The sequence below is a fragment of the Pelecanus crispus genome, chromosome 1 (assembly GCF_030463565.1).
Source record: "Pelecanus crispus isolate bPelCri1 chromosome 1, bPelCri1.pri, whole genome shotgun sequence".
Classification (NCBI taxonomy): Eukaryota; Metazoa; Chordata; class Aves; order Pelecaniformes; family Pelecanidae; genus Pelecanus; species Pelecanus crispus.
The window spans coordinates 66,324,588-66,612,945 of NC_134643.1; the positions used below are offsets into that span (position 1 = coordinate 66,324,588).

At 41.6% G+C, this 288,358-nt stretch overlaps 2 protein-coding genes across 2 annotated transcripts in view; both read left to right on the forward strand.

Moving 5' to 3' along the window:
* Positions 1–49,026: 49,026 nt before the first annotated feature.
* DGKI (diacylglycerol kinase iota) lies at positions 49,027–186,120 on the forward strand. The gene is made up of 30 exons (XM_075705529.1): positions 49,027–49,044; positions 51,443–51,499; positions 52,725–52,790; positions 58,876–58,947; positions 59,518–59,634; positions 66,451–66,525; positions 69,790–69,885; positions 71,761–71,843; positions 73,281–73,341; positions 76,959–77,072; positions 77,651–77,788; positions 78,950–79,028; positions 85,160–85,215; positions 86,081–86,143; positions 86,363–86,436; positions 87,993–88,104; positions 91,449–91,648; positions 107,982–108,082; positions 119,088–119,167; positions 120,967–121,011; positions 126,348–126,417; positions 127,937–127,977; positions 129,570–129,697; positions 130,275–130,400; positions 156,355–156,380; positions 172,055–172,092; positions 174,230–174,350; positions 182,559–182,595; positions 184,476–184,575; positions 186,004–186,120. The coding sequence occupies exons 1-30, from the start codon at positions 49,027–49,029 to the stop codon at positions 186,118–186,120; spliced, it is 2,511 nt and encodes an 836-aa protein (XP_075561644.1).
* An 83,065-nt stretch (positions 186,121–269,185) lies between these two features.
* Positions 269,186–288,358, forward strand: part of PTN (pleiotrophin) — a 21,704-nt gene continuing 2,531 nt past the window's right edge. Inside the window, exons 1-3 of the mRNA XM_075706272.1 lie at positions 269,186–269,294; positions 270,777–270,950; positions 271,992–272,153. Coding sequence (XP_075562387.1) covers positions 269,186–269,294; positions 270,777–270,950; positions 271,992–272,153 — 445 coding nt within the window. The remainder of the gene's footprint in view (positions 269,295–270,776; positions 270,951–271,991; positions 272,154–288,358) is intronic.

The window sequence follows — 288,358 nt, forward strand, 5'->3', positions numbered from 1 at the left end:
AGGAAGGCTGCTGGGTCTAGGCACGTAACTGCAGCCCCTGGGGTTTCTCTTCTCTTGACAGACAAGGAGGCCATCTCAGTGCAGTATTTATGAGCTGCCTGACATACTTCAGTTTGCTTTCCTATACACTCCTGGGTACGTTTCCAGGTGGATCTCATCTGCTTCAAAGCAAAGTAGACGGATGACCTTTCTGCATAGCTGCTTTAGCTGATATGGACTATGCACGCTGCAGGATGTTTTAGGTGAGAAAATTAGCATGTAAAATTGTTAGCATAGTGGTATTGTTTAACAGTTAGGTTTTTTTCTCCTTGGGTCTTCATATAAATCACTCCGTGCCAGCAGACCTTGCATTGGTATGTGACTTCCATGAAAGATGTGCCTCAAGCTAGTTGCAGAACAAAATTGATTCTCTGCTATTTACTGCTTAAAAGCTCATTGACGTTGGGGGTCAGTTCATATTTTGGTGGACTTGTAAATATGTGGTTATTTCCTCTCTAGTGCAGAAAGGGCCTTACCCAAACAAAGCGGGACCTTGAGCAGTTTAGGATTACATTCTATGGGAAAATATAAAACTGTTGTCATTATAGAGTTAATAAACTCTTGAATTGGTCTATACTGACATTTTTCTGGGTTGCATCCTCTTCTGCCATTCCCTATGTGGGAAGGAGATAGTTTTCTGAAAATGATTCTGCTGATACCAACTTCGGTGTTCCTAAACACAGAACAAATCCAAATGTTCTGGGATTTGGTTATAGCCTGGCACTTCTTGGTCCTGGTCAATATGAGGCTCAGTTGTCTTATAAATTATTTGGCTTGCGTTTGAACTTCTTTCAATTTTACCTCAACCCTGCAGAAGGGTAGGGTTCAAACACAGTTAACCATGGTACTTTCTGTTCCGTGAGGTGTACCCAGGTTATAGCTGTCTTATTTAGCACAGTGGTCTCTTTTGTTGCAGTCATGTCCTATTTACAATTTCCAGGAAAAGTTTCATGTCTGTACTGCTTGCATTAGAAAAACAGTGCTAGCAACAATTTCTGCCTTTCATCCATAGGAGAGACACCTCTTTCTTTGTTTTTATAATGATTTTCCCTTGCTGTTATATATAATTCTTATGGAAAACAAATTTCAGTCTGTATTGTCCTTTCTATGATGAAAATCATTGACACAGAAGAACAGTAGTTGTACTCTTTCTCTCAGATCAGAGGTACTGGTGCTTTTAAGGGGAGAAGGTGAGAAAGGTTTCAGAAGTGCACTTTAATTTAGAGAGGTGTGTGAATTTAAACAGATTTACAATGCTTCTCTTAAAACAAAGCAATGCAGAACTGAAGTCTACAGGGCTTGAAGTTGGAAGAAGTCAGAGACAACAAATGGAGCTGTTGGGCTGTATAGAAAATGATTGTCTGCACAGCCTAGTGAACTGAGGGGAACTGCAGGAATAAGAAAATATAAGCAGCAGAGCTCCCAGACTTTTTTCTTCATTGTGAATGCTTCTCATGAAGCCTTACTAGTGGGCTAAAACAATTGGAGTTTCTTTGGCAGATCCTCCTTAGCAACCCATTTATCATGCCGTAGAGGCCGTGAGCACCTTCGCTTCTGTTCTCCTTTATGCAGCCATTCCCAGTTTCCTGCAGACACCTGGGACATGCTGGCCTCTCTGGTGAAGTGGTGCAGGGCAGTTACTGTGTCATAGAATCATAGAATGCTTTGGGTTGGAAGGGACCTTGAGAGATCATCGAGCCCAACCACCCCTGCAGTAAGCAGGGATTGAACCTGTGAACTTGGCATTATTAGCACCATGCTCTAACCAACTGAGCTAACCAGAGTTAACTGGCAGCTGAAAGGCAGCGTAAGTGTCTGAGCAGTCTGGTGGAAGCAGCTATTGAGGCACACTCTGATTGCATTTAACCTAAGTATATTTAAATCTATTTAGATGTACACAGAGAAAACTTTGAGCAATGTCTGCTACCTCTGTGTTTTTATACGGTATTTGAGTTGTATCTGTAAGAAAGGGAGATACTTATTTTGCATGTAGCTAAGGCATGTCATTCCTCACCCCTCAACCTCCAGAAATGCTCCGGGAATTATCAAAACTACTGTCCTCTTACAGCCACCTTCTTTGGATCACCAGTAACTAACCTGTGAACAAGAGCTGTGGTATGTTATGGCTTTAGGGGCGAGCCGCTAGTGCTTTATTTCCAATACATGTGAGCTTTGAGATAACTGTGAATCCTCTAGGGATTTGGATTTAATATTGATATGCAGACAAATCCCTAAGCCTCACTGTAAAAGTGCTCAAGGCTGGAGATAGGCTGACGTGGCAGTATTTAGTCACACTACTTCTGGTTCCTCTGCCAAAGCTGTTTATTTTGTGATCTGATTGACATAATGTATCTGTATTTGCTTGTTTTTTTTTTCCTGAACAGCATTCTTACTCTAGAAGAGACTAAACTGCATTGGTCTGTGAGTGAAGATTCTTGGTCTAATAACCGATTAAAGAGTAAGATTAGAGGCAAGTGAAAAGTTTTTGTTCTAGAGGGATGTTATTGGGGATTCACATGGAGTTAGAACGGTTGTTGCTAAATGCATTCTTGGAAATTGTTTGGAAACAGGAAATAAACTATGGGGTGATGAAACTTGTCTCTAGGCTATTTAAAATGAGAATTAATTGCAGAGTTGCAAAAGGATCGCTTGTAGTGAATGAATGGACTATAAAACGGAGGTTGCAGTTCTGTGTCGATAGGGCTGCTTTTCTCCATCTGCATTACTTTGCAGTTAACTCAGGCAAGGATGGACTGTGCATTAGTTATTACCCATTTGGAGAGAGATTTAGTAGTCACTGTAGATAATTCTATGAATATTTCTGCTTACTGCTCAGAGAAGCAAATAAAAGTCAGAGAAGGCAAATAGAGCAATAGTAATTTGATCAGTGAAACGGAACAGTTTATGGAGGAGAAAAGACTCCATAGAAGAAGTTTTACCAGCTTGAATGGCATGAGGAGCAAGAAGGCAGGTAGGGAACACTAATTTATTCTTTCCTATGATGTAAGAGCCAGAGAGCATAAAATAAACTTGTCAAACAGGTTTAAAAGAATGGGAATTATTTTTGTCCACAATTCAATGTTATGTGGTGGATCTCACTGCAACACAATGTAATGGAGACAAACATACCTGTATTAAAAGACCAAATAAATGAACACTGTAAAAATCCATTGGTAAGCATGAAGTGGGAGGATTTGACGCAGCCCATCTGAAGGAGACAGCTTTGCTTTGCTAAAGGCAAGATGCAGATGTGGGAGGCAATATACCTTTGTGCTTGCCATGTTCTTGTTCTCTCTCTCTCTAAGCATCCATTACCAATTGGCTGCAGGCAAAAGCTGCTGGCTTAGTTAAACATTTGGTCTGTCTCAGTAAGATTGTTCTTTCAGTCTTAGGGTCTGTCTACAGCAGACAGAGGTGAGCTTATTGTACCCTTTGCCTTGAGCTAGTACAGACTGTGAGCTAGAGCCTGAAAGCCAGCTCACCATGTTGACAAGATATTGAGATTGATCCAAAAAACCCTACTAGCAGGATTGCTGGATCCTGCTGGCTCAGAGTGGCTCAGTCTGCTGAGTGGGCTGACATCCATCCACACGAGGTGGTACGGACATGGAGGTGCTTGCCGTCGCAGAGGCATCAGGACTGTGTGTGAATTTTGAGCCGAGATGGAGACCACCCTTGCCACACTCTCCTAGCATTTCCCTACTAGCCAGCTTAGCTGATACGTTACTTGGAAGAACCTAATTCCTTCCCTCTCCATAAAATATTGTGTAGGGAGTCCATATTTCTTAATGTGGGGCCAGTTATCTAAAAGTGATATGCATTACAAAACTGCATCAAAACACATGAATCCACTTCTGCCTTGAGCTTTTGTTCTGGAGCCTATTTTTTTACAGATGGTTCCTGCTATATTTCAGTGTTTCAGTTTTTCCTAATAGATGAAATTTTAGATGTGCCTGTGTGTGGTTTAATAGTCTAAAACCTGTTAGGAACTGCAGAGAAAGTTCACTAAGCTTGAAATTAACCCATGTTGTTGAAGGCAATGTAGCCCATGCTCAGAAAATCCCTCAAACTTCATAAAGATCAGTCCGAAAGAAGGAATTTTGCTGAGGTGCCAGGCAGGGAAGTGGTTACATCTGTCAGATCTCTGTTGTGTTTGCAAAGCAAGAGAACAGGAATGGAAGCTGGTTTTTTTCCCCCCAGTTTTCTGATGCTCTAGTCTTCATTGCAGCACTGTACAGAATGATGCAGGCCACTGCACACTAATAATGCTCTGTTGTGCTGTTGCAGTTTATATGAGCTGAAAACCTGATTTGTGAGGAGTTCGGCAGTTGCTTTTTGATCAAAGTTGTAGTTGAAGGTTTTTTGCAATGCAGTATCATTGACTTCAGTGAGCTCAGTTTGTATCTACTTGTCCTTCAGCACGTGACATCCTAGAGATCCATGCCAAAAAGAGATTCTCTACAGAAGCTGGCACATAGTTTCCAGGAAAAGCAATGAAAAATACTTTCCAGTTCCTGTATATGTGTACACAGTGCCCTCCACCAGTCCTCTGAGGTTTGGCTGTTACATTAAGGAAGAATAATGTGGTTTAAAGAAAGAAAACATTGGCTTGTTGTACACCTCATCTCTTTGCTACTGTTTCCAGTTAAGAAATATTTTTGGTGGTTTTTTTCCCTTCCTTTTTAAAAAATTTTTTTTTTGAGTCTCTTCCCTGACTGGTTGTAGCTGGGGTTGAAGGACAAGTCAAGGTGGTCCTCTCAGTCCTATGACAAGATGTATATGGCTCCCATGAGGAAAACAAAAGTTTTGAGAGGGTCAAGAGATTTTTCAGCTACTTTAGTCTGCCTGCCTCTGATCTCAAGGATCTCATTGTCTTGCAAACTCAAAAGAAAAATGTTTTGCTTTGCCCATGCAAAACAATTTGTGGGGAGGGGAAAAACCTAAACGCCTCTGCCCCCAACCCATCCCAAAACTAAAAAAAAAAAACCAAAACCCACCAAAACAAGAAAAACCCCAAAAAACTCCCCAAAAAACCAAACAACCCCCAAAACCCCAAAATGTAGGGAAAATGGGCCTTACAAGAAGAAATGTGGGAGAGAAGAAAACAAGATATCTGAAGAACAAAATTAATTCTTAGCTGTGTGTAAAGTACCAAAACTAAGGTACATGGGATCGGAGGATTATATTGTCTCCAATTCATTTTCATTTTAAGGAGGTCTTCTGCGCCTGTGTGCTGGTCTGTTGAGGGTTATCTTTGGCTATGGAAAACAACCTTTCCTGGCACTGGCATGCTGGGGGAAGACTGCCATCCCCACTCCTCATGGGGTCCAGGGCTGACCTTTCTAACCTGGAACAAGCAGTTTCCCACCCTCTGTGCGGACCAAGATTGTCGGACTTGTAATGTCCCCCCTCAGCTTGGTGACTCCTGCTCGGTACAGTCCTTTAGAGGTGTGCGTAATGGGTGGCATGGCAATAGGAGCATTGGGTCAGCGGAGGCTGGTGCTACACGAGCTGTCTCTGTCCTGTTCTGAGAGCAGCTGAGGAATGCTGTGGGTCGCACCTGCTTAGCAGAACAGGTCTTGACACATTCGTGGATATAACTACCAGCCAAAGGAGCAGCCAGTGTCCTTTGCCTGCTCTCATGTATCTCGTACATCTGTTTGGCACCTCTCACCTCTTTGCTCTAGCAGCAAGGGCTTGGAGAATGAGTGGCTTATTGCTTTAGTTGGCTGGAGAGATGTTTTCCTCCCAGTTAACTCAGCCTAGGAAAAGAAAAGCTGTAGGCCTTGTTAAATATCACTCTCGTCTAAGATACAGGAAAATAAAGTTTGGGGGGAGTTTAGTTATTATCTTCACAGTGGGGGTGCCAGTTGAGTGGGATTTGTTAGTCATTAGTATCATACAAGTAATAAGGATAATCTGATTTGCCTGAAATGAACAACCTGGAAAAAATCACATGAAAGATTGATTACATGGGGTTCCCTCTTTTCTGTTTAAAGTCTGTAAGTTCACACAAGGACCTGCCCTTCTGGCTGCTCATTTTCAGAACCCTTCTGAGGTGTACCCAGTGCATAAAGCAGCCTCCCAGCACATTATGTATCATAAGGTAATGCATCAAATTGAGAGAAAATAGATACTTTGACAGAAAGTTCTGCATCTAAAAAAGGAACATACCTCCTTGCTTCCAACCTCTTTGGTTAGGTATTTAAAAAAATATTTTCCCACAAAAGAAATTTATTGCTAACTCTATACTGGTGAAAGTGGGAAATGTAATCATTGTTTCAAATTTGAAAGGTCTGGGAGGGATGAAAGGTGGTACAGTGTGGTTTGTTAGCAATGGCTGCAAGTGATAGGCATTTGGTTTGGTAGCTATTGCCTCATTTGATTTATTTGTGTTAAAGTGCTCAGTTCCTCTTTTTTCCAACACTGTTTATTCTTCAGCTCCCTGTTTCCCCTGCTTTGACTCTTGGCCCACATGCTAATTAGGTAAAGAGAACAAAAGCTTTGCTTACCTACTTTTCTATAAGTAACACAGGAGAAGTAGGCCATCAGAGGGGATTTAAAAGGGCAGAGGATAATGATTTAAACTGGTGCAGGAAATATACTAAGGGGATACAGAATCTAATCTCTGTGGTGGATAACAAGGAGAGTAAAGTAATGAAAATAAGGGGAATATTCAAGTCGCTTGTGTTTTTGGAGGGAGAGCTGGTAAACCGGCCTATAAAGAAACTAAATCATGCTTTATAAAACACTTTGGACATAGAAGAACACATCACATACAAGAAAGACTCTACTGTCAGTAATGCATTTAATTTCAATTTAAATCAACTTGACAGGCTGGGTATTCCATATGTGTGTCTATTAAAGATGAGAAACCTTTTTTTGGGGGAAAAGGCACTTCATACTTCTTATATCTGTGTTTGGTACTCTTTTGTGTGTGAAAAATTCATTAGAGCTCAAAGTGCCTAAGCGGAAAATCAAGACTTCCTTTTTATCCTGGGTCTCTTCAGTGAGAATATCCTCTCCCTTCTCCTACCAAACCTGTATGGAATTAACATCATTTGTCTGAAACAGCCCAAGGGGACCAGCTAGGATTCCAACAGATCTTACATGTCAAAGTAGCTTTTATATTTTCTCTCCCATTCACATTACCATTGCAAATACTTATGTTCTTTGGTCGTCTTCTTTTCTAAATGCAGCAGGAGATGCTTTATATTAGGGAGTTTTTGAGGTTTTTAATTTTTTTTTCTGGAAGCTCCAAAGAAAAGAGGAAGTAGAGATGCTTAAGGAGACAAATTGTTTGGCAAAGTAAGGTCATGCTGAGAGGGGAGGTTGTAGCACTTTAACTTCTGAGATAAATTTAAACTCGCAGTATTAATCTGGACACTAATATTTTTACTGACATTACTTTTCTTATGGTATGTTTAGCTGATCAGGGTCAGGCTTAAATGAAACATTTTAAATCCAAAGCCAGGGCTTCATGCAGGAGATGCATTCTCCTGTGAGTTTTAAATGAATGGAACTTTCCTGGGTGGACACAGGTAACAGCTTAAAAAACCAACCAACCAAAAAAAAACCCAAAACAACCTCAAAACCCCCTAGGTGACTTAGAGGTCTCACTTTCTTTGTGAAAACCTGGTCTCACCATGCACTGTCTCAGGGTGGGTGAGGAGCTGGCATCTCCCTAGCACACTCTGCAGCAGTTTGTGGAGGTGCTGAGAGCTGTTAGGAGCTGTCCTGGGTTGTCCCCAGAGCGGGTTCTCCACGACATGGACATATAGTGGCTATGAGGTCAGACTCCTGTCTGGTTACTGCCGGGCTTGAGCCCGTGGCATAGCCTGTCCTCCTCTCCCACCCTGCGTGACCCTGTTGATTCCTTTGTCTTGACTTGTGCCCTCTTTGACTCTTGTCTTTTGCCTCTGTCCTCAATCTGAAGGTCTAACTCCAGGCTTGACTGCCAAATTGTGGTGATTGCACTAAATTCCTAAGGCTATTTTTAGGTTTTCAAGTCATAAGGCATTTTTGAAAGCTGTACTGTACACCTCTCTTAAAATAGTGCCTTTTATTTTAAAATGAACCAAATTGTTCACCCAGGGCTCTACTCTAGTAGAACCACACTTCCCTCACTGAAACCAACTGGGAGTATATTAAGTATTGCTGGAAAGTATTTTGTAACATTGACTGCCAGATTCACTTGTATATTGAGTTCAACTGTTAGCATGAATTGTTAGTGGTAGGCAGTGGTTGTATAAATAAATATAACTGAGGGCACTAGCCCAAAAGCAGTTAACTGCAGCAAGTTGAATTAATGTTGAAAGAAAGGAAATCTCAGCAATGAGGACATATATTGGCTAGCGGATGAAACAGGGATGGGAATTTTCTAGTTGTGCTGGGATGTTTCTACCTGTAACAGAGCTGTCCCAAAGGAATCAGATCCACTACTGCTGCTGTTTTGTGTTTCCTCTGAAGCAGCCTACATGGACCAGCAACGGAGGCATGTTTCTGGGGAGACCCAGCCAAACTGCTGTGTTAGAATTGATGCCCCAATGTGAAATTGATGGCTCCTGCAGCAAAGGAAAAAATAAATTTTTCTTAAGATAATCTCAGACAAAACTGACTTGCAGCACCAAGACACTCTTATTCTTGCTGAACATACTTTGTCATTCCTTAGTCTGTTGCTCGTTGTATTTGTTATTGTAGTATGGAGGGTTGATTAGCTTTGGCAGCACAGCTGCAAACTCTTAGCTTCATACTGCATACTATGAGATATGGAAAAACTAGTTGGGAGTGTTCTGAGCAAAATACGTGTAATTAATTGATTTAGAACAGACTGTGATCTATTAAAATGGAGTCTTGGCTGGGCTATTGCACATATTGCTCTGTGTATGTGCTAAGGTAATAAGATGATTGTCATAAAAGTGCATGCTGGAAGGAGGAAATGGATCCATGGTACACCTAAAGCCCTAGAGGTGCATCTGTTTTGGTGATCTGGTTTGACCTTCTGCTGAATTTCGCAGGGTGGTTTGGGCAGTGTCATGTGTGGATTTAAGACAGGCTTTAAAGCACAGGGAGGAGGGAGAACAGACAGACACCCATATTATCTGGACACTAAAGCACTTTCACCTACGACAATGTAAAGATATCATGTTAGCAAGACACTTCATGTTTTGTGTCATTTCTGTTCCCTTCTCCCAGTACTTTTTGCTCTGCTTTGTTCTTAGGACTGATCTTAACTGATGCTCTGTTTTGATGTGGTCCACAGCTCAGTTTCTCCAAAGCAGAGACTGCTAGCTAATCCCAGTTGAATCGGCAAGATAGGGGTGGTTGAGTCATGTGCTGTACCCCAGGACTTGGTTTGAGGATGGGATGTCATTGAGAGAGATGGGGATGAGACATGCTACCTGAGGAAGACTGGTCAGAGAGATGAGAATCCAGGAGTGGAAGCAGAAATGCAGCTATTTCTAGGATAGGATGTGCTGCTGTTCCATTTCTTGATATTTTCTATTCCCCCTGCTCCTCCACATGCATTCAGTGCACAGGTAGAGGAGGTGAAAATTACAAAACTTGCTATATAATAAAATCGTTGTTCACTTGTTATTAAATAGCACTTAATATCAAATGACTAGAAGAATTGAAAGCTTTTCTATAGGTAATCCATATGTAAAATGTGACCTTCCTCCTTTCTTTCTTCTGGAAGTGAATAGAGTACAGTCAGCCTCTGGAGTCCTCGAGTCACTGTGTTAGCTTTGAGGTGGAATAATTTAAATGAAAAGCATATCTCTGCAAGAGGACGAAACAATGCGTATCAACAGCCTAACTGCCCACATAGTACTTCAAGTGGCAAAAACCAGACTATTGGAATCCAGTTATTCATTATTACATGTTTTATTGGTGGGCAGGAGTTATGGGAGGAAGGGGGAGAACTCGCCTAAACTAAGCGTGGCCTATGAGCTGCGTTAGGTGACTGCAGCCAATTTAAGTCCCTTAAGGAGACACTGTTGAGATTTTTCGTTTTCTCTTCCTCCACACTCTCACTGATGCTGCAACAACCCTTTGACAGCTTGATGTTGGAACCTACTCCCTTAGCAACTAACTTCTCCTCTTCTGGGTTCCCTTCTTCTGAGTTACTGTAAATTGCTTTTGAGCGCTAGTCTTTGTGCATTAGCTACAATCTTTTTTTAAAGACTAATTTTGCAACACCTACTGTTTGCCCTGTATTACCTTTCTAGTCAATCCTTCACTTGCAGAAATGGACCTGTTCTTATAACTTTGTTTTGGGGTATTTCTATAGAGTGAGGATAAGACTGGTTTGGGTTTGGGCACTCTCCCCAGTAGCAGTACTCCAGGTGCCTGGTGTCCTTGCTGTGATGCAAATGCACCAGCTGATGGCTGCACCTGCAAGGAAGTGGTTCAGCAGGGTGCAATGGTTTGATTTGGGGAGCACAATGCTGAATTACAGCCTCGGGTGTTTGTTTACATACTGGACACACATTCATACCCTATGGAAAAAAAGTGCTAGCAGGACTGCAAAATCAAACATGCAAAAGTTAGGAAATTCCAGGTCGTTAATTTTCCCACCTGCTTGCGCATATGAATTATGATTCAGTCTTTAATTACACAGTTGCACACTGTTTTTCCACAGAATTCCTGCTTCCCTCTGTGCACAGGATGTCCACTGCTGTTTAGAGAAGCTATTCAATATTTTGTTTTCTCCTTATTGTTTCTCACTACATTATTCAGGCCATGCAGTGAAGGAGGAATTACTGATGGCCTTACTGTTGGTTTTGTTTTCTTGCTCGTCTTCACCACAGCATAAGTGGCCAGTGTTTCATGAACACTCTGCAGTGACCCTGTGTGATCCTGGATGCTGTGCTGGCCCCATTCATGAACTGGGAATACAAGAACATTTTGTTTCTGTGTTGGACAAGCAGCCTTACCAAGTGTTCCTGATTTTCTTATCTCTGATAGCTATAATCCTTATTCCCAGTTTTGCACTTTAAACTCCAGTCCTAGGTTTTTCCTCCTCTCCTGCCTGGCTTTAGTTCTTGGTATGCCCAAGCTGATTCTCTCATGTGAGCTGGTATCTCATCATGTCTTCATAAAAGGTCTTTGTCTTTCATGCCATTTGGATGTGGCTAGGATTATGGGCAGCAGAGCAGAGACAGGCTCCTTCATTTCATTTCATCTGGACTTAAATTTACCAGCCCAGACTGGCAATTGTAGGAAAAGACCTGTTCAACCTCAGTGCAGGTCTTTGGGCAGTTGAGCTCTTTAATTCAGAGCAAACTCTAGAAGGCATGAGAGATGTCTGAAATTTTGAGGGCTTACTGCTTTGGCAAGTTCAAGCAGATTTTCGTAAGGACAACAAAAGGTGCTTGTCTGTTATAGAGTCCCCTGTCCTCTGCCAAATTTAAGTTACTGCTGAAAAAAATAGATCAAAGAAAAGGTTTCTGAATGTTTTAAAAACCAAATAAACAATATGTTTTCCTCTGGTTTTGTTTTGGGTTACAGCTAAAGTATTTTTGGTAAAATTGAAAAAACCCCTCACCATCCTGAGGCAGCAGCCTGTCGTAAGAAAATGCAGCCTGTGTGTTTAAAAGATAGTACAGCCCATATGTGACTAAAAACAGCGCTTTAGACTGGGAAGTTTTGTCTAGCCTATGAACAGTTGAGTCTGATATAGTAAACACTGTAGTTTTTCTCAGTATGGCTGTTTGATGGGTCCTGATTTGATTTTTATCTTTTTTACATTACAGTAGTGTCATTGGAATTAAATATTTTGAAATGATTTTTTTCAGCCATTTTATAATGGTGGTATAGATAGCAGCAACCAGAAGAGGTCGCTTTTGGGTCTGCCCAATGCTGTAGGATTTATTTAGCATCCTATTTCTGTTCCTCGTTGCCATCCCTGCTCTCCCACTAGATGCACTTGAGTGAGCTTAGGCAGGGGGAGGGAGGTGCTTTCTGCACCCTTTCAAGAAAGCTGCCTTCACAGCAAGGATTTGTCTCCTTGGGGAATAGGACAGTAAATGGAGTGCCCGTTCCTGCTGGCCATGCTGAGGTTACTCAGCGGCGAGATGCAACTTTGGTGGTGCGTTTGTGGCACGGTGCAATGCAGAGGCATGAGCAGCTGGTAAAGGGTGCAGCATACCTGTGTTACCACAGAGCAACTCTGGGCTTCTTGGCAGGGTGGGTTCTGCCAGCCAGAGCATCATGCTAACATGTCTGTATGTCCTCCAGTGCCAGAGCAAGCTCTGGCATCTTCATAGGGAACAGCATGCTGCAGTATCCACTTAAACCAAATTCTTGAGAAGTGTTCTTCCAGTGGCTTTCAAAAGCGGATAGCTAAACTAAGTTTGGCTGCAAAGAAGAGCAACTTGTTTTGGAAAATATCTTTACTGCTTTGCTATTTGGACTCTTGCTCTGGTAGTCCAAATCCTGTCTTCCAAACACAATTGACAAGAATATAATTAGCAGCTTGGTCTTTTTTGTTACTTTACCCCTCAACATTCATAACTGTGCTATCTGATTACCGTAATGGTCTGCGTGTTTCTAATTTTTACCCCAAAGACTGTACACTATTCTAGACTAATGCTCATTTTGCTTTTACTTGTTTTTTTAAAGTAAATTGATATGGTAATTTTTTTGTTTCGTTACCTATATGTGGTTTTAAAATCCTCTCTGGAGGTATCCTGTACCAGAATAGAGCCCCAAGCCTCTACTAAAATTAATGCTTAGAGAACCACAGGGGAGAGAAAAATTACAGAACAGGAAAGTTTTTACACCCACTCTCCATCTCTTTTCACATTATGCTTGGTCTTGCCTGCTTCAGTGAAATTTCTCCATTTGTTCCCTTTAAGTAGTGCTTTGAGAAGATGCAAACACCCTCCATCAGCTTTCTTAAAGTTGGTAGGTTATCACAGTTCTCTGTTACCAAGAAGCAGTAATAGATGTGGAAAAGAATGTGTGGGTCTTCCGGCTTCAGGTAATGGTCTGAGAGTCTAGATTTGGTTTGCTTCAGTGCTTTTGCGTTTTTTTGTAGGGAGTTGAACAAGCCACCAGTGTAATCTTTTTTCCATTTTAATTTTGAAAAGTAAAAATATTATTGTTTCTCTATCATGGTGGCACTATTAGAAAAATCAATAAATGCCACGGGATGCTGAAATACTAAATGCGGCAAAAGCCACATAAGTTGGTTGTTGTTATACTCAGCTGGTTACATTTTAATTGATTTACAGGTGTATTAGCTTCAACGGCAATCCCAGTATAAAAGATACTGACATGTAGATACAGCACCATGATTCATACATTTACTGTAATCAATATCACAGATTGTGTTTAGAGTTTACATTTTGCAGCTTCACTGAGTTTACCCAAAACATGAAGTTATTTCTAGTCCTGGTCTTTATGTAAAGATGAGTTTTGGAGTCCGAATTGGCAAAGCACTACTGCTTTTGATTAGTATGGTCTAAAACAAAACAAACCAACTGCTTCTTTGCTGTGCATTAAGTACTCTATTTCATCAAAGTGTCTTGAGTGTCTTATTTTAATGTCGTAAAATTAGTTTACTGTCATTGTGACTAGGCGTCAAGCAGATCACTTGCATGATGGTCAGTCCAGAATCAGATTGGTGGTTGGACCTCTGTGGAGGTTTCTGACTTGACCATATTTCAAATAAAAAGAACGAAAACACCACAACTGTAGGAGTCACCCAAATTTTACTTTTTTGCCAGAATGTTTTTGTTGCAGGTGGTACTGTATGCATATATAATGCGTATAACTCTGAAAATTATTCTTGTTCTTTGACTTCTAGCTCTTTACACAACATGCTGTAAATATATGTATTCTGAAAAATGATAATTGTTTCCAGATTAATGTGTAGAATTACTGCAGCATTTGGGAAATTCTGTGTATAAGGTATTTCTTTTGCATATAATTTCTCTGTTTCTGGTTCACAGTGAAATCTACTGAGAGTTTCATGTTCAAACAAACGTCAAAACTCTTGAATGTTTGCTAGTCTTTTATTCTAATCTATGCAAAATAATCACCTTTGGCATTCCTTCTACCCTGTGGTGCCCTGAGCTCATCTGAGGCGGGACGCATACTTTTGTACAGAGTTGGTAAAAAAATTCTAAGACTTCTAGGTCTACTGCCCTAGACCTTCAGTGTTTGACTTCATGGGTTGTTGTGGTGCAAAGGACCCCAGGCTCCTCTGCTTTGTAGATGAAGTTGGAGCTACTCTCTTTTATGGATCTGAATTTGGGAGGAGAATGTGAACATTTTTTTTTCTTTATACAGTCTCTGTGGCTTTGCATGCCTAGAAGAGCATACTAATAAATTAGGTCTGGTTTTCATTTCCACAATGTGACTTCTGTTTGGCAAGCCTGCTTATAGATCCAATCTTAATTTCACTTTCTTGGCATTAATTCTGTGTTAAAAATCACAAAGTTCAGCAGCAGTTACCAAAAAGTTGGTCTGAGTGACACCTCAGGAGATCCATGTTCTGAGCAGTATTGAACAGGAAGATCTGAAGTAGAAATACTTATGTAGGAATAATCGGAAAATACTGGGTTTTGGTAGCCTTTTTTGATGTCCTGAAAAATAGTAAATTTTTTTGCTTGGCGGATATTTTCTCTGCCAAATGTACACCTGTGTGTGTGACATGTAGGTTTTATTTGTCCTATGTAGTGGTTTTTTCCTCCCTTAGATCTTGAGGCACGCTGAAGGATTTCTCTGGTTGAAGTATAGGGGATTGTTTCCTTGACACTTTCGCACCTGTGTGGTGGGCGGTGTTTCTTTGCCCAGGTTCTCTCCTTTCGGTAGGCACTGTGCATACTGATCTTGCACGTTCTTCATTTGAATCCTTTTAGAAGCTCTACCTCTGCTCGGTGAAAATGATGATATTGCAGTTAGGACAAATGAAGTGTCGGGACACTTCGACACGAATGAAGAAAGGGTTATGACTTAAGTCATCTGCAGTTCTGATCTACCAGGTTGAAAGTCTTCTCAGCACTGAGGCAGTGCTACCCAGGGGCTGAGGGATGCGATGAGGGTCTTGGGGAAACCTGGCTTCTCTTGTCTTGGCCATGGCAAAAATTGAACCCGGGCAAGTCATTTCACACCTCTGCTTCCTTTCCGCTCGCTGTTAGACCAATAGCTCCTACCAGCAGGATCTTTCATTTACAGTATACTTTCCTAGCTCAGTAAAACCTTGATTTTTGGTTTCAACTTGTGCTGTAATGGTGATAATCTCAAACACAGCAATCTAAAGTGATCCTTTCCAGTCCCCGGCACCTAGCCATGGGTGGCAGGGCTGGATAAAACTGAGATACAGACACATTGCGAGGGGGCTGGAGTGTGGCAACACATTTATAGTGTTGCTTTTATTAAAGCTGCCCTTTGTTTCTCATCCTCCTCCTCTTCCTCCCTCAGATGATGATGACATTGTTTTATTTGTTTTACTTCTGTAGTTAGCAAACTTAGTTAGCAAGCCAGGTTAAAAATAAAGCAGCAACACTGTGAGAGTGGCTTCTGCTGAAGCTTTGCGATTGCAAAAGGGGTATCAAGTCCTACCCCTAACTGGGGAGGAAGGTTGTGCTCCAGACTGACACACTGTTGAGTAGCTGGTAATTTCTGTCCTCTTTCTCGCTTTTGTGTGACTCCACGCACCTGATCATTAATGTCATCTTTGTTAAGGAGCGAGGTCCCCATTTCCATGGAAACATGGGGAAATGGCTTTGGAATCTTAAAGGTCCTTTATTTATTGGGTAGCATTTTCTCTCCTGTTTAAGCATTTAAAGCAAAGAAGCCTACAGTGCTGAAATCTTTTAAGAGATATTGTGTTAAATGAGGTGGACAGTTATAAAAATGACGTTTACCTTTTCTCTGCTCTGTAATCCTGTAACAATATGTCAGCTGATGAAAAATCCGCCTAGTTACCCTGAAGGCAATGGAACTAGACCAGTTTACAACAGCCAGGAATTTGTCCCAGAGATCTGGTAGTCTGTGGGTTAGATTCCCAAGGGAAGCGATGGGACTCTCATCACTTGAAAGTCATAGCTAGACAAGATAAATCCCTGAAAAGGTATTGGAAGTACTAGTTCTACTTCAGCTGCTAGATGAACGAGGTCATCTAAAACATTTTTCTAATTCATTATTATGCTCATGGATTTCCTGATGCAAGATTTATTTATGTCTAAATGACTTAATTTTTTTTTGCATTGTTCAGTGTCAAAGGCAGCCAGTAACTGTGCAGACATTTGTTTTCTCTAGGTCAGTATTGGTAGCTATTTAGTATGAGACACATGATATTATAAATGAATATTTAAATATAATTCTAATACTGTGAGTGCTCAGGCTTGATATATTTTGTATTTTAAGTATTTACAGTACATTTATTACAAAAGACTAATTACTTCGAACATACTTGGTGCCATGAACAGTGCATGGAAAGATGGAATGCACAAAAGGCAAAGTAAAGAATATGGTTAAAAGGGCTTAACTAGTAGCACAGGAAACTACAGTTTTTAACAGTTACTGAAGTTGAGGGGTAAAATACTGATCCAGTCAATGTCGATGGTAATGTTCCTATTGTCTTAGGTGAAACCTGGTTCAACCAAAGATTTTTAACATTTTACATCCCCATCACCAAATCGTTTCTGCATCTGAGTCAAATCCCTGTTCTGATTTTAAAAAGTCCTCTCTCTCTCCACTTGAATAGAAGCTGTCCCTGTTTATTTTGCATCTGAACTTTGTTCATTTCTGTCACAACCTTCAGAAAACTCTCCAATTGCAAATACTAAAACCTGTTTGGAATAATGAGAACTACGTATATAAATGTTCCTTGCCAGAATGTTAAAGGAGCAGCGCAGATAATTAAACCTAAAATGTGACAAGATACCTGCACAATTGACCAGCCAGGTTAGCTCAGTAGCTTAGAGCATGGTGCTAATAACGCCAAGTTCACAGGTTCAATCCCTGCTTACTGCAGGGGGGTTGGGCTCAATGATCTCTCAAGGTCCCTTCCAACCCAAAGCATTCTATGATTCTATGACATATCACCTAAAAATAGTAAAATGAGAACACAGAGGTGGCTTTGGATTCAGCAGTGGATTTAATTTTGTTTCCGTCTGATTCCTCCTCTTATGCTACAACCTTGACAAAGTCACGTTGTTGCCTCTCTGAACCTTGCCAGTGAAGGGAGGTAACGTAATTTCACTTTGAGCTCCCTGAATATAGGACATCACATATGGAGCTGAACCAAAGATGGCAAGCATATTTGCATTTACTTCAGTGTCAGGCAGCTCTTAACAATTGAGAAGACAGGGGTGTGTAGGTGTCTGGGGGGAGATATTCCATCTGGGGGGACTAGCACCAGACTTGCCACTTGATCTTCAGTGTGACAGAGGAAATTCCTAAATGTGGGTATTGCGGGGAGGGGCTTAGGACACCTGCAACAGACCTCTTACTTCTGGGGAACCTACTTTTTCTGCAAGTTTCTAGTTAGTCTGGTTCCCTCTGTACAGACTCTGGCCTCATTTTCGTGAGAGTGTCTCTGTCAGACAAAATTATGGGGACATAGGAGGTTGGTGAGCTCTACAATTAAGGGTGATTAGCTCCATGGTAAGTCCATTTTGAGGTGGCTTTTGGAAGAAGGTGATGTTAGTGAGGCAGATCATGTGTATGATAGTGTTGAATAAAAATATCTTCCCTTCTCCACATAGATATTCCCTAGAAGTATTTGTCAGAAAACTATTGTTAGTGCTTTCCCTTCTCATTTGAATTTCATGCCAGTGAAGACAGACACACTAAAGTGAACATTATCCCAGAACAAGGTCTTGTATAGATTAGAAGGTTAAGATACTGCTCTAAATTTAGGATGCGGTCCTTTGGATGAGATACGATGGCAAATTCCTTTCATTTCTGTTTTAAAAGAAAACAAAATCCTAATCCTCAGCATCTGATGAAAATATTAGCTGCTCTGAGCAAAGCTGATTCTGAAATCCAGAGCTCTATGGGAACAAATTATGGCTGAGGAAGAGATCTCTTTTGATTCCTATCTACAGAGTGCTGGCTTACTCCCTGCTTTATAATGCATTTTAAAATCTATAGCATGAACAACTCTATAGAAATGAAATGTCACAATTTAGAGTGCTATAAAGATGTTTTTGTTACTGATGAGCTTAAGATGAAGTTACAGTTATTTTAGTTAATTTGTAATGCCAAAATATACCATTAACTCATAAGGTAGAACAAATAGTTTCTCTCAAGGTTCAATTGTTCTTTGTTTTTCTGCTGCTGCTTCTGGAAAAAACTGAAACATTTTATTGGTGAGGTAATGCATGCTCATCTGCATGTAGTACTTTTGTAACTCCAGCAAAGGTTTCTGGTGACATGCTAGACCACAAGAACAAAGCTCAAGTTTATCATGTTCCCCCAGATGGAATTACAGCCTTCATCAGTTAATGCAGCATTTCTCAACTTTGGAAAGTTGAATCCTGACCTGTCAAGCAAATGAAGCTTACAGTATTGCTGCTACCAGCAATGTTGTTTTAAAAGCCTACCCAAAATGAGCAGTCACTCAAATAGGCTGCGTAGGTATTCATCCTCATCTCTCTTGTACGCTTTGATTAGCAGTGCATTGTCAACAGTGTTGAAGTAATGTCATTGGCATTTGAATCATGACCCTTTTATAACAAAAATTACTGCATCAGTTTCTCTGCAAATTCAAGCAAGTGTTGCTGCATTATGGATGGGCTGTGGTTTCAGTATTGCTCTTTGCAACCAGATGCCTTAAAACCCAAAGCAATCAGAATAACAAAATAGATGGAGGTTCTGGAGGACCTGTGAGAATCTGACTTAGTATTCATTGCACGGTACATTGTGTGATTTTATTATTGTACACAATTTACTGTTACGTTTTTCTTAGAGCTTTACTAAGTGGGAAGTTTACACTTGATTTGTGTATCGGTGTGAACTGAATGGCTTTAGAGCACCTACAACTTCTTCTGTAGGTACTCCCTTAGCAGGTTTTTTTAGGTTATCTCAAGTCCTGGGACACAGATTTGACCCCAATCACAATAAGGCGTTATTAAGAGGAAGCAATTTCTACATTCTACATTAAATTCATTTAAGTTGAAGTAGTGCAATTTTCTCAGGTAAACAAAGTGTTTGTGTTCTGTGCTTTTTTTTTTTTTTTGTGTGTGTGTGTTATAATGTTTTATTAGCTCTCACCATATATAGAAGTTATCTGTTTCTGTGCTTCCCCACAGCAATGGGAACTGGAGAGGTTTCTTGTTCTTTTTAATCTTCCCTGAAAGTGCTTAAATTTTTTTTACTCAGCCCTTGCTTGGTATTACCTTTATATAATTGATTTAGTATGTTACTATAGTCAGTTAAGAACAACTAATTTGTGAATAATGCCTCAAGTGATACAAAGTGGTATTGCTTCACTGAAGTCCAGAGTTATACTGTATTTGCCAGTTGAGGATCTGGTCTCTTGTTCCTGGCAAGGGTGCTGTTTGTCTCCAAGTGTTAGGGAGGAGTGGGCATCCCGATTAATTTCAGGGAACAGAGAAGGTACTGAAGAAAATCTGGGGTGAAAGGATGGCAAGAGTATTTCACTTTGGTTTTTTATCTCTGATTATTTTGCTTTCCCACATAAGAGATTTTTTTTCCTCTTTTGCTGCCCAGCACTTTACCTGTGCAAGAGCTTTAGCATGGTATTTGCTTTACAGAAGTTACCAGCCTGTAATTGCGAGGATCCTACTGGGTAGTTGCAATTGCCTCCCCGGTGGATTTTTCTCCGTAGGAACTTTTCTTAACCTTTCAGTATCACTTCATGGCTTGAAAGCCTGAACACAGCTGTTGGGAAGTAGCATCGCCTGTGGAGTTGTTGTAACAACCTGCTGTGAGGGCAGCCAGCAAAGATGGGTCTTGTGGTTGTATTAACTTTGCCAGTTAGGTACTTTTTGCAAAATTTGGAAGCAATGGATTACCTCTCTCTTTCCCCGTTGCTGATGTAGATGTGTTGGTACGTGAACTCTTTGCCAGCTATACACGCAGCACTGCACTTCTGTGGTTAATGGTTCTGGTCTGCAGTTCCCCAGTCCAGTTCCTCTGTGGGTGCCTCCCCTATCACCAGCAGTGACTGATTATGTTCATCTTAATGGTAGCAAAAATTAATACTAAAACCTAGGTTTTAATCCTAGCTAGAGCAGAAATTGGGCATGCTCCCCTTAAAATGTCATGATTTATCTATCTGTGGCTATGCGGCATTTGTTCATGTTCTCTCATCTTCACTGTGTTCACTCTGTCCTTCTGCTCCGGTAAAGGCAGCTATGAGAATGAAGCTGGAAGGGCTCGGTGCGGTGGCATGCCAGGGTGTGTGCGTGTAGCCTTGTTCGCATCTTCCTCCTCCTCGGTGACTCATGCGCTGTGGGTCAGGTCCCCAGGCACGCAGGTTGGTTTGGTCGAGCTGTGCTGTTACCTCTGCTGAGGAATATCGTTAGAAGGAGGGCAATGATGCTATTTCGAGAATTTCTTTCTCTTTTTAAAATAGATGTAATACCAAAATCAGCATAACACCTAGTGATTCAGTGCATTTTGGAGCGCTGACATTTTTGAGTGACATAAGTACCAGCGGGGTTAGCTCAGTAGGTTAGAGCATGGTGCTAATAACGCCAAGTTCACAGGCTCAATCCCTGCTCACTGCAGGGGGATTGGGCTCGATGATCTCTCAAGGTCCCTTCCAACCCAAAGCATTCTATGATTCTAAGTAACCTAGTCGTCCTGCGCTTGGATGTTTTTCACATACATATTACAATCTCATCAGATCAGATGTTCTAAAGTAGTTTGGATCTCCATGCTAAGAAAAGGTCAGGTTTTATCTCTCCTGAGTTATACACGTGCAGTGAGCTCACAGAGGGTAGCCTGGCCTGGCATCTTCTGTATCTGTCAGCAGCAAAAAGCACTTGGGATATTTTTGCTCCTGTTTGTTATAGCAATGATCATTTTGTTGTCAAGGTGTGATTTCATCCATCAGATGGTTACTATCTAAAGAAATGGTTTCTCTGTGTGTGTCTTTTTGAATAGGTGATGCAACATTAAAATAAGCGGAGAGAAAAATACAGTAAGTTTATTTCTGTACCTTACTGTGCTTTTGGTGTGGCTGAGGTAATGAAACAAGTTTTCCAGAAAAGTGCTACTTAGTTTTAATTCAGAAGAGTTGGATTTTTTTTTTTTCTTTTAGTAAAGCTGTATCTGGAGAGAGTGGCAGTTCAAGGCATGATGAGCAGTCCATGTTCTCTTGCTGATTTTAATCCAGCAAGAGTGTTCGTTCTAGCTGAAAACACCATGATTTAATGACTATTTAGTTGTGGGTCACTGTAAAATGAGGCAGCATTCCCACACAGGTCAAATGTTAGGGACATGTATTTTTATTGTGTGCAGGAGGAAAAAGACACTTGGCTCCCTTGTGGAAAGCCCAAGAAAAGATGAGGTCAAAGCTGGACTGAATTTGGCGATTGACCTACTTTCTCACCGCTACAAGTGTTACTTCTGGCCGGAGGGTGAGGCACTCCAGGGTAAAACTGGGCAGGATGTTTGTGCAGTTGATACCTTTTGCTCTGGTAACTTTGTGGTAAAGGATTTTAATCTCCCATGCTGTCAGTTACCTTCACATCTTAATGCTCACTGATAGACAGAAGCCTCAGAAGCTGGCCTTATTCTTTCATAATAAAAACAGTGCATAAACAGATAATAATTTCCTTCGATCCATGGTGGTCTTGTTCAGTGACTTAATTTCAAATTAGTATTTCTCTCCAAATGATGCCAGCAAATAAGTAATACACCGACACAAGAGCTACGAGCGTGGCATTACAAGTCCCTTTTGTACTCTCAGAATCTCTTTCGCATTAAAATAATGTCCAAGTAGTGTGACATGTCCTGTCATGAGGTTAATGTCCGGATCTCTTCCAGCTCTAGGTGGGCTGAAGAGGGAAGGCTGCTGTCAGGTCATGGTGTCTGAGGATTTATCTGACCCTGAAGGAACACCAGCAACTTACCGTGTGTTTTCCTCAAGCTGGATAGGCACTACAGAAGCAGCACCCAGTATTATTGTAGCCAAAAAGAAATTAGCGGAAAAATAAATCTTCTTCCTCCTTGCTGTTTGCTTGTTATGTGCATTTGACAGTGGTTTGTATTGTGGGTTTTTTTTAGCCTGCTTGTATACAACTGGTGAGTCAACAGGGAGGAAGAAAAACCCCATGTGTATATTTTAACAGAATTTAAATGAAAAAAAGAGACACTGTTTAAAGGGCAGATCATGAGAAAAATGAGCACTTTTGAAATTAGTTCCAAAAGAAAAAAAAAAAAGATACTCCAGTTACAGCATCTCTTTAATTAGATCCAGCAGAGCTGCTAATGACTGCTGAAGATCTCCACTTTCTCAGCCATGAAGATCACTGCTCTAGCTGATGTACCACCTGCACTTTCTGCCTCTGTGTCCCCCTGAAAGCTTTCCTATTCCAAGACTCAGACCTAGGCGTGACCCTGTGACAGCTGTCCCTTGGGATTGGGAGGGAATGCAATAATCTCCCCCCTGACCGAGGGTGCCTTGGACCCTCCCTGCAGCACCATTTCAGTGGCTGCTGCGCGCTGAAGGCAGCAGGCCCTCGTCGTGATTCCAGTGAGACTTGTAATGTTGCATGACACAGGCGATGGTGTCTGCTTAATCTGATGTGAAACACTCCTCCAGGCAGAAATGTTAAGGCTTGGTACAGAGAGACTGATTTTTTGAATGGTTATGCCTAACTCCAAAGTTGATTATCAAGAATAAGCTTTGAACATAAGTATTTTTGGTAGACAACTCATGTTTTATTCAGGGCTAAATGAGTATGAATTCATGTTTTATAAACACAGTGGGTATTCTGAGGTTAACGCCTCTGACTCAAGCCCTGCTCTGTTTCTCCTCCAGTTCTAGAAGTTCATTTTAAGGTGTTAAAGTTTTCTGCTTTCTGTGCATTGAAGGAAGAGGGAATATTGCCGCATCGGGTGTACTTTTCGTCCTCGTTTCTGGATTGCCAGACAGTTGTTGGTGATGGGGAGAAGGGAAGGTCGTGATTTATTATGATTTATATTTTCTAACCAGATCCCTCATTCCTTGTTTATTTTTTTGGCTTGTGTAAATATCTGAAAATTTATCCCTAAGCCTCCCGTCTTTAATCCTAAAACTTGTTGAAAGGAATCAAAACCTTTTGACTGAATTTGAGCTTTGGATGGTGTCTTGCAGGAACAGGTCACTACACAAACTTGCTGGGGAACCGTCACTTGCTTTCTATTTTCTTCATCTATTCACTCGCTGCAATACACCCTCTTTCTCCGCCCTCTGCTGAACTCTTGCAGTTTGTTTCAAACAGAGGAATTGGAAGCAGTGGATGCGCGCCTGCTCCCTTGGGACGTAGTCTGGTGCACAAAACCATGCCAGAGGAAATGGAAGAAAGTCAGCAGTGGTATGGAGGGGGCAAAGGTGCAGGTGGTTGGAGCACGGTAATGCTTGTCCAGCCTAGCAGCTGCCAGCCCTGCTAGGAATTAGGGGCCTGTTGTTCCAGGTGCTCAAAACAAGATTTTCTAAACACAGCAGTATACACCATTGAACTGTATCATCTTTGTGGTGAGCAATGAGGGGAAAAAGGCACTTGTTGAATTTTTTGTCTGTTTTTGTATCTTGTACAGTCCTGGGGAGGGAAGGTGGGAGACAAAAGCTTTGTCTTATCTCAGTTGCTGGGCTTTCTTCCTTAGAGAGAAAATAGAATTTATTTGGTTACTGAATGGTAGTTTTACTTTGTATCTCCCTTTCTCAAGTGTCACTCTAATGAAAAGTAAATGTAGGCTTTTTTCCTCTTTTTTTTTTTTTTTTATTTCCCCCAAGAACTATGCAGGCAACACCTGAACTCCCTTCCCTGCTCTGTTATCTAGACTCTCTTCTTTCTGTAAAAATTGTGTTTGTAATTTGAAAGTCTAACTTGCTTTTCAGAAGAGAGAGTATTTTTCTGTCCTGTGTGCTTTTGAAATTTTTTGTTAGAAAAATTTTTATTTTTTGGATCGTTTCAAAGCTTTTGTTCTGGGTCATTCCTTAAGTCGTAGGTATTTGTGCTTCTTGGAAGAAGAGAATTTGATTCTTGTGTCAATACTTGGTAACAAAATTCTTCTGGAATAAAATATAATATTCCTTTTTTTAAAATTCAGTCTAAAAAAACCTCTTGAAGAATTTTTCACTTGACTAGTGAGTATGGATCTTCATTACATTTTTTAATTTTTGTTTGCACACTCAGAAATGAAAGACTTTTATTTTTAACCTCAGTGAGACCCCTTTTTGCTAAATGGAAGCTTATAATGGGGAAAAAATGTGGAGATGGATGGTGCGAATTTCTGACTGTTTCCATTTTCAAGGAGAAGAGACTATACAAACAAAGAAAAGACACTTAACAATTCAGGGGCATGGAAAGAGGTTCCAAAAATCCACATTTAAAACAGCTCTCTGAGGCTTACAGTGCAAAACTGCAAGGCACGTATTTGATTTGTAGAAAAGAAGAAAATCGGAATACTTCATTATATAGTTTCTGTGAGGCCATATAGTTCTTGAGTCATAATGACATTTCAGCTTGTGTAAACAGCTTATGCCAACAGAGGATCCTAGTCTGATAGAGAAATTACCTTAAACTAGGTTATTTTTGAAAGCAATGTGCTGGCATCTGAGAGGCAAGAAAACATTTCCAAGACTAACGTTAAAAAATAAAAATAACTCTTACTTTTTTCTTTGCTGTTCTAAACTGCTGAGGATTTAGTCCTCCTCACTCCATGTCTTGTATTGTTTTATTTTTCCCTTTCTTTATCTTCCAGATCAAATAAAGATTATTTGATGCCACCAAGAAGTACCCTGAAAAAAAGACCTCAGTCTTCTCTTATTTCCCTCTGGTTGGCACAGTGATAACATAGACTATCTGCACCCCTTTTGAAAATTGGTGTATATTATTTTATCATATGATATATGATTAAAAAAAAGCATGATCATACTGTAGTCATGTCCATCCAATTTGCTGTCATAATTTTTTGTCCACACTTGAACTACAGAACACAGGTTCTGCATATCCTATGCTTTTGTCTGGATCAAATGTATTGTCATGAAAATATTTCACATTCAGACTTCCTTTGCTTTCTGAAATAGTAAAAACATATCAATCTTCTGTAATGCTGATGTCCAGTTTGTGATGCAGCTGGAAATCATTTATGCTTAGAGCTCCATAGAGCATTTCTCATTGTTTACTTGGAAAGACAGTGATTAAATTTTATCATCCCAGTTACTCAGTTGATTCCAAAATCTTTTGAAATGTGAGCTTCTAACTCCCTGTGCGCATCTCTGTCCTAACATAACCTCACTCAAAGGGTTTTGACCCAAGGGTTTAAAGGTTTCTAGATCAAGGCCTACTGTTCTGTAGAAGATGCATATAAAAATCATAGGTTTGTAGGTTCAACTTTAACTCTTTGGATGAAATGTGAAAATCCCAATAATAGGAGCTTAAGGAAAGATTGCACAGGGGATACATATTGGATGGAAATGACAAAAAAGTTTTTAATGATGAGAAGAGTGGAGATCTGGCATAGCTTCTCAGTAAGAATGAGAGAGAGGGAACAACCAGGCTAGATTTGAGATGGGTCTTGATAACTTTATGAATTCAAACATGTGATAAGTTTGCCTGAAACAGAGAAGACTAGATTTCATGACCTAGAATGTCTCTTCCAGAACTGGTATTCATGGCTTTGAAAGCTAAAGGCTAAAAAAAAAAATTAAAACCCTTTCCTAAACGAAAATATTTTTCACTGCAGCAAAAATAAAGCAAAATAATTCAGTTCAAGAAAGCATTTGTATTTTTTTTCTTCCCCCTGCTTTCCTAGGATCTTTTGTTAGTCTCTTTCTCAGTGAATTACAGGGATAAAGGATAGTCTTCATCTTTATTGCATCACCAACTGTATCACTTTTTTCCTTTCCTCCTCACACAAATTAATGCTGACATTTCTGTTACTGCAAGGAGTCCTCCAAGGTCTGTCACTTTTTGTGGTAAGAGTAATCACCCCACTTGTCCATATCTTTTCAGAAATAACACATTTAAACAAAAGATCAGGAGGGACCCTGTTGGTCCTAAAATTTAGTTACCATCTACCATAAGTACTCCTTGATGTTTAAACCTATTTGGAAAGAAAGCTAAAGAATAAATTAAGAGTAAATGAAAAAAAACCTCAAGTGAGCAGAGGGAAGACCAAGAAATGGGTGATACCCAGCGATATGTATAAATCTGAGCTCTGAGAGGAGCTCAGAGAGAACTTCACATGACTGACTTTTTCTTTGACTCAGAAAAGACAATATCATGTGGTAGAGGCTCTTCCTTCTGTTACCCTGATCAAACTTTCTGCAGGTTTTATGCTCCTTTTGCTTTGTCTCTTATTTCCTTTCGTAGGAGTCCTATGTATTACTTGTGTGTCTACTGGATTTGTTACTTTACTCAAGACGACGGTCACAGAAAGGCTAGGTGGCTCTGTTTGGTCTTGCACCTGATCTATACAAGCTGAACATGGTATTTGATGCTATAGATCCGAATGCTCCTACTAGAACTTACTCAGGGAGTTGATCTACTGTAGCTGCCTCTCAGCTCTGGGGTTGCTGTTTGAAGTACTTGCTAAGATTGTTAGTGGAAATTTGTTTCATTGTCTTCAGATTGATCTCTGAGCTGTCTATTAGGTGCAGGAGGGCTAGGCTTGAGGCTGAAAGCAAAGCTGGTCAGAGCTGCATAGAGCTGTAGTGTTTCATGGAGATGTACCATATTCCATGCAGCTTTTATCAAACTGGTCTGTGTGGTGAGGGGTTGAGGGAGGAAAGATCTCTTGGGGTCTTGGAGATGTTGATGTTGGGTGGCTGGGAAGCTACCCAAATCTTAGCTTTTCCATGCCCTGGTTCCCTGGGCAGCAGGCAATGACAGATGCTTAAGAAAGTATTTCACAAGGAGTTTTTAAAGGTCTATTTCTTTTAGTGCTAATTTAATTTCTTGTATCAGCATTCACTGCTGAGGGTGCCTGAGAGTGTCTTAGGCTGAGCTGCTATTTGCGTGGATGAGCCTGAGGAAAATGGGAACGTTAATGTAAGAGGCTAAAGACCATGTTGACAAAAGGGCCAATAACTAATCACTAGAATTTGATTTTGCTAAATATTCTGATGGAATTCAAATGAAGTGCTGGGAGGGCTTTATAATAGCTCCCTTCAACCAGCTCCAGTCCTAAAGGAGTGGGGTGGTCACACAGGGGCTCACAGAGTGTTGATGGGGTAACCAGCAGCAGGTTTTAATCAGAGAAACTAGTAGAGCTGCTGATAAGATGCAGGATTAGTAAATGCACAGCTGCATGTGATGTGCTAGAGGAGAGCCAGCACAGCTTTTCCTAAGGAAGCCAGGACTCGTGAGTCCTGCAGAAATTGCTGGCAGAGGCACGAGGCCTATAAACTGGGGTGGTGTGCCCGTGGGAGTGTACATGGGCTTCCAGAAAGCTTCCAATAAGATAGTAAAAAAGCTTTTGGTACAGAAACTAGGGCTGAAAGGGATGATCTTCACTTGGTTAAACAGCAGTTTAAATGTAGCAAGCAATGGGGTGGTTTTCAGAGTTTTGCTTAGGAGTTTACCAATGGGGACCACTGGGGATCTGTGATGGGAGCAGTGCTGCTCACAGGGAGCAAAGCATGAGGGAATAAAGCTTGCTGCTGCTCTGCACAATTAGTCAGGGTGGGCACAGACTGACTGTGGAAAAATTGCAGAAGGATCTTATGATGCTGAATGACTCTGCAGCAAGTTGCAGTTGATGATTGATGAAGGCAAAATAATGCACAGGGGCAAAAAGGCTGTAAAGTTTAGACTTTATATTAGCATTTAGGACTCAGGAAAGGGAACTCTGGATAATTGCAAGTACTCCTATGAAATGATTAATTCAGTGCTCACAGTGATAAAAAGGCAAGTAAAGGGCTCAGAATGAGGGAGGGGAAAAAAAGATGCAGGAAGTACAGTGACACCACTGATAAACTTCTGGTGCAGCCAGATCTTGAATATTTGTTCTAGTTCTGGCAATCCTACCTCAAAAAAGATATACTTGAGCTAGAGAACATTGACAAAGAACAGCTTCAGCATCAGCAGAAGCCTAAATCATCTAGGGCGCTTCTACTTGGCGAGGGGAAGGGTGAATGAAGGGGTATATGAGTAGAGATTCATAAAATCACAGAAGGTGTAGAGAGGCAAATGATTACTTGCTGTTCCTCACAATATGATACACCAATTGAATTATCAAGCAGAATTTTTAAAACAGAAGGAAGTACTTTACACTGCCCATAATTAAATTGTGGAGCTCATTACACAGGCTGCTGTGGAGACCAAGAGTATAAATGGGTTCAGGGAAGGACCAACACATTCCTAGAGTAAAAAGCCATTACAGGCTATTAAGCACAAAGGTCTGGAAGCAGCCTCCAGCTCAGGAAGTCCTTAGAGGGCTGATTACTGGAAGCTGGGACTGGGGTATGTCAGGGGAAGGATCACCCAATTTGTGCCAGTGCTTCTCTAAACACCTACTGTTGGCTGTTGTAAGAATAGGGATACTGGACTAGACAGATTATTTAATTTGACTGAAGCTGGCTCCTTTTATATCAAATGCAAAAAATTTGTGATTCTTGATGTTGCAGTGAAATAGTCGTCACCCTGTGGTCAGTTTGAAAGGAGAACATTACAGGCCCGGAAGACAAGCTGGGAACAGCAGGTTGCAGGAGCACTGTGCAGTCAGCAGAGTTACATGAGGAAAACTTAAATAATGACAGAGTTTAGCCGTACATTTTGTTCATGACTTTCATAAACACCAAATTGCAGGAGTGAAAACCACCTCCAAACAAACTCAGGTGCGTATAAATTGTTCATACCGCGTGTCTGGCCTTGCACAGGGAGTTTCAAGTTGCGGTTGGCAAAGCTGAGAGCTGGCAGGCATGGGGTTTATCTGCATTGAATATTCAAAGAAAAGCAGAGCTATTGTAACTTAAGCATTGTCATGCAAGTGACTGTTCTTTTCTTGGTAAATATCTAGATTAACTTTGAGAAAAGACTCCCAAAAATCTCTCTCCTGGCAAATGTCCTAGCCGTAGGATCTGTGGAAGCCAGTCTCTCCATTTTTGTGATCTCTCAACCTTGCAGCTGAGAGGCTACCGCAATGGTAACTTACGCCCCTATGAAAAGGAGGGTAATAACCCTAGCCTGGAAAGGCAGCACCTCCAACACCTTTAGTGATAACTAAAATGACACTTGAATCTGTTAACCACATGCAGCAGCACTAGCTTACTCTTTCAAAATAGAATTTTCTAACACTTAAATGAGCTGCATACTATTGACTAATTGTCTTTTGTGGTCTGTGAGGATTCAGGCATTATTATTCCATCTAAACAACTCATTGGAGGATTTTTATATGCCTTAGGTGGAGGAAAAGACTCAGTAAAGCCAAAGCCTTGGATATAAACTCAAATCCCCCCTAATCAAATATGTATCCTTTGATCTAATAAGTAGGTTGAGTCTCGCCTGACTTTTCAGCAAAATAAAGAAGAAAATGTAATGCTTTAAAAAAAAAAAAAACAGTTGTTAATCTTGAATAGCTTGAATGTCTGATTGCTTTTGGTTTCCAAGACAGTCAACTGCTCTGTTAAAGAATTTCCTTAATGGTATCAGCTATGGAATTAGTATCAGATATTTTTGTTTGTTGTATATTTAATGACATAAACATGTATGTGCACCCATCCTTGTTCACAATGGTGGTGTGTTAGCTAAGTTGATAATAACATCTACTACAAATTACTGATTACTGTATATGAGAAAGTAATTATCAAAATACAGCTCATTACTTACGATGCGACATTTCCTTGCTGTTGGTTGCTGCATCAGCAAGCTGGCTGGTGTGCCCGTTTTAACAAAGTTGTGGACTTCATAGTCTGAGGAATGGAATATATCTCTTTTTGATATTGAATCGTCTTTTTTTGATGATTCTCTTTTTCTGGCTGTCTCTTATCAGGGGAACAGTGATTACTTTTGCTTTTGTGGGAAAGGCTGCCTGTCGAGCCTGTGTTTTCATTCATGCACTTAGCACAGTGGAGATGAAATTGCTGGGAAAGATAACTAAAAGCCACTTGTGTAACCTTACTACTGGAAAAGTGCCAGATGGTGTAATCTGCTAGTTAAAATAATGAGATATGATCACATGGATACTCAAAGGATACTCAGCATCTGCTCTGTTATCAGATTTGTGCTACCTTCCCTTTCTCCCCATTTTCCCATCTGTCTTCTGCCTTACACTTTTTAGAAGGCCATGTTTAGCCTGACTTTTTTTTTTTTGTGGCAAAGGCTTCTGTGGTGCAAAGGCAGTGTGTTTTGACGCTCTGTGTCTCTCTTTGTTCCAAGTCAAAGTTCCGATAAGAAGCTGTGTAAAAGTAGGCATTTTTAGCTTGTCCCTGGGTCTAAGGGTCACTTCTGGCTGGTTCATGCTGATTTGCAATCCCTGAGATCATTTTAAGGCTTTTACATTAAAACAAACCTGAAAAAAAAAAAAGGCATTATTGCCTGTGTTTTGCATGCTTTCCAGACAAAGCCATAAATCCAGCTTGGCATGCAGAGGAGGGGCAGGCTGTTGGCACAAAACTGTGCCAAGTCTCCCCCAAAAGGCTCATCAGCCTCGGCTCGCTTTTAAGGGAACATGAGCCAAGTCTCAGGTTCTGCTGCAGGAGGCTTGCACATCTCTAATTCTGGCTTGAAACAGTATCCAAGGCTTGACGCTGGGATGTCTGTGGCTGTTCATTAGGCTTATTTACCTTTTAAGTGTCTGCTGAATTTGCCTTCCAGCTGGAAGCTGTGTCCTCAGGCTGGTCAGATAAATTTGTTCCTAGGAATATTCATCACAGACTTTGCTTTAGTAAATTCGCTTAGTGGATGCATGCAACTTTACAGTCTGTATTGCTTGACAAGTAATAGGCTGGAAGCTGTGCTGGCTGAAAATGTTGGCATTGTTCATCAAATAATCATTAATAGGTAACACTTTATTATTCAGCCACCTTTGCTTAAATATGTTGCACAAAATAGATGCTACCTTCCTCTGTTATGAGGGCAGGACCAAGTAGCCACTGGCTTGCTTTATCACTGTCAGTGATGCAGGGTGGAAAATGTGATACTGCCCCATTTCCACCAAAACAAATTGCAATGTTACAAACCATGAATATATGCAAGAATGTACTCTTGTGTTTAGGAAGCACTAATAACTAAATTGATACCCAAAACAGTATGGAAGGAGATTGCCAAATACTGGACACTGTTTTCTGGAAAAATATATTTTTAAAAAAAATTGTAGTTTCTTGTGGTTTATTTCTTTAAGGCCTTAATCCAGTCATTGAGAAGACATGTAGCTTATGTCGTACTGACATATATGGCATAAAATCTTTCTAGCTAAATTGTTCTCTCCTGATACATTGCCAGGTAATGAAAGTCTTCCTTGGACTCCTTCCCTCTAATGGTCTTCAGTCAAATGTAAAATATTTTTGAAGAAACCCTTAATGTCAATGTCTTGCCCAAGTTGTTAAGTGGAAAGGGGGCATTGGACGTTCAGAGGCTGATGTTAATGTGCTGAGTTGTTGATGCTAACCACAGGAAAGGGAATTTAGGAGATTCTGATTCAGCCCACTCAATTTTTTGACATGCACTGTGAGCAGTGAGGCTTCCAAACTCCTTTACTGTCGATATATATTGCACTGTATATTTTCAGGACAATGAAAAGATTTATTTAGCATATGGCTGACCTGGACTGTCATCAGTTGACCTTTATTGCCTTGGGACAGTGGTAAGATTAGGAGATGCTATAAATAGTTGTTGCACTGTGGGAGTGGTATCACAAAAATGCACTTTACACAAACAAACTGTGATTTCACGTTGTGGGGGATGAGTGTATTTGGCTTACAAAAGGAGATCTCTCCTTGAGATGTTTTTGTCCTCTTCTGAATCATTGCAGCTGAAGCTGTAAGATTGTTTTGGTCACCACCATCAGGTGCTAAAAGGTACAACACAATAATGTCATGAAGCTTTATGAAACCTACTGTCCAAGTGCAGCTGAGCTTTGTATCAGCAGTGTACTGTGCTTTCTCCCACCTGATGGCTCCCTGTTTGAGGCTGATCTGGCAGGGCTGGGTGCCGCTGGGGAGACAGGCAGTGGATACGCTCTCAGCGTTTGTGGAGCTCCGCAAGGGTTTCTGGTTACCATCTGTGACTTTTGAAGGAGGCCATATCTATGCCTCGGGAGCTTTAAGAATGACTTTGGACCAAAAAGACAGGATTGAAATATAAGTGGAAAAAAGCTGTAATACCTTGAGAGATGCTGATACGATCAAAAAAGGTAGTAGTGTATGACTTCCCTTCCTGAATAAGTGGGGTCCCCATGTCTTGTTTTACATAGTCGGATGCTGAATGGATGACTTTTCCCAGCCTATGAACTAAGTAAAAGCAACATATGTTGCTTTGTATAAACTCATATTTCGTTCCTCCAGTAAAGGCTATTTGGAATTATGCATAAATTGATTCAGCAGGTATGTAAGGAATAGGTGTAATGAATGAGGACTCTGCTGAATCTGGCAAACAGAACTGTACGTAGTCCACTGGATTTGATATTTCAGGTTAGCTAGTGCCAGATGAGTAACTGATCTTCATTAAACAGTAATTTTCAGTGATCAGATTACTTTATTCTTTTCCTAAACTGCTTTAGCAGGAGATGGCATTCAAGCACTATTTCACCCAAGCTGAAATTAGATGCTGTTCTGCCTCTTCTGATTTCTGGAGAAGGGTGGGGTGGATAATTATATGGGGTAATTATATTGGATATACACTCCATTTATTTGTTTTTTTTTCTTTTCAATTTGCAGGAAAGCAATCTCCAGGTCAGGCCTCCAGCACTTGGCTCCTGTGCATTCCCTCAACATTGCAGTCTCCAATGGACCTGTGAAGGAACCAAGGGCGGCCTTAGAGTGGACTGTAGGTGTTTGGTTTTTTGGCAGTTAATTTGAGCAGTTTCTCTGGCTAGTGCTCTCTCCATCCTTAAATTAACATAAAACATTTTGTTGCTATCAGATTAGTGCTGGTCATTAGAAACATGCTTCTATTATGAAATGAAGCACAAGACAGAGACATGAAAACTTGTGGAGGCTTGAGCAGCACAGGACAGAGCTGTTTGGATTTTCCAGCTTGGGAACTGTCTGGCTACATTTGCTCACTGCCTTCTTGGCAAGGTCTGCCATCCAAAGGTGATCTGATTTTAGCACAGCAGGGTTTTGTACCTCTGCTTGATGGGCCAAGATTTAAGGCTGAAGACACATCGAGTTGGCTGGGTCTGTAGAATATGTAGTAGAAATCTTTGGTCACGATGCTTTGTAGGTATGGCTAGATTTCTTCTGGGCCCAAGCTGGCTTGTAGACACAGAGAGCGCATGTTTCCATCCCTCCTGTCTTGCTTCTCTTATGTTTCTGGGCTAGTTCAGAAGGGGCCAGTTTAGGACTGTCTAGAACAGAATAGAGTATTTCAGTTGGAAGGGACCTACAATGATCATCTAGTCCAACTGCCTGACCACTTCAGGGCTGACCAAAAGTTAAAGCATGTTATTAAGGGCATTGTCCAAATGCCTCTTAAACACTGACAGGCTTGGAGCATCGACCACCTCCCTAGGAAACCTCTTCCAGTGTTTGACCATCCTCTCTGTATAGGAATGTTTCCTAGCATCAAGTCTGAACCTGCCCTGACACAGCTTTGAACTATTCCCATGCACCTTCCATGTGCTTGTGCACTGGTACGTGCTAAGGTGAGCCTTAAGCCAGCAGGTCACACAAATGTCCCATTTAAAGCAAAGCATACAGTGGCTCTTACACTCGGCTATTGGCAAAGAACTCGGTACATTGCAGTATCAAGGCACCAGCCACCCAAGTGGCTTTTGGGTGAAGGTAACTTGTGTTTTGATGAATATGGCTTATGTTTATCTCTGTTCTCTATACCAAGACTGAATGGCTTTCTAGATGGCATGCTCTGCTTCAACCCCAGCTGTTGCATTTAAAGTTTAAGGGACTGAAGTTTTACAGGCTGTGCTGCAGGAAGCTGGATTAGATTCACTATCGTTTTCTTCAGTGCTGTACTTTAACACAGAGTGTTAAAATGAGTTTGAAAGCTTACATAGAATCCTCTTGGAAGAGCTTTGGAGAATACCTTGATCTTTTCCTCCAGGAAAACTCAGGTCCTGATTCAGCAAGGTATTAAAACACATGCCTGCTTTGAGTCATCAATGCTGTTTAGTAGAAATCTGAAGGATCAGTCATGTATGTGAAGGGTTAGGCACAGGCTAAATTAAACACCTTTCAAAACTGTACTTAGAAAACAGCAACAACAAAGTCCCTAAACAAAAGAACTAAACCCCAAACTCAGCAACCACAACTTACCCTTCTTCAAAGTTGATTGCTTCTACTCATTTTACCAGGTGCTTCCTCATGTGATCCCAATACCTAAATACTGCAGGACTTGATATAGGTTGGTGAATATTGATTAAATATTGTGGGTTTTAATTGTGTGTGTGTATGGAGGGTGTTTGTGTACTTTACTTCCTGGCTTATGGTTTAGATTTTTGATCAGTTCAATTTCTCAGCTGTTCCATCCTCTCAGATCAGTGTTGCTGCTTTACTTCATGCTTTGATTAGAGAGGGGAGGCAATGCTATGGCATGTGGGCAAAGGGGCGGGATAGTGAGTGGAAGACATCTGTGGCTGGGAGGAGCCTGAACTGGCCAGCTATAGTAACTGGTGAATACAGGGGAGAAAGGCATTTCCCAAATCTGAGACACAGTGTAAGTAAAAGGGATAATGGAGAGGAGATTTGGAGGTGAGAAGAAGCTGAAATGGACCAAAGTTTATGCGAATGTCAATAAAAAAAATTAAGTTTTAAATACTGATGTTTAATTCCAGAGGTGTATTTGGTAGAGTGAGAAGATATTTGGATTAAGATATATTGGAGCCAGACAGAAAGTCTTTGTATTCAATCACTGGAAGGCAGCGTTAATCAGTGCATGTTGCATCCCCATATATATCATCCTGCTCTTTAGTATTTCTGAGGATGATTCTCCAGGGACTCATGATGGGACATCTTTCCAAAGTCTAAGTGACATGAACATAAATTCTCACTTGACTTTGCAGTAGAAAATGTTTCCTCCTTGTTATCTTCACAGTAATAACTGGAAAGAATTCCCTGGCTATAATCTCCATTTTTGATAACTCCTTGCAGGTGATTTGCCACTATCAGATGATCTTGTGAACAGGACACTGATTCAGGGAGTGGGATTTCCAGTCCCTGCTCTGTCACTTACCTTGTGAGCAAGCTCAGACGAATTGTTTTGCCACTCAACATGTAAGCTTCTCCAGCTGTAAAATGGAGCTGATGATTCTGATGTCTCTTAAGACCCTTTACATAAGAAACAGTATTGCTTTATTATTGTTGTTGCTAGCTATCATCCCTGAGGTTTCTTTTCTCTCACGTACTTACTAATGCCCAGTTTCATCACATTTGCCACACCTGATTCAAGTTAACTTGTAGCTTTGTTGTCTATTCTAATGCTGTCTTTTCACAGCATTCTCTCAAGTAGGTGATGTTATAGCAAAAGGACAATGCAGAATATGCCTTACCAAAAAGGAACCACCTTAACTGCCTGTCCCTGTGATATGTTTATGCACAGCCTCTTCTCCTACCCTCCCCCATTTCAGGCATCACTCCCACAAGTTAAATGATAAAGCAAGCGATTCTAGCCCAGATTCTCAATCACATATGGACTGAGAAACCTCATACAGTGCCTGCGTACCATTGTGGATCTAGGTCTTTGTATATTTTCATACTGCCATTTGCTCCCAAGGAAAATAACCGTAAGCTTTTGTGCAAAGTCATCCTGTAATTTCCTTTTAAGTAGTGCCTTCTAGGTCTTGCTTTCTTTCACGCTTAAAAAAATCTTGACAGCCACCTAGGATATTAGTGTGTTGAGCTTCCTACTGGCCAAAATTGTCTCACTATTTTATTTGTTCATCGTGCATTTGTCTGTTGATGCCAGTTTCTTGCCTTCTCATTAGTAGGCATTTATGGCCCATGACTACAAGCCTTAGAACTCTAGTTATGTCCATTAAGAGGCATTTGAAGACACGCAGCTTCCATTCTTGGAGTTCAACTTAAGACTGATCTGTGCTTTGTGTTCTGTGAATGCACAGAGGTTCTCTGGGTGCAAGATGAATGTTCTTCAGAGGAGAAATATTATAACCTTGTATCATAAATTATATATATTAAAGACACAAAAAAATCTTATAGATCTAAACAAGAATAGAAAACTATGTATTTGAGTAAAGTTGAAAACTGGCATTTGGCAATATGTAATACCAGTTTTGTAGGTTTTACTTTTACCTGCTTCTATAAAGCTAGTTGATTGAGAGTGTCTATTCAGTTGCATGGGATATTTTAACATGCAGGAAAAAGTTGTTCTTTGTACTTTCTACTAAATATCAGAAGATTGCAGGGCTGTAATCTCACTGGGATCACAGAGACATAGTGCAGTAGTACACGTGACTGGAGTGGCACAATGCATCGATATGGACTTTTGAGGAAGGACAAGGCCAGGATGGCGAGGAGGGGGAGTTGTTCTTCATATGCAACAGAAGTGGGAATGCTTGAAGCTCTGCTGTGGAATGGATGATGAGCCTGTGAAGAGCTTATGGATCAAGATTAGAGGGCAAACCAACATAGGCAACATTGTTGTGGATGTCTGCTACAGATGCCTTGTTCAGGAAGAGGTAGAAGATGATCCTTCTTCAGACAACTGGAAGCAGCCTCATGTTTGAAGGCCCTGGTACTCATGTGAACAACATGAGCCATCCTGCTGAAGGGAACAACAGGGCACAAGGAATCAGGAGGTTTCTGGAATGCATTGATGAGAACTTCCTGACACAAGTGATTGAGGAGCTGATGAGGGGAGGTGCTCTGCTGGGTCTCGTACTTATAAACAAGGAAGAACTGGTTGGGAATGTGAAGGTCAGGGCAGTCCTACATGCAGTAATGAAGAGATGGTGGAGTTCAGGATCCTGAAAAGAGGGAGCAAGGCAAACAGCAGGGTCATAGTCCTGGACTTCAAGAGAACAGACTTGGCCCTGTTCAAGGAACTGTTTGGAAGAATAACATGTGATATGATTCTGAAGAGTAAAGGGCTCCAGGAAAACTAGTTTATATTCAAAGATCACCTCCTCAATGCTCGAGAACAGTCCATTCTCACATGCAGTAAGTCAAGCAAAAGCATCAGGAGGCCTGCATGGATGCATAAGGAGCTCCAGACAAAACTCAAATACTTAAAAAAAAAAAAACCAACCCAAACCCACCCAACAACACCCCCTCTACCCCCCTCCTCCCCCCAAAAAAACCTAACCCCCCCCCCCCTCCCCCCGCCAATACAACAGGTGGAAGCAGGGTCAGGCCAGCCAGAAGGATTATAGAGGGCACTACCCAATTTCACAGGGATGGACTAAGGAAAGCCAGAGCCAATCTGGACTTGAATCTGACAGGAGCTTGAAGGGCAACAAGAATGGTTACTGTAGGCATATCAGCAGCAGTAGGAACACTAGGAAAAATGTTAGGCGACTGCTGAACAGGGCAGGGGACTTGGTGACAAAGGACATGAAAAGATCAATGTGCTCAATCCGTTTTTTAATCTCCATTTTTACTGGTAAGACCTGTGTTCAGGAATGCCAGGCCCCTGACACCAGTGGCTGAAGCAAGGAAGACTTCCCTTTTGTAGAGAATGATCCAGTTAGGGAGCATTTAAACAGACTGAATGTATAGAAGTCCATGGGACCTGATGAGATGCATGCTGGTATTGTTGCAAGGCCAGTCTGTGTCTTTGAAAGGTCATGATGATCAGAGGAGGTTCCTGAGGACTGAAACAAAACAAATGTCAATCCTATCTTCAGGAAGGGCAAGGAGGAGGATCCAGGGAACTACTCGCTGATCAGCCTCACCTTGATTCCTGGGAAAGTGATAGAGCAAATTCTTCTGGAAGCTATTTCCAAAAATATTAAGGGATAAGAAAGTGATTGAAAGTAGTCAGCATGGATTTATGGAGGTGAGATCATACCTGGCCAACCTGACAGCCTTCTATAAATTAGATGACTGGTTTGGTAGATAAGGGGAGAGCAACGGCTGCTATGTTGACTTTTGCAAGGCTTTTGACACTATCTTCTGTAACATCCTCATAGACAAACTGATAGAGTGTGGGCTAGATAAATAGAAAGTAAGGTGGCTTATGAGTGGTGTTTATAATCAGTGAATGTGACTTTGCATGAATCTGTTGCATTATATTCTGCATCTTTTTGGCATTAGTGGTACTGTCCACTTACTTTCATGGGCAGTAAGTGTTTATAAGTGCCTAGTGATACACTACACTTGAGATAATTAACATGCATGTTAATACACTAATACGAGTTCTACATATGATGAAATATTTCCCATCTAGATAAATGTATTTCTTTTCCACGTGAATGGTTTGGCTTCTGTATCATCATTTCCTAAAAGCTATAATAATTTTTACACCGAAGGATATTTCCCTTCCATTAGAGTGTCTGCCAGACTGTTTTTGTAATTGGGAACTGAGTATTCAGTTAAAAAGAGATAAGAAATGTACGTTATCAGATGCTCACATGAGAAAGGAGAACCCTGGGGTATGGGTATCGCATTAGTCACATAAAAACATGTAGATGTGCTGAGAGCTTTAGTTCCACTTAAATAAGTACTGATGAGTGCAAGCTCCGTGCATACTTAAAAATTGCTGAAATTTTGTGTGCAGATGACACTTGAAGCAATGTGTTCAGGATCAGTAGTCCTACTTTGCTGTTTCTTTTTCATCAAGGTTTGGTAACTCATGTTCTTTCCAGAGAGATCTAAAGAGAAAAAAAAGAGGTCTGTCATATTTAAAAATGCTAGCTGTCTCTTTTTTTTTTTTTTCTTTCTCCCCCCAGTGGTATAGAGGGTGCAGTGATATTACAGAAGGTGCCCTTCTTGAAAATAGGTATTTTTTCCCATTGCTGCCAAAAGGACTGAAGTTAAGCTGTTGTCAGCTAAGATAATGGTTCATGAGAACATAGGGAATCATCATCTCAGTTGATAGCATCTGGACATTGCTCCTTCATGAAGACAAATGTTGTTATTCTGCTTCTGCATACAGATGATCTTTCAGAGGACAGTAAAAACAATCTCAGAAGCTCAGCAGAGAATACAGGAGTGGGCAACTGATCCAAGGATGTTGGAAAGCATGGTGGGGGAAAGAAGAATGGCAGCAAAAACTAGAGAATGTGGTGAACCTAGACCTAAAAGTTGAACACCCAAAAATAGTTCTGAAAGTTGGAACCTACATATCCTCAAGTTTTTTGAAGTAATGATGCAGTACCGTATCTCCATGATGTTTTGTTCTCTTTTGTTTTATGTCCATGTATTACATTTGTAATAATAAAGAAAAGGTGACTTCTATGTGAAGAATATTCCCAAATTAAAACATGCTAAGGTGGAGTTAGAATTGAGAACATCAACAGAAAAATATTTGGGACGTTGCTATTGTCTGGAATGCGAGCATTATAAGCTATGGAATTTCAGAGTTAAGGGTAAAACACAAGCCAAATACGAGAGAAAGACATTTGGGGGAAAAAACATCCAAACAAAGTTTCTGCTTGACAGTGACTTCATAAAGAAAAGGGCTAAAGCTAATAATATTTGCTTACAAATATGTTTGTTTAAATTTAGATTGAGCACTAATTTTACACTAATCATAGGTTTATCACCCAAATGTATATTTATAAGAAGACTCATTTCTCTCACTGGAGTGTTAACAAAGGGAAATATTTCTCAATGGCTTATTTTAGAAATTAGTCTTACATATTTTTTTGCAGAACGCCAGTCATGACAGGAGTGTAGGAGAGCTCCATTCCTCCTGTTACAACTGGAGTTACAACTCCTTTGAACTAGAAAGTTTGGCTGACTGGTGTATTTGTTTGGCTGAATATCTATGGCTGCTTGACATGGCAAATTAAATTACCCAGGTTTATCCGCATTGCTTTTGAAACCGTGCTGGCTGCAGCTTGAAGAACAGGGAGTTATGGAGATACTTAAGGGCTTTAGAAAAATGGTAACACTTGCTCTGTCATTTAACCATGCTGGGCCACTTAAGAGAAGAAACCTAGTTGAATTAGTGAAATGTGCACAGCAAGTTATGATTACGTATGTGTAATTACATCATTCCCAAACTCCTAGTCATTGAATTCCTATTTCTCTTTCACTTCAGGGGGGATTGTGTGTGGTTTCTGTTTCATATGCAACGAATGTTTGCTATACTGAAATTATTTTTGTTTGCTATTAAGGTGGTAATGGATCACGAGCAATCAAATGGGAGGTCCCCATCTGGGAGAGCATATTGAGTTCATGTGTCCCCTGTGAGGCAGCTGCATCTGCCAGGAAAGCACTGCTGCCTCCACTTCAGTGAGCAGGGGCTCTTTCTCTTCACAGGACACTGAGTACACACACTTGCAAGGGTTGGGAAGCCAGGCGAGCAGACAGAGTTCCCAGTTCTCTTTTTAACTGCAGAATATGAGGCCGCAGTCATTGCTGTTTTGTTCACAATGATGGACAGTATCCCTTTTCTACACAGCAAGTCAAAGCAAAGCACGTCAGCCTAAAAGCATGATTTGACAGGTCAGCTAAGCTGCTCTAACGCTGAGTTGGTCCCATTGAACCCACCTTTAACCCACCACTCCTTGTGTCAGATGCAGCAGCTATGTGGTCACAGGGTGAGTCATTTTGTCTAGCTGATTTGGTAGATAAAAGTTGCCTATTTTTTTCCATCAGTTGAACTGATGCATGTGTAGCTTCGCAGCCACTAGATCCAGCATGAGGAAAATGGCAAGAGCATGAGACTGGGGTCTTAAGGGGTCAGGGACAGAAAGGGGATGACTGCATCTTTAGTAGCCATTTAGTCCTCAAGCCTACATAAAGACATCAAGTGCAAAATAAACCAAACTGGCAAATTATTTACGAAAAGGTTGCTGAACTAAGCACTCTTGTGGAAAAATGTCTGTGCCAAAATATGTTAAGTGATAATGTAGCCTTTACTGTGCTTTAGTTTTGTGTTAAACAGCAGCTCATACTAGAGGTGGTCCCAGTGGCTTCTGTCAGCTTATGTGTTGGTAGATGGAGTACCCTTTTGTCCAGCACGTTGTGGAATACTGCCTGTGAATTTTGGAGTAGAAAATACTGATTTTCTGAAGTCAAAATTCTTCATAGAAATTTATTGATTTTTGTCAAAATTTCCTATTAGAATTGAATGAAAAATTGGGCTTGGAAAAGGTCAAAGCATTTTCCTTTGACTATATAATCTTCATTTTTCATAAGCAGCAACAGAATGTCTCATCATATAAATGACAGTGCTCTGTAAAATTTAAAACAGTGACGTTCAAATAATTCCCTTTGATCTTATTGAGACAAAGTAATTGACAGGTAAAGGTTTTTGAGGGAGGGCATTTCATCTTGGGAAATCTCAGCTCTTTGCTCTGATTCAGGATGAAAGAAGATTTTTCAAATGTCAGTTTGCTGGAATTGAAATTGTGAATTTTCACACATAGTGCTGTGAAATTGTTTGTGGCAGCAGATATCTGGAGGTGTGGCACTTATACTAGATCAGGTTATTTACATTTTTATTATCTAGTCTTGTCAGAACTCTATCATAGCATGAACTACAAAGGTCATCATTGTAGACTACTTACTGATTTTTATTTACACTGTGATGTAAAGTCAGACATGTGAATCTATGATACAGTCTGGAACAGTCAGTCTAAACTAGGTTATGGAAATAGGCCACTTTATCTTTAGAAATCCTGGGTGGCAATTTATGTGGACATGGTCTAAATGAAGGGGAATTTAATCTATTTTTTTTAATGGAACTTTGATTCCTCATTAAAAATTATGTCCCAGGAGCTGTGTGCTTTCTTACTTAGCTTTCATAGTTGATCCTTCCTGAACACCTTTTATAATCTATAAGATTTAGCTTTGGGTTATAATGTTGAGTTTGCGCTGTTTTGTCAGCAGAGAATGTGCTCAGGTCAAACACTTTTTGAGCTCATATCCTTCTGCTTTGGTCCTCTTGTCTGGCTCCTCATAAACCAGACAGCAAGTTAATATGTTGGGCAATACTGTGGGTGTAGTAATTTTATTAGTATGATGTGACTAGGCTTCCATGAAGTGCTGTAAAACTGATATAGTTCTTGCCAGAGAAAATTGCTTTAATGTAAGGGTAAACTTGAAGGGAAAGAATTTACAATCTGAGTAATTTACCATCAGAGTAAGGCTTGAAGAATTTCTTAAGCTAGTTCAAGTCCTTAAAAGCTATTTTGCATTACAAAAATGCTGAAAAGCCTCACTTAAACTATTGTGCACAGAACTGTACAGTTTAGGAAAATCTCTGTCCCAGGGAGTCTGCAGTTCAAGTGGACAGGCAAACAAAAGGATGAGAAGAAATGGAGGCATAGAACAGTGTGCTGCTAAATGAAGATTAATCAGGGTGCAATGGCAGTGAACTGGAACCCAAGTCTCACTCTCATCCAGCCCCTTGTGCTGAGGGATAATACTGAGTCTGACATCAACGGGAACATTTCTGATGAAGTTAGAAGTCTTGTGGACAGGCAGACCTCTCACCAGAAAAAAACCCAATGTTGTTCTTGTCCTCTTGGTCTATTTGAAGTGAGCACCATAGTTGTGGTAGGCACCACACACAGACTTGCATAAGTCTTGGCTGTTGTGGATGCACTTGTACTCCAGAAGGCAAAGGATTTTGCCACTTCTCCTTCTCTGCATTACCTAAGAAAACCGCATGGCAAGAGAAGCTTTCTCATTTCATCACTTTGAAACTGTCAGTGGTATTTTAAATAAATTATTTTAGCCAAGATGGCTATTTCAGAGCATCCTGCTGTCGGACGCCATCTGTTTGGTAACCGTCATCGTTTGTGACTTCTGCAGTGTGGGAACCAAATGTCAGAGACTGTCAAAGCGTTTTCCATCATGCTCTAATTCTGGCTGAACAGAAATCCTGTTTATTCACTTTGCTCAAGTAGTGTACAGTAGACTTCTTAAGCTTTTTAGTTGAGCCAGGATTACCGTCAAGTGAAAACTATAGTCTTTCTACAACCAAATTTCCTCAGAACAAGAATTTTTATAGAATTAAGGTACAGATTTGGTCAGATGAGGCTGTCAAGAAAAACCAGATGTTACCCTGTTAATTACTACTAATTGTCAGTGTGCTAGGTAGGTTTTGGTTTGTTTTTTTTTGTTTTTTTTTTTTTTTTTTTGAGAGTGTTCTCAGTTGACTGTATCCTTCTTTCAGGTATAAAATTAAAGTCTGGACTCTCCTGGCCACTTAATGTTTTGTCGATGCTTTCATAAACATGCAGTGTTGATCCAGCCATTTTAAAGAAAGCATTTTTCCTTGTCTGAACTATCCTGTCATCCTAAAGCTATCGTCAGTATATTATTTTGCACTTCTGGGCTCTGTTCTCAAATTTTTGGGCTTCTCCAATTGAAAGTTCAGTAGTCACGTTTTTGTTTCATCTCTCTTGATTTTCTGTTTCTTACAATTCTGTGTACATCTCATGCTTGTGAAATCTAGAGTCCCAGTTAAACTATGCAGCATGTGGGAAGAACATGGGCAAAGTTTTACTGAACTGTACACGAAAATACTTTGGTTCTGATTGGTGACACATCGTTCATTGTATCATCAGCATCTTTTAAGCAGGGGTGGTCAGCCAGGATAATACTGTTACGGCTTTGTGTTGTAGAAAAACAAACCAACATGTGGTTGTGTGGTGGTTGGTGGGGCTTTTTGGTTTTTTTTTTAATTTTTTTTTTCCTTTTTCTAAATTTGTGGTGAAAATCAGATCTTTTTTTTTCCCTCTATACTCATGTGTCTGAATTTCACAAACCAGATTAACAATCATCTTTTCTCAGGAAAATGCTGTGAATGGAGAGCACCTGTGGCTGGAGACAAATGTTTCTGGGGACCTCTGCTACCTTGGGGAGGAAAGCTGCCAAGTCAAATTCTCAGTGAGTTATTTTAAGATTTCCTTCTCTCTTTCTGAGGTAACAAGCTTGGCTTCAGACTGATGCGGTGCTCAGATGCTTGGGAGCTTGAATTGTTTGCTGTTGTTGATGCTTGTGTTCCAGGAGAGGGAATGCATATAGGGCAAAAGGCTGCTGGTTAAATACTTTCTTGCTTGGGAAAAAAGCCTCAAACAATTTTGAATGACCCAGATTAGTTACACAGTGAGAATGGATGTAGTGAGTAATTAACATGGTAAAGGAAAAAATGTTAGAATATTGAGATATTTCAGAAATGTTCAAAGAAAGTAGCCTATTTTATTTACATACACAAATACATAGGCTGGATTGATGGGCCAAGGCCAATTGTATGAGGTTCAACAAGGCCAAGTGTCCGGTCCTGCACTTGGGTCACAACAACTCCATACAACACTACAGGCTTGGGGAAAAGTGGCTGGGAAGCTGCCTGGCCGAAAAGGACCTGGGGGTGTTGGTTGACAGCCGTCTCAACATGAGCCGGCAGTGTGCCCAGGTGGCCAAGAAGGCCAACAGCATCCTGGCCTGTATCAGAAATGCTGTGGCATGAGGGAAGTGATTGTCCCCCTGTACTTGGCACTGGTGAAGCTGCACCTCAAATACTGTGTCCAGTTTTGGGCCCCTCACTACGAGAAAGACATTGAGGTGCTGCAGCGTGTCCAAGGAAGGGCAATGAAGCTGGTGAAGGGTCTAGAGCACAAGTCTTATGAGGAGCAGCTGAGGGAACTGGGGTTGTTTAGTCTGGAGAAGAGGAGGCTGAGGGGAGACCTTATCGCTCTCTACAACTTCCTGAAAGGAGGTTGTAGTGAGGTGGGTGTTGGTCTCTTCTCCCACGTAGTTAGTGATAGGACAAGAGGAAGTGACCTCAAGTTGCTTCATGGGAGGTTTAGATTGGATGTTAGGAAATATTTCTTCACCAAAACGGTTGTCAAGCATTGGAACAGGCTGCTCAAGGAATTGTTGTGTCACCATCCCTGGAGGAATTTAAAAGATGTATCGACATGGTGCTTAGGGACATGGTTTAGTGATGAACTTGGCAGTGTTAGGTTAACGGTTGGGCTTGATGATCTTAAAAGTCCTTTCCAGCCTAAATGATTCTATGATTTTGTATCACTTGTCTCTGAGACTAGGGTCTGATCAAATTTTTGTGATTTTTAATCACTGGAAGGATTTGAACTGAATTTTCCAAACTCTTGAATGCACTCATGCTGTGATTTAACCTGGCAGGCAGCTAAACACCATACAGCTGTTTGTTCACTGTTCTTCCACCCGCCACTTCAGTGGGATGGGGGAGAGAATCAGGGGGAAAAAAAAAAAAAAAGTAAAATTTGTGGGTTGAGATAAAGCCAGTTTAATAGGACAGAAAATGAAGGGAAAATAATAATAATGATAATAAAAAAATAACATACGAAGTGATGCACAATGCAATTGCTCACCACCCATGAACCGATGCTCAGCCAGTTCCTGAGCAGTGGTCGCTGCCCCCTGGCCAACTTCCCCCAGTTAGTATATGAGAGCATGGTGCTATATGGTATGGAATAACCATTTGGCCAGTTTAGGTCAAGTGTCCTGCCTGTGCCCTCTCCCAGTTTCTTGCTGGTAGCGCATGAGAAGCCGAAAAGTCCTTGAAATAGTGTAAGCACTACTTAGCCATAACTGAAACATTGGTGTGTTATCATCATTATTCTCATACTAAATCCAAAACATAGCACTATACCGGCTACTAGGAAGAAAAGTAACTATCCCAGCTGAAACCAGGACAACCACCAGCAATGAGTGCACTCATTCAAGTGTTTGCCGCCTCCTATTTGAGAATATTTGGTGTTTGCCTTCTCCTATTGAAGCTGTTCTGCTGTGTATGAAAAAGTCTCATTGGATTGATCTCTAACCCATGTGTTTCTCTTCTTTGACTGGGGAGTCACTGTTATACTTCCAGTCTGCTTCAGCAGCTCTTCACCTAGTATTTCAGTTAAACTGCTTCAGCAGAAGAGAATGAAAAAACCCCCCTCTTATCTTGGTATTTAGCAACCTGGTGAGAGAGTGGGGATCCTGTGTTCAAGCCCTTGCTTTGAATCAATGCTCAAGGGAGCATCCTGGCCCTTGGACAGCAAAGTGTAAGGGGAGTCTGTCTTCTCTGGGGTGTTTGTGGATAATGCCTGTGAGTCGTTGTGATACCATCTTTTTGCTTTTATTCAAAAATAACCCCTCAGATCATTTGATCCAAATTGAAGCATTTTGATTCACTAATCACTCCCAGTTTTGGGGGCTCTTTGATGCAAAAACCTGGTGCTTTCTGTAGCTCCAATTTAATATCCATCCCTCATAACTTCTCAATCAAATTGCTTACTCTATGGCATATAACATTAAGGTCAAGCCTGGGAAGTCTATGCCTGCTTACAAACAGTACTGAAACAAAGTCCCAACAGTAACAACCACTGATGGTGGGGTAATATTCAAGGCAAGTGTCATTGTGTGTTTATCCTGCACTTATACTCATCCTTAGGCACTGGGTTTTGGCAAAAGCTGAAGACAGTGTTTGTTTGGCTCAGTGGACCTTTGGTCTGACCCAGTATGACGGTTCTTATGTTCTTAATAGGAGTTTGCTTTTCTAAAACTGAATAAATACTTCCTCATGATTTAGCTCATTGAAAGTAGCATGGAAATTTAATAATATGTTGCATATGATTTGCAAGGCGGTGTCTGAGCTTTAGAGGTGTGTCTCTCTAGGAGCTGGAAGGACTGTTTGCAGTAGCTGCTGAATCAGACCCACTGACCTACACTTTTACCTGGGGAAAGCTGGGAGACATCCTATGTGGTGACAAGCCTTTCCAGCCAATAGACCTGGAGATCTTGAGTCATATTTAGGAAGCAGCAGAGTTTAAAGTTGCTCAATTCTTAATTACCTGAACTTTCCTTGACCTGAGTGAGTACTTTTAGGTACTAGCGTATTGGTTCCCTTTGGGGAAAGAGGTATCTGCGTTTATAACATGTTACAGTGTATGGGGCTTTCATTAGCTTAAGAACTAGAGATGGAAATCCAGTTAACTTTAGCTGTGGTTAGTTTAACCTGATATGTCAAAAGGCTAATGCTTTTCCAGTTTGAATCTTTTGAAGACACTGCTTCTTTCTATGCCTGTCCTTGTCTTCCTTTGACTTAGCTCTTTTACATGTAGACTATTTAAGATCAAATGTTTCCAATGGAGACCCGGTGAGAAATAATTAAGCTCTAGTTGCACAGACTTTGCATAAAATGTTAGCCTATACAGAACATAAACTCATAATCTCTGGAATATGGAGCTGACGTTTCCTGATAAATCAAAGTAGTTAGAAGTAATGGAAAAGATACTCTGAATTTTATTAGCCTCTCGCTAGAAATGGTTGTAACTACTTGGAATGCCACCAGCATTCAAAAATCATGAGAATGACTTAAAAAGCAAGATATTAAAAAAATAGCTGCTCATAAGGTGTTACTTTTGTTTACTTTTTGCAGTTTTTTCATCGTGGGAATAGATTCCTTTCTGTTGTCTCACTCAGAGACCAAAAACATACTTAAAGTTAACAAGTCACAAGACCCATGAAAGCTTAGTCTCTTACATAATGTCATGATACTTCAGGTGAAACATTAGAACAACACTCTGCATACATATAAACATGCACATGTATCTAGATAATGATGAGACTCAGTAAAATTATAATAATTATTCTATAATGTGAGCCAAAGCTGTGTTCCCTGTTTCTTCTTATATATGATACATTGAAAATCCTAATGAAATAATTTATTAGAGTTTTAAATGAACATGAATTAATTGAATGTAAAAATCTGAGGCAAATTCAACTCAATTTACCATGAGTTTATAAATTTTCTGTCCCTCAAGCATAGGTCTGTAAGTTAAACTTCTGTGAAAATTAATTCTATCTGATTTATTAAATGGAGTATATGCAAAAAAAAAAAAAGTAAATATATTCTCTCTCTCCTGGATGCATTCTCTTGCCTTTGATATGCTTTGGCCCAGGGGATTCAATGGAAATTATTTTAAAAACCCTACTGAAATTAATAAAAATAACCAGCATAATTAGGCTGAGAATTTTATCCCTGCTGTAACATTTCATAAGCATTTAGCAACATTCTGTGAGGAGGTTATCATTCTCTGCTAAATGACCCAAGTATTTTTCCGCAAGGCAACGGTCAGCCCCATCAAATTGAATTTTATATGATAAGCATGAAATGACATACTGTTCTGAACTGGTCTGAGTTGTCTGATTTGCATGTATGTTTTTTCTTCTCTTTTCACTGGCTCTGTTCATGCTTTTCATAGGCCGTCCCCTTTTAGAGTGATGATCTACACTGTAACAGCCTTATCTGCTGCCTAAAGGGAACCTTTTACTTTTAGTTCACAAGCTGGAGTACTGTGGTGCTCTGTCTTTCACAAAGTCCAATTCTTAACTGGAAGAGCTTCAGAGGTTTTTTTCAATATGCAGAACAGTTGAGAGCATGAAGAGAGAAAAAAAAAACCCACATGTTGCATAAGGAGAGCAACATCTCCTGTTTCACAGCTAAGTTTTTTTCCTCCTGGGAATAGCGCACCTCCATGAACACACATCTCCCTTTCCTCTTGCAGAAATCTGCTCTGCGGAGGAAGTGTGCTGCCTGCAAAATTGTGGTCCACAATGCGTGCATGGAGCAGTTAGAGAAGGTAAGACATTGCCATCTTCTGGAGCCTGATGCGGACAACACTCATTTAATTCTTTCATGAGGTTTTGGTCTGGAAAACACCATAAGCCAAAGTAGGTTTTCATAGCTGTTTTGACAATATAGTTGTTAAAAAGTTTACTTAAAATTCCAGCTTATTTTTTAAAATAGATTTCTTCAAACCCTGTGAACCATTAAAAAAAAACCCAACAACAAAAAAACCCACAGAATGCTTTCACAATTTTTATGATTAAAAGAATAGATTTCCTCTACTTCTACATTGAAAATTGAAGCTAGAAAATGCAGTATCCTTTCATGCACAAAATTGGCCTTTCAAAAGTCCTTAACTAAACCCAGCATAATTCATCTTATGACAGCTATATTATGAGCAGTGCAGAATAAGATGCTACTATGAACATTTTTCACTGTGCTTACTAGACTATACTGTTTTGTCCTCAAAACCTCAGAAATTAAGTTCTTGTTTTTAAAATGGAAAACATCAAACCTCCTTTATAGTACCATTATTTCTGTGAGCATCTGTCCTGCTTCTCAGTTCCTCCAAGGAGCCTTCCTTACCCCCAAGGGCCTATAGAATATCTATCGCTGAGTTCTCTTCCCATCAGTGATTCTTCTTTATTATGGCCTAATTTTTAATGTGTCAAAGAAATTTACCCCCGCTGTTTTTCTTTCTTGGTGGGGTCTGTGTAAAGAAATATAAGTGGGAATTTCCCCATTGATTTCATTAAAGATTAATTTTCACTCCTATATGTTTTGCAATGTTGTTCTCCATAAGAGAAGTTGATGCATAACAAATTTATAGCAGCAACCCCTTGGAAAGAGTTTATCCTTTCCAAGTATTTGGACTTGTGTTGACAAATGTCACAGTGATTGCCATATAATACCAAGTTGGAGAGGTACCATTTCCACCCCCGATGATTTTACCCACAGCGAAATTAGCATTAGCACATGCTTTCAGCACAAAATGTTAGCAGTGAATTTTTCATGACTTCCTTCATCAACAGCACTGCTGACTCCCCATAGCCCAGCGAGCTGGTGGCATTGCCAGCCGGAGCAAATGAGCACTTAGATAAACCCCATTCTGTTGAGCTTGTTTATGCCATTCTGGAGACTGTGAAATTCACCTCTTGGCAGAGGGTTGTTATAAAGTCTGCATCCCTCTTAAACCCTGTGGAGTTTAAAACTGGTACATAAGTTTTCTACTTGGCCCTCTCTATGAAGGTGTAAGTTGTAAGTAAAATAAATATGAGCTGGGGGTCTTTCCAGCCTGCCACGACTCAGCAGTGAAACAATGAATTGCAATTCCAGGTGAAGAGCAATGGAGGAAGACTAATATTGCTATGGCTTTTACTTCTTCTTAAGTAATAAGTATTTTGTTTACTTTTTTTCTTTTTTTTTCCCCCTCTCTCCCCCTCCCTTGAGCTATTATTTTGAAGACCAGTATTTATTTATAGGGGAAGGGTTGTATTTAAATTTGCGGAAACTCAATCCTTCTGCATGACAAAAGCATAGCTGTGCAGTATCCTTAAGCATTTTATTCTTTGAAGGATAGTCAACTTAAGCTTGAATCCATTTCCTTTAGTACATCCTTACCTCACATATCCTTTGGCCTTTTCCCATGCCTCTCTCTTCAGTATTTTTTTTTTCCTCTCTGCACACCCCCTGCTGTTATTTCTATTGACTTTCTTTTCTCAAAAGATTTGGTTTTTCTCATAGGACTCCCGTGTTTGTTAAATGCTTTTTCTCTTCATCTTCCTAAAAATGTTTTCTGCTCATGGAAGCTCCTGTTGTCCTCTTTCTGTCTTTCCTCTCACATCTGAAGGAGGCAACACCACTGCATGAGACAATACAATAGTCCCCAAATGGTTTGTGATTGGCGAGGTGGTTAAAAGCAGCCTGATCTAAGCAAAAGGCAGAAATTTAGGGTAATTTGCACAGTTCTTCATGTGAATGAAGATTTCTCCACAGATTTTGTTTATGAAGACATAAAGCTGGGATGTGCAAAAAGGTCTTACAAAGTTGGATTTCCAGCTCCTATTACCTTTTGAGACCTCAGTTTAAGTCCACTTTGGTTGCGAATGATCTTCAGAAAAAACAGGTGAAGCAGTTTCCTTCTAGGCAAGGGGGAGACAGTTTAAATAGTTGAACTGAGCAGGAAGCAATAGCATTAGTGAAGATTAGGGCTGCATAGAGATCTAGCAAAGAGAATTATTATGGTATATGAAAAGAGATTTTCTGGCATGCAGGTAAGTTACTTTGTTCAGCTACTGAAGCTAATATTTTAATAGATAATAAATATTTTGGAAGTCTGGCCTAGATCAACATATTGGAATAGGTTCTCTCTCAGCTCACTTTCAGTTCTAACAGCTTTATTTTAATGCCAGATTAATTTTCGCTGCAAACCAACTTTCCGAGAAGGAGGCTCCAGATCTCCAAGAGAAGTAAGTAATGGATAAATGATGATTGCTTTTCATTTGATTTGTGTGCTGATCCACTTGGTGTGGAGCTGCAGCAGTCCTTTTGTATTCAGAGGAGTCTGAGACAGAGTATTGGTTCCCAGTGGGACATGTTCTTCTCCCAGAATAAATGTAAAATGAATTCTAGCTGAAGCACTCCATTACTTACACTGACAGAAACCATTTCATCTTTCTGTTGTCTCTTTTCCCGTTCATTCAGCTATTCTTTCTTTTTTCTTTTTTGAGTAGCATTTCTTTTTTTTCTTCTAGTATTTTTTGTTTTTTCTATTTCCCTCTCCTTCCACTTGCCTCTCCCTTCATTTTCTTTTTTTCCCCTAGGAGTATCTCTAGTGTCCTAAGATTTTTTTTTTAATAAAAAAAAAATCAAACATTCAAAAACCTTATGGTTTGCCTCTAGTTACTACATGAATTCAGCTCCTTTGAAGGTGCTGGGTATTTATTGTTGTTATTGATACATTTATATAGGTCTTACATAGTTAGAAGCCAGTGTTTCAAAAACACCTCAACTTTTATACTTGATTTGGTGGCCAGCTTGCTCTTAGCAGAGGTAGCTCAACTCCCTGACACTGTGCTTCAGCGCTGGCTGGCGTAACAGCATGGTGCAGGCAGACCCCTTCTAACCCCCTTGCCTACACAGAAAGAGGGGCAGCAGTCCTGCTCACCCTCCCATCCCTTGCCTACCACTTGCTGCCATCCAGGATGTAAGTAGTCCAAACAAGGATAAAAGCCTGCTTCAGTGACTGCTCCTTCCTCCCCTCCTTCCCTTCTCCTGCATTGACTTGTTATTTTTTTGCACTATAAGGCTGTATTTCCAAGCAGAACAGAGTGGGGCCCTGCATTGTGGCTGGACACAGCAGTGTTTGGGCACTTCTGTGCTCTCTATTTAGGTGCTGATTATCTCTGCATCATGTAATGAACTTTCTTCTTTTTGTAGAATAGTACTGAGAGAGTAGTTCTGGCCACATTTCAACACGGATAGAGAACACCACCTCACCCTTACTCTTCCTGCAGTTTTGGTTGTGTCTGGGGTTTCCCATGGGAACTGCTGCATTTTCCTCCAGAAATGATTGCATTGGCTGAAGGGCCCTTTCCTTTGGTGTCTGTAAAGCCATTTCACACAGATTGGTACCTTTGAGTGCAAGCTGTCATTGCTTCCTAGAACACACGTTTTTTTGTCCTTCATTTACAGAACTTTGTCCGACACCACTGGGTGCACAGGCGGCGGCAGGAGGGGAAATGCAAGCAGTGTGGAAAGGTAAGATTTCCAGTACAGCACAAGCACAACACTGGGCATTTATGAATTCAGGGTAGCCTGTAGGTCCTTCTAGTCACTGAACTTTTTCAATCCTAAACACTTGGCCTCTCTTAAGCAGAAAATGACAGTCTGATACGTTGAATGGTAGCAGCTCTGATTTCCCACATGGAAGGGAAAAGGCAGCTGCATCTGCAGGAATGAGCACATCATGTATTGGGACACTGCGCTGCACTGGCTAGTGAAAATGAGGAGGAGAAAGGCTGTGGCTCCTTGAGCTTCTTTCTTTGTTAAGCTAGTCCTATGCCAATACAGTGTTCTCTCACAGTGCTGTCCTCTGTGCCAAAATTGTGATGGCCTATTTTTTCAGGCTTTTGGAAAAAGACTTTTGCTTTCTTTCTGCCCCAGCAGACACTAAGATTTCTGAGACTGTTTCATATTTCGTCTGCTGCATAGATTGTAAAAGTTTATTTCTAAAAAGCTGTAAAAAGGGGTAAGAAGTACCTTAGCTGCTGAAGACCTTTCTTCTGAAATATTATGAACCTCTAAAATCTGTTGAGAGATATTTAAAAATTAAATTAACACAGGGGTTTAATTTTCCTTTCTCTAGCACTGTATCATACTTTTGCCTCCCTCTAAATATCAACTAGTAATAAAGACTGTGTCTTGTCCCATGGCACAGCACTTAAGTCAGAGGAAAATCAGATTTGTATCTGGATGCTGATGTGGATCACCAGCTGCAACAAACCATGCAATAAAAATGTGATGCCCTTTTATAGCAAGTAGCATGCAAACGGTACAGCAAGGCACTTTGCATGCAGTATTCTTGTGGTATGACTTTGTAGTGATATTGCCTTCCTCCTCTTCCATTTTGGCCTGGATCTCCCCTAGAGGCATTAGGAGTTGATTTTGCAATGGGAGTACTTACTGCCTATCATATCAAAACTTGTGCTGGGTACGATCATGTGGGCAACGTGACCAGTCCATCCTAAAATTCCTATTGGTCCTGACTGGTATGGAGAAGTTCAGAGGAAATCACAGTTTTCCCCTTAAATAAGAAATAATCAGTTAAGACTAACATGGGTGTATTGTAGTAGAGTTCTTCTTTTCTTTGTCAAGAAACAGAAAGGATTAGGGAAAATGATAACAAGAAAAAAAATCCCATTATATTTATTGGCCAAGTAGTCTCCTATTACAGCAAAATACTTGTCTGTCTCGTGCTCCGCTGTTACATTTCTTATACCTCTGAGTGAGAACCATCTTTTATATTCTCTTGTCATGCACTAAGAAAGGAACTATCATTGAAATGGAATGGAAGTAAATTTAAAGCAATAAAAGAAAGTATTATTCATGGAATACCTAATGATTCTGCTAGATCTCATTGTTGTGTAATATTAGTCCTATCCCATGTCTGGAATTGGGTGGTTAAATATTTTAATGATCATTAATAATAGTATGAGTAAAGAAAGTAGAAATGAACATTTAGGATATACCCATCTCATGCTTCAAGTCATAAGCCAGTGGAAAAGAATTAATGCTCCCTAACATCTTTAGTGTGGCTTTGTGGCTTTATATTTTGTGTGCCTTCTGTGCCACAGTTGACACTTCCTGAGAGCTGGAGAACAGAGGTGTCTCTGTCAGTGTTTCACCTCAGATCAGAAGTGCAATTTGGAAGAAATTTTCCTGATTGTCATCACTTACCACGGTTCACATGTGGAGCAGTCTTGCAGCAAATGAACTGAATTCCTTTTAAATTAAACTTAATTGAAAGTTAACTCTGCAGTTACTAATGGGCATTCAGTCCACAGGACCAGACTATAGCTAGTCAAAAATAAAATTCTCTAAAAACCCTTGTGTATAGTGTCCTCAGTTCCAACAAAGCTTGTGCTCCCACTGTTACACATCGCTTGCTAGCACAAATACAGCTTATACAGTTTTCTTCTCTTCTCCTTCCCAGGGTGGGATTTCACTGCTGTACTGCAAAAGTACTATATGCAGAAATTGGTGCCAGGGAAGGTGGGCTGGAAAGTCTTGTTCAAAATCTTACTAAGTGCAGTGGAACCAAACGATCCATTTCTGTCTACTTGCTGTGATGATTCCCCTTTTTTTGGAACTGGACACTGTAATAGAAGGATGGCCGTATCTCTTAAGACAAAGTACTGTTGAGCCCAGTATTCAACAGTGGCTTATTAGGAAAAGCATAAGCAGGGGCAGGTGTGTAGTGATGCATCCCCAAAACAATCTCCTGGCTAAGAAATTCTTACAGAATTTTTGTCTCATGAATTTCCAGGAATGGTGGCTTTATATTTAGCAGCCTATGATGACTTTCTCTCCCGTGATGTTGTCTAGTCTCTCCTTGAGTTCCTGTAAAGCAGTAGCATTTACAACATCCTTTAGCAAGGAATTCCCAAACTTAACTGCATGCTGTGAGTAGAACTGCATTTTGATTGTTTCAAACCTGTCGCTTACTAGTTTTTTCTAACACTCCATAGCTCTTGTGTTGGAAGTGATGGTAAATAAAAGCTCCCAAACACCATTCATGATGTTTAAGAGCTCATTTCTTTCTCTTGCAGGAGGGAAAAAAGATAGTTTTGTAGCTTTTAGCTGTTATTAGCTATTTGTTACCTGGGATCATCAGAGAAATTGGGATTTTCTTTTTCTTTACATAATACAACATAAGAACATTCAGACCATGTGGGCCAGCATCCAGTCCATGACTGTGTGCAGTAATAGAAGCTTAAGGATGAATGCAGAGTGTTCTTTTCTTGATATACTTCCAGTTACCAGTGTCTTAGGGATTTTTTGAGACTAAGAATGCATCTGGACCTTCATGCTAAACAGATACTTTATTTCTTTCTACTTTCTGCGGTGTCCAAAGCCGTGTGTCTGCTATACACACATAGTGTGCAGCTACAGTGTCTATCTTTTTCTGTTACAGGTCCCTTTAAAGGCCTGTAGATTGATGCAGAGCTGCATGTTTTCCCTTCATATAATGGCAGGATTGAACTTTCTGGTAGTTGAAAGGCAATTCTAGTTCTTCACTATTTTAGCAGAGATCACTATCTAAGTGCTTCTGTTGCTGTCTGTATTTGAGCTGTAATAATACCTGGCTCTCCTACAGTAATGTTGGATTGGAATATCTCTAAGAGCATTAAAAAGGGAATAAATACCATAGGAAAATACGTGCAAAAAAAAATTATTAGCAGCCCTAACACTGATGTGAAAATACTCTTTAATAAGTACATTTGAGAATATAACAAAAACATGTTGGAGCTAGTAATACCTATGTGCTCTGTTTGTGTGCACGGGTGTCTATATTAATGTGGACTTCAATCCCAATTATTTAGACAGATTGTAATCACCAATACAAGCTAGGGATTCAGGTGCTCTTTTCCTGCAAATATATTTCCTCTGGTATGCACAACTTTATTTCTGCAGGAGCAGCTCACAGCATGGGATTTCATGTGTTGTACAGGAATTGGGTGCCTGTGAATCAGGGCTACTGTTAGGCCGATATTCTCACAAAGGTGAAATTTTTTATCCCAAAATTTCTGAATTTGTGCAGAAGACCTTCTTGCATGACCCAGGAACAAGATAGCTGATTTTTAATTTTCGTGAGAAGGAAGAAGAAATGATTTCTGATGGAATATGGGGGGCTCCAGTATTTCAACTTGATAGTCCCCATCAAATCTCACTGTGACCTGCAGTGCACTGCTTTATTTCATCAGTTCCTTTATTTGTAAAGCTAGTTTTCAAATAATTGCTCTCTTACCTCAAACATGTATCCTTAGGACGAATTAGCTCACATTTGTAAAGCAATTTGAGGAAGAAAAGTGGTGTTTCATTGCTACTTATCATTAATATGTTTTTATTGCTGTATCATTTTCTCTAATGACTCCCTAAAAGCCAAATGGCTTACTGAATAAATGAAAAACGGTCCATCCAGAACCAGACAAGCTGCTCAGTCCATATGTTTAAAATACACCACTGATGGGCTGTGGAATTAATGTACTGAATTTTACATTTTATTAGTGGAGGTTTTGGGAGAGAAGAATTTCTCCCCCGCTTGTTACAAAGCCGTACAAAACAAAACATTTCGTGCCTGTGAGAGGCTGAAATAATTTTTTTAATATACTTTGGGACAAGAAAGAATAAGATTTGTGAGAAATATTAAGAAGCACTCATCTAAGTGAATGAGAATACAGCATTTTGTCCAGTGTCAGACCTCCATTCCAGCACTCATGCCATCATACTGTCACTCTGTTCTTGTGCCCACACTGAATGGCAGACTAGATCTACCCAGCGAGAAGCAGCTGGCCAGCTTGTCTTTGTGAAGCCATTTGACCACGCTCCATTACTAAACCTGAATATGCCAGATTGCCATCATTATGAGGAATCTACTCTTTGAATTTCTCTGAATGTAAAACCTGAGGCATTAGGGGAAGGATTAAAAAAAAAAAAAAAATCTAGGCAGAGGTAACACAAGCCTCTTTAGGAGTAGGCCTTAGTTGGTAGTGTGGTCTATCTGGCAAGCTGGTTTGAATACATGCTGGGGACGCCTGAAGAAGTATCTGCGATGTGCACTTCTGCATGGTGGGCAGACAGGGATAGGTTCCTCCTCTTCAGAGTATTGATGAGGTTGTCCTGAACTACCACATATGGACAGATTGTAGCTCAATCCCGCACTTAAGCAAGACCAGTGCATCTCTGGATGTGCTTTTGGTTGTTCATTTAATTCTCTTCTTGGTGTGCTTGACATTGTCATTGCACTGCGCGCTAATAGGCTCATTTTTCCTGCAGGTGTACATCTTCCTGTTCATTTCCATAGCAGCTAGGATAAGAAGGACATTAATTATAGAAGCTTTGAGGAAATGTCCTGTTAGATGTTACTAAATCAGATTATTATAACTCCTTGCACTGGGTCTTGGGCATTGCCCAGCATGCAGGAGATTTACGTAAAACTCAGCTTGTCGAAAACTGGCTCACAAATTCATGACTTGGTAGAGAGACTTTCAGTTAGAAAACTCTGGGTGGTGATGGGCTACTTAATGTAGTAGAGAGGGTTGATAGAAGCCAATGAATGAAGGATCGAGACAACTGCAAATGTGAAATAAATCTAAGCAGTGAAGGTGACTGTGATAAACTGTTCAACAGAGTTCTGGACTTTCCATCTCTTCAGCCATTAACCCGAATCAGTTTTTTTTCTGGCTAAGATAAGCTTTAACTGAATTCACATTTTCAGGCTGTAACTCCAATTGCCATTTGTTGCCTGTGTTATATGCAAGAAGGGTGTATATAACCCAATGTTTTTTTCCAGCCTTAGAATTTAGAGCAAAGTGATATGTCTGCTGAAATTGCATTCTACAAAAATGAAACTATTCTGTGGGAGAACAAAATCTCATATTTGCTGGTAATGTTGGGCTTTTTCCCCTCTTTAAAACTATAAAGAAATATTTTCTTTTATATCTGTTTGATTTGAATCAGACAGTCTTGGTTTTTGGAACTTACTAAAAAGATTTTGATCTGAGTCAGCGCACAAAAACAATAAACAATTTCTCAGTCAGAACATTTCCACACAGACACTGTAGTTGATTCCACTCTGTATTTAAAACCAAACCAAACCAAATCAAAACAACAAAAAACAAAGAAAAAGGAAAATTCAAATTCTTTGTTCATATTTAGAGCAAAAAAGACTGCAATGAGAGAATGTTCTGTTCAACTGAAAAATCTGAATTTTATTCAGGTTTGTAGAAATCCATTGAAATAGGCATTCCTTCCCTGCTTCTTCTCCTTTTCCTTCTTTTTAACTACAAAAATAAAGAAAAAACATAACATTTTGGATAAATGTCTTTAAAATATGTGCGTGAAAATGTCCTAGTTGAAGAAACTTCTCTGAATCCTGTCATTATTTTACCTTCCCCCTGCGCCCCTCCCCCTCCCAAATGTTTGGTATCTAAGAGCTTTGAGGCTGAACCTATGTATCTGACTGCAATGAACTGATTTAGCCTAGCACAGTCACCTGGCAAGAGGTGAAGTAAATTTTCTTGTAGTCAGGAGGAATTTAATCCTTTTTTCCTGCTTATTCTAGGGCTTTCAGCAGAAATTCTCCTTCCATAGTAAAGAGATTGTGGCCATCAGTTGTTCCTGGTGCAAGCTGGCGGTAAGTGGGCAATACTCAAGGAGACTGGTAGCAGCATCACTGAATTGACTGCACTGCAAGCAATTTCGTTTCTCCTGTCTCTCAGGGTTCCCTCTCTGTGAATCACCCCCAGTTTTGCCATTTCTGTTCCTTTTGTTCAAAGACACCATAACTCCACCTGGCTGACACGAGTCCTCTAGGAGAAGAGTCTTGCTGCACTATGTAGTCGCTGGCGATCTCCCATCAAGGCCCTGCTGCTGCTAGCTTAGAGAGCCAAAGGGCTCTTGATACACACAGCTGCATCAAACTAGGTTGTGGTCTTCAATCTGTGATCTGTGTTGAAGTAGGGGTGATTGGGTTTTTGGGGGGTTTGGTTTTGGGTTTTTTTTTTTTTTTTTTGCAAGAAGGCATGGCTAGGGAAGATGATATTTAGTTATATGTTCCTAAAACTCCATGGTTTGAAGGACTTGAACATGGTGGAGTTAGGAACACTGCTCTAGTTTTTGTACCATCACCCTCCTCTTCCTCTTCATGCTTCCCCTTTGTCTTTCTTGGCCTCCTGATTGACTCCACTCTTTTCCTCTCTTCCAGTTTCATAATAAAGTCACCTGTTTCATGCTACATCACATTGAGGAGCCGTGTTCCCTGGGGGCTCACGCTGCTGTCATTGTGCCTCCCACCTGGATCATTAAGGTGAAGAAACCTCAGGTAACTGCATGCTGATGTCTGTCTCTGAAGCTGTAGGGCTGCGCAGGGCCAGCCTGGCTTCGCTGCTCGGTACTCCTTCACTAAGGCATGCTTCTTCAACCCTGTCTCTATCCCTGAAACCCAGCATACATCCATGGTGATTATGAACCTGTATCCTCCCGCCCCTCCATCCAGCCCTTCAGCAGGTTTCCCTGTTTGGGATGATTAGCAACAAGCATAACTTTTGTTCTGAGCAAATGCAGCTCAGGTTTGTTCCTCTAACTGTGACTTCAGCAAGCATACTGCAAGAAATCCCCTGTGTTGTAGGCAGTCAAGCATGTTTCATTAAATAGAGCTGAGCAAATACAGGGAAAAACTGTTCACAAACATTCACACAGCTTTTGTAATGGATGTGATATATTTTAGACAGGATACTGTCTTGTCATGAACACAATAGGGAGAGAAGGTATCCAAAAGAGAGCTGGCCAAAAATTAAAAGGGAATTCCCATCATGCAAGAAGTATGTTGTTCTTTGAAAGTCTGTTTTCACTCCAGATTGAACTGAAACAGACAAAGACATGCTGAACATATCAGGGAGCCAGAAATGCTAGTAAAAGTTTTATTTCAGAAGTACTGAATGTTTGGACTGGATGATCAGTGGTTGGAATGGATGATCTTAAAAGTCTTTTCCAACCTAAACGATTCTGTAAGTTTTTCTTCCTAAAATGAATAGTGTCTGGGACACTGAAACTTGCCACTCACGTTTTCTCGTAATTTTCCTCCATTGACAGGAATCCTGGTTTTATCAAGCAGTGATGTGCAGTTTTTACTTAGTGTATCCATCCTTGAAGTGACCCAGGGCTTTCTGGCTCTGTGTCCTGGTTAGCAACAAGAAGCAGAGAAGTTCAGGCTGTGGGCAAGGCACTAAGACGCAAAGAGTCCCATGGAACTGGAAGAAGGTCTGAGTTGGGACACTGGTTGGTCTTTAGTTACAGTTTAGGGATACAACTGTCAGATTTGTGGGTGAGTAACACTTCTAACAAGCTGGATATTGAAGATGAGGCGGGGAAAGTATGGAGTAATCAAAAAGTCAACCAAAGAGACCACTGTTTCTCCTTTAGGTCTAGAACAGGGAAGGTCCCTAGCCACCTCTCCTCTGAGAAAAAAGGTTTCTTTGGCATTTTTGTTTTTCCCCGCACTCTTCTTTCACTGTTAGTTTTACTCCAGCCTCCTCCAGAGAAATGTTTTCTTCTTCTCTTGCTGAAGAGTCCTTGGCAGGGACTTAATCTGCTTTGCTAATTTTCAGCACCTGTGTAGTATTTGGCACAAAAATGAGGCTGGGTCCTTTTCTACATCCTTAAAGAGACCGTATGGCCAGTTAGTCTTAAGTCTTTTGATCCCTGGGCATCACAGCAGACTGTCTGGAAGCTCTGCTTTGGCCATTAGCCACAGAATTGGTAACTTGAAGGGTTCGAGGTCCAGAGGTGGATCCATGCGGTAGAGATCCTTGGGCTGAGAACCACTAGGAAGGACTTCCTAACTGTTGCAGTCCAGACCTGGAAACTGGGTACTGCCAGGGTCCTTGGGCATCTTGTACCCTAACCATTTAACTACAATTATCCCCATACACATGGGAAGAGGGAGATAACTGATCTGAGAACCAGCTCCCTGTGGCCAGAGGTGCTACCCTCTTCCTAGGTCTGATAAGGAAATGAAATCCTTTTTCACCCAGCACATTTCCAATTTATTTATCATTCAAATTGTTTTAAACCCCATTTAAAAAAAAACAAAACAAACCCAACCAAAAATGCTTTTGTATGCTTTTGACTATATTTTACAAAAGAAGAAAAATTATTGAATTTGTTATATCATTTTGTGGCTTACCAAAACCCCTTTTTGTGAGCTGGCAATACACTGCAGTCACCATTCTCTTAACCAAAGTAATGAAAATAATATTAAAGCCAAAAATACTAATTTTAATAAAAATAAAATACATTAATAAAGATAGACATATCCATGTCTGACCTTACTAAAAGAAGCCTTTCTTCGATCTTTTTAATTCTTATTTAATTTAATTTTTAGTAAAAAAAAAAAAAAAAAAAATTGACACTTGTAATTTTCTTTTGATTTGGCATTTGGTAAAAGTGGGGTACCTTCCTTATAATATTTTTAGAAAATTTTCTTTCTTGTCAATTAATTTTTCAGAAAAGCTCAAGTAAAAAAATAAATCTGATCCAGTTAATTATAATTCGTAGGAAAAAAGCTTTTAAATAAAGGTTTAAAATGTTACATTTTAAGAAAATGTTAGCTTTGTGTGCCTGAGTCATGAGTGGAGAGGAAGTTCTTCAACCCAATATTCCTTCTCCATCATGTCTCGAGTCCTTGAAGTTTGAGGTCAGTACCATGCAAAAACTTTATCTTGAGTAATTGAAGCATTAGATAGATCAAAATGGTATTTAGCACAGACAATGGACGTTATTTCCATGAAACTTCCTAACAGTACCCATTGCAGTGCTAGTTCTGGGGAATGCATCCTTATTGCTGTAGAAAATACTGGTGCATCTTTCAGATGTGTTTTCAGATTTTTGGCAGAAGTCTTGTTTTCTTATTTATTTTTTTTTTAGGAATTATTTTCTCTCCTCCTGCTGTTTCTGGCCAGCTCTACTTCTGTGTATTATGACCCTCTTCACCCTATATACATGTTTGGTAAACACTATCAAATATTGACTGCGTTCAATCCACAGAATATAAACAAAACATTCAGAATTTTTTCTTAATTCAGATAGTAAATAAATGCGTAGCCAGCAATCTGTTTTTCACAGATTCCACAATCAGAATAAATTTGGCTAGAAGCCTTCTTATTATAAATTATTTCCTCAGCTCTAATTAACTCCTCACATTGGTCACAGGCAACTCCTGAACTGAATTCCCTACTCATATGAAATTTATTTTAGTGGTGCCCTCATCCTGTTTGCTGGTTGTTTCTTTTAAGCAAATAAGATGGCTTTTTGTAGCAAAACCTTGCCCTGATTTTTAATTTTTATTTCTCTTTTTATTGCTACAAAAATGGTTTTCCATGCTTAGTATGTACAATGTGGGTCACCACCTTTCAAATATTGCACTTGAATAAAGAGAACACTCCCCCTCTGATTCCCAGCAATGTTGTGGTAATGAAACATTACAGTGTAATTGGTTAAAGACAAATCTCTGCTGACAACCTATGTTCTAAATGGGGAGCTTTTGCTTCTTGCAAGCAATTGATTGCAAGATGAATAATATTCAGAATGGTTCAAATAGCTTTGGGATCGGTGGTAGCCCTGTACGTAATGACCATTTACATGAATGGAAAACTGCTAGTATCTATTCCATGTTATTCATAACGTGAGCCATTTCTGTAACTTTACTGATTTCCAGTGTTTCTGTACTGTGTTAGCAGCACTTTGATACCAGATCTGATTTCCTGGGGTTCAAATCAATTCCATCTCCTAATTTGTGAAAGCAGGTCACCCCTGTTGACTGGTGGTATTTTGTTATAGGTGAGGTTTGGTAGCCCAAGTAGTGTTAGCCCTAGGAATGGACTTGCTATGGTTATGTTGTGGGAGGAAAGTAGATAATAAGGAGGATCTGGCTGATTCAGTCTGTCTTCTATTTGGAAAGGCAAAGGAAATAACTGTAAAATTCCAGGTTTTTTTGTGTTCAAGGTGAGTAAACATGGCGTTTTCTTCTTCTCCTCCTTTGAGGACCTTGAAAAAGTGCTAGCGAGTATTTATACTTCTGGGTTTATTTCTTTATTTCCTAAATTGCTGAGTGCAGCTGGCTTGTCTGATTGTGGTTTGTGAACAACCAGAAGATGGTCAAGATTGGTCTTACCAGAGGCTGTTCGTTATTTAAATCACTTGAAGCCCAGCATGCTAAAAGCCTTTGAAAATAAAGGCTGAAATGTTGTAAATTAAAAGGTTGAAAGGATTTGCTTGAGATAGTCTGTGGCCCTCACACCACCCAACACCATACAAAAAGGACTCAAATTCTTCTGTTCATCTAGCTGAGCTTGCTTAGAACTATAGTGACCATGCAATAATACCAAAAATGTCTCTTTAAGATAGGCAAACTGACATCCACAAAGGAGAGGTTTCCTCTCTAGAGGCAAATTAGGATTTACATATGGTGCCCATCTAAAGGTATGCTTTGCTATCAGGTACTTCACTGAATAGCAGTATACATTTGTAAAATACTCATCACCTTGTTATGTGGACAAGGTAGGATGCATCCATTTCTTCAGTTTAATGCACAAAGACTGATGATTATTATTGGCTGTTAATTCTTCTGCATGTTTGCAAAGACAACCTACATATGTTTAAGTAGGTTTTTTTGCCTTTCATCTGCTATGGACATGCGGTTGCAATCATCGTAGCAAAGCTTTAGGTTCTCTTAACACTATAGGTGTAGACACGTTTAAAAAAAGAAGTGAAATAACATAGTTGTGACATAGCATGTTTTATTGCCTTTTTGAATGTGTCAATGAAAAATGATAACAATGAATGGAGGCCGAGACTAAAACTATTTCTCTAATATAGTTGTATGCCTCTTCCCACCCCACCCATAGGCAAGAAAAGAGATATAATGGGATTTAATGACAATTACGTTTAAACCTTCTTTAAATTATTGGTTTTTAAATTAATCAGGATTTCACTAACTATCTTTGCCCTTTCCAGAAGAATTTCACTGGGCTTAGGCCCATCCATTGTGGAGGTAGAAAACGAAGTACAGTCCTTCTTCCAGAGGTACAGTGAAGTACTTGCCTAGTATAATACCTAACTTGAGTTACAGACTACAATTTGCCAGCAGAATTCACTGCACTTTACAAGTAGGATAAGTATTTTGAATTTTACACCTGGAGACACTGAGGCCCAGGGAAAAGGCTTGATATGCCCATGACCTTTCAGCAGACCACTGGCAAGACTGCGGATAGACTAGATCTCCTCTCTTTGTCATGTGTTTTGCCCCACTCCAGGGAGAATCCTTCAGTAGAGAATGGCTGAGAAACTAGGCTAAGGCCGCCACAGGAGGCAGCTTTGAGAGTAATGTCCTGCACCTTTATATTGACATAAAGACTTTTTGTCTACCGTCACTCTGACTACTGAGGTAGGGCAATGAAAGACCATGCAGACGATATTGCCAATGCACTTCCATAGGCAGTGCAGTCTTTGTGGTTTATCATGCTTTCAGGGTTGTATTTTGTATTCGAGCAATTTTGTATTGGAGCAGGGAAGAATACAAATGCTTCTTTAGATGTTCTCTCAAAATATGGTTGAAAAGGGCAAATGTCCTGTAATTGCTCCACAGAGACATCTAGTCTTCAGTATTTTCAGTAAGGAACAAGGCATGACTATACCCTGGTCCACAAGGAATGTTGAGAGGTGGAAAAAAGCTTGGGACCTTGTGCTCCATAGCAGGCGTGGTCTGGGTGAAAAAGGACAGTGTCTTTAGGTATTTGAGTTAGATAGCTGTTAGTTTTTTCTTAACTTCTCAGAGATGTGGAAACATTAACTTCCATATCTGGTGTGTTGTACTGAAGTCTTGAAATGCTGGAAGTGATTGTTAGGTATTAAATGGAATCTAGTAGCTATTCTTGTTCATGTTGGTTAGCAAGCAGGATTAAGGACAGATGTCACTGCTTACAGATTTGATGATCTCTGGTCATTGACTTGATTTTCATTAGTGGGACAATTTTGAATAAGGTCAGGACAGAAATGACTTTTGGATGAGCTGAATGGATCTTGCTTCCCCTCCTGAAGCCAGAAAAAAAAAAAATCAATAAGCTTTCTTCTAATTCCCTGTGTTACTTTATTTCCTGGTGACGCCTAGACTAGAAGTTGAAATACTGAGAAAATATTTACAGTATTTCCTATAATACAAAATTTCAATCATATGGAAAGAGTTAAGGTTTCCTGCAGGTATGACTTCAGTTACTGAATTAAAATAATTAAAAAATAAAATAAAATTCTCCTTTTTGGATTGTTCTTATCACACCAGAACACCTTTTGGTTCAGTATCACTGAGCAGGCTATCACCAGCCTGGGGAATAGCTTTGATGCAAGTTCTGTTTTAATAGGTTCTGCAAAAATACAAGCAGTTTTATGTTTTTTTTTTCTGTGTAGTTAAGTGATATTGTTATTTAAAAGCAAAGCAAACAAAAATTCCACGAACACCCCCCCTCACCCAAATCCTTAAATGTTAACAATTCAGTTTGTTCCTTAGCAGATGATTACACAAGTTTCTTGATAGGCTAGAACTGACTCCACAGTGCCAGCATCATACGCCATGGTGGCCTACGTTATGTTGAGTCATAATGGTTGCCAGAGCTAAAACTTGTTGTTTTCTTTCCTAAAAAAAACATGAAAAATATCTCATTTATCATGTTTTTTATTACATCTTTATACAGGTGGTCTCCATACCAGGAGACGAGCCTGATTGGGCAGGAGACTGGAGCCCCGAAGGGGAAACGGGCGTCTCCTACCCCTATTGGGAGGGTTGGCAGGTACAACATGTGGTGTTATGTGAGTCTATGGGAGCATCTGATCTTTTTCCCCCCTCACAGCGTGGGAAAGTTTCCAGTTCCAAAGCACCAGTCTGGTCTCCGTGTGTGGCTTTCTCCATAACGGTGGTGTGGAAGTGTAAAGCATGCAGCGCATGTAATTTAAATCTCGAGCATGTGCCAGATACTCTTATCATTCTCCAAGTGGACATGCATGGAAGAGCTTCGTAAAGGGGCTCTGTCTGGGCCTGTCTTCTAAATTTTGTTTTGCTTTTCATGTATTCTTTTTTCTTTTGATATAGAACTCTTTAAAGACTTCAACACGGCGAAAGAAGAGAACGTCTTTTAAAAGAAAAGCCAGCAAAAGAGGCAATGAAGTAGGTATTCAAGCGCTTTGGAAATCAGGCTCCTTTTGTTTAAATGTCTAAATGCAGATTTCAAAGTTTAATTTTTTTACTGCAGTGTTTAATATATATTTTTTTTTCCCCTGGAAAATTCCACACTATTGAATTTGTTGTGTGAAGAGATCAGTTTTGATAAAACTCGTATGAGAAGTTTTATTTGCTGAGTTGATTTTTTTCAAGAAACAACACATCAGACTCCAGAAGGACCAGCAGCCTAATAAAACAGCATTCTCTTGGGATGTAAGAGACTCAGCTCAGACCCTTGGTTTCCACTAGACAGAAAAGGGGTGTGAAACTGGGGTTGTGAAATCCATGGTGAGTGCACTGATGCAAGGGTCTGGTCTTGAGGGTGTTTGTGATTCCCTCAGGAGACCTCATATTGGAAATACTCTGTTTGTGTGAAAATTGACATTGGGCCACAGAGAAAGAGAAAACAGATGAATGATCTGATGGTTTGATTTACCATGTAGCTTATAGGTTGCCTGGCTGAATAGGGAGCTTTTGTGGGGACTCAGGGGAAAAAAGGAGAGTCTACCGCCTTTGGAAGAAGGGGCAGGCAACTCAGGAGGTGTACAGGGACCTTGTTAGATCTTTCAGGGAGGAAATTAGGGAAGCAAAAGCCCAGCAAGAACTCAATCTGGCCACTGTTGTAAAAGATAATAAAAAATGCTTTTATAAATACATCAGCAATAAAAGGAGAGCCAAGGAGGATCTCCACTCCTTGCTGGATGTGGGGGAGAACATTGTCACCGAGGACAAGGAAAAGGCTGAGGTATTTAACGCCTTCTTTGCCTCTGTGTTTAACAGCCAGACCAGTCATCCCCAGGGTACTCAGGCCCCTGAGCTAGAGGATAGGGATGGGGACCAGAATGGAGCCCTCATAGTCCATGAGGAAGCAGTTAATGACCTGCTATGCCACCTGGATGCTCACAAGTCTATGGGGCCAGATGGGATCCACCCGAGAGCATTGAGGGAGCTGGCAGAAGAGCTTGCCAAGCCACTCTCCATCATCTATCAGCAGTCCTGGTTAACAGGGGAGATCCCTGATGACTGGAGGCTTGCCAATGTGACGCCCATCTACAAGAAGGGCTGGAAGGAGGACCCAGGGAACTACATGCCTGTCAGCCTGACCTCGGTGCCGGGGAAGATTATGGAGAGGTTCATATTGAGTGAACTCAACAGGCAAGTGCAGGCCAACCAGGGGATCAGGCCCAGCCAGCACGGGTTCATGAAAGGCAGGTCCTGCTTGACCAACCTGATCTCCTTTTATGACCTGTGACCCGCCTGGTAGATGATGGAAAGGCTGTGGATTTCATTTACCTGGACTTTAGTAAAGCTTTTGACACCGTCTCCCACAATATTCTCCTTGGGAAGCTGGCAGCTCATGGCTTGGATGGGCGTAGTCTTCGCTGGGTAAAAAACTGGTTGGGTGGCCGACCCCAGAGAGTTGTGGTAAATGGAGTTAAGTCCAGTTGGCAGCCGGTCACGAGTGGTGTTCCCCAGGGCTCTGTTTTGGAGCCAGCCTTGTTTAATATCTTTATCAATGATCTGGATGAGGGGATTGAGTGCACCCTCAGTAAGTTTGCAGATGACACCAAGTTGGGTGGGAGTGTTGATCTGCTCGAGGGTAGGATGGCCTTGCAGAGGGACCTGGCCAGGCTGGATCGATGGGCCGAGGCCAACTGTATGAGGTTCAACAAGTCCAAGTGCCAGGTCCTGCACTTTGGTCACAACAACCCCATGCAATGCTGCAGGCTTGGGGAAGAGTGGCTGGAAAGCTGCCTGGCCGAAAAGGACCTGGGGGTGTTGGTAGACAGCTGGCTGAACATGAGCCAGCAGTGTGCCCAGGTGGCCAAGAAGGCCAACAGTATCCTGGCTTGTGTCAGGAATAGTGTGGCCAGCAGAGGCAGGGAGGTGATTGTTCCCCTGTACTCGGCACTGGTGAGGCCACACCTGGAATACTGTGTCCAGTTTTGGGCCCCTCAGTACAAGAAAGACGTTGAGGTGCTGGAGTGTGTTCAGAGAAGGGCAACAAAGCTGGTGAAGGGTCTGGAGCAGAGGCCTTATGAGGAGCGGCTGAGGGAACTGGGGTTGTTTAGCCTAGAGAAGAGGAGGCTGAGGGGAGACCTTATCGCTCTCTACAACTACCTGAAAGGAGGTTGTAGTGAGGTGGGTGTTGGTCTCTTCTCCCAAGTAGTTAGCGATAGGACAAGAGGAAATGGGCTCAAGCTGCACCAGGGGAGGTTTAGGTTGGATATTAGGAAAAATTTCTTTACGGAAAGGGTAGTCAAGCATTGGAACAGGCTGCCTAGAGAGGTGGTAGAGTCACCATCCCTGGAAGTGTTCAAAAAACGGGTAGATGTGGCACTTTGGGACATGGTTTAGTCTAGTCTACCCTTGATTGGTTTAGTGTGGACTTGGTACTGTAGGTTAATGGTTGGACTGGATGATCTTAAAGGTCTTTTCCAACCTAGACGATTCTGTGATTCTATGATTCTAGGTGTTCTTGTTTCCAGACCCTGCTTAGTGGTTTAGCTATATAGATGAAAAACAGCCTCATGGGGAGAGGTGGAGGGAGACTCGCCTCTGCATAGCCAGAGCTCTTTAGTTAAGGTCCTCATTTGGGTGGTGGGAGAACTGCAGATCAGAAACTTGAATCTGTCGGCCACAGCCCAGGAGAGTGCCTTCACTAGCGGGCTCCCTGGTGTCCTGCAGGGGTAGGGAGTAGGGAGGCAAACAGCTTCCTCAGTGACATGCCATGTTTGACCTGTGACCTTTGTTCAAAGGTGGGTGGGCCAGCAAGGCCAAGAATTCAAGAGCAGCTCATCTGCCACTAAGTACTCATACAACTTGTCTGTTACATGGGATTAATGAAATAAGTAGTTTATCTCATTCTATTTTCCACTGTTCAATTGGAAAATTGTTCGTATTAGAAATAGCACTTTATCTGACACATTATTAGCTCTTTGTGAATAATTGGTTTTTTGGGAAATAACATTGAGTAAAATTTTAAAATAGCTTTGTGCTGGCCTGGACTGATTTCCTGCCCCCGCCCCCACCTTATTTTCTTACTCAGTTGTCTCAGCTGGATAAATTAGTCCCAGCTGAGCACCCCATTAACATGACTGTACAGTTTCCAGTACCTGAGGTAGTTTTGTCAGAGCTAGGTTGGGTCTTCTGCACATGTCATGCCATACATAGCTTGTACTAAAGCTGCTTCTTGCTTCTGTTTCTCAGGATAACAAAGGGCGGCCATTTGTGATAAAGCCTATCTCTTCTCCACTCATGAAGCCGCTGCTGGTTTTTGTCAATCCAAAAAGTGGAGGGAATCAGGTAAGAACATCATCTGGATCCAGGTCACAAAGCTTTAGTTTAACAACAGTGTTTCTGCAAGTCAGAATAGTTTTTGGTGAGTCAGATGGGAAGAACTCTGTGCAACTGAATTGCAGTTCTTAGAAGAGGTCCTTGCTTTTGAATGCCCTTTTCCACTTCAGTGGAATTGGATGGGTGGAATGGATACTTGAGTATTTGAGCAGTTGTATTCCTATCTTCAGATTCTTGAAAGGAGTCTAAAATGGTAGTTTGGAGGTTTTCAGAAGACTTTATCTTTTCACAGAAAATTTAGATTGCCAATGAAGTCTTAGACTTATCCAAAAAGTGATTTAATTTTACTAGGAAAGCCTAGTGAAATTAGTGAATGTGAAATGACACACTTCCTATGGCATTTAAAAAAATCATTACTGGTCTTGTACTGTACCACAGAGAACCAAGTTTCAGTGACTAACATGATCATGCAGCAGAATTCTTTCTTAGGGTTCTTGGAATTAAAACTTATCCAAGTGAAAGTTTTGCAGATTAGTTCTGCCACATTTTGAGTATCAAATAATCTGAGTGCCTTTTGATGAAGAAGGTGTTCTAGTTGAAATGAGAAGATTGATGTAACATATAACAGAGGCTTATAGTACATGGAGAATAACATAGCTGCTGCTCACTTTCTCCTCTGTTAGAAGAACTGCGGAGGATATTAAATGAAACTGCTAAGACTCTGATTCAAAACAAAGAAAAAGGTTGGTCCTTCTCACAGTGTGTAGTTCAGCTGCAAAACTCCTTGCCATAGGATGCTATGGATGCTAAAATGTCATGGATGTCATGGATGCTAAAAATTTACATGGGCTGAAGGAGAGATTTGGAAGAGGAAACCCTGAAGGTTGCTAAAGTCCTGGACCCACCTCTGGCTCAAGAGTTCTGTGAACTGCAAATATCTGAGGCTGGGACAATACCTACAGCAACCATCACATTTATTTTCTCTATTCTTATACCTTTTCCTAGGCACTTTGACTACAGTTCTTGGTTCTCCACTTAGGGGAAGGTGTCAGACAGAAGAGCCATCCCTCAGAAGGGGGAGCTATTGAAAATTCCTGACTTGCACCCTCTAGGCTATGTCTGAAATATATTCTTGAATTACTTTGAAATACAAACTGGTCCCATGGGGTTCTTAGGCCTCCTCTGCTAGTAACAGATCCTGCCACTTTGTGTCTAGGCAGAACAGGAAGGAAGGGAGTCACGTGTCTGGAATATGAACCCATGAGTTTGAGAAGGCAGAAATTATATCTTTAGGTGATGGCCTGGCCACGCTGCACAGAGTGAGGGAGCATTGGGACAGCTGTAGCCCAGAGTCCTTGGCTCCTGCTTCATTAGATGGTAGAGGGCTACAGTTGTGATTGTTCATGGCGGTGATGGTGGAGGTCAAAGCAGTGTCATTGCTTGGATGTTGTTTAGGACACTGTTCAATGTGATGGTGACTTTGCCCACAAGCTTGTTCAACTTCTTGCTGTCATGGATGACTGAGGGTGCTGTGGGATAACAGATTTCTTGTTGCAGGTGGTAAGAGGTAGGAGAACAGGTTGCTGTGGGAGCTGAACCTTTGATCTGACCCTGAATGACTGTTCTTACGAACCATTAATGATCTGAGTTGTTAAATTTAGTCTATATGTATACATGTGCACCCTGCCTGGATTGGTGGGTCACTATTCTATAGAGCAGTCATCTGCTACGCCACTTACTAGTTTGTCTTTTTCTTCGTTTATAGTTGCTTTGTAAAGCACAGAAGGAAAGCAGTCCAAATATAGTGAACATTGAACACTATTATTTCTAATAATTGTAAAGCTGTTTATAATTTCCCTTCCTTTGATTTTTCTCTTTTCCCAGGGCACCAAGGTTCTCCAAATGTTTATGTGGTATTTGAATCCACGCCAGGTCTTTGATCTCTCTCAGGAAGGGCCAAGAGATGCGTAAGTTCTTGAGCCTTCAGTGCTGCAGACCATAATTCTTTTCTTATCAGGAAAGCAGTCAAAGGTCTAGCTTGAATAGATTGGAAGACTATGTATTGAGCTTACATGTCCAGGTTTTCGTAGTGGTGGTGGGGTGGGCTGCAGTGGTGGCTTCTGTGAGAAGAGATCAGGAGCTGTCCCCATGTCAGACAGCCAGTTCCAGACAGCTCCAAGACGGACCTGCTGCAGATCCCACAGTGCCTGACCTTTCCCTAGTGACAGCAGCATGCAAGTACCTCTGATTGCTGAGTAACTAACTCAGCTTCTCTGGGCAATAGTTGTGAGCCCCTTCCGGGGAATGGAGGACCTGTCTTTAAAGGGGTGATTCTCACTGCTAAGGGTTAAGAGACCATCCTTCTGTGGTATTTGAGATAGAGTTAACTTGCTTTAGTCAACCATCTGTTCAGCTCTACTTTCACAAGCTAGGCAGCACAAAAATATAGTCATAATCTACAATCAAATATTTACCTGTATAAGAATGGTCCAGGTATTTATATTCATACTTCTAGAGCACCCAAACCTTTTTTCCTGCTGAAGCACCTCCACTGCTGCTACCCTCATGATGTATAGAAGCTTTAAAGTATATGTACAGTTTTCAGAGCTGTGTAATAGAGTTAAAGAAGGATTAGGTCCTCTGGTCACTCAGCTCTCTACATCTGAATGTACCCCCCTCCATTGGGAGATATTTCATTATGCCTCTCTTTCATGCAACTGAAGGAACAAGTCTTTAATGGGTGCTTTTTTTGGCTCCCCTGTTGGTATCTTAGATCAGATATCCAGAGAAAGAGCTCTGCTAGATGTTACTGCCTTCTGTGGTGTTAAAGCAATACAGTTACTGGCTGAAAGAGCTGTCATGTTCTTTATGCCTCAGAAATGGTGGTTCAGCAAATCCTGATGAGGAACATTAAATTTTGTTTAAAAACCTCAATGCTTATATTTGTTTGCTTTAGGATAAGAGAAAAATGGAAGATTTTTGTCATCTCCAGAGGGAACATGAGAATCTGGCCTTTCAGATTTAGCATGGGAACATGTGAAACTGATCAAATACTTCTCAGGAGGTGCTGCCTAACCATGGAGGAAGGCCCCATTTCACATCCTAGTGGTTTTGTGTCTCTGCGTGTGTGTGTAGATGTGAGGTGAGCCACAGGGCTCAGGCTGGGTTGGGGCCGCTGCCACCTGTGGCTGCCAGGGCTGATGCCACCTCACTGCTGAGGCTTTTGGTAACACTGAGGGTTTTTTTTTTTAATATTTCTGCTTCCACCCATACCCTTAGTAATGAATATTAGAAAATGCAATAAGCATCATTTAAATTGTCACTCAGGAAAATGCATAAAAAGTGCCTGCATCATTGTTCTGACTTTTTTCCTCCCCCTTTTTCCCTTTCCCTCCCCTCGCCAGGCTGGAGCTGTACAGAAAAGTGCCAAACCTGCGGATCCTGGCCTGCGGTGGGGATGGGACGGTAGGTGGCCGGCGCCTGGCAGCCCCGTGGTCATCGCCAAGAGATTAAATTCCTTGCAGTTGTGGGTTTCCCACCTCGCAATGCCTGCAGAGCCAGATAATGTACCTTACGCTTGTATAATCTACTTTTTAAAAATTTTCTCTGTGGCCTGGCCTGTGTAGTGATGGGGCCAGATCCTAATGTTCAAGGTCCTGTCTGCTTTATGCATAAAGATTTGGTACAGCTTAAAAAAATAAAGACTAACTTTGCTGGCCTCCTCTCACTATTTACACAGATCTGAGGATCTAGTAAGTTAAGTCAGTGTCTAGGGGCCATTATATCTTAATTTCTGCTCCTTCCTGCTATTGTCTCGATGATGTCTGAGTACAGTCAAATGGGGTCTCCTCTGTGCCTAAAGAGTGAGTTTCCCCACTTTCTTTACAAAGCATCTGTAAGGAAGGATATTGCATTGGTCATGCTACTAGCCAGGAATCTGGCAGAGCCAGGGTCCATATTTTTATTTGCTACTGAATTTCTATGTGTTCTTGGATAAGCAAAAAGGGTCAGATCTTTAAAGGATTTAGGCACCTTCAGTTGGAGACAGGCTGTGTGGTTCAGGGCCTGGAGGCCAAGAGTGTTAATGAAGGCATTACAACCACATTACTCTTTCCAGTACTTAGAAATATTGTAAATCTCAGTCTGTGCCACTGAGTGCTTAAATACAGTTGAAAAACTGACCTTTAATCTCTGTGAAGATCAATTCCCCAAACATGCACTTGATAATAGTTATAACTGTAAGTATGGTAAGGAAAATGCTTTACTGGTTGCAAGGTGCAATGGCTGGCTAGGATAGATACTTATAGATATTTAGGGCATGGGGATACCTCTTTTATTTATTTATTTATTTGTAGTGAGCTGAATTAACCTTCAACCCATCTCTTCTTGAACTTCTGGGGGAACTTTCTGTTCAGCTTCTGTGGGTTCTTTTAAAACACCAGCTGTAGGGGTTATTAATACCAGTGCTTCCTCTGCAGGAGTGAAGAAAATATGTGATTTGCCTACTGTATTGCTGGTGCCTGGGACAATAAGATCCTACTGAATTGTGAATGTTCCTTGAGAAACCTGCAAGGCATTGCTTTAACAGGAGACATAGCTGCAAAAAAAGAGTTTCAATCTGTTTCTGAAAGTCCATTGCAGCCTCCAGCTGAGGAAGCCAATATTTTAATAGGGAAAAAAAAAATCTTCATCCTGAAAATATTAAAATAGAAATGAATGCAACTACATTTGAGTTAGACTCTTTTGTCTTCCATTTGCTGAGCAGTGCAAGCGACAGGTGGCAGCACCTTCTCATGAGTATGAGCAGTACTCCACTATTACCTTTGCTGCTGCTCAGTCTGAAGCAAATTAATATCTAGTTATTCCCAAAGCCATTACATCTAGAAATGAAAAATCTGGCTCAAATGGACTTGGTGAATATTCAATGAGATCAGATGTTACCTTGCATTATTGAGGTGAATCAGAACTTACTGTAACTTTTCCATCATCACTGCTTGCTGTTCCTTTCCAGGGCATAAGTGGAAGGCTTTGCTTTCAAAGCAGTCAGGAGCTTTCTGTTTACAGGGGAATGATAGTCTTTGTCATCCTTGATTGTAAAACTAATGTGCAAGGTTTAGAAATGACCTCAAGTTAAATAACAGTTGTACATATAAATTAGTAATTTGAAATTTCTGTTGATCAGTTAAAAACATTTACAAAAGTGGTAGGTATTGTAATGCTACCTGCACCAGTGGGAGCCTGAGGCACAGATGTATGGATTAAGTCAGTGGCAATGACAAAGGGCTAATGACAAAAGACTCTTTAAGAAGTACTGGCCCCAGTGAAGTTATGGGGACTCTTTATTCTGTCTTCTGTCATCAATACTGAAGGATAGATTTTTGAAAGGTGGAGGATTACTTATCTCTGAAAATCTCTTAAGGACTGTACTTAGTCCTACCAGGGTGCCTATGATGGACCTAAGTATCTTTGGTGACATCAAGTTCGTAAGAGTTGTGATTCAGATGGCTGTTGTCAGACAATGAGCTCTAATGTGGGTTCGCATCCCAGATGAATGCTTTAATTGTACAATTGGTTATGATAAATAATGGTCTGATAAATACTATTTGTACTTAATTAAATTTTTTCAAGAGACTTGGAGGAAGGCATACCCTAGAATACCAAATAGGATGGTGGTTGCTATATCTATCAGGGCACCTCCTCTCCAGTCCTTCAAATTCCAGCTGTGGTTCCCGGTGCCCGTGTTATGCTGGGTATCTTTCATGAAGCTCCAGTTTCATCCCAGTTTGGTGTAAGAATCTATTTGAAATCATAGTAATGGGGAGTTGGGGATTTTTCCTCCCCCCGTAGTTGGGGGAGGAAAAATCCTGTCCAGCTGCAGTCAGGATTTCAGTTTTATGTCTTACTTAAAAGCTCACATTTCCAGTAGAGATTGCATCTTTGAACATTGCTGTCAGGAAAAAAAATAGATCAAATTTTATCTTATGTTTATTTTTTTCTTAATTCTTTATTTTAAAATGCAGCACAGGCTCTTTCACAGATTTTTTTCTTTTTTTTTTTTTGTACAGGTGAGAAATAGTTTAAGAAATATTCCTATTTTCTTGTAGCAAGAATTTCAGTCATAAAAATGTTTCAGAACATTTTCAGCAACTCTTCTTTACCCCCTTGGAAATTACCATTTAATGAAAAAAAAATATTTTATAGTAATTTGTTCCTTCTGGCTAGTGCTCTATTAAAGTTTTATGTAGTCCAGAATAGGGACAGGAGAGAGAAACAGCTCTCTAAAATAACCAGTAGTTTACGATACAAAAGAACCAGATTCATTGTTCCAACCCAAAGTCTTCAACCCTGAACATTAGAGTTTGTCTTTTATTCTAGTCTTTTAGTCTTCTATTTATGTATCTCTGTGTGTGTGTATATATGACTAGAATATATATATTTCATGATTGGCACTGAGTGAAATAATTCAGCACCAAGGTCTCTGGTCTGGGGAATGGGAGACCTGTGAGCAAGTCCATGCTTGACTTGATCTGGGCCCTCTGTTCCAGTTCCAGGACATGCTCTGAGATACCATGCTGTTTTAATGTGTGTCTCACATCTTCTTTCATGACAGTTGTCAAAGGTGTAGTTTCTTTTAGCGTAAGGGCACTTTAAAAAAACTTACCTTAAATCGTCCGTATTATTCTTCTTCACTCATTTTTACATACAGTATTTTTCAGAGCAATAGTTAGGCATCCTTAGCCAGGTGTAATTCTATGTGTTTTAATTTCCTGCTTAAAGAACAGCAACTTATGTGCTCCCTTTCCTCGGCAACTCTGTGTGCTGTTAAAGATAGCCGGTGTTTACATCCAGCTACTTCTGCTTGCACAGGAGCTTCATGAAAACTGCTGTACCTGTTTTCCGAAAGGTGAAACCTCAGATAAGGCAGTTGTAGAGTAAAATTTCAGATATCCTCATTTTTCCTTCTCCTTTTTGTTTTACTTGATCTTTGCTGTAAAGGGGATACGATCAAAATGTGTCTCTCTCCTTTTTTCCATCCCTTTTAATCTTCCTGATAACAGTTCTCTGCATTTCCTGTTTTATAGGTGGGCTGGATCCTCTCCATCCTTGATGAGCTGCAGCTCAGCCCCCCGCCTCCTGTGGCTGTCCTTCCGCTTGGCACTGGGAATGACCTTGCCCGCACCCTCAACTGGGGTGGGGTAAGCACTGACTGGGGTACCCTTATGTGCGGGCTTTCAACTTGCTGATCTGATTTAGTTATGTAGTAGGGTGAAGTTGCATTTTGGCTAAAATAGCAGGCAGGGCTGTGTCCAAGATCTGCTTCAGTTAGGCATAATGGTTTGTTTCAATGTCTAGTCTGGGATCTTGAATTACTAATGATGTCGTTGTTGCAATAGAAGTGTACATAGATGTATCTGTCTGGTATTTTAGGCCAAGTAATGAGGAGGATATGCAGGCTTCTAATTTAAACATAGTTTAAACTTTAATTCTCAGTATTTATCCTTTACTACACCACTGGAGTTACTCTAGGCAAGGCAAATACACTTTGAGTTCCTCTCCTTATGGTCTTACTTTGCCTGCCCAGGACTTGTGTACCTCAGCAATAGCTTATTAAAATGGTTGATATATCAAAATTTAACAATGTTTTTAGGTGTTCGTAGGAAGACTTGATCTGGCCTCTATGAATGGAGGGAAGTCTGCCAGGTAATTGGCGAGTGACTTGCTTTGCTTTCACTATCCATGGCTGATACTCTGGTTACACTCCCTCTGCTGTCAGGGTTACACAGACGAGCCAGTGTCCAAGATCCTGTGCCATGTAGAAGACGGGACCATTGTCCAGCTGGACCGCTGGAATCTCCAGGTTGAGCGCAACCCTGATTTACCACAGGACGAGCTGGAGGATGGGGCACGTAAGGTTAGAGCCTTCTTTTTCCCAGGGAGACTATAGGATGCTTAACAGTGTCCTTGGGTTGCACCATAGGATGCACAAGTGGGAAAGCTCTAAAACTTTCTAGTTTCTAGTTGCGTCTCTTCCTTTTGCTCTTTTCATGTATCAATGCTTCCAGAGGCGTGTGTGAAACAAAATACAGACCAGCCATTTATTTGTTGTTTGTAAGTCTCAGACATTGAGCATTTATATCATGAACTAAGTCTTGGCAAAAATCCCTGGCATTTTATCTGAAAGGTCATTGTCTTTTTTCCTCTAGTTAACCTGGGGTGGCAGGAGAAGCAACCTTGTGACCACCACCCATTCCTAAATTAGAGATATAAATCTAAAAACAGGATGTAGAACTTTATTCCTTTGGATTTTGCTAATGGATACCAACTGTTTCCTACTTTACAGCAAGGAGTAGTGTGTTTTTGTATCTAACTTCTTTGTGCATGGGTCTCCATATGATCTTGATAGTTGAAGAATGGGAAAATCTTTGTGAGGGAATCACACTTATAGTAATACATCATTTGGACTGGAGATGCTGAAGGATGTTGAAATCATAAAAAAAAAATATTGTGAACCATTTTCCTCTTCCCAGTTATAATTTCCAGTTTATCTATCAGATACTACTGCTCTCTCTCCACAGCCCTGCTGGGCATGTGTAATGAAGAAGAGACCAGATGTGTGCTTCCCTGCCTCATGCACACTCAGTAGAGTTAGAGCTTCTTGTCTGGGACTTGCTTTGCTCCTGGTTATATATGAAGCAGGAAGAACACAGCTTGAGTTTCATTCACCATGCTGAGCTTAAAGTGCCAGCAATTAGGAAAACCTTTGTATTAACATGTTAAGCAGAGCAGCATTATGGGAAATCTCAATGACAACATAAGGAACCCTTTGTGTTTACAAAGATACATACATGATCATAAAGCACTGTAGATGTGTGTGTTCTTTAGGCTTTTGTATCTGATCATCTTCCACAAGCTACTAACTTGCAGAGCAACTTTCTGCATACATTCCCCTAATATGTTCCACTTTCTTGTTAGGTTTTCATGAGACGACAGATTTAAAGTAGTTAATTCCTGGTGTGTCATGGAATGGTTCATTTATGGTTTTTTTACATGTCTTTTTATTATCCAATTACAGCTTCCACTCAGTGTCTTCAATAATTACTTCAGCCTTGGATTTGATGCACATGTTACACTGGAGTTCCATGAATCTAGAGGTAATAGGAACTTTTTATTTCCTTAGCCTTGGGAATGGGCAGTTATAAATGGAGTTGGACTTAACGTCCTGTTCTTATAATTCAGAAAGAAAGGTGGAACATAAAAACCCAAGATACAGACACAAGTAGGAAGGAATTGATTGTATCATGAGTTTCCAAGGGACTTCATGATTTAAAAATGAAAAAAGTACAAGGAAAAATGGCATTCACTGGAGGAAAAGGGCTAAAAGGGGAGCTTTTCAAAGTTTTTCATCTTCTAAAGGAGATACTGAGTACAGATACAAGGGAAGTTTATGCTGATGCAGAAGTGTCAGAGTAAGAGCAGAAAGAAAAACAAATGTAAGTTAGGTGCCAGTTTTCCCTCCAGTGTGGAGGTAGAGGGAGGAGAAAAGCTGTGAGGCTGTGGAAGTCACAGGGTAGCAGGAGAATAATTGTGTTCTCAAACTGAACAGCTGTTACCTATGGATGAGTGTAGCATAATATCATTGGACTTGGTACAGACTCAGAGTGTCTCTATGCAAGTGAAAGGTTTTAATGAAATCCACAAAACTGTCAGGAATTTGAGCTGTTGTAGCATTGTCATGGTTTAGCTCCAGCCATCAACTAAGCACCACGCAGCTGCTCGCTCACTCCCCCTACCCCAGTGGGATGGGGGAGAGAATCAGAGGAGTAAGAGTGAGAAAATTCCTGGGTTGAGATAAGAGCAGTTTAATAATTGAGATAAAGTATAATAGTAATTATGATAATAATAACAATATAATAATAATAATAATATACAAAGCAAGTGATGTACAATGCAATTGCTCACCACGCGCTGACTGATACCCAGCAGTTCCTGAGCAAGCTCTGCTCCCCGGACAACCCCCCCCCCCCGCCCCCAGTTTCTATACTGAGCATGACATCATATGGTATGGAATAGCCCTTTGGTCAATTTGGATCAACTATTCTGGCTGTGCCCCCTCCCAGTTTCTTGTGCACCTGGCAGAGCATGGGAAGCTGAAAAGTCCTTGACTAGCATAAGCAGTACTTAGCCACAACTAAACCATCAGTGTGTTATCAACATTCTTCTCCTACTAAATCCAAAACACAGCACTATGCCTGCTACTAGGAAGAAAATTAACTCTATCCCAGCCAAAACCAGGACAAGCATCTTGTTTGTACCCTTACTGATGGCAGTTACACCACCCCATACAGATCCAAAGGTGGCTTAACAGGTGGGCTTTGGACTGATGTGAACTGCTCTTTTTTTATATGGTTTAGGCAAGCATGCTTGTATAAACAAACCTTGTTCAGTTGTCTGTGTTCAGCTTTTGGTAATTTCAGCTTCATATGCAGGTATTTTTTCTGAATGACAGCTTCCATTACCTTCACTTTTATACTATAAGAGTGTCATTTCAAGATGAAAAGATAGCACTCTAACACCACGCTAAATAAAGAGCAAGATACATGATGGAATGAGCTAATGCATATTTAATAACGTTTAAGACTGCTTCAAGCTTTACGAATAATAATTAGGGGCCACAAAAGGGCACAGGAATGAATTGATGACAGCTGTATGCATTTTTTGATGAATGCATATCACTATGCATTGCTAATGTGACTGTGAACATACTGTATAGATGAAATGCAAGGCTACTTTCTCACTTAATGGAGGCATTACTTAATAATGAAGTAATGGAGCCCTATAAAGAATGGATGTTATTCCAGAGATGCCAGTGTTTTAAAAATTTACATGGGTGAAAAAAGACTTGGCAGAGCAAGCTGTGTGTCTGTGAGCAGGTATGTGTGGCCAGGAGAGCTTTTCATAGCACAAGTGTCTGCTCTTACAAGTCATTACTGCTGGTGTCTTCCTTACCCTCTCAAATGCTAAAATATACAAATGAGTTCTATGTGTTTTAGGAGAGAAAAGCTTGTAGCCTTGGAGGTGTTGCTGGTGAGTGGGTTGTATTGTGCTTCATGTGGAATTAAGCAGTGCAAAACAGATTCTCATCTCGTTTACAATTGATGACAATCCAAAGAAACTCTTAGCAGAACTTCAGCAAAACTTAAAGCACTTTCATGGCTGTTGCTCTTGATCCATTAAGATAAGTGGTTGTACGCAGTTGCTTATGTGGAGCTATCGTCATCATGTGTAGTATTAAAAAAAACACCATGCCCCCCCCGCCCCCCCTCCTCCTCCCCTCCAAACCAAAATAGATTAGATTGATTTGAACTCAGCCTGTCAGGGCATTTTAAGCAATAGAGGTTGCTCAACTGTTATATTTAGAATAAGCAGTGATTGCAATTTCTCAGAGGAACCTGTACATGAATGTAGCCTTTTCCATGGCAACCTCTATACTTTTCTTGTGACTAATCAGATTGAGCCTTGAGGGTTGGCTCCAAGCCTAACATATTTCTTCAGGAAGTGTTTGGGGTAGCAACTCTTTCCAGAGTCACAATTTCCTCCCTTGTTATCCTTATGCTTTGGTGGATCAAGGGAGAGGCAATTTACTTTATCCCTGTTGACATGCTGTTTGCTCCATCAGCTCTCCAGGACTTTACATTTACAGGACCTGCCACCCCCCCCCGCACACATGTGTGTGCACACACACACTAACACTTTCTTTTCCTACTCCCTTGATGGCTTGAGAAGGGTGAGGATGGAGAGTGAGCCTTGGATATGCAGTCAGTGATTTACTTCTACAATCAAAATTGCACTCTAATCAACTTTAGGCTCTGTTGTACATCGCAGTCCTCCCTCCCTACCCATGCTCATCTGCTATGTCAGAGGTAGGAACAGTTCAGTATGTTGAAGGTCCCTGACCTCAGAAAGGCTGCTTTTCTGATTAGCCAGTTCCAAACTGGGGCTTTGGTTCTGGTCAGTATTTGTCCTAAGAGCCAGTGTTCTGGTGGCTGGTGTCAGAGTCATCGGGGATAACCGCATCAGCAAACATGCAGCATGGGCACTGAGGAGCCTCCTGCTTCTTAGCATGGGATGTTCATAGAATCATAGAATGCTTTGGGTTGGAAGGGACCTTTAGAGACCATCTAGCCCAACCCCCCTGCAGTGAGCAGGGACAGCTTTAACTAGATCAGGTTGCTCAGAGCCCCATCCAACCTGACCTCGAATGTTTCTAGGGATGGGGCCTCCACCGCCTCTCTGGGCAACCCGTTCCAGTGCTTCACCACCCTCATTGTAAAAAATGTCTTCCTTATATCCAGTCTAAATCTATTCTTCTTTAGTTTAAATCCATTATTCCTTGTCCTGTCACAACAGGCCTTGCTAAAAGGATTGTCCCCATCTTTCCTATAGGCCCCCTTTAAGTACTGAAAGGCTGCAGTAAGGTCTCCCTGCAGCCTTCTCTTCTCCAGGCTGGACAACCCCAACTCCCCAACTCTCTCCGCCTGGCTTCATAGGAGAGGTGCTCCAGCCCTTGTATAATTTTTGTGGCCCTCTTCTGGACCCGATCAAACAGGTCCACGTCCTTCTTGTGCTGAGGGCTCCAGAGCTGGATGCAGTACTCCAGGTGAGGTCCCACCAGAGCAGAGGGGCAGAATCACCTCCCTCGACCTGCTGGCCACGCTTCTTTTGATGCAGCCTGGGACATGGTTGGCTTTCTGGGCTGCAAGCGCACATTGTTGGCTCATGTCCAGCTTTTCATCCACCAGTACCCCCCAGTACCTCCGCAGGGCTGCTCTCAATCCCTTCATCCCCCAGCCTGTACTGATATCGGGGGTTGCCCCGACCCAGGTGCAGGACCCTGCACTTGGCCTTGTTGAACCTCATGAGGTTCACACAGGCCCACCTCTCCAGCTTGTCCAGGTCCCTTTGGATGACATCTCGTCCTTCTGGCATGTCAGCTGCACCACCACTCAGCTTGGTGTCATCTGTAAACTTGCTGAGGGTGCAATTGATCCCGCTGTCTATGTCATTGATGAAGATATTAAACAGCACTGGTCCCAGTATGGACCCCTGAGGGACACCACTTGTCACCGGTCTCCATGTGGACATCGAGCCGTTGACCACAACCCTCTGGATGTGACCATCCAACCAATTCCTTATCCACCGAACAGTCCACCCATCAAATCCATATCTCCCCAGTTTAGAGAGAAGGATGTTGTGGGGGACTGTGTCGAAGGCTTTACAGAAGTCCAGATAGATGACATCCATTGCTTTTCCCTTGTCCACTGACGCAGTCACTCCTTCATAGAAAGCCACTAGGTTGGTCAGGCAGGACTTGCCCTTGGTGAATCCATGCTGGCTGTCTCGAATCACCTCCCTGTCTTCCATGTGCTTGAGCATAGCTTCTAGGAGGATCTGTTCCATGATCTTCCCAGGCACAGAGGTGAGACTGACAAGTTGGTAGTTCCCAGGGGCCTCCTTTTTTCCCTTTTTAAAAGTGGGCACAACATTCCCCTTCTTCCCGTCACCAGGGACTTCATCTGATTGCCATGACTTCTCAAATATTATGGAGAGTGGCTTGGCAACTACGTCAGCCAGTTCCCTCAGGGCTTTGGGATGCATCTCATCAGGTCCCATAGGCTTATGTACGTTCAGGTTCCTCAGGTGGTCGCAAACCTGATCTTCACTTACAGTGGGAGGGGCTTTACCCCCCTGGTCCCCACCTTGTGGTCCATTGACTCAGGAGGGGTGAGGAGAGAGGTTGCCAGTGAAAACTGAGGCAAGAAAGTTGTTGAGTAGCTTGGCCTTCTCCTCATCTGTTGTTACTAGGTCGCCATTCTTGGTCATCGGGGGGTACGCTTTCTTTAACCTTCCTTTTCTGGTTGACATACCTGTAGAAGGCCTGCTTGTTATTCTTTGTTGAGACCTTCTGTAAAGAGCTGTGAGCTCAGAAACAAGATGAGATTTACTTACCCAGTTAAATGAATCATTTTAAGAAGAGGCAGCCCTGACTGCATTCCAGGCTCACCCGCACACAACAAATGTATGAAAACAGTAGCTGGGCAAACAGTCAAACAAGAAATGCAGAATAAGTAGCTCTTTCTTACAAAATGGAGCCTTATACTGTGAGACATGGTGACATCAAAGAGAACTAGAAACATTGTTTCAAGTGGTCATTTGAGAAGAAGTAATTTGGAAGTGTTCACATCACTGTGATGCTTTAGCCAGAAGGACTATCTTGATACTTGGATGTTTTCGCTAGAGGATTACTGAGCAAGGATAGGTGGTTGGTACTACCACTGAATACAGTGTCAGAAGGGCTGCTTCTGAAATCTCTGGATGCCACAGGCTAGGAAAGCAGTTCCCAGGGAGGCACAAGAATGACCTGTGTTCTGGGAAGCATGCCTTATACTGGGAGATAAAGGAGCTCCATTTAGCTTTATCAGAAAGAAGGTTAAGAGGCAATTTAATCACTGCCTATAAGTATTTACTCCAGGAGAAGATATCTGATAGTTAGGGGCTCTTTAATCTGACAGAGAAGTATAATAAGATTTAGCAGTTGGCAGTTGAAGTCTGAAAAGTTCAAGATAGGAAAAAAACCCCCACATTTATTTTAACAGTGGGAATAATTAACCATTAGATGTGCATTACTACTGGACTATCAAAATTCTCCATCACTTAGAGTCTAATCAAAATGAAACATCTCTTTAAATAGGTTTTAGAGTAACCACTTATTTTTTTGCTGCAGGAATATTTGGGTAGAGATGTCTATTCCTTAGTACCTCTTTCTAACACATCAGAATTTAAGTGTCTGTTTCATCTTGTAATTTACTAATGCTTTACTCCTGCTTCAAAACATGGGTTAGTGTTTCATGGATTTCTAATAATTCTTAGAGGTCTCTTCTGCATTTGTAGATAGAAGTCTCACAAATGGTACTGAGGGATCGTAAGATGAATAGTCTGAGAGGTGCTAAATTAACTGTTTGTATTCTTGTTACCTCTTTGGTTATGTTTCCATCTATTTTCATTCTACAGGAAAGGGGAAGAATTCAATATCAATGTGTGGAATCTGATAGCAGATAATGGCACAGATGGGGGACTCTCATGCAGGAAAACTATATTTTTGTTAATATTTTCACTGAGTGATGTGTGCTAAAAGCACTATAGTGCTAGCAGGGAATGTGAAGGTACAATGGAGTCTACTTGTTTTATTAGGGTGTTCATATTTTTCCTTTTTGTCCTTTCACAGAAGCAAATCCAGAGAAATTCAACAGCCGATTTAGAAATAAAATGTTTTATGCAGGGGTGAGTTGTGTGATTCGTCTTGCATAATGATGCTAACTCAGTTGTTTTAATGTTTTCTTAAGTACCTTCCCCCTCACTTTCTCATATCAGGAGCTTGTGCCAGCTCATTTTGCCTGTTGCAATTTAAAGTGCACATGTACTGTTTCTGGCAATGCCACACATGTGTCTGCTGGAAAGTGCCTGAAGCACTGTTGTTTTACAACACTTAGCAGGTGAGAGAAATGCTACTTCTTCGGCCATACTACTGGTCATGTCTTGTTCCCCCTGCTCCTGGCTCATAAACTTCTCAGCAAACCACTCTGTTTCTTTCAGGGTTTGAGCAGCACATTGGTAGTGACTTTCCTACAGAAATTCCCCAAGTGTTAGCCTGTATCTTTGTAGCTTCAAGGAGTAGTCTTGGATGTAGGGTCATGGGGAGTGGAGGGCAGAGATCAGCTATTTGGAGTGATTAATCTTCGTGTGTGAATATGCAAATAAAATTACCCACTTCTGCATTCAGGAGGTATATGGACAACACTTTATTCCAAAATGCAGTTATTAAGAGAGAAACACTAATTTGATAATGCATGACATATAATGCCTTTCTGGATGATGAACTGTACCCATGTGCCTTAAACATGGAAACAAATATGTGAGCAAGAATTTGCATTTAAATCCTTGGGTGGCCAAGGACCTTTTGGTTAACCTATCAAAAGGAGAAGCATCATGATTAAAAAAAAAAAAAAAAAATCATACCTCCTGAGAGGCAGAAAGAATAGGTTTGACAAAAGGATGACATTTTGGTAATTAGCTCTGTGGTGGGTTAAGAAATGAGGAAAGACGAGAGGAGGTGCCGATGACAATCCTGCACTTACTTCTGTTGCAGGCAGCCTTTACAGACTTTCTGCAAAGAAGCTCAAGAGATTTATCCAAGCATGTCAAAGTTGTGGTAAGTGTAAGAAATTGTGTCATAGTATTGTGGGAAGAGGGGGGAACGGAGAGAGAGCGAGGTGAGAGTTTAATGGCTCTGTTACTTTTCAGTTTTGAGCATGACATTTGCAACACATTCCAAGGAAAGTCTTGGGAAAGTTGTTACAAAGCAGCAACACTCTCTTGTCTGTGGCTCCATTCAGCAATTTCTCTGTGCTCTGTCACTTTGGCTTTGTAGTGTGATGGTACAGACCTGACTCCAAAGATCCAGGAGCTGAAGTTCCAGTGTATAGTGTTTTTAAACATACCCAGGTAAGCTCAAGACAGATACTTGGAATTTTAAAAGGGGGAAAAGAAAAGAAAAGGAAAAAAAAAAAACCCCGAAAAACCCTGCCAAACAAAAAACCTACAAGTTGTCCTATGTGGATGTGCAAGAAGAGTATTGCCACTGTGCTGCCTTCTTGAGAGCTAGGTGCTTATAATACTGTTAATTAGCAATACAGAATGGGATCCGAGTTCAGGGTGCAGCTAAATCATCCTTTAAAAAGTTGAATATCCTGATACAGAGATAGTAGAAATTATTAACAAATGTGCTTTCAAAAGTTGTGCACCTAATCTGCAAACAAGATAGTAAAGACACAGATGCCTGGTCTTTCGCTTAATTAGAAGCAGTGTGTGAAAAAAGAGCAGGGGGGAGAAGCGGAGGTGGGGGGAAAAAGGATTAAAATTTTCCAGTAAAGGAACACCAAACCATTGAAAGAAGTGCTGGTTTTTAACATGTTAGAAGGTGTCCCAAATAGACAACTTTTAAGAATACAGCTATATTTCTATCTCCTGCTCTCTAGAGGAGTAGTCTCCAAACTTTTTTGCTTGTGCTTCCCTATCAGTAAAAAAAATTTTGAACACCACCCCAGTATATGTCTATTTATTTATAAATTATATACATGTACTACTATACTAATTTATTACATACCTTGTAAAACATACACAAAAATAGAAATTAAGAAAGGATGTGATAAAGATGAAACATGCTATTTTACTGTTGGGTTTTTTTTCTTATTTATTGAAAGTACATACAGTAGTTTTTTCATACAGCCTAATTGTCTTGTCAGTTGTGGATTTTTCTTGCACACTCCCTGTGGTGCATGCACCCCACTTTGGAGACCACTGCTTTAGACAACCTACCACTTTGCTCCACATGCAGTCCCAAGCACTTGATCTTTTGAGTCCTGCACCGCCCTCACTGCAAGCTTCTACTTGGTGTCACCTCTCCAAAGTTCCCCCTTCTATCAGTCTTAGATCACTTTTACATCCAGTCTTTAATGGTAGGAAAGATAGATGCCACAGCTGCATCTGTTCCTGATTCTTATTTCTCCCTGCCTCCTCAAGCTATAAACCGTTTTGCATTCCTTATGCTGTTACAGCTTCTGAGTTAGCAGGGAGAAAGGAAATGGAGCTCCAAGGCTGGAGTTGCTGCTGCAGCCCCATGCATGCCTAGAAGAGGGGCTAAGCAGCTTTCTGGCTCAACAGCTCATCTGCAGAAAGCAAAGCAAGTGGGGAGAACAAAGTGCTGCTGCTCTGTTACCTATTTCCTGGTGTTTCCCCATTTTCCTCTCACAAAGGAACCTGCTAAAGATTATGATGGATACATTTATGGATGGTGTACCAGCTTGGAAACAAGAGGCAGATTTTTCCCTTTTGTCCAGTCCTTGCTAGCATAACTTTTAATTGTCCCTGAATTAAATCCTGGAATGGGTATCTGGATACTTCTGGAGGACAGCAGAACAGGCTAATAGTCAGGCTACTAGTCAGGACCCATCAGGGCAAACTGCTTTCTCAAAGCTTGCTTTCCAAACCTCTTTCTATAGGTATTGTGCTGGCACAATGCCCTGGGGAAACCCTGGAGATCACAGAGACTTTGAGCCTCAGCGCCATGATGATGGCTACATTGAAGTCATTGGGTTCACCATGGCCTCGCTGGTGAGTATGTTGCAGGTGCTACCCTTTCTGCGGGTGCTACCAGACTTGGTGAATTCTGTGGGCGGCGTTACAGAGTGCAAAGTTGTCCTCATTACTGAAGAACCACTATGATTCCACATACTCTGTCAGCTAAGGCCAAAACACGTTCTGCTATCAGGTTTTAAATGAGGGGGACAAATTGTAGTTTTCTAATAAAAGTGTTATTTAATAATACAAATGTACTCTTTGTAAAATATGGGTAATTTGCATGTACAGTGCTTCCAAGTTAGATGGCAAGATTATTAGAGTAAAAACAGCATGCATGCATGTTTTTATTGTGGGAATGTTCTGTGGTCAAATAATTACTGCTGTTTCTTTTTAGCTTTTCTATATTTCAATCTATGACAAAAAAGTTCTTTTTTTTTGTAAAACTGGCTACTGGAAACAATTATGAAATATTATATAAAACTATATGCCCATACAGTTTCCATATGCCCACTAAAAATGTTGTGAAAATTTAGTAATAGCTGTGGAAAATTTAGTCATATTTCTGGCACAAATGTTATCTCTCTTTGTTCTACTAGGGAAAGAAAATTCAACCAACAATTTTAATTTGGCAGTGCACTTTCTGTCAGCGCTGTCCTTAAAGGGAACTAAAGCTGAGTTGCTATAAAAGCAATCTTGCTGTAAATACCCTAGTGTCCTACTGTCACAGTGGTTAAACACAGTGACAGTCTCTTCAGAGGATGATTAAATGCCATCAGAGCATTGGTAGTTATCCCCATGCTAGTATTAATCTACCTAAGGCACAGCAGCTTGAACTTAGTGTGGCCAACAGAAGGCACATATCAGGGCTTCCTAGGGGGTTTGTTTAGGTCATGCTTAAGTCCATACTCTTAAGCCTTTGTTGCTGCTATGTCTTGTGTGGACTCTGTTAGAGCTAACATGGATAAGCCTGCTTTCATTAAACTCACACATTTATTTGTTGTGTGACCTGCCCTCGGTGCATATCACATTCAGTGAATGCCCATGATAATGGTGTTTGCTTCTTCAAACAGAAATTCAGGCAAATCTAATCTTCAAAGTAAGCAAAAGTAAAAGGTCACCGTGATCAGCAATCATTTCTTTAGAAGTCTGGGTTAAGGATTCTGTTTTGGTCTCTCATTTTTTGATGGATCTAGTGGAATAGGGAAGTAATCTACAAGTAAGCAGAATTCTGTTTATTAGCCTAGCAGATTTTGTGGAATGAGCATTTGTTACTTCAGCCCTGAAGATGGGTATGTTTCTGAAAATGCTGTCAAAATTCTATTTAGCATGTACCAGCTGGCAATTTTCAGCTGGAGACTGTTTTGGGTTTGCCACTAATGTGTCTCTAGCCCCTCGCAGTAGCTAGAGTGATGTCAAAGCTACCAACAATTTCATTTGGGACTGAATTTAAGCAGTAGGGCCCTTTGAGCTGCTGTTTCTCTTTAAAGGAAGCCTAGTTCAGAACTAAGGGTCTACAAGTCTACAATGGTTGTGATGCTGAGGAACCATTGTAACCCTAGACTGTGATATAATCCTAACTTGCTCTGTATGTCTCCCAGATGTGTTTGCTCGTACCCAAGAAGGTCTGTGAGATCAAGGAAGAGAAGTAGTTTATAGGAAGTGTTATTATGAATATTATTTACCATATTGTCAGTTGATCCATAATATTAAGCACACAGAACAGGATTAAGGTCTTGACTTGTGTTTAGGCTGCTTTCTGTTAGTAGTGCATTAATGTAAGATTTTTTTCCTGCATCTGATAGATTAGCATTAATAGAATCATAGAATCATGGAATTGTTTAGGTTGGAAAAGACCTTTAAGATCATTCAGTCCAACCATTAACCTAACATTACCAAGTCCACACTAAACCAATCAAGGGTAGACTAGACTAAACCGTGTCCCAAAGTGCCACATCTACCCGTTTTTTGAACACTTCCAGGGATGGTGACTCCACCACCTCTCTGGGCAGCCTCTTCCAATGCTCGACTACTCTTTCTGGGAAGAAATTTTTCCTAATATCCAACCTAAACCTCCCCTGGTGCAGCTTGAGCCCATTTCCTCTTGTCCTATCGCTAACTACATGGGAGAAGAGACCAACACCCACCTCACTACAACCTCCTTTCAGGTAGTTGTAGAGAGCGATAAGGTCTCCCCTCAGCCTCCTCTTCTCTAGGCTAAACAACCCCAGTTCCCTCAGCCACTCCTCATAAGGCCTGTGCTCCAGACCCTTCACCAGCCTTGTTGCCCTTCTCTGAACACACTCCAGCACCTCAATGTCTTTCTTGTACTGAGGGGCCCAAAACTGGACACAGTATTCCAGGTGTGGCCTCACCAGTGCCGAGTACAGGGGCACAATCACCTCCCTGCTCCTGCTGGCCACACTATTCCTGATACAAGCCAGGATGCTGTTGGCCTTCTTGGCCGCCTGGGCACACTGCTGGCTCATGTTCAGCCGGCTGTCGACCAACACCCCCAGGTCCTTTTCGGCCAGGCAGCTTTCCAGCCACTCTTCCCCAAGCCTGTAGCATTGCATGGGGTTGTTGTGACTGAAATAATAATAATAATAATAATAGTCACACTACAAATTAAAAAAAATACATTTCTGCCCAAACATGCCTCCTTAGAACTTGAAGGATCTCCTCATTACCCTCCTTGTTTCATTTCTTTGAAATGAATTCTTGAACATGAGATTTAACAAGGTCCTTCTGCTTGTTCTTTTCAGCATGTCTAGTCTCAAGGTTGAGTTGCTGTGTAAACTTTCATAATAAGAATTTTAGATTTATCTAATTCACATTAAGGACTGCATTCTGTTCAGGAAGGGGAAGTAATTTTTCTGTCTCACAGATGTACCAAATTAGGGCTGTTGTTTTAAAGAGCAAGTAATTAGTAGCATTACTGTTAGTGTAAAAACAAACCAAGCAAAGCAAATTGAAAACTTTAAGAATAAACACAGGTATTCATTTGTGCATGCACATGTGTGTGTATACATATTTGAATGTGCGTGTAATATGCTTGACGTATACCAAGGTGATGAGACATGCAGTGCATATGGTTAGATATCTGCTTGTTGCCCACCACTTTTCCTTGTGAAATTTTAAGTCCTGCTTTGCAACTTTGGAGTGAAAATACATTCATTGTGACTCCTTAGAATGCCTCACTTATGGAACGCTGTGTAATGGATGCTGTCAGTAAAACTGCATTTCGGATTTAACTGCCTCAACTATCTGTTTTGAGGTGTCTTTTCTTTGTCTTTCTGTTTTGGGTTTTTTTTTTTGCTTGTGGGTTTTCTCTCTTTTTTTTTTTTTTTTTTTTTTTTTTTCCCCTTTTGCCCCCCCAGGCTGCTCTCCAGGTGGGTGGTCATGGAGAGAGGTTGCATCAGTGCCGTGAGGTGACACTTTTAACATACAAGTCTATTCCCATGCAAGTGGATGGTGAACCATGTCGACTGGCTCCCTCACTCATTCGAATCTCCTTAAGGAACCAAGCGAACATGGTGCAGAAGAGCAAGAGGAGAACATCCATGCCTTTGCTGAATGAGTGAGTTGGATATGTGCATGACCTAGTGGCCAGCTGCCCTTTTGGGGCAGCATACTCAGTCACGGATTTTGCATGTACTGGACTTGCAGCGCATTTACAAAAAAAACAAAATAAAAAAAAGAAATCACACCTTCTAAACTCCCTTTCCACCGTATAGTGAACACTTACCTGATTTTCTTTTATTCTTTTATCTTCTGGATTACCCTCTGTCTTGCTTTTAGAAAGGTGCTGTAACTTTCAGTTATTTAGAGAAGTTTGTGCAGGCTCAGCAGTGTGCCTCTTGGCTTCTGACAGTTCTGCGTATGTATGCCATTTGCCTTTGAAGTTCTTTTGATTCATTTTCTCAACTTTATTGATCTGCTTTTTAAGCTCCATTGGAGATCCTGTAACAAATTGCCATAATCAAGAATTACTTGGGACATCTTGTAGTCTCTGTTGTGGGAGCACGCTGCCTGGAACTGTTTATGGAGAAGGACCTGGAGGTCCAGAAAGGGCTGTTTGCACTTTGTAGGGAATCCTGCTCCAGTATAAAAACCCAAAAGAGAAATGAGTAGTCTAGAGATGAATAGCAAAAAGCTAAGATAACTGGAAACCAGGAACATGCGAAGAAGAAAAGAGAGGACTAATGTGCCTTTTCATAATTAAACCTTATTTGTAAGCACTGCAGAGATATTTCAACACCAAAAAAAATTTCAAATTTTGACCTGTGAAAAAGCCTGTCCAATAAAATAATATAGATTACTTTGTAGTTCTTATATAGAAGGCCTTAATTGCTGCTAAAATGGGTGACATAGTAAGTGCCTTTGCTGTTTTTCATCAAGTATTCTTAAAGTGAAGCAAAACAGTCTGTCCACTCTACAAAGATACACAGACCTAAAGTTATCAAGGATCCACATTTCATTCAAACATCCATGCATGGAGGATTTCATTTTTCTGGAGAGGCGGGTGGGGGATTTTGCTGTTGCAGCTGTAATGGTGAGGCAAGGTTTATGAAGAGGTGTAATATCTTTCATTAGGCTAACTCACATAACTGGAAAAAAGTGACATGGTCTCAGGCACACCTTTTCTTTTCAGGTATCCTAAAGGTTGTCTGTGTCTTTCAACTGTATCGTCTAGTGGAAGATATTGCTTCACTTCAAACTTTGACTCCAGCCTTTTAGAGCTTCTTGTCATCCGCTGGTTGTCAATCTGTTCATATAATCAAAATCTCCCTGGTTACTTTCAACATCTTCCTGTTCAATTCAGCAGTCTCTGTTCTCTTACTGAGACCAATGCTTTAAGCTTCAGTAGAAGCCCATATCTGTAATGTGCAACTCCTATTTGCCTGGAAAATACATAAGGTATACTCATCTCTCTTGAGCAGTGAAGAATAGCAGACTCTTGCCTGTGGGCAGTGATGCCCAATTTCATCCAACCACAACTCAATCATTTGTAAAAGAAAGAATTGAACAGAGAGCAATCCTGGGGCATCTTTTTCTACACCAAGGGAGGCTAATGCAAATGTAAAATGAAAACTCCTGGGTTTTCAATCTGATAATTAGCATGGTTAGGCTTGGATTTTGAGATCTGAATTTAAACTGTAGTAGGGAAATACAGATTCATAATATATGCCAGTTGTCAAGAGGATCTTGTTTGTGGTTTAGCTTTATTTCAATGCGCTACGGTAGACTACATTGCTGTCAGTCCTTTGATTTGGCTGAGGTATTTGCCTGCAGACCTATGCCTTCGGAAAATACAAATGATGTGTCAGGGGCTCTGGTCTCAGCCTCATGTATCAGAAATGCTATGTGTATATATTTATATCTCCATCTATACCTATACATCTGTGTGTGTATGTACTTTGCTCTCAAGTGTTGAAGGGGAATGAGAGGAGTTGAATCTCCTGGTGTGATGAAAAAGTAAATGGCATGTTAAAGGTTAAAGTCTAGGAGGCATTTAGTATTGTAAGAAGTTCGTTCAATATGATGCTGATTTGCAGTATTTCACAAGAGAGAAAATTTTCAATTAAATATGTTTACCTACATTTCTTAACTTGGTATCTAGAATATATCTCCCTATTCCATTGAAATCTCCCAGAAAGCCTTATATTTGATTGAACACAATAGATTGTTCTCTTATGACTGTCATCTGAATGTTAGATGTGTGAGATAAGTAAGTGGGTGTGGAGCTGTCCCACTAATTGTTAGACAGATGTTCTTGAGCTCTTTCCCAGGAAAGTGATTAAAAAAAATTATCTCGCATCACAGTAATGCAGAGTTGCTATTATTGTCGGCTTTGCTATTTATAGATAAAGAGAGCAGTAGGAATGCTCTTTGGTGTTTTAGCTAGTCCAGTGTCATAAGTAGGAAAAGACTTAATTTGAAGAAGTCTTACACTGTGCTTCTTTTTTCATACTATGTTCTGCTTTGTTCTGGAGGTTTTAAGGGGAGGGGGTTTAGAGAGGATAGTAAGTTTGTTGTTTGCCTTGTGGATGCACTTGAGTTTCCAGGGAATAGTAGTTTTTTAAAATTGAAGAGCCCATATGTAATGTAGCTGAGTGGGAAGAATAGAGATATCATGCTTCTCTCACTTGGAAGCTGGAGGGCTTTAGAAACATGATTCTCTTCTGACTGTAAGAGTTGCCCACCTTCCTGATTGCAGCTGTTCATCTTCAAAACCTGTACACACTCTGAGAGGACACTTGTATATGAGAAAAAGGGATCTGACCTTGTTTAACCTGTTTTTCCCACTGTTGTTCTTCCAGCACCTTCTAATTGCACAGAAACTGCCTCATGTGGTTCTACACAGCCCTTCAAGGTTGAAATGCCTCTATGTTGAGAGTCCTTGTTTTATGTGTTACTGAATAATTTGCTTTTAAGGTGTGGGGAAAAAGCAGCACTTTGGACATTGTGAAAGTTCCTAGTCTTTTCTAGTCTTTAAAAAAAAAAAAGGTTGGCCATGGGATCAAATTAAGGAATAAAAATCTAGTGTTTCTGTGGGGCTACTTAAACTGAAGGCCCCTTCCTTCCTTGTTGATAACAGCAGTGCGAAAAGCTATATCCGAGCTATTAGAGAACAAATAAATATAATGTGCTGCATTTTGTCATAGCTGGGCAAATTACTGGCAATTAATGTTTCATTCAGTTATTTCATCTTTCACTGCTGAATTGCCTACAAATTTCTCAGTATATTAATTGTTCCAAACTATTAATGGACTAGTTGCTGCAACTAGTGATCTTTCTTCTCACTGTTCATCAAGCATTTTTTTAATATTTTCTTTTGGAAAGTTAAGCTGTTTTGATGTGACATACAGATTATATGAGAACTCTTGAGTAGGTGAGGATGACCTGTTCATGGTTTGTGCTCTTGTGATAACTTTAAAATTTTAAGTTGAAGCATAATGGCAGAAAGTCGTTATAGAGTTATAATGAATTTGTTTCTAATGGAGCCCATCCAAACATAAAAGGAAGGAATAATCTCTTCTTCCTCCTACAATGCATTGCTTTACAATGGAGATAAGTAAAAATCCAATGAAGTGTTTCAAGCCAGAAGCAACTTTTTAGGTGCAAGGAATATACAGGATAAGGTGATGCTGTTTACACTTGGTTATGGATTGAAACAAGGCAGATAGTGGGGTTGTGGGCAAAAAAAGGTGGGTTTCTTTTCTTCTCATATGTCTTTTCTGTTTGAACCAGCAAAAGCAAATTTTTGCTGCAGCCAGATCAGCAGACTCAGTTTTTCTGCAAAAGAGTGAATGATGTACTTATTCTCCTTCCCTTAAAAGACTTGCTGGCCAAGTTCTCATTCCTACTCTCCACCACTGATCATGATAACATGAAAGAGACAACATATAGCTTGGCTTTCTGTGATCAAACCAAGAATGTGATTCTTGTGAGTTATAAGCAAAATGTGTGTGGAATAAGAAGAGAAGCTGTGGTTCAATTGTCCAGCAGTCATTTTCAGATTAGAAACTACAGTTTAGTATGCTGCTCAGTAAGTTTCAGTTAATGCTCACTTTCTGAACCTTAAAAGACTGTATTTTGCTTTCACTGGCTTTTAGTTTGGGTTGAGGAAGAATGTCCTGCATGATGGAAGAGAAGAAGAGGGAAGAGCTTATAGATAAAACATATTCCATTATACTTTAGAGAAACAAAGGGACCATCTGAGTATAAACACTAAAAGAGAGTCAGTCATGGAGTCACTATATATAAAATGCATGTTTTCCTAAGGTACATGAAAGAAGAATGGAGACAGCAATTTGTCATTGTGGATACAAAATCTCCAGTAAGGGTATTTTTTTTCTTAAACATTAAGTAAAGTTGGCCAACCTTTGGAGACTATTCCATCCATTCAGATCTTGGCTTTGTTTGTTTGCATTTCTGGACCTGCTTCCAAAGTCTGCTGCCTTGAAATTTTTCAGTGCCTGTGGAACAAATCCTGGGGCTCCTCGTCTTCCTTGCGTAGCAGTGTGCCTAGCTTGTCATTGGTCCTTGTCACTCATGTCTTTAGGAAGCTGCTGTGTACCATGTAGCAGTGATTTTTCTCCATTTGCATGTTTTCTGTTGCTCTTGGCTTCCTAGTGTGAACTTGGAGCTCTGCATGTCTCTTCATTCAACTTTTATGTGACGCATTCCTTTTGTTTCTGTTTAAATGTTGTATGTCTTTTTCTTTCTTCTCTTCCACTCTTTCTCTCTCTCCTGCCTTTTTCCTTGTCTGTCCACACTGTGTGCTGCCTTTCTCCTGGCCACTCATTTTCTGCTGCCTGTAGTATCCATAAAGTGCAGTCTGCTGACTTGAGGAGAGTCTCAGCTCCCCCCGATTCCTTCACTGTGTGAGTATCTGGCTTTTTTCTACTTTCAAAGTTCCATAGTTTTTTTGCTGTTACCATGTGTGTCATTCAACCAGGAGATGGGGCAGTAAAATCCAGTGACAAATGGCAAACGGGAGCTCAGGTGACAGCATAGCAGGCATAGGCACAGTTCCACAGTACCCGAGTAAGCAAAGGCACGGTTCCACAGTACTCAAGTAAGGTGAGCAGGGCATGTCTGGTGATGGTGACCAGATTTAGCCAAGAGCCCAGCTCACCAGACAAGTCCACAGCAACACGTAGGTCTGAAGTTAAGCATCAGGCACCATCCTTGGAAACAGTTAGATGAGAGCTTTCCATCCTTTGGTTTTAATCAAAACCATACTGTGCCATAAGCCATATCTCCAGATAGAGCTGATCAAAACAGGAAACTAGTCCCCGAGAGGAGTGGCGTGACATTGGCTGCAGTTGCATCGAAGATGGAGACACGCCCCGCTGCTGCCCCCCCCCCCCCCCCCCCCAACCTTGGCAATGTCTTGATTGTCAGCAACTCCACTGTACTGACTTGTTAGATAGTAGCTAAATTATTCAAGAGCCTAGTGTCTTTTTTAAAATGTGGTTAATTGGCACTTAAAAACACTTGTACCATTGTACCATGGTATGTCGGTACTTTCTAATTCATCCTGTTTATGGAAACATGCCATATTATGAAAACCTGTGTGTGCCCACAATTAAAAAAAATAACAAACAAAAAACCCCACCTAAAAAAACCACCCCCAAACCACCCCAACCAACCACCCCCCCAAACCCAAACAAAAAACCAAACCCCAACTTAATATAACATGTCAACTCAGGCAGTGTAGTTTGTCTTCAGAAATGCTTTTTTACTATTCAGTCAAAAAAGACATGTTTTGCTTTGTGTTGACATCCCTCTTGTCTTCTTGCTTTTCCACTCTTATGATGGACATCTTTTCAAACAGGTTAGGACTATCAAAGAAATGAATTCAAAATACATGTTGGAGAATAACAAATTTCAGAGCTATAAATCCAGGTATTCAGAGCAGAAACTTGATTCCAAGAATTATTCTTATTCTATCATAGAAGAAAGTCAATGGTATATGCTAAAAGAAAACCCACCAACATTCCTCTGCTCTAAAGACTGAGCATGTGCAATAGATAGCATATAAAATGTTCAACAAACCAAGAGTTATTTGGGAAAACCGGTTGAATAATTTTAAGAGCAAATTTCAGCTTTGTAGTAAAGGACCTGGGGGTCCTGGTGGACACCCAGTTTACCATAAGCCAGCAATGTGCACCTGTGGCAAAGAACGCTAATGGTGTCCTGGGCTGCATTAGGGGTGTTGCCAGCAGGTCCAGGGAGGTGATCCTTACTCTCTACTAAGCACTGGTGAGGCAACACCTGAAGTGCTGTGTGCAGTTCTGGACTCCCCAGTACAAGAGAGATATGGAGCTACTGCAGAAAATCCAGTGAAGGGTGATGAAGTTTACTAAGGACCATTCTTGCTATGAGGGAGCTAGGTCTGTTTAGCCTGGGGAGGAGAAGGCTCAGGTGTGATTTCATCAATGTCTATAGGTATCTCAAGGAAGGGTCTAAAGACAACCGAGTCAGGCTTTTTTCAGTGGTGCCCAGTGACAGGACAAGAGGCAGTGGGCACAAACTGACATGCAGGAGGTTCTGTCTGAACATCAGGAAAATGTTTTACTCTAAGGATGACTGAGCACTGGCATAGGTTGCCCAGAGAGGTTGTGGAGTCTCCATCCATGGAGATGATCAAAAGCTGCCTGGACATGGTCCTGCGCAGCCTGCTCTAGGTGGCCCCTGCTTGAGCAGGGGGTTTGGACAAGATGACCTCCAGAAGTCTCTTCCAACCTCAACCAGTCTGTGATTCTGTGAAATTTCAGAAAGCTGCAAGTTCCTCATTGTTATTTTGCAAACAAGGGAACATGTTCAGTTCAGTGTGCCTTATCCCTGGATCATATTTGCTGTACTTTGCTGAGGAACAGAAAGTAATACAAATAACTTGTCTCACTGATTCAGTATCTAAGCAAGTCTCTAGAAAAAAGTTGAGATAAGCCTTATGGCTTACACAGAACACTAAGCAAGCTGTGGGTCTGGGAGAATGGGTATGGTTTCCAAGTTGAGGGATATCCCTTGGAAAATTACCTCCAAGTTTTGATACTGTTCATTTGAATGTCTCATTTGATATCAGCTATCAGGATAAGGCAGAGAGAGACTCATGAGCCCCAAAGTAATTTGTAAGTCAAAGATGTTCTGTATCTTAAAATTTGTAAAAATAGATTAAACATGCTGCTGCACTGTGGCTGCCAATTAATGTGTCTGGCAAATTAAAATTAGAACCCATGAGGTATTAAGGAAATTTGATTTGGATTGTGATGGCTTTGAGATTCAAATGTTCCTTTTTCTTTTTTTTTTTTTTTTTTTTGGTTTGGTTTTTTTTTGTGTTAAACAACATAGAAAGAGCCTGACTTCCAGTTAATAGTGAACAGCAGGGCAGATTCTGACGAGACCTGATGATGGATACAGCCTGTCTTAGACAAATTTCAGGTTTTCTGCAGCAGAATATGCATGGGAATTTGGGGCAGCCAAAATATGGTCTTTGTTGCAGAGACAGTAGAACTGTAGTGTGATCCATTTCAAATGTTTATACTGGGTGCATAAATAAATACAGGTATTGTATTTTTAATTGTGGCTGTTTTAAAAGGAAGGTAAAGACTTGCATTTTCCAGCTGGATGCTCGGTTGAGATGAGAAGGATGCACATGTGAGAGTACATTTACACTGTGTAGTTGATGCAAAGGAATTCTGAAAAAATTTACCATTTGAGAAATAAAACATAATTGATTTACATAGCTCTTACTGTTTACAAGTGAAATAAGTGTTGTGGATATGCTGTGATTTTTTTTTTTTTTTCAAATTACAAAATCTGCATAAATGAAAATAAACATATCACCTTATTGGTAAATAGTTTATACTCTTTTATAGAGTTTACAGAGTAATGGTTGCAGCAAGGTATGCATATAAAACCTGTGTGAATAGCAAAGTAGTAACAGGAAATAATTGTTTGCTTTTAGAGATCCAGATGCCAAACAGAATCAGCTTTGTGGGTTAGGTTGAATATGGATGTTGTCTACAGGAGGAGAGTCTAATAAAGAGTAGTAGGACACAAGGCATAAGGGAGAAAGTGTTAGGGTGATGCATAGTTAAGGATGAAAATGCTTATATATATCTTCTCCCTTTTCTCCATTACAGGAATTATAGGGAATTGAGTCTCATCTTTTCTCTGTCACTTTTTCCTGTTTAACACGTGGGCTTCTGTTCAGTGGGATCATTACTATGGGAGAATCCACTGTGCTTGGAAGCGTAAAGTGCGAGAGTTACAGCTAGCGTGGTGAAGGAGAAAGAAAACAAAGACCAGGATTCTACCTGGCACTTCGGCATGTGTTTAAATGTATGTGTGGGTGTAGCCTTTATACAGCAAAATGCTCAAGCACTTGCTGAATCGAGTGTGAGGTGAGAAAGTGCAAAAGGGTTTAGTACGGTGGGGTTAACCTGGCTTATCTGAGAGAACACTCATCAAACGGAAGAAAAAAATATGTGGTGGAGCTTATATTTTTAGTGGGTTTTTTGTTTAGGTAAAGAGCTTAGCAAGAGCTTTGCCTTAAAATAGCAGTGGACTTTTGAGAAGGACTGAAATTTGTCCCTCAGAAGAGGCTGGATGATTCTGCTCTGTTGTGGCAGTTCTTAGGTTTTAAGTAGATAAATGCTATGAAAAACACAGTTATTTTTAATGTATCATTTCCAAGCTCTGCCGATGAGATCTCAATAAATTCTTTTTCTCCTCTGGTTGCTGCTTTCCTTTTTCCAATTGTTCTAAATGCTGGGACATTTAATTAATTTTGCATGTTTTTTTCCTTCTCCAGGCAATAGGTAATTCATTAATCTGTCACTGCAAACATGCCCCAGAGGAGTGTGATTTTTTTTTTTTTTTTTCCCTGAAGTTTGTTTTTTGCAGGGGAGGGGCAGTAGATCATCTCCTTTTCCGTTTACAGAATCATATTAAAATCTGTATGTGTGTAGGCTGGTGTGGGCTGTATTCTGGAAGATCTATCAGAAATTTGTTACTGTATTCTGTAGAGTTGTTGGACTGTTTATTATTTCCTTTCTCTGTGCAGACACGAAGCATAAGAAATGGTTCACAGGGTTCATAAATAATTGAAATATTAGGGCATATATAATTTAAAAGTCTGTCTTCCCAGCTGAATCAACCTGGTGGCATGGCAGAAGCGTTACCAGGTTGCTGTGCAGGAGTGCCAAGGGCAGGACCCAAGCTCGCTCTGCCTGTTTTCTTTCCTGGGTGACTGGAGGCAGGAGCATGTTTCTTTGGAAAAGCAGCTGTGCTCCAAGTGAGTTGGCTGGCATCCTGTTGCTGGATGATTAATAAGGGTGAGAGGAGGAAGTCACAGCTTCATCAAAAGCTGTGTTTTCTTGGTTAATGGAAGTAGATCAGGTTCTGCTGGTAGTCTTGGAATACGTATCTGTTGCTTTGCTTCTGTGGGTTTGAATAAGTGGTAGAATGAAAGCGATTTAAAAAAAAAAAAAGCCCTTCTCATTCTTTTCTGTCAAAGCTCTGTGTTTTTTAGGTTGTTTTTGTTTTTGTTTTTTTTTGCGGGGGTGGGGGCGGGGGTGGTGGGGAAGTGGTGATGGTAACACTTCTAGAATCCCAAAAATGCTATAGTTCAGGCACAGGAGGGAAACAAATGCGTACCTTTTCTTTTGTAAGCAACTTCCAGCAGTGGGGTAGGTGAGTGGTGTTAAAAATGACTCCACCTTATTAACAGTTTTTCTAGCATGATATTGACTTTCTAAGACCTATCCCTGTAAAAAGAGTGGTTCTGCTTCTGATGTGTAACCTGGTGTACCATGGGATGGATATCTTCTCACAGAAGGATAGACTTAAAAATCATAAAAATTAACTATTTATGTAATGAAAGTCTACAAGTTTTAAGAATTTCCAGAAAGCATGCCCTTTTCCTTAGAGTAGGAATTATTCAATATCTAGGTGATTTTCTGTATTCTTGTGGAAAAGTTAAAATGCTGTTTGTCTGATAGAAAGTAATACAATTTCCTTGTACTCTTCAGCCATTTTGCAGCTAGAAAAGGAAAGAAAATAATTCTCTATTACTGAAATTACATATTTTTTTGATGCAAGTGGAATAATTTTGAGAGGACCTCATCATACCTCTGTAGAGTCTTTCATATTTTGTGCCAACTAAATAGTGTGCATAGCTTTTCTATAAGGCTTATTTGGATTGTTATTTAATAATGCCCCAAATGTGCACTTCTGGTCCATGCTAATCAAAAGTCCATCAGATAAAATTCAATATGGTAAAGTAGCCAGTCTATGTTCCTGATTTGAGAAGACTGATATTTAGGTTTGTGTTTAAATGAAACCATTATAGTTAATCAGCATGGATGAACAGAATGTTTCAGTTGACCTGAATCTGTATTTATGGTCCCATGGGGCATATGACCTTTAGGATGTAATTCTGTGGATTGGTGTGTTTGGGGAATGTGGTTCTTAATTCGATTCTTTAGGAGGTAATAGAATTCATTCATCTGTACTTTAAATTACTTTTCATTAACTATGTAATACACCATTTTAAAGAATAATAGGTGTAAGAAATTAAAATATTTTAGGATGAATTGTAGTGCAGCAATCCCCCCAAATTCATTTACAAATTGTTTACTGCTGTATCTGGAAAGCTTTCCTTCCTCTCCTTACAATTGAGCAAGTTGTTTTATACAGTCTTCAGAAACACCCATTTCTATTAATACTGTACTAATGTTTGCTTTCAGTGACATTCATCACCTTGTTATTAGCTTTTGCATGGACAATGCTTATGTACTTAAGCTTTGTGGTTTCTGAATATGCTGAGTTTGAACAAGATAAATTGTGCAATTCGTATAATAATATGAAATATTATCAGTATCTGTGAAGACTACAGAAGTATTGGTGGTGGAAGTGTTTTCCTCAGCTGCATTAAATAGAGCTCTGTATGGAGCTCATGAGTTGTGTGAGTAAACGAGTTAATTAGTTGCACGATGAGGACAATATTCCGTGGTGTCAATTGCCAGTCTGATAGCACAAAGAATGAATATTCACATAGTGAATTTTAGAGTCAAAGCTGTACTGAATAGGTAATAAAATTTTGTGAGACATTAATATAATGTCAGCCAACAACCATATTCTGACAGAGCAAGGTGTATTTGCAAACAAATTCTGAACAAAACCATCGGATTTCAGTCACTGAAAAAATTGGGGTTTTGTGTATGTGTATATACATACACCTATAAATATGTATATATGCACATACATATACATATATATGTGAGTTATGAATGTATTACCTGTGACTGGACTTAACTAAGTATATAAAATCTCTACCCTGTAGAAAGGACCTCTTAGCATTCACATTTCTGATAATAGTTTATTTTCTACAGCTTATGTAGTAGTAGTTCCATGTCTTTATAAATAGGGGGTGAACAGGAGGAGAAACAGGAGAACAGGAAACACTTGCCAGGTGATTACCCTCCCACAGTTGATCTGGAAAGGAACTATTTCTCCTCAGGTAATACATTACATTTAAGATGGTGTACTTGTTTTTTCCATAGAAGCGAATTCGGAGGTACACAGTGCACTGATGTACCAAAAAATTATACTTTTTACAAAAGCATGGAAAGTATCCTCTTAGATATTTCCTAGTTAAAAGGTGCTTTTGGAAAGTGTGGGGTTCCTGGAGCAACAAAAATATTTTAGATTTGCTGTTGATTTTAGATCTTTTTCCTCCTCCAGTTGCAAGCAAATAAAAAGGGCTTGCTCGCTTCTGAGCTCAAGAAGGTGATGCTGGAGATGCAGTAAGTTGCCACTGGTTTCAAGCCAGGAAATAACATATGTAAGGAGAAGGTACATGTTTTCCTTTCTTACATGGCATTAGGTGAGTCAGCATAGGTACAGAAGTCAGTGTTGTCTTTCTCTCCCCTTGGTATCCAAACACTATCCTGTCCTCACAGAGAGGTTGCAGAGAGACAGGTGGTAATTAACTAAGGATTGGTAGATGTTGGCATGAGACTTCATATCTCTCCCGCCTCTTTACAGGTCTTCTTGAGCACTGAATAGGGGTCAACATGACCATCCCTCCACCTTGATGTAAAAAGCTCCATACACTTGGAGAAGCTGTTCTGTTTCCCTGTCTTCCTTTCTGCTCTGCCTTTCATGAGATGTCCAGATTATCCACTGTGATGACGTGTTTGAAATGAGGCCAGTTGTGTGGTAGAACGTAAGTCTACCACTAATTCATTGATAATGGTTGCCAAGAAAGTTCATGTTTGAACTAGTGCTTAGATACTGAGAAGCAAAAAGCACTACCATAACTGCTTTTACATAGCTTTCCTGGTATTTTTATGCCAAATGAGTTATTACAAGCAAAGCACTATAAAAAAAAAGACAGTTCTTGCTGATTTTTCTTTCATTATCTTCCCAGAGAACTAAAAAGCCTTGGGTCTGGATGATAATTTAAAAAAAATCTTAGTAGACAATACAGACAGTTATTAGAATTATTTGTAATAATAACTATTCAGACAATCATCCAAATATTTTCAGGCATTCCATTTTCAGCTACAAGTAAAAAGTCTTGGTGGGACTCTGGGGGGGGGAAAAAGTTACACAAAAAATCACTGTACTGGTATTGAAAACCTAACTTTTACCCTCATGAAGGTATCCTTGGGGAAGAATGGATAGATGGCCTTTGGAATAAGGGGTTGAATTTTGGGCTGAAGAGATCCGTTTAATTCCTGTCTCTGTTAAAGATTAGGTGTGTGAACTTGGGTACATCACTCCTTCTCTCTTCCCCCCTGCCCTTCCCCTTTCTTATCTAAACTAGGGACCACAGAACAAATTGTCATTTCTGAAAACTCAAACATGATAGTTACGTATAAGTACCAACAGAAATATTGAAGCAGCAACTTTTAAAATCACTTCTGATTCACTCATGATTGTTCTGGATCAGACAAAAAACTATTAACAGCTGTATTTTTTTTTTTTTTTAAGTGACCCCAGGCTTGCTTGAGTTGTTTCACCTTAACATCTGGAAATGTAAACAATTGCATGACTGAGACAAGCTCACAGGGAGACATGGAAGTCGGGGAGAGGATCACCCACCCTGCCCCAGTATTTCCCAAAGTAGAGCATGGCTTGTCTCCAGTTGCCTGTATCAGGCACACTCCTGTCCTGCCATGCATTAAGGAACATGAAATGCCAGTGTGTGAAAGGAGAGGAAGTGACATTGCGAGTAGGAAGTATTAAAGAACTTGTAGCTGTAGTAAATTCTGCAGACAGTGCAAAGGTACAAAAATACATAAAGAAATTAATCTCTTAACAGTGAAGGACACCAGTATGTTGGTCGGGAAGCCAGACGGATGGGATGCAATGGATGGCTGAAAGACAAGTATCACTCAGATATCTGCTATGGACGATCTAAAAAGACAAATCATGGAGCAAAAGGAGTCTATGATCTTCTATTAGGAGTTAAAATTACAGTTTACCTCGGGAAGATGCAAAGTTCCTGTACTAAACTGTTTTCCCTCTAGTATGGAGAGCAGCGCTGGACACCGCAGCGCAGGGTCACAGAGTGGAAGGGAGGCTCTGAGCACCATACGCGGGTGAACTCTGTAGCAAGGAAGAAATGGAAAAGAGGAATTAGGGGGTGGCTATAGTGTGATTCTGGTTTGGAGGGCAAGTATCCCATGTGCTGGGCTGAGTAATTCCTGCACAGGAGTATCAGTTTTTGGTCAAGTGGTTATTTTGAACTGGGGATTGGAAAGCATATTTTTTTTACAGAGTTCCAGCTTCGGCTGCTCAAAGATTTTGACACGACAGTAGAGATTTGATTCTGGTTTCAGGAGAAACAACAGTTTGAGACAGTTTTTTGGGTTGGGTTTACACTTGGCTTAATTCAGCACATAGCAAGGATGGCTGTCTTTGCACCATGGTCGAGTGTTAGAACAGAAAGAAGAAGTTGCTGAATTCCCCTGTCTCCCCGTCCCTTTTCCTCGCAGCTGGATACAAAGAAGCACAGGTAATTCACAAGCAGTCCCTTCCCCACACCTACCAGCAACCCCCAGGTTGTGAACCGATTGGCTGGAAGACTGAGCTGTCTTCATCATAATGTGCGGTGGCAGAACATCATGGGAAAAGCAATGTAGCTTCTTCCCATATTGTACCAGTGCATAAAAGACTTTATTTTTCAGAGCTGTCAGTCAGTCATTTTCGTGAACCCTACTACATGCAGTGAATTATTGCTTTTCTCCCTTCAGACAAAGACTATGCAAAGATTTAAATTCCTATGTTTTCTGACTTAAATATTTCCTTATTTTTCTTGGCTAAAAATAAAATCTCCTATGATTTTTGTGTTTGAACTTGCATTTTACAGAATTTGGAAGGGAACATAGTTCCTCAGACTATGCTCATTTCTCAGCCAGTGAGGTGACATTTAAACTTTTCCTAAAAAGAAAGAAAGAAAAAAGTGTCAGACTCAGTGCAATTATGTTCTTGTTTCATCTATGCACCTTTCCCCTCCGTTTGCATGCACTCATCTTCTCCAGGTTGCTGAGCCAGCTGTAGAGCCTGCAGGTGGAGAGTGCTGTTCTGTACAGTGACCTAAGGCACCTGAGTTAGAAAGCTGCCCCCTGAAGCTGTCCTGGAAGTTACCATCCCAGGTGTCTATTATCAAACTGCAAAAGTATATCTTAAATATGGGCAGTTTTTTCTGGTATCTTGGGGCACTTTGATGCAATAGTCCCTGTCAATCAGCACAGGAAAAACATTGGGCAGCCTGTATGTTTCTGAGTGTGTCAGTCTTGCTGCCACTGTTAAGCATTTATGATTTGTTCTAAGATATTCTTCATGTATCTTAGGTTTACTTTCATCATTAATACAGAAACTTCTATTCAGAAAGTGAATTTCTTCAGTGCGGCTCCTTCTTGTTGTCTTAGACTCCAGTTTTGGAGGCACCCTCGATTCGTTTTTGTCACTTTATCACTTTTTAGGCAAAGAGTACTTGTGCCAATAGAGCTTTGTTTAACTGGGACTTGATTTTCAATATTTATTTGCATCTGTCCAGATGTGACAGAGCTGTTTATAACAATGGAGAGAAAGTATGCAATAAGCTAACGCTGAAATAATTGCTGATTGCTATCCCAGTGGCTCTACCAAGGGATGACCACAAACCATCTGTTTTGTCAGGTCTGCAGTATTTTCAGGTCAAAAAGAAAATTGCTTGCTTGTTTAAAAAGAAAGAAAAACTTAACATTTTTGAGATGTGGTTTGTCTTGATTGGCATTTAAACTAGCAGTGCAAATGCTGTGGATCAAATATCTTAAAACTGAGACAAAGAAAAAAGTAAGCCTGTATATTTATGACAGTGCACAGTATTTAAACTTTTAAAAGGCAGTGTGTGTACTCAGTGGTCATACCACTGGCAGAGTTCTGTTACTAACTAGATTAAAATCGAGAAAATAGATGGTCTTTCGGTGGAAGCACAGGATGAAGAATCTACTTTTAACTGAGCCAGGGGCCAGTTCCTACAGGACAGACATCTGATATACACATTATAATATGCAGGTTATCTGTCTTCCTTTAAAAGTGGAAAATGCAATTGTGGCCGTGTTAATTTACACAGCTAAACTTACAAAAATCAAATAATAGGTTACAGTAAGGTGGAAGCCAGCATGAAATCAAAACAAAGCTTTTCAGGACAACTTTCTATCAATATATGGACGCTTAGATTTATAGATAGGGACCCAGTGAGTGTTTCAAAATTAGACAGACAGTTGAAGCATCTAAATCTGACTGAAATCTGTAGAAATGAGGTTCCTGTCTGCTGCTTGCTTTTGAAAGTCCTCCTAGGTTCTGTGTATTGGACTCACCACTGTGGAAATCCATTTCTTAGCCACATTTCAGTTGCCTGTTTTCCAGAACAGAGATGCTGAATGAGGATGCTCCAGGGATATGAGGGTGGATGTTCCCATGGGCAGAGGAATGGTTGTCCTGAGAGAATTCCCAAGAAAGCATCTGTGTCCTGAAACATGGCTTGGCAGATCTGCTGGCTGTGGTAGGGCCCTAGGGATGTACAAAAAGGCAAACTGTAGAGGGGAGGGATAGCTATATAGAGATTAGAGAACTCAGAAAAAACTCTGTAATTCCAGACCGCACAGCTGGCAAATGGGCTTCTTGATCTTGTTTGTCATTTACGGTCTAATGCCTATGTTGTTGTGCGATGGGTAGTCATAATTTTAAATGCAGTGATGGGCCTGTGAGGAATTGGCCCAGTTTTGAAGAAGCTTGCTCTTTTTCTTCCTTCAGAGAAGATTAAAATCACTTCATATCCTGTTTTCATTTTGCTCTTCCATGGAACACTTCATCTAAGAAGCTTTCTTCTTTTCTTGCAGTCCTCATTCCATCCCAGATCGCCTGCGGATCAGAGTGAACAGGATTAATTTACAAGAATATGAGGGGCTGCATTACGACAAGGAAAAACTCCGGGAAGCTTGTAAGTTGGAAGAAGTCAGGCTGTAGCTGCTTTCGGTAGAACATTCTGTATAAATCTTACATTAACAAAAAAACCCCAAAACAACAAGAACAAAAAAAACCCCAAATACAGGGTCAAGCATACGTTTCTGGATGAGTCATGTAGAGTGTATATGCATCTCTCTGTGTATATACACATACATATTCTCTCTTTATTAATACTCTCTATAAAAAGCATATATAGAGAATTCACCTGTTTTCTTACTTAACTATGCCTTCTGCAAGTTGATTTTATTTACTGTAAAATAAGTGTTTTTTCACACCTGGTTTTTTTATTCATATCTTTCTGTTGGTTCTGCTGGGTTTCTACTAGTGTATGAAACTATTCAAGATTTTATGAGTAGTATAAAATTTGAAACTGAGTGGGGGGGGCCACGATTAATTTAATATTGAGAATGTGCTCTGACTTTGAACGTGATTCTTGCACAGGTGCATTTATCTTGGGAAACAAATCTGGCTTCCCCAGTCCCTTATTCTTTAACAGCCTTCAGTTTTCCACATAAGAGAATAATCACTGTTTTGTTTCCTCATATAATGGTTTAATTGCCACATTCAAGGGTAAGTCAAAAGCAGACAGCCAGTTGCTTTGGCAACATTGATGATGACGATCCATACTTAAAAATGGCGTTCCTTTCCTTGGTGACACAAGGAGCCATTAATCAATGAGGGACATGGCTGCTTGTGATAACAATTTAATAGTCTTGTTCATGCATCTGGCTCATTATTCATATTAAATTGCAAGCATGACTGTTGTGCAACAAAGCTTCAGCTCCCTCTGTAATACAGAGCTCTCTGGTAATTACAGGATGACAATCCTTTTAATTGGTTTGCTTTTCTTACTCTTGGAAGATAGTTAAACTGTTTCACTCCTCTAGTCCCACCCCTCCTTATTCTCCTAGTTCACCAGCTCTGCTTCCAACAGAAGAACTGAAATGGCTTAAATTTTACTATAGGTCCTGACAGCCTTTTCTGAAGTTTCTGTTAGTGAATTTTGGTCATAATTAAAGCAATCAAAGCCTTCATCAATGGACTGAGAAGAATTTTAACAGGATGAGGATTATGACTCACTGGAGAAGAATTTGCTTCAAGTTTAAATGGAGAGTTTGACCTTGGGTAGACTTCAGGCCATATTGAACCCACATCTATCCAACCCTGTCAGAAACAATCTGGTTCATTTAATTGTTCATCCTATGGTTTCTGATCTGAGAAGTACTGTCCTCATCCACCCTCACTATGGACATAAATTTTGTGTGTGTGTGTTTAGTATATATTATGTAGCCCTTGAGAGCCATCGGCATGTTCTGACATGAAATATACAACTTTTTACACTGTTTTTTACAACTGCAGTTGTAAATGAGTATTTATGTTATTTGTGACCTGCAAAACCCCATAATGTTAATATTATAAAAATGCCAGAGAATGATGTAGAACCTCTGAGATTTGGTTTTAGATTACGCATGCATTTGATCACTTGCTGGAAGCGTGCTTAAGAAATTTTCATTCAACAAGTAGATGTTTGTCCATCAAGAGTTAAAATGATTGCTTTCAGGCATTGGCAGGCCATTTGCAGTAAGACCCTTCTGTGTCACTTTCAAGTTGCTGCATGGCCAGCTTGATGATAGAACATAGCTGGACTGGAGTATTCTCCCCAGACATTTTTCATGAAGTTGTTTTTCCTAGGTGTCCTTCTTTAGCTGTCTCAGTAATGCTTGTGCATTACTGTTTTTACATTAAAATATGAGAAAGCAAATAATATCCCCATCAACCTAAAATAAATCAGAAAAGGTACCTCACCTTACTCTTTGCAGTTCTTAGGAATGTCCTGTGTAAGAACATATAACTTACAGCATACACTGATGGTCATCAGCCTACTTCTCTCCGGACATATAGTGTAAGTGTCTCCTATCAGAATTGTCCAACCTTTAGTTTTCAGGAGGCTGATCTTGATTTGAGGACTCCTGGGTGATGTTAATTACGACTGAAGGAAATTATGAACAAGATGAGAAGTGCTCTCTAATCAGTCAGAAACCAAACTGTTTTAAATATTCTAGCCAGCTCCTTGAATTCTATGAAATAAAAAATGGAAAATCCCTGTGGCTGACTGAGCACAGACCCAATGTCCCAGTTTTCCTGTGACTTACTGCAAGATGCTTGCATCTGTTCTGGAAACTGAGGCATAGCCAGACATCAAGCTGCATGGTTACACTAGAGGACTACATAACTTAAGATTTTATGAGGAAGGAAGCTGGAAAATCACATAAATCTTCCTTTTAAGAAGAGTAGATAGCCATTTTAACTGCATTTCTGACATATCTAATTGTATACATTTTAAATGGTTTTCTGGTGTCAGGTCTATGGAGTGCTGCCTGCCTGGCTCTATCATATGCTAAATACTTACATGAAATAAGTGTGCTGACTACATCCTCATCAGCAAACCATTTCATGGATCACTGCTGCTAAAAGTTACTTGGCTAAAGGGGAAGGAGGGGAGTACTGAGGGAGGAGAGGTGACTCTCCTTCCTTTACCAAAGAAAGTGATTATTGGCGGGGAGTGGAGTGGAAATAAATTTTCATGGCAGGTGAATAACTGAAATTTTGTCAGTCTGAATTAAAAATTTAAATGCAGATAATACTTGTGCACTAGCAAAATCCAACAGCACTTGTATTGAGCCCTGTTTCTACAATAGTGTTTCTACAAGGCCTGTTACTGTCAGTGGGGTTAGGTTCCTCCAGCATGACTGTAGCTCTCAGGTGCACGTACATCTCACTAGATGCGTGCAAGAGACTCAATTTACTTATCTGTCCAGGCTTTGGCAGGATACCTACAACTGAATTCCACAATACTATACTTACCATCCATTCCCTGTCCACAAGGCTTAAAAGCACTTTTACCTCCCTAAACCATTTGAAAACCAAACCAGAATCTCACAGCAATCTGAATGGGAAAAGGAAGCCAGTTATTAATAATGAGTCATGCTGTTATCCCAGAAGGAAAAGTAGCAAAGAACCTATTATGGTTTTTTGCCTGTTACATGTCTCCATAATAGAGTTTTGAAAGCTCTGACATCAGTGTAATAAGCTGGATCATTTTAACTCACAGTAAATACATTTCGCTCCCCTTGTTTGCTTGAAATACTGATTTGATTCTATCAACTACTTCACCTAAAATTGCACTTCCCGACATATAACAACTCATCATACAAACTGTTCTATGAAGATTAATCTTCACTCTGCTGGAGGTAGACACCTCATTTTGAAAACCTTCTGAGCAATTAAAGAATGTCATTTTGTCCTCTGAAGGGCATGACCATTCTTAGCCCATTCTCCTTCTGTTGCTTTCTACTTTTCTTGTCACTGCAGCTGGCATTTAACCAAGACGCTGTTTCTGAATTGTTCCTTTCTTCCTTCCCCATGCTCCTTCATTCTTTCTTCTGTCAGCATCTCAGTATTGTCTGTGGGATGACTGATGGTGGTACAGAGGATGCTTATTGATCCTTCAGTGAGAAGGGGTGAATGCTTCCATGCACTCTCTTAAGAAAGGAGTATATGTTGGCATTTTAGTTATGTTGTAATGTTCTTTGCTGCAAATGTAGTTGTGTTCTCTAACACCTCCCTATACATGCCCCAAGTACTTGTCACCCTAGTCACCAGCTTTACCACCTTCTGCCCAATATGATAGTTGTACATTACATGACCATAACCAAGACTATCATATTCAAAAAGTGAGTTGGATTGATGTTTCTAGATGGACAGAACTTAATTCTGTCTCTCTTGCCTGCATATCTTCTGTGCACTCTGTCTGATTTCCTGTTATTGCAGGAAAGTGTGATCCAAAGCAGCATTGTGGGGGAACAATTGAGTTATTTTTAAAATAGCAAAATCTTTCTGTTTAACACCCTATTTTCCCCTTTGCAATGTAACTAAAAATTCCTGATAATGGAATTATATACAGAAATTAAATGTTTTTTAAAACCCCCAAACCAATAAACAAATAGAGACCAAGTGATCTTCAACCCTTCTTAGTCCTTCCTGCCAACCCTATTGTAGATTTGCACTATGAAGATGGAGCCATGACATAGCTCACCATCAGCAGAAGCTGCACAGTTGTGGGGTTTTTTTTATTTGTGATTTTGGGTTTTTTTAATAGAATATGTCAGTTCTTACTGCCCTTAACTTGTTGGTTTGTGTGCTCTAGCCATAGAAAACCAATCTTAGTTTGCTTAATACTACTAAGATTAAGGAGGAATCATACCTGACTGCAGTGGTGGCAGTAGCAGAAATAACTCTCAGCTCTGTAACAGCTCTGGGTCTCCCACACTGTCTTTTACACAGGGGCAGCTGTTCCTTATCTTCTCTTGAATAAAATGGCACACTAGATTAAAAAGCAATTTTTGAAGAAAATTTAGTTCAATGTGTATAACAATTGAACTATCTGCAATCTAACAATCCTTTTCTCGGCAGCCTCTTTGCTTTGTGTGTGTGTGTGTGAATGGGGGGCGGTGTAATATAATGTGGTGTTAACCTTGAATTCTTGTCTCTCTCTGATTATATCTAGCCAGATATCTATATTGCATATGTTCCTGCCTTTAATTTCTGTGGGTTATCTGAGGGGTCTGGGGTCATCCTAGGACTTCTTATTGTAGGTACACAGAGTTACATGGAGTAACAAGCTTGTGAGTCATTTGGGATGTGTACAGAGATACTGTACCTTCCTCATACCAGCAATATGCTTACCACAGTTTGAGAATGACTGATCTGTGATGCATTCTGATACTTTAAAGCTCAGCGATATGGCAGGTGAAGTTAATTTGGAGACTATTTCATGTGATTTTGAGCAACTAGCTAAGTGAGAAAAGGTCAACACTGAGGACTTTGTAAATATCCATAATGTAAAGGGCATAGCGGAGCAGAGGACCTCCTGCTAGATGACTACTATGATGAGGGAAACCTGAATTAGCAGATAGAGCCAGGGCAGGGGAGATTAGCCACTGGAGGAAATGTGCTCATGTTGGGAAGCAACTTTGACCTGGGTGGATTTAGGTGAGGTGGGTTGTGTAGCTACAAACCTCCTCTTCCATCCTGTAAAGAAAGCACCAGTGGTCACATACTTGTCAGGAGGTCTCTTAGCAGACATAGTGGCTTATCTGTAGAAGCTCTGCAGCATTGCCTACAGACTGTCTACTAAATTTTACTGTGCTTAAAAGTCACCAGCTTGCTCCAACAGCTTTGTTTTCTCAGCATGTGTTGTGTAGATATTAGGTAATTCATGCATTTCTCTGTCACAGTGATTTAATAAGATCTGAAACTGAGATGGTTGGATGGGTTGCTTCAAGTCACCCAGCAAGATGAAACCAAGAGGGTTAGAAGTCAGCAGTGAGTTAAATATTGGCAACTCTGCTGCCACTGAGCTCCCAGACTCTTGTGCTGGTGTATACAGATGCAAACCACTGATAATTGTTTGTAACTGAAACAGAAATTGTAAAAATAAAGAGGAAGTTGCCAAAGGCATTGCTTGTGTCAAAAGAAATATCTCTTTTTACCTTTGGATGGATGAAACCTTGTGGGCTTTGTCCAGACAGCACAGTCAATTGCATTTCCCACTTTGACCCTCATACACACACAGACACACGCATTCAAAGATTAGAAAGACACAGGAGTACAACAGAAGAAAAAGTAGGATGTGATCAGGTGATTAAAGCGAGTAGCAAAATGAATGTACATACAGGTGCTGAAATAGGCAACTTCAATCTTGGCTTTTTCTAACTTCGAGCTCTTGATCTTGTAGTCATGGCAACATTTATTTAACATGGTATGTCATTACCTGGGTTGGGAGGAAGGTAAATCCAAAACACAGAAATCTCATCTCATATCATTGAGTTATAGAATCATAGAACGGTTTGGGTTGGAAAGGACCTTTAAAGATCATCTAGCTCCAACCCCCCTGCCATAGGCAAGGACATCTTCCACTAGATCAGGTTGCTCAAAGCCTCTGACCTTGAACACTCGCAGGGAGGGGGCATCCACAACTTCTCTGGGCAACCTGTTCCAGTGTCTCACCACCCTCATTGTGAAGAATTTCTTCCCTATGTCTAATCTAAATCTACCCTCTCTCGACTCCACATGGGGCATATCTACATTCAACCCAGTCCTCTGCTTTTTGAGCTAGTGGGGAAACTGTGACCTCTAAGTTTGCCATCTCCTTTAAAGTAGAAGAGATGGACAGTATTCCAAATTGATGTAAATATGTATTTACCCTAGAGGAGTGGGGAGACACAAGAATATCAAGTTCCATTTCAGGCTTTCCAGGAAATCATGCTGTAGTTTGTCTTTCTGGTATAGATTTTTCTGTGCATATTCTGCTTCTCCTGTTTCCTTTCCTATTGCTTTTCTGATTTGATTTCCTCTTACCTTTTCGGTCCTGGTTGTCCCCTTCGGCTATCTCATCCCGCACACATACTTCCTGCCTGTCTTAGTCTGTTTCTGCAGATCTCAGCTCAGGTTCCTGTTCCTTTTCTTAATCCTAAACCCTTACTCATTATTCAGCCAGACCTCTTCTTTTGGCTGTCAGTCCTGATATCCATTCCCTGCCAGTTTCAGTTCCCAGCTCTTCATAGTTTTCTTTCTATAACCTGTTTCCTTTTGTGTGATGTTTGGGACAAGTTCTCTCTTTGTTTGACTTGGGCAGCTTCTTCCTTTTTGTGGCAGGGTATTGGAGAAACCACTGAGAGCCTGGAGGGGATGACCGCCTTCTGAAATGTGGTCTGGTTTAGTCTGATAACCTCCATTGTGTTTTACCTCCTGACGTGAAGATTTTAAAATTGGATCACTAGTGCCAAGAAAACTAGCAACCAGTGAACCTAAGGAGGCTTAGTTTTTGTCAGTATTATAAACAAAAGGGATCTGAAGAGACACACGGCTTAGATTTGTGTGGTAAGAAAATCCTTTTGTACAAACTCGGTTATATTAAGACCAAACTCAGTTGTATTAAAACCATACTGGGAAAGCCAAACCTCTTAATATAAATGGCTGAATATTTGAGAATTCTCTCCCAAGAATTTGCTTCGTCCTTCACATTTCTAATATCAGTGGAAACCCCTCAGGAAAATAACATTCTTATAACATCTTCAGTAGTAAGGACCCTTTATTTGCTATATTAAACATTTACAATCCAATGTCTAATCTTCCCAGTCCCCTGAGGTATGTCAGACTCGGAATGAGTTTTCCTGGCATTCACATCTACCTTAATGATCTGTCTTGAGGCTGTTTTGTTTGGGATTTGAGTGGGTTAATCATGGTGTTGAGATCACAAATTGAATCCTTTCATGGCAATAAATGGGGAAGTTAATTGAATTTTATTTTTTCTTCATGGTATCATATGCAGTATATTCAGGCTTCTATTTGTGTTCTCAGTACTATTAAAGAGTTCACTGACTTTAGGTATTCAGCATAATGGGCAGTTAATAGATGGAAGATTTCTTCTTTGTTTATAATTTCCATAGCTAATTTCATGAGGACTTAGGAAATTACTACTAATCTTGCAGTCAATTAGAGTATCATGCTAGCCATACTGCTGCACCTACCCCACCCTCCTCCTGCTGATACTCAATTTTGGTTAGTATTGCTGGGAACAAAAAACCTTCCACAGTACTGGTTCAGAATATCAAGCAACTGTCTGCCTGTCTTGTCTCCTGGGGTTCTTGCACTGCTGCTCACCACTGCAGCGTTAGAGACTGTATCCACAGTTCCCTGGGCAAAGTCCTTTTCGCCATTCAGGGAGCACAAAGAAACTGGGAACGGGATGCAAAGAGCCAGTAGAGCAGGCGCCTTGGGAGAAAAATATCTGGCACTTGAATGCTGTGGCTTGGCTCATGATCTGAGACTATCCCCTATTTTTGGCATATTCCCATGTCTGGATATAGCCATATATTCACAGGAGTGGCCAGTGTATGGGTGTACAGGAAAGTTGCTCTGCATCTGCCTTTGCTTTTAATGTAAGACTTTTGTCTTCCCTCCCATCTCTCACCTGGCATATCTAGTAATCACTGTATCCCACAGCACTGTTCTGTACTGTCCACACCCTCATCCACACAGGGCTATTCAGAAAAGACAGAAGTTCATTTATTCCTGAATGGAAGTGCCCACAATGACACTGAATGCCATGCATGTTAACTTTATGCCTTTAACTGATTCATCATGACTTACCTCATTTTGCCCCTATTGCACAGCATTGCCCTGTATTTAGAATGAGAAACAATCCCATAGTTTCAATCCCATTATCAATCATTAAGGATTTGCTTTTGTTTTCAAACAGCAGCTATTGTGAAGCACTGAAAATCTTGGCTGCATAGTGCATTGTGCATACTTGCTGTGGTTTATGATGAAAATGAGGGCTGGGAGCATTTTCATTGCCGAAAGCCAAATGGGTCTTGCAAAAAGCCAAACTAAACAACAACAACAAAAAAACCCACCCACAAAAAAACCCCTTTGGCAACCAACATTTTAGCATATACTGTAGTGTTATCCAGTAATGACTTAAAAGGTTTTTCGAATGAGCATGAACGATATGGAATGGAACCATTTGAGACCCACCTCATGCACCTTATCCCTTAGCTAGCTCTTGACCTGTAAAGCCATAGGTCGTGCTAATTCAGGATTTCCGGGCAGCAAAGGTTGCACATCTCTTTTTAAGAACAAAGTCACCCAGACCAGAATTCCAGAATTGTTCTATAACCACCAAGAATAGATAGGATATAATTTAATTAAATCTGTGAATCATGGCTTTCTTCTTCACTTGTGTAGATGACACCCATAAATGTCACCACTAAAATATGTATTGCATATTAGTGTTTTCTTTTCAGACATTTTTGTGGATTTCTTTAGAATTCCAAATGTTCATAAGGTCCTTCTCCTTTGGGCTGTCAGGAATGGTGATAGTTACAGCTTTCAGTTCTGTGTTAGCTGCGTTGTTTCAGCAGGTCAAAACTCTGGTCCCCATTAAGTGCATATACTCCTCCATGAAGGAAGGAATTCAATAGAAAAGAGACAAAATCAGTGGTGACAGTTATGAGCCAGTGGTGTAGCTCCCTAGTGCTCTGTAGCTATTGGAGGTGTAGTCGTGTCTGCTGCAATTCACTTTTTAGTGCTATAAATGAATTTAACAAACGTTTCTTTCAGTAAGGGCTGCAGAGGGATCTGCTGAATTGAAACTAGATAGCCATTAAGTACTCTACAAAGAGCTTAAGGGTCTTCTGTCAGAGCAGGTTAAGCAATAATAAACACTAAGCAAAGAGAATCAGTCTGTAACCCAGAGCGTTGGAGCGCGTAAAACAAACCTCACGATTGACCTTCGTTCCACTCGCTTGTCGTGCAGTCTCTGGTCTGTAATGAAAAAGTCAGGGAGGTCACGATGAGCGCTGTTCCCTTCTGGCCTTTCTGAAAACAAGCAGGCAGATTGGCATCACTGTCAGATGTCAGTGTTCCTTCAGGAGAAGCATGAGCTCCTCCCTTCTTCCCTGCTCTTCCTGCCTATTCCTTCTTTACTTTCTTGTTTCTCCCTCCAGCATTTTTTCCCCTGCTTATGGTTTTCCCAGGTTCGTAGCTGTTGGCTGTTCAAATTGCTTTCCCAACACGATGCTGGCAGCGTTGCTGATGTGTCCCCAGAGCCCTGTGCTTGCCGCTGAGGCCCGTAACGACCTTGACTGCCGTAGATGCTCCCCTACTCTCCTCCCTGAGACCACTGAGCTTCTCTTTGTGCTTCTAGCCTTGGTGGGCCACAAAAATATAAGCCACGTTCCCCATTATCTTTTAGCACTGTCTTATTCTCTTACCAAAATGAAGAGTTTCTCAGTAGATAAATATTCTCCCTCTTCATCATCTTCTTTTGATCGGCAGGAGGGGCTGCAGCACAGTTGTTTTTTCTATTTATCTCAGAACTGTCAGTGGCTTTATGTTGCTTCTTGTTATCCAGTTACCAAAATTGTTTATGAGTTGTATGAGTTATGTTTATGAATTGTTTATGAATTATGTATTCTGCTCTCCTTCTGGAATACTTCATATGAGGATATAAATCTCTTTCCTGATGCTTTTCTACTTTTTTGGGCCATTGTTTGATTAAAGACCCTCCAGGGAGAAAAAAGAACTTCATTCAGTGATTCAGTTTTAGAAAATCAGGGACTCAAGAGTTTTCACTTGTTTCCTTTTTATTTAATGAGATCTTAGTAGGTAGCTCTCTTGGCACCTTCCTTGTGGACTCACATATACTTTTTTCTCTTGTTCTTTTTGTGGGTTTGTTTTGGGGTTTTTTGGCTGTTAGAATAGAATGGTTGTGGAAACCTAAATCCTCTGTTATTAAAAATGCTGCCCTCAGCTGAGGGGAATTATTTGCAGTATTTTTACAAGTTCTCTTTTTTCCTCTGAGAAAATATGGAGATGCTGTGTCAATTTTGTGTGTAGATGGAATCATGTCTGTTTTGAATTGAAAGCAGCCTTACATCAAAATAACATGGTGCTGGACAGTTTTCTCTGAAATCAGGCTGTGACTTCAGGCTGTGACTTTCATTACTTTAAATCATTTCTGTAGGCTTTTAAGAGTTCTGAAAATGAAATATCACTCTCTTATTAAAATGTATAAGAGCACCTCCCTAAATTCTTGTTCTGGGGTATGTTCCTTTCTTTGCAGTTAATAATTGATGTTGACATCAGACAATGAAGTACACAATTTAACTGAATCTGATTTAGCTACTTTGGTATGAAAGACAGTTGAAAACCAGAATCTTTGCTAATTATAAATGGGTGAAACTACTGATGATTAGCATGTTCCTGCTTTTAAATGACTTAAGATTTAGGCAGCAGAAAGCTTTTGTGAAGGCATTATTTGGAAAAAAAAAAAAAAAAGAAGCATATTGCAAATGTTTTAAAGTTCAAGAGACTTCAGTTAAAGAGTTTTTTCTTTGTTTTTGCTTTTCTAGCCATTCCCCTAGGAATTATAGTGGTACGAGGAGATTGTGACTTGGAGACCTGTCGTATGTACATTGACCGTCTACAAGAGGTGAGGTTTTTGTGACTTCAGGTATCATATATTAATCTATGTTATGCTTCTTTCAGTTCTGAGTGCAGAGGTCTAATAGTCACCACAACTATATATTAAGAGTATTGCAGTTTGCCTACTACTGAAAACAAAACTTCAGAGTTACAATAAAAAAAGCAGGAGTAGCACTGAAAAATATTTCTAAACATGAAACCGACTCCTTTTAAATGATAACAGAATTGATGTGGATGGGTGTGTTTAATTCTCCTTGAATTGGAATAGAATACCAGGACTCTGCACATACCTTGCTGAAACGACACAAATTATTGATTAGAAAGTGTGTTATGTAAGGATAAACATTGTGGTATTTGAGTGGGTCTAATTATGCAAATGTCATTCTCTAATACTGTCATGGAGTAATCTGAGACACCAATAAACACTACAAATATCAACTAGATATTTCCAAATACGCAGAAATATACGCTCATACAGCTAATAATAATGTTGCTCTTATTGTCTTGAACACCTTGCCTCACAAGGGTTCATTCTACAATACAGTCTGGGAAGTGGAGGCTCCAAATGCCCCATTTAAGTGTGTATGCATTTAGTGATAAAACTAATAGATATTCATTAATATACTGTCTCTGACTGTTTTTAATCTTTTACTGATATCTTTCAACAACATTTACAAGTGTGAGGGCATTATGTAGGTTTCTAAATAGGTGGTCCAATTTACAGAGGAGCTATGAACCTCATGCCTCTCACTGAACTCTTTGGAGCCACTGACTTCCCTGTGGTTTCGAAACCCTGCACTTGCAGCCTGAATATGGGCCCTAGTATTTGACTACAGGCTTTCACTTTTTTGCATTTCAGCCAGTATTCCCTTCATCAAATGTATTTCTGAACATTCAGACCTGAGGTGTGGCTATTATTATCAGACATAAAACTATATTCTAAGGTGATGCATATTTGAGGTATCCTGTGATGGAAAATTACATTGAAATAATAGGGGTAACATTCTCAGCAGGTTACTAATGTGATCTCAGACCGAGCTCAGGCAACTTAATACGGCCAGTATTGGGTGGAAAGTAGTTGTACAGCCCTGGAGGAAGCACAGCTGGAAGTTCTGGTTGAATTACCCATATTGGTTGTGGAGGAACTGTGTTTCTCCAACCTTTTGCAGGGTTTGTACTATTTATTTTTGCTTGATTTGGCTCAGACCCATTTGCTGGGAATGGAGGTGCCAAGGCTTCCTGCACTCTGCCAACCTGCATGCCAATGGGGGAGCTATGGTCTGTAGGCCAGACTTTTTGGTAGGCTATGTCAAGAGCTAAAACTATTTCACAAAATCTCTATTAAAATAATTTAGATTCCTGAACCCTGCTAAATACCAGGGTCATTCTGATATGATCTCGCTGACATGAGGTTGTCTTAAAACAGGGAGAGCTGCCAGTAGTTTTCTTTTGTGCATTAATTACTCAGAAATATTTGCAAAAAAATTTTATGGATTTTAGCATGTTTTCTTTCATTTTATTGCTGATATTCTAAATTTAGATCGTTTTCATGGAACAAATAGGTCTGTGATATGGTAAAGATTCATTAACATGATCTCTATATTTTAAAAAACTTTTTTGTCACCAAATGCATGCAAATCTAAACTTCAAATGAGCTTTCCATGACTATTATGTGGTGTTTATTTAATATACTGAAAACGAGTGACTTGCAAAATTATTTGTGTTTGCCCAACCACTTCAGATAGTAGAACTGCAAACAGCTCTTGTTGCTTTAATTTTTTTCACCATCTTTCATCCTCCTACTAGGACCTACAGTCGGTAACTTCTACTACACAGAGAGTTCATTACCAGGTGAGATAAGCTTTCCGTTTAGTATCAAGAGAAAAAGATGCTTAACAATGTGGACTGCACTCTTTGCATTTGAACCCAGGTTTTCTTTTTGTTAGATACCCATATGTTAGATGAATTTCTGATTATCATTTACCCTCAAAAGTTGGAGGTTCGTTCTGCTTTCCCTCACACAATCCTTTTCCTTGCAAACCTTATGGAATCATCTTTAAAATTAGTACAGCATGATGATGAGAGTGATATTGCAATAGCAGTGCCTTGCATATTGAAGCAAATGAGAGAATGCGTCCTGTGGGACAAATGATAAAAATAAAATTGTTTCTCCATCTGAGAAACTGAATAATAACATGTTATATTGCATAGCTGTAGTACTAAAGACTATCACTGAGAAAAAAGGTGTGCTAGCAGGCCTAACATCTTAATAATTCTGTGCACCACAGTCATCTACCTCTAGTTTAACGTAATCTCCAGAGCAGTTTTTTAATACGTCCTGGGCACAAATGTGTCTTTTGCATGTGACAAGCAGGTTCTAGTTTTAGGTGGCTAGTTTTTAAAATTGGTCTCCGTGCATTTTACAACTTTATTGTACGGTTTATGCAGTACAGAATTTGGCTTTACAGTTGGAAGTATTGTTCAAGAATGCATATTTCTCTCACTAAAATAAGCAGAGTGCTTAAATTGGGGGAGAACTAACTCTGCTGGCTCCTGAGCTGATCTGACATTAGTGCAGAGACTTGACACAAACCGTGGTCAGTTGACACGGCGCCTGGGATCACAAGACAAGTTTGCATGGTGTTGATAGCCTTTTAGTAGATTTAACAATGCAAGTCTTGTTGGGATCAGCAGGAATGAGTTCACTGAGAAAACATGCAGAGATCCAGCTGACGGACACCCATTGTGGTGAAATTGCAGATAATTTCTTGGGGCTTCATGATTACCTGGGTGATACAGAATTCCAGTTTGGCCACAATGCCTGTAAATGCTTTGAATGGAGGAAGACACTATGAGAAAATGCAATTTGGCATGTTTTCCTGGAGTTGCTGCCTTCATACCCGTTCATGGTTTGTTTTTGCATTTCCCTGTCCAATTTTAACCTCTCATTTTTGACATTTGTATCAATCATTGCCCTGGAACTGAGTTTTAGAGCAGTGCTAGTGTCTAGTGTATTGGCTAATAAAACAGCATGTATTACTCTGTTCCACTCATTATACATTAACCTAAGTGGCTGCTGACTGTTGAAATGCGTAGGAAACTGCCTGAGGTAAAATGAAGAACTAAATCTGCGTGCATGGAGAGGGCCAAAAGAGAGTATGAGATGTCAGAAATCAGCCCCATATTTGGCTCTAACCTCTGCAGTTTCAGCAGTATATAAATTCATTGCCTAGCCATCTCCTCTAGTGCACATCAGTGTGAAATCCCTAACATGCTATCAATTTTTTATGATGCTACATTTTGAATACACCCCCCTGTGTGTTTTGTCTTCAGTACTTGTTTATCCTGGATTCTTCAAATATTAGTTTATTCTCAGTGGATCATTTCTACAAACTGTCTTGTTAGGTTAATTTGAGGTTTGTTCCATGTTTGTTGGTATCCCTCTACATATTACAGAAAGGGGAAAAAGCAGGGGATAAAGGGCATGAGCAAGGTGCTTGAATTGATGGAACTGTCTTCTTACCTCACTAATAAGGTGTCACAGGTACTTTTAGGTCTCATAAATGCAGTTCTCTTGCGTGATTCCTCTGCGGCTCAAAACACGGGGAGTCAGCAGAAACAACATCAGCAAGCCCAGGTGCAAATGAGAAAAATGGTGCTAGGGTTGGTTTCATTCTGTTTTGTTTCTCTAATGAGTTTAATGCTTATAAAATATCATTCTCATGGGTCTGAAACTTCCCAAGCTAGTTCTGCAGTTGAACTGTAATGAAGTCTTGGGAAGAGCATATTGCAATATGCAATTTGTAAACTTGAATTTACCTTTACCAGCATTATCCCTATCTTCATTTTCCCAACATCATGTACTCTGCTAGGTCTATGAATTTTTACTCATGTCTCCTCTTTGTATTATCTACCTTTTTAGTATGCTGTCTTTTTAATATGCTTTAGTATGCTGTCTTTTAATGTGCTACCTTTTAGACTGTTGTCTTTGGATGTTTTCTTCCTTTTGTCCTTTGTATCCCAATCCTCACCTTTCTGCAAATAGTGGGCTAAATATTAAGATATATAAAGTTTTGTGCATGTAGATACAGAGACATTAGCAAACCTAGTGGATTTCAGAAAGCCCTTGACTCTCCCACATACCTCAGTTGCGATACCAGCAAACCTAAGCATCCCACAACTCCGTAAGCCCACATTAGAGAAAGACGTAGGTGTATTTTAAACCTGATGCTTAAACCACTGAGATATATAATTCGGTCCCCATGTGCCGAAATAGTTCACTCTATGGAATGTTACGCTGTCATTGCCTTCATCTCTCCTGTAATGCACAGAGGTTGGAGACAAAACCTGTATATGAGAGCAAGGTTTATGGCATGAAGTAAAATCCTTGAGTCTAAATATGGCAGAGAATTGAGGCTGTTTTATCAGGGTGGCTATAGATGCAGGTATCATGCATCAGAAGATATATATGTATATATATTTTTTTAGTCAAGCAAAATCTGTAAGTTTCTGCAGTAGCATTTCAGACAAGATCTGCTGCCAGGACTATAGCCAAACTCTAGGGCACTGAGATGACAACAGATGAGTTGTTTGGAATGTCTTTGCTTTTCTGTCCTGGATAACCAGAAAGGAAAGGCTTTTAGAAGGCTTTTAAAAAGGCTTTTTCTGGAAAGGCTTCTTTCCAGAAAGGAAAGGAAAGGAAAGGAAATAGAAGGTTCCAGTCAATGCCAGAGGCAGAAGCTAATAAGATGAATCTTGCAAAAGCTGTCATCATACCAAATTAAATTAATAACATTTTATAGCAGCATCATGCCAGGCACTGATATGCATTCACCTGGCTGAGAAATGAGTGTCCATCGAAATGCAAAATGCTAATCATCACCAGAGCTGCTTGAAAACAACACATAGTGCATGCAGGCACCCTGCTGACCAGGATGCTGGGGAAACCAAGAACTTGTGCATGTCTGTATGACATCAGCATGACCTCATTTTTTCTCAGATGGCTGAAAAAGTGTCAGATACCTTCATGTAAATCTAAGAGCAATGTCTGCCTGTTAACTTATGAGGGCGTTATTTGCTCTGTAATCAATCTGGAAATTGTTTTACCCAGTCAAACTGAAACAACAACTTCCTTCAGTGTTCTTTGAGATTTTTCCCAGGTTGAAGAAAGCAAGCTGCTTCTTCCCCATGGTCTTACTGACAGATGTCTGGGCAGCCTGTGGAACTGAACTGATGAAACTCCCATTTTTCTGTCGATATATTCTTTATTTTTTTCTTAACTTTTTCTCACACATGGCTACTCAGATAAGAAGTATTTTAGAAATATGTCAGATTTGCAAAACACTAAGATAAATTGCTGAGAAACAACTATTACTTATAGATTTTTCTTAATGATACAAACACTAGGCAGTAAAAGCAGAGGAAAATATATAGGAAACTGCGAACCTCTGAGAATCTGTATGAATGTACCAGATATGTTGGATGTGTTTGATATACCACAAACTTTAATTTTAACTCTGTGTTGGTGTTTCTGCACTTTTCCTCTTCTTGTATACGAAGCGGCTTCACTTTCCTCCTTCAAACTATGCACATGGTACCAGCTGCCTGAGGGAATAGTGGGTTTTGTGTCTCTTGGAGTCTCTCACTGAGGCTGGGTGCCTTTCTTAAAGGTCTGGAGTGGTGGATTTCTGTGTTATGCTAGGGGTTAAGTGTTCATAGCCCTGTTGTCCCTTCTGGCTGAAAACCCGTGATTGAAATCTCTTTTTGGAACTCGTTCTTTCAGCCAGTCTTTACTTTCTGGTGTTGGACCTTCAAACAACTACTGACCTGATATAGCTCTACAATTCCCAATATGAAAATTGTTTGTCCTACATCCTTCTGTCAGGAAAGGTGCTTGGCTCCTGTGTGTTATTCTGAGAAGTCCCAATGAGATATCATTGTATACTGGTCTGTTTTCACCAATCTATGCCCATGTTATGAATATATGTACATATACATTATTCACATTCTGTGCTTTCCATGTGGAGCAGTACTTTTCTCAAAGGTACCTTTCCTCCCCATTGCTTCTACTTTTTCTTTTCTTGCCCTGTGATTTTGTATACCACTCTGCAGTCTGTTGTCTGAAGGAGGAGTAAAGTTTTTAATCTTGAGCTAGTATTTGCCTGAATTTGCATCATTTGCAGGTGTGCTGATTTTACTGCTTAAGATGTAAATAAGGATAGAATCTGGCTCCATACAAATTCTGGGTGTGTGCCCGAGATCCATGCTGTTGTGTTTTGTCCTGTGCAAATCTATTCGTGTTTAAACATTGTGTCCCAGTGGCTTTAGAAAGTTGGCTGGCCATCCACTGGCAGCATGGAGCAGAGCTATGACCACCCTCTGCTTTCTGAGATCCCTTTTGCCTCTCCAGCTCAGTAAGAGCTGAAAAAGCAAGGAGCAGCGTGTTTGAGTCCTTGGTGAGTACAGGTCAGGAAGAAGGTCTTTGTTCCTCCCCAGTCATTTGGTTTGGTTCCTGAAATAATGTCTGTTGGCTCTCAAGGAGCAGGACTTTTTAGCCAGAGTGGGAACATGCTGATGTTGGATGTCTGTTTGCTTGGCTGGCAGTGGTCCCCAGGTCTGCACTCTCTGTATTCAGGGTGCAGAGCGTAACACTTTTTTTACCCCGATGTGCGTTTGGGACACAGCAGAGATTGGCAAAGTGGGCACTTGCTTTGAGTGGCAGATTGGTGGAGGAGGGAAGGAGTGTAAAAATACTGAGCTAGACTAAAGGAAGGTGACAGGCACACAATAAACAGACATAGTAATTAGAGTTCATGGCTATTGTTTGATACTGATGAGTATCTTTGACCTCTCGCACCTCTCTTTGTTCCTGTGTCCCCACAAATAAAGGGGGCTGTAGATAGCTGAGAAAGCTGGTTTTGATGCAAAGCTTTGTGGTATTGCTGAGCTGAAGGGAAGGGTATAGCTTAGGATGTGGCTGAAGCCAACCATATCAGTTTACTCTTTTCTATATTACAGTCAAACCCTGATGCCAGGGAGAAGCAAATCCAGTGGGTTTGGGTTATGTAGGTTTTGCACATTGCGCAATGTCAGTAGAGCAAAATGAAAAAAGCAGAGACTAGAAAATAGTCCTTTTTACAGAAAAAACAGTTTGATATTTTTTAATGTCATTTCCCTGCCCTATCCAGGACCAGGAAAGCTCTTTCCCCAGAGTACTTTCTGTTCAGAGGCTCTCTCCTAGATGGTGCTTCCTAGATGGTAAGTGCATCTCCCTTCTCTTGTGCCTAGCATGCTGCTTGCTTCTGGTGTGCATGTGAAGATAGTGCATCTGAGAGTATTGTTATGGAGGGGTAACTGTTCCTTCTTGTTACACTGAGCAGGTAAAAAAGGAGCTGAGTGCCCCCTTTTCCCCTCTGAAAAATGAAACAGGCCCTTCATCTAGCATTCAAAATGTCTGCTGTAGCTTTGTCACGCCAAGGAGACGTGTTCTTCTAAGGGTGGTTAGAGGTTTGGTTTATTAGTGTCTCTGCTGTGATGAGCAGCGCTTACTGCATGGCATTGCCTGGACTCAGTGCAGCTGGTTGTGGCAACACACTGCTGCTGGTAAGGCTGCGTTCTTCACTCTGTTTTCTCTTTAGGTACTGTAGTATTTAGGTACTATAGTGTTTAGGTGATGGAAATGTACCTCCCTTTCCCTGTAAGACTGCACTTCATGTAACTACCTGGAGAGCTGCACTTGTATTTGACCCAGACTTTGTCAAAGCAGACGGCTTATCTGGGCTTTACATCAGGCTCCAGAGCACTGGAATTAGCAGCTAAAATGGGTGGCATCTGCTTTTGCAAAAGCTTCAGCATGGGGAGATGGAAATTTTTATTGTTCTAAACAAAAACAATTTCTCCTTGGCAATTTCTAATCACTCTTCCTTGTTCTCATGAGGGAAATTGATAAAAAACATATTGAGAATCTGTTTGGTTTATGGAGAAAGCTGTGTGGGTAGATGCATTCAGTTCTTGTCTTTAGGGATTTGATATTCCCTTGCAGTGCCAAAACCTACAATGCTACATCACTGTGCTCTTGTGTCAAAATTCCAGAATGAACGAATCTGATTTCACTGGCCAAACTAAATGCAAAGCAGAAACAAAAAAAATTGCATCTGATGAAGCACATTGTAGGTGATAAAATACTTCGGGGTTTAGTAATATAAATTATTCGGCAGTGACAAGATTCATATTAGGTGCTTTATTTAGTGAATCTCCCCTATTTTCATGTGTTTTTCATGAGTAGCATAAATTTTCCTTGAAGGTATTGGTAATGCAGGGTGAATATCTGTGGCCATGCATTTGATTTACAAAGAGCTCCCAAGCATGTTATTGTTTAGATTCAAAATTTGAATTAATCCTATTAGACCCATCAATTTCATTATATGCTTGCTATACTCTCATTGGCACAATGCAGCTTTTTCTGTCACATATTTTAATGAAATCAATTCTTCTTATAAGCCTGAAATCCATTTTATACCTTTTTAAAATATTTATTTCAAGTTAATGATTTCAGTGAATATTGTTTTGTTAAGCCTCACCTTTAAATTCACCATTTAATGGAATAGGAGTATGGACGTAATGAATGAATCGGATTATGTTCTTGTGAAACCACTGTGACTTCACTGACACAGAGGTTGTCTTAGGTGGTAGTGATGTTAGCTCAGCCCATCTTGTCCATGCAGTTCTGCTCAGACCATTTTCTTCACTGTGGCTCTGTTGTTTCTCTGTCTTGCAGCAACTTCTGCTGATCGTTTTTACCGCATTGACAGATCTCAGGTAAATCTTTATTTGGTTACTGTTTCTGTAGATTTTTTTTAAAGTTATGTCAAATGCAGCTTAAAATTACTTATCTGCCATTCCTCCTATGTATTCTAAAATGCTACTGATGTCCTATGAAAACTAGAGAAAAAAATCCTGGGCTGTTTTTTAGTTAATGTAATTCACATCGTTTCACTGAAGTTTTATATCTGCTGACCATCTGCCCTTCTGTTTGCTACCAATCTGATGTACAGATCAGAATTTTCTACATTTGTCATCCTTATCAAGTCTTACTAAGGGCATCTGTGTGGCACCAGAGTATTTGAGTTTATGATTTCACTGATGCTTTTAGTCACCAGAAGTCTTGATCCTCTATGTGTGAGACATGGAATAGCTATGGAAATTAAGGTGATGTTACAAGTTGAGAATTATGAACAGAGCTGTATCAAATATTTCCAAGGAACCCCCAAACAGCATGTAGCTCCATTGGATTCAAACCTGTGGTATAGATTTGACAATCTGAATGTATTTTCTAAAAGACACTTTGAAAATTTTACAGAGCTTTTGGTGTTTCTCATTTGTAGCCAGAACAGGCCAATTAGTGGCTCAGCATTAAGTGCAAACTCTTGATTTCACACAGTGGTCGTTTGTACCTGGTCCCCCTGAGAACTGTGTAAGCTGTTTCTGAATCACATGAACATATGACTGTTTCCTAGCAAAAACAGCTGGTGGTTTAGTCCAAGCAGAAGGAGCTGTGGCTTTAGTTCAGTGGTCCCAGGTTCAGCATCTCCATGTAGCCACCATGGGACTTCTTTGCACACAGTCATATAAATGCTTTGATGAAGTTGTACTTTAACATTTGGAAAGCAAGGGTAAGGAAGATGCTGCTACAGGTTAAACTGGGCAATGTGACTCTGGCTTATTCTGTATTTCTTTAATTCTTGACTCTGTAATGGTCATCTTTCCCTCCTACTCCTTTGCCCTGTGTTTCTGTGGGAAAAAGATCAATACTGTGTGATTGTCCCAGTGCACAAATGGTGGGAAGTTTCCTGCCCATTCGCCTACGTAGACAGGCCTACTCACACTCAGTGTTTTTTGAAGGACAATGAGCCTTCAGTGTCAGTAACAAAAAAAAGGGACTGAGAAAGAGAGCTTTGGTAATGGAGATGTGAAGCCAGAATGTACAAGCAATGGAGGTCTGGGAGAGTACCCCCAAAAAATGAAAGTTTCTGTCAGCTATCGTCAGAGGGCAGACCTTAGGTGTTGTTCCTCATTTTGAAATACAAACCTCAGCTTTTTGGGTAGACCTCCGGTTTTCAGCTGAATGACATAGAGTCACTGAGTAGCAGCCTTTTAAGCGTTGCTGTTAGTGTGAGGCTTGCTGGTTGGGAATCTTGTGTGGCTTGAAATCAATGAAGTATTTATTGGTGTCTTCAGTGGCATGGGTTTTAGTGTGTGTGTATGTGTGTGCACTTCAACAAATATACAGAGTCCCATGAATGCTCTTCACAGACCCCGATGTGCACCCAGGTTTTCTAGAGCCAGCTGGGTGCTCTGAGAGACCAGTGATGCTGCAGGTTCATTATTTGTTCCTTGTATCACTCCAACAGGAACATTTGCACTTTGTGACGGAAATTTCGCAGGACGAGATTTTTATTCTGGACCCAGAGCTGGTGATGTCACAGCAGGTGGGGACGCCACCAGGAATGCCTGATCTGGTAGTAGAGCAGGCCTCTGGGTGAGTGGTGCTGGGATCTGGCTTTCAGCAGCCATATTAGAGCTGGGCATCTCTTTTCTGGTCCCTTTTTCTGAAGGATTGGGAGTTGTGGGAGGGCAGATCTTAGGTGGGGAGCTGGGGACAGGATCAGATGCAGCCATGGTAATGACAGAAGGACAGTGGAATGACATCCACTCCATTAGGCATCCCGGGGCACACAGCAGGGCTAATGGACTTTGGCAGCTTTCAACCTCCTCCCGCCCCCTGACTGTATCTGCCCGGCCATAAAGCTGTATTGATCGAGTTACAAACCCCTTCTCTGCATGGTCAGGGCTCTGATACCACTGTATAAGACCCTGAAGCCCTTTGTGACTAAGAATGATGGTGAAGTGTCTGTTTCTTCTGATCCTCTAGGCAGACCACAACTGCTTTTATGCATTTTCAGGAACAGTCTCATACTCATAGTGAATTAAGCTATTTTCGCTTTCTATGGCCTGAAAAATGCTGGGATCCAGTAAGCATAAGACAGCTTCAAAGTGGAGCACGTGAGGTAATTTTTGAGGGGTGAATGCCTTTCTCTTCCTTCTTCCCTTCCTAGAATATCAGATCGGTGGAACCCTGCAGTTCGAAAGAGGATGCTGAGCGACAGCGGTCTTGGCAAGATTTCCCCACACTACGAGGTACCTGACAAACAAAAGGACGCCAGCCAGACACGTATGCTGCAGTAAGAGCCCTCTGCATTTCTCTGCTTGATGATGCACGTCACCATCACCACAGACAACTCCTAGTGGCTCCTTTAAGCTTAATGAATTCTGCTGACATGCTGAAATTACAGAAGTCCTTTTGCTGCTTCTCTTTTGCTCCTCTCTTCTGTTTCTTCCTCTTTGTCCATTATTATGTGTTCTTGCCTTTGGGTTTTTTTTTTTTTTTTTCTCCTCTGTGGCACCCTGCACTCTTAATAAACCTAGATCCAAGTTTCTAAAAGTAAATACGCTTTTTTGGATGCCTGAAGTTCCAGCCAAGGAAACCTTCATGGCAACTGGTTATGAGAAAGACCAAAGCACTCACCCTTAAGGTTGATCTGATGCAATATGACAAAGCAGAAACATCTACAATTGCTGCTCACTTTCAAAGATGTAGGCAATAGTTTTCATATAATCTTGAACCAGAGATACCATTGTTGGTGTAGGATGAATAAACAGTGGGTTTGTTGGTGATAAGAGATTTCTACCACCGCAATCCTGTTTGCCACATTCAGATTTGTGTAAGAGCACCTCTTATTCTTCTTGCCTATTTTAGAAGTGGTTCTCAGCTTTTTGGTCCTTTCACTTTAGATTTTCAAAACCAGCAGTAGATCCATAATCACTGTCAAAGTTTAGATAGGAAGCACCTGTCTGAACTCCATTGCTGGCTTTGAAAAATTCTAGTGTTTTGGTGTTGTTTTTCCCCTCAAGTACATAGTGTATAATTGTGTACATCACTTCTGCTTTATGTCTCTAGTTCTACCGTATCTGGATCCCTATGGACAGGTTTTAAAACTTAGTGTAGAAAAATTAGAAATAGTGACCATGTGGTCCTTGTTTCAGTTTGTCTTTCTGTCTTGGATGTGTATGGAAGTGGGCTGCAAGGTGCCTGCTGAGTATAGCTCCAGGACAGATGCAGTGTGGACGGGAGGCTGCCTAGCCATGTGGAAAACTGAAAACTGGAAATTTTCCAGCAAACTGGAAACTGCTGGCAGAAGGAGATGTCATGGTAAGAAAGGGTGATCTGGGTAGTGCTGCCAGGAGACACCTGGTTTTCTCCCATTACCCTGAGGGATTCTGGATCAGTTCTTGTTTTTACGCTCTTTGCAATGTGAAGGATGGTGAATTCAGGTTCAGTTTTCTACAGATTGGAATGGCAGGGCCTGAAATTTTGGACTGACAAAGCTGGAAGAAAAATGATGCTTAGACACTTCCAGGCAGTGTGGAGAGATGGTGACAACGTCTAACTTATAATTGATAAGAGGAATTATTTTGTTTACATCAGCATGACTGGAAATGTTTGCTTAGATAGAACAATTATGTTTGGTAGATTTATTAATTACAAGCAAAGTCAGTAGCACTGCCCAGAGTAAAGTGTACCTGTCACTGCCTACTACAAGGAATTGTTTTCTTTATAGCTTCTCTAAACTTTAATTGTTTTGGCTGAAATTTTTCATGGTACGACTCAGTCTTTGACTGATTCTTTCTCTTTTTCTTTTAGTTAAAACTTTAAGTCAGCTGTTTCTGAAGACAAGATTTGTAGCAATTGTGCTGCTTTAAATAACCTTCTTTAAAATAAATAAATCCAGCTGTTGTTTCCTGAGATGTTTTAGTGCTGATAGTGGAATGAATTTCATTGGAATGAAGTTTTGGAGGTTTGACATTTAATAAAGTGTCACCATAATGCCAGGGAGATGCCTTTTGCTGTCATGAGAAAAGTACCCCTGAGTTTGCCCTGCTGATGAGGTTGTGCATGCACTTTGGAGACACCTCAGAGTCAAGAGCTTTGCTTTCAAAAGTTTCTGTTTGCATACGTTCACGGAGGAGTTATACCCCTCTGTGCTTAATCCTGGTTGCAGACCTGCCTGCTGGGCTGAGGGAAGGGGGGCTGCGCGGCTCACCAGCTGATCTCCAGTAGCAAGGAGAAAAGGGAAGCAGCAGTCATGGTCAAATGGAGATGGGTCAGGAAAAGGTGTATGGAGGAACAGGGAAAAGAGATTGCAAGAGCCAAAGGAGTAGAAGCAAAAAGCGTGTGCAGAAGCTTGGGGAGCAGGATTAGGGGATGGGAATTGGCAATTAGGAGCACAGGGGACATACAGATGTCTGGGAAATCAGAATGGGAATAACGAAAAGGAGGAGGACGTGGGGTGCAGATAGGTAAGAGGTGAGTGAGACAGGTTAGGGCCATGGGGAAAAGGGTCTGTGGCTGTTTCTCTCCAGATTCTGGAGTTCTGGGCTGATGCTGATTATTCATTATACTGGTGGGCAAGCTATGTTTACTATGAAGTATGTTTAGACCCTGCCTCATTTGCTGCCAAGTTGGAAGGTGTATAGTAAATGAGGCGGGGGATTGCAGTGGAGAAAGCAAGGTATTATTACAGTTAAGGCAGTTGAATGCTGCTCTGGAGGACTAGCTTCTCCCCTCAATTTCCCTGACAGAATTTCTGAATGATGCAGATTTACAACAGACTTTTCACAAATGGCCAATAACAATGGGCTCCTCATTCTATGCACGTCTACTGTGAAGTAGGATGGGTTCCTGGGAGGCCAGTACAAGGAGACTTTGAAAGAGAGTGAAAGGCTGGAAACTGAGAAACAGGCTTTCTATGTGCCTCAGGTTGTATTACTAGAATTAATGGAAAGTTTGTGCCTTCCTTCTGACTCATTTGTCCAGCTGCAGAGTACAGATAATATTGCAACCTCACCTTAGAGGAGCACAGCGAGGGTAAATTTCATGGTCACAAGAAATTTGGATACTATGGGGAGACTCTGTCAGAGATGCTCAGGAGAAAATTAATCATTTTACATTCTGTGCACAGTTTTGGTAGTGTGTTATAAATAAAACTTGAGGCTGTGCACTGCATATACAAAATACAGAAGGATATCAGGCAGGTCTCTACTTAAACACTGAGGCGAGAGTCCAGTAGAAGAAAGTAGCAGGTGGCAATGTGATTAAAGGTTGTCAAAATGCTTGAGAGCAACAGGGCTGGAGTATGACCAGCTGGGTTAGCTCAGTAGGTTAGAGCATGGTGCTAATAACGCCAAGTTCACAGGTTCAATCCCTGCTTACTGCAGGGGGGTTGGGCTCGATGATCTCTCAAGGTCCCTTCCAACCCAAAGCATTCTATGATTCTATGATGCTCAGATGACATAAGCTCTGGCATTTCCAAGCTTCTGGGTGCTTGACTTTGCAACCTAAAAAGTCTTTCTGACCTGGCACTTTAAAGAAAAACTTAGAAAGCACTACTATATTTCAGCAGCTGAAGTAGCTCACGGGTTCTTTACAGAGGTTTGTCCCTTCAGAAATTATTTTTCAAATAAAACTTGTGGAAAGAATTTTAGCAAAATTCCCAAAAAGGAATATGGGAGAGAATAGAGGGGACAGTTCCTCCTGTACATGGAGTTCTTGTGGATCTTTTAAGAGTCATCAGTGTCCAGTGTTTTACACCTAGTCCGAGATACAGTACAGAACTTCCAGCTCAAAGTGCAATATCCTATTGCCTGTCACTAGAGCAAGAGACAGGGGAGTTGCTGTGAGACAAGGTGTCATCAGTTGACCCACTGGGGCTGTTTTCTCAATCGTCATTTTTCTCAGATGTTAGGAGCAGATTAGACCACATCTGGTCATACTGTGGCTGCAGGCTGCTTAGAGTGTCTCTAGCATCACTATATATACATACATATATGTGTGTGCGTGTGTGTGTGTGTGTGTATATATATATATATATATAAAAAAAACCTCTTTAAGGTGAAGTAATTATTTCTGAGAAGTGGGAAGTGTAGCTAAAAAGACGAAGTATGCAAATAGACGGTTCCCTTAAATTACTTCAATCAATGAAAGTAGAGAAGACAATATGTGATCTAAAAATAGTTATGATGTTTGGTGTTGCTTTTGATCGCAAGCTGTTGGGGTAAAGAGTAATTTGAATGTAATGGTTTTGAGGCAGGGGTCTTTCTGAGAGAAAATTATTTATGCTTTTGTTTTTAATCAAGTGAGCTTCATGTTAGTTAATTTTCAGGTGGCTTTTGATTGATGGTATTTCATGTTTTGCTCCCTTTCTGATGGCTCTTCGATGTGTGACTGATGTGTGGAGTAGGGAGGACATGAAACAGCATCTTGATGCAGTAAGCAGGAGCTGGGGCAGATCATAGCTGAATAGGAACATCAAATTAGTGTAAAAGGTGCATACAAAAAACAGTGGGAAGACAATTACTTGGACCACTGGTGCTTGATCTTGAAAAAAGCTAAGTATTCTGGGCTGACTCCACAGAAGCATGTAATTGGACTCTTCCTTTGAACATGAGTGGGTTCATCATCCTGATTTATCCTATGATCAAATGGTGCAGTGAGATGGGGATCACCATTCCCTCATAGCCCGCTGTAAGCATTCATTGTTGGCCATGTATTTCTCTTCCTAGTTATGTGCTTGTCACCCTGTTATGTGATGACAGCTGGAAAATTAAATAAAATAAAAACCACAACAACATACAAAAATGAAAAGGTGACTGTACCTTGGTAGAGGTTTAATCTACAGATTTTAACTGAAGTCATTAATTTTCCCATTGTTTGGGGCAGTAACAACCACTCTTCTAGCATCTGTCCAGCAGTGATGGTAATGTGTTTCCAAAGCTGCTAGATGCATTGTATGAATCGAGTGCATGGTTCGTGAAGGGTGGGCAAAGGTTGGCCAGAATGCCATCTGGTCCTGTCAGGGAGAGGAAGAAAAAATGCCTGTAGGGGCTGGAAGGTTGCTGCAGCCCTTTACACTAAATAGACATTAATTAGCTAGTAATACCACCAAGGCACTGCTTTATAGGCAATCATTACGTAGTTCCTGAGAGAGAAGAAGAAAATGGCTGAATGCCAAGTGTTTTAACTGAGCCACAAGAATCAGATCATTGCCCAGGAAATCAGTGTGACTGTACAGATGTTACAAGGTTGTTTGGGTTTGGTTGTTTTTTTTTTTTTAAGAGAATCTTTGTGTGGTGCAAGGTGAGAAGAGCACCAGGGATGCAAGTTTGCTTGTAGAAAGGAGAAGGAATGCTTATCTAGTGAAAGTTAAGAAAATATAAAGAGGTCACTCTCGGGATTTGAACACGCTGGACAGGAGCTCCCTAGTGATACTAAACCTTTAAAATTTCAAAGGTTGGTTGAAGACTTGAAGAATTCAAGTGTTTCCCCAAAACTCTTGCATTAGAAAACTAGGCATCAGGACTTAAATAGGCAGAGGAGTCTGCCCTGGTGTGTTTTGATAGCAAAATCTGAATTAGTTTTCTGGTTCAGATTTAGTTCAAGCTGCATTTATAAGGTTAAGCCACAAGAGTGAAGTGCGTATGTTTTAACCAGCTATTTGTACATCTGTACAAATTACTTTCCATGGTTTAAAATGGTACTCTCCGTGAGTACTGGTTGCTTTCAAACAAATCTTATTGAGTGAAGGCATAAGTCACCATCTCACTTTCACTGTACGCTCCTGTGTAGTCCTTATAATAGAATTAAAGCATAACGAAATGCAACGTCTGTTTATGCTCAACTCTCCCTTTTCTTTCTCTTCTGTTGTCTTAGATGATTTTACAAATAGCTTGTAAGGTGTCGTGGTTTAGCCCCAGCCAGCAACTAAGCACCACGCAGCCACTCGCTCACTCCCCCTACCCCGATGGGATAGGGGAGAGAATTGGAGGAGTAAGAGTGAGAAACACTCCTGGGCTGAGATAAGAACAGTTTAATAATTGAAATAAAGTAAAATAGTAATGCTAATAGTAACAGTATAATAATGATAATAATAATAATGATACACGAAGCAAGTGATGCACAATGCAATTGCTCACCACCCGCCGACCGATACCCAGACAGTTCCCGAGCAGCGATCGCTGCTCCCCGGCCAACCCCCCCCAGTTTATATACTGAGCATGACGTCATATGGTATGGAATAGCCCTTTGGTCAGTTTGGATCAACTATTCTGGCTGTGCCCCCTCCCAGTTTCTTGTGCGCCTGGCAGAGCATGGGAAGCTGAAAAAGTCCTTGACTAGCATAAGCAGTACTCAGCAACAACTAAAAACATCAGCATGTTATCAACATTCTTCTCCTACTAAATCCAAAACACAGCACTATGCCTGCTGTTAGGAAGAAAATTAACTCTATCCCAGCCGAAACCAGGACAGTATCCACCCCTTATTCTATACCATCTACGTCATGCACAGGCCCTCCCCTTTCCAATGTGTTCCAATTAATCACCACCCCTTTCCCTATCTTGATATACACACAGATATCATTCCCTTCGTCTATGGCCCATCCCTCTAAAATGTCCATTGAGTTCATTTAGCCCATGACTTTGGGTTCCATCTGTCATCACAGTCTTTCAGAGCAGGACAGGTGGTGTGCAGTGTTGGACTGTTGCATGCTGAAGTCAGTTCTCATTCCAACATGGTTTCATCAAAGTTCATTTTCCTTAGGCTGGGCAATTCTTACTGCAATACCATTGATGCGGCATATAGCAATCATAATATATAGTATTATATACTTAATATTAACCTACTATATTATTATATTAACATGCAGTTAAGAGATAACATATAGTTAAGAGATAACATACAGTATTATAAAGCAATTAATATTATACAATTCAGTTCATTGGCTATTTTCACCCAAAATCAAATTCCCTTGAGGTACACATTGGGCTTCCCCATCCTTTCGCATCACCCACCAAGTGCACCCAGGTCCTTGAGCAAAAGCAATCCCACGAATGGGTTTGCCTTTGCCAGAGGGGGAAGTAACCCAGACTGTCTTCCCCAGCATATTTTTCATGTGCACTACAGGAACTTTATCTCCTTCTACAGTACGTAAAAGTTTTGATTGGGCAGGGCCAGCTCGATTGGCAGATCCCCTGGTGTTGACTAACCAGGTGGCTTTTGCTAAATGCGTATCCCAATGTTTAAACGTCCCACCACCCATTGCTCTCAGGGTAGTCTTTAACAATCCATTGTATCGCTCAATTTTCCCGGAGGCTGGTGCATGGTAAGGGATGTGATACACCCACTCAATGCCATGCTCTTTGGCCCAGGTGTCTATGAGGTTGTTTCGGAAATGAGTCCCGTTGTCTGACTCAATTCTTTCTGGGGTGCCATGTCGCCACAGGACTTGCTTTTCAAGGCCCAGGATGGTGTTCCGGGCGGTGGCATGGGGCACGGGATATGTTTCCAGCCATCCAGTGGTTGCTTCCACCATGGTGAGCACATAGCGCTTGCCCTGGCGGGTCTGTGGGAGCGTGATGTAATCAACCTGCCAGGCCTCCCCATATTTATATTTCAGCCATCGTTCACTATACCCAAGGGGCTTAAACTGCTTGGCTTGCTTGATTGCAGCGCATGTTTCACACTCATGAATAACCTGTGCAATACTGTCCATAGTTAAGTCCACCCCTCGATCACGAGCCCATTTATACGTTGCATCCCTTCCTTGATGGCCTGAGGCATCATGGGCCCACCGAGCTATAAATAATTCACCCTTATGTTGCCAGTCCAAATCCACCTGAGCCACTTCAATCTTAGCAGCCTGATCTACTTGCTGGTTGTTTTGATGTTCTTCAGTGGCCCGACTCTTAGGTACATGAGCATCTACATGACGAACTTTTACAACCAGGTTCTCTACCCGGGCAGCAATATCTTGCCACAATGCGGCAGCCCAGATTGGTTTGCCTCTGCGCTGCCAGTTGCTCTGCTTCCATTGCTGCAGCCACCCCCACAGGGCATTTGCCACCATCCATGAGTCAGTATAGAGATAAAGGACTGGCCACTTTTCTCTTTCAGCAATATCTAAAGCCAGCTGGATGGCTTTCACCTCTGCAAACTGACTCGACTCCCCTTCTCCTTCAGCAGTTTCTGCGACTTGTCGTATAGGACTCCATACAGCAGCTTTCCACCTCCGATGCTTTCCCACGAGACGACAGGACCCATCAGTGAACAGGGCATATTGCTTTTCATTTTCTGGCAATTTATTATACAGTGGGGCCTCTTCAGCACGTGTCACCTCCTCCTCTGGTGATATTCTAATGTTTTTTCCTTCTGGCCAGTCCATGATCACTTCCAAGATTCCTGGGCGACTGGGGTTTCCTATTCGAGCCCGTTGTGTGATCAATGCAACCCACTTACTCCATGTAGCATCAGTTGCATGATGTGTAGAGGGGACCCTCCCTTTGAACATCCAGCCCAACACCGGCAGTCGGGGTGCCAGCAGGAGCTGTGCTTCAGTACCAACCACTTCTGAAGCAGCTCGAACCCCTTCATATGCTGCCAGTATCTCTTTCTCAGTTGGAGTGTAGCGGGCTTCGGATCCTCTGTATCCCCGACTCCAAAACCCTAGGGGTCGACCTCGAGTCTCCCCTGGTGCTTTCTGCCAGAGGCTCCAGGTAGGGCCATTCTCCCCGGCTGCGGTGTAGAGCACATTTTTAATATCCTGCCCTGCCCGGACTGGCCCAAGGGCTACTGCATGAACTATCTCACGTTTAATTTGTTCAAAGGCTTGTTGTTGCTCAGGGCCCCATTTGAATTCGTTCTTCTTCCGGGTCACTTGATAGAGAGGGCTTACGATCTGGCTGTAATTTGGAATATGCATTCTCCAAAACCCCACAACACCTAAGAAAGCTTGTGTTTCCTTTTTGCTAGTTGGTGGGGACATAGCTGTTATTTTGTTGATCACATCCATTGGGATCTGACGACGTCCATCTTGCCATTTTATTCCTAAAAACTGGATCTCCTGTGCAGGCCCCTTGACCTTACTCTGTTTTATGGCAAAACCAGCCTTCAGAAGGATTTGGACTATTTTCTTTCCCTTCTCAAAAACTTCTTCTGCTGTGTTGCCCCACACAATGATGTCATCAATGTACTGCAGATGTTCTGGAGCTTCACCCTGTTCCAGTGCCATCTGGATCAGTCCATGGCAAATGGTGGGGCTGTGCTTCCACCCCTGGGGCAGTCGGTTCCAGGTGTACTGAACACCCCTCCAGGTAAAAGCAAACTGGGGTCTGCACTCTGCTGCCAAAGGGATGGAGAAAAATGCATTAGCAATATCAATTGTGGCATACCACTTAGCTGCCTTTGACTCCAGTTCATATTGAAGTTCTAGCATGTCTGGCACGGCAGCACTCAGCGGCGGTGTAACTTCGTTCAGGCCACGATAGTCCACTGTTAGTCTCCACTCCCCATTAGACTTTCGCACTGGCCATATGGGACTGTTAAAGGGTGAGCGAGTCTTGCTGATCACTCCCTGGCTCTCCAGTCGACGAATCAGGTTATGGATGGGAATCAGGGAGTCTCGGTTGGTGCGATATTGCCGCCTGTGCACAGTTGTGGTAGCAATCGGCACGTGTTGTTCCTCAACCTTCAGCAACCCTACAATCGAAGGGTCCTCTGAGAGACCGGGCAAGGTGGACAACTGTTTAATTTCCTCTGTGTCCAAAGCAGCTATACCAAAAGCCCACCGGTACCCTTTTGGGTCCTTGAAATACCCTCTCCTGAGGTAGTCTATGCCAAGGATGCACGGAGCGTCTGGGCCAGTCACAATGGGGTGCTTTTGCCACTCATTCCCAGTTAGGCTCACTTCAGCTTCCAGTACAGTTAGCTGTTGGGATCCCCCTGTCACTCCAGAAATACAAATGGGTTCTGCCCCTCTATAGTTTGATGGCATTAGCGTGCACTGTGCACCAGTGTCCACTAGAGCCTTATACTCCTGTGGGTCTGACGTTCCAGGCCATCGAATCCACACAGTCCAGTAAACCCGGTTGTCCCTTTCCTCCACCTGGCTGGAGGCAGGGCCCCTCTAACACTGGTCACAGTATTCGTTGTTCACTTCCTGTAAATGTGAATCAAAAGTCCCCTGATCAAGGTCGGAAGTAAAATTAGCCCTCTTACTCTGTCTCGGGAACTGCTCACTGGAAACTGGAGCTGCAATTTTCCTGGGAGAACCGCCTTTTCTAATAGTTTTTCCTTGCAACTCACGCACCCGTGCCTCTAAGGTTGAGGTGGGTTTTCCATCCCACTTTCTCATGTCCTCTCCATAATCACGCAGGTAAAACCACAGGGTGCCCCGTGGTGTGTATCCTCTATATCCTCTCTCTTGAGCATAGGGACGTTGACTCCTAATGGCTGAGACACTGGTCCGTGCAGGTGGGGAGTAGGACAGATCCTCTCTGAGTTGTTGGAACTCTTGGCATATTTTTTCAGACAGTTTTTCCACAGCCGAGACACAGGCCCGTAGGGAGGAAGAGAGCTTTTCTTCGTAGTCCCGGAGTTGTCTAGCCACTTCATCCACCGTTGGTGCCTCGTCGTCTTTCCAGGCTAGTATTGCCAACGAGTTGGAATACGATGCTGGTGCGCTCCGTACCACCTTCCGCCACATGGATTGTGTGCACCTGACTTCATCTGGGTCTTTGGTTAACCGCTCATCATTCAGGTCACTGTAAATCACCTCCAGCACGCCTAATTCCCTCAGGTACTGGATACCTTTCTCTACGGTGGTCCATTTGCTTGGGCGGTATAAAACATCCTCCTTGAAGGGATACCTTTCCTTCACGCTTGACAGAAGTCGCCTCCAGAGGCTGAGCGGTTTTGCCCCTTTTCCAATTGCTTTGTCAATGCCCCCTTCCCTGGAAAGGGATCCCAGCTGCTTGGCTTCCCTACCCTCTAAATCCAGGCTACTGGCCCCGTTATCCCAGCATCGGAGCAGCCAGGTGATGATGTGCTCGCCTGGATGACGACCAAAATCTTTTCGCATATCTCGCAGCTCACTCAGGGATAGGGATCGGGTGGTCACCATCTCATTTATGGGTTCTTCCTCCTCTGGTTCTCGTGATGGCCCTGGTTCATCTTCATCCCTTACTAAACGAACTGATTTCCTCGTGTATTTCTTCTTCTGTATAGGGGCAACTGATACCGGTGCAGGTTGGTTCTCTGGTTTAGCCGCAGTGCCTGCCACTGGGGTTGGAGTGGCTGCAGTACCTGTGGTGGGTGTTGGAGTAGCCACAGTGCCTGTGGTGGGTGTTGGAGTAGCTGCAGTGCTTGTGGCTGTGGTTGGAGTAGCCACAGAGCCTGTGGTGGGTGTTGGAGTAGCTGCAGTGCTTGTGGCTGTGGTTGGAGTAGCCACAGTGCCTGTTGTTTTGTCATCAGATCCAGAGACCTTCTCTTTCCCTTGAGGGTACTGAATAGTGTTAAACAGGGCTCTATAAGCATGGGCCAGTCCCCAGCATGTTGCAATGAGTTGTGTCTCTTTGGAGTTGCCAGGGTGAGAACATACTTCTTCCAAATACTTTACTAGTTCTTCAGGATTCTGCACTTGTTCAGGGGTAAAGTTCCAAAACACTGGAGGTCCCCACTGCCCTAGGTACTTGCGCATACAATCCCACACACCCTGCCACTCATAACTATCCAGCCTTGGGGTAGATCTCTGGATGGTATTTTTAAACTGCTTACTGACCTTTATCAAAATGGAAACAACATTCCCAAGAATTATCAATAGAAGTATCTTAACAGCCCAGGGGTGTTCAAGATACAGGAAAGTTGTTGTAATGAAGGAGGAAACATCATAGAAGAAAGCAGCAAAGGTGCCATTCTGTATTTCCTCCACAACAAGCCTCTCAGAGTAAGAAGTATAATTGCTAACTCTCTCTATGAGGTAGTACCCGAAGTACAGTAGTGACTTCTGTATGAAACCCAAATACCAAAGAATGCTCAAGGTCAGGGCTTTGATAAGGAACCTCCCAAGCAAAAGATCATGAATCACTGCAGAGCATAGCACACTACACAAACTGACAGCAAGCTTTAACGCGTGCTGCAAAAAAAAGAACATGGTGCAGATCAGAAGAACTAATATCGTGACCGGCAACTGTTAACAGACTCCTTAATACACTCTGATTAATCTGTTGTTATCTCAAGCCCCACGTTGGGCGCCAAAAAGGACTGTCGTGGTTTAGCCCCAGCCAGCAACTAAGCACCACGCAGCCACTCGCTCACTCCCCCTACCCCGATGGGATAGGGGAGAGAATTGGAGGAGTAAGAGTGAGAAACACTCCTGGGCTGAGATAAGAACAGTTTAATAATTGAAATAAAGTAAAATAGTAATGCTAATAGTAACAGTATAATAATGATAATAATAATAATGATACACGAAGCAAGTGATGCACAATGCAATTGCTCACCACCCGCCGACCGATACCCAGACAGTTCCCGAGCAGCGATCGCTGCTCCCCGGCCAACCCCCCCCAGTTTATATACTGAGCATGACGTCATATGGTATGGAATAGCCCTTTGGTCAGTTTGGATCAACTATTCTGGCTGTGCCCCCTCCCAGTTTCTTGTGCGCCTGGCAGAGCATGGGAAGCTGAAAAAGTCCTTGACTAGCATAAGCAGTACTCAGCAACAACTAAAAACATCAGCATGTTATCAACATTCTTCTCCTACTAAATCCAAAACACAGCACTATGCCTGCTGTTAGGAAGAAAATTAACTCTATCCCAGCCGAAACCAGGACAACAACAAACACAGTACGCTCCTGTGTAGTCCTTATAATAGAATTAAAGCATAACGAAATGCAACGTCTGTTTATGCTCAACTCTCCCTTTTCTTTCTCTTCTGTTGTCTTAGATGATTTTACAAATAGCTTGTAAGGTGCCACTCTTACTACCTTAAAGTGGAGCACGAGGAAACTTTGCCTAAAGCAGTTCTCCACCTCTTGCTAGGAAAATGATATTAAAAAGGAGTGGGCATTAGTGAAAGGAAAGATGTGGACTCGGTGAAGAGGAAAAGTGATGTAAAGAGAACTGAGAATGATTCAGAGAAAGGTAAAAATGGGTTAAATAGAGAAAGTACTTTGAAGAAAGAAAAAAAAAAATTATAAGAATATAGTGAATGGATAAGAAATTGTTTTGAGGGAAAGCAAGTTCCTTGAGTGAGACTGAGTGGGAAAAAGTGATGCATCTCAGTGTGGGGTCTGGTCCTGTATTTTGAAAGCTCTCACTATTGTCAGTGTGATGCAGTCACAATACTTAAAATCTTGTGCACATTCCAGATAGAAGCTACAATTTATCCACTATTAGTAAATCTTTTCTTCAGTTGCTGCTGTAAATCTTCCCCTACTCCCATTTCTGGAGACTTTCTTTTACACTCTAGTGCCCAGATGTGGTAAATAATCAACTTCATGTACTTTATGTTCCTGTTATGAATATTAATTCTCTCCATATACGTCAAGATTTTAGCCGCCTTCATTGTTTTTGGAGATTTTCAGTGGGGAAAAAAGGAATAATTATTGGTTTCCTTTGGAATTCTACCTTGAAGATATGTGCCTGTGGTTCTGAAAAGACATATTTCTGCCCTTTCTAATTCCTATAAAAACTTACAATGTAACAATGAAAATCAAGCACAATTTTGGCATTGCTTGAATAATTTGTCTTGAAGCTTCATTTCTTGCCATCCAGAAAAATATTTCAGCCTGACAAACAATAGGAAGGCTCTTAAAAATGGTTGAATTTGGCTGAAAAAAAGGAGCGTGTTTTCTCTGTGAGATCCCTATGGTTTTAAAATCAAACCCTTCCAGAAATAGTTTGAATCTCTTATTTTTTCTGTATAGTCAGTTCAGTACAGAGCTACTCAAAACCAAGATAGTTATTTTTATTTTGTGGTACAATCATTGAATACAAGAACAATCTGGAGACTGTAGCACTGCAGACAGAAATACTTCCCAGTGAAATTCATACTCTTTCCAGATTGACAGCAAAGAAAAATCTTGTTTAGTGCCCAGTGCTGCTTTGCAGCCTGTGGGATTTCAAAAGTTTCTTTAAGGACAGCTACTTCTGCTGGTATCTGTTACTATTTGGAAGCTAATTTGAGTGTCCAGCTTTTACAAATTTTCTAGAAGTAGTTTTCTTTTTCCTTCTGGTGCTGCTTATACAGCAACCTCAAGTACAGCTGTAGATGCAGAATATATATGAATTTGTCAAATGATTTGTCATGAAACTGGAAATAAGACTTTTACCTGGACAAACTTTAATTCACAAGTTAGTTTTGAGCATCTCCCACATTGTCACTTAACCCACGTCCACTTTTCTCAAGCAATGTCTCTAGTTCTAGTGATGTGATTCATCCCTGTCATAGCCAGGAGAAGGGACTCCTGGACATGTCTGATTAGTAGACACACCTTGACTCAACTGCAGGAAAAAGGAACACCATTTAGAGAGGAAAACAATGCTAAAATCACAGGGGATGGAGAGGAATGCTGGCACCAAAATAGCTTTTCAAAGACTGGCCCACATGAGATTGTTTTGGTACATCCTGAGTGTATCACGTACAGACTGTGTAGGTGAGGTAAGCATGAGAACAGACGTTCTCAACTCAGGATTCAAGAGGCTTTGCGTTACTTTAGCCATGTTGGTACCATCTCAGGGATGGTTCTGAGCGTGGGAAGATCCTGGCCTTTTGCTCTAATGTCTGAAGATATGGAAGCAGGACTAGGGAAAGTGTTACCACATACAGTCCCTGCTATGTCAGGGGATGAGCCATGGCTCTGTGGTGATTGCACCCACCAGACCTGAGGGATCTTTACAAAGAGCAAGAATTGATGGTTCTGGAAACTGTTTAACATGAACTTTCAGCAACTTCTGGTGTTACCTTTAAGTGATTGAATATTTGGAAAACCTCATTTAATAGCCTCTTCCCCTGTTAATTAGTAGAATTTTTATGTCGCTATTGCCAAAGTCTGGCCTTATCTACAGAGAAGTGGGGTGTAGAAAAAAATATGGGTTTTACTTATTAAAATTTCTGCAACAGTCATTAGTATTTGGTACTTACACATCCTTCTGGCAGTCCTACACATCCTCCTTTCCCAGTAATACTGAGCTTTAAGACATCATCTTTTGCTTCTGCTCTTGTTAACAGTAATTGGAAAAGGAAGAAATCAGAATTTGGTTTAGATTTGCATGTGTATGGCCTTATTTGTGTATGTGAGTGCAATGCAAATAGTGTGTGTTTTCTTCCACAATTGAGTCTCCAGCCTTTGCTGTTGAGGTGCTGAATTGCTAAGGGGTTTTAACAACAGTAGGCACATCTGATGAGGTGGGTTTGTGCTTCTGCCCCTTCAATATGTGGCGGAAATAGAGTACATCCTGTACTGCATCCCGTAGGATGTTGGTTTTTTTTTTCTCATCAGTAATTATTACCACATAATTTTATTATTCAGAATGTAGCTCCCCAGAGTGGATTGGGTGGGATTTTAGCTTCCTCTTTTTCCACCCACCTGCCCCTGAGCACTCAAAATGAGGGCTTTTAATGATTTTTGTAGCATCTCAACACCTGATGCACAGCTGAGGAGATTCACCCTGCTGACAAATTATTTTGGCAGACAGTGACATGCAAAACACTCCCACACACTATGAGATTACAAATTGGCTGCTTTAGAGAGATCTTGCTTCTTGACCGGCATCCTCCTTTCCAAAAGGGAAATGCAAGCAGTCCAGCTCTCCTCTTCTCCTTGGGGTGATTTCAAGCAACAGAATACACATGTGCTTGACAAAGGGACCTACCTACCCAGATGCTGAAAAAGTCAACTACCACCTAGCTTGAAAATGCTTTCCGAATAGTTCCAGTAGATAAGGGGATGAAAAAGAGTTTTCCAAGTGGAATGTATTTTTTTTGTTGTTGTTGGAGTGTGTTTAAAGGATGAAATTGATGTTGACAGAGTACAGATAGCTGGGTGCCTTGGTTTTCTTTAAGTTGTTTACATAACAGCTATAAATCTGCTTTCCACTCTTTGCCTGATAGCCAAGGCAGAAATGACAGAGTTCTTTCTTTTTTCTCTTTTCTTGTTACAATGCTTTCTTTTTCCTTTTTTTCCATTTGCTTCCATCCTTGCTTGCTTACTTTAGCCCCTGCATTGAGAAGCAGAATCTGCAGAGAAGTAAAGCAGCTCTGCAGCAAAGGCGGCAGGGGAACATATCAAGACAGTCACTTCTTGTACCCTTGTTTTCCATTTCGCTGGGTAAAAGAAAATGACATCTGATAATTTGATCTTTAGGGCCTAATGCTTTCCTGCAAGCGCCAGGCATGTGGTAACTGCATCTGGCAAGAGAAGGGTAGAGGAGAGAGTGGAGCCTACAACGCCACTGTAGAATGTGAATATTCCTCTCTTCAGCTTTATGGAGCGGAAATAGCAGACCCATGCCCCCAGTGACATTAAAGGCACTGGAAGAGGGGATAGCTGGGTTTATTAGTGTAATATAGGATGATTGACAGCCTGTATTCTTCTGGGCTTGCTTTAAGCACTGCTATAAATATAGGGTGAATATCCTCTGGCATGGCAGGCTTCCAGTCCAATAAAAGTTGGAAAAGAAGTGAAGCTTGTAGTTTTAGGTAGTATGTATGTCTGTATTTGTGTGTACTTGTTACTTATTTGTAAGAGTTGAAGGAAGACAAAAAAAACCCCATCCTGGCCCCAGTTTTTTTGAGAATTGCACAGGAATAGCAAGCCTGTGTCCATGTGCTCTGTCCCTGCCATAAGGAGCTGCCATCTGCTCGGAGAAGCGACTGGTTCTTAATGTGCTCTCACTCAGTACCAAGCTGTTTTATCAAAGCCAAAACTAATAAGCTTCAGGGCATGGGTACGAAACACAGTCCTGTACATATGCAACACACACATTGGTATACATAGCGTGTCCAAGCTTTCACACTAGGACATCTCATAATGAGAATTCAGACTGTATTTATTGATACCCAATTCATATCCCTAAGTTCTCGTTTAACAGGCTTGCAAAAAGAATAGAAATGTAGTTTGGTAAAGTAACTGCTCTAGACTATCACACTGAAGTACTACTTTGCCTGAGTTGACAGTGTTAAATTCCAAAAAGTCAAACCTTTGCTATCTTTCTCTAATTCTTCAGATATCTGCATGTTCAGATTTCAGCTGTGGCTGGAAACTGGAAAGTGTCAAAATACCATGCAACAAAAAGCTAGAGACAAAGCATAGTCGTGTGAAAATACATCATCTTTTGAGGTTCTCAATTTAGTATTTTAGACCCACAAAGTTCAGAGTGTTTGGATGAGTCTGGGAGGAATATTTTGACATGAGCCTTCACTTGACTCCTTGAATGAAAAGTAAGTTTTTTCACTAGGGCTGCTTGAAAAATATATTGGTGAGCTGGTTTTGCTTGGCAGAGGTGTGCACAAAAGAGTTTCATTTCTTCTGGAAAATGTTGCTTGAAACAGAAAGTACCTGTGAACCTGGGCTGGGTTTAGTGTGCTTGGGTTGGGGAGAGATTCTCTGGTTCACCTGGGAACTGCTGAGGGACAGGGAGCACGTTCCCCAGGCTGTGCACCTTGGCATGGTTGCTCTGCAGGGAGCTGCCCTTGCCCTTCCATGTCTAGGGTGCCTGTCCTAGTCATCTGGTTGCAGATTTACACATCAGGACGTAGAAGGTGCTGTCCCTTCTTAAAATGCCTGCCAAAGGATTTCTCAGGTGAGAGGAGAAACTTCGGAAAGCTTAAAAGCTTTCAAATGGGGAGGGAGAAAAGTTGTTCCTGCTTGCCTGCTGCTCCTCTGTGCTGGGAAAGGAGCACTAAAACCCACAGCTTTGTCTCAGTAGCTGAGACTGAGCAAGCATTTAGCAGTTCTGGCACAGAGGTGTGTGCATGGGAGAGAGAGAAATACATGAGGAGTGGGGCCATAACACATAGCCTTGCTGACGTTCCTGGCAGTGTTGTTGCCTATGGGCAAGCAGGGACAGACGGACCTGGCTAAATTATGCCAAGAGCTGAAATCAGAGAGCCAGAGGTGGCTTGGAGCCAGTGTAACCCTGACTCCTAGATTCTTGTTTCTGTGCCAGGTGTCTAAAAGTGCAGCACAAACCCATATCTGAAACGCCCATTACAAGTTTTATTCTCCATTCATTACTCTATAGCAGGAGTGTAAAGGGCTCAGCAATTCTGCTCTGCTTAGGACCTGTGTGTTATGCACGTTTACTGAGGTGATTTTTTTTTTTTTTAAAGATAGCAAGCAAGTGAGGGTTGCTTAGTGTTTAGCACTTGTGAAAATGAGGCAGCATATTTATGAACAGAATTGCAAGAATCTGTTTCTGAGGGGTTCCTGTGTTTCAGTCTCTCTTCTCCCAAAACAACTAAAGACTATTTATAAGGAGTCACTGTTTTGCTTTCTGGTAACAAACACACCACCTAGGGGAGCTTCTAGATTGTTTAGAAACCCAAACTGGCCTAAGATTATTTGGGTGGTGTCTTGAGATACCAAGCAGCTGATGTGCTTCATCTCCATCTAGCCTGAGGGCCAAGTGGGGATGTGACTTCTGAATCAGAGTATACCTGATGTGCTTGTTGTCATGGCTTTGCAGTTACCAAAATAATTCCTTTCTCTGGGTTAAATAAAAAGTTAAAGTCGTAGCAAAATGATCTCTGGGTTAATGCTTTTCCAGAAAAAGTAAAAGTACACAGATCCGTTCTTGATGAAAGAGGTCAGATAATTTGTTGCCTGATTGCACCTAACATCTTTTTTTGCTTTTCATGTAGGATGTTAAGGCAGTGTGTAGACCCAGCCCCTTTAGTGCCTGTCCCAGGTCTCTTTAATAAAGAGCTGTTTCAAACAGCATCCAGTCCTTTGACCTCCATTCTGTTTCACCAAAGTATTACATGGTGTGGCTAGATCTCTCTTTCTTTTAGGGTTAGAGCCACATCCGCTACTGCCTTTCCTTTGCTTTTTGTTCCCCAAATTCATCAAGCAATTGACAAGTAGGTCAGTGAGGATTTTGAAGATTTAATTCAAATGTTGAAATGGAAGAATAGCATTTCAAAGAAGTTTGGATCAGGCCCTCTTCAAAATGAATGTCTTGCATTCCCCTGAGATACTGTAGTGTCATGTGGTGATAAGAGAAAGAGAGACCAAGTATTGAAAAAAAAACCCCAAACAAGCCACGATCACCCTACAGTGATCCTGCTGGTCATTTGGAAATACCTTCTTTTTCAAGGAAATAACATGCCAGCTTTCTTAGGTCATGTTTTGACCTTGATGCCAATGTAGAAGTATCTTTTTCAAGATGAACATGTTAGAACATCTCTCTCTCTCTTCTTCTTCTTCTTCTCTTTTTAAATCAAAGTTAAGCATGTTTGGATTTACATCTGATTTTGCAATAAAATCTTTTATTCCCTTGTTAAGCAGCAATTCCCAGACAACTCCTCTGGGTGTCAGTACAACTTCAGGTATAGCGGCATTGTGGTGTTCCAAGCCCTCATTCAAAGCATTCTACAGTGGACAGAGAAATGGTAAGAGATAAAAAAGTTAGACAGGAATGAGAAAAGATATGGAACAATATGAGGGTCACAGATATTCCTGAGACACAGCAAGGAATACATCTGAGCTGCCCTTGTTTTCCTAAGAAGCCCCAGGCTACGTTCCTGTACGTTTGACTGCTTGTGAACAGCCTGAGGCAATGGTTTGTGTGCAGGTAGAGACTGAGGCTGCAGAAGGAAGTTACAGAGATGCTAGAAAATGTACCGATCTTTGCCTTTAACAGAATTAGAAAAAATTAGGCTCTCCAGATTGTTGTTACAGATTAACAGGATGTGTCCAAATGGATTTCTGCAAAATAATAAATAACTTGAATGGAATTTTTTAGATTCAGGGAGCATTGCTTGTCAACGTTTTCCCATGTGTGAGAGGCAGTATGGCCATTGTCTATGAGAAATATTTGAGAGGAAAGAATGACAGGAAAGCTGGGATAGTAAAAGCAGAAAGCTTTGTAAAGAGACTCATAGAATTGCAGAAAAATTTAGGTTGGGAAGGACCTCTGAAGATGATCTAATCCAACCCTCCATTCAAAATAGGTCCAGTTAGATGAAGTTGTTCAGAGCCTTGTCCAGATGAGTTTTGAATATCTGCAAAGCTGGAGATTTGATAATTTCTCTGTACAAGCTGTTCTCCTGTTTGGCCATCCACATGGTGAAAAAGTTTTTCCTAATATCCAATCTGAATTTCTCACATCCCAACTTCTGACTGTTGCTTCTCCTCCTCTTTCTTCAACCAGACTCTGGTTCTGTCTTCGTTATATTTTTCCATTAGGTAGCTGAAGCCAGCAATAAGATTTTCCCTGAGACTTCTCTTCTTACTGAATGAACCCAACTCCCTGAGCCTCTCCTCATATGTCTCCCCTCATATGCTCTCACCATCTCCATGGCTCTTTGTGGAACTCAGTCCAGTTTGTGAATCATAGAATCATAGAATGCTTTGGGTTGGAAGATATCTGTCTTGTTCTCAAGTCTCACAAGTACTGAATAGAGGGTAAAAATCACTACCATCTACCTTGTGGCTGTGCTCTTGCAAATACAGCCCAGTATGCTGTTGGCCTTCACTGTTGCAGGGAACTCTGCTGACAGATGTTCAACTTGTGCTCCGCTAACACCCTGCATCCTTTTCTGCAAAGCTGTTTTCCAGGTGGTAGGCCCCCAGCCTGTCTTGTTGCATACATTTATTCCTCCTGAGGTGCAGGACTTTGCATTTGCCTTTGTTGAGCTTGCTAGGTTGCTGCTAGCCCACTTCTCCAGGCTCTCAAGGTCACTCTGAATTGGGCGTGTATCAGGTCAGAGTGGAAGTGTGGGGAAGCTCTCAGTAATTCTTAGGCTCTTATTTTTCATCAAGTGCCATGGCAGAAAACGGTGATCCCCAGGCTGAACATTATCTTTAACTCTTATTGGGCACCTCCAAGTAGGAGATGATGAGGGATCAGGAAAAAAAGCAGTTCTGCCTTTGTGCCAGGAAGATATGAGGCACTGTTGGCAGCTGGGGCTGCAGGGGACTCACCAGTCCCAGAGGCGTTGATACAGAGTGCTGAATGAGGGGGTTTCCTCACATTTATTTTAAAAATACTTTATGTGCTAAAAATTTTCTTCTACTACAATCAGAGAATATATGAATAAATCCCAATAGAGATGCCACTTTCAGTTCTGAAGAGATGTATACACAAAATGAGAAGGAATAGGTTTAATCTGAAAGCGCTTTCCCTCCCCTGGTTACAGGCAGCTATTGTCAGGCTGAATTAGAAAGTTTGCAGAAATACATTGCTTAAGCAGGGAAAAGGGGGAATGGTCATAAAAACCAGCAGAATTGCTGTACACAGATTGTTATTTGGCCTTTAAATTGTAAATGGCTGGTTTTAAATAGGCCTGGTGCAGATGGTTTCTGCTACAGGTTTATTGATTAAAATAGCTGCTTTACATCAGCTCTGGGTTTATTTCTCCAGAGGCTTTTGTCTTCATGAATAATGTACCCATTTGCTGAAATTTTGTTAGAATTCATCTGCTGGAGGCAGGCTGTATTTCTCGAGGTTCCTAAGCCTTAGTTGACTAGGCTCAAAATTGTGACAGTCCCTGCCCTTCCCTCCTTAGAAATGAATATTCCCCCTTCCACCCTTCCAGTGCTGAATAAATCTAGTGCTTGCACATTGGAGAGTGTGCTTGGAAACAGCTGTGACTGTTTGGCTGTCTGGGGAAGGCTTGTATGATACTGAAGGCTGTCTTGGCTATACTGGGGATTACGATTTTTGCCAGCAATTGATCCAAAGCCTGTAAGAGTGAGTGGAAAAATTCCAGTGAGCTTTGGATCAGACCGTTAACTCTGAGGCACAGTGCTGTTTTAGGTGGGCATATCTCATGCCTTCAGTATCATAAGTCTTCCAATTTGCTGGAAGCATCTAGTGAATGTATGAGTAGGGGCTTTTTACATTATTATTCAGGCTGTTTTATGCATTTCTAAATATGTGTGCCTCATTTCTTGGGAGATCCTTGTGCATTTTGTGTTAAGCACAAAAGGTACTGCTTTGCTTGCATAAGGAATGGTGGAACAGGCAATGTGCAGCTTCCCCTTGCAGACTGAGGCTTGCAAGTGCTGCTCTCTCTTCTGAATAGAGCTTGCCACTCTGCAACAGGAGAACACTACTGCAGGACCTATAGCGAGAGGAGAGGTATGAAGAGCATGAAAAGCAAACAGAGGTGATAACATACTTTCGCTCCTCCTCCCTTCTGATCCCCTTCCCTATCGTCATAGCAATATTTGTCTTCCCTTTAACTAGTCACCACAGCAATAGCTCTTCATAAAGCATCTGTCAGATCAGGGCAGGGGAAAAGTCAGATTAATGCCTTTGGTGAAAATATTTTAAATTGGGCTTCCCTTTCGTACTTATGCATGAGAAAAGAGCGTTGTTGGTGGAACTGCTAATTTAATCACATGATTCTGGAAATGTAGCCAATCATAGACAATCTGGCCTGTCTTTACTCTCTTGGGAGTGGTGGGGGTAGGTGATGAGCCTTTCTTTCTACAATTTCACAGCAAGATAAAACCAGAAACAAGTAACAGTTAATATGAAAAATGAGCGATTCCATTCTGAAATGGCCAAGAACAGGATATTGCAGTGCCTAAATCTTTTTCTGAAGGTTTTAGGCATTTGATTTGTTTTGTTTTGTTTAACCAAATTAAAATCTCTTCAAGATTTCATTTGGCAAAGTCTTTTGACCCAGGTGGGACCACAGCTCTTGATAGCATATTAGTTCTTCTGAAATATCTCTGACCTGTCTGTATTTTTTTTTAAGGCATAAAGGTTGTGGGAATGATAACTTGCTTCTTTATGACAGTCAAACACACAGCTAGAATCACACTCTGAGGGCAGCTGACAGGCACTAGATAGATGGTTACTGTGTGGATGTTAGCAGCTGAGAATCATCCCTTCTCAGGACACCAGTCTGGTGACCAGTGCTGCCACAATATATCCCTCACACTTCTGACAGACCTGAGAGAAAGATGTGCGACCGGAAATATGAGCATCCATTGGATTTTTTTGCTGTCAGGAAAGCCCCCTGTGGCTGTGGAGTTGAGTGTATGTGGTTTAGAGCAGGTCATTAGACTTCCTTTCTTTCCTCCCTTGGAGCCTATCGTAAGCATGGGGTAGACCAGACAATGCATAAAATGTCCAACACTATTCGTGTGGACTTGCCAGCAGCCTCGCTTCCTTACATTGTTACAAGCAAGACTCCCCTTTGTGTAGTTAGGCCAGTACTTGAACGCTCTGGAAAACCTCCCCCCTGCTGAAACATATGGCCTGAAATTATAAGAGAATGTTAAAAGTCCTCTCCACTCTTTGGCAAAATACTTTCTGTCAGTAGTGGAACAAAGGAAGCCTAGTTTATTGTGGTTGAACCTTTGGTTCCACCAATGGTGGAAGATCTTGTTGAGGCTTTCCTGTAGCTGAGATATTCAAAACCTGTCTTGGTGGCTTTGCAGCTATGTCGGAAATTTTAAGCTTATGCTATTGCATTTCCTTGTGAAAGCAGGAATTGTCTCTCCAATTCCTCTGTTAACAATGGATGAAATGAGCCAACAAGCTCAGACTTTATTAGGGTGCGGCAAAGGTGCATATGTACACACCAAGACGCTGTGATTATATAAACCTTATTTTCTCAGGATACCAGGCTACACAGTTCCAAAAGATGCTTGATGAAGTCTTTCAAGTGAAAACACTGCTAGCAGCAACAGTAGTACCTGTTAGATTTCTTACTGTTCAACCACTGTGTTGAAGGCATGCAACAAAGGTACATGTCAGTAGCATTTTGAAAAATACGTACTAATTATGGGCACACTAAATATGCACAAACATATTTTTCATTCCTCCCTTCAATGTTTTAATTAAGAAGGCAGTATTGTAATAGTGTCTCTCCTGTTGTTGCTGCTTTAAGGAACTAATGACATCTGTTTTATCAGGCATAAAGAAGAGCCAAATTATAGGATAATCTGTACTGTTTATTTTATTCTTTCACATAAAGATCTGAAAGGTGGTGGAACGCTGCAGTTGAGAAACAAAGGAATAAATTCTACTGATGCTGTGGGATACTGCATTAGCAATGGGTGGAGAGTCAGGATACGTGAGTTAAGGAACCTGGTATGACTCCTGCATGTAAAAATATTGTTAAGCACCTAAAAATTTGCACTTCTTGATATGGCCCATTCTGCACTGTTTAACCTTGTAGGAAACATGGTGTGTTGAGTTTTGACCTTGAGAAGGGTTTCTGCTGGGGGTTGTGGAGGAAGACCTGAAACTAACTGGTCAAAGCAGTGGGACAGAGTTCTAGTGATGCCTGCTAATCCTCTGGGTTACCTGCATTCCTTCTGTATTTCCACAGACATGGCTGAAGTGCAAGGGCAGAGCTGGCCTGGCTGGCAGCAGAGCAAGATACATGCCTAGGATGTTCAGCAGCAATCAGAGGATTTAATGGGAGTAGAGGATTAATTAATTCTGATCCATACAGACACATTGGCTTCTTGCACAGTCAGAATCTTAATTGGGCAATCACATTTTTTCCTTTCACAGTGACCACTGCTCCAGCTGTGCTGTAACTCTCTCCTCTATTTCTTTGCAAATCTCTCTCTTTTTCAAAAATAAAAATTTGCATACCTCATTAGGAAAGTTTCCTTCTTTTCTTTCCATCTTTCCTGTTTGCATCTACATATTTGCATATCTGCTTCTAATCCCTCAACCTTCATTTTCAGACCCCTGTTATGGAATGACATTGTGACTCCTTCCTCAGCTCCTCTATTCCTCTAAATCCAGGGTTTCCAACCCTTCTTTTCCCCCCCTCCAACCCCCAGCCCCTGCTGACTCAGTTAAATATACTGTGTTCTTTTCCTCTTTGTTCCTTCCTTTCCCTTCACCCTCGGTGGCTGCATTTCTTACGTCAGCTTTGATCTGTTTGCTGGGAACACTAACATTTTTAAAATCTTTAGTAATTCGTTATTTTTTTGTACCTTGGTGCAAAATTAAATATATCTTGGAAAGGAAGCATGAGTTGTCCCATTCACTGCAGGAACAAACTCCTTGTTACCTGGGTGGGAAGGCTATATATGCAGTTGAAAATCTTTCCTGGGGAAGTGCTGAGGCAATGGTCCAATCCACTCTGTGCTGTCAATCTGGTCTAAATAACCAAGGCACATCCCAGATTTGGCAGTACAGTTAGCCCCAGTTTTGCTAAGCCAAGCTACTGCAGCAAAGGGAAGAATGGAGGGCCAATACTTTACACCTCTTTAGTTTCCTTTGTTGTGGGTGCTGACCAAAGTGATGAGGAGTGTGATCCTGAGCATTGGGAGCTGTGACACAAATCTCTGGAATTCAGTGGGGCCCTTCTGCTCATGAGCAGGGGCACTGAGAGGTCCCTCATGTTTTATAACCCCTCACTCTCTTGGAGTATTGTCAGAGGCTTAAGCCACTGGTTAGGGTATCCTGTAACTCTTGTGTTGCTGCTGCTGTGTTGCTTTTTACTATAGTTACATCTGTCCAGACACTTTTTTTGTGTGTGTGTATGTGTGTCTATGTTGTTTTTGTGAAGATGGCATGAACTAGTATTAATTATGACTGGTGTTTTATGCCCTCCACCACATTGACTCATAAGAAAAATGGCCATCTTAATGACTGCAAGTTCCTCTGAAGGTATAATTTCCTCAGCTACCCCTAGCTGTGAGGTTTCCTCCTGGCCCACACTTAATTATGGTCCCTTCAATAATCTCTGAAGGATGAGGACTTTCTGAACAGTAAAGTCAGCTATTTCCAACAGTAACAGTAGTCGATAAGTTCTCTGCCAAGTACCTACAGAAAGTCTTGGCATGAGTGTTTAACAGTGCAGCTGCCAGCTGTCTCATGGACATGACTCCATACGGCCATTCTGGTCGGCAGAACCTGCTCTCTGTCTTTGCCCTTTTCTGCTCTTTTCTTGTCAGATGCCTTCCAGCCCTCCCTTCTAAGTTAGCCCAAGAATGAAACCTTCCAATTCCTCCATACTCTATTCCCCACAGTGACACTGAACCTTATTTGTAGCCTTTCCATACCAAAGATTGACTGGACTTTGTTGTTTTATTCCAGGTCACCGGTTTCTTCAGAAGATCAAGGTAAGATGTGTTTTATAGGTACTAATAGCATATTAAAAATGAGACTAAAGACTAGCTGTAAGCTGTGTTTTAACACAGTTGTGGTGGAGAAAAATGACTTTATAAAAATGAAACTTTGATGTTGCTCAAACTTTGTTCACTGCTAGACATCAAGTGCTTGTTCATTTAGTTCATTTAGTTGGGGCTGGCAGAAGTTAAGCCTGTGTTGAGTTATTTGTGAAATTAACCTTGCTCAAGCAAACTGAACTATTGCAAGCGTTTGCAATTTATTCACACGACTGCATAGGGCTTCATCTATGAAAAATTATATGTGGGCTTAAAGGACGATACATGGTTTTTGTGGAGATGAGCCTATCTCTTACAACTTTTAGAGGACAGCACCTTTGTAGCAGAGGAGAGTGGATTGTGTTTAAAGGTTTGAACCCAAGTTATCTTGGGTTAACACTAAAATCAGTTTGGTAGCATGGTGTGGAATTTAGTCCTGCTAGGAGCTTCCACATATAAAAATCTCATGGCTTGAGTAGCAAGAGTTGCAGGTTATGGTAATATACTTGCTCTGAAGGAGACTGAAGGATCTGATCTTTCCCTATGGACTAAAGAGGGAGTTTGCAGTAACTAGCTGCTTAATAACTATGACCAACTTAGGTGCTTAGAGCTAGGTGGTATAAATATCCCTCTAGAGTACATTAAAGTATGGTTGCATTGGTACTGAAATCCAGAGGCATACTGCAAGTGAGGTGGTAATTGCACCAGCAGAGTTGCACAAGGAATGAAGGAAAAAAAAAAAAGGGAGATTGTAACTGAGACAGGGAAAGTTCATCATGTAGCTCTGAATCTGGAATATTATTTTGGACCACAAAAGAAAAAAAAAAAATCTATTTTCTTCTGGCATTTAATTTGTACACAGTTACACAATCAGCAAAATTTCTGGACAGTACAATAAGTATTATTCAAGAAAGGTTCACATGGGGAATAGTAAGGACTATTGCAAATGGAGATGTAAGGAGGTCCGAGCCTGGAAGTATGTCACTGAAGTATGTGCACTTGGAGTGTGGAGTGACGAGTTAGGTATCAGCCTACATTGTCCTTGGCTCCAGCCAAGATCTTTTTAGTCCAGTATAGTGGCTGTCAAACATATCGTCATTAATAAATTCTCTTCCATCTCCTTGACGTGTCATTTCTTAGTGAAGAAAGTTATAAGAAAGTCATAAAAACGGACAAACGTGTCAGGCCAAAGATATATCTAACCAATCTAGTCCATTCCTAGTGTCTGATAGCAATGGATCCCCTGACAAATAAGAGCACAAGAATGGCAGAAGTATACAGTTTGAATTTCCTGGTGTACCCTATCAACTTCCCGTGATTTACAGCTCATTGGCTTTGTGAACCAGAGGCAGTTTTCTTGTTTAATAGTTCATCTGCTTTTTACCATGACCACAGCTTCTTAATATAAAGTACTGGAGACTTGTGAGAAGTTAACAGTATACCCCATTTCTCCAACCCTCAGAAGAAATTTGAAAACATTATGTTCTAATATAGTATTTCAAGACCTGGACTCAGGCTGCTTGTTGGTGCATAAGCTTGTTAGTGATAGACTACCGTTGCTTTTTCATTTCTCTTGCATTTATTCTATTGCTCCATTTTTATCTGCTAATGGAGCGACAGACAGTGTAAATGTATTTCCTTGTATATCTTTAAACTTTAGTATTTCCCACTGTCATAATGCTTTCCTTCTTTCCACTGTTTTTATACTGTTCACAAAATCTTCCTGTTTGCCATCTACCATCTGCTGCCAGGGTCTGGCTTTTCAGGTTTGATAAACATCTCTGAATAGCGTCTTCCTCCCCTTTCTTCCCTTTCTCCCATAAGAAACCTCCTCTGAAATGCAGAGTGAAAGGCCTATGTTCCCTTGACCAATTAGTGATGTGATAGCGCTAGTTGTTAGAAGTTTTGTGTGGAGTATCTAACTAGATTTGTCATCCATGTAAATATGTAGGAGCTTCTCTCAAACACAAAAGATTTCACATGCCCCAGTGATTTTTCAGAAAGAGAGGCCCAATACTTGGATTTCCTCTCTCCCACTATGCCATATACAGACCATGGTAAACAACCACAGTTCTAGAAGGAAAACGTGACAGAAGTGCTGTAGTACAAGCTGTTTTGAGCCTAGGTGCTTCTCAGCCCGCTTTATGCATGTGTGGAAGCATCTAAAATTAGTCTTGGATCTGAAATCTCTTATCTAAACAGAAAAGGGAGGATCCAGAACAGAGCTGGAAACTTATCTCTGAATTGTCTTTTATGGTGTTTATGCAGACCTCTCCTGGTATATTTTTCTTGGAGTAGATATCCAGGAGTCAATTTTGAGACTCTTGGTTTCATTAATAATCAGTACTCAAGTGCTTATTTAAGATGTTGAACATTAATATGTAGTTTTATAAGGCAATAATGCTTTGGGGTGCACAATGGGACAAGATTCAACTGTAGAATAACCTACCCTCACTGGCATCACTCTGTCCTGTGTTCCAGCTGCTCTTCCCTATTATGGGGCACCTTTCTAGTCCTGATTTTCTGATGACGTGATGTGTTGGCTGTTACTGAGAAAAGGTGCTTTTGTCATTTGTGTTGGATCTTTTGCTTTAACTTCCCATTTGGTTCCTAATCTTTGTTTTCTCTTCCTTAATCTTCAGTCCTCATTTTTTCTTCTACTGTTTCTCTGTGTTTCTTTCTTGCCATCATCTTTGTCTCCCTTTCCAAACTTCTCTTTCCCCTTGACCATGAGGTTTCATTCTGCGTAGGTTCTTGCATTGTGCTCCTCACTTTGGTTTCTGAATGTCCTGCTTCTCCTCAGTGTGGACTGCCCCCTTCAAGCCTTAGTTGCAAGCAGTAGCTGTAGCAACAGAGTTGCTACCAGAATTAGCATCTAATGTGAGTGGCACTTCCATTAATCCCTGACAGGACAATGCATTATGCTGTCTTGAAGAGAGCGTGAGGATAAAGCACCATCTGTCTGGGACTGGGCATCTACTGAACAATTGTAACAGCACACAATGCTCCTTGTTGTGGACGCGTGTTAAAGGCACCTTTATCAGTTACAAAACAGAGCCATTTTAATTGGCACAGAAAGGGAAACACTACTGCTAGAAAATCCCAAACTTCATAAGAAAAAACCCAAACCTCTTAAAGATTTTAGAAGGTTTGTGTCTTTGTTCTCGGTACAGGTAATTAAGAAATACATAACTAAAGAGTGAAATCCATCATCTTATCTCCTTTTTTTTTTTAATAAAAAAAACCCAACAACCCCCCCCCAAACCCCCAAACTACAAAAAGAGCAGACAAAACCCCTTAACCCCCTAATTCCCTAACTGACTGACCAAGTGGAACAAGCTAAGTAAATACCAAAGCATGGTAGTTTAGACAGGGGATTAGGGTGATGGCTGTGAAGAATGAAATGGAAGGCCTACCTGTTCAGTCAGGTGGGCCCTGGTGCAGTTACATGCCCTGCAGCCTTGGAGGACAATGGTCTTTCTCTGGGTGTTGGGACTAGCTGAGAGTCAACAATGGGCAAGTGGCAGGGCCAGAGAAGTCCTGGTGGATGTCATGAGGGAGCGGACAGGCAGCTGCCCTGTTAGTGACAGGTACCACCTGCTGTATTTGGACTCTATAAAAATCCTGGTTTTATGCTTAGGAGGCCTCAAGCTGTTGGAGGTTATTGAAAGAAACCGTATCCATTGTTTCTAGATCAGTTATGGTACTGTGATGGGAATGCAGACTTCTAATGCATTGCCTGGCCAGTACACAGTCATTCCCTGACTATCATCGGATAAATGTTTGAGGTTTACCAAACCCTACCTTCATCCAGCACCTTTCAGTACTGCACTGTACACTGTATGTATGCTAGATCATGCCCTGCCCACTCTTATTCACAGCTGGCCTGCAGAAACCTGTCTACAAATTTTCCAATGCTAATGCATTGAATAATATTCTTATGTTTTACGTTACCTTTGGTCTAGCTTCATCTGGGTTATCTTTACCATTCTTTTGTTACCCTGTGTAACTGAGTTGACTGTTCTTCATTGCCTGAGCAACCGAGCAAATGACTTCCATTTCCATTTCAGTCTTCTGAAAAAAAAAAAAATACCGGCAAACTCTTGAGTGGTCTGTGGACATTGGCATGTTATTTATCTAATGGCAACTTGGAGCTGATGCAGCTAACACTTGTTTGCCTAACTTCAAACAGAGGAACCTTGCCTTTGATGGAACTACTCAAAGTTTTAAGTGGCTATACTAATGCACCTCAAGTAGCAGTCAACCCCAGCGCTTAGTCCTTATGCATCTGAGTTGCATTCTGATCTGGAGACAGGAGCTTCCAAACATTTACGTCTCTGGTCTCTTGTTCTTCTTGTTTCTCTACAAAGCCATGAAACGGCTTTTTGCCTTGTTCACTTCTGGCAGACATGCTTTTTTGCTGCATCAGTATAATTTCTAGCAAGCTTTGCTGTGATTAAACTCAGTTGTTGTTTGTTTTCTTTTTTTCCCTGCAATAGATTCCAAATTCATGAGGGAATAGGGGACAATTTAGAAATTAGGACAAGAGGCAAATATATTCAAAAGAGAAATTTTGGAGACAGTTGGTTATTACAACGTCATAATATGATACAAAGGGTGAAGATCAAGGATGATATTTCTACCTGGAAAGATGAATGGCAATACTCAAAAGATCTTTCAGATTCTGGCAGATGATGGTTCTGTGATCATACTTAGAGTCACCCAGTCTGGATATCCTATTCTTAGGAGGGATTTGTGCAGACCAAGGAATGCATTAGAAGTGAAGTGGGTTTAAATGGTGACCTTCAAATTAGCCTCTGTTGGAAAAGTTTTCCACAGGGATTGCTTGGCCCAGGTTCAGACTTGAAGCTTGGGGTGGGAGGTGTAATTCTGTCTCTAGATATCCCTCTGGATGGAGAGCGCTGCTGTATGAATTATAAGGAAGGGAGTGATCAAGTTTGTGCATGGAAGGCAGTGACAGCTCCACCCCATACAGCAAAATACTTTGCTATGCAGTATCTGCTCCTGCCTTGGAGGCAGAAGGTGCTGTGCATTATAGTATTTGCTCCAGTCTGCTCCATTAAAGAGAGGAGGTCTGAACGCATGCAGGGAGGACAATGGCTGTAGGAGCCCCAGAAAAGAGCACAAGAGCTGAGAACACTTCCTGGAACCTCCAATACATTGGATTTCCTGTTGTCCCTGGTGGCCTGTGGGAACAAGGACTTCGCTCTCTCAACCTCCTTTCTTCTTTCTGGAGCCACTGCCCCCTAGTCTTGCTCATCATAGTCTGCAAAGGGACATTCTTCTCAAGAGTCTTTTAAGTATCTGGCCATCCTGAATAAAAGGACGAGCAGGGAACTACAGATGAACCCAAACGTCTCAGTGCTGGTAGAATAAAAAAAAGGCACCTCTGTTTTGTACACCAAATTCCTTCAAAAGAGAGTGATGGTTTCGTGCAGCTCCAGCTGAGAAGCTATATTCTTCAGGGTGATGTTGCAGCCGTTTACCTAGCAACAAATTGAGATGTCTTGGAATGCTTTCTCTGAACAAATCAAAGACAGTACAGTGGGGGGGCTCCTGACTGCAGGTATTTATTTTGATTAATTAGCCACTTTGGGAAGAAAGCCCTCCTGGATAGCGTTTTGAAAGAATGTCTGTGGCCAGCTGAGCCGACAGTTGCTTGGGGATCTGCTCTGAGTTTGTTCATTTACTTCTCAGCTCCGCAGAGGCTGGTATCAATACAGAGCTGTGGTACCCATAGCAAGAGAAAGCATGCTGTCAAAAATTTCTCTAGGGCTGAGGGAGGTCCTTTCTGCCCAAAACCTTTAAAAGGTGCCTACACCCCACCTCTTACCGCATCTAAGCAGGCTGAGGGGTTAGCCAGGTAGCTGGGATGAAGAGGTCTGGCAGATGTGGGCATCTGAATGAGTAATAGAGGAAAAACGGGAAACATTTCTTTCCAGATGGCCACTGCCATTATCCCTTTCCCCTCAGGAGGAAGTAGGAGTAAGGAATGTGCTATCTGAAGCAGGGCACCTATTTTCAAGGAGAAGCCCTGGGTAACCTTGCAGTCTACTTTGCTCCTGTTTTCTGTTTCTGATGGAGGCTGCTCGTGGTCAGATAGGACAGGCAACTTGGTAAAATAAAACAAGAAAAGAATTCACTCCACCCACCGAAGACTCTGGCCAGCGAATAAATGCTTGAACTGACTTTCAGATTATGTAGTCCTACTGTGAAGCCCTAACTAGTTGAGGAAGTGTTACTTAGATATTGCCAGGCAAAGGCACTGCAGCCAGCCTTGCAGTGGCAAAAAAACTGAAGGGAGTGTGGTAGGAGTGCCTGTGATAGTAATGGTCCACCAAGTCAGGGCAGGGGGAGGAACAATGTGGCCCACAGTGTTCCTTTTTTTGCTATCCTTTTTATTTTTAAATAAAAAATAAATCATTGCTTAATTATTTTACCTAGAATTCTCTTCCTGCCAAAGTAATGCCACTCTATTGATAAAGTGGCTGCATTAGTCAGCCAAAGTCTTCCCTGCCTTGTGTTCTCGCTTGATCAGAGACATTTTCCTCCACCACATTGCTCCTGAAAATGACATTAATTGTTCCTGTCTTGGCTTAAAAATAAAAATGGTGGAAGGGAAAAGGAAAGAAAATAAGTGACGATGTCTGCCAGATGGTACTTAGTTTATCTGCAACTGTTCTTTGGGGTTTTGGACCATTTACAAAGGAAGTCCTTTTTTTTTTACGGTCATCCCTAGCTTTTGTAAATCTGAGTTAAACGGTCTTGCATGAAAAGTTCGGCATTAGGGTCTGAATACTTCCACTCCTAACTATCAACTGCACTCTCAGCTCAGCACCAGTGCCACATGACCAATTCAGGGTGGACTCTAATTGGCATCAAAGTACCTTTAAACTAGTCTGACATTGCAAATGGGACCTTAAAGGCAGCTTGAGTGTAATTTACATCTGCTTGAAAGCCTCTTTATCCTTCCAGAGTTGCATGAAGGGACTTCTGTGTAAGTGAGAATTTAGCCTTTCTTTCCCTCCAGCCTGTATGGTTATTTTTACTTTTTTTTTCCCCCCCTCTAAACAGTGGTTTGATGCTGTGTGTTGTTTGAATCTAAAAGTCTTAAAAGGAAAAGGTTTGTAATGCATATTTATAACCACCTGAGTAATGGATGATTTTTTGCAAGTTAAAATTTTTGTCTTATTCCCAAGTTAGGCAAACAGATGCAGTCAAAACTGTGTCAGTTCTCTCTTTTGAATCCGCACAGGATGCGGTGCTTTTGTAACTAAAGGACAACCCACAAATGTTTAGAAGGCTTTTCTATCTCTTTGTGCAATCCTAGAAATAGATGTTATTGAGGTATGACTTATTCAGAGGGCCAGCATGCTTCAAAAATGTCTCTCAAACCACAGGAGAATGTGTGCTTATGCACATGTTTTCCCGTACAGATGGATTAGCTTGAGATGCTGTGTGAAGGCCTTCATAATATTCCCCTTGCTGAATAGTCATCAGACTGTGTCTGGCTGCTGTGCAGCTGATGTGCTTTTGAGCTTTTGGTTGCAGCAGGTTGCCGCACTGTCGGTTTTCTTGGTCTCTTGGGAGCATTTTGAGCTCTCAGGCTCTTTATTTGGTTTTCTCTCATGGAAGTAGTGCCTCACAGTGCTGCTGTTGTGAGCTACCTAGACTGGTGCGATTGCTCTCGGATTCCCTAAGAAGCCTAAGCCTTTCCCAAAGCTGAAATCCTGTGGGGAAATCTTGTTTACCACCTGTTTCTTTAGGATAGTGGGTAGTGGCAGCAAACAAATACATTTGGGAAAAATTTTAAAGATCAATGACTCTTTGCTTTAGCCAGCACAATAGATACTATGTTCTAGGCAGGAAGCCTCTAAACGGCATGTATTTTTTGCTGTCGTATTTGCATCGTGGTTTGTATACAGTCTTTGGGCTGAGGCAGAACTCCTCTAGCAAGTCCAGGAACCATTCCCACGCCAGACAGCTCCTTCACATGTAGACCACCAGCATCTTCTTTCTCATGGCTGATGTTAGATTAGAAAGAGATGTTGCTGACATATAGGGCTAGACTTTCTAAAATGACTAGTGAGAGACTTTTTTTCTTTTTAAGCTATAATTGGTGTTTCTAAGTTGATGTCTCTTCAGGCTTACAGGCAATCAAGTTCCCCATCAAAATGCCCCTTGTTTAGTTATAATGCAGCCTTTTTCTTGAGCACAGAAATGTGAAACTGGTTCTCCTGGTCTGTTAGCCATCTTTTTGCTGAAGAAGTTAAATTTTGATTACTTAGCACCAAAGTTTAAAAATTGAGCAAAACCATTCTTCTGTTTGGTGCAAGAGTTTTTTTTCTTCTACTATATGTCAGCTTTAGTTCAATGTGGAGGTAAAAATCAGCATAAAAAGAAAACAAGGTGGAGGTTAACACCTGACGCAGATACACGCAAGAGTCTTACTGTCAAACAGCACTACTAAGCCTTGTGTTCAGGCAGATTCCCCAGCAGTACATGGGCTATTTTTACAGGGTATTCTCATGCAAGTGGAAGTTTTTTGCCTGAACACAGCTTTTCCTGTGCACAGCTGTAAGGAAAAATTCAGTCCTGATGGTTATGATAGGACCAAATGTTTGTGGCCTTATCTTGGCATGTTGTGCACCGTTATAATAACAGGCTCCAAAGGGTGTGTGCGTCCCTTATAGGGGCTTGGTGCAGCTTTTTTGGCCCAACCAGTTAGCCTATATTCAGGGACCTTTGCCCCATTCTGTCAGGAGGAAAATTTGATTGTAGCAGTCAGGCAAGTGTTTGATGTAAAGTCCTTTTTCAGTCGAACACAGAAGAAGCGATTTCCTTGTGCAGAAGTTCAAGCAAGTCTTCAGAGAGGACATTTTGCTTTTGCTGCTTTTATTTTTGCTAGCCTTTTGCCTCTCTCATACCCATGCAAAGCTTAACCATTTGTTTCTGGGTTTTTGCCAACATCTAGGAGACCCCTCAACCCACAAGGCTTAACTTCCATTTACTTTTTTTCTATGGTCTTCAATAGTTGCTTCCAGTACTTGCAGCTGCATAAAATACATGAAGAAACATTTAATTGCTCCTTCCACTCATCTTAGCTTCAAAGAGAATTGTTTAAGCATCATCAGCTTTGGTGAGACTTGAGATTGTCTGTAGATCAAAGACCTGTGAGTTCACCACAGTCATTCCAACAAAGTGTTATTAATTTTGTAATTTAATTTCTCAGTTATGTAGACAGTTTGGCATACATATTTTTAAGTTTTGTGGTTTGGGTTTTTTTTTTTGTAGATTTAAAAGCAGGTTAAATATTGGGAAGAGGTAAAAGGGTTTGTGAACACTCAAATGTAGAGACTTGCAACCTTTCTTCACTGTGGATCCCTGAAACTTTTCTATGGGACTGTCAGACTCTTCAGAAATGTCAAGTGTGTGTGCTGCTCTATATCTTAGATGCTTGTTTTTCATAGTTGTCTTGGAGGGGAAGTAGACCACAAAACAATTCCCCATGGTGCTTTCCACCCCTTTCATCTGTAGGCCAAGGTTGAAGATCATGGCTAGAGTAGAGAAAAGTCAGTTCTGTATATTTCTGGGTAAGTTATGTTACTGTCAGTTTTTCATATTAGATTTGATCTTTACTAGATTGTACAAAGCTATTACAAGCAAATTGTTGTTTACAGAGAAAAGAATGTATTTCTGAATGATAATCTATATGGACTTCACACTCACTTGAGACCGTAGCTTTTTGAGTGATTGAAATAGAAGTTGTTATTGATTCCTATAAAACTAGTGGGAAATTAGGAACAAGGGCTTGTTTTCTTATAATTTCTGTAATGCTGATCTTTAACAGCTCAGAAGACTCCAGCTGTGTAAAAGCGCTCTTATAGTCAGGGTCAGCTTTTAACTTCTCAACGTGTAAAACAGTAATTACTTTAAATTTCTGACTCTATGAATTACACAAAGTCTACAACAGTAATAAAGAGCTGGAAATGTTCTGGAAGCTAACGATAGGCCAAGGTAAATCTAATAACTCTCAAGAAATTTCATGATGTCACCTTCTGCTGCAGTTTCTTCTTCATTATCAGCTCAGCAAGGTTTGAGCGAGGAAGTATTTCATCAGTTGTTCCTTAAGAGTTCCCTTGAGCAAATCTGGCAGGAGATGGTAGTGGACACTGAGGCTCAAATTCTGGGGCCCCACACCAAAGCTCTAATGTCTCATATTTTTTATTAGCTGCCTCTAACCAGGAAGAAACATCCAGCACTGAAATGCAGATGGCACATCAATTTGAAGTGCTGAATTGGTGCGTTAGCTGTGTCTTAGAAAGGGCTGGACAGTTTTGCAGGCACTGCCTGATAAATGAGGTTTCTACAAGGTCCTGATCACTTCACATCATCAGCTGTCTTACTGTGTCTTTTGAAAGAGCTAAAGATTTTATGGGCCCGATTTCTGTTAGAGTTATGGTAGTTGAATTCTGCTGTAATTTCCTGTGTGCTTAAATGTTGTCATACACTGATCAGATGCATTGTTAGCCTGGTATTTTTTAACCGGTGGTAAGATGTGTTATTGCAAATAATACTTTGCTCTCACACTGCATTTCGTTCATAGTTCTCAAACTGGCTGCATTTTAATTATGGATGTGACAACTCCTTTGTGTGGTACTTATCCTTTAAAACATAATTTTAAATAATTCTGCTCCCTCCAGGGACAGTTATTAGACCCTCACTAAAGAATTGCCCAGAGATGGTGAAAGCTTCAAAATAGCTACACATTGTTATCACATTTATTTATTCTCTGTGGCTTAGTTTGTATACAGCAGTGGGTGCAAATATGGCATGGAAAGGGTCAGGTCACATGTGCCAATCTGACCAGTAAAATCTGGAAGATGTTTATGGTTTATGAATGACTTTTTCTCACTTAAAAAGATGCATTATTCTTGTACCACTGACAGTGGCAGACTGCAGAAGTGTACTGTTCTTTGAGATTCTTTCCAGTGAAAGCCAACTCCTCTCACTAACTCACTAACGATTATTCAACTAACTTACTAAATATCCTCCATGTCAACCTGCTTCAAACAAAGAACCTTGTGGTCCTGAGATACTACCTACAAGGGTTTATGAGAATTTTTCTCCCCATGTTCTTTCTGAAAGCGTTTTAGCAGCAAAATTCTGGCATGATGGTAGCCTGGTGCTGAGCCCTGCGTATGTCCTTGGTGTTAAACTGATCAGCAGCTTTGGGATCAAGAGGGAATTTTCCTGCAGGGCAGATGAGAAGGGGTAGTTGTTGGTTGAGGTTTTCCTTACTTGCAATGCTTCTCAGAATTTTCCTTGCTTTTGGAGTGAGTGGGATGGTGTCAATGTTTTCTGCCCCTCTCCTGCTGTTTTCTTTTGATGTGTTGCAGTCATGGGTGTGTCTTTGTTAGCCCTCACACTTATGAGGCGTTCTCATGCTGCACCTGTGTGTTATACAAAGAGCTCCCACAATTTCTCAGAGCATGAGTGTTGCCTGGTCCCAGGAGTATCATACCTTGGAAACCTTTAAAAGGAGGACCGCCCCATTTTGGTTGTCCTTCTCACAGGTGATCAGACATGTCTCCTGGCATCCTGCCACTCTGACTGATCCCCTCTCTGTCTTACTTTGGCTCTTAATTTAGGTTTTGCAAGTTGGAGGTCATTTTCCCTAGAACTTACGTAGTCTGTGGAGGGAGATGCGCAACAGGAACTATTGCAGGGACGCCAGGTTGCTTTCTATGGACGGTTATGTTCTCTTCTGACTGTCCAGGCAGCCCTGTGAGACCTCCTAGACATCTTGCCACCTCTGAAGTTACTGGGTACTAATACCTCACTCCTTCATTATCTGTTTCCCAGTGTTTAATGACTGATTTTGCAGCACTGTTTTAATGCTGCTGACTTCACATGCAGAACCAGAGAGCAATTGTGATTTAGTAGGTTAATTTTATGGCTGGGAAACAAAAATGTTTATTGTAACTCAGTGACTTTAACACATATTTTTAGAATATGAAATAAAAATAGCTGTTTCCAGTAGAAACAGTGGGCACTAACATAGAAATAGAGTGACACATGCCACAGGAAAGGTGTTGTTTTTGGCATGGGTGGATGTACTAGTAGGTGTTTTTCCTGTGTCTCAAGCTGCACTAGCTTGCAGCATTACCAGAATTCAATTAGCAGCCTTTTTAACATGTTTTTTTTTCTGTTAGTGCATTATCTGCTTGTAGCTGTTCAATATTTAGTTTAGAAGGCAAGTGTGTGGGGTTTTTTTGTTTGTTTGCTTTGGGGTGGTTTGGGGGATTTTTTTGTTTCGTTGGTTTTGGGTTTGGGTTTTTTTGGGTTTTTTTTTTTTAAATGAGGTTTCTTTTGTAAGTTGGCCCACAGGGGCGGTTAGAACCTAGTCTCAAAATTCACCCAGTGGGAACTAAAAGTTGCTAGTCTCTAGCAGCTGTTACATACATAGTCTGCATTTCTGGCTGTCCATATCCTATCAGGTAATTGTTTATGTCAAGGTCCATCACCCTGGGCAGTGATTGACACATGTGCTGGCAGTTTCAGCAGAGAGGTTAGTGATGGAGCAGGGATGGAGCAGGGGCTGTCCGCAGGGGTGTACTGATAGAGAGGGTTGAGCTTTGCTGAGAAGGCAGCCTGGGGAGTCTGCCACCGTGGCAGACTGAGTGCTGCCTCGTTATATGGACAGAGCACTTCAGCCTCCAGTCTTGTCAAGCTGTCACCTTTCATCAGCAATAAATCTGCTGGCTAAATAAATGAAAAAGGTAATAAAACATTTTTATTAGTCATGACAAATGCTTGTCTTAGGAGAAGTTGAGAAAATAATGACTTGATTTAAATATTTATTAAATCAAGTAATTTTTGAGGCATCTTTAAGACCTGAAGGTATTTTATGATATGATAAAACAATTGCATAATTCATGTTATATATTACACCAGTTGTGCAGTGTTGCTCAGAAGAAATAAAACCATTCTCACTTTAATGTTTTTAATTTGAAGCTAGCCTGGTGTTGCATGTTAACAGCATTTTTGTCCAATTTGTCAGTCTGCTCTCTCTTGTCAATGCCATCTGCTTGCTTGTTTTACCACCTCTTTAACAACCAGGTGATTTTTGCCATCTTCACCCTCCTCCTCAATATGCCCAGCAGTCCCATTTGGGTTTATGGGGTTAGTGTGCTAAGCAATATTCATATGTTTATGTAAATGTGTTCCCTACTCTAAAGAACCTTTCTCCATTTCTAGTTCAATAGCTTCTAAGTCTTCCAGCATCCTGGCTTACAGCACTGAATTATTTTACTGTAGTCTAATCTGCTTGTTATGCCAGCTGGTTTTGTTGATCTGTAATGTATTCATTTATGCAATAGGTTCTACTCTAGCAAAGCACTTAATTTTAAGTGTGCAGGTAGACTTGGTGAAAAGAATGTGATTAGCTCAAAGCTCAGCACCTGCCTAAATGTTTTGCTGGATTGGAGGCTTAGGAAAGAGAGGAAAAAATTGGTCTAATTATGTTGAACCTGTTTTAGAGCTGCTTTATCCTAATAGCCTTATCACCAGACCAACCTCTGGTTACGGATGCTCAATGTAGAAGATTTCTCACAGCTTGCCAGGCTTTTCTTTTCACTTCATAATTTTCTAGATCTCTCTCCTGGCTTTTCTGAACTATAATCTTAAGCATGGTTTGCATACGAAAATGTATCTCTGCCTCTTAGGAAGTAACTTCAGGGAAGCCATGTCTTAAAATACTGGATGTAGAAGGCAATGAAGAGCTGGTGGCACCAGTTCATTTGATTTTCATGTGTGTGAGGAGAGCAAAATATTTCTACAAGTCCAGACTGCAGTAGCCCACAGAATAAATGTGGCAGTGAGACCAGATGGGCAAAAAAGGGGGAAAAAGATAAAATGCATGAAAAAAGGGTTAAATTCTGCTCTGCTTTTAATTTGGGCTTGGCCAGTATTAGAAGTATTGGGGAAAAAAAGGACGTAAACCACTGAAAATGAAATCTCAAGAAAAGATGTACATGTGTTTTTCCAGTTCTAGCTCTTACCTGCTGGTGTTTGTCTTTTTTTCCATTCCTCAAATCTGGGTGCCCTCGCTCCCACAGATGCCAGGGGGATTTGCAGGACTTATTTTAACTCATGGTTACTTTAAAACTGCCCTAAATCCAATGTTACAAGAATTGCTGCTACTGCTTTCCCAAGTCAGAACTTAGCTGGACTGGGTTTTTGCTTTTCCCGCTACTGTGTGGCCAGGGCAAGAGGCATTGTTGAGACCCCAAAACCATGCACAACCCCAGGTGTTTTCAAAGGAAGGGGCATTTGTTGGGTTGTCTTTGCACGCCCTTCCTCTTCTGCAGTGTTTAGCTTGGATGTGTTATCATTTCTGAAGCCGTAACAAGCTCCTCATGGATCTCACACTGTGCAGTTTCCTGTGTGTTATTTTTCAGAGGCAAGGCTATACTATGGTTTTCTTTCCCCTTGTTCCTCCCTATGTGAGCTTTTGGCGTCTTTATCAAGGATGGCACTTGAGCAAATGCTTAACTTGATTGCGCTGCCTAGACTTGAAGACAGAGATGGGCTTAGGCACTCTTGAAAAAATATGAACTGAGGCAGATGTTTAATGCTTTCTAAGATGCAAACCAAGTAAGTGCTTTCTCAGAAAGATTATTCATAATTGTTTTTTACTGTATATATCATGACAGGGAGAAGGAGGAAAAAAAGGAGGAAATAGCCACATAGAAGTAGGTTTGTAACAACTTCTGATGTTTGTGGTTACTTGCCACCACAGTGTTTTTAGCTGAATGCAGCCTATAAGGCTGTAAGGCAATACCGAGTCCCAGGCTTTTGCCTTCCTTCTTTTTAATGGGTATGGGGCAGACAGTAGTGGGTAGTGAGCAGCTCCCAGCTCTGTGCACAGCTCTGTCCTGCCTCGCTGTGAGCCTTTGTTCATTTTGCCTCTCTTTGTCTCTCTTTCCTTCTGTGTCTGTTTAAATTACAAAGGCTAAAAAGGTGGGGACTGGCTCCTGCTCTGTGTTTGACCTTGCCTGCGAAAGCCGGGGGACTTGCTGCCCACTGGCATGTAAAAATGTTTTTGTAATATAAATAATTATTAAGAAATTTCTATTTTGCCACCTAATCATCTGCAACTTGAGACTCTCAATGTACTTGAGACTGACTGACCACTCCACCATCAGTATGAATAAAGTCTGAGAGGTCTGAGGATGCTTGCAGGTTCTCTGTGTTTGACGTTGACATCTTCAGTGACGGCTCAGGTGCCAGAGACTTGGGCCCACCCTGTGAACACTGTTGAAAGGTCCCTGAAGTGTCTCAAGGCAAAAATTCAGATAGAAGCACGCAGTTCCTGGGCAGCATTGGAAACGATGGTTTGACGTCCCTACAGCTTTCATGCCATATTGGCAGTCTTCCATCTGCCTGCCAGTGCAAGGTTCGCATTGGGTTTGATAGCATATGAGAATACAAGTGGATTGAGGCATTGGTTTTAACTTGCACATACTGTGAGCTGTGTTCTCAGCTGTGAGGCTATATGCATAATGCTTTCTGCCTAACATTAGTTTTCTGTTTGTCTTTCGCAGCACTTTTACAGGCAGTCATAGCTGGTGATCTGCTGAAGGTAAGTACAGAGCACTGAGTGTCCACTTTTTCACAGCTTTTTGCAGGACTGATATACTGTAAATTTTATCACACCTCTGCTCAAAACATAGACTGCTGTAGGGACTGCTGGCAAGTGCCATTTTGCCATTTTACAGCCTTTCCAGGAAACCCTGAATATTAGGGGAACACATCAGTCAGGCGAGATGTGAAATTCGAGTGAATAGGATCTGGTGTTAGACAGCACCTTTCATCCCAGGATTCATAGCACACTGCACAGAGCAATGTGTCAGTTGCTAATGGGGAAATTACTATACTGGCAAATGCAACTCTGAACAGCAGGGTAGTTCTGACACACAGCCTTACACAGTAAAGGATATTTTATGACATTGAGGTTGGTGGCCAAGCCCCTAGAGTTGCTAGAGACTTCTTAACTTCTACCTAGGCAACCACCAGACCAGGTAGAACAAACCTCAGCTTGTTGTTTTATCATCTGATGGATGTCTCAAAACATGTAGTGTCTTGGTATTGTTAGTTATTAGGAGGAAAAGGCACCCATGCAAAAATGTTTTGTGCCCAAAGTCTGAAGTTCCATGTCTGACAGTTATTCAGGCTGTGTTTTTCAGTAGCCAAGTCAGGGTTTGAAAACATGCCCTCGAATTTGTATGAGGACTGTGATTAATGATTGCAATTTTATCTGCAAGAAGTCAGCTTGGAGCCATTTGTAAAAATGACAGTACTGTTAGGCCAACTCTTTGCCTGCAGGTGCCCCTCTTTTACACCTCCGCCCCTGCGCTTGTGGCTGCAGCATCTAGGGAGCAGTCCTTCAACCAGCAGTCATAAAAATATTGTCCCCTTTCCGCTTCTTGAAAACTTTTCACCTGAGTTTGCTTTGACAGGGAGACTTCTTGCCCTTCTGTCGTGGTTTAGCCCCAGCCAGCAACTAAGCACCACGTAGCCGCTCACTCACTCCCCCTGCCCCGGTGGGATGGGGGAGAGAATCAGAGGAGTAAGAGTGAGAAACACTCCTGGGTTGAGATAAGAACAGTTTAATAGCTGAAATAAAGTAAAATAGTAATGCTAATAGTAACAGTATAATAATGATAATAATAATAATGATACACGAAGCAAGTGATGCACAATGCAATTGCTCACCACCCGCTGACCGATACCCAGACAGTTCCCGAGCAGCAATCGCTGCTCCCCGGCCAACCCCCCCCAGTTTCTATACTGAGCATGACATCATATGGTATGGAATAGCCCTTTGGTCAGTTTGGATCAACTATTCTGGCTGTGCCCCCTCCCAGTTTCTTGTGCACCTGGCAGAGCATGGGAAGCTGAAAAGTCCTTGACTAGCATAAGCAGTACTTAGCAACAACTAAACCATCAGTGTGTTATCAGCATTCTTCTCCTACTAAATCCAAACACAGCACTATGCCTGCTACTAGGAAGAAAATTAACTCTATCCCAACCAAAACCAGGACACCTTCTTCAGACGTACTGCATCATAAATGATGCCCAATGTCACAATCCTCTCCCTCTTTTCTGCAGTGACCTGCACTGCAGGCCCCCCCACCCCCTGCCGAGTTTGCAGCATTTCTGAGACCTGGCCAGTTGCTGTTTCCTGCCCATTCTTACCCCGCGTAGTCCTTCCCCCTCCGCCAGCCCTGGGCAAGGGGCAGAGGGTGAGAAGGGAGATCTGGGGCAGCTGAACCCCACCTCACTGAGGATTTTTGAGTTGGAGTTTTCTGGTTTAGTCAGAAAGTGTTTGTCTCCTGTGCTGAGGAAAGATTGGAACTTTCAGTAGAGAAGCCAGAATTTTCTATCAAATACATATATTTTAAAATATCTCAACAGCTTCACCAGAAGTGGTTTGCAAGCATTGCTAGCAAGCAATAATTCATCGCTAGTAGAGTAGCAATGTCTCGTTGTTTAGGAAATACAAACTGCTCTTCTTAACCCATGTAATTGCCAATACTTCTAGTTTCAGGTATTTTTTCATTGGAGCATAAAAGCTGGCTTTAAAGTAATATTTTATTTCATTTTATTCCATTTTTGTACTGACATTCTATGAAAATTAGTAAATAATTTGCCTGCATATTTGTTCTTCTGCCCCTCCCATCTTATCTTTCTGTGTGTGGTTTTTCTTTTTTCCCCAGTTCATAGAATGCTGTAAAAAAGGAGCCAATTTGTTAATTCAAGGACCTGATCACTGCTCCTTGTTGCACCATGCTGCCAAGACTGGGCATGGCGAGATTGTGAAATACATCCTGGAGCATGGTGAGTCACAGTGGGCAAAGCCACAGAGAGCTGTACTTCAGCAAGGGTCAGTCAGGTAAACCCACACCATGCAGCTGGAAGTGCCCTCACTCATCTGTGGTCACCTTCAGCAAAATGTCCACCTGCAGCATGTGTGAGCAGGAGGCTAGGAATGCAGTAGCAATGACAGTGATGGTTCCAGATAAAAGGAAAGTCTGGAAACAAAAATAAAGATGGCTTTTGAGGAGGGTGGGTGTTTTCACAGTTGCATCAGCTGTGGGGCTGTGAAGAAGCAGTGTGATGCTCTAGTTAGAACCTCTGGCATAGGAATCCTCTGAACTAATTTGTTTTTCAGTTAGAGCATATGTTGTAGAAAGCATCTAATCTCTATCAAAACATTTACAGCGATGGAGAGCCCATCCAACCATTGGTATTATTTCAGTATTTAATAACACACTGGTTAGGAATCTGTGCATTTATTTCTAGACTGGATTTGCCTAGCTTCCCTTCCAACCTTCCAATATTATGTCTCTGTTAGATTCAAGACCACAACATAACAAAAATTTATGATCTCCATTTTATGTTTATATTTATAGGCTGTGATCATGCCATTTCCCTTTTTTCCTTTTGACTCTTTTTGTCAGTAACAGGATTGCAGGCATGCTTACACAGGCTATGCAGCAATTTGTGTGTGTACGTACTTTTGAGGCAGTCACATTTAGAGGTTTCTTCCTGTTGAACGATCGTAATGTTCACTGGTTGCTGGAAAGTGGTACGGTTTTACTATCACTGCTCTGCATGCAGAGCTAAAGTCCCAGTGATCAGCCTCCTGCACTGTAGGAAATGTTTTCTAGTCCTTTAAACATTCTTGTAACTCTTCTCTGATCCCTCTTCAAAATATCAATGGCTATTTTGACTTCTGGATGTCAAAATCAACTATATTATTTCAGTAGCAGTGTAGCACTAAACACAGAGGCTGCCTCTGGTAATGGGAATAATTGTTACCTAATACTTGAAAGTTACTGCAGAAATTTTACAGAGAGAAGAAAAAGCACAACTAATAGGAAAGGAAGAGGCAATAATCCATCAGTTAACATTTGTGTTAATTGGGGTGGGATTCAGCTCAAGCTTGACTCCTAAGTTTAGGTGTTTACATGTAGTTTGTCATGTAATCTATGGGTCTAAGTTCCTGTACTGTCAATAGAGATCCATGACTCAATTAATTTCCTCCTGTATGACAGAGATACTAGAGGAGATCTGTCCTCTTTCAGTGGCAGATGGAAGTGAGGAGGGCATCTTTAACAGCAGCAGACTTCTAGCATGACTAGCTCAAGGGAAACCCTAGTCAAAGTAGTCATTGCAGCCCAGCGAGTGATTCAGCTGACAGTTACCTGTGCGCTTCATTCATTTAGCTAAACATAACTATCTAATGTCATTTGCCCTTGGATATCCAGGACATCTGCATGGGTCTACAGGGTAACATACAAGGCCTGTAGGAGACCCATACTGGGCTGGCAGCTGGAGCCCAAGCAAGTATCATTCTAAAGGCAACCCAAGACCTGCCCATAGGCATATTGAATGACACAAAATACCTGTGTTTGGGCAACTGAACTGTGCCCCAGATACCTGACTGAGGGGGTCTGAGTGGCTACTTTACTCTTTTATGTGTAGATACCTACACATGGGAAGCTAAGTGTAGTTGGCCTTATATCCAAATATTGGCTAGTTTTCTCCCCAGTTGTAACAAGTCTTACCAGTGCTAACTCTACCTCCTATTTAACTTCTCTGGATTATCTCATTAAGTCACATTGCATATACGTGTCTCTGAATTCTGTAGACAGACGTAATTTCACTTAATTTTCTTACTGCCTCTGATCTCCTCTCACAGTGCACATGACCTGTGCAAATTCACTGTCATGGCTGCCTCTCCAGGATTTTTCTTAGGCATGTATACCTTCATGTCCTCACAGTCTGACCCAGTTACCGTTCCTTTGGTGAAGGTTTAAAACAAGGTCATTTAAGCTGGTAAGGATGTGAGCAGGAAATCCATGGGAATTTTTGAAGTGACTAGAGAAATGTGCGGGATTACGGACTGTTAGACAAAGACAAACCAGAAGGTTGAGCAAATGTCAGCTCAGTTCCTCTCTCCCCACTTTATCCCCAAGGATGGCAGGAAACTTTCGCAGCTTTCCAGACTTATGTCCTCTGGGCTTCTCCAAATGCATTGTTTGTTTAACATCCTCTGGGGATCAGAGAGTGCACGGGACAATGCTTTAATAGGGGCCTCCTCTCTTCTCCCACCATGCAATTAATGAAACTCATTTCTACCCTGGGCACTTCTCAGTCACAAATGAGCTCTCTTGCTGAATCATCATCATCATAATGTCCTTGTTTTTCTGTTGCATTCTCTGGCATCTGGCATCTTCTCAACATTAATTAGTGTATAAGACCCAATCCAATGGTACTAATATCTGAGGCTTTCCCTGTATCTAGCTTCTCATTTCTGCAGATATCCATGCTTGATAAAAATGGGTCTTAACCCTGTTCTAGCAATTACCTCTGCCCAGCCATACTTCCTCTGTAGTTTGTCTGCTTCCTATACACGACTGGAGATAGTTAATATTAATAAGAGTTCCACTGCAAAATACCCTCCAGCACACAGTACATACAGAAAACCTTTTATTAATCGCACAAGGAAAATCTTCTGAATATCTTTAAAAAACAACAACAAAACAAGACAAAACCCACCATAGCAGGAATTTTAACCGCCTGGTGTGAAACTAGTGGGGTGAATTGAACGTGATACAGGAGTGGGGAATCCCCCCCTGCCCATAACACTGGGGTTATGAAGGAGAGAAAATGGTGTAGTGATGCTGCGACTGTCCTTTGTGGAGATGGCTTTATGCTTTCTGCAAATATGCAGGGGACATTAATGCAAGAGGTTATTCTGTGATCTTGATCAGAATGATTTCAGATGTTAAGGGGATGAAAATAACCCTTCTTAAATTAGAAAAAGCAGAGATGAGTCTGTCATGGTTTAACCCCAGCCGGCAGCTAAGCACCACACAGCCACTTGCTCGCTCCCACCCCGGGTAGGATGGAGGAGATGATCGGAAGGGTAAAAGTGAGAAGACTCATGGGTTGGGATAAAGACAGTTTAATAGGTAAAGCAAAAGCCGTGTGTGCAAGCAAAGCAGAACAAGGAATTCAGTTACTACTTCCTATTAGCAGGCAGGTGTTCAGCCATCTCCAGGAAAGCCAGGCTCCATCACGTGTAATGGTTACTTGGGAAGATAAAGCACCATCACTCTGAACATCCCCCCCCCTTCCTTCTTCCCCCAGCTTTATATGCTGAGCATGATGTCTTATGGTATGGGATACCCCTTTGGTCAGTTGGGCTCAGCTGTCCCAGCTGTGTCCCCTCCCAACTTCTTGTGCACCCCCAGCCTACTCACTGGTGGGGTGCTGTGAGGAGCAGAAAAGGCCTTGACTCTGTCTAAGCACTGCTCAGCAACAGCTAAAACATTCTGTATTATCAACACTGTTTTCAGCACAAATCCAAAACATAGCCCCGTACAAGCTACTATGGAAAAAATTAACTCTATCCCAGTCAAAACTAGCACAGAGTCACAGAAGGAGACTGCTGTGCAGTATTGCCAGAGACTTAGCAGTGGACTAGCACAAGCCTGGAATAGCAGCTGAAGCACCAATGTAGTAGGTGTCAGGATGACAGCTGCTTACTGCTGCAGGAACAGTTGGCTGCTGTTCCTGCAAAACAGTTTCTCTCTATCCCCTGTCCAGGAAGGGCAGATACACAGACATGTATGTTGTTCAAGACTGCCTTCCTAAATCAAGGGTCTTTTGCTTGTACTAGGAGGGTCACCTTTCAAGATCTGTCTGTAGCTGGGCTAAGGAACGCTTAGCTTGAAGCTGAGGGCCAAACTCAGTAGGTATCAAAACCACATCTGTTTATTGCTGCCATCAGCAACTATCTCACACCCTAATGCATACACATTAGAGAAAAGTTAACTGTTTACTTGCTTAACACATACAGAATTAGGGAAGACTTAAGAAGCTCAGTGAGAAAAAGGACCTCCTAAATCATCATTTGTATTTGGGATCAAACTTGGCTTGGAGTCTTTATCTGGCAGTTCTGAACTAGTTATAATTTATAACCAGTATACAAGACATTCCAAGGTTTGCCTTCTCCTTGTCTTCTCCTCTTCTCTAGAGGCTCAAAAGGCGAACAAGAATTCTGTAGTTCATCTAGGGCATTTTAATTTTAAACAGAAGAGAGGAAAGATGTTTATAGTTGCCGTAGGAGTTTGTGGTGGGAACTTCTGATGGAACGGTCAGTCAGCAGAGCATCCTATCCTGAACATTTCTGTGACCTCAAACCTCAATGTCCTTGCTCCATTATATAACATCCTCTGGTAAAAAAGATGATGTTTTCATTACTCTCAGCACTGCAAAATCAACAGTGAAGAGCCATCAGTGAGTTTGGATTTGCATCCTGACCAGATTTAGGAGTTCCAAAGAAGGCTTTTGGAGAGTGAATTTTACTGTGACAGAGATGTATGTCGGGCACAGAGTTTGAATAGCCATCAGAAAGCAACACTGAAGGAGAGTGAGTTTGCCTGACATGTGCTAGTATGCCTAGATTTGCAGAATGGTTTAGGGTAGTGGATGTTTGTGAGGGGCCTAAGCAGAAGCTTAGTTTTCCTAGAAGGCACAAGGTATAAAATAGTCTATTTTAATCTGCAAGTTTACCAAATTTTAGGTCAACATGGCTGAGAGACAGTTACGATGGAAGGCATGCTCCCATGACCTGACTACCTTCTATGTTACAATGGAAGTTCTGAGCTAAAAGACACTAGCAATAAAAATCAGACACTGTTAAACTTCACATCGGGTAAAAAGGAGGAGTGTGGAATTGGGGGGAGGCTTGAAATAGTTCTGACTTTGCAGATTACTATTATTTTAAAAATATTTCCTCTTTGAAGGTAAGGAACCAAATGCAGTTTTGTCCCCCAGGTAGCAACCTCAATCAAGTTATTAGATAAAGAGGGTTTAAACAGATGAACGCCCAGAAATGCTGATAATGTCCAACATTACTGCTTAAAGTAATACACTTCTTCCCCAGTTCTGTGAAGGACTGACAGGACAAGGGACTGGCAGGGGTTAATAGCCATGAGTCTCCTGTGGGTAGCTGTAACCACATCCATTGGAGAGGGCAGGGTGTGCTGTGGTCCTGGAGGCCTTTCGGACTGCATGGTGCCGTATATTTTGGAAAAGCCTCTGAAATATGGTCATTTAGTCTCTCTTTTATGTTGTTGTGAGCTCAGCTAAAGGGCAGCTGCTTTTGAGCATCTCCTTCCCTTCCCTCCTCCCATCCCCAGCTCAGGCTGCTTTGCCTCCTGAGAAACTGGAGAGGGGCTTTGGTGGAGTGAAAGGGGGCAGAAGGAGAGAAGGAAAAAAGTTAATAATTCTACACAGACAGTCTATCGGAGATGTTAAGGAAAGAAAGTGATCTCAGCTGGGCTTCCCCTCAGTGCGTCATGCTTTTCAGCTCCTTTCATGCGAACTTCTCCCCCCCGCCCCATCCTGCCATTCTTTAGCCCCCCGAGTTGCTCTCTCTCTCTCTCTCTCTTTTTTTCCTCCCTCCACCTCTCCACACATTTCTATCTTTTGTTTTTATTTCCCCCCTGCTGTTTTCCTTGATAGAAATCTCACTCATGCATTTCCCTTCCGGATTTCTATTGGGTTATTTTGTCCTCTCTCTGCGCCTTGGTCCCCTTTTCTTTCTCTGCCTCTTGTCCCGGAGTAAAACAGCCGCCCCCCCGCTGGGTCAGGATGACAGTGCTGTTAGCTTTCCCAGTGCCAGCCCTTCCCACATCTGTGCAGCTTTTGTCCCAGGGCAGAGGGGGATTTGGAATGGTCGGTTGGCAGCGCCAGGGAGACTGATGTAAAAATGAGGTCCAAAAAAGAGGGGAAAGGGAATTAGGAAGAGGGCGTGAGATGGTTTAAGAGAAACACAAGCGAAAATAAAATAAAGAAGTAAAGGGCACAGCTCAGGCTGTGTGTGAGTTGGGACATTCCAGCTTCAGAGATAGGCCAGAAAGAATGAAACGATTGAATCCTGGTGCCACGTTGTGCTGCTAATTGATTAACCCCAATATCTGGCCCTTACGTATGACTGGGATGGAGTGGGGCGCTCCCATGAAATGCTTTGTTTGGGTCAGTATCTAGGAGAGCACCCTTTGCACACGGGCAGGACGTACCTGGCACCTCCTCAGGTCTGTACTCGCAGGCTGCCTGCTCAGTCCTCAGCACTCAGCTCCTCTGTCCTAGCCTTGCTGTTTCTTCCTGCTCCAGACCAGTTTTCCTTCACCTTTAGCTTCCCATCTCTCCAGACCCGCTCTGCCCCAGCTTCTCCTCCCTCTCAGGTCATATTCTTCTAACTTCTCTCCATCCTTCCTCCTAATGTTTTAATATCTTTTTCCACTCTTCTCCACTTACCAGGGCAAGTACCTCTATGACCAATGCAGCCAGGCCAGTCACCCTATTCCACCTTTGCATCACAACCTTCCTTGTCCCATCCATGAACAGAAATAATAGTTTACTTAGCAGCGTCTTTTCTAACACACTGCAGGCCATTCCTGGTTACGTATCACTGGGATGTGGTGTTGCAGCAAGCCATGGAGAATTGACTCTATTTTTGAGAGAACGTGATTTTCTTTTCTCCTGGGAGATGTAAGGGAGTCTTTTTGTTCATCTGTTGGGGTTTTTTTCTTTTTTAGTTTCTCAGGCACTATTTTTCTTTCCTCTCAACAACGGGCCTTGCTTAGCCCCTGTATCCTTCTTCATGCTTATGGGAGCTCAGAGGTCATGAGTGATTCTTCTTTTTGATGGGGAGGATTGAACACGTAACTGTCAAGTGAGGAGATGAGGGTGTGTGGCGGTAGAGTCAGAGTGCTGTGCTTTAAAAATTGACAGTGGCTAATGAGCTTGGAGAACTCCCATGGTAGGTATGCAATGCCCTGTGCACTGGAGACTAAGCATGATACTTTTTTGACAACCCCTTTCTCATGATGACAGAAGATGAAGTGAAGGAGCTACCTACCTGCAGCTCCTAGAGCCAAGGCAGCTGGCTGCCCCAACGATACTGCATGTGTATGTTGTAAAAGGAGTGAGAGAGAGACAGGCTGCTCTGATCCATTTTGACACATACGCAGAGCGAAAGGAGTGTAGAGAGGTTGTGTGTAGGCCTTTGTAAGCAGGTAGTGTGAAATTCCTCAGCTTCAGGTGAGATTTGCTGTAAGCTCTTGAGGACTCTTGAATTTCAAAGTCAAAGTGTGCTGAAGAGAAATATTCATGCATAGGAAGGAAAATTCCTGTAAAGTTTCACTGTTCCCTTTGCTAACTGCCCCGTACCATCTGGCACTACGCTCCAGAGCAGTGGAAAGAAGAATAATAAGCCAGACTGCAAAGGGAAAAGTTTTTCTCGTTTTAAATGCTATCCAGATCCTAGCCTTTCCATATCACTGTAATTCAGTGATGGAATTTGCTGCTATAAACATCTGCCTGTAGTGAATATCAAGGACAAAAGAACATTAGCATAAATGCATTATTTTGTCCCACTTAACAAAAATCTTTTCTGTTTTTCTTAATCTTACTTTCCTGATCATTGCTAACCAGTAGAGTACAAGATTTGCATATCAATATAAAGACCACTGGGAATATTCCACCCTGATCTACATTCTGTATAACACTATTAAATGGAGTAGCACAGGGATGTCATTCAGGACAGAATTTGGCTAATTTCAACTTCCTAATGACATTTTTCCTCTAGTACTAACAATTGAATTTAACTTGCAATGTATCAGGGTTTCCAGTGTATCAGCATTTTCAATGCACTGTACTTACGTGAACCACTTAATTGAGCAAGGTGAAGAGTGAGAAAATAAACTCCATGAATATTCATTCCCAGTATAATTTAGAGGCTGCTACTCCCTGGTGCTGACACTCCAACAGTGACTCTGCATTCAGAATTTTGCTAGTGCAAGGGCTTGCACAAGCAAATATTACCTTGAAGATTGGCATATTTGTGCAAATTGAGCTTTCAGTTGGCTTCTTTTACCTATTTGTACCGGGAATCTTCTCCTGGTAGTCGTACTCTTCCAGTCATGCAGTCAAATGCTATATGACATACCTGACTGTCTTTTGCAGGTCCGTCTGAATTACTGGACATGACAGACAGTGAAACGTAAGTACAACCTACCCTGCCCTTCAAATTTTGTGCATTAACCTAGCGGACTTCTCTTGTTTTTCAAGTGCAAACTTTCAAATAAAAAATCTTGTAAAATACACATCTCTTAAAAAACAAACAAGCAAACAAAAGTCCCCCCAAACCCACCCAATCACCTCATATGTGTTTTTCTGGCCTAAAACAAACATTTCTTGAACTCCAAAAAGGACTTCCTCTCTATTGCTTCCTATGCCTCCTTAATCTTTCTAGCGGAATGCAAGTCCTGCATTGTGCTTTGATGTTTCCAGAATCCAGTTACTGAGGAAGCAACCTGAAGGGTAAATTCCAGAAATCAGGAAATTGCTTTTCTTGCTCTACACCTTTTCTTCAGTCCCTTCTTGACTCATCCAGAGTGCTCTGCCTCAGCTCTCCCAAGTGGCCACAACCTGTGCAGTCGCAAATTTATCTCCAGTAGTTAGAACCTGGATCACCTCTGTTACTATGAAAAAAAAAAAGACTACTTTACAATTCCCAACTGCTCTATATCTTGTTGTATAATCAAGGTGTCACAAATAGCATATAAGGGAAGCATGAATAATCCTGGGGAGTATATGGAATATATGGGAAGCAAAAGTAACCATTTTCGTAGGGGTTAAACCTACCATTCGTCATCCCACAGTGCCCTTCTCTGCTAACTGAGAACGCCAGAAAGGTTCTGCACAAGGTACACGTGTGCAGTCCAGGGGTGACAGAGTATGGATGGACTGCCTGTTTCTCTTCATGCAGTAGCATAGCACAGCCTCTGAAATAAAGTGCAAGTGAACATGGCTATGAGGGCTTCACTTTACAAAGGTCCCTCTACAACTCACTCTTGAAAATGGGAGGTTCAAGCCGTAACTGGTAGCATGAATTTGTCTTTTGATCCTCAGGGGGAAATCAGATAGTATCCCATTCTGAATCTAGTTCTCATGCAGCAGAGGCAGATTCATTACAAGGTTGCCTATTAATATTTCAACTTACCTGGTCATGGACTGATGCTGAAATTCCTTTATGCACTCTCACTTTCTGGGTAGGTAGGTGCAGGATTTGCCCTACTACACAGGTTTCTTGTCATTTGTTAATTTGGAGGTTATGTCATGGCCCTACCTGTTGGACACTAGTATTAAGGACACCTTTTCAACCCACTGAAAGCACATTTTCCTCTTTTTCCTAGGCAAATCTAGATAGATTTCTTTAACCTCGGTACTACAGTCAGTCTTGGAATCCTGTTACATGTAGCCCCAGTCTGAATGAGGAGCTTTGCAATAAATCTGCTCCCACTACCTACCCTTCTCTTTTGAAAAGCATGTGTTCAAGCTTCCCCAGTAACTCACCAGTCCAGCAGTGGAAAACAAAAACACAGCTCTTGTTCTTATAAATCCAAGAGAGCAGGGTATCAGAACCAGGGCAGCAAGTACACCAGTCATGGCTTTGATGGGCAGGACTTTTCTAGGATGCCTCCAAGAATAAGGTTGAGGAAAGAAATTGCAGGAAGGAACAACACTGTTGCTGTTTTGCCTGCTGTGAAATAAGAAGGTGGCTAGTTTGCCTTTGCAGCAGTTAGCAGAACTGGTGGTTGGATGGAAATGTGACATTCAGTCCCTTGAATGCATAAAACCTGTGCATGTTTCTTTCCCACCCCTCAGAAATTCTTCATCTGCTATTTGTGCATTGCAGGCTTTCCTACTGAGTCAAAGGATGTAGATGCTAAGGGAGAGCATGCACAAGTCTACCTCTGCCAGCAAGAGGGAACCTCGCAGAAATACAGCACCCTTCTCTGTCTGTCCTCTGCACCTCATACTTTGTAAATGTACATTGGTGTGATGTGTCTCACTGCTGGTTTCTGTACTTTGGTCTAGGGGTGAGACAGCATTACATAAGGCAGCCTGCCAGCGCCATCGTGCCGTCTGCCAGCTCCTGGTGGATGCGGGAGCCTCTCTGAGAAAGATGGACTCCAAGGTAACCCAGCCCTGTCAACCAGTTATAAAATACTGCAGCCAAGCGAGACAGATCAGCATCCGTCCCTGCTGTGTGCATGATTGAGGCTTCCTCGTGTGTGCCAAGAGCAGCTGTTTTTGAACAAGCTATTTTTATTTAGAAAACTGTATTGATTTAAACAAGTACAAGAGACTTCAGTTCAGTCCCTAACGTGGGTCATCTTCACCAAGAGCTTGGCCTCAAACGATTTGGTGCGTTGGGTGTGAATGAGGCATCTCTGTGGCACAGCAGCATCTTCCTCCTGTGTGGTCAAAAGAGAGGCCTGGAGGCAAGGACCGCCTGCGGGAGCCTTGGTTTGTGATTGCATAGCGCCTGTGAGGCTTGATTATTGTGGCTGACTTGCTTTGTGAGGATGGCTAACCGTTTTCTTTTGCCCTTGCTTGCCCCTGTGCTCGCTGATGTGACACTAACCACAACCCTCTCTTGGTGTATGCTTGGCTGAGAAAGAAATATGGGAAAAATTAAACCCTAGGAATATTCTCTCAATGCAACAACCTGATCACTTGGGAACGTGGTCCAGAAGCTGCCCCTCTGGCATCTCTGAGCATAAGCATCCTGTGGTCAGCAGCTGAGAGGTAGTTGGATCTCTGGGTTCCAGAGTTAGAAGCACCTTTGCTGCAGCAAGACAATTAAAAACAATTCCTACCATGTAATGCTGTATGGGGTAGCCTATACGGGGGAGAGAGATTATCTCTTTTTCAGATGAGTGCTGTACATTGCAAAAGATAATTTCTGCAACAGCTGAAATCCAGACAAGTGGCTTCTGACTTGTTAATCTTCATCTTCCCAGAAATCAAAGGAGCAGGAATGTTTTTGTGGAGATCCAATAATGTGTTTCCAATATTTTTTCATAGTTTAGGATCAAGACTTGGGGTCCAATTTAACAGTACTTCTAAGGTAGCTCAGATAACAGAGTAGCAAATTGATGCACTGAAAAATGATTTGTACTTGAGATAGAATGACACATGTTGAACCCATCTCAAATGTTGGGTGTTTCTCTCTGCACACCCTTAGCAAGGTGTGTAGTCTGTGAAGTGCACTTTTCAAGTGTTAGCTACAGTACTGTGTGTCATATTCATTCTCATAGGGACTGTAGCCCTAGAATGAAAAATCAGTTCCTTCCAGCATGAGCCCTTCTGTGTGCTGTATCAAGTAGCATGTCCTTGCAGAACTGCATGATTTGTCCTAAACAACACAAGGACTTTGAAAATCTTCAGAATCTCATGACTCTGATAGAAAAACTTGACTTAACACCAACTTGTACAACAAATAAGTAAATTCTCTAAATTTCCTTCTATCCTTCCTGTAGTAATTTCTCTGGGTCGTGCTTTCACCTGTTCTTCTAAATATGTTAGCACAAGACTTTCTCTTCATGTTTCTTTATTATAGGGTAAGACCCCTCGTGACAGGGCTCAGCAAGCTGGTGACCCAGATCTGGCCTCCTACCTGGAGAGTCGACAAAACTACCAAATGGTTTCCCATGAGGATCTGGAGACAGCAGTCTGATGTCTGAAAGCGTTGAAGAGGATCCTTGGAAATCGCAAGGCTGCACCTGAGGCACTCAGGCATCGTGTGAGGAAGAAGCTGATGGAATCAACGTGTCTCTCACTCTCATGGAAAATACCTGAGGACATGCCACCAGTTTCTAAGGGCTACTGAGTCTTGCCACGGAACAGTTAGGTTCCATAAATTAGCCCATGATGGATGAGGCGGGACACTCAAAGGTCTGTGGAATCCATGGGCCACGGAAATTTACCTTTATTGCTTCCAGCAAGTAGCATGAACTTCTCCCATGTTCATCTGTACAATTTATTTAAAAAAAAAAAAAAAAAAAAAGAAAGAGAAAAGAGGGTGTGGGGGAACCAAACTAACTGGGACATTAAAGCACCCAACCAGGCCCTCCTCCATCCCTACAGTTTCCTGCATTCCTTTTATTCCCTCATTCCCCTCACTTCTCATCAGTTAAATAGTACCTGTTATCTCTGTGTTAAGTCTTCACAAATGGTCAGGCAGTAGCAAAAAATTTGAGGAGCTCTGGATGCCCTTAGGAAAACCGAACGTTTTTACCAGCTGCATTCCCTTCCTTGCTGTGCTCTTGGAAGCTACATCCTCAGTGCTCAATCACTGGGGAGTTTTCTCAGTTTTGGAGAGGACTCTGCCTATTGCCTTGTTTCCCAGGGTGTCGGGCACAGTTAGATTTATGGCAGTAACAAAACCTAACCTCCTCATTGTTGCGGGGTATATGATTACAGTATCCTCATGAGACAGTAATTTGTATGGAAAGGAGTTATATGGGATAACACCACATTGTATGGCAGAGCAGAAAGTTACTAGTAAGGTTTCTCATGCCACCATTGCGCATATGATGACCTACCTGATTCTGCTCAGGTTTCAGGCCTGCTGAAAAGTTGATAGTTTTTTTTTACTTTTGAAAAGATGGGTTTTACACTGGGGAGAGATCTGTGCAAGATGGGGGCGGTTCTGATGGACTGACTTATGGACCCAGTCCCCTTTGCATTACGGCCAGAGGTAGGAAGGAGACCTAGAACATCAGCGGTCAGACTAGGCTTGCTGCCATCAACAAACAAAGGAGCACCACCCCGGTCGCCTTGGGAATAGGAAAACCTTCTTTGGCTGAACCTGTAAACTGTCTGGTTTGCCAAGGGAACAAAGTTTCAGAGAGGCTATCCCACTGGAGAAGGACAAGTGGCAGCTCTTTGCCTTGTTGCCTACTATAGGCTCGGAAACATAAAGTTGCTTAGCTGCTGTAAAGGCCAGCTGTGTCTTCTGTACTCATCTGTTCTCTGTCTTACCTCAAAGATTGTAACCACAAAAGAACAGAAAGCAAACACACATACACACAGGCATACACAGAATGTTCACCCTCAGGTTTTCAATCACTACAGACAACTCAGATGCCAGAAGTAGCAGAGCTTCCACTTCCACTTTGTCTGGCCAGTTCCCATGAAGATGCTCACATCCCACTTTTGGCATAATTCTTGCAATAGATTTTTGAATCTTGCTTTGTTGTTTGAAAGATCCACCGGTGTCTGTTTTCATGCGCCTTGCTAGGTGTAGGTCTCTGGTAGGTGGTGATCATTGGGATTACATGCAGTTTGGAAACCATGAAAATAACTCAGGTCATTATTCAGATAAGTTTTTCTTCCTTGGTAGAAGTTGTGGAAAGGAAATGAATGCGATTTTTTTTTTTTTTTTTAAAAAAAACCAAGAGTGATTATTGTGGCAGAGAGGGAGGAGCTGAAAAAAATATATTTTATTTCCTTCTGTTTTCAAAAGTTCATTTGATATGAGCAAAATATTTCTTTAGTATTTCTTCCTCTGGAAGGAAACTATATATATTTGTAATCTATAGATGAATGGCGACACAAAATGTATTTTGTCTTACTTTCTGTCTTTACCTTTCTTGTTTAAAAAATAAAATATGAAAGCCAAATTCCTTCCCTTGATAATCATCCAGGGGCTTGTGGCGAAGGTCAGTATGTGTATATATTAGAACAGAATTTGGCAACTGTTAAAATAAAAAATCAGAGTATGATTTTGGTGTATGTGAAATTTCCACAAGGAAGATCCTCATGCTGTGGTTTCATGGTAGGCCTTGCATCATTTCCCACCTTTAAGGAAAGACGTTGCTGTAATATTTCTATATATTTGATGAAAAATAAGAGTTATATTAGTGTCAGTTTTATGGTTTTGCTTTGTTTTACTGAAGTGAGCAATGGAGGAAGCTTCAATGACACGAGGGGCTGGGTCCTGTCCTGTGCTGAGGCCAGGCTGGTGCCTGAGCAGAGGACAGTCAGCAAGCCCGCTGCAGCTCCCTAGTCCTTTAGTCCCGTGAAGCAGGTGGAGCGGTAAAGGCTTGCTTTAATGACAGGTAGCTTCCAGAGGCCACGTGAATTATGATAAGGGGGCTGGGTCTGGTCCCCCTCTGTCCTCCGTGGTCCTCCCCTTGGTGAGACATCCCTCGTGCGCGGGGGGTGGCTGCAGCAGGGGCTGGCTCTGGAGCAGCTTGGCAGGACGGGCAGATATGCTGAGCTCCTTTGTGGCCATTTGGACTGCTCAAAGGAGCTTAGAGCACATGAGAGAGTCTGGCTTGCCTTTTTCCCCAGCAGCTGGAGTACGATGCTATGATCAGAGTGAGCCTGTTGTGCCTCTGGAAAGCTGCCTGCGCTGTGTACTCAGTAGGAGGCAGTTACTGTAGGATGAAAACAAACCCCAACACTGGAGATAGGACAGGAGCTGACTGTATGTAGTGCCTTTAATATTTAAGGTGTCCCAAAGCGCTGCACGCATCATGTGTTAGATACTGGCGATGTATTTGTAGATAACAGAGCATGTATGTTGTTTTCTGCAATGGCTCACACACAGCCAGGAATATCAGAATTGGTTCACTGAGGAAAGGAATTTGGGGCCAGGATGCTGCAGGATTATTTCTTACCCCTTTTCAAGTGCCGTGGGATTTTCGATTTTGGACAGCCAGCAGAAGCAGGCAGACTCTGCAGCAGTTAAAGGTGACATGTACGTATTGAATCTCTTGAGCGCTTGGGGTCTAGCTTAGTACAGTATCATTGTGTCTGCACTTCGCAGGGCCCAAATTTTAGTGTGCAGCTGTGAACCCACTTAAATTACATGTAAAACATCTTGATTTACTAGAAGTGTCTGTTCTGTGGCTGTGTCTATTTATGTGTGTATATTACTATATATATGTATATTTATAAATATCAGTATGCATATATATAGACTCACACACATATGCACAGACACTTTTAAAACTGTGCCATTTGAATGACAAAGTATCTAGGGATGCTCAGCTACGGGGGTTGCTGGACTGACAAAACATCATTTTCCATTTTAATTTGTTATTAAAGGGGATCCTTTTCAGTAGAACTGAGGAGCTCCTGAATTGTTGCATTGTACTGGTTTTACTATCTCATTTTGGAGTTAAATGGAGGGAAAGAAAATATTTATAATGTTGATAAAATAAACTTACTTTTGTTATTTAATAGCATCAGTTACTCTTATTATTTCATGTTTCAATGCTAGAGATATCTTTATGTGTTATCCAAGACATGACAATGTCCTACATTTCTCACTAATTATAGCATCCCTCAATATTGTGAGGTGTGAGGTTGAGTGACTCATATAAGACAGGAGTTCAAGGCAAATTTTCCCATTACAAAACAGGCCTCAGACTCCAGTGGCTCTTTCACCATTTCATGCAATGGGTTGTCTGTGTTTTAGCACTTTCAGATGTCTGTAGATGTTTTTACTGACACCTGTCACCCTTGCTTTTCCCCAGCAGCAGTAGAATAACTTGGTCTCAACTTATGGTGCCATAGCCTGCATTTGGACTACATGAGATGTCCCCTGCTACATGAGGACTGTCGTACAGAAGCACCGTAGACATTAAGAAAATAGAGCAATGTTGATGTTTTGTTGCCATTGATCTTCCCAGTTACGTTTGCAGAGCTGGTGGTGTTGTGGATGAATAGATGGGGTGCATGGTTTTTCTGGTGGTGTGGCTGTGGGAGGTTTGTTTGAGTAGTATTTAATGGCCTCTTTTGCTCATTTTTGTCTTTGCTGTGACAGTGACGTGCATGGTAGTGAAAGTCACTAACACACAACCTCACCTAGAAGGTGGCTATTTGTCTTTACACCATCCCACATGCCTCCTGTGGGGTGTGCTTATGTGTTGACCCTTCCAATCTATCAAAAGCATGTTGAGATGGTCTGACTCTGGGCAAAAGCTATGAAATGGGCAAGGTACATTGGTAGCCTTAAGCTTGCTGGGAGTTTAATGGTACTCAAGAAATGTATGGATATGCTGGGAAGTTGGATGCCTTGAAAACACTCCAAGGACAATTCTGTCCTTGCACTCCATGTACTCCAAGAAGGAAGCAGTTCCTTGTGCTGATCCATTTGAGGTCTGTCATTTTCTTTCCCCTACTTTTTGCTTCTTTTGCACCAGACTAACATTCATGGAGAAGTATTTTATAAGAATGGTGTTTAAGCTTGTTGAAATCAACATTTTTATCTCCATTATACCTATTCTTTTCCCTTCATCAAACATTATTTCTTCCCTTTATTTTCCTCACTGAATCTGAGCCAAAGTGACATTAGCTTCCTAATTAATCTAAAGCATCAAATGTGAGTATCCTCAGTCATTTCAGCAGTCCTGGAAACAGCTTATCATATACCTGTGCCTTTCTGGATACCTGTGATGCTAAAGGACACAGTATTGCAGGGTTCACTGTGGTACTCATCTTTTCATTTTACTTTCTTGACAGCAATGTAGGCAACTATTTTTCTTAGTAATGGATAGCTACAGCTTTAAAATCCCATGAGCTGCCTGCCAAAATCTGTTGATTGCAACGGCGACTCAGTAATGTGCTAGAAGTGACTTGCTAGCATATTGAAGAAGACCAGAATTTTATGTGGAGTATGTGTCTCGAGCTTCAGTGCTTTAGCTCCCTTTGGAAGTACAGGATGCAGATTATGGCTGCACTGTGGAAATGCCTCAAGAGGAGCTATAACCCAGCGCTGCATCCAGCTCCTGGGGCGAACCGAATATATAAAGGGTCTATATATGATGTCTCAGCCTTTGCTGAGGAGTTACTGATGCAGACAGACTGCAGCAGCTCAGCACTTGGCTTGGGCTGCCCAAAAGGAGGCCAAGTACTTGGGCAGTTTCTCACTTCTAATTCTATTTAAAAGCTGGCTTGGGAGTGATGGACTACCCAACAGTCAAAGCAATGACCTTGGCTAAGTGTACTCCAATTTGTGCCATGGCAGCACACTTCTCTGGGCTGCCTGCTTGAGATCCTCTGTAGGTACCAGAGCTCAGGGGCCTCCCTTTCATTCCCCAAAATGTTTCCAGCACCACTGCCCATGGTGATGCCCACAGAGAGTGGCATTCTGTTGTCCGCTGTACATGTGCACTGGAGCAATGGCCACTGCCTTGGCCAAGGATTTACTAGCCACGTATGGTGCCATTTCTGCAAAAGGGGAAAATTCCCTCCGTCAGGCCTTGATAGCACCAGTAAATTCATTACATTTGACTTCAGTGATTAGGCAGGCTTAGAGCTGAATAACCTTACTGTATTCAGCCATCAGAGTGCATCTTGTCTCCTGCCTTATTTATAAGGTGCCACATTCCAGTCTCAGCTGCAGTTTCTTGTTTCTCAGGCTGCTTTTTTTTTAAAAAAAAAAAAAGACAATCTATCCTATGCAGTACACATGTATTTAGTTACCCAGACTGTGGGGAAGACAGGCAGCTCATTTTAAAAACTCCTCATTCTGACGTCATGGCACATGATGACTTTTAGAATCTAAGCAGGGTGATGCCTTGCAACAAAAGCTATTGTTTCAACATAAACACATCTATAATTAAGGAAATCATTTTATGCTTAGCCCTTTAAAATCAGTCAGCTTGTGCTCCTGGATCCCCTACATGGAGGAGATTTTGTAAATCTAAGGCAGCAGTGATTGTCTTGACACACACACAAGAAAGTGAATATCCAAGAAAGGAAAAGACCTACTTTCTTCAGAAATTTGCTTGAATTATTTTGCCCTTATCCACTAGAAACCTTGATTTGGGAATGCTACTTAAGAGTTCACCAATATGTTAACAGCTCCAGCATTCACATACAAAGTATGTAGAAGCTGTAGCATTTTGACATGCAAGAAATAAGCACTACTTCTTTTAGCAATATAGTACTACATATGTAATTGCTTCATCTAGAGCAGCCTCCTTTTGCTGGCAAAGTGTAACACCTGGCTCTTCAATTAGTCGCTGTCTAGGAGGCTGCTTGATGTGTAACCTACCACTCAGCAAAGTGTACGCAGTGGCAATCCAGTGCTCAGTTTTGACAAGTGCTGCAGCAATTACCTAACTACTAATGCATGAACCACAGTCGCAATTCATTTCTTAGTGTTACACTTTATTTTGATGAGAAAAATGGCCTTCTGGTTCCAACTGACTTGATGACCTTCAGTTATCACTTTTTCCTCAGCCTGTGGCCAAGCAGAGGGAGAAGGCAGTCCCTGTTCCTACATGTATTCAGGAATCCAGGTCCTGTCTAGGAACTGCAGGAACCAGTTAGGTTTGTAGGTATGGAGAAGAAGCTCAAGAAGCTCTTGAGCTTGATGCAGCAGACATGAGTGATTTCTACTTGGCTAATTAGGCTCTAATAGATAATCCCACTTTTCCAGTTTTCTTTTTTTCCCTGTGTGACATTCACACAAAAAATGAAAGAAGGCAAAATTAGAAAAGCAAAGCTAAGCTGGTCCCAGGGAATGGGGACCCTACAGAATGGTTTCCATAAGCATTGCTATCTTCTGGTCAGGGAGTTGTAATGCTAGCTACTGAATGTCACTGTAATGAGTATTTACGTACCACAATTAGATGCATCTCCTTTTAATAAAGTGAGATGGGTGCATTTCTTCTCTAGGCTCACTGCTCCCAATATTTATGTCATCCATCTGCAGGGGGCATCCTGTTCCTGCCCCCACAGGGATCACCACACAGGCTGGTGGGGCACACCCTCCTATTTCAAAATCTTGAGGCTTCGCGAAGTGAGACGTGAGCCCTAAGTCATGCAATGACACCTCTCCCTGCTCCTTAGCCATACTGGAGGTTTTCCTTCCAAATGGATGGAAACAATGCCACATCAAAAGCAATGATTACTATAGGCCACAAAGTGATTAGCTGTCTTCCCTCTCCTGTCCCTCTCTTCAGCCCTTTTCCCAGGACCATTTTTTTTTTTTTTTGATCAGAAAGGGAAAACTGTTGTTGATGTGGTTGGTTTAATAGGAGATGAGCGCAGTTGTGAGCTGTTTTCTCCTGTGGTCTTGCCACTATTGTAATAGTATCCTTATCTCCATGGCATGTGGGAGCAGTACATTCATGTCAAAGCTACGAAAAAAGTGAGCTTGCTGGCAGTTAATGGCAGGAAGGAAATGGAACATAATTTTATTTAAATTTGATTTAAAATAATCTTGAATGCTCTTTGCTTTTTCTTCCCTTTTTTTGCTCTGTTCTCTTCAGGCCTTCCTTACTCAAGTCTTTACTCTTCAATGACCTCTTTTTTTCCCTAGCTCATGTTACCTTCATTTTTGACTGGAAAGGTCAAAATCCTGCTCATGTGCTTGCCCCTGGGATACTTCTGCTTGACTAGAGTCACAGATGGCTGGATCTCCTCTGACCATGCCCAGACACGGGTAGGGAATGCTGAAATTCTTCTGTACTAGGGGTGAGTTGGACGTGCAGCACTAACGGCACCTCTGAGGGCAGCTATAATATCTCAAGATTAAGAAAATGGGAAGCATGATGGACATCATAAAGAAGCATCATTATTTCACACCTGAGGGGTTGATTTCAACCTTTTCAGACTTAGTTTTAATATCAATAGGAAAAAAAAATGTTTGTTTTTTGGTCTACTCTCATGTTCCTTCCCTTTGTGATTTTCCTGTTAAATAATCTTTGCCTGGGCAAATGTGATTGTGTTGCTCCGTGATGTGCTTGCGAGAAGTGGCAGCTGCTTCCAACCAGTGAGCGAGTGTGCGGGGCTCATGCAAAATGTCTGGCCCTGCTACCATACGGTTTTCTGCTCAGCATGTATCGCAGAAAAATCGCAGGGAGATGGCAGAAGCTTATCAGGTTTTTTGTTCCATTTACATGTCACTCCAGAGTGATTCTTCTCCATCTGCCTCCTTTGATCATGCAACGGCTTTGGGAGGAAAGAAAATAAGTGGCTGAGCCTTCAAAGCACGAAGCAGCTCTTGGGAGCTTTGTCTCTCTTTAGCTTACTGTGGCACCTCACAGATCTGGGGAAAGGGACAGGGAGGGATGCCTTATGTGCAGAAAGATCCAACTAGCACCTTACTGGCAAAAGTAAGGTCTCTTTGGAGGCTACCTATTCCAGACACTCCACCACATGCCACGCGGAGTATAAAACACATGCAGACATCAGTAAGATGGTAGGAGCTGCCTTCCTTTCTTAAGAGTTCTTCCAAGTTCTTTGTGTTTCTCTTCCTGGTGCTGGGGCAGGGGGCAGCCCCAGGATGGCGATTCCTGCCTGTTTCCTCTCAGAGCAGCCGGCGTGGGACTGCCCTTTGTAATGGGTGCCATCTAGCTGCCCTCACGCCATGGGCTGCATATGCTCTGTGTCCTGTAACTCTATTGGAAAATAAAATAATCAAGGATTAAAATCCCCTTCCAAATGGACTTGGGAGCTGCCAGCCTTGGCCACTGGCCTGTCAGGGTGCAATGGATCACGGAGGGAAACATGGAATATGACTGCCAGTGTTTCTCTGTAGAAATCTCCGCAAGGTGAAATGTGCTTTCACACTGTGAAATGAAGGTTATTTTTCTTCTGCCTGCATTATTTTGTGCTGTAAACCCTGTGCCAATCATTTCAGATGCAGCCGGCTTTTTGGAAGCAGGAGGCTTTTGAAAGATTTTGGAAAGTCTAGCCAATGATATAGCTGAGGACTTGTGTTCCGCAACTCCCACACAAACCTTCTGGCAGTCCGTGGAGGTTTCAGTGTCCTCTCTGAGTCAGTGAGCGGAACATTTTGCTACAAACTACAGGCCTTCCTCGCTGCCACTGTTACTGCTACTCTGCTTCTGCACAGCTTTTAGATCAGCTATGGCTTTGCAGCTTTTCACTGGGAAAAAACAGGGTGCATTGTGGGGAAACATGATTCTCCTTTGGACACACATACTCATCAAGCTGCAAGTGTGTGCTAATGAAAATGCAATGTACGTAAGGACTGAACCTGGTTTATGAGACTGCCACTGCTAGCTCAGTGGGGATTTATTCTGAGCAAGAACTGACCCATTGTTTTATTGCAAAGCATAAAGGTTATGCAAAAAACAATCACTATGTTTAATGATATGCTTCTGTCTTACGATAGTTTACAAGTCTAACTGCGTGTCACATGGTTGTGTCACAGAACAGGGAAAGCACGTGCTGTGTGTTATAATTCATCAGCACGTCTTTCTGGAGGTACTGTGGTCAAAGGGATTGAGCAGAAGATTGCAAATCAAGGGGTTGAGGTTTTATTCCTGCCACTGTCATTGAGTCAGTTTGGGTAAGTCATTTAACCTTCCTGTGCCTCAGTTTCCTTATCTGTAAAATGGGGATAATATCACCTCCCCATACACACAGGTAAGGTGCTTTGTGTTGCAAGGCCAAAAACTGCTGTATATTAACTATTTATGAGGGGTTTTTTTGTTGTGCCTTGTCATGTTGCTCTCATATAGTATCTTGCTTCTTTTGGACCCATTTTTTGAAGGACGGTGGGAATAGCCCTGTCCCATGCTTTTTAGTTTATCTGGCTTAAATTGAGATAGTTAAGAGTGCAGGAGGATGACAAGTTTCTAATGAGCTCATTTGCACTTCTCATGCTTGATTTCTGTGTTTGAGCTATCTTGTATTAAAAATTTTAACTCAGGTGGTGTTTCCGGTCAATGAAAACATTCAGGTGGTTTCCCTCCCTCCAGAGGATAATATTTTGCTGAATTTTAGAGCAGTTCTATTCCATTATATTGAGTTCATTGAGCACAGAGTGTTTCATTTGGGGGAGTCTGTCTCAGAAATACCTCTTTCTGTCATCTCTGTCCTATCATTAAGGTATCACAGTATCTTGTCCAACAGCCCAGAAATCACTACTTGAGTTTGTTGATGCAAAAGGTTTCTGGGGAATGAGGCCAAGTATCTGAGGGAGCAGACTCTCTGGCCTTCACACTAGCATCTCCTTTGGCCACTTGGCAAATGAGAGATGAAAATTGATAAAGAACGAGGACAATAGTTAGCAAAGAGTTAGGCAACTGGAGTTGTCTCCTGCAAAAAGGAACAAGGCTAAGAAGGAGTCGTTGTCATGTGGGATGGTGATGAACAGCCTCATGATGGAAGGGCTGAGTTTCCATCGGGCTATATAGTGGATATTCACCTGCTGCTTCCTGGAGATGATGGAGGGAGGATAAAGGACAGATCCTGATCGCCTCTGCACTAAATTCACTCCTGGTGAGCCAAGGTGTGACAGAGGTCAGAATCTGGACCACTCCATAATGTGTTTAGTCCCCTTAGTAGAGCAGTAAAGTCAAATAACAAATGCACATATTCAGCCAACAATTCATGGGCATCCAGAGTTCCAGTATTTGTACATATCCTATTATCTGAACCCACATCTGTTCCAGGACTTGTAATAACATCACAAAGGGCTCTTTTATGCTGCCTGACCCCGTACATAATGCCCCGGAGCTGTGCATCATGAGGCTGCCAGCTGGCAAAAGGAATCCGAGGCATGCAGCAGCATCCATGAAATGAAACTATACGTTTAACAGAGAATCAGGGTTCAGGTAATCAGCAGTGAAGGGGGATATGGGAAGGGGGAGGGGGTTTTTGTAACAAAGTGAGAAAGTATTTTCTTCCCTGATTTTCTTGCATTTCCTATTTATATAAAGTATCTTGATCACTGTGTTGCTAAACAAGGAGATTTTAAACTGGGGGAAGGAGGAAATCTGTATACAGTGAAAGAGATGGTTATTGTTCCTTTTGGACACTTTTTCTGTATTGTGACTTGTGTGGAAATGTACAGAATAAAAGTGAAGAAGCGCATGCCTTGGCTGGGCTGAGTTTCCTTGTATTATTTGCCAGTGGAGCTGGGTTGCTGCTTCTGGCAGAGCGGTAAGACTGGTCTGACTCGAAAGCTGTGAAGAGTTAGGGGAAGTGGAGGAAAGGGCTGCAAGGGTCCAAATTCTGCATGTGTGTGTGTGGTGGGGCAGGGAGTGGATGGGAAGGGAGCATTAGGCCTTTGGATAAGCCAACTTCAAGCTCAGGGTAACAAAAAAGGTTACTGACACCCTTAATATTTCCAGGGAAATCTTTTCAGTCCCTCAGTAAACTCAGATTGTCAGCACAGCATTCGGTGTGTGCAGGAGAGGTCCAGCAGAGATTAGCAGGACTGTAACATAGGCATATAGGTCACCGCAGGGTCTTAGCTATGCATCGCAGGAGCGTTTCTCCAGTGCACTCTCTGATTGACCCCCCCCATTTAGATAAGGTTCTCAGTTTGACACTGTTTTAGACGAACCCATGAGCATATAATGGCTCTGTTTGTTTCTGCCCAGCTGCGTGCGGTTGAAGAAATTTCTGTCATGGCCATTGCTTGCTTTCTTGTCTTCAGCAGCTGCCTTTCCTGCCCCACTCAGGAGCTTCTGTGCCATTTCTGACACCAAGTTTTCATGGCCTTTCTCCTGTGCAAGTTGATGTTTCCTAACAGTTCCCTTGCCTCTGCTCTCCCATCCTGAAATCGTAATTCTGAATCATTTTGTGATGTTTCCTTTGCCCTGTCTCTCTGGGGCAGCGCCTGCCACAAAACCACCTCCCTCGCGCATGGTTCTGGCTCCCCCCTCCGCTCCAAGCCCTTTGATGCTCGCCGCTGCTGCCAGCAGCCAGCTGTGTGCTTGTCTCTTTTACAGGATATCTTAAGCCCCCTTTTCCTGCTGTCTCAGACAGCCGAGGAAAATTATTATTAATAATAGTAGTGCTAAAAAGACTAACTGTTCTGCTTGTGCAGGACTGGCCGGAGCTGGACGAGGATGTAGTCCAGTTGTGAGTTACAGTGGGCCCTTCTGCACAGCAAGAAAGCACTACCAAGCACAGCTTTGACGTTCATAAGCGCTGTGGTACAAAGCACTAACTTCCCTGGGGTCCTTCACGGTAACAAGCTGCACCAAATGGCTGCCAGCTGCTTTCTGGGAATATCCGTGGAGAAGAGATCCTTTTTGATGTGCTCAGAGCTGCCCTCACAGCATCCGGAGGTGTTGAACCACCTGCAGGCAGAGCTGCTCAGTGGTGCATTTAAAAAAAATGAGCGTACAGCTTTACATCCTACTGGTTTTGCGCCCCAAATTCTTGAATGTGTGTGGCCTTGCACATGTATGTAGTTCTGAAGAGAGTCCAACTGTTGCTTCGCTCATCCAATGTAATTTGCCCTTGTTCCTCAGCATTTCAGCTATGTTAGCTCCTTCAGGGCTGATTTCTAGCCAACTTACCCTATAAAAATCTTCCACAAAGCTGGTGAAATTCACATATATATATATATATACACACACACACACACATATATAAATATCTTTCTCATAGGCTGATGCACTTTCTTAAATGGGGAATTCCCTTTTTCATGCAACCTTTCTTTACATATGAAATGTAATAACTTTTAATTTGTTTCTTTAAAAAGCTAAGCCTTTCATAGTAGGAATGTAACTACAATGAAAAAAAAATCCATTCTCAGGAGAAAGAAAAAGAATCCTGACAGGAATCATTTGCTTTAGGGGAAAAAAAAAAAACCCAAACATGCCAAACCCCTGCAGTTTCACTGCAGCCAAGTGACTTCAGCATTTCCCTGCAGTTAATATGTGGTTCTCTCTCACAAGGGATCTTTTAAACTAGGCAGTGATGCTTGTAAGAGATGTTGCCAAGGTTGTTAAGTTTAAAAATAGGTAAATATTGGAAGTGGTCCCATAATTTTAAGGTGTTGGGTCTCATGTTTTCATGTTCAAGGGATGATATTGATACGTGAGTATTATATTTGCAGCCATATTAGTTCACAGCAGACATACCACAGGACAAGGAAACCTTCAGAGCTGCTCCCTCTCTTCTTCTGCCCCATCTGCCCATAATCTTAAGTGGCATGAGGGATGTGTGAGTGTGTGTGTCTGTGTGTGTTTGTCAGGAACTGTTTTCATGTGAACGTGGAGTTGAAGTGTGTGCCAACTGCATGGATCCTGCTGCTCTCATTCAGTAAGGCAAGCAATCCCACGGGTAGGAAGGTGAGCTGTGAATCCCAAGACCCAGAAAAATAAAGATTTTGTGTCCCATGGATATGAAATGGGAGCTACCTGCTAGGAGTTAAACTCAGACGGACAATCTGTGGTGTGATAGGAAGCCAAGTGAAGCACTGCCTGGTTAATATCTGTAATCAATTTGCTATCTAATGAGGGAGCTAACAAAAATCAGTAGCACTGACTGTCAGAAGAGTTTTTGACTGCAGCCTAGCCTGTTCTACATTTGCCACCAAAGCACCTAATGGCTTGGCAAGAAACTGCACTGGGTAATTCACACTCATTAGAAAAGTTTTGGCTTTGAGATGCAGCATTCTGAAGAAGTTAGAGGAAAGCAGGAGGCTTCTCACCAAAGGGTGGGTGTAGGTCAGTTCAGATGGATGTTCTGTTATGCTGGGCAAAAGGTGGAGGGCACGTAGTAGTTGCAGGGTTTTTTGTTGGTGGTGTTTGTCTTTTTGTTTAAGGGTGAGAATGCAGGAGAATGAAGAAGAGATTTAAAAATGAAATAGTAAGATTAAAAAGGAGCTCTGAATGGTATTTTGGATCCTGAAGCCCCATCCAGCCTGAACCACCATGATTCAAAAAATGCTGTTATATGATTCAGACTAGTGTTTGGTGTCTAGAATTTGGGGGTTTGTTGCTGACATAATTAGCCAGCAGGCTGAGGATTGTGTTTGCTAGAAATAGGGTGTGATTACCTGCCTGCTTCTGTTAATGCATGTATGTATCACATAAATTTCTTTGCTGACAGAACTGATGATATTCTAACAAGCTCTGGTCTTTCTCACTCCATTTATGAATATATATTTAGCTCCAGGAGTATCTGCATTTTGCTAATGGGTCTCATTATCATCCCTGAAGTAGGTAATATTGGGATGCAAGGCACCATATAAATTTAAGGGGTTGTTATTCTGGCTGTTCATTCTTTTTCCTTGTTTCTCCCTTCTGCCTTTTACCAAGTGTAAGACGGAAGGGCAGATATCATCAGTTGTGTCCAAGATGATTGGAGAATAAGGGGGTGCTGGATAACTAACAGTTTCTCAGTACAACACAGCTATTAAAAGTTCTCCAAAGTCTTTTCAGTCACTTAAGCTTTTCCATTTTAATTTTCAGTTATATGCCACCTAATGTTGCAGTGCGAGCCTGAAGTTTGATATATATTCACAGATGTGACCAGAATTAATGTTATGGTAAACCAACGGACAACTTGTAGACTGAAGCTTGTAGATTGAAATGTCCCCTAATATAAAACCATGTGAGCAGTATGTCTGTAGCTGCATGAGAGTGTGACGCCACAAGTCACCCTGAAATTCCTACACTGGATTTCCAGCCAAGCTGAGTTGTACTTGTAGTGCCCATCTCTAAAAAGAGACCTCCTCCTGGGAGACCTACTTGGGTATTGCAGTGCTCTGCAGATCATTTGAGATTTTTTTTCCCCCTTTAATAATGAAGGAGGTCAGATCTGTAGCCAGAAGTTAAGCATCTGCGTGCATATATGGGAGTGTCCTGGTTTCAGCTGGGATAGAGTTAATTTTCTTCCTAGTAGCAGGCATAGTGCTGTGTTTTGGATTTAGTATGAGAACAATGTTGGTAACACACTGATGGTTTAGTTGTTGCTAAATAGTGCTCACACCAGTCAAGGACTTTTCAGCTTCCCATGCTCTGCCAGGTGCACAAGAAACTGGGAGGGGGCACAGCCAGAATAGTTGATCCAAACTGACCAAAGGGCTATTCTATACCATATGATGTCATGCTCAGTATATAAGCTGTGGGGAGTTGGCCAGGGAGCAGCGATTGCTGCTCGGGAACTGTCTGGGTATCGGTCGGCGTGTGGTGAGCAATTGCATTGTGCATCACTTGTTTTGTATATTATTATTACTGTTATTATAATATTGTTATTATTATTATTATTATTATTATTTTACTTTATTTCAATTATTAAACTGTTCTTATCTCAATGCAGGAGTCTTCTCACTCATACTCCCCTGATTCTCTCCCCCATCCCACAGGGGCAGGGGGAGTGAGTGAGTGGCTGCATGGTGCTTAGTTGCTGGCTGGGGTTAAACCATGACAGGGAGAAAGAGAATAAGGGCTAATTAGGATTACAAGGCACTGTTTGATTTGGAATATGAATACCCTCCAACCTTCTCATGTCTAAGATTTTTTTTTTTATAATGTTTCATAATTTTCTGTATTCTGGTTTTGAAAAGCCAGCAATACAGTATCTGGATTATTTGGTTTTTGGGTTTTTTTTGTTTGTTTGTTTGTTTTTTTTAAATTAGCAAACACTGATATTAATCTTTCCAGAACACAGATTCACAGATTCGTTCTAAATTACAGCCTTTTTCAGTGTTTCAACTCAGTCATCCAAAAAAAAAAAAAAAAGGCATCTGTAAAAATTACTATATATATAAGTGAAGGCCTTGGATCCAAGGACTTGGGAATAATTCAGAAACATCATTGCAGTTGGCCAGAGGTAGTTTTTCTGCTTTAGATTCTTTCTTGCAACCTGTCTTTTGGGGAGATGAAACTTTTTGATGTCGGAAATGAACTTTCTGACCAATATGAGAGTTTTTTGCAGCTCTTTGCCATGTATGCTCGCTACATCACAGAAATAACACAAGCAAACAAAAGCAGGTGACTACAGACTTCCTTCGGACACACAGCAAGAGATGTTTTTTTCTGCTCATGTGGAAAGAAAGCTCACTTAGGTTCTGCAGCCACAGCATTTAGTTAACACTTGATGGATTGTTTCATGAGGAGGGGAGATGGATGCTACAAATTCAGTATATTCTCTGATGGCTGTTTGCTCACAGGCAATGCATGCAACATCCTCTTCTGCTAAACACAGCAGAGCTCCTTAATTGCAGGGGGGAAGTTTTTTGCTCAAGGTTTCCAGGTTTTCCACCACTGGGAGACTTGCTCAAAGCCTTTCTAAGTCAGACAATCTCTAGTTACTCTACCCACAATTATCTGGGGAGGGAAGGAAGAGGCTAGCTCTCACTGAGTGACTGATTGCCTTCGCAAATTGTCTTTGCTGTTCCTAGATATCTCACATCAAAAATAGGCTTAACTGCACCTCCTGTTTAATGTGAGAGATGGGTTATGGCTCACCAACTGTACACAGATCTATGAGCCTGCTGAATCCAAGATGGATGTGGGAGTCACCATGAGTTACCTCCCACAAGAAGGCTTTAGGAACTGTAGAAAGTTGTCTGGATCCCAAGGCTGCAATTTGGCAATGTGCAGACTTTTATGACAAACCTATCTGCTTATTAAAACACACACTGAATTTCTATTGCTGTGAAATATAAACATAGGCTAATTTAGGTTGGTGGGGACATCTGGTCCAACCCCACACTCAAACCAGGGTCAACTTCGAAGTTAGGTCAGGGTGCTCAGGGTCAGACCCTTGTGTTTAGGACCATTATTTAGGTCTTATCAAGGCCTTCCCTTGGGTTTATATAAAAGCAGAAAGAAAGAAAAAAAGTACTTGCTGTAAGGAACTGGGAGCATGAACAGACAAGTGGACTGTTGTTGCCCCCACTTTGGTGATCTGAGGCAACACGAAATGTGTGTGACTTGTAGAGTCAGGGACTGAACACACCACAGCCAGCTAAAGAGAGGTTTCTTCCATTTACTCAAAGGCACCCAGGAAATAACTGCTAGAAAAAAGAACAGACCTGCAAGTCCCCTGGCTCCCACTACGTTAACTTCACATCTGGCAAATTTTATTGCACTATGTGTCTCCTATTGAATTTTCTAGTTTCTGTAGTCTCTCTTGTGCTGAGGGTTGTTTCATGAACTTATGCACTTTGCTTTGAGTTGTTGGGTTTTTTTGTCCCCTGAAGCTAAAAGTTGCATCCCTATTGTGCAGAAAATAGGAAACAGATTTGTTCTTCTCAAATGTGTTGGGCCTTTAAATGGAAACTGGGAGGAGAAGGAGGGGACAGCCTGCAGCCCTGCCACATTCTTTCCATTGATACACATGACACCAGGCAAAAGTCTGATTCTGAGCCCCTAAAACAATAGATATGGAAATGTTTTCTCTTTTGTTTTGTTTTTTCTTCCATCCCTTTTAAAGTGAGCATAGTGTTGAAAAGCACTATAGAGCCTGGTCTAGGGCTTGTGTCCTCTGTTAGTCCATAGAATAAGACAGAGTTGCTTACCCCACAAGTTCAAATACCAGTGTACTGGCCAAAACCAACAACAAAATGGTTTTATCTCAGTGTGAACTAAGTGTAACAGTTAAAAAATGATCTGCTCCAGGGTCCAGCTGTGTTCAAGCTTACCTAAATGTGGCCAGAGGGAAGCAGTGTGCTTGACTGGAAGAAGCAACTGCAATTTCCAGGCAAGCAGGTAAGTAATTCCTCATCTTCCTCCCACAAGGGTGTGAGGTGTAGGTTCCTATGCAGGTGTCATGCTGTACATACAGTTCAGCAATCTGACTCAGGCCTCAACCACCACTGTCTTTCAGTCATTTTCTTGCCATCGTTTTCTTGCATAACCACAAAATAAAGGAGTCTAATGAGGTGTGGTACAGCCACAAGACAAAAGAGCAGGCTGTGCTACTGCTGTTTGTCATGAGCTGGGAGTGGGCATAATGCATGGGCTGAAATTCTGGTGACAGCGAGTATCCAGTTCGTGCCCCTACACATACACACACAGAGGAAAGCTAGCATCCAGAGGCTTGAAGTTAGATTCAGCATTTCACTCACTATTTTTTTTTTTAAAAAGTAAATGCTGGATTTAACTTTTCTTAACCATCAGTTTTACCACCAGTACAGAGCAGGCAATAATATTGATGAAGCTTTTGGTTCTCAGATGGAATGTGCTACAGTTATTAATAACAATTTAATAAAATTAATTATACTTGAAGTAGAGCTACTGTTCTAAGCCTTCTTTTTCATTTGCCTTGACCTTTCAAACTCATCAACTTGAAATAAATATGCCCATTCTTAGCTGTTGCTCTGAAGCATTAAGTAAAAAAAAACCCAAAACACCACAAAACATTGCTGTCTACCACAAAGAAACAAACCTTGAGCAGAAGCGACTAATTCAATCTCCTTCATACGTTAATTAAGCAAATGCTTTTCAGAGGTCATAATGCAAAATTTGGCATAAGAATGGTGGTCAAAAATAGTAATTCAGTCTTGTCCCACGTCTTAAGTATTGATGAGATGTAGGAAACAAGACCTCTTCAAGCTGGAGAACACTTGGTTAATGACTTTTACAGTTATGAATGTTAGGGTTTTCACAATGTTGGTCAAGTAATTCTGCACAGAGGGAACAGGAAATCACTTTCCATTTTCTTTAATTTGTCTTCATTTTTTAGACAGCCTGAGCTTAACAGTGGTCTGTATTCTGAAGTGGTTCCAGATTCAATGCTCTTTCTCTTCTCAACTGTCCCAAATAACAAAGCACCTGAATGTTAAAATGGTATTGTTGGCCTTTCTCAAATTCTGTTCAATAATCTTAGTGGGTGAGACATGAATTTTGAAAAGTTGTAATCAGAGGAGAGTTTGAATCAATAACAGTTTTGTGACATCTTGAGTGATAGCTTGATGTTCAGTGAATCTGAGTACCTGCGATCTTGGAGTTTTCTGAACACATTGTTATTGCAGCCTGAGAAGGTGTAAATTCCAATGGATGTCCCTGTTGTGTTTGTTTGGGTTTTTTCCTTAATAACAGTAAACACAGCAAAATTTGCCTTAAACCCCCTCCCTAGATTGATTCTTCTAGCAAAGTGCTAGGTAATTTTTCTGACTCACGCAGCTGGCTTATTATGTTACTGGGAAAAATCATGGGTGAGAATAGGCACCACAGAGAGGAGAGTTTGAATGCATGTCTGCCTACAGTCTGATCTGGGCATACCTTACAGAATGAATCTGATTATTAGACAGGCTGTGGGGAAAAATCCAGCTGTGAAGGTTCATATAGGATTGAATAAAAATGTTATCCTTCTTAATAAACCAGGACTCCATGAAGGATGACTTTTTTCTGGCCAGATCAGGTAGTGTGTCAGTTTGCAGGGACTTCTCCCATCTTCACTTTTCAATTTCATGAATAAAAAAACCCTTAAAAAACCACACTTGCTAAACAAGTTCATAAATTCCCAGCACTTCTTTCATCATCAGAACAACCAGGGGAAAAACGTTATATAAAGAGCATTGAATTACACTTGTGATCTGGTCCTATGACTATGCTTCAAAATTAGGTGTTTCTCAGTTTTTTGACCAACACTGTAGGAATAATTTGAGACATAAAGGGAGTATCATTTTACAACATTCCAAAACAATATTTCAGCTGGAAAATGAATGGTACCTGTAGATGCTAAAGACAGGCAATACAGCTATGAAAGTACTCCTCATTTCCTATCCCAGACAGCTGAAACAAAACAGATGTCACAAAAAAAAAAAAAAAAAAAAAAAAAAAGAGTTAATAAAAATCTTAAGCATGTCACTAAAGAAAGAGTTTGGAAAACAACAGTGTTGCAGGGTCATAGACTCATACAAACTCCTTGTTAAAGACTCATGTTCTGTATCTCCTGAAAAAATACAATGGAGGAAACTTAAATAGGCAAATTATACTGGGAGCATGAGCATTTTATTAAATATTGTGAGTATTTCATTAAATATCATACTGCCTTTAGGCAGTTAACAGTGGTTCCTAACACAAATCTTGTCTTGTTGCTGCTTTCAACTCCTTGACGATGGTGTAATTTCTAGATATGCATTATTTACGCGGTCCTAATAGGAACTTATATTAGCATCATTTAGACAAAGAGAAGGATGCAGGTTATTTAAAGAGGGTGGGAAGAATGCTGAAGAGGGTGGAGATGCAGAGAGGGAGATAGAGCTCAGTCTAACTGTTGGAAAGGTCTGCTTTGCAATATCTTAGTGTTTAGCCCACATAATTGGAAAAGGAATAGCCTGGGGAGGCAAAAACAATTCTGAAGAGCTTTAAGTAGAAGTATATGCAATCTCTTGTAGTGTTGAAAAGCAAATTGAGAAAACAAGAATATTGCTACTCAAGTACAAGTTCATCTATCCTCTTAGGTTCTGCAAGCCCGCCAATATAATTTCATCATTAATGGTGTATACTAATTAGCATTAATACTAAAATTAGGACAAAAGGGACTACAGACCTTAGCTAAGAATGTGTTCCTTTGTTTTGAACATTGCATATATAATACTAAAACATCACGGCATCTTCAGAAGGCATAAAGTTCCTGATGGATCTCAGAGGACAGAGGATGAGACCTTGCTTCCTATCCATTTCTCAGTAGAAAAATTAAGCCCAAAGATCAAAAGAGCTGTTGATTGTAGAGTTACCCTGATTGTTCCTGCTCCTCAAAGTAGAACCAAGTATGTTTGATCAGACCTGCCTCCTTCTAAAATCTCCATAATTTCACTCTAAAAAGGAATGGTAGAGACAAAATTATTACCAGCAATAGCTATAGTGGTTTTGTCAAAATGAGCCTAAAGTTAGGATTGTTTGAGTGACATCAGAATTTATTCTGCACAGGAAGATACCTTTCCCTGTGTTCTACCCCCTTCATATTCCTGATGTGCAGAAGGAACCACTGAAGTGAAGAATGTGCTGGAGGAGAAAACAAAAGAAAACAAAATGTAATGTAAGTATGGCTATTTTCTTAAGTCTTTCTCACTATATTGACAGTTCTAAGAGTTAAAAATGTTAAAAAAGACCTCATGAGACAGGCTCCAAATTTTAAACCTTTAAATATATTGTATATTATAAGTTTATGTTATAGATTATTTTAACACATATTCTGAATGTTTTTATTAATTTTGAATTATTTTAATTGCCTTTTAACATTTAAATTCTGAACTTTTCCTGTAAAAAAGTAGGAGTGGAAGAATCAGGACTTTCTCCGCATTGTTTGCTTGTTCACTTTTTGCTATTGAAAACTGCATGCCTAATGCAATCACATAATGCAGAGAAAGAGGTCTTTGGGGAAAAACTTGTATCATTTAGAGAGAAGTGCTAGCATTGCCCAGAGTAGTCCCCATACTTTGACATCAGTATGAAATCTTTAATGTGAATGTTAAAGGGTTTTAATGTGTTCATTTTTTTTTAATAACAACCAGTCCAGGTCTAGGTCTGTGAATGATGATGCCATGTTTTGTTAAAATCCTGAGCGCGAAAACCTAGATCAAGCTGACATTGAAGCCAACAGCATCCCACAGGACTTTCCATCAAAGATGTATTGTGCTTTATGAGGGCCATGCAACTGGCTCAAATCTCAAGCAAGAAATTGCCAGTAAGTTAAGAACAGATGTACCTAATTTTGTTCTTATGGGGGGAAAATCATGGCTATTACATTAACTAATGAGGCATCGCACATGCGCAGGTTATAGCTGTTCATCTTCCAGTTCCTATGTTCCTAACAACAGACCTTTATGTTGGTTTCTCATTATGTGCGTGTGTGTGTGTCTATACCTATACATTATATATCTCCTAAACTTCCCCTTTGCCATAGTTATTTCTAAAAATAGCAGGGAAAGCATAATACTTAACTTTAATACAATTTCACTTTTTATTTTATTCTCTCGTGAAAATATCTAGCTAGCAAGCTATCACCTGAAGAGCTTTGCAACCCTATCATCCTCGGGAGCAACCATTTTTAGGGCCTGAATTTTATTACGTCCTACTTTATGGATGAGCTGCTGTTACTTCAACAACTGTCAGTCTCAGTGCAGGCTTGACTTTACTGGAGTGAGTGCTACTAGCTAAAGTGAAGAAAAAAACCTTCATTAGTATATGCAAGCTTGTACTGTAACCACTGAAACAGTGAGCTGATGAGCTCAGCTGTGGACTGAGGCTAAGCCACTGAAGTCACGGAAGAGGCAGCTATAAAGAAGTCACGGTAATGGTATTTCTGAACATGTTTGATAACTACTTGCCAATATTATATTCTTAGTGTTCCTTTTATTGCTGTGATTTCACTAAAATTCATAATCAAGGATTTAGCTGTCTGTTCTGCACTTGCAGTGAAGGAGAACATCTCATCATTTGATTGCACATAAGGAAAACTTGTCAAAACCACTTATATTTTTCTTTAAATGTGAAGTTTAGCATCATTATAATTACACAGGTGAACCCTTTGCAAATCGACAAACAAATAATTTTAAAAGGTAAGAGAACATTTTGATAAGTGAAATTTCTTCTTTGTCGTACATTCAGCTCAGAGTTGTGCTGGTTGCATCATACTGTGGATGCAGACAGTGTCCTAATGGTCGCTCCCCACAATAACAGTAATTCATTCTTAAGGGAATATATTAAGAAATATTTATTTAATTATATAAGCATCACTAGAATCAAAGGTACTGATTATGTATTTCAAAATGTGGTTACCATAGTTTTAGTTTTAACTGGAAAATCGTTGCGTGTTATGATTCAGCTCATAGGCAAATTATCAGAATGCTTTTCATTTTCCAATCACCTGCCTGCTATGTAGTTAGCACCTCAAATTTGTTATCGCTGGCTTGTCACTGAGAATAAAATTGGCCATTTCAGTTCAGTGCCTAGGGGAAAGCTATTTAGTACTACAGCTGATACTAGCTGACTTTCTTAAGGAAGTATCAAGGACTGATTCAGTGGGATTATAAGTCCTACCTTCTCTACTTCTAAAGCCAGTCCTTTCATAGAGTAGTTAGGCATGTGGGTATAGTACCTTGAGAAAAAATAGCTATTAGCAAATCAAGTTCTTCCTGAGAGAAACTGAAAAGGAAATTTGCATTCTATTTGTTCAGTAATTTTCTGCCAGAAATTTGAAACCAAATCAAAATGTCAATTTTATTGGTTCTGTTTCAATGCAAGAACATTTTGTTTCTGCATTTTGCTTTGATTTTTACCCAGAAATACATAGCGATAAAAAAAACCCCAGAAAATAGAACAAAAATGGTAGCTCTTACTCAGACCTTCAAAACAAAATGCCATTTTGTTTTGGTTCATACTTCACCCCAAACTGTAAACCTGAAGTGAAATGAACATGCTTATTTAAACAGGAAAAAAGAAGTGATAGTGTACTGAAAGCAACAATTTTTTTACTATAGCTAAGATTTTTTTTCATATATAATAGACGTCAAATCCTGGATATGTAGGACTTCCATTCCCAGGATTGCCAGCACAAAAGAATAAAATAGTGAGAGAAGCCAACATACGAACAGCAGCCTTTTAAATGCTGGGGATCTGGAAAGGCCTGCTGTGTCGCATTATATTTGTGGATTTCAAACTGCAACATGCAGATGTATGCACATGAATAATTTTGAGGACAAGAGCTTTAATCCCCTCGTAGAAAATAGAATCAGTCAAATGTGTAAAGTTACAACATGTATTCACGGTTTGGTGACTGAAGCTTAAGACCAAGTTCTGGGACATGGACTTTGTTTTCAAATATCTTAAATTTTTAGCATGTGTGCATGAAAGAATAACTCTTCTGGGTTCATGCTCTCTGTTTGCCTTCTTCCACATACATCTGGGAAATCTGATTTTTTTATACACTGGATTACTTTAATACTAGAGAGTGAGGTATGAATTATTATTTTTGAACTCCTTGGATTTTTCTACTCTAATTATAGGATTGATGGTCTCTGCGACAATACGCCTGCCATTGTGCGGGCTTGAAATGAAAGATAGAGTGAGAAGGTACACAGCTCAGAAGTAGTTGATTTCAATCTTCGATGCATTCACTAAATAATTCAGTATGACTAATGGAAATCTGATCTTAGAGCAGGAGTGGGGATGCGGGGCACTCAGTTGCCAGGGTTTGGCAGCTCAATAGCTCAGGAACAACTATGGAGCAAAAGGTGAAAAAAAATCTTTAAACTGTTGTCAAGTTCTCTTCCTTGCTTTCCTGGAATCATGTTACATCTTCCTGGAGCTGCTGTGGCTGATGGCTAGGGAGGATGAGAGAAAGAAATTGATATTTACAGCATATCTGAAACAAACAAGGCAAGCCCAGCTCGAGCTGACCTTTTAACTGGTGCGCAAGGGGTGGTGTTTGCTTTTTGAAAAGTACAGCCTCATTCTACTCAGCAGTGGGACTGAAAAGAGTGAAGCGCTTCTTGGGAGCAAATTGCATAAAGCCTTATCCTCTGACTTCGTAGTCTGAGCTTTAGAGTCAGAATTTTTCAAAGGCATCTTTGGAAAAAAATGCAAATTCCTGTTAGAAGCTGATGAGATCCAAATAACTATCTCCCTCAGGTGGCTTGTGAAATGACTACCTAAAAGTACTGAAAAGCCCAGCTTCAAGGGGAAAATCTGGTTCTTTTCAAAGGAAAAAAAACTCTGAGAGGAAATTTATTATGGGCAGCTTTCTACATTTTGGTACAAACCACGTCTAATGCTGGGAGCATCTTTCCCCAAAACTGCCTCGAACATTTACTGATTGAATTAGGATTCTAACTGGGAGCTTATACTTTGGATTGTTTATGAGAGCATTTGCATATGGCATCAATCAGACGTCTTTTTATAATTTCCTATATCCCTAACCCTCACTTTTCTTTTTTAAAAGAAAATTTGGCCCCCCCTCTCTCTTTCATTAGGTTGCCAATTTTTGTTTGGGTAGCGAAGAGGATACATGAAAGTAGAAATTGGACTTCTACAGCTGCCAGGCCATTCCTCACCTGTTTTTTGATTGGGGTGGAACCAGCAGCTTTAAAAAAATGTCAAGGATTTTAGAGATACGTATCACTGGCAATCTGCAAGCAAATTCTCCTTTGTAGGTTAGCTGCATGTCCAGACTAGAAAAGTAATAGTCAAAAACTATTTTTTCAGTATGGATTTGTCTATATGTGACATGAAATGTAGATTAGGCTGTAGTTCCAGACACTGTATAGGATATAAAGCATTGGCTGGAAAACAAAGTCAGGAGAGACAAAACAGCAGAGAATTTCTTAAAACAAGCCTTTCCAACTTCACAGTTCTTTTAATAAGGAAAATATGCCTGTGGCAAGTAAATGGTCATATCGTATCTTCCATCAATCCCTTTTCTCCATGCTGTCCTGTTCTTTCCCACTGGGAGCTAGCACAATAGGCACCTTTGAGGCTGTGATTAACATATAGTTCATGACTTCTTTTTGGCAAAAGAAGTTACATTGGTCCTCCCAAGATTGCTGTATTCACCAACTGCCTCACCTCCTTCTATATCTTTATGAGTTCTATCTCAAGAGCAAAGGTTCAGTCAAGAAATTCAAGTGTCACACTCCATTAATATCAAAGGCATCAAACACAACGGGTAATTTGGGGCAAAGAATATCTTTCTGTATTTGTACAGTGCTTATTGCAATGGAAACCTCAGTTAAGCCTCAAGGTGCCACTGAGGCAGAAATAATATTAACATTAAAACACGTTTACTTTTTGCCAGTTGAAAACCGAGATACCTTCTTTTTCAGTCATAGGTGCTTCAGACCATAATCTGTCTGCTGAGCAGCTGTGCTAACCTCGTCTGCAGTTTTATTTTGGACTTTCTGAATCAAAACCCAAGCTGTATCACACAAAACTAGTTTCTGTGCATGTAAACTCAGCTTCAGGAAATTAATTTCTGAGCTATGGAAAACTCGGTATGGAGAAAAGCTGTGAGCAAATTCGGTCAAAGATTGTCTATTGACCTTGCTTCTAAAATTCAATGGACAAATGAGGCTTCTAACATCATGCACATCTATGTGAAAAACAGTTGCTTTCTGCAGAACGTTTCCATTGTTTTCGAAAAAGCTGAAAATGTTATGTTTTCAGTGTTTTAGCTAAAACTCGGATTTCTGTAAGGAAAGGAAGAGATCTCTTGACCCACTTTGATGCAATGTGTTTTGGTTTGAATCAAGGCGAACTTAGAGTTCAGCCTTTGTCCTCTTTCTTTCTTGCTCTTTGTTACTCAGATATGATTGACCATCTGAAATGCGCTGTTGTGGTTGTATGGAGAAACTCTGAGGGCTTAAAGTGTTGACCATTACCAGGTGTTTTTTGACAGAAAGTGTCTTTCTCTAGATGTTCGCGGTGCTTAGCACCGCGATGACAGGATTTCATTGAGAAGCCCTCAGGAAGGTGCAAGCTAGCTATCGAGGATCTGTTCAACTTTGCATAGTCTGAAACGCAAAGTTTCCTATTAAGTGCTCATTTCCACTCATCCAGCTGCTAGAAAGAATATTCTCTCCACCTCAAGCCACCATTTTACACTACAAATCAAAGTTGTTGTTTTAAATTACGTCACTGTCATTAAATCTGCCGGTGGTGCAAATCCTGAACAGCCATGCCAGGACTGAACACATAATTGTGTGATGAAAAGAAGATGCCAAGGTGTGGATGGAAGGGAGTAGTTTACTTTACTAAGAAAGACTCCAGGTGGGTGCAATTGCCCATGCTGGGACTAGCCGCACAGTGCTTTTCATTGTCACAGATGGTAGGTGTTAGATGATGCAATGTGTACGGTGCCAGACAAATTACTTTTTTAGCTCATTCCTCTGGAAACAGGAGAAGAATCTGAACTGGATTTCTGTGCAAACCTGGAGCAGGAGCTGCAAACCGCAACCCCAGCTGAGACCCAAGCAGTCAATGGGCTCAGTCTTTCAAACCAAGGCAGAGAGTTGCTTTGGGGATCGGGAATTACATAGAAATTAGGCTAGAGTTTGGAACAAGTCCACTTAGTTTTAAATTAAGCTGTGGATTGGGGAACACTCTTACTCAATGGATGTAATGAAGCTAAAAAAGTTGGAAAAGCCTGCTCCTAATTGAAAGCCTTGATACAACTCCAGCAACCGCTACAACCAGAAGCGTGGAAACGCCATGACAAAAGTTGTTCTCATGGCAGTTTCAGCCCGAGTTGAAATTAAAAGCTCGGGGTTTTGCTGGATTTTTTTCGGTCGTGTCCCCCCCACCCCCAGCAGTATTTCCAGTCCAACAGTGCCGCGGTCGAAGTGGCAAGCTGGAAGTCAGGGGGGCTCAAGTGAAAGCTCCCCATACCACGACAGCCAAAGGCTACCGGGGCCAAAGCTGCGGGTGTTTGTGCCTGGAAAGGCAGCTGAAGCCCCGGCGAGCCCCCGCACCGTGCAGGGGGCACCCTGAGGTGCCCCCCGCCGGCGGCTCCCCACCCTCAGCGGCCGGGGGTGCCGTGAGGAGGAGGAGGAGGGGAAGTTGCCTGGGCTTAAAAGCCCGGTACCGGCCGCGCCGCCCCGCCGGGCTCTCCCGGGGCGGACGGGCGCACCGGGAGCTGCCGCCCAGCCCCGCCGGCCGGCGGAGCGCCGCCCTCCCGCCCCCTCCCTCCGCTCCCCTCCGTCCCTCCGCTCCCCTCCGTCCCTCCGCTCCCCTCCCCTCCCCTCCACCCGCGGCCCCCCGGCGGCGTGGGCGAGGCTGCCCCGCGGGTGACCCGCCCGGCGGGCGCGGCCCCGCCGCATCACATGAGGGGGCAGCGCGGCCGCTCCTCTGCCCCGGCGCCCGCCCGCCCGCCTCCCTCCCTCCTCCCGCCGCCTCGCTGCAGCCCGGGCTGCGCCGAGGCAAAGCGCGGATCAGGTTCCCCGCCTGCGGTATAAAAATCTCGGCGAGGAATCTGCGGCGGGAGAGAGAGACGGGGCGCGGGGCGTGAGGCGGCGGCCGGCGAGCCCGTCCGTGGGGAAGCGAAGGGACGCGCTGCGGCGGCGGCGGCGGCGGCGGCAGCAGCAGCCGCTGCTCCTCACCGGGGACGCCCGCGGCTCGCCCCTCTCAGCTGCGGGAGAAGAGCCTCTCGGCGCCCCAAGTAAGTCCGAGGGGGCGGCGGGGGCTCCGGGGGTCCGCCCAAGGGATGGTGCCCCCCCCCGCGCTCGCTCCCCACCGGCGGAGGGCGGGAAGCGCTGCTCCCCGCCCTGCCCCGGCTCCGGGGGGCTTGCCCCGGCTCCGGGAGACTTGCCCCGGCTCCGGGGGTTTGCCCCAGCGGGGGCTCCGCAGCCCCGGCCCCGCCTCGCCTCCTCTCGCCGCCCGGTCGCGGAGAGGGGCCGCGGGGTTGGGTGGGAGCCCGGACCCGGCGGGGTGGTGGTGGTGGTGGTGGTGGTGGTGGGGCACCTGCGGCCCCGGAGACACCTGCCCGAGGGGCAGGCGGGGGGCGAGGTCTGGGGGTGCCCGGGAGCAGGAACGGGGTGGCGGGGCCGCCGCGGTCCCCGCCGCGCTGTGCCGTGGTGGGGAGCGCTGCCGCGCCTGACGGCCGCCCCGCTCGGGCGGTGGGTCGGTGAGTGGGAGCGTTAAAAAGCCAAGGCAGGGCGAGAAGGAGCGAGGTGGCGGTGGGGGACGTGACCCAGCGGGGAAGGGAGGCGGGAGTCCTCGGGCTGGTCCCTTTGGAGGGGACAAAAGGGCAGCGGAGTGACCCCAGAGCGGCAGCCCCCCTGCAGGTCCCGGTTGCCCTGTGCCAGGAACGTCCCGGCTGAGACTCGGGATAATGAGGTTAAACTGTACCCTCAGACCGAGCGCTTTAACTGGTATTTTTCTTGGGACTTTGCCTTCTTATCCCTAGTTTACTTCTGGTGGAACAACTGAATCTAGCAAGTGCTGGCAGATCTGTTTAAAACTGCCGTCGTTAGTTTGTGTCTTCCTCTGGAGGGATCGGTTGCGAGAAAATCTGAGTTAACAATGGTGAAAACACAGTTTCCTCCTGGTGAGCATACAGATTATTCCGCAAATGTGTTATGGTCTCCAACATTGACGCTTCTAACTCCTTACCCACCTTCAATCTCTGCTTTTTAAAAGTAGAGCTTTTTGCAGAGGGAAAAATAGTCTTAATTCTTTGGGAGCTCATCGGCTCCTCTTACATCTTCCAGCTGGATGTCGCACACCTCTCTCTTCCACGGTGCGAGTGGTTTGCCTTGGCGGTGAACATCTACTGTGCGGTAGATTAGTGGTACGTGCTGAAGCTGGGTTCTAGGATGTAAACCCTAGAGACTAGTTGGTTCTTGGGAGCATTGTGGAAATGTTTGTGACGTGCATTAAATCTTTCTCGGTGAGATAACCCTGCAGCTATGGATAGTGGTAGGTGTTTTAACTAGATCCTGTTTGCTCTAAATGACTTGTATTACAGTGGAAGAATGCTTTACCTGTGGCTCATCAACTCTTGAACTCTCTGCCCTTTCCTTGTTTTCCCTTTGGGCCTTGATTTTTTTGAGCTTTTAGCAAAGTTCAACTTTTTGCATGAGAAATAGACTGAGCGTGTAACTGCTTGTATTAGGGAGAAGGAGGGAGGGGATGGAAAGAAGGAGAGAGAAGGGAAGGATATGGGAAAAGTTGTTACAAAGAAATACTTGTCTTATCTGGACAGTGTGCTTGAGCTGACTTACTAAGCAAATTTTATGGGTTTTTTTTTCCTATGTATTTCTGTTTCCTTCCTGCAAAGAAATAAGAATTTAAAAAAGAAAAAAAGAGTAAAAAAAAAAAAGTCTGAACTTTTGTTCAAGAGAAATGATCTGAAGGAAAAAAGGAACCTGAGTATTCGAGACAAAATTTGTTAATTTGCTGTAGTAATGGAAATCTGGAAGTGAATGGAAAGGGTACTTCATTGGAGAGGATGAACAAAAAAAAAAAAGCAGCAACAAAAAAACCTGCTGCATAATTTAGTGACTCTTTCTAAAGAGAATGAAGGCAGGGGTTTAATATTCTCCTGTCTCTAGGCTAAGGTAAACTCTTTGGTGACTTATTGCTTATGAAACTTTGGATGAAATTGAAGGACAGAAACTTACTGACTTTAGCATGCTCCAGAGCAAGCTCTTGGCTGGAAAAAATAGAAGCCAGCAACAAATCTTTCTTTTACAAATGGTAAGTCTTTGTTTATAGTGTAGAAGTGGCCTAAGAAAAACTGACTTTTTGCAATTATCCAGAGGTCTATCACTAGTTATTTGAGATGCAGTCGCTGGCTGATACGTCCTTGCCAGCAGAAGGTTGGTCTTACTACAGTACTACAAAACGTAGTGCTGCTATCCCAGTACCATGTGCCTGTGTTCCTCTACAGCCATACTGACACCGAGGACACTTTGGAGGCTTATCTTATTCCTGACAGAGCTATACTGATGGATGCTTTGTGTAGATTCATCTTTTCTGTCGCTAATGTGCATATTGTTACTTAGCTGGCTTCCAGCAGTCACGGCTCCAGCAAGGTATTTCCCTGACACGTCCTATGTTTCTTCTCCATGGTTCTGGGAATGGTTGTTCCTGAGTCCTCAGGTAACAAAAATAATCCTTTACAGGATATCTGAAAATGCACTCATTTAACTCATACTCTATCTTATTTTAGTGTGTTTTTGCAGCAGGGAAGACATGATTTATCAAGTGTTACAGTGTAACAAGTGTTTTAGTGTAACACTAGGGCATTAGGGATGGAGCTGGCATTGCTCGCGAAACCTCCTGCTCTGTTCAGGCCCCCTCATTACCTACGCTCCCAACCGTGGTGTTTTCTGTGGGAACTGGTCTTTAACAATGTACGCTTTGCTTCGATATTTACAACCTCTTGCTGACCAGTGTATCAAACGCATTTTCATTTAGAGGATTCATTTCAGGACTTTAATTGAGGAAATCTCATTGTTTCAAGTCTCTATAATAAACCATTGAAAATACTGTCTTTGAACGAACTAGGTCACTGTAACGCGCGCACACACACAGAGTGATTCTCATCTGCTTAGGGTAGCCTGCATTCGGTCGACCCATATCCCTGGTGAGCTTGTCCCTGATTTATCCTTCTTGGACTGGCTTGTTCACAGGGAGCTTATGCTGAAAATTCACTGCTGGAGGTCATTCTCCATTCTTGGCATCTCTGGCAGCCTTAAGCTTAAATTGCAGCCTCATTTTCTATCCAATCAATACCACTCTTATATCGCTGAGTTTCCATGGTGCCCCCAATCTTCTGTCTACATATTGATGTCTGACAGCAGGAATAGCGTTCTGTGTCACTATATATATTTACTAAACCTGTCAAAACTACTTAGGGTCTGTCGCACTAATTTATATCCATATCCTGATATTATTTGTATCTGTTGAGCTTTGACTGATGGAACTCGCTGCACTAAGGAATCAGCCCCAACAATGCACTCCAGGGATGGCTCAAGGGGTGGACGTTTTGAGAAAGGGAAAAAGACTCTCTTCTAGAGCAGCTGGGGTAGTCTAGAATCCTTCGAGCACAATAGAGTCATTTTGAAAACATCCAAGTCTCAATGGCTCCAAGTTAATGCTTTGGAAATCATTCTCCATTGTGCCGCTCTGAATGCGTAGAGGGTCCTCTCCGATGGAGCCGCAGAGAGGAAAATAGAAAAGTGGGCATTGTCAAGTGCTCAATGTGCATTAGAGGAGAGTTGGGGGAAATTTGAGTCTGTTGTCTCACACCGATTTCTTCAGCAGAAGCACTGTGGAAAAATGAAATTAAAGGAGTGAGCAATGTCTTCTGTAATGTGGATGTTTGTGTTTTATGCAACTGTAGTTGCATAAGAAATGTATGGCAGTGTCTCTGTGGATTGACACAGCAGCAACTAAACAAGATGAGAAAAGGCATATCTTCTGTGTGTCATTAACTTCCAAGGGACTAATACCTGTTATTTGTGCCAACTGTAACAGATACTAAATAAAGACCAGTAGATTTTTTTTTTTTTAAATTTAAATATGCTTTGCAAATTGTTGATCTTGTATCAGAGGTGGTCATCAGCTGGAGAAACTCTTTAATCCCACTACCTTTAATATGAGCTTGATCTAGCCTATGAAATAAGAGTTGGCAGTCAGTATGGAATTTGCTGCTTAAAATTTTGTTTGCTCTGAGTTGCCAGAAGAACTGATTTTGTGGTGCCAAGTTCATTAATACTTTTCAGACCCTCTTTGGGCTCCTACAGTCTTTTCACTAGTGAAAAGTAAGGACCTTTAAGACTTAAAAGGCCCTGTTGCAGATGGCATTTGACATAGTCTTATTCAAGTAGTTCAGTTTGTTACGTTTTCAGGAATGGCATACCATAACATGGTAGACAGGGTCAGTGGGACTTTACCAAACTAGACACTCTCTTGGCCAGTATGTCTCACCTTATTTTATTCCAAGGAATAGAATCACTGAACCGCTTAAAATATCTGGCTCTACCTCCTGCAGTGGCACCATGATGTTTTTTTTTTTTTTAAACACTTCTCATTTCCTTCCTTCCTTACATATGTGGGAGTGACTTTTTAAAAACTGTAGTCATCTTGCAGACTGCTTTTTAATGTCTTTCAGACCGAAGGTTGAGAGAACGCAGCTGTAGGCAGTTTCATGGGAGATGAGAAGGGGGAATGTGAATATAATAAAGAGCTAGATATATTACTGATGCAGCCAGGTGATTTCCACCCCCTCTGTCCCGCCACTCCAAAAAAACCTCTACCCTTCCTTGCCTTCCCAGAATAGCAGATTCTGGTTTTAATGTGGATAACCTCTGGAGGTGAGGAGTAGAGCTGACTATGTCTGAGGCAAACCCCAGTTTTGTTACATTAAGAAAAATGTATTAATATGTTAATTTGGGCCCTAGGAGCATGTTGCTTGGCAAGTGCCACTGATTGCATGGGAGCTGCAACAGAGGGGTAAAGACTTTTAGAGCAGAAGAGCATTACAGGAGTTGCGGATTTTCTGATAAAAATAGTCTCTGAAAATAAATAGTGCTTGGGGCTCTAGTCTGCTGCCATTTAGTAAACTGTGAAGTTCAGTTTTTAACTGGACCTTTCTCCTCTGAGGCCTGCCAGCACTATTTCAGAGCTCATTAAATGTTTCACGACATTGTTATAAAAATCTTCCGTCGTCCTCATTAGTTTCTACAGAGTTCCAGTGTAGCTTGGACCTTGTAAACATCCCCTATTTATTTGTAGTTGATATGATTATCAAATGGCTGTGGGGAGGGAAGAGAAAGAGGAGAAATCCTCTAATACCTCAGTCCAAATGCTTGTTCTGACACTGGTCCACAGCTAGCTAGCAGTGTAAATGAAATAGAATTTTTGCCATCTTCAAACAATATTTTTGGAGCAACTTACTATCTGTACAAGTTCTCCTCCCAGGAATAAAGCAAATGGAACAGCTGGGTGGGAAGAGGAGGCTGGATGGACTCTTCTTTCCTTCAGCAAGCCTCTCTCTATGCACCTGGGCTGATGCTCTGTTGTCTTAGTGGGGCTGGTCCAGCTGGCGGTGGAGACAGGCACAGCACTAGTGATGCTGGCAACAAGGTAGAGGTAGCCTATTTCTCAGGCTTGAGTGCAAAGTTGGTCTTGATCTTCTTAGCTCATAAATGAAGATAGACCACTGCTGTTGTCTTCACCGTCTGACTTTGCTACCTGCATCTGCCTGTTGCCTTAGGCTGTCCCTAAGGATTAGAAAGGGAAAAAACCAGGTAATTGTGCTCTACGGGTATATAAGAAAAGAGGAATTCCCTGTGTATCGACACAAGCAGTAAATATGTAAGTATCTGTGGAAGTAAGAGTGTCCCTGTCTGAGTGCAAGCAACAAAACCAACTGAACTGGCTTTGCAAATTCAGTTTCATTGGATATCAGGCACAAAACCTGTTTTGTTCTTGCGTTTTGGTTCTCGGAGCCATGCGAACAATGGCATTAGTTTCATAAGCAACTAAAGAGATCCGACTATTGCATTTAAGGCTTCCTTGTTTCAACTGGTTCACTAGTACAACAGATTTATTTATGTATTTATTTATTTTTTTAGCTATACTTCTCACACATCATGTATCTCGAAGTGCAAAAGAGCCTTAGGAGTGCAGTGCAAATGTATGCGTCCATCTGTAGCCAGCAACAGAAGGCTTACAGTCTGGAGCATCTTTGCCTGCGTGACAGGAGCATCCAAAATGTGCTTAATACTGTGTGTAGGTAGTTCTTCTATCAAAAACTTTGTATTTAAAAATAACTACTTTACGGGTGTTTTTGTCTTTTTTTTACAGGTTTACAGCATGCAAGCAACAGTGGGAAGAGTGACATTTGCTCAAAATGCCCTTTTTAACATTTCTGTGATACTCTTCTAGGCACTTTGTTAGACAGTAATGGATGGATCTCTTAAGAAATTTCTACTGTCTTTGAAAGTGAGATAGGAAGGGACTTAGAAATAGCCTTGGTAGAAAGATGGCACCTCTAATATGGTGCTGTCTCTGCAGTGTTATGGCACTACAAGGTCATAGTTTGCTTTTGGACAACTGAACTTCTTCCATTTCCATACTGAGATCTTTTTCAGCTCACTAAGAATCATATTCTTCTGTCAAGCAGAGATTAATACTAAAGCAGGCACACATCCTCCAACCATTATTCATGCTAAGTTGATGCTTCAGCAAGAGCTTCATCAGAATAAGGACTATAGAATTCAGCCTAACATTTAGAAAGGGTGCCCCCCTTTGTTTTGGTGACAAAGTCATCAAAATAAGACACAAGTGAGTTGTAATGCTAGTAAATGGTTGTGACACTTTTTGGAGCAGAATCTCATTACTTTCATTGAAAGTGCCTTTGGAGTGAAGCACCTTTTAGTAAATTAAAGATAAATCAAGAGATTTATCTCTTTCTGATACTTTGCTTTAATTCTGGTAGGAAAACACTTTGTTCCTTTAGTTTGAACAATAAAAATTATATGTTCAAAAGTAGCCTCCCCACCCCCACCCTATTGAACAGAAATAGTTTGAACTTTGTGTTCTGCCTAGGGTGGGTTCTCCTGGAAGACCAGTCTTCTATGGTAATGGCTTAACTTTCCTTCTGGTGCTGACGAAAGGCCCCTGAGATGCTCTGATTGCTTCCCGATAGCTTGTGCCACCTGACTGCCTGGTTGTTTGCTTGGATTGCTGCCTTCCCAGAGGTCACAAAGATGTTTTTGTTTGCACAAGAGTCACTTGCTTTTATTAGAAGCCTGCCTGGGTGCAGCTGATATGCAGTAGGGACCGAGGGATGGAAAAAATCTACTAGCTTTCTCTCTAAGGCTAACAGATAGGAATTTCAACAAACTTCAAAAAAAACCCTGCAAGCTTTGATTCAGGAACGTCGTGTCATTCCACTTATTAAATCCTCACTTTCTTAAGCTGTCCCTTTAGCCCATGTTTCTTGTCTGATTTGCGCGTTGTCAGATGCTTTTGCTAATCTCTGTAGTTGATGTTTGCTTAAGTGATTATTTGGCAGAAGTGTGTGAGCAGGCATGTGTGTGATTGCCGTTGGCACGGCAGTTAGCATGATACAGCATTAGCATACTTGCTCCGTGCTGCAGGCCCCCTCCTCTTCTAGGCTTACCTATGCAGCAGGGGGACAAAAAAACCCCCAAACCAAACCCCAAAACACCCCCCCCCCCCCCCCCAAAACCCACAGAAAGCCATGGGGAGACAGTTACAGTATGGTGGTCCTCTGGCCAGTTTGACCAAAGACCTCCAGAGTTCAGAGGAGCCTAAGGGCTGCTCTCATTTTCCTTCTATTACTAATCATAAATAGATCATCCGCCAGCAGAGGATTTATAAAGAGCTGCAGGGAATATGGGCTGCCTAAATAGGGGTGGCTACACTGAATCTAGTTTTCAGGAATTTCCCTGCGCTCACAAAATAGCGAGGGAACTGTATTTATGGGATGATAAAAGAAGAGGCAAGCTCCACTCCCTTCATGTTTGTTAACTCAAGAACCTGTCTTTAAATGGGACATGGCGCTTAGTTTGTGTTTTGGACTCATTGGGTGGCCATTTGGATTATAGGTGTATGTGTTTTAACAGGCATCAGTCTGTTCTCTGAATCCCTTGTAATTTGAGCTATAGTCTTTGCATGTCTTGTGCATTGGAACAGCTTTATGGGCTATGAGTTACCTCACTAAGAACAGTGAGGATTTACTTAGACAATGTAAATGTAAAAGTGCATGTGAAAACTTTGCTTGATCAGTGCCTTGATTTATAAGTGTAATACAGTTAGCGGAAGTAGAAATCTCTGATGATACAGTATGGGTTCAGGTGCATGCCCTTTATGACTGGGTGGGGATGAAATCTGTTGTGATAAGTTTTATAGCAATGCATTTACCGTGGGGCCTTTGGCAGCTTCACTTGATGTTTTTCTGGACGTCTGTTTAAGCACGAGCTGCCGTTTGTATCTTTTTTTTGGTAAAAGTCAAACTATTGGAGAGCTGGTTTTCTCCTCCACTTTCTGATGTAAACTTCATCTGTTGGTCCATGTTAATAACCGTACCTTTCCAAGGCACGGTGTGGGCCAGGCATTACCCCTTGCCAAAACCTGTTGCTGTATGACCGTCTGGTGCTGCGAAGGTTCTGACTTTATCCTGGTAAGAAGTGGAGGGTGCCATCTTCCTGCTGGGATCAGCCCTTGGTTTTACCTCTGAAGGGGGAAAACTTCTGGGCTTAACATCCAAAATGGTTTTGTAAAGCTGTCTGGAATCAGAAATGTAGGAAAGTGGGGAACATTTTCTCTCTCGGTCCCTAACTAACTGCAAAATTGGTCATGTTTTCAGGATGAAAAAATCTGAAGTTCAAAAAGTGGTGGGAATGGGAGGAAAAGCTGGTGAGCTGGTGAACTCCCTGCTCTTACTCATAGTTTTGATCTAGAAAAGTTATTTTGAGGCTGCTTTCAAAAACATTTATAGATCCTTCTAGTATTTTGCAACTGATATTTATAAATATAAATAACATTTACAAACACCTCTTCTTATTCTGTAGCATAATGTGCTACATGGTCCTGGCCTTTCTTTGGCTGCTCCTCTGTGCCCAAATACAGCATCTCTTGTGCTAATTTTCACAAAGGGTGAGAGCTCTTGAGAATGGCTAGAGGCTGAACACTGCTGTACAAGGAAAGGACTGAGAAACAAAGGTGGTATATTACAGCATATACTTTGTTATTTACTTGCGATGTACTATAGTTTAGTTTGAATTATTTATGACTATATCTGCAAGGAGGTAGTCCTTTAAATAAGAACCCCTCTTTCTTGTGCTAACCACAACTGTAGTTTGAGTGGATATGGAGACTGTGAGTTTTTATAGAGGGGGAAAAAAAAAAAGAGATGTGTAGACACTTTGCCCCAACATTGTGCTTTACACACACACACGTCAAGAGCAAGTCTCTGTTTGGAGAAACTTTCCAAACTGTAGGGATGTGTAGCAAAATGTGTTATCTTACTTCAGACTTTCCAATTGCACAGCAGGTACTATAAATGATAAGTTCACATCTTTCTTTATTGACATGTTCAGCATCCCAGTTCTAGGTGGGATTTTACCAACTGAGATTTCTCAAGTAATTGTAGGTGGGAATTTTTTGTCTTATTTAAATAGGAAATTCTGAAACAAACAAAAAACCCAAAGCAGGAGAAGTCTGTTAAGTGTAAATTATCTAAGTCAAGAAAAAATTGAGGTTGAAATATTTCACATAAGGCTTATCAAAATGGAAATTTTTGAGTTACTGAATCCAAGATTTCTGCTCCAGGTCAGTGAAATTCTAGTGTGTATCTGAACACTTGCAGCACTTATTGGGTATTGAAGGAATGGAAACAAGAACTTGAGCCTACGTATGGGATGGATACATTGGCAAACTCTTCATGATGCCCTATGATGTCCAGCTGATGCTGTTTATTACGGCATTTTTATGATCACAAAGTCTCACAAAAAGAGTGGTATGGTATACGGAAATGAGGAATGAGGAACATTTTCTCAAATTTATCCTTTCCTGATCAGTTTAAATTTTTTTCCAAAGTATACCTTTGAAAATTAGAAGATAATTGTAATAATTGTAAATTATTTGTAAACAATTGTAATAATTGTAAAGTATTACAAAATTATTTGTATTACAGAATTATTTCTTTACAAAATAATTGTGAAAATTGTAGTAATTTACAATTGTAAATAACAATTATTACTACTATAATTATAGAATTGAATAAAAATGGAATTTTGATTCATTTTTTCCCAAAGACTTTTTCATGTTCTTCTCAATTGCTCCACAGGACATGGTGTTTGGGTTTTTTTATTTGGGTTTGGGTTTTTTTTTCTCCCTATATAATCATAGCTTCTGTTGTAAAAGACATTTTAGCCTTTGTTCAGTGTTAAGTAGACCCTTAGCCTAAAATAAGTATAGTTTTCACTGCCTGATGCAGTGTGTGATTCGTGTGAAATGGAAGGGATTTTTTTTTTAATCTCATTTATATCTGTCTTCTGTTCCTCCAGGATTAAAAAAATATTTTAGGCCTAAAAACTTTTTGGAGTAGCAGAACTTTCAAGCTGCAGCAGCTGGCCGCAGGTGAGCTGCCTGCATTGTGCAGCCTTGCCTACTTCTCTAGTTTCCTTGCTCAGATTCCTGTCCGGTTCCCAGTTTTGGTGCCTTGCAAAGCTAAACCATTGAAGGCTGCTACTGCTTCTATAACAGAAGCTGTATCGGGCTCTGAACTAGGTCTGGATTTTTCTAAGACACAGTTTGCGCCCTGTGAGTAGCAGTCCAGTTGTACAAGATACGAAAGTGGATGGAAGAGCATGGGTTGAGTTCTGTAAAAACAGGGTTATGTGGACTGCTTAAAACTCTTTGCAAATAGCCTTCATCTTCCTTAGCTTTAAATGTGCATAGATCTGAAATGTTTTTTTTCCCCGAACAGATGAACAACAGCCAAGCTGTTTTGGTTTTGAAGATGTATTTCCATAACTTTGAATAGCTGAGGTTTCCTTAATCTTAATTCTGAATTCCTGTGTCTCTAATGTCCTTATTTTCATACTCCAAACTTCTCTTTGCTTTAACAGCTCTTCTATTTAAATACTGTAGTAGGTCACCCTTCATAAATATTACACATTCTCTCATGGGTTTCATTTTCAGTGGCCTTTTACAGCCCCACGCCTAATTCTAAATCAGCAAAATGTTTCAGCTTTTTTATTTCTGAGTGTGCTTGCAATTCATGCCATTATTTTAGTAAGCACATTTAGCTGAAATTTAACCTGGCGTTCTATACTTGCATTGTAATTTCCACAGCCAAAGTTTTTTCATATTGCAGTTTAAAATTTTAGAAGCTCTGTTATAAATCTTTGTCTAGTCTGAAAAGACTCCTGTTAAGCACAGGGATATGACGTCATTTGTCTCCAGGACTTTTTTGGTGTCTAGAAGTTAATTCAGTAATCATTGGTATATAGTGCTATGCAAGCAGATCTATATTTTTGTTCCATTAGACTTCAATGTGTCTGTGGTGAGTTTTATCTGATATTTGTGTTGTCCAGTTGCCTGGGTAGTTGAGAGGACAAGGACCTCCATATTGTTGACTAATAACATTTTATATGAGCAGCACATTTTGTTACCTTGTTTTTCATTCTTTCTTTCAGACGCTTCATAAATGCACTTCACAACACTGATCCTAGGCTGATCCTTTGCGTGCTACAACCTCCCTTCTGTAGGAAGAACTGGTTTTTGTTCTTACCCTGGGATTCTCAGTTGCTTGACAAATATTTAGAGAGTGACAGGACCTCACCTCTTATCCCAGGATTACCAAGCTCTCCTAATAGCTTGTTTCAAAGTCTTTGAAAATCCAAACAATTTACATCTAGTGAAAAATAACCAAGATAAGTTTTTAAAGGCTTCTTGTAGATTAGCAAGGCATAATTTATCATTGTGAAAAATGTGCTTTTTTAGACTTTTCTAGTTTGTGGGGCTTCTGTTTCAGGCTAGCTGGTTTACACTTGCCTTTAACTGTTTTTTTCTCAGCTCTGGAAATGCAGTTTAGTGCAATTGAATCTCTCGAGTTGTTTCCTTTTTTTTTAATCTATTTACGTTAGTTTATTTCCCCTAACTCTGGCAGTTCTGCCTCAAGTTCTTTTACTTGTGTCACCCTAGGGCACGCATCTCTCTTCCCTACTTTGAAGTGAAAACTGAAGCAGAGGAGCTGTTTAACTTCGGTGCAATCTCTTTTTCCTGCCCTTGTTGAATCCTTCCTGTCAGCGTAGTCTGCAGTGTAGTCTAAAGGACCCGCCAGCTCTTCTGGAGTTCCGTTTTCCCGTGTGCTTAAGGAATGCCTTATTACTTGCCACTATGTATTTGCCTCCTTGTTCCTCAACCTTGCTCTTGAACCTCTTAATCTTCATTTTGCATCTCACCTGCCAAAGTTGTTCTCTCCTGTTAGTTTCACTTGGGCTGGATTTCCACTTTCTTTCTCTTAAGGATATTCTGTGACTGAATAAATTCTTAAAGTACACGTAAGAAGTCTTTTTTTTTTTTTTTTTCTCCTTTTTTTCTTTTTTCCTGGTGGCCAGGAGTAGCATCAATGATTGCACTTTGGCATCTTTTCAGAATATCTGTGCTCATTCCTTGCATGCTTTATTAAAGGAAGACTCGCAGGGAACAGAAAGAAGTGACTCCCAAATACTGTGCTTCTTGAAGCCTACTTCTCTTAGGACTGGTGACAACCTCCCAGTTGTAGTATCCACCATAATCATGCAATAACTTTGGGGTGAAGATTTCAAAGGATTTTGAGATAATTCTATATTTACATCCCATGGAAATGTATCCAAACTGTGGCAATTTTCCCTTTGGAAATTAGTCTGGAAATGTAGCCCTGTCTAATTCCTGAATCAATTATTTTCCATCGTTTGGGACTAACTAATTGTAGCCTTTCCTTCTGCAAGCTTCAAACCAGCTGCCACCATATGAATTGGTTATGCTGGCAAGAAAATGTTTATAAAAATCATAGCATTTTCACAATTCTAGAAAAAATGGTAATGTTGTCATCATTTGATCACCATGTATATTACATTGATCACCTCTGGTCTGAATCAGAGGCTTGTATTCTACCATCCTTGAGACTGTAGCTCAGAATTTGTAGTTGGAAACACTCCCCTGAAGTATCTCCCTGTGAGGAAATGCTTGTTGAAGAGAGCCTGAAAAGTCAGGTTTATACTTCTGACTTTTTCCTCTTTCTTACTTGGTGTGTGTGCAAGTATAGCTCAAGACTGTGTGTTTTCTTCTTTTAGAAGAATCCCCTCAAAGCATTTTAGCTAAAGGCCTGACCTAAAGTTCACCAAAGCAACTAAATACGTATATAAATACATAGGTTCACTGTGATTTAGATTGGATCTATAATTTGTCATTCACACTTCTTGTGTTGTTGCCTTTTTTTGTTTGTTTTTTTGATTAACACTTGAGCAAACTGTGCTCCAGGAAGCTGTTTGTGACACCAGAAATGCACTTGTGTACATCTAATTTGATGCCCTGATGCTTTCCACCTGTGGTAAATGGACAACTATTTAAAAACAAGTATGTGGTCAGAGGTGGAATATCATGTGAAAACTACCCATTTTCCCTTAAATCTGGCTGTGTTACAGTTAATCTGATGCTGGCTTAGTCTCCCTGCATCTCATAGGGAATGTTTTTAATATTAACTTTTCATAGTAAGTTATACTTGTTATACTTCTAAAACGTCTTTCATTTAACTCCTAGAATTATTCATATTCTGGGCAAAATTGATGCCCCCCCCACCGCCCCCCCCACCCCGATTTCTGTTATGGAAGATCAAGACTTAGCAAATTGAGGTTGCAGGTACTTCAAGGTTATTACCTTTTAAGTGATGAATGCCAAAGCAAATCTTTGTTTTTTTGAATGGGAGGAATCTTTTGTTGCATCCTTCATTTTGGAGCTATTCTGCGTGCTCGGTGGTGGTGGGAAGGACAGGGTTTGAGCACCCACTTAGGTGCTTGCTCCTCAGCAGAAGGTCGGGAGCAACCCCTTTCTGAGGCTGCATCTCTGTGCATAGACGGAGTGAGATAGACAGGGGACAGGAGTGTGTTATCACCAATGGATGTCACAACAAACAATCTCAAAGCCTCTGTGTGTCTTTTTTTCTATTTTGATGCAAGCTGGCATCTCTTCAGCAGAAGAAAATCAACTTACACAAACATATGCCAAGAGCAGGAAAGGAAGTCTAATGGATCAGGAAGACAGAAATGGGCTTCTGTATTTAACAGGACTTTTTTTTTGTACTAGTGGAACAAGATTTATAGCAATGATTACTAATCACAAAGGTCACTTGAGCCCTTTCTTAAATTCCTGTCTTTTGAGAAAAGCATCTGTAGTGGAATGTATAGAGAGGAAAGAGGCAGTTATGAATCTCAGCTAGGCAGTGCATACAATTGTTCTGCCTTAATTTTTAGCAAACTAGTGCATGCAAGTTAGATGCATTGCCACTTGTAAGCCCTGTCTCTCAGCATTTCCATATAAGCCTGTTAACTGGATTGGGCTGGACTTAAGAAAGAGCTCGTTCCTATTCTTGATGAGCTCAAGTGGCCTTTGTAGGGTGCTGTGAATGGGCACAAGGGCTTGTCATCATGCAAGTCACTAAATGCGTTACTCCTTTTGCCGTTACACACAGCATCAGGAGTAACAGAAGCCAACTGAGGTTGCAGTTAACCTGCTTCTAATGGTGGTGCTTTTAGATCACTTGCCTACAACACCTCTGAGCATGGCAAATGAAGGGGTGACAAGAAGTAGCTTTTGCTTAAAGTAAATCATTGTTTAGGTGGAACAAGAAGAAAAACATGTCTGTTTTTGATGGTACTCCACTGTGCATAGGCTTTGGAAATGAAGGAACTTGACCTTTCTTAATAGCACACCTGTGTTTTGCATCCTGCTGCTATTGTTGCTGGACTGAAACACAGTTAGTGTACTGATCAGAGCTCAGTGTTTTTGTAGTATGACAGGTAGAAACAAAGACTGCTGGCCTCCTGGGGCTGGAGTGTGAGCTGTCAGCTTTGGACAGTGGGTCTGTGTGATTCGATGGCTCTGTTAACGCAGCAGTGTCATATTAGCCTGCCGATAATGCTAGTGTACCGTGCTGCTCTCCTGTTCCCCCCGCCGGTTCACACAGGATTCATGGCACTGTCTTATGGTGTGTTTTTCTGTACGTGTCATTTGCAGGCTGCAGGCAGCTCTGTGAAGTCCCAGCATAGCCTGCCATTGATCCTATTCTCCTCCTTCCCTGTTTGCATGGCGGAGCGGAAAGCATGCTTGTAGAACTTGCAAAACACAGCAACAGAGGTCACTGGCACAGTAAAAGTCAAAATGATCCTGACAAATTGGATGGTTTCTCTGCAATTGAGAGAGTTTTTCACAGCGAAATGAAACATACTGTCCTTTGGGGTTAATAAAATGAGCACACATAAAATTTGGAAACATGGTTGTAGGATAGCAAGAGGTGGTCTGACAGCAGTTTCTGCATACTGCAGAGGATGCTGAGTGTTCGTTCATCTGCTAACCCAGTCACTCCAGGACAGCTGAGCTCTAGTTGTGGTCTGTATGGGTTGCTGATAATTTTGATGCACAGGGACTAACCTAGCTAATGGATGCTTTCAGTCATGACACATTTTGGCCTGAGAATTTGTGCTACTTTGATGCTACTTCTGCATCTGCCCCTTTGCAGGCTGGGTTTTTTAGGCGGAGATCTCTCACAGAGTTTGGGTTTGGCATTCTGTCTAACATTCATTGTAAAACCAGCTAAGCTGCCGTGCTCTTACACCCCGTTCCCAGGGCCAGGCCTGGGATGGCAGGCGGAGTGGCTGGGATAAAGGGCTTTCACATTGCAGGGGCAGTGGGTGCCGCAGGTAGCCATTAAAAAGCGCTGGCAGTGTGGTGGTAGGGAGTACAGTGATGCAGATGACTGGGGTCGCAATGCATAATTTTTTATTTTTTTTTTTTTTCTCCTTGTGGCTAGAACAGGACTGAATACAGAGGAGGTGCTGTTAGGATAAGACACATGGTTTTATGGAAGTCTGGGACAAGAGAAATGAAATGGTGCAGACACAGTGTGAAACGCATTTGCAGAGTTGTGCGTGGGAAGGCTACATTTCACTTGCCTGCAGCCAACTTGGTGTAGCTAATAGCATTTAATGCTCTGTTGTTTGTTTGTTTGTGTCATCCCCCCCCTCCCCTTTAAGCAATGTATTTACCTCATAAAGGAAAAAGAAATCTTATTCATGTATGTAGTACCTTCCTGGGAACTAGGAAGAGCACAGGGCAGCCTGCAGTTGACACAAACAGATTTATTCCTGGCTGAATAAGCTGTTCCTGAGATGCTGTGGGGCCTGTTCCTAAGCAGGCGTGTGATCGGGCTTCCATGGAAATCCGGCTTTCTCTGTCATACTGTCAATTCAAAAGATTTCAGGAGCTTTTTAAAAGCTGGTCATGATCTGGGCCCATTTCTAGTTGTTCTCCCCCATTCTCTTGGCTATTCTGACTATTTCTTTTAATTTACAGTGCCTGAGGCTTGAGGAGAAATCCCATTACAAATCTACCTGGAGTCTCTGGATTCTTTACTGCATACAGAGTTCAGGCTTTCTCTTGCTCTCCACGGGGGAAAAAGAAGGAAAAAAAAAAATCTACTGCTTACAGCAAGATGGGTTAAAAAGGCAAGAGATTAAATAAATATACTGTATGCTCCCTTGGATGTAAGGACAAGTGGGTGGAGTATCAGACTGCAAGGGAGATCAGAAGCAGAGCTCCTTCAAAGACGATTCAACAGGCGGGTGAGGAGCTGGCTGGTCTGACGGCAGAAAGTTTGCAGACTGTTTGAGGAGGTTGGTGTTATGGTGCTCCTCAGAAGCCTGGGTGTTAAACAGCATCTCTTTCCCATTTTCCAGTCACACGGCTGCATGAGATAAAAGCTTCCTCAAGCTCCTAGACCTTGGACTGGTCTTGCAAAATCAAGCCAGCCATTGTGAGAGGGGTTAATTCACATCATCACCACAGAAGACAAAATGGATCTTTGAAACAAATGTGGTGGTGGGGGTAAACCCATCAATCATGTGAATACTGCTTTACAGTAATTCACAACTGCAGCTTTTTTCTTAAGCAAGGGCTGGCTGAGTCCGATCAATCCCTTGGCTCTCAAATAGGTCTCAGCAGGCAGTAGCTTGCTCCTTGTGGGTTTGTATGTACATGAAAGCCCACTTTATATTAACTCTGTGGAATAGTATTTTTTTCCCTCTCTCTAAACCCCTTAGCGCTAATTCAGTGTAATTATACTCATTGAATACAGTACTGACAGCCCCACTCCTCCCCCTTTCCTGTCAGGATATTGGCCTAAAAATCACTAGACGAAGAAAATCCAAAACAACGATGGGATTCTTTGTTCTGGCCTTCTACGTAGGTTTTTATTATTTTAATGTAACCCCTTGGTCACACTTTCAAGTATTTCCTTTAAAGCTGAAGATGGAAAATACATTTTTATTTTTTCTTTTAAAAATTAATGAAGAATTAGACTTTGGGCTTTCAGGAAAATACTAAATACTGCAAAAGTCATTACTAACTGAGCATTGGCATCATTATTAACAGCCTGAGGCTGCTGAGGACCTCTTTCTACCTTTTTGGAAATGGGGAAAGGTGCCAGGAAAAGGCAGGGAGCCTCTTTCCACCTGTTCCTTCCCCTGTCTATGTCTGCATCTCAGTGATGGGTGGCATTTTCCCTGTCATGTTTTCAGGGCTGCAAAATAAAGGTGCAGCTGTCTTAGCACAGCATGTTTTAGTCCTTTCTAGCTCTGCATGTATGAATGAAACTTATGTAGTGGGAAATGTCTGGAAGACAGTGACCAAAAAGGATTTTAGGGGTCATAGGAGGCAGGCATCAGCACATGAGCTCTGAATGTAGTGCTGTAGAGAAATGTCTAAAACCAGTTCTTAGGCATATACATGAGACGGCCAAACTAGGGTGGTGGTGCTGATGGCAGAGATACCAGGATAAGGCATTCTGTGTTGGTGTCAACATTTTCAAATGTCTAATGGCTGGAGAAAGTTTGCTCTGCAGCTTAAAGAGCTTAGTCTGCCTGACAGACTCAAGAAGAACAGATAACCACATTACAAATATCTTTTAGGGAAGAAACATACCAAGTACTGAAGGCCTCTATAACTTACTGGGGAAAGCCATGATAAGAAAAATTCAATTACAAACTAATTTACTATTTTACAGTGTTGATGGTGGGAGGCAGGATGATAATTTCACAAAAGCTTTCATAGAAGGCAGTGGACCCCTCATCTTATGAAGCGTAAATGGCAAATGTGGAGTTGTGGATTCCAGAAGATTGGTACAAGGAACTAACTTGGGGCTTTTGCATAAGGACATTCCTTTTGTCTTGACAGAAGACTTTTTCTCAGCTGCTCAGAGGTGAAATGTAGGCAGGTCAGCAAAGCAGAAGTCTGTCTTTTAAAAGATAACAAATGTGTCCTGCTTTAATAAGTAATGGAGTTCTCTTTTTAACTGTAATACACAAATACTGTGATTTAGGTGCCAATTTGCTTCTTACAAAGGCTGTAACATGTTGCAAGTCACACTTCTTGTGTTGCCCTTTATCATATCAACTTGTAACTCAACTGCTGTAAACCTAGTAGGATAGAGCCAAAATCATGTGGAAAATGGAGTGAACAGGGAAACATGCATTATAGAAACTAAAAGGGCCATGCTGGGAGGGCTTTTACCATCGAAGCGTAGAGTTGCTTACTCCTTCCTTTCTAAGTGTGTGTGTGTTTTATTTTTGATTTTGTTTGTTTGTTTTTTGTTTTCCCTGCTTACCTTGCCATAGTAGAATGGTAGCAAAGTGTGTGCTTTCCTTTCCAATCAAGAGTGATTTTCTTGAGAGCAGACAGGCAGCCCACATCTCTTATTCCTGAAACCCTGGTCCTTTAGCACAAAAGGTCTCCATCCAAGCATTGTCTTGCTGTCTTTAGGTCTTGCCTGTATAAAGCCTCTTGGAAAAGTGAAACTGAATGAAGAAAAACATGCATTTGTGAGATAAGTAGATTGTGTCAATTTCTTAATGTAAACAATTCTCTTTAGAGTTTTCAATGTTGCCAGTTCAAAGAAGAGTATCTGCACGATTGTGTGCTATTTCTTGCCCACTTTTAGTTGGGGAGTGTGCAAGCTATGCAGGGATAAGGAGGTCTTCCGCATTTTGCGGGACTGAGGAAACAGAGGCATTAGACAGAAGGAGGGTTTCAGCTTTATTGGCTTCCTTTGCTCATGGGATTGAGGGACCTTTATGCTTTTCTAGACATGCGGAGAAGCTAGTTTTGTTTCCAGAATCAAGAGAAATGCTGATTTTTCTTTCATTGAGAAGAATGAAGGAGCTTAGCAGCTTTGAACTCTAGTTCAGTTTTAGCACTGGCTATAGTTATAATAAATTGCTGGCTTTATTTAAGAAGATTCTGAAAGATCAAATCCCAAATAGGATTTTCCCACATGGGAAAAACTTGTTTATTCCTCTCTCTGAGAATATGGAACTGTTCCACAAAGTACATTTCCTTAAATTGGGTTTTCATGTGTAATACAACTTGGGTGGGGAGGACAGGGGGCAAAAAGCAGAAGTTGTAAGCCTGTGATGTGAAAAGTGGTTATAGCCTACATCAGTTCCCTAGACCTTAGAACAGCCTCTGTTCTCTTTCTCCTGCTTTGTTTTATGCAAAGGTCATGCTTCCCCAGGGACCATTAGGACCCATTACATTTTGTTTTATCTCTGTGATTAATGTTGCCTAATTTAATGATGATGTTGATGTAGTGGAACCATCTGGTCATTGAACTTCAAAAGGTTGAAGCTCTAGGCTGAAAACTTTGGATAGAACTGCTAGCACTGGGCCAGCCTGGCTCCTGTGGAGCAGAGGGAAAGTCATTCTGGATTTCTAGAGCTGATGAGATATTTCTTCTCTAGCTTTATGCACGTAGCTCCTCCTATTGCTACAAAAAGTGTTTTCAAACACGTTTTGTTGTTTAGGTGAGGGGATGTTAATTTTGAACTTTCTTCTGTGAGCAGTTGCCTAGATAGCAAACCTTCTAGCACAAGAGAGGACTTTGTTTAAACAACACAGACAATAAGTATTGCCAGAGCCAGAAAATTGCAGGTAAGCAGGCGTCATCTTGAGGAGATTACAGGGCAGCGGTAGATACAGCAAACAGAGGCATATACATTATAAGCTATTCAGATTAGCTCCTAATCCTTAAGCAGACTTTACTGAACTCTGCCTGATTGAATTGTTCTCTCCTGGGACACTGTTTTTCAATTTGTATTGCTGACACAGAAGATCCATCCATGCTACCTTTTGGTGTAATTGTGAGCTGCCAAGGCTGAGAGTTCAAACCCTGGAGCACACTGAATTGGGGAACAGCAGCCAGGAGCTGGTGCTCTTGCTGAACAGATGGTGACCCAGAAAGCTGTATGCTCAGCATTAAGTACTTAATGACATGCAGGTGTCCTTCATGGTTTGGAGCACTGAAGTTTTTAAATTTACTGTAGGAAGTTGGTCACTTTGAAGACCAAATGAGGCTTCCCACCTCTGTGGAGCCATTTGTGGCACAATTTACTGCTACCAAAATCTATCCATTTAACATAAACAGATGTGCAGCACAGAGCTGACCTGAACTTCCCTACAGTGGTAATTAAGCAGGGATCAACCAGAGACATCTTCGTTCAAGGCAGTTCAAAGCTTTAGCCTGAGGCCACCAGAGAGAAGAACCATTTAGAGGGTAATTCCTCACTGGGATATTGCTGTTGTCTGTTCTTAGCACTAAAACAAGTTGTTTTAGACCAGAGCTGTGTGGTTGCTCTGCCTGTGTAGAATAGCATCATCCTATTAACTATTGCCACACCCTGAATAAGTGGTCATTTTTGATAACTGGCGAAACCTTTCCTAAGTGATCTCTTTCTTTCTGTTTGCAAGCCAGCCTTTGAAGAGGCAAAGCTACAGATCCATGGGGTTGGGGAGGGAGGGAAGAGGTCTGCAGGCCAGAGGAGTGAGGAGGATGTGGCAAAGTTGGAGAAGCAGCACTGTAAGATTGCTTAGGCTCTTTCTTTTCCCCCCACTGCTGTGTTGCAGTGCTTTCCCTTCTGTCCTCAGTCTATAAGTCTGTAGCATTACTTCTGGCTCTTCTACATCAGCAGAGCTGCTTCTCGTGAAGGATGAGGCATAGAGAGGTAGCAGTGATTCTGCATTGTGCCTTCAGTGCTGGCATCCTTCTGTGGCGAAATATGCTTCACTAGCTTTAACTGATAATACCTGTGGTCTTAGCGAGCCTTTGGGTATTTGGAAGGAATGATTCCCCAGTAATGGGAAATGAGCAACAAGGTAAAAACTCCACCTCAATGGCAAGCATTCGGCAGGTGAAAAGGAGCGTTACCTGTGCCTGCTTCCATTTTTGATAGATGCATTCTGATAGCTGTGGAAGAGTGACTTGGGACCAATGGAGAATGCCAGCTTTAGTTTCAGTTCATTTGTATACAAGTTGCCACTTCTATTTTTCTTTTTTCAAAAGGCTTTGTGAATATACTGGGTCCCTCTCGCTGTGACTCACAGGCTCTATATACTACCTTCAGTGATCTGTCCATTCAGCCAAGCGTCTCCAGGAGGTCATGCCTGTACTGCTGGCGGAGGCAGAGCTGAAGTGAGCCTTTCTCCTTGTGTGCCTGAACTCCCCTCCCTGGGGATTGCCCAGGGTGGCTCAGGCTAGAGCTAGACTATGAGCCACCATGGAGGGTAATACAGATAATCAAAAAGCTGAAGCTTAGGTATGAGCTCTGAGTCTGAGCTCACTGGCCAGCAGAGCTGCTAATGCCACTCCCAGGAAGCTTGGCTTGGCATCCTGTTCACTGAATTAACAATGAATAAAGTTTAATGATTCCTGCCTCTCGGGTGATACCTTCTCACTAGAACACTAAAAAAGTAATTAAATTGTGGTAAAGAGATTGGGGGAATGAAAGAGAATCATGCCTGATTACCTTTTGGACAGAGGAAAAAGAATCTCATGGTTCAGAATGGTAATCGCTCCGCAAGGGGCAACTATCTCCTGGAGTTATCACTTAATCTCTAGGTAGGCTCTCTTCTGAGTCAGACTTAATGGGTAAGCTTTGGACTGGCCTTCAGTGAAAAGGAGAACTGCCTTATAATTTCTCTGTCAGGATAAGCAGGAAGGCAGTCTTAGGTAAGAATTTGCCTCTTACTGAGATCTGCCCTTTACAGCTTTTCTTCCATAGCCATCCCAAAGTTCCCTGCTGGCTTCTGCCTAACTTTTGGTATGCTTGAGATGAATTTTGACTGGTTATTCTGGGAAGTCATTAATGATATAAGTATCCTAGTATCATCTATGACGCTCATATCTAATACCTCGCAAAAGATTCTGGGTTTAGGGAATCACTTGCCCCTGCTTCTTGCCTTCTTTCTGTCCTCCTTATCCCTCTTTCAAGTGATGCAGGCAAATAAGCTCTTTGGAGCTGCTGCATCTCAGACTTTCCTTTCTCTCCCTCCCCCTTTCTTTCTGTCACTGGCATCAGCAAGCTCCCTCAGCTCTGTAGGACAGCGTGCAGTAGCACATTTTCCTTCATCTGGCATTGGGATACATGGTGTATTAATGATATGGTGTCATTTAACTTTTTTTCTTTTACTGTTCATCTGTTTCAGATGCCCTGAAAGAAGTTCTTCACCAATGTAGTTGTAGTGAGGTTGTGAGAAATGGGGAAGTTAGAGGAACACACCAGAAACCAGTGCTATGTCTGAGTGAATAAGCTATTGCCTCTTAAGTGCATTTGCTCCCTGGTGCCAAAAATTGCCTTGATTACTTGATTGATATCACACATGAAAACAAATCAAGCTATGTGATGCAGAGGTGATGGGGAGGAAAGGCAGGTGTATGCATTGGGGGCAGAATACCTCTAAAGTAGGAGATTTGATGAAGGGAATTTAAACACTACAAACACAGCTTTGTGTTTAATAATATTTTTTCCTTGCAATGAGTTGCCCATCCTTTAGGCTTTCACTGCAATTTCTTTTCAGGCATTTCTCCCTTCTCCCCTCAGATTTCCATCCTTTCCTGGTAATCTGACAAGAAATTCTATCTGGGGAAAGGGCTGAGGAAATATCCCCTCCTCCCCAAATAACAGCATCTTTCTTGGCAGAATCTGCAGGTTTTGCAAGTGAACTATGTTCCCTCACACCTCCTGTGCTTTTCTTTTTCAAATCACATAACTTCCTGCATGAGGTAACCTATTCTATCTCAGTCTGTCTCTATCCCTTGCTTGCTCTCCCTCTGGCTTGCTTTTCAGTCAGCGTTGCTCTCTGGGTCCCTTGCTCAGTGATGAATGAGTTTCATTCATCTTTCTTTTGGGGGCTCTGTGAAAAGCTTTAGACTTTGCCTGCTCCCATTTTTTCGCTTGGCTATTCATTTCCATGGCGATGGAGAAAGTAGGGGGGCAGCAGAGTGGGTGGCAGTGGGGCCAGAGGTCAAGAGTGGCCACTTTCTGAATTAAAGCTTTGAATTCCATTAAAGGTGACATGTTGTAACCTGGAGTAACTCTCCAAGAACTTGGCTGTCAAAGCCATCAAAGCAAAGGGAGAGGGAGGCAGGAGAAAGAGAGAGGTCAGAGAAGGAGGAACCCAAGAGCTTGGAGCTGCTGTCAGGATTACATCTGGTGACTTAATATAGGGGTAGTTCATTTGTGTTGCCATACACTGTGCTTCAGTGAGGCCGTGCTCTGAAATCTGCATGTGGATGGGGCGTGCGAGGTAGAGAGGATTCCCCTCATCCTTTGATCAACAAATGTAATCTTCTGATTAAGTAAACAACCCTTCCCCTCTGAGAAATGGGAGGGGGGGATTGAGCATAGATAAGTATCCTAGCCACCTTTGGGATTTCATTAGCTTATTTTTTCATTTCTTTCACAGAGGTGCCAGCAGGACTCAGCCAACAAAGATGAGGGATGTTTTCTTGGCATTGTACAAATAGTCACTGAGAGAAAATTTGTGTCCCAGAAGACAGCATGTGAACTAGAGCAAAGTGTATCAACCTGTTTCCAAACATCCAAAATGTAGCTGTTTTAAAAACATTACATTTGGAAAGTTGCCAATCCCTATATTAAAAAAAACAAAACCAAAAGAAAACCTGCTGAATTTTGTCATTTGCAGATGTTTCTTCTCTGACTGCTGATTACAGGGGGGAGGGATCGGAAGGAGGCACCAGGACCTCATGCCATGTGTGCATATTATATTCTGAATTCACATCCCCTCTTTGAATGGTCTCATCATGGTGGTAATCGGGGTCTGTGTTAAAACTCCCCTTTCGCACTTGTGCCACCTGATGTGCCAGTGGCTCAAAGCAGAATTTTCTGTTAGTTCACAAGTGCATGATCTTGCTTCTGGTACTACTAAGTTTCAGAACTTGTTAACCATCCATCCCCAAGGTTCTCCGGTTCTTCTTTTATGATAACCCGATCCTAATATGTACTAGCAGGAAAGCTTGCTAATTTTATACTATAAAAACCTTTTTGTCCTTGGTCTCATATGTTTTCTGTGTTAAATGAAAATGCAAAAGTTTGGTGCTAAACTCCTTGTGGAACTCACTTCGAAACTTCCCCCCAGGATTATATTTCTCAGCTTGCTAAATCTGTCTAGATCCCAAACTAGACAATGCAGTTCCTGCTAGTCCTGAGTGTGCTGCTATCAAAAACTATGCTGTGCGTTCAGCAACCAAGATTTAAAAAAGTCTCTCTGTATTCTGAATCACACTTTATTTGAAGCCTTCAGCATCCAGGTCAAGTTGGGATGTCTGGAAACACTCAGTTCCTCCTCTCTCAGTGTACTTGACGCTTCTTAGCAAGGTCTTTCTCATCATTATGGTTCCTCTGCCTATTTTGCCATTCACTACCATCCCTGAGCTTCCTTGTGGCACTGTAACAAATGGCTTAACATGTTTGAGGTGGAGGAGGATTATTTGCCTAGAAAATTGCGGCTTTTATTGCTCGAGGCTTTTAGGGTTCTTTGCCAAAAGTAAACTGTGACAGACTCTTGCCTGTGTTTTGCTGTTGTGTTGTTTATTATTTATTCCTTCATATTAAAAAATATTTCCAGAATCTTGTAAAGTAACAATCTTAAAGATTCTTTTTTATTTTTCAAGTCCATGTTTTCATGGTGGTTTTCCCCCCATGTGTGTTATATAAGATAGTAGTAGCCAGTAATTGTCTAGTAAGATAATGTATTTTTTTTTCTCTTTGGCATTTCATCACTTGTTTTAAAAACAACAAGGAGGGACTCAAAGCAAAAGGAACACTGGATTTTTCAAACCAATTTGCACAAATCCTGCATATTTGTGATGTAATAAAAGTAAGAACTGGGGCTGTATATAAAAATGAGGAATTGATAAATATCAATTCCTCAATGGAGCTGTACATAAAAACGAGGGCTATATAAGAATCAGGAATTAGGAAAGTTATTAGAAAAGTGTGACATTCATGTGCATGAGTTTTTTTTGGTTTTGGGTTTTTTTTTTCTTCTTTATTTTGTTTTTTGGGGGTAGAGAAGATAGGGAAGGAATAGTTTGAAGTGCCAGAAATGCCCTAAACTGAGAAGCAAAGGAGGAATAGATGCTTACATTACTGAATGAACAAGAGTTCTATCAGTCATATATAACTCTAGAGATGTTAAAAATCCTCTAATTAGGGAGAGAATCAGCTGCAATATGTATTATTCCATGCTAAAGGGTAGACTGCTGAGAGAAACAGCTCTAACTTTGCAGACATGCTGCAGCTAACAAAGACAACTAAACCAGCCAGGGAAAGGATCAAAACTGTAACAGCAACCACTGGTTCAGAGGTATGCAAACTCAGGCCGAAGGGACCTCAGAAATAGGGCAGAGACAAAGTGAATGGAGAATAAAAGCAGCGTAGGTCTTTTTACATGAGAGGCAGAAGGAAGCAGTGTAGGGACTGAGGGTGGAGAGTTTCTTTGTTAATAAGAAAGATTTTGGCCTACTTTAGTAGGCTCAGACTCTGTCTGCTGGCATCCAAATAGGAGGAAGCTGCTGTCATATTTGTAATTACGGCATTTGATCATCAATCTCTATCTGCAGGATGGTGAGGTTCATTGCAGCATATTCTCAATGCAAGGGTGCTGTGAACTGCCCTAAAAGCAGCACTTGTACCAAGTGTACTGGCCGGTGAACTAGGGCCATTCTCTTTTCCCCTTTAAGAGATCTGGCTCTTTTTTTAATCTGGTTTTGCTGGTGAGATGCCTGTTTGAAACAAATCTGCTCCAGCAGGACTCTCAGTTCTGTTAGTCCTCTATTCCTTTCACCTGAAACAGAATAAACAAGAAATGAAGACAATGGGGAGGAAGCATAGAGAATTGGTTTAATGGGGAAACTTATTTACCTGTTCTGTTGTGCTTGATCCTACTTTTCCACAAAGATTTTCCTACGTGAAAGTCCTGTAGTTTCACCTTCAGGGATGTTGCCTTGCTTACCCTTCCTACATTTCTTTGTATTTTCATACCTGCTTGTAATACATTCTTCCCCTCTCTGTAGCAAACCCACCCGTTACTTATAGAAACATAATGTTGACTCTGCTTAAAAAAGCCAGTACCAGGAGTAATCACAAAGCTGACCCCGTTGTTAATCTGTGTGTTATCTGAGGAGTGGGTGTACTCTGCCTTGCAGAGGCTGTAATAGGATTGATTGGGTAAAGCACAAGCAGTTCCCCTTCTTTGGTCAAGCCATTTTGAGAATTAAAATGCAGAAATACAGCGCTGTGTAAGCTGTAACAATTATGCTTTCCATTTAAAGGTGTATCTTGCTGAATAACAGATATGACAAAAAAATCAAATCACAGGACTTTTGCCTCCCTAGTCGGTAGGGTCTTGACTGTAAAACTTGCACACATTGGTGTGGATGCCACACAGGGATGTGGATGCTCCAGAGTTGGGAGGAGCAAAACCCCACTCTACACTAGGTGAATTTGATCAGGTCTGTGAGTGTCCAGCCTTGTACGAAACCAGGCCTGCTTGTGGTTTCAGGCGTAAGTGAGACTGTGGGTCTCTTCCTGACTGAACGCTGGCACAGGTTGCCCAGAGAGGTTGTGGAGTCCTTAGAGACATTCAAAAGCCATCTGGGCACCTGGCTGTAGGTGGCCCTCCTTGAGCAGGGGGGTTGGGCAAGGTGACCTCCAGAGGTTCCTTCCAGCTTCAACCACTCTGTGATTGCTATACTGGCTCATTCTGTGACTCTTGAGAAATTGTCTCATTCAGGCTTGTACACCATCTCTGTCCTTCTGTTGGTCAATTTGTATGCTACAGAATAGCAGTGTTTGCTAGTAGAGGTGAGGAGAATGGCGTGCACTATGTTGTGTTAGAAGAGAAGGGGAGAAATGATACTAAACTAGTTTTTTGCTTGGAGGAACTACAAATAGAAACATTGGCATTTCAGCTACTGTTCCAGCCACATGTGCAGACTGACATCCCAATAAAGAGTCATGTCTGAAGGGACAATGCTCTTACTCCCTCAAAGAGACTTTATTGCAGTGTAAGACAGCCTGGAGCTGCAGGGAAATTAGTCCTGTGCTGTGGTTTATGCCGATGTAGCACTTAAGACTGGAACCCTCTCTAGGCATCCTGCTTTTCGTCTTTGGCCACGGAGCAGGGAAGCCAAAGTAGCCAGAGGCTAGCTTTGGGGAGAACCTGTCTAAATCAGAATTGTGTTTGCTTTGGAGGAAAGGCCAAACCTCCAATACATGCAGAGGCACGTTTGGACGTTTTGTGCAGTCTGAGGACCTGATCGCATGAAGTGTTTAAATACGGCTTTTCTGAAACCCATGAAGGATGAATTGCTACTAGAAAAACTGGTAGGAGTGTCCTGGGAATGGGCTGCTGTCAGCTGGGCACTGGAATGGCTTGAACTCCTCAGATGGATTCACTCCTTCCTGCCCCCAGCCTCCTGTGTTTCTCATTAAGTGCTCTGCTTTTTCTTTCTAAGGTTATTTCTGGGTCAGTAAAGAGAAAGATATAATCCATGAGCCTTGTGAGGTAGTTAGCTTAATCATCCAACTTTCTTCTGGCAGAAAGCTGCTTACAACAAGCCTATCCTGTGGCAGGGGCAGGGGGGAAATGGGGTGGGGTAGCCTGGATCACAGATCTGGAAATAGGTGCTGGAAATCCCACTCTTCTGACGTAGAATTCCCATCTTTAAATCCCTTGGCAGCGTCTGACTTATGTAAATGTTTATACGAGGGGGAATCAAATTACTCTGATCTTCTAGTGGTTGGAAATCTGACATCTACCTGTATCTGTTTTCAGTTAAATTCTGTAGGGTTTAGTAGTAATATCTATTAAATTCTGTGTTTCCATCCTTTGAAATCTTACAGGGTGCATTTCTATAAAGTCTAGCCCTTAATAAGTTCCAGTGTAATTAACCTATCATCATCTTGGATTGAGAGGAGAATCTTCGGAAGGATTAATTTTTCTCCATTTCCTTTGCTAAGTTTCTAAAAATGTCAGGACACAGAAACTAGTCACCTGCTCTCAGGGTGTTTGAGCAACAGCCTCAGCCACTGTGTCTTTACCACAGTTGGCTGGGCTGAGCCTCATATTCAGATACTTTCCGTATCAGCCTTCCTCCTCAATGCACAGCCTGCTTGTTGCTGTGTCTCCTGGTCCGTTCCATTCCTGATCGTCGGCATCTTCCAAGTCCTTTTTTATCCCATCTGTTTTAGGCCTTTGCCATCTGTGACACAGTCCTCTACCCTGAAAGGTTTCAGTCCTTTCCTTGAGTGACAGAGTTGGAACTGATTTTTTTCTCTGTTCAGTGTATCTAACATACAGCTTTTGTCCCATCCCTGTCAGCTTTTGGAGACTGTTTCTCATGTCTACATAACATGTATATGCAACATATGTAAAAGTGGAGCCTTATTTTTAATTTCCTCCCCGCCCCCGCCTTGGGAACCTCTTAGCTGTAGCAGAGGGTCACTGTTCTGCATTCTCTGTACCGTTTGGGCTGGCTCACTCCCTTGGAGTAGCTGTAGCATACACCCTGCATACCACTGAAGCAAGGGCCCTATTGCTCTTCCTCTGCTGCAAATGTCTGCAATAATGCAAATAGGGGGCATAAGAAGAAGAAACGGATATGGCAGTAGGCTGCATCTTGGAATTGTATCCCTGGGAGAGGGGGATGGCTCCGATGCCCAGCTGAACTGAGCCCTTCTTTGCACGCAGGTGCAGTCAGTCGGCAGGGCAGCATTCACTGGGAAATGGGTCCAGGTCTGGGGGCTCAAGGTTACAAAGTATCACAGCTGACCTGTGTGAGATCTAGCTCTGGCTCTGGGAGGGCTTTTGGAGGGAATCAACCCTTGACTCTCATGCTTCATCTATGACACTTGGGAGAGGTCTGTAAAAATAGGCTGCTGGGGCTGCTTGCATGCTCACTTCTTTCAGGTCCCAGGTATGGACAGTGTAAGTGTAAACTGTGCCATGCTGTCTACGTGGTTGGTTTTTTTTTTTTTTCCTATTAATAACTTTTGAATAGGAGTGCCTTTTTTTGCAGGTGAGGTGCATGTGCTGAGAATTTACCTTGCATCTTCAGGAAGGAATAAGACCTCAAGAGACAGGTCATGTAGAAATGCAGAGCTATAGTATATTTGCTTTTTTGGGTTTTTTTTCTTTTTTAATTTAAAAGGATTAGTGGAAAAGATACAGACAAATTTGAATCCAAGTCCCTGTCCACTTCTCACTGTGTTCGTTGTGACTGGATCATGACTTTTCTCTTTTTCTGGAAAACTGCAAACCAGGCAAATGTTGACTCTGAGAAGATCAAGCAAATAATTTCTGTTCTTCTTTGGTTTGTATTGTTGCAGCATGAGGGCAGATCAATGGAGTGAATCAGAAGTCGAATATCTGCCCTGACCCGTAAAGAAACGTGGTCCTTGGGGTGGAGCAAGATGCTGATAGAAAACATGCTGTCTTCATTCCCATTCATTCCAAGGACAGATTGCTGTGAAGGCCAGTCCTGGTATGGTAGTAAGGATGTATTGCAGGTCTCTGTGCATCAGAGCATCATGGTAATGAGCAATGCTGCTCTGGGGATCTAGGAAGAGCACCAGACTAGCTGCTCTACCGAAGCTCTAATTTGCTCATCACTTTTAGCTGATGTGATTAGCAGTCAAGGCTAATTACCTGCAGGAATGCTCCCTCTTGCCTCCCTGAATCCACACATGACAAAGCTGGTGTTATGATCCTTGGCAATTTAAGCTGTTCTTCCTTCTTTCCATCATAGAAGAAGATACAAATATTAATGAAATGGGAGACAGGGGAATGCTTCAGGATCAAATATCCTCTTTCCTCAAATGTTCTTCTTTCTGTGTTCTGCTTTGTGTGGTTTTGTTTCTCCTATTGCTGGAACAAAGAATGGCAGAAATATTCTGAGGAGCAATCTCATACACAGATACCTGTTATGGGAACAGATACGGGTGTGCTCTGTGCCAGCACTTTTTACTGTTGGTGAAGAAAAGAGTGAAGGTAACTGGCAAACATGTACAGTACGTTTATTTCCTTGTAAGTAAATGTGGTGCAGTGACCTAAGGAAGTGGTGGTAGAGAAGGAATTTTGATTGAAATGGTCTGGAACTTCAAGCAAGTCTGAATTTAACCCCGCCTTCCTGCATGTACACGTCCCAGCTGCTCTTTATTGAACAGGGAGGCAGTCCTACCCAAAAGCTGAACTTCTCTTTTTCCTAGAAAAAAGTAAAAATACAAAAGACCCAACAGGTTTCAGTGTACCCTGTGTATCACAAACTATCCAGAAGGAAAAAACTAACATGGCTAGGCTGGATCTGGGGTTCGATCCCTTGTCTCCTGTGCCAGCACACATTGCAGAATGTGCATTCAGCCTTGTTGAGCTAATTGTTCAGGAGTGGAATCAAGAATCATTAAGATTGATGTACGGGGAGAATTAAGAGCGTATGAGTGAAATCCATAAAGGTCTGCTGACTGAGTGGTAGCTTGGGTGCTGAAGATTGTGTGGCTACAGGAAGACAAAAAGGTAATGAGATAAGTTAGCTTATAATGAACCCTATGAAGCCAGCGATTTCCAATATTTGAGCTACTCAGGATAAAGCTAAACTACGTTTATATTAGCTATATTTAAACTGCACTGGCATCTGAGACATTACCAGCACTAGCTGAGCACTGAGCAGAGGTACAAAAGATCCACATTTTGTGAATCTAGGCATCTCGCATGCCAGTAAGGTCCTAAGTCCCTTGAGACTGTATATCCAAGCACTTGCCTGGTTAACCCTATCAGCACAGCAAGTTACCAGAGAAAGTCACAGAGTCTGTGGGATCTCCACCCTCATTCACTAAAGGCAGTAAGTTCACTCAATGTGGGTTTTTACTTCCTAAAGCATGCAGCCTTACAGAAAGGAACACTTGAACCTGTAGTTGTGTATGGAAGCGAAGATCCAATGCCGCGTGTTTTGGGGTTTGTTTTGTTTTGGGTTGGGTTTTAATTATTATTTTTGCAGAAGTCGAGATGAGAAGGGAACGTGTGCATGAAATTGCCTGGTACTTTACGCTTTGTTTGCAAACAAAACACCTTTCGGCTCTGCTTTCTCTTAGCATTTAATGAACAATAACAAATAGCATAATTTTCAGAAAGTTTCAACAGTGCAAGGTTGTTCCTTGCCCTTCTATCAGCATTGCTCTTCCATTTTTCAGATTTCCTTGAGAGTCATGGTGCCAAGAGATCTGAGTGGATCTAAGTCAGTCAAAGGGTTTTTCTGTTTGAGCTTGGACTGTAGTCCCTTACTCATGTCTTATTGCAGTTGAAGCTTGAACTCGATCCTCATAGGTATTTTCTCTGATAGAGACTGAAAGACAATCTCAGGAAAGCTTAAATACCACTGTTTCTTTTAGGCAAGATATTTTGAAATCCACATTAGACTTTTTCTACCTGCTTGTTGGCAATAATTTCCAGATTTAGTTATGTGGCATAGCTATAAAGAGAGTAAACTCTTTTTCCCCCCTTCCCTATTGGCAGCATTTAACTTGAAAGGAGGCTGCATGTTGCCAGAGTCCTCCTACTCCAGTCCTGGCCCCCAGGGACTCTGCAAACCGCTTTGGAATGTGCCAAGACCTTTGGGACACCCACACTCTGGGAGAGAAAAGGCAGTTTGGTAGCTTTCTTGCATTGGCTTTCCGACATTGCTATTAAGAAGTATCAGGGATATATTGTTATTGTTCTATTTGTGGCCACCTATAGCCTTGCAAAGTCTTTTTTTTTCTTCTTCTTCTTTTTCTTTTTTTCCCTGTGGATGTTTACCTGCAGATAAGTTCAAGACAGGACAGTGGTCACTTAGAGATTTTTCACATTCTGATACATCGTCATCACCAAACGTTTCCCAATTTAAAACACAAATAGCTGCTGTTGTCGAAAATATGTGCTATAATACAGTCAGTCATGATGTACAGTTTGTCCAAAGTTCAAGAATGTAGTCTTAAGTAAAGTTTGTCTTTGCAACTTACATTTTAAATAGCAACATTTTTTTCATTTGAATGGTTGTGCTTTAAAATGTAAAGTAGGGAATGCAGCTGAGTGTGACGTGTTGAGAATTTTATATATTCCCTTGAATCTCTGACTGCTTTGCTGAACCATTTGCATTATGACTTATTGTCTCAGTCTTAAACTGGAGTGATCATCTGCATCACTGGCCATAGTGACTGCTGATAATTCCAAAACAATTAATAATTGGTACTGTTCCGGAATTACTGCGTGTTTAGGTTTCTGATATCATTACAAAATCCATTTTATGGCTTTGCATGTTGTTCAGTCACAGGTTCAAGGTGAGTATAAAATGTTAATGGATCATTTTGCCCACTCATTTGCACAAGCATGCATAACTAAATAAAGCACAAGGCAATGAAAAATTGGGCCGATGCTGTAAATTATGTTCTTTAATGACTCCCTGCTCCATAAAACTCTGTTTTGGCATCTAGGTAAACTTCGTATTTAAGAATTGAGTTCTGGATAATATGAACTGTGTCACCATTTTTTTTTTTTTTTTTACTAAGTGTATAATTCTTGTCTCTTATCTGTCAGCAGTTTAGTACGTTCTTCACATATTCATGTCTGAGTGCTTTCAGATGTAGTGACACAGACCTTTTATTACATTTAAGTTTCCTACTTTCCATGGTTTGTAAGTGGAAGTTGCTAGATTATCGAATCTTCTTCACTTCTGGTGCAAACTTCTTTCAAGAGATCAAACAATGCAGGGTTTGTTTTTTATTTTCATTGCACGTGGCTGGGGTTGATAATTTTCACATTAAAACCCAGCCATTGCTCTCAGCTTGACAGTACAGGCAGAAAAAAGAAGCAGGAAAAGGGCAAAGTGCTGTTTGATACTTTGGAAGTGCAGCATAATGCAATGATGAAATGTTATGGTGGCAAAATTTAATTAGCTGTAACATAAGAGAAAACAAATCATGACATTTATTTTTAGGAAGAAGCCTCCCACAGAGAGCTGCAGAATACCTTGCAAGGAGAAGCAGACTGGAGAGAGCTTTTTAGAGCACAGATATTCTCATCAAGCAACAAAGCAAGAAAGTATCTTTAGAAACTGAATTGTTTATTCCTATTATTGTTGTTGTTATTATTAACAGCACCACCCGTGGAGCAGAGTGAGTTGCTCCCACAGCAACTAGTGCAGAACAGATACATAACAGAGTTGGAATCCAAAGAAAACTAGGGATATAGGCAGCTGGTTTTGCAGACTAGTTATTCTGAAGAGAAAATACAGCATGTATTTTTGGTGGAACAGGAAAAATGAGTGAAATGTTAAAGAGAGACTGGAATGGGAGAATAAGGTAGAGACTGAAAGAGAGAAAGAACAGTGGGAAAAGCAAAGTTAAAAGAAACCCAGTAAATGACCACTTAAGAAGCGCAAGGGTAGACTATGGGTTGGAAATTAGTATAAATTGAAAAGAGCTTTCTTTTTGCACTTTCTTTTTTTCTGAAAGAGTATTTTGCTAACTCTCAGTTTCCCATATATTAGTCTGAATTAGCAGATGTCCTGATTCTCTGGATGTGGTCCCATTTTGCACAACATCAAGCTACAGGATGCAAAATGCCCTGCTGTGTCTTTTACATGATCAGCAAGAATAATAGCTGAAGAAATGCAGAAATGGGATTTGTTGTCTTTATCTAGATCATATGGTTACAATTAACCCGTCACAGGCAACTGTGTTCAAATATGTGTTTACACATATAGATATACCCGTATGTGTGTGCATTTGATTAGTAATACCAAATGTCAATAAGCCAAGGAAGAGTCAGCAAATGGTAGATGCTGAACAGCAAGAACAGACAAAACGATTTGCCTTACATTGTAGTGCTGCATCCGGTTTGCCCTTCCTTGTTCTTGTCATACATCGGTCCACACTGAGGTAGTTTCTGTATTCATACCTATGAAAAGGTTGGAAAGAGCACTCGACTTTTCATCAGGAGGTACCCGGAAAGGAGTTGGTGGCAGTAGGCTTTTGTCTAGCAGGAATGCTGTGTGCTGGGAAACACCCAGGTGGATGTGACAGTCATGTAAGATGGGCCGCTCTTGTAGGTACCAGAACCGTGGCATGGGTTTAGCCAGAGTTCACCTAAAATTCAGTCTCTGCCTATTTCGATGTTGTGGATCTGATTGTGCACTGATTTTGTTCAGTGTTTGGACTCTGGGGAATGCATGGCAGTCTGTGACTGTTGCTGGACTGGGCAAGGGCTGAATGAGTCAACACTGACCCTGTCTGAAGGAGTCCTAGTCCTGTGAAAGAAGAAAGGTTTAGGAATAAGCATTAATTTGCTATTTCATTCCTTGTTTTGTGGCAAGATATTCCCTTATGATAATTAGTACAGTGCTTGTTTAAAAATCATCCTTTGTAGCTCAGCCAGAGGCAACTTTTGCATGAGTAGGCAGCTTGAAATCCAGCAGAGGGCAATGCTGTATTGCACCTATACAGACATCGAAGATGAGTCTACCTAGAGGACCTTTGAATTATCTTCCCTAATGAGAAATCATGCATTTAATTCATGATAGATTATACTAACCTTGTGGTTGGGGTTTTGCAATAAAGTCCTGGAGTGTTTCTGGGGAAGTCGCTCCTATTGGTGGTATGTGTGTTGCTAATACAAGAATGGACTGATTGCATTACATGTTTGAGCTGCACGGAAGTAAACCAGTCATGACTTGTCATAACTTTGCACCAAAACTATCAAGAGTTAACATCCCCCACCTTTCCTTCTTTCCTTCCCCCACCCGTCCACAGTACTTGCCTATTGACTTCTCCAGCTATTGCAGTTTTAGTAAGGCTTTTTTCCCCCCCATCATTGTTTCTTGCAAATTCACAAAAATGAGAAATGACAAGACTCAGTAGTTAAAATTGACCAGTTCTTGGGAGACTCATTGAAACTGAATTCCTGTTTTACAGAAACTGTAACAACCATGCATAGCACAATACTTTTCTGTCCATTAAACATCTGGGAAGACATTTGAAACAAAGGACCAATGGGAAGCACCATTTAGAGTTACAAATATATTCAGCGCTCTACTCCCTCATGAAGAGTATAAAAAGCAGTGGAGATCTTACAAGGTCTGGTGCTCTAGTTTGATTTTTAGACAGCTGCAATCTCACAGGTTTATATGACTGATTTCATTTGAGGTCAATTGCACTCTTCTTGTCTCAGGACTCATCTGTGTGTAATTCTGGTGTAACTGAAGAATCCAGAGCCTTCAGGAGCTCTTCACTCTGAAGAGAGCGCTTGGGCCCAGAGATGAGCCTGTGAAACTCTTTCAGCCACACACCAGCTTCCCTTTGTTACCATTATGGCAGCTCACAGTAGTAGTGCAGTCCCTGGAGAGCTGTTTTTACCATGCTGTTCTCCAAATTCCTCAACCAGCAATAACAGTAAAGGGTTTCAGTTGGGTTTATGGGAACAGAGACAAAAAGTGTTCCCAAGGGATTCTGTCTGGAGTAGAAGCACCTCTTTTGAGAAACCTTCTGTACTTTCCCTGTCCTTCCAGGTTGAGCTATTCTCTGTAGCAACCTGCAGAGTGACTAGCAGTAGCAAATGGAGAAGGACTTCACTTTAGGAGTCCAAAATACCTCTGTGTTTTTATCATGTTTTTTGGTTTTCTCCTGTTCCTACTTCCAAAACAAGGCAGCAGTGACTTCGACATCTTGCAAGCCAGTTTGTTCTAGGGGACCAGCCACCCTTACTAGGATGCAGGGCAGAGATTCCATTTTCTGTGGTTTGCATATCTGATTGTAATTGCAGAGAGCAAAGTGGGGGAGAAGGTGAAGTGGATGAGAATGTGTTTCACTGGTGCTTGTCTCTAGGACAGTAAGGATGGTATGATATTGATGGATGATGTATTGGAAGGGGAGGCACATAAATGCAGTGTAAAGCCTTACTAATTTGTTCCATGGGTGATTACTAATTTGACCCGTGGGTGATACACCTTTTTGCATTTAAATGTTAGTTTCTAGAGGCTGCCACTGTAACTACAGTAGAATCCAACTTGTATAAAGAGAACTTCCTGCAGAAGAGCAGACAGATGTAATCCTTTCTGCGTTTGAGGTATACATGCCACTACTCCTGCCGTGCACAGGCACTGCATAAAGACATGCATCCTGGGGCCCAGTAAATTGCTATGATTAATGGCTTTTACACTTTTATTGTAAAGAATAGAAAATTTAGAACAAGTTAAATATTCAAGTGTTTATGACAGTGGGGTACATGAGGGAGGTGTCTGTGAGCTTTTTCAGTGGCAAACCCAACTAATTTCTGGGCAAACTGTTTTTCTTAATTGATCTGTGCAGCAATGAAGTTGACTTCAGGTTGCTTAAAATTCAGTCTGGAGCCGGTCACTTTGCTAATTCAGTGTGTGCGCATGGTGCCCTTAGTGATACAGACTGCCTGCTGCTTTCTAGAACTGAGGTGCCTGGATGAAAGCTGTAAAGCCCATGCTGTACAGAGAAGTGGCTTGAGCTGCCTCCTCAGTAGGCACCAAGTCAGTGGAGCAGCTGCCAGTTGTGCCATGGGAGGAGGAGCTGTCTCAGGTGCTATCACTGCTCGGTACCTACCCCAGTGGGAGCTTCAAGGTGCTTTCAGGTCATGTCTGTCCCCCCCCCCCCCCCCCCCCAAAAAAAAACCCCAAACCCTAGCCCCAAAAGTAGGTAATTAAAAATGGATGAGAAAATGAAATATGTTTGTGCTGTAAACAATAGGCACGTAGATGCAAAGAAGGATGAAGAAGGCATAAGACTGCTGTCACATTTCTCCTCTAGCAAGAACCAAAGCCTCCAAGTGCTGTTTATAAAACAAGCCTCAAAATCCAGCTTTTCTTAAGCCTTTAAGAGTGCAAATATAACTTGCAGCCAACGAAATTCCATTGTCTCTGCTCTGTGGCAAAGTAAGTGTTTTAACTATATTTTTTTTTAAGGACATTCGGACTGGGTCCCTGAATACCAAGTCCCAGCTGAGCATGAATTCAAATGACTGAGGCCTAAGCCCCTGATAATAAGGGTTTATTAAGGAAGCACTAGCGGAGCTAAACTGGAGTGGACTGAATGGACAAAGTGAAATAATGGAATGCTTGTGGCAACCAGAAAATGATTGTTTATTGGCATAATCCCAGGAAAAACTTCTGCCAAGAGCACACAGTCTTTCCTTGCCAATTTCTTCATATGGGGAAATACAATACTGAATTTCTGCACGTAATAGCAGTGCAGAAGAATGGGAGGAGAAGAAGTGGCAGTTTGCATGAGGAAGGGAAAAAAAAATGAACATCCCAAATGGTGTAAACAATGTGATCCCTAGAGCTCCACTCATCAGCAGGCTCTAAAGAGACCACCTGGGTTTCAACTTTAGGAGTATGGTCTGAAAAACATGGTTTTGGCTATGGAGTTCTCTCACTTGAATCTCTAAATATCCCTGAGGACAGCATGCAGGGAACAGAAAAATTTGGAACTTTGTTCTAAAAATCCTGCGCCTATGATGGTTGAAGTGCTTATGAGCAGTTTCTTTCACACATGAAAAAAGAGGACTATCTTGCAACTCTGCTGAGACATGTTCTCAAGAAAATTCTGTTGAATCACACTTGGCAAATATTTTATTCACTGAGAAATGCAATTATGAAATGTAGCTATACATAACTGCAGGTTAAGTTAAAAAGTTTATGGAGTAACTGCTGCCCGTGCAAGGGCGAAGAGAGCAGTGAGCCTGCTCTGTATCGTACTGCCTTGCCCTTATCTAGTCATCTTTTGGATAGGATATTTAGTGAGGGAGTCCTGATTCACATCCACTCTCTGTTAGATTAGAAAAGTTTTTCTTTTCAGCCAAAACCTCGGATAGCTGAATGCTGTAAATACTGTCCTACATTGCATTGTAGTGGTAGTCTCTCTACATCTCCTGTGGAAACTAATCATGTGGTGTAAAATACTTAAATATTCACTAGGGCATAATAATACTACCTTCCAGGAAAATGCCTTTGAGGCCATTAGAAATGTCGTTAGTATGAGACAAATTCTCTATAGGGGCAGTTGAGATGCCCGCCTGAGAAATCTTTGAGATGTAGCTAAGGCTCTCTTGAGGAGTAGGAAACAGCAATCAAAACCTCAGCTATCAATCACAGACAGAATCTGAAGACAGATCTTCAAGCTTTAAATATTTGTTTTGAAATCAATACAAAATTCAACAAAAAAAAGCATAACCGTAAATGATTTTTCTCTTTCTTTTAATTTCTGCTGGTGAATTAGCACTAAGTTTGTGTGACTGACTGATTGTTCAAAGTCCCGAAGGGGTGGTTCTCAAACAGCTTCAGCAAGCGCCTGGTTGCTGTGATATAAAGTCCAAAGCTGAAAACCAGTCTAGTTTGGAGAGAAGTGGGAAAGGATATTGTCTGGAAACAATCAACCAGTAGGTCAACAACAAATCTGAGCTGTTCTCAACCTGCATTTTTTTTCTTTTTTACTTCTAGTTATTATTACATTTGGATATGTGGCATAGATATAGCTTTTAAAAATTATCTTATTGATATGTTAATAAGAACTCAATTTGAATAAAACCTGCCTTCCAGCAGTAGTTCTATCTCCTCCAGGGCTGTAGCCTCCCTTTGGAGGTTAAAAATGCTAACTTCTTGCTTCCTAAATGCAATCTTATCTTTCTGGCATCTACTGGCTTATTCTGTGATACTGTCATGATACAGTATGTTGTAAGTATGACTCTTGTCATGCATGTCTGTGCAGAATCTGGACTTTATTTAAAAAAAAAAAAAAAAAGGAAAAACCCCTCTTTAACCATTGTGGTTTGGAAAGACAACTCTGAGGAAAGCTTTTCATGTGTGACCTGTTGCATTTTTATTTATCTGAGTCTTGAGTAAGCTGAAAAATAGTCCTTGGATCATTTTATTATTCCTAGCTGGCTATTAAGTCTCTACACCAAAGATGATGGTCTTAAATTCCAACATGTTTAATACTTATTTTTTCTCTTTGAGTATCCAGTTTTCCTGTTTGAACCCCCAGGATACCAATGGGTCCGGTTCTCCCTCAGTTAGCTGCCAAGATCTCCAGTTGTCTCTCTGAGAATTTCTGTCTCCTACTTGCACAGTGAATACAGAGGTCTCTAGCAGATGCAAAATGAAGACTATGGGAACAGTGTGAAATACGTGTTTGCCTGCCCACGTTTTAAGAAGAGTTTCAGTTTTGCATTGCAAATTTTGCATTACTGTTACTCAGTGAATTTTCAGTTCTCTCATTGGTGTGTATGATCTTCCCATCCAATGAGTCTGTTAAATATTTAATAGTATCAATAACTCCTCCTTTTAATATTTTTAGCTTCTGTTCTTGCTTAATGTTCTCCTAGTGCTAGAAGTTATTCTTTGTTCCAGAAACATAGATGGAATAGGATACGTGTCTGGTTTTGGAAGGACGTGGCTTCCCTTAGGAGCTCTCACCTTCCAATGGTTTGATGAACACTATCTTCCAGTTTGGAGTTTTAATGGTCTTAAGAGAACTTTGTGACCTGAAGCAGCCATAAGGTGCAGAATGACTCATAAGGAGATTCTCTTGTGTGTACAAGGATAGAGGAACAAAGAGGAGGGGAAATGTCATCTGGGATTAGAGAAGATGAGACTTGGAAAGGTAATTGAAACAACAGGGTGAAATGGTGACCATCAAATTACAGCCAGGATGTCAGATGATAAGAATTTTTAATTTGAATGGAGTTTCTTCATTTTTTCCAATACCTTTCCAGCAGATGAGGATGGTAACAGAGAAGGCTAATCAGTCATGAAAACACGTTCCTGCCCTCCCTGGATAGATGAAAACAGGCATTTAAAAAATTGAGTGTATTTTGACTTGTTGCATGGCTGGAAGGTAGCTGTGGCACAGTGTCCTTTGACTAGTACTCCTACAGCAGCATGCAGGCTTATTCTGTAGCTACCAAAATTTTGCTGCAAGTATGCAGTTCTGTATTGACTTCCAAAATGGATAGATTTTATTGAATATACCAACAGAGCTCAACAGTCTAAAAGCCAAAAAGGCTGCTCTGAAGTCTCACCTCTTACGTATTGCACACTGTACAACTTCCTCCTCTGCTGTCTGCATCAAATGATATATCTACAATATCCTTTGACATTTTTTGCCTTGGATAGAAATATGAAATTTATTGCAGATAAGGTAAGTAACAGGAGCAGGGCAACTCTGTCTTTCTGGCCATATTTGAAAGTGGGATTTTCTGTCTAGGATGTTTTTCTGGTTAAGGTGCAAAACTATAATTTTCTGAAAAAAGTTCTCTCTCTGTCACACAGTTTTTTGGATAATTGCAAGCAAGTTGATTTATTATATAGGACATTCTCCTCTGGATGGAGGCACCACTTTGAGGTGCTGTCACAGAATGCAGCTGTTCACTGTCAGTGCCTGACAGTGCTTCACTGCAGCTGTCGCAAGGTGTTGCTTGTTACTAGCACTGATATGGTTGTGGTGAACATTGGCCAGGCTCCCATACCTGAAAAAGGAGTAGCACTGCAACCCAACTCATTTTTTGCTACCATTAAGTGCCACTGTGAATGTCTTTTTGTGAATTCAATGTAGGGTCCATTCTGAGTGGTTGTTAAATCGCACTGGAATAAGAGAGGCAGTTCTAAAGCCCTAGCTAGGTAGGAAGGGCTGTGAAGTATCTGAAAGAAGGTTGTAGCAAGGGGGGTATTGGTCTCTTCACCCAAGTAACAAGTGATAGGGTGAGAGGAAATGGCCTCAAGTTGCACCAGGGGAGGTTTAGACTGGATAGTAGCAAAAATTTTTTCACCAAAAGGGTTGTCAAGCATTGGAACAGGCTGCACAGGGAAGTGGTTGAGTCACCATCCCTAGAGGTATTTAAAAGAGGTGTAGATGTGGCGCTTAGGGACACAGTTTAGTAGTGGACTTGGCAGTGTTAGGTTAATGGTTGGACTCGATGATCTTAAAGGTCTTTTCCAACCTAAATGATTCTATGATTCCATGAATATCAGTTGCAGAAGATTAAGTCTGGGCTCTTCTCTTTCTTTGCTGACTGGTATCATACCGGAGGGCATATACGCCTTGGAGAGCCATTTGCTTTCTGACTGGCAAAGAGGAGATAACATGATACACACTGCTGCCCTCTGCTCACAAACTGCTTTTGGAGGAGAATAATTTAAAAGCACATTCTAGCCCTGTGTTACAACGTGGTCGAAACACAAGTTTCATTTGCACGTTGCATTTGTTTTGGTTGAATTAATTTTTTCCTCAGTCATTTTTGCATAGGTGTCCCAATGCCCTGAGATTTTTCCCTTGAAGCAAGGTGTCCTGGTTTCAGCTGGAATAGAGATAATTTTCTTCCTAGTAGCAGGCATAGTACTGTGTTTTGGATTTAGGATGAGAAAAATGTTGATAACACAGTGATGTTTTAGTTGTTGCTGAGTACTGCTTATGCTAGTCAAGGACTTTTCAGCTTCCCGTGCTCTGCCAGGTGCACAAGAAACTGGGAGGGGGCACAGCCAGAACAGTTGATCCAAACTGACCAAAGGACTATTCCATACCACATGACGTCATGCTCAGTATATAAACTGGGGGGGGGGTTGGCCAGGGAGCAGTGATCGCTGCTCGGGAACTGTCTGGGTATCGGTCGGCGTGTGGTGAGCAATTGCATTGTGCATCACTTGCTTTGTATATTGTTATTATTATTATCATTATTATGTTGTTATTATCATCATTACTATTTTACTTTATTTCAATTATTAAACTGTTCTTATCTCAATGCAGGAGTGTTTCTCACTCTTACTCCTCAGATTCTCTCCCCCATCCCATCGGGGTAGGGGCAGTGAGTGAGCAGCTGCGTGGTGCTTAGTTGCTGGCTGGGGCTAAACCACGACACAAGGAGATAATTTCTCTGGGGGAAAAAAAATGCAGTGCCTCAAAAAGATTAATAGCGGGCATAGGTGAGAGGCCACGTGCTTTCAGCTTAAGTAGGTTTCTGTTTGCATTGCATATTTTGGAGTGCCATCTGAATAGACAGACAGCAAAGGAGATGGGGTCATAATGAGTAAAGGAAATAAAATGGGCTTTTTTTTTTTAGGAGTGTAGAGTATTTCTTAGAGTCTGATTGGAGGGGAAGAACAAAGTCTCCAACCTGACAGTCAGCTCAGGCAAAACAAAACTTAAGTATTTGACAAAATTGGATTACTTTCAAGGAAAAGTAGTTACCAAAGATAAAGGAGTTCTGCTGTGTCTTTCCCTCAGCAACATGCTAGGCCATTGGGAGCTGCACGGTGTTGCTGCTGCTCTCCTCTGCTTGGGGGAGTCTGGCCACCCTGCTCAAAGCCTGGAACCATGGAGACAAAAGATCCAGGAAAGTAAAGCAAGCTGCAGCTGATGCTGGGTAATAAAATTATCCCCCCTTCACATAATAATTTTTATTATGGGTTTCTCAGTGGTTTTTTTTGGAAGGAGGCAAGTGCTGTTATCCCTATTTCATAGATGGAGAAGTGAGGACAGTAACAGATGCTGTGATTTGCCTATTGCCATTGAACTGAAAATGTCCTCATTGGGGCAGAGGGAGAAAAAGAAAACGAGAATACAGTGGAGGCATCTGCCTGGCTTGTACGGTACAGCTCTGCATTATGAAAATCATGTCACAGCCTAAACAGCTCTCAAATCATGATGTATTCACAATAATGGTATGACCACTGGGTCTGTGGTGACATCAGTGTTTATCTGCACACTGGTTTTTTTCCTCATAGTGGAGGACCTAATGGCTGTGGACATATATGTGGACATATAATTACAAAAATAGTTACATTCGTTGATCGCTCCTGTTTTTTCTGACTGTGATACCAGCAGGACATTGTTACAACTGCTGTGGTCAAGAAAATGAGGCTTCATAAATTTTCTCTGTTTCAACAAATGGATTTATAATAGTCAAGAAAACTTTCTTTTGGCCAGACAGGGACAATGAAAGACTCTTTTCTGCCCTCTGTTTAGCAGGTGGATGGGAATATGCCACTCCTTACTCTAACATTTTCAGAAGGTATGCAAATTCATCTCTGGTAGATAAAAACACATTAGCTAGCCAAACAGATGTCAGCCGTACTCCTTATGCCAGAAGACAGTATTACAGTGTTTATTTGCCCTTTTTCTGGTCCTGTAGTGTCATGGTACCTGAGTAGTAGGGATCTGGACGCTTGTCAGAGGCATTCCAAAACTGTGAAAAAATACTGTGTGTCTTAATAATCTCAGACAACCAGAAGAACATTAAGTAGAGCAAAGACGCTAGCCAGTTTGGGGTGGGAAAGGAGGCAGAAAGAATGACTGTAGTAAGAGCTTGTTTTTCCCCAGACAGGCATGCTTTGTCCCTCTGCCATTATCAAGTAATGTCTTTTGCATATTGGGGGAGTGGTAAAGATGGAGCAAAAAGAAAATAGAGAGAGAGGATTTACCAGTAGTTGTGGCTGGGGAAACTCGTGACTGCAACACATGGATTCTCCAGGAGAGACACAGTGAAGTAGGTGATGCACAGGAGAGTTGAGTCAGCAGCTTGGCCTCGCTCTTACTGAAACGAAAGTTATTGGAGAGAATGGAGGTGAGTCCCCTGTGGTCTTCCTGGTGGGTTGTTGGCTGGTCAAATCCAGGACTGTTTAATCTCTAGTCTTGGAGAAATGAAAGTGTAAAGAACCCCAGTGTGACTTCGCAGATTCATGCAGCAGCTGTGATCATTGCAGGAAGAGCAGGGAGGGCAAGAAATCACAGTAACAGAAGTGGCTTAAAATGTCTTTTTCAGTTTGGATCTGGAAGTGCAGCAGGACAAACTGAAGTATCAGCCTTGGTTTGGGTTTTTCATTTTGTTTTCTTCAGCCTCTCAGCTAGAGTGGTGGGAGGGGAAGGTTAAGAAGAGGCAGTTGCATACGTCAGTTATCACTTGAAAGCCCTGACTTGCTCCGACCCACCACGAGCAAAAGAGAGGAAGAAAATATGTGCATTGTGGATGAGAGCGAAATTAGAGCTCGGGGAGAGGAGAAGGAGAGAAAACTGATTTCAACAGTGATGTCCATTTCAATGATGTAGTTTCTAAGAGAAATTTTGAAGGCCAGGGTTAAGGAAATGATCTCTATACGCTGGCTGGGGACCAACAGAGGAAATAGCAACCGCCCCTTTTCCATTTAATAAATGTAACGCTTCTTTTGAAAGGACAGCATGTTTTTTCACCCTTTTATTGACATGGTTAATTTCTTAACATCAGCTTATGATACTGAATGGGTTTATTTTACAATTACGACATTTTAAAATTATTAGGTGTGTTCCCTAGGCTTTCTGAAAATAAAATCACTTCTGTAAAATCTCTTGTTGGAAATTTGGAAAGAGAGAAGAACAAAATTTTTAATCCCCTTTGGAGGGTTTTGGCCATCTCTATTAGATTTTTACCTCCCTGGCCTTTTAACCATCCATACTGCCTGTTGTGTTTCTTTAGCGCTATGTTTCCTTTTACTACACTTCTCCGCTTAGGAAAAAACTATTTGTTACCATTATATATTTTGTTCACAGCACTACTGCATCAATGCTAAACTTTCACCAAAAAAAAAAGACACCTTTTATTATTGATTCCTCCTTCTGTGATCAGATGAAGGCTTATAGTGTCCTGGGATGGCAAAATTTTGCTTAAAACTTGCAATGAAGGAATTGCACAGCTCTTGGTGCTCCCTGAGAGATAAAGCTGGCTGACAAGAAGTCCAAACAGAGGTTCAGATTTCTAGGTCTGATGTTAGGTTGCAGAAATATCTGGAGATTCTGCCTATGAGAAACAGTAGCTTGTAGAAAATTATATTTTTAGTAAGGGAATACAGTTTAATATTACTGAAAATGAAGAAAAAGAAAATTATTTTAATTCATAAAAATGCTTTCAAAAACTTGCCATCTTGTTGAAATTTACGTTCTCCTATAAAACATTTTAATTTTGGCAAAACGTTTTGGCAAAATGGAAGAAATGTTCTATCTGTATTTGTTTGGACCACCTCTTTTCTTGAGTCTTGAGTCAGTGTAAATTATGCTCAGCACTAAAAAGCAGAATTCACGTACCCAGGGGTATCTGTTATCAATTCAAACTATTAATTTATGTCTGGGGAGCTAAAAATATAAAATAACCACAGCATGTGTGTTTGCTTTAACCTGATGTGAGAGACAAACATGCAATCAACTATGCAAATATCAAAGGCTAGGGGAACTGTTATCCACAACTGAACGAATTACTTCAGCTTATTTACTTGAACAAAGGTAGATGAAGCATGTTAATTGATCATTGGTTTTGACTTCTTGTTGTTTACATTTCAATAATTTTCTTCAGTCATGCAACTCTTGGTTCCCTGCTTACTTTTATGGCATTGGCATAACTTGCCGGCCTCATGCTCATTTTTCTGGCCCTTAATGATGTCCATGTTGAAAAGAGAACATGAAGTTGATTACATACTGGAAAATGTAGTTCCCTGAGCTGTACACTGCAATTTTTGAAATGAAGTGTTTGACTTGGGCTTATCAGAAGGGTCATGCTGTGATTTTTTTCCCTTTACCTAACTGATTCTGGCTTGTTATTATGGATACCCTGTGCTGTAGCTGAGCATAAACACTGATTTAAAACAAAAAAAAAAAAGTTTGCCAAATATCATTTTGGCCTTCTAGAGTTTTCTTACTTCTCCCTGGCCGATCTGCAGCAACAAACAGATAGTTATATTCAATTTTATTCTTTTTTAAATTTGCCACTATATTGCTGAATAAATTGCTGCTTACCCAACTCATTCCAGTACCGACTCACCTTGGAAGCAATTGCCTCTTCCCTACCAGCTGCTGCTTGCCAGCTTCCCCTCTTCTGCATGGAGTGCAGAGCATCGCTGGAGCTGCCTCCACGTGGGGTGGCCCTTCTCTCCCCCCACACATGGAAGCAAAGGAGGGAATAGAAAACAGGAAAGCTGAGAAGTGCCTGTTAGTTGAAACTCCCTGATTCTCTATCATTTCGCCAGACAGAGCAACCTGCCGACTGCACGGTGTCGTGCATTGTTGGAACGAGGACCTGGAGGCTGGGCGCTGAGACGCGGGGCCCGCTCCCCAGTCGTCCTCCTGTGGCTGAAATGCAGGGAGCTTCTTTCAGTAGGGTTTGGGGTTTCCTACACCATTTTGTACTAACTTGTTAGCACACAGACTCAGACCACTGGCATCCACTGTTCGGTGTTGCTGACGCAGCTCCCAAAATTTCATGACTATATCACAAGAGAATACCGATCCCAGACAGAGAAGTAAAAGGAGTAAGGGAAACGAGCACACAGATTTTGCTTTGGGCAGGATTGCAGCAGCTGCAGGTCTCTGAATTAATATGGGGGGCAGGTTTTGGTACGCTGACCAACCCACCCACCCCCTCCTACCCCCTAATCCCCCCAAGAGTAAAATATCGTTTCATTAATTAATTTGACCAAAGAAGAAAACTTGGTGTTTCATCATTCTGGTAGATTTTCTTTAATAAAATCATTCTGAAACATAACCATTGTTAGAAGTGAGATTAAGGCATGGTTTTTCAGCCAGAGATAGTATCATTTGGTTGAGTAATCAGTTGTTATAATTAAAGGTTCTTTCTTTCCTTAAACCTTGGGTCACTTTTAGGCTTAGACTACTAAGGTTATAGTAGTAGTTCTGTTTGAAATGAACACGGTGTTTCTTTGGTGCATGAAGGTGCAACTGAGTAATGAAGATCAGCAAGTTGGCTCAAGCCTGTGAGGGGAGTTTGGGGATCTTTACCCATAAGGAAGCATACAGAGAAATGTATGTGATTTCCATGTCTACTTTTAGTACTCAGGAAGGAAAAATAAGGTGAATAAAGATTTAGCATTAGATAAAGAAGCAACATTGCAGTGGCAGGGTAGCCAAGACAAAGACATAAATTACTGCTGTTGAAAACTGCACTAGCTGGGGTGGAAAGATAGTCTTAATGAAAAGCTGGTACCTGGAAGACACTTGGGTGAGATCAGAGAGAAATATCAGGTACAGGTGGCCTGGGCAATGAATTGGAGAAGCTGGAAAGAGGTGTAGTACCTGCAAATGGATACTATTGGGTTAGCCCACACCCACTCTGAAACGGTAATCATGACTGGTAGACAGGACTTGAAGGTCCAGAAAAGATAGAAACCAGAGCAAAAGGGACGCAGCTGCAATGGAAATTAATGATACACTGTGTAAACAAATGAGAACTACTGGTATGCATAAGATAGGATTCATGAGACTCAAAACTACTTTGGAGGAGTATGGAAAAATATCTACTGTTTTTGTCTCGACCCAAAGTTGGATGTGAATTCAGTTAGAAGTCCTTGTAGTGTTATGCATGATGAAAATATAATAGGGAGATCTCTCATTATAGAAGGGTTTATCTTTCCAAATTTAGATTAGAAGGTAAATGGTGCTAATAATAACAGGGGCTAATTATTTGTGGATGTGATTTCTTCACTACCTACCATAGGACTATAAAAAGTTGATGCTATTTTAGAATTTAATTCAGTATGACCTTACAGCTCATCCTTAAAAATAACCACTTGTATCAAGTGTTAACAAGCTGATTCAGTTTATATTATGTAGGATCGTGAACATAAATCTAATTGAAGTTTTCAATTTTGAAAGTTGTTTTTTAAGAAATTAAGCAAACTGATGATGTGTGTTGGACCAATGCAAGGTTTTTAATAAAGGGTTATTTAAAATACCTTTGTATCAAAATAAAAAAAAAAAATTTGTTTCCTCAAGAAAAAAGAAGGGGAAAAAAGCCTGTAGAGAGGGATGCAATATCTAACTGGGGAGCAGCCCACTAAAGTGCTGTCAGGAGCTTGCAGGAATTTAAGAAAATGGTACCGATCGTCCAAGAAAGTAGAGTCTTGGAAGTGCAGAAGTGGCAGATTGCTGAGACTCACCAAAAACCAAGCTGGCTTAAATCTTGCAAGGGAAATGAAAAGCAAATTTAGATTCCTGCCCCCCAGTCCTGCAAATAAAGACAACAAAGGAAATGTGTACGTGTGTGAGGGGAGAGGGAACATTTTACCATTGGAAGATTGCAGTTCACAAAGGTCTGGCTCCAAAAGTGCGTGAGCATTTGCTTCTGTTTTCAATATGGGAGATCAGGTAGGACATAGGGGCATGTACCAGATGGTGAATGAGAAAGAGACCTGGAGAAGCAGAAGTTTCTGCAGCTGTTACAGAGGTCAAAATCCTAAGAGCCGAATGCTCTTAACTTCTTTTTTACAGAGAAAACCATGTGTTTCCATCTCTGAGTACTGTAAAAACTTGATGTTTCAGATTCATTAAGACTGTTAAAACATGCATCAAATACTGTTGTACAACTGGAGCATAGCAAATATAATATTTATATTTAAGAAAGGGGAAAGAAACAGATCCAGGTAACTGGAGACATGTTCATCTGCCCTCGGTGGACTGCAAAATAGGACATATTTTGAATAAGAAAATAATTTAAGGAGTGGAGGTAAATGTTACATTTCATTAAACACAGCATGTGTTTACTGAAAGGAGACTGATCTCCCAAACTAGGTGACTTAAAAACTGATTTTGTAGATGTGACTAATCTGGGACTAATCAAACTGTAATTTATTAAAGTATTTGTTGTGAGACTTGATGAGAAATTATTCATTTAAGCAGGGAAAAAAGAGGGATTAATACAAAAGGTAGTTCTAATATGGGTAAGGAGCTTAAAGAGGACTCAAAATGAGCAGTGTTGTGAAGAGAAATAATGGGCTGTAGGAATTTAAGTCTGCTTTTGGGATGCATTTTATTTAATCATGATCATGGGATGAAAATGATAGTGTACTAAAAGACGAAGCTGGGAGTCATAGTTATGCTCAAAATATTGTTTATGGGCAAAGAGGAACCATACCTTTTATATATATTTATATAAAGTCAAAATTTTATTGTTAGTGTAATTGAAATATTAACAGTTTAATCCAAGAATCATTATTAGCGTAGATGTAATTATTACAGAGAAGGGATATGTCTATGCAGATGTTACAATAATAACAACGATACCACCACCACAATTGAAATTGTTATACATACACTTAGATTCAACTGCTTTTCCTAATGTTATGCTGACCCTTCCCCACCTCCTCTCAGCCCTAGGGCTGGTAGTTTTGTTGTAATGTTGGTGGTAGGGATGGTTATGGTGACATGTCAGCATCCTGAGTTCTGTGCCAGAAGGAATATGATGTTCATGTTGATGGTTTCTTTTTCCTCACTTTAGGATCGACTTGGGGTTGGTTCTTTATGTTTGCTAACATGCTTTTATGCCTTTTGCTTTTTTCATTGGTCTGCAGCTCCATGTTACCTCCAAACTTAGTATATATGGTGCCTTTTAGGTATGTTGGGAACTATTTCTATGTTCTCTTTCTTACTCCTATATCCAGTCTTGTCCAGCTCCAGGTCTGCATTTCTTTATCTGACCGTGGGTGAGTTGTTCATAGCTGGGGTGTCTCCATTGTCAAGCCTGTGTCCCATCTTGTATCTCCTATACCTGTACTACTCTACACTGCATCCCATGGCTCCACTTTTCAAGGCCTTTGCTAAGATACCAGTCCTGTATTTCTCTATTGTACATTATTATAATACAGTTGTAAAACCTGGGTGGCTCCATACAATGACAGAAACAGTAAATGAAATTAGCCATAGCTAGCTGGTCAATTAGAAAAATTGCTGTTGCAGCTAAACCAAATGTGGCAAATTTGCGGACAGGCAAAGGAAAGCTCAGACAGAGCAAGCCTTGACCAGCCTCAGTCCTGAGGCCTTGCAAACTCACTACAAAGCCTGTGGTCTGTCATTAGCGATGGCAATACATACAGTATCGCAATACGTGCTGGGTTGCAGGATAACAGCATTATCAATACAGCTGATGTTTGGCATATTATACTGGAAGAGCTGGAGGATATGGATGGGTTAAATCATGTGAGAAAACCTGATAGTTCAGAGTGGGAGATTACACTCATATGGACTAACAGTGAAATACTTGCTTCTATAATCTGGGACCTTGCCAGCTGCTTTGGAGAGAACAGATGAAGGGAAGGGCTTGTGAGTAATAGTTATTAACAGCAAAAAAGCCACCTGCAAAAGGCATACGTGATCCTAGGATGTGCTGTATATGCTAGTTTCAGTAAAGCTATGAAAAATAAACGCTTGCTCACCGATGGAGCTTCATCTGAAATCAGTTTGTTGGATGCTTGTGTTCAGGAAAGACTTGTTCAGATGTGAGAAATGGAGAACCTGTGTATGAGTTAATTGCATGAGTGCAGACAGAGTTGCTCCAGCAAGCTTGACTTGCAGTAACAGAGATGCAAAGGTCTATGGGGCACAGCCTGAAAACACCTGGGCTGCCTTGGGCTGCCAAGTTTGGGTACGAAGGAAGCAAGCTGCATTTGCAGGGTCTTGGGTTGGAGGGAGTAAAATTTTTCTCTTGGGCTGTTAGACAAAGCCCGGCACCGCATGAAAGCATCTGTAGCGCTTCTGGACCCGAATGGAAGTGACTGCATGTGCTATGCTATGTGGATACTGGTTTGGGTCTCTAGTGGAACTGGGATTTGTGTGCTGCAGTCCGCAGGAAAAGTACTTCCTAAAAGAGTTGGTACAGTTAGTCGTGTGGACTGTACTCATCGCAGGTAATGAATGATTTAATGAATCAGGTTCAGGAGAGATGACTGTGATTGTAAAATCAGGTCGGGGGTAGTACAGAATTTGGAGTGGGAGGTGCAAGCTCTACTCAGAAGGTTCTTCAAACTGCAGCCATACTGTGACTTCTTCCTGACTCTTTCTGGTGCTCAACGTGCAATTGAACCCATGGATGTATGGTTGATGAACTCATTTATTTTTTGATTGCCTCCCATTTTTTTAATTTTCCTTTCATTTTTTACTCCCAAGCAGAGATTGACTGTGAAACTGTGAAATCAACTGTAAGACTGAAGTAATTCCTGTGCTTCATTTTTGTTGGGAGAAGCCACTTGCTACAGTGCATCTCAGCTGGGCTTCACTTCTCACCTCATTACACACTTCATGTTTTCCTAACACTCTCTGTTTTAGTGTTTACCTATCATTAACTACTTCTCTCTCCTCTCATTCCTGTTTTGGTGCTCTTTTCCTGATTACTCACTCTCTTTTTCTGATCTTGTTCCAGCTTACCCTTTAAACTGTTCTAAACTCTCTTTCTCTCTCTTTACCTTTTCTCTCTTCTGAAGTTTCCTGGACCTCCCCCCACCCCAAATGTCTCTTCTCTTCCCTTCTCTCTTATTTTTGTCTCTTCCTGTTGGTTGTAAATGCCACTGCCATTTGTTTAAATGCTGCTGTCTTGCTCTGCTTAGGGGCTGTCATAGGGATTTTAGAAATACTTTCCTTTCAAAATACATGATTTACTTGTTATCATTGGTGTGGATGGAAGGCTCATTAAAAAAAAAAAAAACCACAAAACAAGGAGGACTCCATTTTGCATGTAGCAAAACACTTGTTTTTTCATTTCTATTAACATTTTTGGCAGTTCTTTAAACCAAAGGTTGAACTGGAAATGTTATCACAGAATCTAATGAAAAAAAAAAAGACAAAGTTGTTTCCCCCCCCCACATGGAATATATTGTTTTCAAAAACAAGTCCAGTTTGACAAGTTTTTCTCCTCATCCATCTTCTTAATGGCCAGCTGAAATATTTACAAGGAAAACTGGACTGAACTCAAATGATTACTGATAGGTGGGATTTTCTGGCCTTCTGAAAAAATATCTAATATTTAATGGGTATTGTAGGTGATGTTTGTAATTTTGTGGGAGCACCTGCCCTTTCTGATCTATCATGTGCCAAACAGTTATGCAGTTTTCTATAATCGCACTGGTTACATCAAGTTCGAGGTGTTGGTGTGGTGAGAGGCAAGGCTTCCTTCTGTACAACATGGCTTTTTGCTTGTTGATAATTAATAGCAAAGGCACTTCAGGAAGCGGCCTGGCTCTCTCTGCCAGAGGGATACGTGTGTGTATATATATGTCTCTGCAGGTTTAGTGTTTGCCTTAGACAACTTGGCAAGTACTTTGGCTGTAGAGAGACTTGGAGTCTTAGGAAAACATACTATATTAAGGCTCCGTGTGGGTTTTTTTACAGGGCTTCTGGAACATTTCAGACTCCAAAACCTAGCTATTTTTCCTGCCTGTTTTGCTGAAAATAATGTTGATCAGATTTGAATTTGAGTCTCTGTCAACTTAATATAAGGCAGCTTCCCTAGAGGCAGTTATCCGCGGCTCCTGGTGACTGCCCTCAGCCCGTGGGGATGTGTGTGACTGTATTCCAGGTCCATGGGGTGGGCAGCAGGGATGCAGGAGGGAGCCCCAAGCCCACAGCGAGCATCTCTTGTGTGTGGTGATATCCTGTGCAACAAACCCAGTGGTGCTGCCTTGCTTCAGCTCCTGACATCCCCAGACAGTGCACTGGGATGGTGTCTTGAGGCTGTGGAAGTATTTGTCTCTTTCCACACCAGCACCGAATACTCCTTCAATGAGGGAGTCAGATGAGTTGTTTAGAAGAGAGGAGGTGGGAAGATCAATTGTTGTGAAAATGGGATGTGAGATGAGGTGCAGTGCTACTGGTGATGAAGTTTCTCCAAGGGAAAAGGTCTGGGGGACAGGGAAGGTTGGTGTCTCAACAGTCTTGCAACTGTGGCTATGGAGAACCAGTTTGAGGTAAGCTGAATAAAAAGGCAGGTTGTATATTTATTTTTTTATTGCTTATTTATTTATTTCATTTTCTGTAAAACATGAGAGGCTCTAAGTGGAAATGTAGCAGAAGAAAGGGAAAAACCAAACCCAAGCTCACACAGGACTCATGTGCTCTAGCTCCAGGCTGTTTGAGTTCACTGGAAATGCTGGTGGTCCTTTCTTCATGACAGGAAATGGTACTTTCTTTTGAAGTAAACCAAATTGGTGCTTATGACAGCTCTTTCGGACATTTGAATGCCAGGTGTCTCGCAATCTTCACATGAACTTTATTTAAACAAAACTATTAAATTTTCTCATCTGGCTTCTAGCAGGCTATTAAAAATGGATACTTAGAAGTCTGTGTGTTTGGGATTCCTCTTCTGTTTTCCATGTCAATTACAATTATGTTACTTTTGAACAAGAGGTTGCCAGCAGGGAATACTGAAGAGTGCCAAATTAAATTTCAAATACATTTTGTTCTTTGTTCATGGTGAGAATTATTTCTTCCCTTAGGTTGCTGTGCTTGGCAAAATGAACTCAGGTTGCCTCTAAACTCTCTGTAACATTAGTTTATTTGAGTTTTTGAGGCCAGCTTAGTGGTTAGCACTGTTGACACCTCCTTGGAGGGCTGGCGTAGCATGGATGTCATGTGCTGTGGTGTGAAAAAAGCTGGAAAAACCTTCCATCTGAGCAGTCTCTAGTCCACCATCTTGGTACCCGTCCACCTACTAGAGTCTCTCTGCAAAATGGGGAGGTTGCTTATTTTTAACATATGTATTTGTTATGGCCCTGCTTTCTGATAAACAATGCCAAAATGAGACAATGCAAATTATAGCAAAGTGAAAGGGAAATATGTGTGTAAGCCATTGAAGTCAGCCAGTTGTGAATGACTTGTGGTGATTGGCTAATAACTGAAGCTTCACCACCAGGCAAGTGTTTTTAATACCTTTTTATATTTGAATACTTGCTTCCCAAATCCAGATTTTGGGTTCATTAGCATGCTATGGATAGCCTCTAGCTGTGTGTGTAAGTCCTATCTCTGTGCCCATTTTGCATTTCAGGCAATTAGCTTAATTTATTTTAGGAAGAGACACTAATTGGAGGGGAAGGAAAAGGTAGCTACCAACATGCCAATGACAATTAAGATAATACATCACATATTACCTATAGAAGTTTTCATGAAAGAAGCTCTTTTCAGATGTCAAATAAGCCTAATAAGAACTTTAACCCTTGCAAGGTGGACAGTGTAACATTCCCAACTGCATATGAACGGGTAAGCTGAAACACAAAGTATATGTTATGTTTAGTTTTACACAATAAATCACAGCCAGAGGTCAGGAAAGAAGAGAGAAGTTCTAGACCCATCAGGAGCCTTGATTCTCTGACAGGTTTCTGGAAGGTGAGCAATAATTGCTGAACTTCCTGTGGCAAAACTCAGCCATAACATCAGCGATGCATATCAGTGATTTGGTACACAGGCTGGAAAATAATTGTTAAAAATCCTTGTATTCTCTTTGGAATAAAGATAATTGCTCATTCTACCAATGGCTAATTATGTTTGACCTGCTTGTGTCTTGTGGCCCTGAAGCACAGCTTCCCAAAAATGCTGTAGCGACACTTTAGATGGGGTCCCACTTTTTGTGGTCCAACCAACCTTTTTTTCCTCTCTCTTGTTAATCCCCAGAATGCAACAGCAACAGCAGCAACGTCGAATGTTCACAGCTGCCTTCCTGGCACTTGTTTTCATTCTGGCAGCTGTGAGTACCACCGAGGCTGGCAAAAAAGAGAAACCAGGTAAAGTCCAGTGTAATTCAGAGTTAATTCCCAAGGTAGATTGCATGTGTAGGAGAATGTCAAATGCTTCTGGTTTTGTTATGTACTTCAGGTCATTCATTAACCTTTTGACACACAGGGTAGGGATTTGTGGCTGTGACACGTTGTTCTGTGTTAAATAGGAAAACAGAAAGTAGTTTCCATGAAAGCTGGCAGCTTGACAGCCCCGGAGACTGGAGTCCTCAGTTTATCACAGAGTGGGTATTGCAAGGCAGCTTAAAATTTGCTCTGGGAATAGATTCATGCTTGACTTGGGGAGAACCAAACAGGAGGGATGAAAGAGCAGTTACCATGTCACTCATTCAGTGTTGTGTATGACAATGCTATACCAATGCTGTGTGATGTGGAAATCCTCTGACAAAGAACTGAACTAACTCACTGCTGCAGATAGACAGCCAGACATGCAGCGGTAATTGCTTTCTGTCAGTGATGAACTTGGACCTCATTATAGGAGAGACAGGCCTGGCTTGGAAAATTCACATCTATTAAACCCAGTTTTGACATTTTTTAAGGAACATGTCTTTTGGTGTTTTTCTTAAGGTGTTAGTATTTACAGGCTACTTACACACCAGTTTATAGACCTGTCAGTCTATCAGAATTAGTGTTCCCATTAAAAAAAAAGGTGTTTCTAACCATTGTGGCTATATGGAAATATGAGGAAATGTAAACATAAATATACAAGAGATAGAAGGAAAATAATTTTATATAAGGTTAAAGTTACTTATGATGTTTTGGGGCCCTAACTAATTATTTTTGTGAACCCTTGGGTTTGATAACATTGCTGTCTTTTCTCATCAGACTTGGGTTTAAGGATTTAAATGAAATCATGATCCTTACTTTTGTCCCTGAGCCACAAACCCACCTGTATTAACAGCATTTCAAGTACACTTCTTGATGTAGTTTTTACTTTGCTTTTGGAGTTTTGGTCATAGTCTGACATAAAATGTGACAAGGTATACCAAGTGAAAAGTTTGTATCTTATGGCTGTTCCCTGGAGGTGCTCAAATCCTCTGATACACAACGTCAACACATACATTTTTAATCTGTATAGTTTGTAGTGCCTCAGTTGGAACTGAAAATGTTTGCATCAGCTACTGGAGACAGAGGAGAGTCCTTTCTGAGTAATCCCTCCTGCATGTTTTGGTCAGCGATCCCTGAGGGTTTCTAGATAATTCCCCATTCTGAAGATGAGAATCCACTCCAGAATGTCTAAGTGGACCAGTAGACATGGTAGTGGGACTGAATTTGAATGATCCACCCTGCTTTGGAGTCAGAACAGTGAAGAGGATGCCAGACCTTTTGCTTTTGAAGCAACTGTTTTACAAATGTCATATTCGTCCTTTCAGGTGCTGTGACTGTTTAGTGATGCTTAGGGAACTTCTGCTTAGGCTCTGGGTAGTGACCGCTTCTCTTGCTTGGGTTTGGTTACTTGTCTTCATCTAGAGAAAAAGGCGAAGAAGTCTGACTGTGGGGAATGGCAGTGGAGCGTCTGTGTGCCCACCAGTGGTGACTGTGGCCTGGGGACACGTGAGGGCACTCGCACTGGAGCTGAGTGCAAACAAACCACCAAGACTCAGAAGTGTAAGATTCCCTGCAACTGGAAGAAGCAATTTGGAGGTAAGCATCACTCTCTCAAGGGATTTGCTTTGGTTTTTACTTAAGTGTGGAGCAGGAAGTCTGTATTTTCTGCTTAGCCCTTGGTGAAGGGGCTACTTCTGTATTTCAAGTTCATCGCAGATGGAACACATAAGGCATCAGAAGGCAGCTTCTTCAGAGCGAAGCAGCTCCTCTGCAGAGAGTCCATATAACCTACTGTAAACTCAGTCTTCCAGCAGCATGTTTAAATCTGCTCTCCTGTGATGTACAACAATGTAAGTGTTGAGTGTTCTCTCACAGCTGTGAATCTCTGCAATGGTTACCACAGGCTTTACGTGACCTTGCGATGTGTGATTTGCACCATGGAGTATGGGTGGCTACCAGTGTGTGCATTGAAAGGAGAGAATGGAGACTGGTGTATTTCATCTATATTATTCAGTTCAGAAGGTTCATCTACAACAGTTCAGAAAGATACATCAGATCTGTCCTGGACAAGGATTTGATTTGCAAAGATCTGATTACTCTTGCAAACTTGTTTTTTTTCTAGTAAACAGCTTGTATGGCTTTGACATCATCATGACCTTACCAAGGCAGTCAGTGCAGCAGTTACAGACTTGACAAGCTCATAGTTGTGCATACGTTCTTGAAACTATTCAATCCTTATTTGGTAACCTTTAGCATTACGCAAATGATATGAGAGTGTGAATGTGAGATATGAGACATGAGAATGTGAATGACATTTCCAGCTGCTGTTTTTTCTTTCTTTTTTTATCTATATAAATAAATATGTGTATCTTCGTAGTTGAATGTATTTTCCTTTATATGAAAATAATGCAATATCCATGCAAAAGCAAGAGGATTACATTTTAAAGCATTTGGGGGGACATGCAATTATCACTGTGAATCATCTTTAAATTTTTCTTGGGATGCCTTTCTTCAGTTACATTGATCCTTTTGTCTACAAGCACTGGCTGTCTGTGATATCCTATTAGACTCATAGCATTTTTGTTTTCACACTCAGTCATTCTGTTTTAAAAATCGCTATTTATTTACTCGTTGCAGCGGAGTGCAAATACCAGTTCCAGGCCTGGGGGGAATGTGACTTGAATACTGCCTTGAAGACTCGAACCGGAAACCTAAAGAGAGCCCTTCATAATGCTGACTGCCAGAAGACTGTCACAATCTCAAAGCCCTGTGGGAAGCTTACCAAACCCAAACCTCAAGGTAAATCCCATTTGCTGAAAGCTGCACACTAGTTCATTTAAATCAGTGGATTTGTGATGTCCTGCATGCTTCAGTGGGAACTCAGTAGTACAGGAGATGGTACTTTCATGGCCTTTCCTCAGTTCTGCACTGCTCCTACCTCCCAGCAGTCAGGCAGACAGTATTCCTGAGTTGTGTAGCCAAGGCAGTGTCCCACACAAGAGGTGAGCTGAAGATTAGAGCTCCAGTTTTAACCTCAGACCACCTGTATTGCTACCAGTTTGCTTATGCTTACTAGACCTCCAGGGTACAGATGCTTTTCATAACTCACCTGTTGATGAGAACAGACCAATAATAGCATGCAAAAACATCTCTCAATAAAGATGCCTTTTGTATAGGTTTTGCTTTGTATCAAATAATGACTAGTTCGAAAAGGGACTGCTTTCCTTCTGGACAGGTAGTATTGAAGGGATGTTCTGCTCACTGCATGTTGAAAAGAGGGTATGTGGATGTTTTTCACTCTTGGGGTTGTATATTCTTTATTCAAAGATAGCTGGAAGGAGAGTACGGAATGTATATGTCTTATTTAAATGCGAGTGGCAGTGTAATTCTTAGTACACAGAAAGGCATATGCCCTGCGTTTGTGTTTCCAGGTGTCCCTTAGACAAGCTTATTTTCTTTCTAATCGTTAAAGCCTTTTAATGTACTCCTTTGTTGGAGTAGCAGGTGTTATGTGTGTAGGATGATTTATAGTGGAAGCTAAAACTGTGAGATCTTGTCTGAGATATAGAAGTAATGTGTTTTAAGTGGATTATACGAGCTATGCTACCCTGGCATTTGTTTGCTTAAAACCAGCGAGGTTTAACACGTTCCAGGCTCTGAATACTTGGATAGTTATAAAAATAAATATAATTAGGAGTGACAGGTGTGACTTGGACCAGCAATTTTCAAATTGTGGATGGTGGTGCACCATTGATCTGAGGGGTACCTGCAGGTGGCCTGCTCTGCTTGTGCAACCAGAGACACATCTGATGAGGCTGCAGATGCTTTCTGTGTGTGTGCGTGCATCCATCTGCTTTGCAGTCAGTACAGCTGTAACTGGTCTTCCTCGCACACCATCCATGAAGTTGTCAGATAAGCGTTAAGTCTAGAACCTGCATAGATAATGACAAGCTGTGAAGTAGAAAGGATACAACTAGATTCTGGGAGACCAGCTGACTTGGTTGAGTTGGCAGCAATAAACATCTTCATTTGGGGATAGAAGTGACTGGGTAGGAATGCAGGAAGGGCTTTGAACTGTGTGATTTTATTGTTTATTAGTTTGGAAGGAAAGACTTTTTTGGGGGTTTTTTTGAGTAAGTTTCCGTGCCTAAGTGGCATTTGGGAGTTTACTGAATCATAGAATCATAGAATCATTTAGGTTGGAAAAGACCTTTAAGATCATCCAGTCCAACCATTAACCTACACTACCAAGTCCACTCTAAACCAATCAAGGGCAGACTAGACTAAAGCATGTCCTGAAGTGCCACATCTACCCGTTTTTTGAACACTTCCAGGGATGGTGACTCTACCACCTCTCTGGGCAGCCTCTTCCAACGCTTGACTACCCATTCTGGGAAGAAATTTTTCCTAATATCCAACCTAAACCTCCCCTGGTGCAGCTTGAGCCCATTTCCTCTTGTCCTATCGCTAATTACTTGGGAGGAGACCAACACCCACCTCACTACAACCTCCTTTCAGGTAGTTGTAGAGAGCAATAAGGTCTCCCCTCAGCCTCCTCTTCTCCAGGCTAAACAACCCCAGTTCCCTCAGCCGCTCCTCATAAGACTTGTTCTCCAGACCCTTCACCAGCTTTGTTGCCCTTCTCTGAACACACTCCAGCACCTCAATGTCCTTCTTGTATTGAGGGGCCCAAAACTGGACACAGTATTCCAGGTGCGGCCTCACCAGTGCTGAGTACAGGGGAACAATCACCTCCCTGCTCCTTCTGCTGGCCACACTATTCCTGATACAAGCCAGGATGCTGTTGGCCTTCTTGGCCACCTGGGCACACTGCTGGCTCATGTTCAGCCGGCTATCGACCAACACCCCCAGGTCCTTTTCGGCCAGGCAGCTTTCCAGCCACTCTTCCCCAAGCCTGTAGCGCTGCATGGGGTTGTTGTGACCAAAGTGCAGGACCTGGCACTTGGACTTGTTAAACCTCATACAGTTGGCCTCAGCCCATCGGTCCAGCCTGTCCAGGTCCCTCTGCAGGGCCATCCTACCCTCGAGCAGATCGACACTCCCACCCAACTTGGTGTCATCTGCAGACTTACTGGGGGTGCACTCAATCCCCTCATCCAGATCATTGATAAAGATATTAAACAAGGCTGGCCCCAAAACAGAGCCCTGGGGAACACCGCTCGTGACCGGCTGCCAACTGGACTTAACTCCATTTACAACTACTCTCTGGGCTCGGCCACCCAACGAGTTTTTTACCCAGCAAAGACTGCCCCCATCCAAGCCATGAGCTGCCAGCTTCCCGAGGAGGATATTATGGGAGACTGTGTCAAAGGCTTTGCTAAAGTCCGGGTAAATGACATCCACAGCCTTTCCATCATCTACCAGGCGGGTCACAGGTCATAAAAGGAGATCAGGTTGGTCAAGCAGGACCTGCCTTTCATGAAGCCATGCTGGCTGGGCCTGATCCCCTGGTTGACCTGCACTTGCCTGTTGAGTTCACTCAATATGAACCTCTCCATAATCTTTCCCAGCACCAAGGTCAGGCTGACAGGCCTGTAGTTCCCTGGGTCCTCCTTCCGGCCCTTCTTGTAGATGGGCGTCACATTGGCAAGCCTCCAGTCATCAGGGACCTCCCCTGTTAACCAGGACTGCTGATAGATGATGGAAAGTGGCTTGGTGAGCTCCTCTGCCAGCTCCCTCAGTACTCTCAGGTGGATCCCATCTGGCCCCATAGACTTGTGAGCATCCAGGTGGCGTAGCAGGTCATTAAATGCTTCCTCCTGGACTATGAGGGCTCCATTCTGGTCCCCGTCCCTATCCTCTAGCTCAGGGGCCTGAGAACCCTGGGGATGACTGGTCTGGCTGTTAAACACAGAGGCAAAGAAGGCGTTAAGTACCTCAGCCTTTTCCTTGTCCTCGGTGACAATGTTCCCCCCCACATCCTGCAAAGGATGGAGATCTTCCTTGGCTCTCCTTTTATTGCTGATTTACTTATAAAAGCATTTTTTATTATCTTTTACAACATTGGCCAGATTAACTTCTCGCTGGGCTTTTGCTTTTCTAATTTCCTCCCTGCATGACCTAACAAGATCCCTGTACTCCTCCTGAGTTGCCCACCCCTTCTTCCAAAGGCGGTAGACTCTCCTTTTTTCCCTGAGTCCCCGCAAAAGCTCCCTATTCAGCCAGGCCGGTCATTTTCCCCGCTGATGTGTCTTACGGCATATGGGGTCAGCCCGCTCCTGCGCCCTTAGGACTTCCTTCTTGAAGAAGGCCCAGCCTTCTTGGACCCCTTTGCCTTTCAGGACTGCCTCCCAAGGGACTTTCCCAACCAGCATCCTGAACAGGCCAAAGTCAGCCCTCCGGAAGTCCATGGTAACAGTTTTTCTGACCCTCCTCTTTACATCGCCCAGAATCGAGAACTCTATCATATCGTGGTCGCTAAGCCCAAGATGGCCTCCAACCACGACATTTCCCACAAGCCCTTCTCTGTTGGTAAACAGCAGGTCAAGCGAGGCACCTCCCCTGGTAGGCTCACTTACCAGCTGCGTCAGAAAGTTATCTTCCACACACTCTAGGAACTTCTGAGACTGTTGCTTCTCTGCTGTGTTGTATTTCCAGCAGATGTCTGGCAAGTTGAAGTCCCCCCCAAGAACAAGGGCTGGCGATTGCGAGACTTCTGCCAGCTGCTTGTAGAATGCTTCATCTATCTCTACATCCTGGTTGGGTGGTCTATAGCAGACTCCCAACAGGACACCTGCCTTGCTGGCCTTTCCCCCTCATCCTTACCCATAAGCACTCGACCTTGTCATCACCGCTGTCGAGCTCTATACAGTCAAAACACTCCCTAACATACAGAGCCACCCCACTGCCTCTCCTTCCTTGCCTATCCCTTCTGAAAAGCTTATAGCCATCCAGTGCAGCATTCCAGTCATGAGAGTCATCCCACCATGTTTCTGTGATGGCAACTATGTCATAGCCATCCTGCTGCACAAGGGCTTCCAGCTCCTCCTGTTTGTTGCCCATACTATGTGCATTGGTGTAGATGCACTTGAGCCGGGCTATCGATTTCGCCCCCAATGTTGCCATGCCACCCCTGGGCTCCTCTCTAGCAAGCCCGTTTATATCCCCTTCCCCCTTCAAACCTAGTTTAAATGAATGAAGCTTCCTATTGTGCTGCCAGAAGGCCTCTGCCACTTGAGCCACTAGTAGCCCTCTGCCTTGTTCTGCTCCCGCTGAGTCAGTATATTCTGTCAATGGCTGTCAGAAGAGGGGAGAGGGAGACAAAGCAGAGCGTTGATGCGGCATTGTTTTGTGAGAGCCGCGCTGTTGGGTGGTACAGGCTCATTTTCAAGTTATAGTTTTAAAGGCAGAGCATGTGAAATTGCTGCATTAGAGTTAACTTTAACCGATTCTAGGTATGAGTGTGTTATAGCTGAGACTGAAACTCAGATTGGGACTGACTGCAGCAAACATAGTTATGTGGTTTGACTTAATTAGGAAACCTGACTTCATTTGATTTGAAGGAATGCAAAAGGAGAAATAGGTACAAACGTAGGTTTGTGATCATAATAACTGTGGGCAGAAATTCTGCTCTCCTGATTTGCGTTAGAAATCTCACGGCATCTTCCTGCGTGACACCTGCTTGTTCATCTGCTGTTGGCATTAGTAGGAGCAGCATGCATGGAAGTCACACACTTGCAACCTGCCTGGGCCCTGAGCTAAAGATATGAAATCCATATTGCAGATCTGTGGGCATAACTACATAGGAGCTACACCGGACAGTATGTTGGCAGCAGTAGGAGGAACTAGAGTAAGAAATTAGGTCAAGCAGATTAGTACTGCAGGAAATGTTGTGCCCTACTGAACTTTATTTCTGAATTAAAAATCTTGAGTTCTGACGTATTAGCTGGAATAAGAATATTTGTTTTCCTCCTGAGGTGAAGGAAATTACAGGTTGGAGGTAAGTCCCCACCCACATCTAGATAAAGGAAAAATTAAAGTGTATTCAATCTATAGTTAGAATCTAAGACCCAATTTAATTCTTTGGAGATGGGAAGTGATATCTAGCTTATTGTCTGAGCACTTGGAACAGACTGCAGGTACATATTAGGCTCCCTTTTCACCCATAACTTTGCATCAATGGCTGAAGACTACAAGAGAAAAAACATATGCTACGTTGTTCAGAAGTGGCAATTTTTTTTTCTGAGGCCTAGTGTTGCATAAGGTCTGTATTGATATGCAGCTAGACCTGCAAATGCTGATCAAGTGGTGTATGTTCCTGCTGTGATTGCCTGGAGTAGCAGGGCAGTGGCTCTCTGGCATTTGGGAGCTCTGGCAGCAAAATAGTAAGTGAGGGGCTTATTGATTACAGGAATCTGTTCTACTGCTAAACGGTTGCCTTTCTGACTGGTGTGTGCTTCAAGAGCTGCATCACTGAATACATCTCTGACAGCAATAGGTTGGGAGTACCAAAAGCAGATGTGAACTGACTGAGAATATTGCACTGAAAAATACTAGCATATTCAGAAAAAGGGCTGTTGTAATGATTTTCCTGACTAACCCCTTTCCTGTGCCCTGAAATTTTCCTTCTATTAGGTTGTGTTTGTAATCTCTCCATTACATCACTTTTCCTTTTGATATCATATTGTAAATGGGATGAGTAAAAGCCCCTATTTAGCTTCTGCAATCAATTGTAGTTTTATATATCTTCTGTTACTTTCTGTCACTTGCCATCTTTTAAAGCTAAAACCTCTGACTTAAGTATTTTGTTGTATAACAATTTATCCATGATAAGAACACTCTCTACTGGACCTACCTAAATTCCTTCTATTATTGCTAAATCATTTCTGAGATGAAGAGACTAGACTGTATGCAGTATTCCAAGCATGTCCTCTACAGATTTGTGTTGAAAAAGAAAATATCATTGTAATACTTCCTTTATTGTTCATTACGCCCACTAAATAACCTAAATAGGTTTTTCTTTTGATCACTGCTTGCATGTGGAGCAGATATCTTTATCTGAGACCTTCACGATTCTCCCTAACTCTTATATTTTTTTAAAAAGTTAATTAATGTGGTTAGTTAAGAACCCAAGAAGGTGTGTGGGTAAGGCAGATTATTTCATCTAGGCTTGCCCAGTGAAGTACTGTGTATCAGATTTCACCTGACACATTTCCTTAGTGTGGCTTGGTCTCTGAAGTTCCTCCTTACCTTCTCTGTTCTTTGAGAAAAATGCAAATAAATTGGTGTAATCTGTAACTGCTGCTCTCCTGCTGCTTATCCACCTTTCCAGCTCATGAACGTGCAGCCACTTTGCTGGTAGAATGAATCCTGTGTCTCTCTCATCTCACCTATTTGGAAGATGACTGCTGTTTCATAGAAGTTTGATCTATGCTTAACAGAAAGGAAAATTATACCTGCAGAAAAATCCCAAGGGTTATAATTTTGCACATTTGCTGATAAAAGTATATTTTGGTTTTCCAGGAACTTCTATGAGCCGTGGCAAAAGTTCTGCTAAATTAAACCAGGAGATACTCATTAACCTTGGGAATCAATGCCTGTCTCATAAACTGGTGATCTAAGTGTTCTTATGGATTAGTTTTATCAGTAGTCAGCATTTGTGGAAAAGCCTTAAAATCTTTTTGAAGCACTCTCATTAGTTTGGAAACTTAAAAAAAAAAAAAAAAAAATTTTTTTTCCTTATTAGCAATTGCTCTGTCACAGTATTTTTCTTCTTAGCAGCTGACTCTTAAGTATGGATTGTACTCTGTGACACTTGGACACTTTGGAGCTCACTGCTTGCAAGAGAATTATTAGAGAAACTGCTGTATATCAGATTTAAGGGAGAGAGCAGATGATGAATCAGGAATTTGAATTTTATCTGGGTTTCTGATGACCTCTTTTCTCTATAGCTTTGCTGAGGTGTTCTCAGATAGGAAGACAATAGCTTGGTCTTGGGCTGCTGTACTAAAGTATAGTTAACTGAGGATGAAAACTGTTGTCCCTTCTTGAATATTGTGCATTTGGACAGCGAGATTGTCAGCAACAATGTGACAGTGATATCCCAGACACTATGGTTTGTGTATTTAGTACACAAATGAGGTCATGAGAAAGCCTGTCACAAAGGCTGGAAAGGATGAAAGGATAATTTTTATCACAAAATCCCAGTGGAGGCAGCCACCTCTCTTCTAGGACTCACAATTGCATATTCTAATCAGTGTCTGCAAGGCTGAGGATGTTCAAGGTCTCCCTAAACTATCTTGACAGATGTGAAAGACTCAGGCACTTCTGTCGAGTGGCTGCTCTAATGGCCAACTTGCACTGAAGAGCAGAAAACGCTTCCGACATACTCCATCTGGCCTACTTCATGGCCCCCCAAACTTGATTGATGGTTGTTCGGGTTCCAGCCAGACAGAAAGTAAAAGAATGGGGTATTGTCAGGATTCAGGAAACATTTTGCTTTAACCGCTGACAGAGGAGGAATTTATTTTATTGAGCTGGGTTGCCTGATAGGCTTTATTTCTTTTTTCACTCTTTCCATCACTCACATTCTTCCTCTCTCTCTCCCCATATCTCTTGTACTTTTAGCTATTTATTCTCCTGATTAAGATAAAATTAAATAGAATAAGCAGTCTGCCCACTCTTTCTGCATGTACCCTTCATTTTTTTAATTATTCTCCTTTTTTCTCTGATAACTTTTTCACCCAGCTGTATTTAGTTCTTTTTAATAAATCTCCCTTCCCAACTTACTATCATTTTACGGTATATCTGATCTATGAGTTACTTTATCCTGGCTCAGCTCAGTCCTTGCCACATAGGAAAACAATTCCAACTAAGGTTGGCAAACGTTAACATCTAAGCAATTAACATTGCTTAGACTACTGCTGTCTTTAATAATTGGGGTGGTGTCCAAAGATCACATCCTCCAACACACAGTGTTTGGAAAGGTTTCTCACATGAAGGCAAGACCTACCCAAGTTGTTAATGGCTGTAATCTCTTTCCTGTAATGCAGATCAGGTGTAGCATTTGAGGGTCCAGCAAGGTTTCAGTGCAGTTCCCCAAGTTTGGCATGGTGTGTGTGCTACTGCAGTGGAGGAAAGTCTGTGCTCCTTGTGTTTTTAATACTTTCATATCATTTGAAGAGCTTTACTTAAGAGTTTAGTGCAATATAAATAATCTGCACTACATTGTTTCTTTTATCTAGCAATCTTTACAGCTAGCAGTTAGCTAATCCTCCGATCTCTCCTTGGAGCTGAGGAATTACAGTTTAAAGAAAAGTAATAATTGAAAGTCAGAAAGGCTAAATGATTTTCCAGGTTTACACAGTATATCAGTGGCAGGTCCAGGCACTCAGCTAGGAGCTGTGGACTCTTGGCTCCGTGCTCTGACTAGTAGCTGCTTCTTCCTTTTTTCCTAGTCTGCAGTTACAATTATCAGAATGTGATGATTTACTTCAAGGTGAGTGAGCTACCGTCTTTAACTAGGGTCTTTGGTTTTGATAGCAGTAATCCCAGTGGACTTAAGACAGTGCTTGACACTGATTTACCTTGTGTCTTCTTAGGGAGCTTGATGTAAAACGTAGAGCTGGACTTCTGTTACTAAGCAGGTATATCCCCGTCCTTACTTTGGTGCCAGGAGCAGAAAACAACATGTGGTTTTTGAGCACTACAGTGGCAGGCAGCCTTGGTTTCTACCTGCAGAGAGGACATCTTACTCACAGTGCACTGCCGGGGCAGACTGAGTGCGCTTTGGCAGGGTGACTTGGCTGCTGGCTGTTGCAAGGAGCTGACAGTGATGTCCGAATGAATTGCTTGCCTGATAAGCAGCTATTCATGGCTCACACAAACTGGGTGCTGCACTGACAAAAATGACCACCTGTGGCCCACTCCATTTTGCATGTTGGGCAATCTGCTTTTTCTGGGGTGCCCTCCCTCAACTTTGCCTTTGTGCAGCAACAAAATGTCTGCTTCTAAAGAGGAGCTGGAGGAGACACAGGGGGAGAAGAAATGACTTGTTAAGACTGTGATTTTCTTTTGTTTGAAAGATGCTGGTGTCTCCTGTTTTGGCATCGCACTCATGCTGTATCTCCCTCTGTAGGTTTCAGAATTCCCCATCTTTAATGTAACTCATTAGTCGTGCAGGCATGCAGCTAGCGTAATAATTAGTATTACAGGAGGCAGAATAATAGGATCTGCTCAAACTAATTAGATATAAAAATGAGGGATTTTCTCATATTAGGAAACAGCTGTGATAGTTAAACAAAAACCTGAAAGGCAAAATTGGGAGTTTTTTCTCTTGCTCAAGAGGATGAGGCAGGTTTGTTGAAGAATGGCCTCTAGCACTGACCAGGAGCCTGCAGTGAAATACAGTGATCTGAGCTCTGCAGGGCAGTCACTGGCAGCGGATGCCCAGTGGGAACAGCATAGCTGGCTGTTATTATTGTTGCTGTAATCATGATTATTTGTATTGCATGAGTGCCCAGAGGCCCCAGCTGAAAAAAGGGTACCATTGTACTAAGCACTGCATAAACATTGTGAGAGGCAGTTTTGCCATGAATAATTTATGCGTTATGGAGCTGAGAAATGTGAAAACCAAGAGAAGAAACAGTGGTCCACAGGGCTAAGACTGGGTACTAAATGCTTGGTTGTGTTTCCCTGTGCCCGTTGCTAGTCTGAGGACAAGGCTTGTTATTTCAAGATGAAGTAAAACTCACTGGAAACTTTAGGCTCCAAGACACATCTCTGTGATTTGGCTCCTGCTGCCATAACATGAGGAAACAAGATTTTTCTCAATTTAAGTGGGAACAAGAGTAAGCCATATAAGAAAAATAAACACAATGGTGGTTACAGTGTGGACCAGCCTCAAGCTGCTAGTAAGCTGACAGTACAGCCCATAACTAATAAAGTTTGGATGTCTTTTAATTGTGGTTTTTCTGCTTCCATTTCCTTATGTTTCTTGGAGGTTTTGCACTGTAGTCTCCCTTGAGACTGCTTTTGTACCTTTGAAAAATTATACTGTCTAGTCCTCCATGTTTCCTGACCCCCTGGTTTGTATTTCAGGTATTTTTTTGTGCTGTCCCAAAAGATGAAAAACTGGATGTGACAAATGTTCTTGTTTAATCTTCTTGTGCCTACAGGAGTTTCTTTTAGGGTTTAGTACAGACCTTTGTGGGTGAAAGTTTAAATAGCCTTGTGCGTGCCAATTCTGTTACATGCTCATTGTCTCACTTTCCTGGCTTGCAAGAGCAGTCCAGCCTCCTTGGCATTAGTGAGTGCCCTTGAGCCGTGAAAATGCCTGAAGCTGTGGGACTTGCTGTGATAAAAGATATGCCATCAGCAAATGTTTACACTCATTACTGTTCCCAGCAGTGAAACAGAGAGAAAGCTCTGTTCCTTCCTTTCTGTCCTTTCCTTTCCTTTTCTACTTCTTCACTTCCTTTCCTTTCAAGCTTTTGCCCCCTTCTTTATCCCTCCATCTCATTTTCCATGTCACCATCTCTCTGTCTTTTCTTCTATCTGTGCTTACTGTGAAAGTTTTGCAGGCAACTTTTCAGAGTGTGGAGCACAGATCAAAGCAAAGCCCGTGTCCTTTGCCCTGAGCGTAGATCCCATCTGGAGCAGATGCAGCAAATACAACCGAGAAATCCGTGTGCCTGATTTTCAAAAATTAACTAAATAACATAGGGTCTCTATTCACAGTAAATCACAAATAACTTTCTGCTAAACAGCTATTTACTGATCTCAGTTTGACATATAACTGCCTCATTGTGTGATCTTTTTGCTTCTCTGTGGATACAGGTAAATACCAAACTCCAAATGGATTATTAATACTTTTTGTTTTCGGCGCAGTCTCCTGCAGACATGTGAATGCAGAGGGTAAACTCCGAATGTGTCAGTCTGTGCCTGCACCTGTCTCACTGGCATTAAGAGGGATCTTGTGTACAGCATAGACAGAGGGCTGAGGAGCCAGGGGGACTGGGTCCCTCTTGTGCTGAGCACAGAAAATGACAAAGAGCAGTAAGAAAGTTCATACCCTGCAGAAGCAGCAGCACAAATGTGCCAGAGGCAGACAAGAAGAAGCAGCAAATAGAAAAGCAAAGTGAGCTACTTCTGGAAATCAATTCCCAGTCAGCCAGACCTCTTCAGCAGTCTCCAACTGCAAAACAAGCTTCACTGGAAAAGTTTATCCATTGCAGTCTTCCACATACTTACTGTTAAGGCTCTAACGTCTTAGATACGTGTGACCCAGACTTAAAGCAAATGAGATGAAACTTTCCTGATCTTTGTCTTTGGGCAATTAGGCCATCTAGCAAAATCACAAAATGCGTGTGTCTCTGTGTAGGCAATTTTGAAACTTTTTCTCCTAAATTTTTGAATGAAGGAAATCACCAAACTTAAGCCTTTCTGATGAAAATCTTTGACTTCAACAAATTACATCTTAAAAAAAAGCTTCCTGTAATTCCTGATGAGTTTTATGTAAGGATGTTAAAAGTGAACGTTTTTTAGGTCTTGCATCCAAATGTCAGGTTCAAGCAATAGCTTCTAAGATAGTTTCAGAGCTTTGAGGATGGTTTTAGAATAAATTTGATTAATTTTTCTCTGCATTTATTTCTTCTTGCAATTCCAGTGAGAAAGAAAATGAGTGAAATTTCCCATGAGTGGCTCTTTGGTCCATTTCATTGACAGATATGTTAGTGTTTGTTACAGGCATAAATCTACCTGTTCCCCATTCATAACACACATTGCAGCGTGCCCTCCTGGCTTATAATATGCAGTTCCACCCTTTAGGTTTGAATTGGGTCCATCTTGTGTTCAACTGGGAACAAATCCAAGTCTATCCAAAATGGAAATTTAGCAAAGTGAGAAGCAGAACAAAACCGGCTGGAGAGGAGTGACTGGAAGAGTGGAGTAATTGAGAAATGCTTACAGACAACTAGGGAAAGTCATTAAACAGCACAGAGCTAAAATATAGGGGATATAATCAATTGTAATATATTAATGAAGTAAAAGTCATGTCAAGGTCATTGATTCATTGGAGAGTTGCCTTCTACTGCTGTTTAGCTAGTGGAGTATTGCCTTTTTTCCATCCAGTAGAACTGTGTGTTGTTCAAAGAGGCTTTTCAGAAGAATTAATTTTGGAACAAAATTGCTATCGTAATAGTTTTTCTTTCCTAAACTCATTGGGAATACATAAATGCTTTATATAAGGCAGGGGAATAGGAGGAAAAGAACTTAGATGGCCATGAAAGGCTCTAGAAGCAGAAGAAATATCATGTTTAAAGGGTATTCCAGAAATCAAGGTATTTCTTTCTACAGTCATGGAAATCACAGGATAGTACAGTTTCTGTTCCTAGAGAGCAGGATAAAGCCCTTTAGGGTGAGATTTCTTTCACCAAGGGATAAAAATCCTTGGCTTTGTCAAAGCCAAGACTGCTCCTTTCCACAGTTCCAATGGGTTGGCATTTCATCCCCAAAATTCAGATGTGCCCTGCACCCAATGGCACCATTGCCCTGCACCACCATAGCAACCAGGTGCTTTAGAAAATTTGCCCCAGTGAGACATAGAGAGCCCTTTAGAAAATCTGCCTTCCTCTGTACTCAGTGGGACTGAATGCTAGTTCCTGGGAAAGCTGCCCTGAATACCTGGTGTTGAAATTCTTCACTTCCATCAGCACAGCTTTTGCTATTTTGAATGATTTATATTGCTTTTGGGGACACTGCTTGACTTTTATATATAGGAGTTCAGCAGTGCCATGAGTGAATTGTTACCTTCTTCTCCATAAATGAAAATAAATACCTGCAAATCTTGGCTTACAAAGCTTGGCTGCCATTAAAATGTAATTACCTCCCTTTTGTGCCTTACACATTAAGAGTGGCTTCAAATGGTATGTGGCTCCTGTTTGACATAATTACTTTCCTTTGCTGCTTGCATAGTAAGAATGAGGCTCCAGAATAAAGAAGACTATTTAAAGAGGGCTGCTGCCACTCCAAATTGCATAGAGAAAGTTCTGCATATCAAATTATGTTTACTTGGTAAGATCCTCACTGGGATTTTTGTTACTGGTCATCATGGACCCACAGAAGTGGGTCCAGTGCTAATCCATGACCACACAGCTTTTAATCCTGTGAATAATTCTTAGGCATACATCTATTCATAGGGTTATTCAGGTGATGAGTGATTAGATAATCCAGTGTGTGTGCATCAACACAGTTCACTCTTGCAGGGCTACGGGGGTGTTTTTTATATCACTGGAAGTGCTCTGTGTTCCAGGGGGAAGTGGGATGGCTGTGCAGTGCTCTGCAGTGACTGCCAGGTATTCTGAATTTGCTCTTTGCATGTGCCCTGGTCCAGGGTCCTGGCCTCCATCTGAGCAAGAGCACTGCTAGGCAGCTTCTCACTGTGGGTAAGAGGGAAGGAGGAAGGTGTATGCTGTAAAACAGACACAAAAATTGGGGGCTGTTCTGTCATCCTCATTAATATTCTGGAGCATATGTAGCTCACTCTTCCGGTACTTTTGTTTTGCTGCAAGGATGCACAGGGATGATAAAGTAAAGTATTTCTTTGAGGTGGAGGAAGCCTGGTCCAGAGTGGAGAATGCATAGCTCCTGCTGCTGCTTTCCTCAGTGTGGCTGTGTGCTGAGCCATGCCAGAGATGGAAGGACAGTTTGGCTGGGGCACTGACACACGGTGCACTTGGAGCAGTAGGCGAACAGCTACCCTCATCCATTCCCTCCACTGCACAACCTGCTTGCCTCAAGTGTTGAGAGACAGCCAGAGAGAGCACCCACTCCCACCTTAGTGCTGACCCTGGTATTAGTAGGATAAATACCTTTGATAAGGCACATAATGCATTTAAATTAATGTATTTAACTGTAAATATCAAACGTATTTACATACCTTTCATAAAGTTTTATATTGAGATGTTCTGGTTTGTGGCCCGTGAGCGAGATGTGGCCTGTAGGATAATTCTGTTGTAGTTAGGTACTTAGCCTGGCCGAGCAGGTCCCTGAACTGACCAAAGTCTGCTCTCCTGAAATCCAGGGTTCTCATCCTGCTTTTTGCTTTGCTCCTTCCTGTCTGGATCCTGAACTCCACTATAGGTAGCTCTGGTGTCTGGCTCAGCACTGAAGAGACTGGATTACCTAGCTTTAAAGTAAATGGTGCAGTGAATAGTTTAGATTAAAATTCTGCGTGGGCTGACGTGAACCTGGATTTAATCTGGTCAGGTCATCTCTTCATAGTGGCTCTTGGTATTGTTGGTAGCACTTGTCTGCAGCAAATGCGTTCCCTGTAGCCAAAGCACAGCTGATGCACAGATCCGTGGCTCTGTCTTTGCAAATATTGCATTAATCAGGTATGTGAGGTGAAGGAGGCTGCCGTTGACCCAAAGTGCTTGCAGGTGGAAGCGTTCTGCTCAGGGTAGTGCCTGTTCACTGTGCTGCTTTTCTTACTTCCCTCTGGATCAACAGTGAAGATCAAGCTGCTTTGCAGCGCCAGTGAGATGAGGAGAGCAGCATGGTGGCTTCTCCATCATAAAGGCTGTTTCAGTGGGCACTGCTTGATGGGTTACTGTAATTTCTGATGGCAGGCTGGGACCACATTAAGAGGCCTTGTAGGAAATGGCTGAACCAAAGGTCTTGCATCCAATCTGTGCTAAGCTGAATTGAATTTCGATAATTTTCCTGGTTGAAATAAGAATCTGAATGGGATTACTGGAGACAGTGTATGTAGGGAATCTTTCCCTCACTTAACTGGTAGGTGCCTACAGCTGGTGCTGGGGCATGGGACTGCTGAGCTTTCAGGTAACTGGCATTGTACTGTCAGCTGGCAGGGCTTTTGAGCATGGTGTCATCGCTGGCACTGCTGGCATGGTGACCCTTTCAGTCAAGCCTGGCTATGCTGGGAAGGGAGGCATTGGCAGACCAAGTGATCAGAGCAGCATGGATCCCAGTGTGGCTGTGTGAGCTGACGAGGTAGCATGTCATAAAAGTTGAAACAGTAGTGTAGGATGAACAGAGATGAGGACAATGAAAGCCTGAATGACACAGATGCAAAGAGTAGGTCTGAGCAATGAAAAAACATGAACAAAGTACGTCTTAAAGCAACTTTATACTTTGTTAGTCATGGATATACTGTAGTCCATAGCTTGACCGTGGTCAAAACAGGTGGAGGGTAGCTGTGAACAGATTTGTGCACAAGGGTATGAACAGCAACATTTTCATGGGTCAGTACCTGGGTGTTGGTGTCTGTGGTAGGATTTTTTAAAAGAGCCTAAGGACTGGAAAATTGAGCAGTTCTGGTTTTTTCTTTTCCTCTTTTCCTCTTTTCCTCTTTCCCTCTTTTCCTCTTTTCCTCTTTTCCTCTTTTCCTCTTTTCCTTTTTTTATTGCCACAGCTCTGGGGATACATGCCATTTCATGGAGCAAACATGCTTTGCATCAATAGAGCTTACCTGTCTGAAAGATTAAGCTGTGGTGGTGCAAGTACCTTTAGTGTGAGAGGAATTACATCCCACCCATGAGGGTTTTACTCTGCTGAAGCACAAAGCAGAATCACTTGTCTTTGTAGGTAGATGGGTTTGGCAGTTTGGGTGAGGTGCAGATTATCACAAGGTAGACAACAGGGAGGATTGAGCTTTTGATAACAGGAGCTGATATAGACCCAAAGGGGCCAAGTGCAAATGAATAAACAGTGGGTTGTCTGGTACCTCAAATCAATTGAGGATGGGGATCTGATGCGATCACACAACTCCACACCAAAACCTTCTCCTGGTGGTGACTTCACCCTTACTGTGAACTGCACATACTCTTCAGTAGAGTCCTGTTGGTGGTCTGCCCACATTCAGATGTCTCCTTTGCTTTCAGTAAATTTAGTTGAAGTCTGCAGAGTGCCTTTCTGCTTGTGCTGGGTCTAAATAGATTTTACAGATTCCAGTGCTGGTCTGATAGACTAAATGCTGCTGTTTCTTTCACAGAAAGCAGTGTTGGGAGGGAAGAGAGAGTGTG

Coding starts and splice junctions, on each gene's coding strand:
- DGKI (XM_075705529.1), top strand. Junction 73,342..76,958: donor CCTGCGGTGGGGATGGGACG/GTAGGTGGCCGG, acceptor CCTGTTTTATAG/GTGGGCTGGATCCTCTCCAT. Junction 126,418..127,936: donor TAGATGGTGCTTCCTAGATG/GTAAGTGCATCT, acceptor TCTGTCTTGCAG/CAACTTCTGCTGATCGTTTT.